The 243793-nt window shown below is 43.4% G+C and overlaps 3 protein-coding genes across 4 annotated transcripts; 1 reads left to right on the forward strand and 2 right to left on the reverse strand.

Moving 5' to 3' along the window:
• Positions 1-69038: 69038 nt before the first annotated feature.
• Positions 69039-71779, reverse strand: CEBPA (CCAAT enhancer binding protein alpha). Its single transcript, XM_066194880.1, has one exon. The coding sequence runs from the start codon at positions 71619-71621 to the stop codon at positions 70644-70646; it is 978 nt and encodes a 325-aa protein (XP_066050977.1). The 5' UTR covers positions 71622-71779; the 3' UTR covers positions 69039-70643.
• Positions 71780-90158: 18379 nt separating this feature from the next.
• On the forward strand, positions 90159-97030 carry CEBPG (CCAAT enhancer binding protein gamma). Of its 2 annotated transcripts, none has more exons than XM_066194881.1 (2): positions 90159-90241; positions 94971-97030. In XM_066194881.1, the coding sequence occupies exon 2, from the start codon at positions 95081-95083 to the stop codon at positions 95531-95533; it is 453 nt and encodes a 150-aa protein (XP_066050978.1). In that variant the 5' UTR covers positions 90159-90241; positions 94971-95080; the 3' UTR covers positions 95534-97030. The 2 variants fall into 2 exon arrangements, with proteins under 2 accessions (XP_066050978.1, XP_066050979.1); XM_066194882.1 differs by lacking the exon at positions 90159-90241 and adding an exon at positions 93924-94080.
• A 3839-nt stretch (positions 97031-100869) lies between these two features.
• On the reverse strand, positions 100870-241575 carry PEPD (peptidase D). Its single transcript, XM_066194888.1, has 15 exons — positions 241527-241575; positions 236332-236515; positions 234979-235106; positions 219737-219800; positions 217707-217754; positions 216005-216066; positions 205684-205728; positions 199314-199389; positions 197888-197934; positions 161704-161772; positions 154964-155041; positions 138148-138296; positions 120578-120762; positions 109550-109741; positions 100870-101537 (listed from the first exon to the last, which is right to left on the reverse strand). The coding sequence occupies exons 1-15, from the start codon at positions 241541-241543 to the stop codon at positions 101388-101390; spliced, it is 1494 nt and encodes a 497-aa protein (XP_066050985.1). The 5' UTR covers positions 241544-241575; the 3' UTR covers positions 100870-101387.
• Positions 241576-243793: the final 2218 nt, after the last annotated feature.

Consider the following 243793-nt stretch of genomic DNA (forward strand, 5'->3'; position numbering starts at 1 on the left):
TTACAATGGGCACTTTTGTGCTTAAGAAGCTTTTTATACCTTAATCCAACGTGATGCAAGCTATGGATGCAAATGCATTACAGGTACAATTTACTTCATGGCATTAACAAAATTTAAAAACTGATTGGGACTGCACTGTGAAGGGTTTAATGAGCTGTGTGTCAGTTCCTTGGAGCTGGCTGAACTCCTCTGGCTGCAAGTCAGTGTCTAATGCTTTCATTTCCCCGTCCTGTGCCTGGCACTAGCCTTAATGCTTTGCTCCTTCCAGGCATGAGGGCTTTACACTGGCCTTCAGGGATCATAAGGAATTGAAAAATATTGTAGACTCTTTGTGGATCCCCTTCCTCCACGTACCTGATGGTGTGGCATGCTGCTGGACAGCCACTGTGCCATGGTCCCGGTGCAAGGGAAGCCACAGCCAAAGCACACACATCTGCCACCCCAAGTGGATACAGCACACCAGCAAATGTGCTCCTGCCAGTCCTGAGCAGAGGCCTCACCTCCAGCTCTGCTGGAACTTCTGCTCTTGTGGTTCAGCACATGCCTGCCTTTCCAGGCCTGTGCCTTACCACATCTGGCTCTTTCATGTTTGGCCTGAAATGGCCTTTCCCCTAATGGCAACTTTTCCATTGCACACAGGCTCCTAAGTTGATGATAACATTATGTTTCCCTGTAAGCTGTGCATGTTAAGCTGTGTCCTGTTTCTTGTCTCATTTCATCTGCAATTAAACTGGTGATGAAACCATTCAGAAACCATCCTGAATACCCTTGCACTGTGGTCAATACAAAGTTCTAGCACTCATGAGAACGAAGTTTGATCCTCAAGTTCCCTTGCAGATAATTATTTTTTTATTCTGTGCTCTGCCTTGCTCCCCTTCTAAACCTGCTGAAAAAGCATTTATGCTGTAGGACAGACTGTCCCTCATCTGCACCATGAGAGAGCCCATGCTCTGAGTGCCTGCTCCTCATTCACAAATGACCAGCCTGAAGCAGTGACAATGCCCGTAGAGAAAGAACCTCTACCATTTCTACAGCCTTTAATTTTTGTTTGTCCTGCTGCCATAGAGGTTGTATATTATGAATGCCATCCTTGCTTGCTTCCTGTTCCTGGCCAGCTGTGGATTGATGATAGCATCTTCAAGTTGTTGGACTTCCTCTTCTTGTCTTTAATCTTTTGGTTTCAAAATGGCCCCCCACATTTACAGTTACCAACCACAGCAGGCAGATAGCAGCAGCTGGTAGTCAACCAGACAACACCGAGTACACTTTAAAAACAAAAAGAGATCTGTTCTTTAGGTTATGTAAGAGGATCTAGTGCTAAGATTTAGTGAAACAGGGTAATTTCTGAAATGTTTGGCAGTTAATATGTTAAATGTGCTAATTCTTGACATTTTCAAGTTCATGTTAGTCCAGTTTGACGCACCTGTACTTGTAGAAACAGTGACAGCCAGTAACACACTTATGCTATGTAGTATATAAATTCAAAATGTAGCAACCGAAAGAGAATTTTATACTCCATGAACTTAATTGACTTGCAAGAGACTCCTTCCTATCATGCTCTGCATTCCTCCTGCTATTACTAAAGACTGCTGTTCAGGAAAGCAACACATTTTCTGTAGTTAACACCTGTGCTCACAGCCAGGCTAAAGCAAACCTAATGTAACCATCCAGTTCTTTAGAAGCAAAGCCACAGGTTATTCTGCTTCCTCTTCCTTTCCTTCTTCATCAAAATCTAGTTTCACAGGGCACAGAGTCTGACTGAGCTGAAGAGCAGATGTTTTGAAAAAAGTCCTGGCTATATGCTGCTTTTTGTCTTTTTCTGGTTGGCTTTGTTTAAAGATAGAGAGGGAAATGTACCTTATAGTACATTATTCCAAGATGTATGAAAAGTAAGAACAAGTCAGGAAATGCAGATTTTCCTCAGTCAAATGCTATATTGGCATGCAGCCAATGTACAACTTGCACAACTGAAGCATCCACACGTGTCAGGATGAGGAAGATGAGACAAATTCATTAGTTTGCTGCTGGTATGGACTAGTAATTTCTAACTGCTTTTAAAACTTATTTTTATGCTATAATCATGCAATTCTGCTAATGAAGTTACAATTCTGTATTGTTAGCATCAGAGTCTAAACGTGGGCTGGCAGTAGCAAGTCCTGCTTCTGAGATTTCCTCAACCATGACCTGCTGGTGTACCTTCAAGACACTGCAAGTTCTTGTTTTCCTCATTCCAGTCACAATCCCAGATGTCCACATTTCAATATAAAACTGAAGTGGTTTACTGTAAAAGTTTTATCTATGGCTATTGTTATTTACTCAGGGTTTCATTGTGAGGGAAGTTGTAATTATCATTCAGGAATCATGGCCACAACCAAGAGGTCAATATTCAGTTCATGACGTTTTACCTTGGGCCTCAACACTGCAGTGTTTCAGGGCCTTGGGCTAAAGCCAGTTGGGCATGATCAGTATCATGGACTGGTAGAGGAAGGTAGAGGGGTTCATGTCCTCTAATCTGTTATCTGCCCTCATCTCTTGCTTCATTTATAAAATGGGGCTGTGTCATGGATGTTCCTTTATCAGCTTACTTTTAGGGTTCTTCGAGTAGCTTTGGTCCCAACCATCTTCTGTTGAAACCCACCTACGTTCTGGGCTTGACCCAAAATCAAGGACATCAGAACAAATCAGGCCTCTCTCAGGCTCTGGGAGAGGCTGGGAAAGGTTATGCTGTGCAAGTCTGAGGGGCCAAAATACCCTCAGATTGCTCCAGAACTAACTGGCTCTGTAGCTGTACCTCCTGCTCTAGTGTGTTTGCAGCACAGCCAGGTTCCCAGGCTGATATGAGATTGATCCTGTCCTCCTCTCATCTCTCTCCTCTTTTTTGACTCCAAGAGCCAGGATGTAGATCTTACATCCTACATCACATTATGTGTCAGTAGATGCCTCTTGTCTAATGCTGTCTTCTGACAAAATAGGTCCTGCACCCATTTCAGCTGTTTTTGTAGAGCAGCCCATGCAGCAGGGAAGACTCTCAGCAAGGCCAGTGTGTGTGGTGACTCCACACCACTCACCTGGAGTGAGGTTGGCCACTCCAGTGTGATGGCACCCATGTCCCCATCAGGCTGCTCAGTGGCCTTCGACACTGGGGCATCTAATGCTTAGGCCTCTCGTGGTGTCTGACGTGCAGAGCTGGAGAATTCTGTGCGTGAGGACTGTAACTCAGGAGGCAAGAGGGCAGTGCCTGAGCTGCTGGCCCTGCAGTGGCTGTGAGAAAATCAATGTGGTATTGTTAGCACAGGTATCACAGCCACTGTTTCATCTGTCTAGCCTTTAGTAGTAAACACCATGCATGTTACACAGTCATTTCATCCCCTGGCTTTACAGAATCCCCTGATTGTCCAGGAAGCATCTCAGCTGCCTGCCAGGGGTGGCCAGCAGCTGCCTTTGAGTACAGCTGGGTTATGTTTTTCGAAGGGTTACCTCCACCCCACACCCCTAGTCTCAGGACAGGGTGACGCCAACCACAGGACAAGGAGACAGTGGACAAAGAGCTCAGCCCTGTCTCATTGGGCTGATAAATGCACTCCCTCTGCCCCCACCTGATCTCTGTGACCTGCTGATGCAGAAATCAAATAGTCATTGGCAACAACCCATGTTGGCCTGAAAGCCACAGATTAGCTTCTGAGAAAACCTGATGCAACTTTTCATTCTCATTCCCAAGTCTAGAGGGAAGACACCCCCTCACACGCCTCCTCCCTCCCCTTGGTTAAAGGATTTCAATTTCCAGTTAGTAGGTGATGGTGGTGGTGGATGTGATGCACGTGCTTGAATGGATATGTTTAATGTGAGCCAGGGAAGAGCTGTTCTCCTCTCCAGGATGCTTCATCCTTATTTTCCCACTGAGACTGTGCATATGCACAGCACTGACTTTTCAGAGAAGCTGAACCAATGGGAGCTGTAAAATTTCAACTTGTGTTTCAGCCCATATGTACTTTGATTTCATGGTAGAGAAAGAAAGAATATCCCTTCTATGATGTAAGCAATATATTCTCAAGTGCTGGTTATGCTATGTTATGCTGTGTTATATGTTCTCAAAAGCTGAATACTGCTTTTTGCCAAACTGGTTTAAGTCCAGCATTTCTCTACTGGCTTTGGAGAAGGCAGTCTGGATTTGTCCCATTGATTTAGTTTCAAAGCAGTCATGTCTTCACACTTCCAAAGTAATTACATTTAATCTCATTAATATGAACAAAGTATGCAAGCAATGTAGGGACACTAAGAAATGGGGGAAGTCTACCTTGAAAGTGCAGCAAGACCTGCCCTTACCAGCCCAGGACATTTAAATGAGTTTCTTTTCCAACTCATTTAACCTTGGCCAGTGACTTTTTTTTGCCTCAGTTTGCCTCAGTTCCAAAAATGTATCTAGTTCCTCTCTTGATGCATGACTAAGGCTCTCTTCTATTGCTGACTCTGTCAACTGAGTAGTATCCCAGCCCCTTCTCATTGTGTAATCCTGCCTCAGTTTAAATATATTATTCCCCTTTTGCTTTCAAATGAGTTATCTCAGAAACAGCACTGGAACCATGATGTCCCTTTAGCTTTCTGCTTTCTGTGTGCCTTTCCTAGCCAAGCTCTCACTGCCAATTTAAATCTCCCTTACACTCCCCACCGTCCCATGCACAGCTGCTGCTGGAGGCCGTGAGACACACAGGCAAGAGGGGAGGAGGGACCCAGTTGCTCTCGCACATGAATTGTTCAGAGCTCAGTTTAGTGGTGCTAACACTGAGGGAAGCTGTGGAGATGCCTACAGCTCAGCCTCAGGGGAGATTCATGCAGGGGGCATGAGGCACCCATGAGCTCCTGCAGCTGATGCACCTGCTGTGCTTGACATTTGGAACCAAAATGTGCCGCTGCTGTTGTGTTTGTCCTTTGGTGGCAGCTGGAACTCAGGAGTGTCCAAAGTACATTTGATGGGACAGCAGGAGGATGAGCAAAAGTGTCCATGACCAAAGGGGCTTCTGAGACAGGCTGCTGGCATTGGCCCGGCAATGACAGCTAGTCTGGTCTAGGGGTGTCTATGTACAGTATAAAGCTCTTAAAAGGGCTAATTCCAATTAAACCAGACAGATTGCTGAAAATTAAACCCATGGGCTGTGTAGAGTGATGTTACCTCCATCAGGAGATTACCTATATCGTGCTGAGTCTCAGGTCTGCTGTGAGCAGGACACAATGAGCTGCATGTCCATGAGGGGCAGAGCAAGTCACTCCTTCAGCTGTTTATTCTTGCACAGGAAGTGTGAGAAGACACTGTGATTAGTGCTAATCTGTTTTAAATGGAGCCCAGTGGACCTTAGGGGCTCAGTGCACATATTCCAGCGCAGTGGGCTGTATGAATTAGACAGCATTATGTGGCGTGCAATTATGCAGATGTGTAGTGTTTCCATAATGTATTTCTGGTTTGGAGCAAATTGTATAAATCTCCGGGTTTCCTGCAAAAATGTCCATCTTTGTTATCACTGCCAGCTTGCCAGGCTGTTTTGTCATCTGCTCAAAGCTTGCTAGGGCTTTGGAGTGCTGTGCAGAAAAATCTCTTGGTGAGATGTGTGTTGTGAATTACAGTCCTGACAACTATCAGAGGGTGCATGCTGAGGTGTAGCATTAATATTTATTTGGGAACAGATGTCCTGGCTATTAGCCAGGGCATAACCTTGTTGTGTTAGACGTTGAGGAAAAAAGTCCTGCCCCTAAGAACTCAGTCCCTACACAGCAAGTATGAAAAATATTTAGTATTTGAAATACAGTTAAAAGAATAGGTAGAATAAAAGTGTGGGTGGAGGTAATGCTGTAGTAACTTCTTTTCCCTGAACTGAAGAAAACATTTCCAAACAAAGGCTAATTTATATATTTACTTTAAATGGGGTTTAAGTATCCTTTTCTATCCCAGCATTTTTACACTGAAAACCTTAGCTATAAAAGAGTCTGATTTTGCTTACACACTGATAAAGATGTTAAGTAAGAATTCTTAAACCATTTTCCTGCTCTGCAGAGTCATGGGAATGTAGCAGCACTATATTTAAAAATCTTCTTTCCTCTTCCTGGCAGGATTTTTAATTCCAGTGGAGAATGACAACATCATCTTCTGCTTTGTTAGTGTCATGCAGGCATGTGCCAGCTGTTAGTTACAGGACAACAACTTCACACCAGATCTAAATGGGCAACAAAAGGCAAGGCTAAAATTAGACTCTATTTATGTTGATAATAACTTTCCTCTGTGCTTTGTGTGCCCCTTCTAGAGCAGAAGCTAATTCCAGTTTTGGACCAGTTTTCAGCTGGTCATCTGCTTGGATGGCTTGAGATGTCTTGGTGTGCTGCAGGGTTAAAATATGTACAGATTCTCCCAATGCCATTTGCAGAGGTGAACAGCAGCTGACTTGGCAGAGGTTTGACACTCCTGCAGTGGCTCCTGTGCCACGTCTTGGCAATGAGCACCCAAGAGTTAAGCTACACATTTTTGTACATGCTCTCTGTTCTTTGTGTGTGCAGCAAGATGAAGCTTGCCCTGACTATTTGCTTTTCGAAATGAAGATATCTCCTGGCAGGGCACCACTTGGGAGCTCACAAGAACACTGCTTGGAATGATGAACACTTACTGGCTGGGAAAAGCCTGAGGCTGTTGGGCATTCAAACACACTCCCTGCAGATATGTACACATGGTCTCTGCACCTTGATGTCAGCACAGGGAAATGTGGAGAACTCTGCCCAGAGTGCACCATTTCTATAAGCAATGGAATTCAACCTTCAAAATTAGAGGCCAGACAAGAAATTAACTCTATATAATGAATATCTGTGAAGCATGTGGATGGGGAAAAAATTGCCCAGGGCCCATGAGCCTCAATCCTTCACTCTGGTTACTGGTGAGGAAAGAGTAAGAAAAACCATATGACCTACTTCCTTCCACAAGAAAGGAGTGGTGAGAGGGAAAAAAGCCTTTCTTTGATTCACCAGATTAGTTCAGAAAGAAAGAAAGAAAGAAAGAAAGAAAGAAAGAAAGAAAGAAAGAAAAAAAGAAAAAAAGAAAAAAAGAAAAAAAGAAAAAAAGAAAAAAAAAAGAAAAAGAATGCAAGCTTGTAGCCCTACTGAGGAAGCCCCTGGCATTTTTTACCCCACACAGAGGAACTGTGGGCTCTGCATGTCAACATTGATGACAATCTAACAGGAAGCCTAGAGAGCAGAGGCTTGACTCATCACCGTGGAAGCAAGAGCAGTTCTTTGGACAGCGGCACTCATGGGAGCATCTTTCTTGGAGAGGTGATTCATCACTGAAGAAGTCCAGGATGAAGTATGGACACCACCTTCCCAAAAGGGACAGCTGTGATCTCTTGCACAAACTCCTCCCCTGACTGTAGAAGCACTGAAAATGACTTGCTGCTTCTGGGAATGGCCCATGGTGCAGATCTCAGGGACTTGTCTCCTCACTGTCACTTCTGAATTACTAAAGCTGAGCCACTACGTGTAATGTCCCCCCATAATGGGGTCTTTGTCAAAAAGGGCTTGCAGACAGTTTTAGGGGTCTTTCTCAGGTGCCATAAAGATTGCGTGGGGATTTCTGGAAAGACCTAAGGCTTCTGTCTTTTTCACACTGCAGAAATCTGATGTATGTTTCATCCACCTAGTCCAGGAGTGTCACACACTCTGTGGCCCGGCCTTGACTACACATGGTGACAGCACCAAAAAATTTGTCCACTTCTAATCAACAGTTATGATACAAATAACCCCAATGTTTCAGGGAAGATTCTGATAATCCACTGAGATTTCGGGGGCACCGCAGGTAAACCTCAAAAAGGGGCACCAGCACTAGACAAAGAGCTGCAAAAGTGAAGGGTCAGAAAGAAACTCTGTGGGTGAGGAAATATGGGACAATGTGTGTTCCATGGAACCAAAAAGTTTTAGGGTTTGTAGCAACTTTCAAGTGATGGACAGTCCCAGTGGGTGACTTTGAGCTTTAGGCATCTTCTTCATGAGTTGTGGTGAAGTTTGAAGGATGGAGAAGAAAGGAGGAGCATGTATGACTAAAACTCTGTGAAAACACAGATGAATTATATAGAGAGGCATACATCCAGCATGAAGACAATGAAGAGCATCTGAAGGGCAGATAAATAAGAGACCAGAAAGAGTAAGTCTTGAGAAAGCAAAAGCGTTAGAGAAAGCACAAGGACTGTTGAAGGATGTGACCCAGGGCTCTTAGTACATCAAAACATCCTTGGCTCCAAAATTTTCTATTCTGGAGATGGTGGCTGGGAGAGCACTCAGGGGAAATATTGTATGTGCTTACCCTGGGTTCATACTTTTCCCCAGGCATTTTGCTTTTGCCCACTGTTGGAGACAGGAGCTAGATGGACCTTTGGCCTGGCCCAGTGTGGCTGCTCTTCTGTTCTTGTGTTCTGATATTGTGAAAGAGTTGGAGTCCTTGTGGTAAGGCCTTGCGTTCTTTAGCACAGGCTGCAGGACAAACCAGGCTTATCATGGTGCCGTTGCTGAGTCAGACACAAAGGGATCTTGCTGACATTCAGCATTGCTTTGCACACAACATGCTGAACAGATTGTGAAGGAAAGACTCTGTATTTCCCAAAAACAACCAGGCTCTTCACCAAGATGACTCTTACGTAGGTACAGCAAACTGCTGTCTGCTGCAGCCAGGCTGCTCCAGCTGCAGGCTATGGAAGGGTGGCAGCAGCAGCTTTCTGTCTAACAGAATGTGTTTTGGTTTAGCATCCAGGGTCGTGTACTGCTGGCTGTATCTGGAAAGCCACTCTGGGGCGTTCCCCTCACCTCTGTCCCACTGCAGCCCAGTAGCCTCTGTTCTTCGGGCTGTTGCCTACAACGTGCTTGTGGGGCTGTTTTTGTTCTCTGAGGGGATGAAGGTGTTGGCAGTTCTTCCCATTTCTCTCTTTGCCTGCATCTCAGCAGCTGGTGACAGGGGAACTTTCTGAGCCTCTCTACTGGATGTTTTGGCTGCCTTGCTCCTCCCTCACTTCTTTGGCTCAGGAGTCCCAACGCTCTTGTGGTAGTAATTATGTCCATGAGTAGTACTATCCTGTCTTCTCTATCAGGGCTGGCATTACCAGGAGGGGTCTCCATTTTTCCAAGAACACTGTGGCACTTCTAAAAAATAAGTATCTCCCAAGAACATGAATCTCCTGAGAGCTACACTCACCTTTTTCCTTTCTCATTTCTGCTTTTCCTCATCTATTCATTCCCATGGTGAGAATGGCAATATCGGGGGGTTTTTGCACAATTTTTTTTCCCCCCAATATTTTATCATTTATCATATTTATCAGGTAGGAAGAGGGGAGAAATTTGTAGGTAGCGAGAAGGGGAATTTACTTCCAGAGTGAATGAGAGGAGGATCAGAGTTCCAGAGCAATGTTTATTTACACACATACAGTAATTTCTTGCTCAGTGTATGCATATGTATGCACGTGAACTACATATGTTAATACATTTTTTCCAAGGTCAGTGTTGTTCTCTGCAAAGCCCAGACCCCACTTAGGGGAGAAACAAGCCTTGCCAATAAATGGATTCAATTTAAAAGAAACTAGGTGGAAATAATGATGAGGAAATGAGAAAAATAAGCTTTTGATGAAATAATTAATGACTAGTTGTGACACAATCTCACAGCAGTAATCCAAGACTCAGGGAGATCAGAGGAGACAATTTACTGCCAGACAATGCTTACTATGCAAAGCCAAGTAGCCTCCTGTTTGCAATTTAAAATCATACCCATATACATGAACTGCAGTTGGTGGTGGCTTGTTTGTTTTAAACTCTCTCCTAACAAAGCAACAGCAGTCACTTCACGATGCATCCGAAAGGGGAGCAGACCAGGGGGTTCTGAGCAGCAATGTTGCATTGAAGACAGGTCCTGCTCTAAGGCAGCTAAAGCCAGGAAATGAGTGTTTCAACATGTGCAAATTATTTTACTGCCATCAAACTGAACAGAGCTCTGCTGCTCACAGATCTGCTCCAAAAGACTGAACTAGTAATTCTCTTGCTGGGGGTGTCTGGGCTAGGAAGGTCTTCTGAAGAGTCTGCAAAAGGTGCAAGGAAAAGCAAGCCTTTTGTCAGCAGGCTCGCATTTGCTGTCACCAAGTCCTCACCCCCAACAGGGGGGTTGGCACCATTTTTATGAACCCACAAGTGGACAAAGAAGAAAAGCACTTGGCACAAACTATTCTTTGCAGAAGGCTCAATTCTGCCCTCGGAGATTATGTTCCTTATACCAGCCGTGCTGAGCTGCGGGTGGCAGCGGGTTGGTTCCGCAGGGAAGGAGCTTTTGAAGAAAATCTTGCTGTTGTCCCCACTCACTGAAATCTGCTTCCACGGCAGCATGGTCTTAGCAGTGTAAACTGGATTGCTCTGCCCAAAAGCACTCCAGGAGTGCACCAGATGGGCTGTGACTGCTGGTGGGGACGTTCAGTCCATATAGCCAAGCTGCAGATAGTCCGAAACCACCGAAATCACTGCAACAGAGACACAAGGATGGCCACACCATGTACTTCACAGCACAATCTGCTTCTTTGCAAGACATTACCTGTCATTCCAGAAGAGCCACTGCCACCATTCTTCACTCAGCTCCTGAGACAAAGGCTGAGGAGGTGCAGAGCTATCAATCTCCCTGCTCAGCCCAGGGGTTTGCTCCTGTCACCAGGCTGCTCTGTACATCTGCCACCCCGAGCAGATTAGTGGAGGAAGGCATGTTAGGAGACAGTCCACTCCTAATCACTTCCAGAGGTCCTGTTTCCAACTTGGTCAAGACACTGCTGAGTCATTTTCATGCAGAATGAGTTATGGCTGTGTTTAAAACCCCTTTATTACCCTTCAGTAATCCAGAGCTCAATCTTGCATTTTTAATGTTGCTCTTCTAAAGGGCAGATTTATATGTAAAACACTTTACACTTTGGTTTCCTCCTAAATAATAACTAACGTTGTTCTTATGAGTGCTTTATGACATTAGCTAACTAGTCCTGACAACACCCTGGTTTTACATATGCACAGCAGAAAGCTTGGATGACATTCTGAAGTCTGGTGTTTTCAATTCTCATGATTTTATTGTGAGTCTAGGGTGGGCTTTTTCTTCAAGTCTCAGCTTCTGGAAGCAGAAAAATCACATGACTTTCTGACTTTTCTTTTTTTTTAAACAATAAATTCTAATTCTTCCAGTTGCAGGGGAAAGCCTGACACTGTGATCCTAATGCATTACAAGGCTCAGAAACCAGATGCCAAATGAGAAGCCAAACCGTGTTGCCATTTTTCAATATCCAAAGCTTTAAGGTAGTCTAAGTATGCTCTGGGTCTTCACCCATGTTTTCTAAGTATGGAAGGGCTCAGCAGAAAGTAAAATTTCACATTTCATGGAAACAAAGGCAAATAAAGCCTTCAGGGGTGCTAATATTCTCCGTCTCCCCTCTCTTGCTTATTTGTTTCTGATTTTCATCCTGTATGTCCTTTGCTTTCCACTACTCTGTGAGTAGTCGCATTCCTCACAGTGGTAAAGAAAAACACACAAATAAATCTTTGCTGGAACAGAGTAGATTTTAAATCAAAATTTTGCATACAAGTGATGTCAAGGTTTTAAACTCTTCCATCTGTTATTATTTGCTTGTAGAGTGCACTTTGCAGCAGGCTGGGGGATGCAGTTCATGGCTCTCAAGGCTACTGTTACACAACCACCATTACTGCTACTGATGCTTCTACTACCAATAAAATAGAATTTTTAAGAAGACTGTGTGATCGTGTTTAACTGCTTAAAAAGTTGCAAGAAAGCCTGCAGTAAGCTTTTCTTGTGCCATGGCACTGCAAACCAGCTTTTACTATGTTGTAAAAGGAGCAGGACCACAAAAAATGAGTGACATACTGATTTTATGTCATAGATTTTGTGTTTCTTTTACTTCGTTATTGGTTTGATACTGAACCATTTGATTTTTCCCATTATTTCCTGCTGACACAGTTGCAGATTAGAGACTGTAGGTAGCTGAGTTGACCTCGGGGCAGCAATTTAGATTTCTCTCACTGGTTTTGTGTCCTGTGTAATGCTTGCTGCTCTGCATGGGAATCTAATGCTATTTTAAGTACTCCACACATGTATTTCTTCTTCAGCTATTAGAAAATCTCTGTTAGACTTGGAGGCCAGTCCCAAAGAAAATATTTCCTAGCCTAGTAATCTTAATGATACAAGATTGTCTTGATATTTATTATAAACCATCATTCCTTCATTTTCTCCCAGGGCTTCCACACAAATATTTCTGTGACTCCACAAACAAATCCCTTGTTTCTCCGAGTTGGACAGATGCCTCCCTCTCATCTTTGCTCAGCTGAACAATATTTTTTTCTCCTTTAAGCATTTTAATCATGCTTGCGGCTTTTTAAGCCATTGTCCCTGTTTGTCCACGTTTACACGCTGAGTAGCAAAAGCATTTTGCACGTAGAATCAAAAGAAGCACGAAGCAGCGGTTTCCATCCTGTGGTGCCCAGTGGATGTTAGCACACCTTCACACGTCAGACTGCCAGCAGAAGCCACAGAGGAGCTCCCCGTGCCAGCCACCATCACTCTGCTGAAAGAGCTGATGCGGGAGTCAAATGTCTGCTTCAAGTATTGACCACAAAATTAATTAGGCAGGTTTTGTTTAGGAATCTAAGAATTCCTGTGTTGCAATCTTCCTAGGACCAATTCTCTGCCCACTTCCCTTGCTTATCTGCATAAGTAAGGCTGCTTTAATTTTGCAAATGTCCTCTATTTTTGTTCCAGTTTGGAGTGTTCCAAGCCAGACAACCCTAGTTTATGTTTACTCTTGTTAAAGGCAGTCTATTCTACAGGCACAGCAGAACCAAACCAAGACAGAGTGCCATTCACTTGAGAGTTGGACTTGATGATTTTTGTGGGCCCCTTCCAACTCAGAATATTCTGTATATTGAAATGTTACACTGAGGAAAGTGCCCAAGACTCCAGTTGATGACTTTGCTAATATCAAACAAGTGAAATACTATCAAGCACAGGACAACCACAAACAGGTCCTTCCCAGCAAGGAGCCAAGTCCCTGCTAGACCCTTTCCTCTCACTCCCAGCTGTGACAGCTCCCCTTCCAAAGGGAAAGAGTTGCTGTTGAGCTGAGCTGCACATGGCGGTGGTGTGACAAGGTGCCTTGGCAATGCTTTTGCAAAATCAGCATCCAAGTAGGAAGCAGGCTAGCGTTTCTTGGACAATACAAGGCAAGGAGTGAGGGATTTAAATGGGGATTGTATAACTATGCTAAGGGGTATGAGATGGAAGGGCAGTCTAGCAAAGGAGATGGTTTATACATGCAAGGTCAGTAGCTATCTCAGTAGGATCATCGGAAATACCTTGCTGAACTGAGGAATGGAAAAGGGACACATACGGTTCTGATTCAGCTGGCAGTTCTCTCTGTCGTTCCTTGATAGATTTACCACGTAGTTTTGGTTTGGTTTCCCCTCTCCAGTCCTTCAGAGAGTGATTCCTTTCATGATGATTTAACACACACTTGACAATATAGCAGCTCAAGATAGTGGATTGAAAGATTTGTGCTGCTGATTCTGCAACAAACACATCAAGTGCCAAATGTGCTTTCAATAACTTCCTGCATCAAGCTGAGCTGGTTGGTCAAAGGCATCTTCAAAAAACCCCTCAGTCATACCTGATCTGATCTCCAGTCTTTCATTCCCTGCTATTTACTGCAGAGGCAGTTTCTTTCCACTTACAGCTTTGCTCCTCTACCAATTATTGAAGCTGCTTAAATAAGCTGCACTCCAGTATTTGAACATTGACCTGTGTTTTACTTGTTTGTTTAGTGAAACTGCCACATAACTGACCCAGCAGAGTCAGGAGTTATAAACAAACTTTGACTGCAGAGTGTGTGTTTGGTTCAGCTTTCACCTTGACACAAAGCCTCTGCTTTCTGGAGGAGCAGACACTCTCTGGAGTACCTCAGCACAGTGCACACCAACTTCTCTCCAGTAAAGCACAACCAGAAAAAGGCAGCAAAAAGTCCTGTAGCATGCAGGGGTGGTTTGTTGTTGTTTGGGTTTGGTTTGTTTTTATTTTAAAGCATGCATGATTAACTTAAAAGTTGTTTATGTTAATGTGCTTCAGTATTAGGCTGCTCCATACCTGTACAGTGTATAAAGCTGCTGTGAAGAGATTGGCCTGTGATCTCATTTATGTCACCATAAATCCAAAGTGACTCACTTGAAAACAAAACTTACAGTAAGTCTCCATTAATGTTCCTAATAATTAAGTTTTCCTATGGTAGGTTTCTGTTCCTTACACATGAAAATGTGAGTAGTTTGGGTTTTTTTGAGGCAAGACTATTTCCTAAGGATGTAAATATTTAAATTCTTCTAAACACTGTAGTATATAAATTCTGTTCTGTTGAGTATTTTGGTCTGAACAAACAAGACTTACATTGAAAATGCGATATAAAGCTCTTAATCTCTAGTTTAAACTATTAAAAGGAGTCCAACTGAAGTCGACTAAGAAAATAGTTATGGTATCAGTTCTGAGATTTGTTGCAAATCAGTGACAACTGTAACTGCCTGGTTAATATCCATGCCAGGAAATGACCACCATCAATTTTACAAAGTTAGCAATGCCTTTCAGAAATAAGTCTTTCAGGAACTCGTGGAGGCTTCCTATGACTTGGAAGAGCTTTCAGCAGGAACACATCGGCTTGGACAAATTGTCAAATCTTTAAAACTATATGTTTGCACCAATAAATTTATTCAGAGTCATTTTTCCTAAAGAGCTTCCCTGCAGGGGATCTATTATACATGCTGTAGCCTGAAACTTGAGCTGGACAGAGAGTGGAAATTGTGTTTCGCAGACAATTTTGAGATTTTGAAATTTGTTTTCATTCCAATTCAAAACAAAACCTCAAAATGTTGAAATTCTCCACAAAGGAAAATTCCGCAAAAATAAATAGTTTAGGCTTATTTAGATCATTATAACTTTTAAAAATGCATATATTATATAAAATAAAGAACTCTAAATGTTTTATTTTAAAAAATGTTGGCGCTTTTTTTCCCCCCAGAAAAATAGTTGGTAAAATGATAGTTTCACAAACATTTTGATTGTGACAGAGCGACATTTTTGGAGGAAAGCTGCTCCATTAAATAATTCTCCATCTGAAGTCCATTAGAGTTCCTATTGCCACATTGTCCAGACCTTTTATTGTAATACAAAAACTCTACAAACAGCCTAGTGCCAGAACCATGGTCTGTAGCGCTGCTGCTCGTGGGCTTCTTGTTGTGCTTTTGTGCTATGGCAAGACCTAGAAGATCCACATGGGTGTCTCCCTGTCCTTGGCAAGGTGTGAGCAGGAAGGAATGAGCACTGCTTCTGAAAGAGCTCTCAAGATGTGAGATATAGCTTGCAGCTGCTCTTGCTGTCAGGCCCCCAAACACAAGAAATCCTCTCCCTGGCAGGAAAGCCAGCAAACAAACCAGCGCTGGGCATTAGTTCTGGCTCCTTTCTGAAAGGAAAGGACCCAAACAAGGAAATGTGCCTCTTCTCTGTCAGTAACAGAGCAAAGTCCAAGTGAACAGACTCTGGGACACTTCAACATATACCAGTGCCAACAGCCTGTACCCCACAGGTGAGAAGAGACAGTGGTGACATGCTTTCAATGCCTCTGCTGAATTTTGGAAGACTTGAGCAGTCCCAGCGATATCCAAGCAGAAGAGAGTCTCAATTTTTTATCCAGATAAAACTGTGATTTATTTTACACTAGGACCAGATGAAGAACTCCTCACAAACTGAGCACTACCCAAAGAGGAGCTTTAGGTAACACCATGAGTGTTGGCCACACTGCACTGCATCAGTACGGCAGCACAGGAGAGAGAAGCAGGGAGGGTTGCACTGTACTCAGAGCAAAAGCAGTAAGAGCTAATGCTCCCCTGTGCCAGCTGCCCTTTCACCCCTCCTTAGGGACCTGGGCAAAATGGATGAAGCTAAAAGACTTCACACATGCTGCTGCCTCTTTGCTTCTGATAAGCAAAACATTTGGTGTGGGCTGCACACAGTAATGACAGTGGCAGGTGAAGAGGTTATTGGATGACAAACCTGTTCACACAGGTCTAGTGAGATTCTTGCCCTGTATGCTGTACCCAACAAGAAGGAGCAGTGTTTGAGTCCCTATTGTATGTACACAAAGCCAGCCTGCTGTCTGCAAGTGGGACATTCAGCCTTGGAGGGTAATTCTGGAATGTGTTTTCTTCCTTGGGATATTTCTGAACTGCAGTCACTAGAAAGTGCCATGTAGGAGTCACCCTTACTTGTTGAAACTTGGTAGAATGTCTGTACAATATTATGGCCATCGAACTATGTCTGAACCTAATTGGTTGCATGTGGAATTAATTGCTTTAATATAGAGAACTGAATGCACTGAAGACCTGCCAGAGGTTGTGGAGAAGATCAAAGAAGGTCAGATAAAAGGACATGTGTAGCTTTAGTATGAGCAATTGTAAATTGTTATTCCTTCAGTGGAAGGGCTCTTGCCAGCTCCAGGCTGGGGCTGTGATCCTTAGGATATAGGCTTTGACAGAGCCTGCCCTTGACAGCCACGTCCACCCTCTCATAGAAGCATTATGGTCCAGGCAGCTGCATGGTTTCATCTTCATCTGGGGCCAATAATTCAGTGTGATGAGCTCAAAATGCTTCAGTCCTCTGGGAAGTAAAAATCTCTCTTGAGAAATTTATAAATTAAGTGTCTTAAACTATTGTCAGAAACTCCATAAAAGCGTCAGGAAAGAGGCACCAACCTTCCTGGTAACACTGCCACCCTGCCATCTCCCAGAAGACCATAACCACTGCAAAGCTGTTACCATCACGTTGTGCCCACACACAACAGGCCCACTCAAAGGCCAGGAGTTCCCTGCATTGTAATGAGGAGCCACTGCAGTTCAATAGCAAGCACCCAGGGTGCAGAGCCCTCAGGGCCTTGCCCAGGACCTCACTTATCTTCAGAGCCCACTAGCAAGGAGCTGCAGAGCACAGCTCCACCCTGCTGTTCTGTCAGGTGCAGATCCATTTGGGGAACAGGCTCGCTAGAGAATTGACAGAATATTTGCATTAAGGCCAGATAGGTTTCTACATGAAAAAACACCATGAACTTCTTTTCCCAGCAGCTATTTGTATCAGCTGTTCTTTCTTGGTTTAATGCCATCTCAAAGCAGGTAAACAGCCCTGCTTTGTGTTCAGAAGCAGTGAGCATCACTGAGTCTGGGACAAGGACGATTTTGGCATTCTGGTGCAGAACTTCAGCCAACGTTCTGAAGCAGAGCAAAACCTCAGCCTCTGCTGGGGGCACAACCAGGAGAGGCTGCCCCTTCTGCAGGGCTGCACATTACCTGGCCAAGGGCTTTACAAGATCCAAAAAACTTCGTCAAGGCTTGGTCTGTGCGATGAGGGGTGCAAGAAAGAGTTTATTGAACAACACATGATGTTGCCATCAGGTGCACACAAGGAAAAGGATCAACTCCAACACCTGAGCTTCATTTAAACTTTTGCTGCCATAGCTACTGTGGTCAGGAAGAGAAAGGTAATGCACCTCTGAGCAACAGAGCTATGCTGGCAAGAAGCCTGGTGTGAACAGCCAGGTCTCCTTTGTGTTGTGCACCCCTCTAGCAGACTGGGGATGATCACACAGGAGCCCTCTCCAGCATGAATATTTCCTTTCCAGACTGGCATCTTCAGGCTTCCAGAGTGTCCCTAACCAAGACAAGGCAAGGAAGATGGCCCACACTGAATACTGGAGTGTGAGGGAATTTGCCTGCATCTCTGCTTCTTGACAGCAGTTCCCAGTGAGGCTGCAAAGGCACAGGGACAAGATGCTAAAGCAGAATCTTGCCAGACATCTGGTTTGATCTGCACCAGATTCCCCAAATATCTTTGAGGCTCTTCCCATCTTTACACAGGGCTCTGTGTCTGGCCCGGGACATTTTAGGACTGGTCTTCCCTGATGGGATCTGGATGAATTATCCTGTTCTGTTACATGTAGAAGGAGCTCTTGAGATATGCCTAAACACAAGCCCTGTAATTATGGTGTGTGTGCGTTAGCAAATTAGAACAAACTGAGTTAAGGTATTAAATGAGGCTGCAATTGCATGCTTGCTTTCTGCTGCTGCCTGGTTGGAGAGGGCACTGACACAAAGTGAAAAGCTTGGCAGCACGTGAGAAGGGCAGCTGGCTGGTACAGTCTATGTCCCTACCCAAAGCCCCCCAAGGTTCTGAGAGATAAAGGTTAGATGGACTAGAGTCATTTCAGCACAAGCACATCTGACTGAAATAATGAGCACATTTTAAAGCCTTTTATTTCCTTAAATAACAGTGTGTATTTAGGCATCTCTAAAAGGGCTAGGCCTGCTTGGCACTCACCAGCCTGCCATGGCTCATTAAGGGCCTGCCTGGACTCATGGCAGAAGCCAGGACTGGTGTTGAGCACTCCAGAAATTCCTCTCTAACTTCAGTTCTGTTTGCTTTATTATCTTTGCAGAGCAAGTCATCTAGAAGTCGCTTTCTGAAGGGCCCCATTCCGAAAACCACCAAACACTCCATGGTGCTAAGTGGTGACTCAAACTGGTGTTATTTTTCACCAGGATGTTTGGGGAAGCCAAGGCACTGTGACTGGAGTGTCCCTGTGACCTGTGCTTGTGACTTTGAATGGCTTCCAATGGCTTTGACTTTCTCAGCACAGGGCAGAGATGGCAGTGCCTCCAAAGTGCTGAGAGGGAAGTCCATTATGGGTTTGTCATTCCTTTTTCTTAATGAGCACTTCACTAATTCGTACTAATTTACCAAATGAATGTCATGGTTAACTTGATTGGGACTAGAATGAAGGGGAAGGTGTGGGATGCAGAGGAGCCTGCTCTGGTTTGGGTGAGGAGCTGCTGTCCTGCAGGGATGGAAGGTGCAGCTCAGGGCTGGCTGGGGCTGGCCAGGATGAGTGGGCAGGCTGCTGCTGTCTGTGCCGACACTGACCAGACCCCCAAGGGCAGTGTGCTTCAGGCTGCCGGCCCTTTGCTGCAATCATCATGGGTCTGTGTTCACGGAGAGCCTATTGAGGCTGGCAGAAATCTACTGGAGAGGAGGAGACTCTTGCTCTCTCTGGTGGGAATAGGGGAGCCTGAGCCATTTTCATGAGGCTTTTGACTGTGGTGTCCCCTTGCTAACGAGCAGCGTGCAAGACAGGCACCTTCAGAGACCGTCACAGCACCTGCAGTGTCCCAGTGACATTCACCCTTCCCAGCTTCTACCTGCTGCCATCAAATCCCTGCACCCAGCCTGTCTGTGTCCTTGACGCAGTCACTAGGGTCCTCCCCAACTCCCAGGGGAGAAATGTAAGTGCAATAAGCAATTTTGTAATGGCCTCCTCCCATTATCGTGCTGCCTGATTAGAAAAGAGGGCAAAATCTCTACACAGGATCTTGGACAAATGCTGTCCAGAACATGGCCATGGAAACCCCCCATGTACTGGGGTGCTGTGGGCACCAAGCTGGGGAGCTGAGCACTGCTGTGGCACCCTGGTACTGCTGCTTGGGGGGTGGCTCAGAGGTGCAGCTCCTCCAGCGCCGCTGAATCGACTCCAACGGAGCAAATTTTACTGCTCTCATCGCAAAATATTACTGCAGCTAAGAGCTGCTCAGTTGAGGCTGCACAAATCTCATGGACTCCTGCAAGGTCCATTTGAATTAAGAAATGGTGAGCTCAATAATGGTCTGGAGGAAGCTGCAATTACGTATCTATTGTCTGATTGCTGGGGTTTTTTTGCAGCAGGCATAGCTCCTTGACATTAGGCCTATGGAATCTGCCCATTAATAGTAGTTTTAAATGGTCAAGAGGTTACAGCAGTAAGGAATGTTAGCAAAAAATGTCTCTGTGGAGTTTAAACAACCAGTATTTTAGGCAGGGCTTGGTGGGTTACTGTCCCTGCACAAACAACTAGAATGTGAGAGTCTGGGCTGGGAAATACTTAAACTGTTTGGAAAAACTTGTTTTGTGCAGCTTGAGAGTGTCCCTGGAGGCTGTGGCCCGATGCCATGACTCCTGGTAAAGGCTGGGCTGCAGTAACAATGAAGCTTTTATGGGGAAGCTGGAGAACAATCAGAAACTTTTTGGTCCCAAGGGATTATGGGGAGGGGAGTTCCTGGGTTCATGATGTCTGGCACATTATGCACATTTCCACCAGGATTTGGGGGTGTTCTGTGGCATGCAAGGTATGCAAATTGCTAAATGTGTTTTCAATTTTGCTGTGTTGTGCTGTCTTTCTTGGGTGATCATTTTGTCTTCAGTGTAGCCAGAAGACAAGATGGGTTTGTGGCACAAGGGGAGAAGGGTATTTGTCTCACAAGCAGTATTGGCCTACGAAGAGCTCATCTCTGATTCTCCAGCATGCTCCTGTCTGGGTGGCTGCAGGATATTCACTAACTAAACTTTCTCTAGGACAAAGCGTCCTGAACAGAAAGGCATCTCTGATGGACCTCCTCACCAGAGTGATCAGAAGACTGTACACAGAAACTCACTCATTATTGCTATGGATTATCATTTGCATGCTACAGCAAGAGGTCTGCTAAGTGACTGAAGTATCCACTCCATAGGTGGTACAGCAGTAATTCAGATTTTCTTCAAACACATCACACTGCTGGTAATTAATCTGAGGGCTTTGTGACAGAAGAGAAGGCATTTCCTTTTAGACATAGACTTTCATTGCTAATGGTGTTAGGTGCTGGAAAAAACAGGGCAGGATGGACCCTAAAGCCAAAGGAGAAGTTCAGCCTGAGGGCTGAACTGCCACTCTATGTCCATTCCAACATCTGGCTGGAAAGATTGAACTGACCCACTGATTTGTATGCAATGGCTGCTGTAGGTTTCAGTGGCCGGGGCAGGGGCACACGGCGGCGAGGAGCAGCAGCCCAGCCGGCAGGGCAGTCACCTCGGGGAGCTGGCAGGGCGAGGCACGGCCGTGCCCTGTGCCCTGCACACACATGCCAGGACAGCAGAGGGCTGGGCAAACATTGCCCTTGTTTGCCTGGGCAGGGGAAATGGCCCGGGAGTGAGGAGCCTGCAAGTAAATCTCTTTTTTTAGATTACAGGAACGTGGGTACCGAGCTGAGACTGCCCAAAGATTGTAGGATTCAATGTGTTTTATTGCTGCTCCCTTTCCTTTCTCTGGACTCTCAAGGAAGTGAACCAGTGGCAAGTGGGCTGGCTTGCTGATTGGGTTCCCCTGCCAGAGTCCCCTTATCCCCATTTTGTGCATCTTCCCCCATCATTTGCTGAGGTTTAACCTCAGACCTGCTTCCAGTTTGGAAATACTGAATGACCCTTAATGACAGCAGCACAAACAAAACCCTATAAAGGCGAGATTTGCTATTTACATGGGGTTAATTACCACATCAAGCATGTTTATTCACTTCTTTAATAAATTCTTGAGACAGGAACATGTACTAGCTTGACCAGGTTCATCTGTGCATATATTTTCCTTGTAGCCATTTTTGCAAATCTCTAAGTGCAAGATAGAAAGAGGCAAGGGATGCCCATTATTTCGGCAATAACCTGTGAGCTGTGTGCTTTTCTGCCTGAAAAGGCATTTACCTCAGATCTGGCACAAAACTGACTTTATCAATACTTCTGTTGCCTTTTTTAAAAAAAGAAAATGAGTAGATCATAAATGAGTATTAACTACAGCAGTGTGATCTATTACTCTGACATCCCCGTGCCACAGGAGGAATGTGAGATCTATGTCTGTTTCTACTAAACTAATAAGACCTGATCATTATATTCATGAGATGAAAAATCTGCAGTGGCAGATGCTGGTGCAAGCCCAGGATCTGTGATGTGAAGCTGTGCTTCTGTGAGGGTCCTGCAAAGTTCATCATTTACTTACATATTACTGATGATGACAAGTTGAAGATTCACACCGTCAGTTTGGAGTAATAGCTTGGTTTCATCAGTCTGATTTTCTGATGTAGAGAGGTGACCACTGGCCTCTGGTTTTAGGTGATGAATCACTTGATTAACTCCATGGGGATCATTGTTATTAAACACTGCACCGGATTCAATTGCATTCTGATACACTCAGGTGGCAATTAGGTTTTCCTCAGCTGTTGATTCAAGTGTAGCTTTAGCCACCTTCTAGGTTTTCAGTGGTCACATACGTGAGGTTGACTGCAGTGTCCCTGATTTCCTAGGAAAGTACTTGCAATGGCTCAGCACCGTGCTGGATGGGAGCCCTCTGCCATTCCTTAGGAATTTGTTTCAGACAGAACATTTTGTACAACGCAGAAGATTTTGTCACCTTCAGTCAAAGGAAGCTGTTGGTGTTAATGCCTAAAGGTAATGTGAGACAAGGCAAGCTCTTTGCTTTAGAACACACATTGTGCCATTGATGTACACAGTACAGTAAATATAAAAAACAAAGAATCCGCTGTGGTATTTACCCTCACTGCAAATGCATTAGCAAAATAGGATTATTTGCAATCAAATAAAATAGTCGTGCTTTTAGACAGAAATCCTGGGTGTTCAGTGAAGTGTGCTCCTCAGGTTTTTTACCATTTATCAACCCCAACACATTCCTCCCCAATTTTTTTAATGCCTTCCATTAATAGTTAAGAAAAACCTAGGGAAAACAAACACTCTATTCCTGATTGTTTATTCACCAGTCTCTTAGGAACCATAATTACGTCTCCCAGGAATTGTGTTTTATCATACTGTATATCTTAAAGAGCCACTTTAGGTAAAATAACAAGGAGTGCCTTATGAAGGAAAATTGGATTAATTTTAAGACTTTTTTAACCCTCTGAAGAATGGCTCTTTGTTTACTTCTTTAGTGCATGTGGCAACTTGCCCAAATAAATACTATGCTGCATAAATACCAGAGATTGGTATTTATGATATTACATAAACACACTGTGAATAATGAGTCATTGTAACAGTGAAGAAGAACATGAGCAACATACATTGCAGTCAATGCACTATTCCTCCTCACAGTAGTAAGTGGCACTGGAGCTTTGTAGTACAGAATTGCACTGAGAGTAGAGAGGAAAAAAACCTACAGCACTGTTTATCACATCAGAGTTTACTAAATAAAACAGCCAAAACAGGAATTTGATGAGGGGGAGAAACACAGTGGGTAAGTCATCGATATGCAGGGGGGAGGAATCAGGGGTTAAGGATATTTTGGGGTTGATTGGCACAAGGCTCTGCTCTTTATGCTGAAGTACCCCATAGTGCTGTAAGAAGGAGCTGAGCCCTCAGGTTCATTCTCCAGACCCACAGTGACACAGGTCTGCCTGTGGCAACAGGACGTCAATACCAGCTCTTCACTCACAGAGACACCTTTCAAATATGTGGAGTATCTTTATTGAATATTTATCTGCACTTCAGCAAAATTCTGTGTGTGCAAGGATTTGTGTGAACAGAAGTGTCACCATGCCACACTTTGCATTACTGCCAAATGATCTGGCTCCTCTACTGCATGGGGTTCATACCTGAAAAATCAAAACCCTAAAAGGAAGATGTGTATGCCAGACCTTCTCTTTTAAAGCTAGCAGGGTATTAACTTTATTTTTCAAATCCATCTTGTAGTCTGTCTCATCCAAACAGAAAAAAAAAAAAGCCCAAAAAACAAAAATACAAACACTGAAATCCTCAAAGGTCCACTGAAGCCCCCCTTTCAAAAGGATTATAAAGACTGCCACCCATAATAAAGCACAAGCCTAAAATCATGTTCTTTAAAACAAATTTCCTCCTTCCCTGGAGCAGTCACAGCCCTTGAGGAACAGCAGTGAACCCCCAAAGGCGGAGCATATCCACAAAGAAGGTGGTTGATCCTCCGAAAATCCAGAAGTTTGGGGGTGCACTCTGCTGGGTACACCTCCCTCCCTGCCTGTGGGTTTGCACATTGTGGAAGAGGGGTGGCTCCTTGTGTTTGCTGTCAAAAATAGGCATTTCCTAGGTGTCACTAAAGGGATGAATTCAGGAAAAGCCCTGGTCCCCCAGCTCTCCCACGTGAGAAGACAGCAGTGGCCTGGCAAAGTTCATGGGTTTATGGAAACCTCTGGATTACTACATGGTTAGTACTTGTTTATTGTGGTTACTCAACAGAACCTTATTCCTCTATTTTCTCCCTGATTTTACTCCTTTAGTCAAACACACCAGGTTCAAACAGAGCTGTGTTCTGATGTTCTGGGTGCCACAGCTATTCCGTCTCACACACAAGGCCTTACCAGATGACTGGAGCAGTCATTGACTTTTTTTTTTTCCCTTGTGCTTTACAAATTTAGTGCAAAATAGGAAGTGGCACAGGTGATGGGAGAATAGAAGGCTGCTGGTCTGAAAGGAGTAATGTTTAGAGGATGTGTTCTGGGCCAGGACCCAAATGCATGGCAAGATTTGACAAGGCATTGCTAGCAAGTCTGGGAATGACTGGGATGCCCTCTGTGCCCTTCTGGATGACAGAGGATTTATGCCTGGGCCACTTGCAGACAGCTGCCTGAAGCAGTGCAGGTCCAGGCAGAAAGTTACACCTTCAAAGCTTCTATTTCCGATTTTCCTAGGAAAAAATGAAGCAGTAATGTATACTGGCGAAGTTGAGAGAACAAGAAATACAGTCAACTTTCAAATTCAATCACCGTTCCATTTTGTATTTTAGTATTATTAATAAATCAGCAGCACTGCCCAAAGCCTTCAGTTTCATGGTGTACGATGCCCTTCAAACACATACTGGGATATTGTGCCAAGACATCTCCCCTTTGTTAGGATTTTGAAGCCATGTCTTAACTAGCAGTTATCTCAAAACACATATTGAGACCTGTCCCAGGCAACTTTAATCTGAATTCTTCCCTCATGTTGCTTGGGGTCTTCTGTTCTCAGTTCCTGGGAGCCTGGGTGCTGAGATGGCAGACTGAGGTCAGCACCAAATCCTGATAACAAGCAAAGCCCATCCAAGCCCCAGAGGAATCAGCGGGAAGGTTTGGGTGGACAAAAGTCATTTTGACTCAGGTCCAGAGATACTAAAGAAAATAACAAAGGGGACAGAAAGAAATTGATTGGACAGCTCTGGGGGGTCATTCCTCCTGTCTTTTAAAAGGAATAAGCACATGACCTTTGTTACAGATTTATCTGGGAATTTGTGTTCCCAGTCAGCTGTGTCACAGCAATGTTCCTGTGTGATGAAGGCAGAGTTTGCAAGTTTAAAATTTCTTTTTCAGTGTAGTTCATTACAGGGAACTGTGAGTGACCAGTCTTCTCTCTGACGTGCTGGTCAGCTTGGCATAGAAGCATTCATACACTTGGCATAAGCATGAGGGTCACAGTAACAAAGAATGGTAGCACTGCTTGAGTTCAATTGGCTATTTATTCATTTAAATGTATGCAGATCTGAAGCAGCTTCCACACCTCTGATTAGTTTGTAACTTCTGTTCTGTTCTGTCTTGTTCTTTAATTTTGCACAAAAGGCTGCAGACACCATTTCATTGACAATTGCTTTGGAAACACAACCCTCTGTAGCACCTACTGAAGAAGAAAACAGGGAAGAGACTGCTTTTCATTATTTCTGCGTGAGTAAACTGCCCACTCAGCATGTCAGCACTCACTTTGCCTGTAGAAATGCACATGAAAAATACTGTTCCAGCCAAAATGTATCTACGTGGGCCTGGTCCACAGGCAGAACTTACAATTCATTTTAGATTTTAACCTTTTCAGAAGTTCAGCTGCCTAAACAAGGCCATTATGTTTTGGCTCCTGGCCCCAGCTCTTGCTGCACAAGCGAGTATCCATGTGATTGCAGAAGAGAGAGAAGAATGATGCAAACTCAGCATAGAGCATTTGCTGAAATGGCTTAGAAGAGGATCTCATAACTTGAAGATCCTATCATGGCTCCTCAGTGGTCCTGCTTCCTTCTGCCACTCCCCACACATGCAAACAGAAAATTCTGTCTCCCAGTTTCACCTGTTTTCGTTTGTACAAAAACTGGCATTTTTCAGACATCTTTTCTGTTATTTTTCAAAGATTTTCCTGATATTTTAGTTTCTTTTGAAAGCAAGAAGACAAATAAATCTGCAAACCAGACATGGTCAAGTGTTAATTGAAGTTGTCTGACAGGTGGGAAGTTGGCATCCAGTTACCAAAGCAAGAGACTTGTCTCTTTTCTTGGCCAGTTCAATATCAGAGTTTGGGGATCTTGAAAAATATAATTGCAGTGTAGAAGGGAATATGTCTCCCCTGTATCTCAGCTATGCTGAGGGGTAAGAACGGTTCATATTAAGGATTTTCTTCTCCCTAGATAATGTTTGTTTAAAAATATTTAAAGATTCTCACATCAAAATGATGCATGGACCCAATCCACAAATACATTAGATAAGACATATAGCTACGGATGTATTTAGACAGGGAACAATGCAAAATTATTTAAATGAATTCTGTACAGTTCTGCACAGAGTGAAACCTCATTAAAATGAAAAATTGCATTTTAATTCTACGGTTCAATAGATCACCAGCAAGGCAGCACCTGAGGAGCTGAGAACTCCCCCAGGCAGAAAGTGGTGGCTGCGGAGAAGGTGCTGGTAAGTCAGAGGGCTCTGAGGCTGGAGCACACTGTGCCTGGGTGTCCCTGGGCCCACATCAGGTCTTTACACGAGGTATGGAAACTCCATCCTTCCCTGCAGTCGGAGGGCAGGAGTGTCACCATTCCTGCCACCCACTGCCTGACAGCAAGGAGGGGCAGGGAGGGGCCAACATTCAGGTTTTGTAGTGGCATCATCCACTTGTCACCTGCCCTATTGCAGCTGGGACAGGAGCCACTGATCCACGAGCACCTCCCTGCTCTGCCTGCCCCTGCTCTCACTGCTCTGGGGCATCCAGCAGGCCAGGCACCTCATCCATTCTCATCCCCCACTGCTCACTGAGAACATTTGGCCTTGGCTTTGCCCCTCTGTGGGCTCCTGGCTCCTTTCCTTTCAGCCTGATATCTGCTTGGACATGGGGATCAAAGTGCCCCAGACTGACTGCGGGTGAAAGAAAAATGCGCGTGAGAAACTCACTGAGAATAGGCAGACTGATGATTGTGTTGCCTGTTATATGTTTCACTTTTCCTGGTATTCCTTCTACTTGCTGGGCTATGGGAGGATTGTGGTCTTGAATTTCTAAAAAGAAATATGCAGAAAAAATTACTATTTCGCCCAATGCTGTGTAGTCTATCCTTTCTTATGCAAGATGTCTGTGAAATTAAGTACATTTTAGCATAAGACCTTTAGACTAAGCTTATATGAATGTTTATTTTCCCACTGCACAGAAGCTACTGCTTCTCTGCACCATTAAGGATTTGCCCCACCTCTGTTATACAGCTCATCTGTCTAACTTGAATTCATGATAAAAAAATTTACTGCAGAGTATCTGAAGAAAAGCTTAGTACTAAATGGTTCTACATAAAAAGGGTTCTCAGCCAATTGGATATCTGTACAAGAGATGTGGTGTCAGAGATGCGTAAGAGCAGCCACAGACAATAAACTGCATCATAAGCTGGATAATAAACTACAGCAATGTCCTGGATGGTTGATGCAGTTGATATTGCTGAAAATACCAGAACCTCCAGCCTTTGGACAGCAGTTAGATGCTTCATCATGCAGTGCCACAAGTATCAGTGCATTTAAGGAAAACATTCTTAGTGTACTCAGGTGTATTATTCACAGAATATTTTCTCTAAAATCAGTAGTTTATTCTAGGAAAAAAGATCTCAGTGTTCTTGTCAGATACCTCCAAGTGAATCACTAGTCATTCTTGCTCACTGACAAAGTCAACTGATTTTTCCCATCACCATATGCTTTAAATTCAACCTGTGATCTGAAGAAAATAGGCAGTGTATGCTCTTTCATTTTCATCAGTGTGCTAATAGGGATTCTGCAATTGGACCTTATCTGACAAGTTGATTAATTGCATTGTTGCACGAGTGTAAATAGAATTCAGGTCCATCTTCCATCCCTGCATTTGGCTCTCCATGTAGGGAAGGTTTTTTGTTTGTTTGTAAAAACTGTGCATCCTGAAACTGGATCTGTTGATCAAATTCCATTTTCTACCACTTCTAGAACCTTAACTACCTTTTTTTAAGAAAACTGAGATCAGCCTCATTGATGATATTACATGAGTCAGAGACATGTCAGACTAGAAGGGTGATAGCTGTTCTCCTGCAGCCACAGGCACTCAGCTTAGGATTATTTATGTGCCATCATTAATGGAACATGCTCAGACTTGAAGGACTAGTGCTGACCTTCCCTTGCTAGCTAATCATTTATACACTCCTTGTTTTGAGTGCTCCACCTTAAGGTTTCTCATGACTCACTTTCTCTCTGCAGTGAACAAATAAACGCTGTACACTTCCAAGTGTGTAACCTGTCCCTTCACACTCGGCAGCAGAAGCTCTCCAGGCAGCAGTGCCATTTATTGTGGTGTGACCTCACAGAAACAGGACTTAGAGAGCTGAGAGGATGGTGGTGTTCTGGTTGTTTTAGGCTTCTCTTGATGAATGTCAACCCAATACTCTCACAGGTGTTGAGAGGACGGGATGAAGCTCCTCTGCCTTTTGGAGACAGGGAAGTTGCACATTTATAGTTCACTTTTCAAACAGGGAACCCCAAATATTCAGATAGATTACCTTGACCATAGCCCAAGGCTTATTGAAACAAAATGAAACGTGATTATATCTCATAGGGATGTGTATATATAATCTAAACCATACACAGCATATATAATATCTACAACATAATATACAATTTATTATGGTATATTTGCAGTTCTACCTTGGCTGTGCATGATACATTAGGTGGGTATATATGCATGTATACCCATCTATCCATACATACATGCACACATATGTGTATTAATAAACACACCTCTTTTAAACCATTTTTGTTCATTGTTTATGGCTGAGAGTCCTTAAGGTGGCCCACGGAATGGCCACTGGCAGTTTTGTGTCTACAGGGAACTGTAAATCGAGGAGAGATATTCCTGGGTTGTTCAGACCAAGAGACACTCAGCTGCCAAGGATGCTGCTGCTAACTCTTATCCTCTCTGCAGTGACTGGGGCATTTGCTGAGTGGGAGCTCTCATGCTGACTTCCCCACTTCCCTCACACTGCTTTTAGGACAAATAAGCACTAAGTAGTTGCAAATGCTTTGAACATACAAAGAGTGTACAGGGGTGAATATTATTAATATGTTATGGAATAGAGCAATAATGGAAAAGGATCAATATTGCCACTAATAAGACACAGAGCAGTTCACAAAGAAGTCAATGAGCTCGAGAGATCCAGTGGAAGCAGATATGGGAGGACATAGGTACAAGAGTGCGCAAGGAAACTCCATCTTGCCTTTGTCCTTCCCCTGGGGAGCTCTTCCCCAGGAAGCATTGCAGGGAAGCAATGGGTGGGAAGGCTTCCTCCAAAGAGAGCTTATCTGCCTGGAGCAGGGTTAGTTTGGCTGCCAGGTCAGGAGCAGAGGGAAGGGAGGAACATCTTTTGGCTTACATTCAGCAGAGGTTGTGGGGCTGGAGCTCAATTCTAAGGGTTTGTGGTGGGCCTAAATGGGTGGGGAACACATCAAAATGTCATTGCAAAGAAGGAGGGAGACGTGATCTGACATGCTGAGAGCACTGCTGCCCTCATGGTCCCTGGGTGAGACACATCTCATGGGATGGAGCTTCACCACAGCAGCCACGGGGGAGCAATGTGAGAAGCAGGGCACTAGGGGTTGGTCCAGTGCGAGGGAGAAACTTCAACTGCAGGGCTGGGATGCAGAGGAGGATGTGGTTCTTTTAATTCCTTCCCCGTGTCCCATTGTTTCCTTTCCAGGCACACAAAAAATCCTCCTCTGCCGCTCCCAGCTCAGCTTTTCTCCTCTCTTTGGCTTTTTGTCCTTTCTCTGTTGAGAGCCAAGCTCACCAGTACCCACACCCAGTGCAGTGGTGACTTGCCCAGATTGAGTTAAATTTGCCTCTTTTTTTTGCTGTTTCTCCCTATCTGGGACCCATATGTTGAGCAAAACAATTGTAAATGGGATTAGTTCATAACTTTGGCATGGGGCAGCAGGAGGCGGGGCCAGAAATGGGCTCCTCAGAAAAGGTTGTATTTCACAGCTGTGCCCATTACTTGTGCTGGGTGGACTCACTTTCATGAATTTACAGTGTGATCCCAGCACAAAGCTGCACCCTGGAGCCAGGGTATGAGTTTCCTCCCTATCAGACAAGAAGGTGTTGGAAAGACCTGGGAGTTGTGAGCACACAGTCAGATCTTGCCTGCCTGGGATATAAAGGACATGACCTGTCCTGCCATCAGCTTTTAGAGCCAAACTCTCCCTGGCTTCAGAGGACACTTTATGTGTGTGTAAGGAACCGTGGCAAGGTCAGGGCTAGATTGCTTCACATCACCAAAATATGAATTCATAGGTTCAACCTCGAGCAAGGCTTGTGCAACAGAACTAAATGGAATAAAATAAAAGCTGGGAACTGGAGCGGACTGCAACATTACTGGAGGAAGTGCACCAACAGCCTCACAGGAAAATGACACACAGATTAATGCAGTCAAATTAACCAGAGACTTTTCTTTTTTTAATCACAGACATGACCTTCCTTTGCATGCTAAAGATACCACCTTTGACACTGTGAGGTGCATTGCAGAACTACATCTTTTCATGGAAGTTCCCAGGCAACCTGCCAGTGCTCTGCAAACAGAGAAATTTACAGTCTTTCAGGTACAAACAGGCATGATTTGTGGTCTGGAGGAGGATGTGGTTCTTTCCATTCGTTCTCCCTGTCCCCTTCTAAGCCTTCCAAAGCACACATGAGCATGGCTCAGCAGTGTAATTGTCCCAGGCCTGGTAACCTGGGACACTCAAGGTTACTTACATACCTTCAGCAAAAATAAGTAAAACTTCCATAAGCACAATCTATTAATCCTTCTGCAAAATACTATGTTGGCCTCGCTGGTAGAACTCAAGATGTCCAGCAACTGTATGTTTTATTCTTATTTCTGCTACTGTGCCCTTTTGTTACTTACAATAATTTAAAACCCTGTAAACATGGAAAAGTTTGTAAACTGGGAAAATTCCTCTCGTGAAATTGGAAATGTATTTCTCCACACTGATCTTGCACCAAAATAAAGAGTGTTCACCCTGGAAATGGACCTGATTCTAAGTTCTTATGCTGAGTAAATACATCTCTCCAGATGGGTGAGGACAGCCCAGAACTTGCTTTGCTGGCACTCTGTGAGGTTTGGATGTGCTCCACAGCCGTGTTCACAGCACCGCGCCCCAGCTGGAGAGCACCAGGCTCACCGGGCAACTGGGGAACAACACTGATCACAAACCTCCCCGGGCCTGGCAGTGATGAGCAGAACTGCTCCGTGCTCTGGGGGCACATGTGGCCACGTGGCCGTGCTCAGGTGTGCAAAGTCAGCTGCCATCTGTGTTGGGATATTAGAAAAATTAAAAATGAAAGCCACATCAAATCCAAGGTGTGCTGGAATGGGTGTGACAAAGTGACAAATGCAGTGATTTATAATGAAGCAGTGATTTATATCCCTGCTCTTTTGACTGTTTTCTGTCAGCTCAGAGAGAAGAATTTGTGGTATCCATATTGAGCCCCTATCTCATGGCATTACTGCTCAGGGACTGTAAACAGGGTAAGTTTGGCTACTTTCTAGATTTTCTACCTGTAGTAATAATAAAAACCCTTTGTGTACCAGGGAGGGAGAGAGGAAGATGTGGAAACTGCTGCATGCACAATGATATTCATGAAATCTTGTGCTTGGTAATAAGACTTTGTCTTCTTCCTCCAGTCAAGGGTCTTAAAATGCCTCATACTAATTCGTTGAAGAGCAGTAATATTTTTATTAGTTCAACTGATAGACAAACAAACAGATATTTAAATAGACAAACACATATGGGGCCACAAAGATCTGTCTCCATTTTAAAATAACCTGCAACAGAAGCAGCAATTCTCAATGTTAAACATGGGCTAAGTGCTACTGTGAGTTCAGGTAACTGGTGCAAGGTCCTTTGCTTCTCCAAGCATACCAGGGAGACAAATAGTGCCCCATTACTGCTCCAGAAATGCAGACTGAAGCACTGAGAGATGGCTTGGCTCTCTTAAGGTTAGCTGCCAGTTTTGAGAACCTAAGGAAACCTTGATCCAAGGCTCCCAGTTTTTACTAAGGCCATAAAATCACGTTTTCCTTCTTGTGGACGGTATTGTCTCAGAAATAGTTTTGATTGCTCTCCTATAAAGCCTTTCTCTGCCTTTGGGATGCTAATGTTGGCATATAGGTGTTTTCAACCTTCTCCAGAAAATTTAAGTTGCTCTGAAAACGGAATTAAGTGGGGAAGATTTTCTACAGTTTTAAAAATCCAGCACTTCCAATACCCATCCTCTAAGAAATGCTTTGTGATCCAAAGTATTGTTGCCTGTCATTGCATTGGCAAGTGTTCCTTTGTCAAAGCCTTTCCATTTTTCTTCCTGGTATATTAACACAGACATAAGCATCAGTTAAAGCATCTAGCAAGATAAAACTTGCTTCTAAAACTGGGTTGGCTGGAAGGGACATCAATTTATTTATCTTGCATTTTTAGTGGTAGTTTTTTAAGCATTAATAATTATCCAGATTATTGGTTTTGCCTCCCTTCCAATAATAAGGACAAAATTTGGAACTCTTTCACAGAGATTGTGGAAGAACAATAATGGGATGTCTTGTTCTCTGTGTAGGATTCATTCTAAATGTATTGTTATTTCCAGACAATGTCTTCATCTGGCTGTTTGCCCTCCTGTTTCCCTGGCGGTATGTTGTTAACCTACAGATGATTTGAGATAATTACAAAGTGGCTCAAACTTTACCCTCCTCAAGCTGAGTTAGTGGAAGTAAAAATGACACTTTTTCCAGCTTTCTTGACAGAAGTGCTGCTTGCCATTACCACAGCTGGATGTGTCCTTAAACCAAAGCATTTCCAGAGTCTGATGTCCTCCAAGGTCTCCAGAGCCACAGCTGTAATGACTGAGGCTGTTCCTTGTTGGTACCAAGTTGATGAAAAGCTGCCAGTCAGAATTCCTCTGTACAGATTCACCAGAAGTCAGATGTGTCTCCACGGGCCCAACAAAAACCAAGACTTTTGTGCAGGTGCATGGCTTGGCAACACAGCAGAGATCTGGGGTCCCTTTCTAGCACGACATGGGGTGCCCTTTAAATCCATGGGACACTTGAAATCCCAGCCAAGATGAGGCTTTTGAGTGGTTAGATGCATTTTAGAAATATCGGTTTCAAGTTGTTAGTCTTACCAAACTTACTACGTGTCCTGGACAAGTCCTGAAGGACACATAGATCCCCCACTGTCACTGCCCTCTCCAAGTACACAGAACACCGACGTGGCAGGATCGAGCCTGGGTCACACACACGACACTGCCACTGTCACAGAGTCCAAAGCTCTCCCAAGTGGTGGAGCAGGGCTCCGTTGCCCAGTCTTGCACTGTGGAGCAGGGAGAGCCCACATACCATTTCAAAGGACATTTCTATTTTTCAGCAACCTTCTGTGGCAGCGGCTGTTACTTGCAAAACAAGGTTTTTCTGCTGTGGATTTTCTCCTTGGCAGGTGAGTCCAAGTAATTGTGGATGTAGGTGTACAGCTGACTTCTGCCTAAGAAAAGAACACCTTGGCTCTGCTGCAAGCAGGAGGCTGCTCTGTCAGTGCTGCCACCCCGGGCAGCCGGGGCTGGATCTCTTGCAGCCTGGCACACGCCCACCCTCAGCCTCACAGCAGAAGAGCTGTCTGGATGCTCTGTGCCAACCCCAGCTCCCTTCAGCCGCTGCCAAATCCCCTGCAGGGCCAGTGCTTTCCTGGTATCATAACAAAAACCCCTAGGGAGGTGGTCTTGCAGCTTCCAGCAAAGCATCTCTGCCAGGCCAGGCATCACCTGGGCACTGCCCTTGGCTGCTGGGCCGTTCCTGGCAGAGGTGACTCAGGCAGGGAACCCTGCAAGGGCCCTGGCACAAGCCTGTCCTGAACCACTGCCTACAGACTCCTGCCTCTGCCCAGCTCACCCTTCCTGCCGCCTTTCCCCCAGGGTCCTAACTCCCAACTTTGTTGCTCTATAAACATAATAACAATAATTATTCTCTCATTGGACACATAGCCATCTTCTTTGTTTGCAGGCTTAGATAAATATCATTCAAATCATGGAGTCTGATTTGTGAGTCAGGATGATGGCAGCCCTCCAAAACCTCCTGCCCATGGAGTGTGTTTGTGTGAGAGGGAGAAAGAGTTTCACTGTATGAAGAGTAAGAAACTGGAAGCCAAGTGAATTAAATACAAAGCAGATAATTATGTGTAATTCATTTACTGACTAATGATTGCATCTTGGTATGGAGGTTCATGAATTCATTTGACTCTGCAAGGTTCTCAAAAAAATCTTCCTGCTACAAGGTAAGAGCTGGCTGACTTGTTAACAGACCAGTGCTTACATTAATGTTATTGTAAGATTCTGCCTTCTTGGCTCATTTTGTATTTTATCTCATGGCCATTCACTTTTCCTGGGTTCATCTGATGTCTCTGACAGTTTCAATTGCTCAGTGCTGGTCAAGGCTGACTGTCACTGCAGACATCATCTGCTCCTGAAAGCAACTAGACATGGTTCATCTCTCCCATCTGCTGCAGCCAGACCTTGCCATGGAGACTGTGACTTTGGCAGGGAAGCAACAGACCACAGCCCCTTTTCCCCACTGCTGGGGTCCCCAGAAAATTGACACTCTTCACAGTGTCACCCGGTTGCCACCATAGCCTGATGCCATCAGCACCTTCCAGCTAAAGACCAGCAGGCAGTACCAACCTCCACCTATGAACACTGGGTGGATTTTGGGTTGAAGACACAAAGACAAAGCCTTTGATGGGGTGAAAAAGCTTGTGCTAACCCAGGGAAATGCAGAAACAGTGTCTCAGTGTTGATGTCATTCTCCAGACCACAGCCTGTGTGAGGCCATTCACGCCTGGCACTTCCAGACCCCAGTGCCTTGGGCAAGCAGGGCCTGGGCACTGCATCTGCGCTTCCAGGGTGGAGGTTGAACCAAGCCAGGCAAAGCCCCACGCCTGAGGGCTCACTCAGTGCTGCCAAGCAGCAGAGGTGCTACCCAGGGTGACATTTGTACCAAGAGCAGTAACAGAAGGGCTTTAGCAGTTGTGCTCCCCATGCAATCACTAGTCATAAGTGCAGCCCCTCTCCCACCCTTCCCCTCCAAGTAAAACTATACACTCAGTTAACTGCTCAGGACACCGGTGATGATGGTTTGTCAATCTACAGACATTTGACTGGGCCATCATGCAACTGGGAACCACTATTTTATCTGCCAGTTTAAGCACAGGGTACATGACAGGTAAATGCACAGCATTTGTGCACAAGGCAGAGGGCCACATCTGCAGGCACTGCAAGAATGTACTTCTCCATGAGATGCATTTAAAGACTAAACTTGGGAAGGGAACAAAACAAGAATGACATATTCTTAAGGGAATAATAAGGGGAAAGGGAAATTATTTGGTACTTTCGGTAGAGACTATTTAATAAATCATGACATGATAAGGAGGAAAACCCAATAAGGTGATTACACTTGCAGACACCTTCTATCATTACTTGCCATCCTGTGTGCTGAAGTGTCACACTGTGAAGCTCATGGCTGCCAGCAAAGCAGCAGCAGTGTCTCATGTCCCATCGCTGCAGGAACACACACTTGCAGGTGCTGGGCCTTGCAGGTGCTGGCCCTGGCCTTGCAGCCCTCCTGGGCAAGTGACACAGGTGCTGCTTTCTACATCCATGGCAGACAGATAATGAAAACAGCAGCAACAAAAAAAAAAAGTAACCCTCTGCTCTGCTATTTTTGATTTGAGCAATTTGTAATGAGAAAAGCCAAAACCAGCTCCTCTCGTTGACATGAGTATTCCCATTGACTAAAATGCAGTCACCATGCACCTTAATTTTGAGCCTGTGCAATCCTTTATCGATGAAGATCTGGCAAGCCAGGACAGATTTCAGTCCGTGAGATACTTGCAGTGTGATAGTATTTTACCTGTAGGTGGATCTTCATTTTAGATACTGAAATGCAGAGCCAACGAGCCTGATTCACTGCTGTGTTACTCCAGTTTTTCAGTGGAATAACACCACTGAATCATCAGCAAAGCTGAAATAACAAATGATAAAATGGGAGCATTGTGTCAAAGTTTGCAGTGAGTGCATGGAAATGACAAGCTCCCTCTTGCAGAACCATTAACTTATATAGACTTTTTTCAGTTTGAAATGTATCAAAAATATGACAATGTGCCTAGGCTAAAGTTTTAAATGTCAAAAAAAAATTTAAAATTTAATGTAACAGCTAGCATGGGAATCCCTCAGTATCTCTCTGTGGTAAGTAATATTTTATTTTCATTCAGAAAAAGAGGATTTTTGAGAAGAGTCCCTAAACAACTTCTGAGGAGATGCAAGTTTAGATGTGGTTAATTTCTATGCACCAGCTGGGCACCATGTAAAACTTAGAAATAGGATAAGTTAAAAAGACAGTCCTGGGTTTTTTGATTTATGAAAACACCCATTGAGCAGTTGAAAACAACTGAGTAATTGTGAGGTTTTTTGCAAGTAATGCTCTGGAAAAGCCAATTGAAGGTAGTAGGCAAGCTTGCAATTAGTATTTCTAATTATAAAGTGTATACATAAAACAGTGTAGCATCATAAATAAAGGCCAAATATAAATGATGCAATAGGAACAGTAGAACATCATATAAAGATGGACAAAAAAGCCAGTAAGAGAAATACTTATAAATTATCTATATTTTTCCAATAACAACAACAACAACAGATAAAAGAATAGTGGTGCTGTGTTTTATTTTATGCAACTTTTACAGCATCCCTGTCTTGGTGCCACCTGATGCTCCTGCTTGTGCTGTAGACCAGAGTCTGCTGTGGGTGAGCCCCACTCAGGGTGCCAGAGGCAGCCCTGACACAACATCAGACACACTGATGGTGTGGCTGGTGTGGGAGCCCATGGCCCACACAGCAGCTCAGAGTAGCTCTGTCCTTTGCCTTAGCAAGGGCTCAATGCCATCATGGAAAACAGCTTCCAAATGCCACAATGTCAGGGCTTGTTGAGCCTGACACTGCAGGGCTTGGGGAGGCAGATTTGTGTCAAATTCAGGCTGTGGGGCTTGAACAGGGACTACCTGAGGTGCCATAGAGGGGACTGTGTTCAGTAGTCTGTGGTAGGTTCAGATACACCCTTTGCCAGCCTACAAACTGCTTTATGAGATCGTGGGAAATGGGGAACTCCAGGAGCAGCCCCAGTGCAGCACTCCTCTGACTGGCACCTGTGCAAGGGCACAGCAGGATTACGTGCTGCACTCCTCACAGAACTGCTCTCCAAATAAAGCCCTGGATGCAACTAGAGAAGGTGAAGAGACATAATACCTTAGGGAAATGTTTTTATTTATTCTCCTTGGGTGCATATATGGCAATCACCCATGCAGCGTGATCCAGGATGTTGAAAACCATTTCATTATGTTCTATAAATAAAGGACTAATGTGGTTCAATTGTATCAATTATGCAATTCTTCTAAGTGGTGTAGTCAAGGGTAAATTCAGGCAAAGGGCACTCCCTTTGTAGCTACTTCTGCTCTGTGCACTTCTGGTATTTACCTGCTCCTCATGTACCACAGACAGATGAATCTGCCCACTTTTATTTACCACTATACCACTGACTCCTCTTTGGCCAGGAGCTTTTCCTATGCACAGATGACACAATGAAATAGAAAATGGAAGTCAAGACACTGCTGTGTGTTAGTCTGTTGTGCAAGATATGTGGCTATACAGTAATTTTGAGCAAAGAATCAGTTTTAAACGATGTTTAAACTGACACCATTATTATGCAATATTGTTAATTATGGCTAGGAGGGTATTTGAGGTTAGTTGGTGCTACCTATGTCCATTTTATAATTATACCAAGAAAAGAATGACTAAATGGTGCCCAAGCTAATTGTATCCATTTGATTTTATCCCTCCTCTTCACCACTGTAAGTCACTTGCATTCTGAGCTGTAAGTTTTTTGGAGGGGTTTGGGTGCATTTGAGCTAAATACAGTGGAGCTTGGCACTGACTGGGCAGCTGCAGGTAACGTTGCAATAGCTGCACTAACAACAGCAATAATAAACACAGCTAGTCCAAGTGATAAGTACATAATAAATGACACTTTTTTCCTGTCATTGTTACAGTTACCTGCAAGAAGTTTATCCTTATCTATTCCAGTGCTGTGTGTTCTAGAATGTGCTTGAGCAGGCCGATGATGAAGCTCTGTGGCTCTGTCCTCCTGGTGTGACACCTCCCAAGAGCAGCTGGGGACCAGCAGCAGCACACCAGTGCCAGCCCTCCTGCCAACCGTGCTGCAGGGTTTCAGTAATCAGGGGATGCACAGGACAGCTCAGCTGCTCCAGCTGATGGAGATGGGCATCCCAAAGTGCAGCCACCCTCCTGCTCTTCAGCTGCCCCAGCTCCCACAGAGCCAGCCCAGCCCATCCTGACTGCCACGGGCCCCAGGCCTGGGCCAGCAGCTGTGGCACAAACGTGACATTGTGCCATGTAAGCTGTCTCATTTGAATGTTACCTGTCAATGTCAGGAAAAAAAACAAAACTAACAAAGAAACAACCAAAAAATCCCCCAATCCTAACAAAAAGAAAACAAACCCAAAACACTCAAAAGACCCACAAACCCCCCCCAAAATCTAAACTGAAAGAAAACCCAAAAAATCCACCAAAACCAAACCAAATAAAAGAAAAAAAATCCCCCAGTGTCAATGGATTTACCCCAGAAAGTAATTTGGTAAGTTATGGTTTTGTTTGCCTACGACAAAAGGCTGTAGTCTGCCACTGATGGCACTTACGTAAAATAGAGCTGCCTGCAAGGCCTGAATGCTGTAATTAACAGGCAGTTATAGAAATTATTGGCTAATGCTATTTAATAGAAATATTGCCAACTATTGTTGTAAAAACTTGGTTTGTTCCTTTGGTATTAATATAAAATGACTCAACATGGCTTCATTGGGAAAACATACCTTTGCCTGCTACATATCATTACCTACATTTTTACACTGGCTAAACATCACAGTGCAAATTTTGGAGTTTAAAGGTTTAATTTCTCAAAACTAACTAGACGACCAACAGCCTACTGAACAACCACAGTGCTGGTGATACAACCTGGCCCTTCTCTTGTAACATGGCATGACTGCCTAGGCCTGCTCCCACGGCAGCCAGGGCAGCTTTTGCCACTGGTGGTGTCAAAGCAGTGGCAAGTTTAAAGGTTTTTGTATCAGGGAAGTACATTCCTGTAAGCCTGAGCAGCATTTCCCCTGGACTGTGTACAGTATCACTCCAAGAATTAATACACATTCTTGTTAATAAACTCTCTGGATCACACTGGAGAATATGGGTAACTCTGAAATAATGTGTTCTGCTCATGTGATGAAGCTGTTGTATCATCTAAGAACATTTTCACTTATTACACTTCAGTTGTAATAGTGACTAAAAGTTATTTCTCAAACCTTTTCACCCAGGAGGTACCAGCTGAAATGTTTCTGTTTGATTGCTAAAGAGTAGAAAGCAACAAATTAATATTGGCAAATTTTAGATGAGGCATGATGTGAATGTTGCACACCTCAGCCTAATGCCCGCCTTCATTTCAGGGAAAGGAGAAACCAGACTTGCAAACACATTAATTGCCTCCTGGTTTGAGAGTTTCCACTCACCTGTTTGGAAATGAACTCCAGAATCTCCCTGCTTTCTATTTACTGCACTGAGAGCCCGTAATCTCATAGTGCTTCTAAAGAGTTGTTAATTGCACCCCTAATAGAGCATTTTATGACACCTTTTAATGTATAGATTCAAAAGAAAAGGCAGTCCATACAGAGATTGACCTTCCTGATACGTGAAGGGGAGGCAAAGTTCTCTCTCTGTTCAGCTGGAAGTAGCACAAAGGTGACACTGCTGCAGTTTGGGACAGCTCACCAGCGTGGGCGTGGCTCCTCAAACCAGGGTCACCTCACCTCAGCTGCAGCACTCTCAAGGGCAAGGATCGGGCAGTGTCAAACAGATCCACAGCTCCCAAAGTCTCGCTGCTGGCTGCACCCACTGGGGGTTTGAACACACAGGCTGGGCATCCTTTCTAGGGCAAGAGCCAGTGTCCTGATATTTTTCCCAAGGGCAGGCACTTCACTGCACACAGGCATTGACCCTGGTGGTCAACACCTTCTGGACACGCCTGAAGTAAGCAAGACAGGGACACGGACAGCACCAAAGGCATTAGGGTACCCCATCCCACTGGCTTTCAGAAGCACGTACCACAGCAAGCTCCTGGAGAGCCCTGTGAAACCCAGACCATGATCTGATGCCAGTTACAGCCTGCCAAGCTGAAATGCCGGCTGACATTGTCTGCAACCTGCACTGCTCTTGGAGCAGCTGGTGTGCAGTGACCCTGCCCAGGAAGGCACAGTAACTCCCCAATTCCCTTTTGCAGACCCACATACTGCCCACACGTGGTCTCAGTGGGGAGCAGAGCCTCAGGACAGTGAGGCACCCCAAAACACTCACAGGTCTGGAGGCTGGGTAATCCCAGTCCTAGAAGCAAAACAGCTGCTGCAGCAAACAGCCCAGGGTATGGCATGGCTGTCACTGGCCTAATCCTTGCCTTGTTGCCATCCCTGTTAGGTGACATGTCACGTGTATCAGATGACACTGATACTACAGTGCTTATAGAGGTTGTGGAGCTTGTATATTAAAAGAGTGAATTGATTGCACCCTCCATTGCTGTCTCTTCTCTTTTTCCTTCATTGAACTGCACATTAAAAGACAATGTATTCTCTTGTCCAGGCCCCATGTATCCTTGTATCAAGAGAATCCTTGTCCACTGGCTAGGAACAGTGAAGATGTTAATGCATCTTCTTTTTTGAAGTGTTATTCCATCCTCCCACACATCTTTCTTCTTTGGTAACTACAGTCAGCCATCCCCTGGGACCTACACTCATTGATCCCAATTAACTGATGAACATACATAAAACCAGATCGTGCTGAAGAGATTGCTGCTCCTGTTTCACAGTGTGTTCATAAGTGTGTTTGGATACTATATCTGATCCCTAAATGTAAGCCCACTTCCTGGGTAAGAGCTCTGGGGTTTAGCATTCGCTCTGTGGAACAGGTCACTCAGCACAGCTCTCAGCACCAAAGCTCCGAACCTTAGAACCAGGGCAAGGGGAGGCCACCACTGCCCTGATGAAGTGTTTGGGAACATCCCCCCTGTGGAAAGGGGTTCCACAGAACCTGAGCCCCCCCAGAAGGGCTCCCATGAGCCGTGCTGCAGACTGCGTTTTGGTGGAGCACCCAGCTGAGTGTCTGAAGGTGCACCGTGGCCCCTTGCCTTGCTCCCCCTGCCCTCCCACCCCAGGCAGAGCCCTCCACTCTGGGGCTGGGGCCCTGCCTGCATGCTTGGCCTTGCTTCTGGTAAACATTTTCCACTTCATACTAACAACCCTCTGTGATGATGGAAGATGCTGAGCAACCACAGAGCTTGGTTGTGGGACACTGGTGCCAAAGAGGTTTCCAAAGGTGAAAGGAGGAAAAGTTGCCTACTGCTGGTACTGGAATGGCTCAGCACTGATGCCATACATAAAGGAAGTGTGTCGGATGTTTTGTTTTGCTGATGTGAAAACTGTACGATTAGAATCTCAATAAATGTATTTTGTCAATTTTTTTACCTTTTTTTACCTTTTTGATATAAAAATAAATAACGTTAAATAAAGAAGGAGTGAAGGCCTGCCAAGCTGGACTGGTTCAATAGGAACTGCATTGACAAGGGAATAGTTTTGTCCCAAAGTAAGAGGATGAAATTATAAGCTTTCAGGATGGCAAAGCCTCTATAGTAGGAACTGTGTTTTACACAGGAGGCTCTAGAATTTAAAAGGGGACTCTTCCTTTTTTAAAATGAAAGGAAAACCCAAAAATGCTGCAAAGTTTTTTTGCTACCAGAGCTGCTTTCTAGCTGAATGGGAAGGCTGCATGCAAACAGCTGCTGAGAAATAGGAGTATGATGGGGTAACAGCAATTAGGAACATTTTAATGATCATTGAAAAAAGCACAAGGAAATGATACCAAGTGTTAAGTAACTGACATCAACTGAAACAGACATCAAGAAATCATACTTTTACATTGCAATTAATCTTAGCAGTGAATTCTAGGCTTACCACTCTGATGCCAACATGGGAACTGCCAGTAGGCAGCAACACATAATTACTGCTGAGTGGGGGTGAATCAACCCCTTTCAGTCATGAAGAAAGGAGAGACCCTCAGACCATCTGCCAAAGGTGGGTGGGTGAATAAGAGTGTTACTTTCTTGCTAGACTCCAATCAGGGCACCACACCTTTTGATAGTATCTCTGTAATAAGCAAACAACTTTAAATGATGTTGTGTCACTCCAGGAGGGTGACCCAGCAAATCAGGTTTCCTTAATGCAGGACTGAAGTGTGCAGGTGCTCACACTTCCCTTGGGACCCTGGAATCCTCAGCCTGCCATGCAGAGGAATCTGTGTCTCCTTCATTATCAATGCACGTGGCTCCAGGCAGCACTGTCACGACACCAACATCCCTTTTGCTTTTCTGTGCATCACTCTTCAGAGCCTTCTAATGTGCTAGTAGGAGATTACTATAAGTAATATAGTATATTACTTACACTATGGTGTAAGTCCATCACAGAATCACCATCACATTAGCATGGATGTGACAAATGATGACAGAACTATGTATGTTTCTCCCAGTTAGCAAGACGTGCCCGACACTGCCTGCCTGAGTGTTCCCACAGAGTCACTACCAGCCACTGCTGTGCTGCCTCTTTCCTCAAGTGCAATTCCATGGGCCACTTTCAGTCACCAAGAATGTGTCTGCTCTGCTGAGACCTTCTGGTTTGAAGGCCCCAATGAATCTCACAGGACCACCTGTGAGGGCAGGCCATGGCTGTGCTGAGCAGTGTTTCCAGGAGTTTTGTTTTCCACAGCAAAGGGGCGATTCAGGGGATGTCACAGATGCTGCCCTGGCTGGGAGCAGGTGCTGTGGCTGCAGCTGGGCCCCTGTGGCAGGAATAAGTCTCAAGCCACCCAGATGCCAGCCAGCTTGCTACATTAGTATTTGTCCTGCTTGGGCTCCACAGTCAGACCCGGTGGCTTTTCAACCCTTCTCTTTCTTACCTTCTATAGCAGTGCCACTGACCCCAGTCCTGTGTTCAGATACCTGTGAACCAAAGTTATACCTAGTGAAACTCAGCTGTTGTCTCTGAACTCAAACCTCTATAGGCCATTGTGCAAATGTGGTTTTTGGCAAATGCCTGGCCCTTCCTGTTTGACTGAACTACTCATGCTGTCTAGAAAGGACCATGCCTATCCCTAACACTCCATGCAGCTGACCATACCCTTTCTTCCTGCTTATTTTTTCCTTTTACTCCAACTATTTGAACATTTGCCAGGGTCAGGACCTGGCACCACCATAACTGTACTGTCCAGTGGCCTGGTAGCCTCATTCCCCTGCTCTTCCCATTTGTTGTAGGGCTCCTGCTCTGAAGTCACACAAAGACCACGGCAACAATGACAGGAAGACTGTCCTTTGGTGGGGAGGCTGGGAAGAAAGAGAGTCTCAAAGGAGGAGAAATAGGAATGCCCTGGTTAGGTTACTTCTGGGTTTGGCCTGCTCAGCCACTCCCTGACAAACATTTCCTCAACCAACAGCACAGGCTCATGCTGAAGGTCTCACAAAAGCAACACATGTAATCAACCCACTTGTTCTGAAAGGGATTAGCCAAAGCCAGGATATCCATACATTTTTCCTGGGAATGTTATAGAGCAAATCCACAAAGGAGCCATGTCCAGATACAAGAAGGTAGCTTGTAACAGCCAGTATGTGTCTAATAGAGACAAACTGTACCTGACCAGTGTGGTTGTTCTCTGTACTGGAATGATGTGCTCAATGGACAAGGTGGGGGAAGCAGAGGATGTCTCTTATTTGGTTTTACCATGGTCTTTGGCATTGTCTCCCATAGGGGCCAATCCAGGATGGCATTGCCTGAATGGATGCACCACAACCTGGCTGAAAAAAGCACACAGCTGTCCTGTAAGGCTTGAAGGATAATAATGGTCGAGAATGAGACATTTAATTAGTATTAACAGATGGCATTCTTCAAATGACAACACCAGGGCCAGTCTTCACCAGCAATGTGGATGACGGAAAATAATGGTTCCTCAGCAAGTCTCTGCAGGACACTGAATTGAGGTTCTATGTCATTATGCTGGAGGACAAGGCAGGCGTTCAGGTGGTTTTCAGCAACCTGGAAGATGAGCCTGAAAGAAATCTGTTGAAATTCATCAAGGACAAATGTGAAGTCTGCACCTGACACAGAATAAAGCTGTGTGACAGTCAGCAGCATGCCTTTGCAGGGCTGATGGGCAATGTGTGAGACAGGCTTTGCAAAGGTAAACAGCACAAGAACAGAAGAAATCGCAATGAACATCATGGAAGAAATTTTTCAAAATAAGAGAAGTCAAACTCAAGCAGGTGCCCAGAGAGGTTTGTGAAATCCCCATTCTCAGAGTTTTCAAAAAAGTAATGGACAAAGCCCTGAGCAGCTTCAGCCAATGTTGAGGTTAGCCCTGCTTTGAGGGAGTTGGTGTACAACCTCCAGATGCCCCTTCCAACCAATATTACTTTGTGTCTGGTTTTGGTGGGCCTTTTTGTTTGTTTTTATAGCTGTTAACCAGGGAGATTCATCTGGAGTTAATGATTCCCTAGACAGAGTGGAAGCTGTTACCACTGTTGTGGTTACCTGCCAATTATTTATTTATAATATGAATGAATTCTGACTATGCATCACAAGTTCAAACAGTCAAGAGACTTCACTTCAGAGATTTTGTGTTTAAGGATCAAAGATACTAATTTTCTCTCTCAGATCTTAAAACTAAGCAGAAAAGAGGACCTGCTTCCACATAGGTTGCAAAAACCTTCTCAGTTGAGAGCTAGCAGAAGAAAGACTATTTCTCAGCTTTGCTTTGGATATTTGCAGCTCTCACACGTTCTTGTGGTGGCAACTCAACATGTTGAGAGGTGTTCTAATGAAAACATTGTTTTCCCCTGAAAGCAACACCTGAGATCCCACCTCCAAAGCAAATGTGTGCTTCAGGATTTCCTTGACACCATGATCTGCTTGCACAGACATCACAGCCCGTCCCTTCTGCCAGACTGTCCCTGGCAAAGGGGTGTGCAGCAGCCTGGGACCCCGGGTGGGAGGGAACAACCTTCCAGTGCTGACACACTGCACACAGCAGGACATACAGGGAGCACATGGCACTGAGCAACTCTGCACACACACACACACTCACACTCACACTCACGCTCACACAACCCCCGTTTGGTACCTGCATTCAGCTGCATCCCAGCCAACCCTCTGGGCTGTGTATTATTGGTCCAACAGCCCACGCTGCCAGAAGTTCAGGAAAATAGCTGCTGCCAAGACAAAACCACAACCAAAGTTGGGTACTGAGTCTGAACAGAACCATGCTGCAAACACTGAGGCATGGGAGACCATGCCTCCAAACAGCACTGCCTGCAATGCCAGGTGTGTCACCCAAAAGTGGGCCAGGATATTGAGATACAGGATATACAGATTGACCTGCTGGTCTCTGGAGAGACACAAGGTCACCCAAATTCCCTCCAGCCCCAAAAAGCCCAGCCCTCAGCCCTTCTGTAAGCTTATTGTTCTCAGAACAACAATGAATCTCAGAATAGGCACCAGATTTGTGCATTAAAAAGAATAAAGGCAGATCTCTACATTAGTTGTGTTTTGCGACACCAACACAAAACCTGGGCCAAAAAGAAAAAAATAAATAAATAGAAGTAGAACCTCAGACCTATTTGAAAGTCTGTTCAGAAACCAGCAGGCAAAACCTCTTTATCCAAACAAATCTTCGTTAGATCTTGGGTGACACCATGCTTATCAAAGTTTAGCCAAGGAGCTTGCTCAGAGGTACTTCTCCAGCCTTAACATAACACTACCAGCCTGGACAAGTGCTACTAGAAATCAGCTCATTAAAATGCTGTTGTGGTATTTATGTATCGATAGTAATTCATATCACATCCATCATCCCCACTGATCTTGCAACTATGATCAGCAAATTGGACTGCTTCTCCCATGGCACTTTTGGGTCAAATCCACTCCCCCACGTCCCTCACTCCCTTACCAACACAACTGCTTCCCACTGGGTATCTGCACGTGTTCAGCCTGGCAGAAGTGTCATTCTGGGTAAGCTTCTCTCTGTCCACATTGATCCAGCCCTGCAGCACTCCAAACATGCAGGTGGGATGTCAGAGATGCAACAGCCACATCAAGAGGCAGACACACATCTCTGGTGCTCTGCAGGTAAGCATGCTTGGGTGCAAGCATCAGGGGCACTACAGACCTTACCCCTGCAGTGGACAGGCAGCTGGAATCTGTATGTGCTAGAGGGCCCAGGTGGCTTTGGAATGCATGAAGGATAATACCAGAGAAGCACATCTGCAGGTCACAGACACTAGTGCAACAGCCAATATGATAAAACGCCCTTATAAGAAAACACAGGGTGTGTCTTCCATGGAAAAAAAAAAAAAAAAAAAAAAAAGAGAGAGAGAAAAAGACTGGCCAAAAACCAAGATGTTAGGTGAGGTAGCTGGGACTGCCAGGAGCAATGTGAAATCAGTTTACATTAGAGCAGGTTGCTCTTTATTTCACTACAGCAGCCGTCATGCTTGGTAAGAATAACAAGCTATTCACATGGCAGCCATCATTGTGCAGCTCAGCACATGCAGCCCAGTGTAAAAAAAATCTGAGTAAATGCAGTAGCTAGGATGGGCCTTTTTTTTTTTTTTAATAGCACATAAGATGGTTATGTAAATGAGTTTCTACTTCAGGAATCTGTGAGAACAATCGTTTCCCTGTAAGAGGAATTTGTTACTGGAGCACCTGATGTTTTACCTGAAATCTGCACTTTGGATTGAAACACTGTCATATACATCCCCCTGCAGCTCCTAGGTCCTTCTCGCTATCTGGCCCCTTCAGTCTCTAACTTACTTTAATACTTTTAAGCTCAGAAGATCTAGATTTGCACCTTCATGCATGCCCAGAACTGCCCTAGTCCTGACAAGGCCAAGCAGCTCAGCCCAATTCACACCTATGTCTGATCAGGATCAAGAAACTAGGCGTTGCTTTGCCTAAATCCCCTGAGGGCTCTGATCAGGGATTAAATGTTACCTGGTGACTGTTTCATGTAAAATGCATAAACAGCCCTGGGAGCAGAGTCCAGAATCTCAAACTCCCTCACAAGAGCTGGAAGCAGCAGGTAGGACAGCCGTGCTCACCTGAGCCCCTGTGCAATGAGCTGTCTGTGGAGCAGCAGCTCCTCAGCAGAGCCCTGGGCTGCAGTGTTCAGCTCCCAGCCTTGTGGCTTCAGTGCTCTGCCAGAGGTGGGAGCTGAGGACAAACAGCCCCCGGAGAACAGTGACCCTGTTTGTCACTTCTGGCTGCTGGGAATCCACATTTCAGATTAGATAGTTTTGCTGTGACAGAAGGCTGCTTCCAGAAGTCTGGAGTACTGCAGCAGTAGCATTTAAGCCTTAAAATTCCCCTATTAATCTCTCTGGTCACCACCCTGAATGCTTTGATCCATGTGTGGAAGTGCCAGGCTTGCCTCAGGCATGCTGCAGAGATTGCTGTCTCTAAAATCAGGAGCTGGCCACTAGAAATAAGAAACAGAGTTTAATACTGAGACATCAAAGTACTATATAGCTTAAAAAACCTGCAATTGCATCTGCAAACGGATATACCACATCCTCAGCCTAGGCACTCAGGTCTTGGTGTTTGACATGAATTAACACGTGCTAAGGGAGAAAGCCATTGGGAAAATCTGTACTGCTGCTATTGCTACAGGGAAACAAAGTCCTCCCCTACCCAAATAGTACATCAGCTTCCTTCCTGACAATGCTCTGTCCCTAGCAACTAGTGGTGCATTTGTCTCATTCAGGACCATTTTGGTGGGAGAGCAAACAGCTTTGTTTCTTCTAAAAATGGGGGAAATTGCATCTATATCTTTAAATAGCAAAATAATTTCTGTGTCTGCTTGCATTGCTCATAGAAGAATTATTTTACCATAAAAATGCACAAATTATTGCATTTCTCCGAGGAAACATCCAATTGAACATGCTTCCATCTGGACCAAATTCATGACAGTGTGCAGTTTGGTCTGCTTGGTTTCCATTCTAACTACAAAAATTATATTTGTGATGTTAGAAATTGATAATTCTACCCTGGACAAAATATGCAAAAATGCTTTGAAAAATGCTGTATCTTGCTTATAAATGCAAAGCAGAGGTTGTTTCTAAGTTTCACTTATTCAAAAACACTTCCAGAGTGAATTTCCCTATTTGCTGCAGTGCTGAGGATGTTCCTTTGGAAACCACTCAGCACACCCAGTACACACACCAAAAATATCAGGAGAGAGCCACAGGCCAAGTTGTTTCTCATAAATGCTCTCAGGCTTCCAGCTGAGATGACACGATAAAGAGAAAAATTATTCACATTGCTTTCATGCCATGATCTGGAGGCAAAACCTCTTTCTGGTACCTCAGAAGAATGAAAAAAGGAAAGAGAAAGCTGGGAATATGCTTCCGAACTGTGCACTTCAGCCAAAGCAAGCTCCACCATGACTCTATGACTCATAACTCATCTCTGGACTTCCACTGCCTCTGCCATCACAGGCAGTATTAGCAACTCCCCAGCTAAAAGCTGGAGCAGCTACTGACTGAGCTCTACATCACCAGCAGCAATAAGAGTTGCTGCTCTAAGAAATTTGGCTCCTCCAGCACAAGGCAGAAGCAGAACACAGTCACTGGTGGGTCCAACCTCAAGACCACCATTAGCTACAGAGGGCTGTGGATACTGCAGAGGTGGAAAAGGAAAAGAACTTTCTCTGAGGCTGATGAGTGCCGGGGTGCATGAAGCTCCAACACAACCACTCAGGAAGGAGGTCACCGTGCTGTTCCCCAGCAGGGCAGCTCACCTGGTCCAGCAATGGCAGTGCAGAGCTCTGATTCACAGCACTGTTTGCAGGGCCACCCTGTGCAAATCAGTAACGGCTTCAAGGGAAAACCAACAGATGGTCATGGGGAAAACTCCCAGGGTTTCTTCCTCCTCTCCTCTGTGATAATGGCCTACTTATGATTGTCAGAAACCACCTGCATTTTTTCCCAGGCATCCTGGCTACCAGTTAGAACAAAGTGTATGTCTCTACAGTGGTGTTGGCAGCACTGGGCTTGCTTTTCATTAAAAGCCTCACATTTGTGTGCAGGAGACTGTGCAGTCCAGAAGCTCACTGCCATGATGCCCCTGAGGGGGGACATGGTAGTGGTGACTAATACTCAGGCTGAGGTTCAGGGAATGCTTAACATTTTCTAGCTAATCCCACTGCTTCAGGTAGTACGTCCTGGTACCCCAGGTTTTCCACAGCTCCAAGGGGAAGAATTAAATCATCACCTGGTTTTTAGAGAAAGAGTGGAGTGAATCAGTGTTGTTAAAGACTCCTGCAACTTGCTAGGTGACGTAGAAACAACAGATGTTACCCAGAACAAAGAACAACATGAGGAAATAGCACACAATCCAGGGGAAGGAGCAGAAAACACTACCACCCTGGCTGTATACTGCTGCAGCAAATGTGTATCTCATGGGTAAGGTGAATTTTCATGTGCCATCCCAATTCTGCAGTCTGTCATCTAGTAACACTTACTGCTCTCCCTACCATGATGTACAGCATGGCCACATGCTCCTCCAGAGCAGCATGGAGACACAAAATCTGGACTTTTTGTTGCCATCCTTCTAGCCTTGCTTAAGCTACAAGATATTCACCAAAATCCCCAGCTCAGCCAGATTTCATAAAAGTGAGCATCAATTTCACTTAACCCCGTTTCTGACACCAGGTTTTCTGGGATGAGCACCCTGCTCAAGGATCTGCGAGCTGCACTGCCTGCCAGCCAGCCACCCACCTGAAACCCACCATGCAGCACAGACAGAAAGGGCAGCACTAACGATGCCTGCTTCACCAGGACACTGTGTGTCCTCCACTCCCCTCCTTCCCATCCCAGTGTCAAGAACACAGAACACAGTAAGGCAAATATGAGGGCTCTGGGGCACCCAAAATATCCCTTTCCCAGCAGCAAAGAACCAGTGGTGCTGCCTCCTGAGGTGTGTGAGCACTCAGTTGCATGAATCCTCTTTTCCTCATGATGCAAAGACCCTACAACACACCCCACAGATGTTCTTCCCAGTATACTCGACTGCTCCTTCACATCAGAATCTGCTGCTCAGCCTCACTGCCCTCTGCTTGGTGCAGAGGGGCAGCTTGGTACAAAGCCATTCTTTCCCTCTCCTGCTTGTGTGGCCAGGCCCTGGCTGGAGGCAGGCCCTGCTCCCTCTGTGACTACAGAGCTCAAGAAGATTCTGTTAAAGGTCTGGCTCTTGAAAGATGCTCTGACTTCACAGCTCTGCAGAGACAACCTTTCCTCATCAACCTCTCTCCCTCCCCCGGGGTTAACAGGCAGTTGGGACTGCTGGAGCAGGGGTTGTTGATTTGTTAAAGGATCATTACCTTTCCAAACTGCATTTCAGGAAGCTAGGAATTGTAACCTGCACTTTGCATGATTTCTGTTTCCAAAGGTGATCTTGTGTGTGTGTGTGCCTGTGTATGTGCCACCCTCCCTTGAGAAATCCCCATGCCTGGGGCAGCACACCCACAGACCCCCAGGCACTGCAGGGCCATGCCCTGCTGGCTGGGCTTTGGCTATGGCTGCTCCTGTCCTGTGCCCATCACATTCCCTATTTTGAGGATGAGCTATGTGCCTCAGGCCAGGCCAGCTGAAGGACAGGAGCACTAAGCATGACAGCTGAGAAGCTGCGGTTAGCTGGCAGGTGTCACGAGTGTTACTTTTATGATCAGTGGCTCTAATGGCAAAACCTTTTCTAGGGAATCCTGCCTGCAGCCAGTGGATGAACCACAAAGGACAGACTCCATCTCTTTTCCAGAATACTCTTTGGTATTTAAAGACAAGTATTTCTTAGAAAATGACTGTTTGGGGCTTTTTTTGCAAAAGACAATGACAGAACACAGGTCACAATGCATAAAGTGCACTTATGCTCAGTCACTTGGAAGGAAGGATGTGCTGTAGCACCCATGTTTGAATTTTAACTGTTGACTGTGAGCCAGCTACAGAGATGACGTAGGTGTTTTCTTAAATTACATTAGTAACTTAGTGTGGTGTCTGTAAGCAGGCCAGCTGCACCACAGCTCTTGACTGGAACAATTCCATTGCAAGATGCAGAGGTCTGAGCCTAAAGGAGAATTTCCAAGGAGATAAATAATGCCCTGTCTGATATTTCAGCCTTGATTGCCTACAGTGTCCTGAGACAAACACCAGAAGATAAATGGAAAAGATTTTGTTGTTGTTTCTGCTGTTGTCCCCAGTTCCAAACTCTCTCAATAGATTTGGAGATGTTGAAAATAATCTGTGTGAATGTGGATTATTTTTAACTGGTATTTTAGTCCAGAACTGGAAATAATGGTGATGGAAGAAAAGCTAAGCCAGGCTGATTTGTTACAGTAAAGCTGTGCTGTACTTTAGATTACTTATTAACAAACAGCAAATGGGCCTCTGCCTTGACCTTTTTCATTTGAGCAAATATACTCTTCCTGCCCCTTGTAAACAGAAGTTACTGGTAACTGAGTCACGTACCCCCTCACATCCCTGGAGTTAGTTTTTTTCATCTGTGGCAAGGATTTTAGTCAAATTGAATTTTGCCAGGCTCACCAAGGTTATTAACAGTATTATTAGGCCTAATAATACAACAGTAATAACACTTCTTGGGATCACCATAAACCTGAAAACATTTAAGTACCTCACAAATATTAATTAACTCCACAGGAGATCTGAAATTGTCGGCTTCGCTTCAGAGCTGAAGAGCTGAAAACAGCCACAGCAAGCAGAAGTGGCACTTTACTTGATGAATTTCAATTAATGGCTGTTCCCTTGGTGTCATGAAATGTCAGGTGCACAGTGCCTCTGGCAACACTGCCAGGTTAAAAGCAGCAGCCCACAGCACAAACCTGGAGCAGGAGAAGTCAATAGTAGGTTTGGGAACTGGAATCAAAAGGATAGGTACTTCCACTGAGACCACTGGGTTTTCAGTAGCTGCCGTGCTGTTAATGGGACTGTTGGATGTGCCCCAGGTATCTTGTGCCTTAGGATCCACGGTGAATGGCTCCTTTGGAATATCCCACTCCTGCAGATCTTCAGTGAAGCTGAGGATCAAGAACATACCTACAAATCTGCAAATGTCCCAACAAACTATGGCTACCCACTTTGTCAGTTTTTATGTTAAACCTTTTTGAATGAAGGAGGCAAACTCTGACAACCACAAGGAACTCCCCTGCAAAGCTGATGACTACTTTTCCTACCTAATTATTTCCCTGACTTGTCTCCACTGGTATGAAACCTCCAATAGTGACCAAATGTGACAATAGCACCAAGGAGTTTGTAGACTTCATCTTGATTTTAAGTTAATTTATCCTACAGGTATCACTCAAATCCATTTTGTAAAGGAAAACATCAGGTACATGGTAAACAAGATGAAAGTTTCATCTAGATTCTTAACCAGTGATGTCTCACAGTTTTTGCAGCATGGGGTAATTACTTGTACTAATTGCAGACTCCTCTAAGGTACATTATGCCACAGCATTTGGATGATTGGATGTACAATTTGGAGAAGTGACTTTTTTGTTTTGTTGATTTGTTCAAAAAATGTACCATTTGCAGGCACAGAAAGGACACAGACAAAGTCAATCTGGACACAGACAAGGTCAATCTTTGCTTGAAGTCAGAAGGACAAAGTCCCAAGAACAACAGCCTCACAAGTGAGAGATCCAGGTGCAGTTCCTCACTCTGACACAAACCGCTCATGTGATCTTGAGCATGTCACATAAGCTGTCAGTCCCCGGTCATAAAATCAGGATACCAGTAGTTCACATCAAAACAGTATGAAAACTCAGTGTCTACACTGAGTCTTCACTTATCACTGTCTTATAAAATAAAAAGCACTGTGACCAAACTGATTCAATTTCCTTCTCTGTGATACAATCACTTGTCTTTGACAGGTGGGCAATTTCTTACTCCATGACTGTGCTCACTCCCTGTGCTCCATGCCACGGGAAGACATTCTCTGAGAACCTCTTCTCATCTGTGGAAAGGTGATGCTCTGACTTCACCATCATATTCATCCAATTACTCCATTTAATTCCCCAAAGTTCTTTAGGAAGCTCTCCATCTTTGCAATGCATTTGAAGCATCTCATTTGTTGACAATAAATCCTTATGTTTCAAATTCTTCCTTTACATCTCCTGTGATACCTACTCCAATTGCTCCTTACAAAAAAGACACTGGTCCTCTGGCTGAAATTCTGTGAGGTCTTGCTTTGGCAGGCACGGCAGAGCTTATTTTCCTCCACTTCCCTGTGTCTCAGCTACCCCATCCCCAGCAATTCTTCTGCACAAACACAGTGGTGCCACAGTTGTTTTGCCATGTGATGCCTAGTAACTTTAATAAGAACTCCATAGCTGCCATCCCACACAGTGCTTTGAAGATCTGGGCTCTGTGTTTCATCCAGATACGCAGTCTATAAAACTGTCAAACAATTCAGGCACAGTCTCTGGCTTGGTCAGTTTTCTCCACTTACATGCTATTCTAGAGCAGAAGTGGCTTCTGGGCTTACATTCAGGCAGGAATGGAAGTGATGCTGCATCTCTCTGGGAGCCCTGCTAGCCAGCAGTTCCTAGAATACACAACCCAAGCAAAGGTGGGGGTCCTCTGCACACCCTGCTGGTCTTGTACTCTCCAGGCATAACATTTGGCAAACATCAGAGAGGGGCAGGAAGAATCCTGTGTATCAAAGAGCAGGATCATGTTGCCACAGCTTCCTGCATCATTCTTCCTCACTTCCATGCACACATCACCTGCCAAGAGCAGCTGCCTGGTGGTGCAGGCCTGCTCCACACCACCCAAATACCCAGGAGCTGTTCTCCACCTGCAGCAGGGAAATGGTGCAACAGATCATCCTTCCCCTTCCCCTTCCCCTTCCCTTTCCCTTTCCCTTTCCCTTTCCCTTTCCCTTTCCCTTTCCCTTTCCCTTTCCCTTTCCCTTTCCCTTTCCCTTTCCCTTTCCCTTTCCCTTTCCCTTCCCTTTCCCTTTCCCTTTCCCTTTCCCTTTCCCCAAACACTGGGTTTGTTGGTAGCTGTCTCCTTCACTAAAGAGCACACCTGGGTGTGATGTCAGGTGAACAGTGTCTCACCATCACCCTGTTCCTTGGCTCTCAGACAATTGCAGCAGTGTGGGATGACCATCCCTAGCCTAGCTCCGTGGCCAGAACCTTAGCCCTCTCCTTCTCTGTGGAGGTCCCCCTAAGCAGTAAAAAAAGAAACAGAAGGGATCTGGAAAGCTCTGTGACCCAATGCTGTTTTCATATCTCTTTACACACATTACTCTCTGAATGGGCAGAGATCTGTGAAATCACTGATTCATTAACATCTTTGCCATCTTGGCTGCTTCAAATGAGAGTTCACTCTGACCCAAGAATGATTTACTTCTCTTGGCTGTTCATCACAAACTGATACTGTCTCCAGCCCCTCAGATGGTGAGGGATTTGTATAAAAATAAATTTTATTGTGAAGTTGTTACTTTCGAGCAGTGAAACACTCAAGTCTCTGACAGAGAAAGGAATGACATCTAGAGTTAGTGTTGGGAGAAGACTACTCACCAACTTCACATCCAGCCAACTTCCCCAAACCTATCAGTATCAGCATATTTGCCAAGTCACAGCTTGGGGACCACGAAAGAATGGATGAGAACCTCTGACACTCAAGGGCCCCAGACTGGGTCTGTGTGTGGACTGGAAACAGGTTTCCAAGCTGCCAAGTACTGCACCCGTCCATCCCATACAGGCTACGGCCACCTTCTGCCACATCACCAGAAAAGCTTTGTTTCCTTCTTTCTCACCTCAGCTGTCATCAGCAGCTGTTTTGGCAGATGATTTCAGCTTTAGTCCTATTGCCTTTGCCTCCTTTCTTTTCTCACTGTGCTCTAAGAATCTGCTACTGCCGATGTACTTTCCCATGAATGATCACAGTCTCACTAAGCAGGGCAAAACTGTGGTCAGCAAGATATCCTGCCAGTGCATGTTATATGACACTACTGTGGCCAAGAAACTGCCCCCTTCCTCCCCCCCTAGCTACGTGTTCCTACTTATGAAACCATCCCCTCAGAACCAGAAGAACTCACTCCAGGGTAAGATGCCTGAATAGGGCTAGCAGGATTTGGCCCTGAAACTTTGTTATTAAAGCTGACACCAGAATCCAAAGAGGTGCTGCTCAGCTGCACCTCCCATGAAGATCGCCAGCATGGAAGGTGGTTTGCATGCCTCAGTATTAGCCCCAGCGTTATCACAGGACAAATCAAAACCACCATAATAAAATTTTGCAATAACCTCAGTTTAATTAATAGTAAAGAGAAAAAAAAGTCTTGCCAGGCCAGATGGCAAACTCTTGGTTTCTTCACATGATCACTGTCAAATTAGTATTTCCACAAAAGAATGTCACAGAATTTATTTAATAAACCTTGGAAATGTTTTATCAAAGCAGCAGTAAAGATCCTGACTGATCCACCTGGATCTGTCCACATGAAAGAGTCAAACGTAGACTAGGTTTAAGGAACTATCACCAGTAAAGAACTCAAGTGCATAAAGCTAGACTTTAACAGTACTCAGGCACTGAAGTCCCGAGTCATGGAGTCCTGCTCTCAATGTGCCTGTACTCTGTGGTCTCTCCTTGGCTCATATTCAAGTTTAATATTTCCACACCACATCTCCAAGGAGATGCACTTTACACTACCCTCCATGGGCACCCAGAGACGAGGTGCCTCTTCTCTCATTGCCCTAAGGGATGGCGTCTTGTAAACCAGCTCTGAGAACACCAAATGCAGCCTGAGGCTCCTCAAACCATGGAGCTCTAATCCCTTCACTCTCAAACAGAAGGTGCCCTCCAACTGTGGGACAGGGAGAGCAACCATCCCATTAGTGGAGGGCACAGTTTCACTCTGAAGACCTTCACCCAGAATAGCTGATCAGTTGGCAGTGAGACAGTCTCATGGGAAGTGAGAGACAAACACTGTTAGATTGAGGAAGACATTGAACTCAGGTCTCCCACTTCCTCAGTGAAAAGACAGTGACTTAGACATCAGCCAGAAGGAAGGAACACCACTCAAGATCTTATCTCCAAGAGCACTGTCCTTGTGGAGATGCAAACTATCAGAGTGTTTACAGGACTCAAGCACTAAGTCCTGAGTGAGGTTTCTGTGCTCTGATGGAATGGCATGGATGGGAGAGAAGATTTCAGAAACACCTGTATTTTCAGTCTGCTCTCAGACACCAAACATGATCTCTGTTTGGGAGTAAGGTGTATCGAATGTCTAGGTTAGGTCTGAAAGTAGCCCTTACTTCAACGGGAACAAGGAGAGGGAGGAGGCACTATGTCACTGTATAGCATTGCTGCTCCATTTCTGGGGAGCATACGCTCATCTGGACTATGATCCCTACAGCCCATCCCAGCAGCCTGGCCTGCTGTCCCCTCCCTGTCCATGGGCTAGGAAGCCTTGGCACAACAGTGCTGCTTTTGGCACCAGGGTCTGGCTCTTGAGACTAGAGACAGGGGCACCCCCTCTTTGGGCACCGATCCTTCCACACCCTGACTTGCAGTAAGTCAGCACCACTCTCACAACCCAGGGGACTGGGGTGCCCGGGTGGCACTATTACCACCAGGGGCTTGTCTTCCATCTGTGCTCTTTGAATGAAAGGATGTGGTTCACTGAAGCTTCATAGGTTTTTGGCTAGTGAATGGACATGTTCTATAGGGATTTGTTTTGGTTCTTCTATATTTTTTGTCTTTTGGTGGGACAGTGCACTTTGAAAATTTCTTTCCTTCCCCCTTACAGAAAATAGGAGAAAAATGACTTGACACTTTCATACTGCAGCAGAACAATCTTTACACTGCACTAAGTTCTGCCTCATCTGTGTGAAAGCACAGTGTACTTTCATGGCCTTATCTGTTGCGAGGTATTGCAATAAAAATAACAACAGTAAGAAAACAAATTTTCCATATAAAACAAAGCAAAAAAAGTGCATCAGCTGAAAGTGCTGGTTGGTAATCCCACGAAAAAAGGCAATATGACACAATTTTTGCAAGCTGTTTCTCTTGGCAGATGTTATTTCCATTTCCAGTGTAAGGGCTGAAGTGACGGACACCACTCTTAACTTTAGTTAAACCCTGCTGTAACTGCTGAAGCCGCTGCAGAGTTCTGCTTTCATGTTGCTGCTAGCACAGGGAGTTTCAGAATAATTTTGGATTGGCTTGGATACAAGTCTAGCAGGGTGCTACAAATAGAAATAGCAGAAGAAGGTAGTAGAGTAAAAATATGCAGTGTTAGATCACGGGTGGAGAAGTAGCACAGACAGGAAGTCAATGAAAGCAACAGGCATGCTGCTGCTCTCTGCCACTTACTAGATTTTAAATGCACTCTATTTCCAAATTTCTGAAAAAAACTACCACTTGCATTAACCTTGCCTCCTGCCTACATATCAGCATTGGTAGTCACTCCGGACAAAAACGCAGCCATGACAGGAAGGGGAACATCTGCTTTAAAAGCTGCCCTTTCAAAGCCACCCTGTGCATTGCATCACAGTTCACACAGTCACCGTGCTTTGAAGTTTCATCTCACAAACAGGTACACTGGGGCACAACCCTGCACTTGAACCACTCTGACCTCTGGGGATACCTGTCTGCAGTCTGGGCTCAATCCTTTCCTGTGATGGCCCACATCTGACAATCCGTGTGCCTGCAGCCAGACTTGGTTGATGCACCTAATGGCCTGGCTTGTTGTCCAAGACCAAGGCCAACTCCTACTGTCTCATGTGGGATTTGTCAGTCATATTAAGGAATCTAAATCTGGATTTAGGAACTGAACTTATGGCACTTGGAGTGGAAAACTTTAGCCAATAAGACTGCACAATCCTATTACCATGACAGCTCAGGAATGTCAGAACTCAGCAGTCTGCAATAGGGTGCCACTTTAAATGTAGATTAAACTGAAAACAGTCCTTATGGCCTAGAGCACCTGGGACAAGTGTCTGCCAGCTGAAATGCCTTGAAGGTAGCTATTGCTAGTGAATCAGGTGCTGGCTTAAAGTGCCTACAGTTGCCTCAAGACACAGACAGATTTTTTTTTCCAGAGACACTGGTTTTTTTGGTTTTCTATAGTACCATACGAAACTTGGCAGCTCCAACTCTACAGAGATCCATGCAAACCTCCTGCAAACCTCCTGCTTGCTTTGGTTCCCATGGCACATCCACCGAGTTTCACTTTGAATTTCAGCCTCACAAATCTCCAAACTCAGCCTGGAGAGATAAACTATGCCAAGCCCAGGCTCCAGTTATGGAGCAGGACCGTTCCCCTTCTTCTGACCACTATTGTATGAAACCAAGTTGCCCTACTGTGACACGGGAAAAATATGATCAGCATCCAGTGCAAGGCGTTGGGAGGATGTATTTTCTTGCCTGTTCGCAACCTGAGGGTGAAACAAAGGGTGAGTTTTTTTCCCTGGCTGGTGTTTTCCTGCCAGCCAGGGACAAAGTCACTTGTCCTTTTGGTTCTCTTAGATCACTCCAGCAATGATCTCAGAGATTTGTTGACATGCCAGTGGGCACTTCTGACAGTGGATGGGGTGCCAGTGGTTCTGCGTTTTCTTTTCCGACAACTCCCAGAGGACTGTGATGCTTTTATGCTTAATATATGCTGTCATTTTGTATTACAGCTTTTTTTGGAAGTAACTTCATAAAGGACCAAAAGAAAACACAATCCCAAACCCCAAAATCCAAACACCATAGAAAACTGAGGAGTTCTACAGACATGACACGTGAATTACTGCTCCTTCAACTGACACAGAGCCAAAAGAAGCCATAGCCCTGCCTGCTTTACAACATGATCTGCCACTGACTGGTGGTTACTGGTCACCAGCATGACTTCCCTGGATTTCTGATCCTTTTCTTCTCCAGTCCCATGATGTGGTGAGACCCTTGATAGAGGCTTTTGCTGCTGTATCAGCATTTCTGGCACGAAAAAAAATATATTGTTACAATAGAGCAAAACTTTGGATTCCACAGCTATGTTGCTTGAAGACCTAAATGACCAAGCACAACCCCAGTGACCAACTGTCCTCCCCCTCAGTCTGTCCTCCCATGCCTGATTCATGCAGCAGTCACAGAGTGACAGCAAGGGTTACAGTCTTGCATAAAGAACTGACAAATGACTTGCTCAAAGCAGACTGGATGGATTTGCATGTAAGGGTTCAATGTGCTGGAATAATATTACAAGCACACTCCATCCAATTTCATCTTCAGCTGAGTACAGTAATTCATTCAATATTGCAATACACTTGACAGATTAAGAAACCTTTTTTATTTTATTAGGCTTAATTCCCTTTGTATGCCTCTTATTTTCCCTGCAGGACTGTTTGGGAATGCCATACAGTTGCAGGACCAAAAATAGACTAGCATATACCACGTATGTGAATGACTATGCCTCATGATAAAAAAACAATGCCGTAAGTCTGGGGTGATTTTTCAGTAACTCTATTTCTGTTGATACAGGTTGTCTGGAATCCTAATTGACTAGGTTCTGGTGAATAAATAAAACCAGATAAATGACAGATGGGAATATACCTCCTGCACATCCTGGGTTTTTCAAAGGCATGCCTACTCCCTGCACTCCACATGCAATCTATACATTTTAAGATCCAGAAGGCACCCTTTTTTCACACCTACCTTGATAATTTTACACTAGGCTTCATGAGCCTAAAATACCTCTATGGCACAAAGCCACATATACAATACGTGGGTGGAAAAGCTGTTAGCATAGTGGGAAAATATTCTGCTGAAACTCAAAACTTTGAAGAAACAGCTGAGTCACTCTTTCACAGTTAAGGTAGTCTGGCCTGGTTACTCTCTCCTATGCCCCTGATGGTGTCTGGCACACTCCCCCTCTGACTCCCAGGGACTCCTGCACACTGCTAAGCAACAACTGCCTTGGAAATATTGGCCTTTCCTCATGAAGGTGAATATTTCCACGCAGGCACAGGGGCTGAGTGAACGCTGATTCTCCTGGGGACTCCTTGGGCACGTGCAGCAATGCAGGTACATCTGCACTGGCTGACTCATAGACATCAGCTCTACCTTGCTATGCAAGGTGACAGTCAGCAACACCACCAACTTACAATGTGATCAGTTCTCAAGGCAAAACATGTTTTCCAGGCCTGAGAAAAAAAAAATCCTTTTTTATTAAAAATCATGAGCATAGGCAAAATTTCAAAACTTAGCTCAAGTGCACTAAGTTAAAGGAATGAGACAAAAACTTTGAAAAAAAATCTCATTTATCATTCCCTCTCCTCTCCTCTCCTCTCCTCTCCTCTCCTCTCCTCTCCTCTCCTCTCCTCTCCTCTCCTCTCCTCTCCTCTCCTCTCCTCTCCTCTCCTCTCCTCTCCTCTCCTCTCCTCTCCTCTCCTCTCCTCTCCTCTCCTCTCCTCTCCTCTCCTCTCCTCTCCTCTCCTCTCCTCTCCTCTCCTCTCCTCTCCCCTCCCCTCCCCTCCCCTCCCCTCCCCTCCCCTCCCCTCCCCTCCCCTCCCCTCCTCTCCCCTCTTCTCTCCCCTCTTCTCTCCCCTCCCTTCCTGATTCTACAGTCAGCATTATTATTTTGGCAAAGAAGAGGGAGCTGCCTATGAGCCATTTATTACTACATAAAATTACTGAAATTACAAAGGTCTATAAGTAATAGCTGCCAACAGATTATAGGCTCTACTAATGCAGTCACCCATGAAATATATAAGGCTCATTTTAGAAAGAACTCTAGTACAGCCTATACATTTTGATCCCCAGAAAATAAAACTTGGCTTGAAAAGATTTTGATCTTTTGACCCACATTTTAATCATAACACAAGATTTTCTTGAAAACTTGTTTTTGTGTGTCCAAATCAGAAAAGCTTACACAGATGTAAACAACAGCTCAATTTGTATGTGTAACAATGTGCCAGGTTTTCAGCCTGTAAGAATAATTTTCATATGAACTGCAACAATATATACTAATTAGCTGCACCATAAACACACAGCCATGCAAATGCTATCACTGGGCTTCACAGTGGCTTGTGGGACAGGTTTGCCAAAATGGCAATATCACAGCTAAGCTCTGCATTTTAAGCCCTGTAACAACAAGCCCACTTTTACTGATAAATCTTCCATAAAAGCCTATTTCCCGGTTTTGAGTTTTGTGCTAATGTGATAGCTTCTAGCCAGTCTGAGGTGTTAAATGTGTGAAGGAAAAAACACCCATATGTTTCCTCCTCTACCGGGAGGATACAATCCATACTGCACATAATAAAGCAGTGCTCAGGATGTGAACACACTCCAAACTTGCACTACCTTACCCTGCTCTACCATCATATTGGAATTATGGGTGGGACTCTTGTTGATGAAAGAAATGGAGGGAAGGATTCCCATATGTTTTCAAAAATTTTCTGCAACTTTTCTTGTTGTTCTCACATTTCATAATACCCAGCAGCCCCCCAACAAGAGCACCTTGCTTTTCATGGGAAATGACTCTGTCTGGGGCAAAAATATGCTTTTCCAAATAAACAGATTATGTTATATAGCATGAAAACTTAAAAAATAAAGTAGGCTCAGCACGCCTACACCCTGCCTGCCATCACCACACATACAAACATGCCCAGGCTTTGGCTGGGTAACATTTCAAGTGCTGGGCCCTCCAAGAGTAGATGTCAGTTTTCTCTCTCTTGGGCCCTTTTTCTCTTCTTCCTGGATTTTTGCCCTTGAGCATTTGCTCCCAGTCCAGTTAAACTCAATGCTAATTTTGCCACTGGCAGAATTAAACTCTAAACAGCCTCACACCCTAACTGCAGCCTTTTTTCTCTCCTCTCTTCTCCAACCATCCCTCAGGATCACATTTTCTTCCAAATACACCCCTCCTTGTCTCCAATGGCATTTCTGCTTCTGCTGGCTGGTGGGTGCCCATGACTGACCTGTAGTGACCTGCGCTGCAGCACCACGCTGGTGAAGGGAAAGCTCCTCCCTCATTCACATCTGTTTTACATGTACAGCAGCACTGCAGACAGCATTGCCACACTCATGGGAAGGTCTGTCTGTGCTCGTTTGCTCAGCTCTGTTTCCTCAATCATTCCCTGCTGCAGTATGAACAAGCAGAGGCAGGGCAGCAGCAGAGCTTCTGTCATTGTCAGCTGCAGCATTTGCAAAGAACAACCACACCAATATGTAAACTTTCTCTCTATTATACCCCAAAAGAAAAAGCAGACAGAACTCCATGAGCTTCCAGGAAGCTCCTCCAAGCCAACCAGGAATGCCCAGCAAAATCAAAGATACCTGTATTTCATAATGGGCATCTTGCATATAAACATGTAAGCCTCAAAATCATTGCTCAGTTATGGGCACAAAATACAAATACTAAAATACATACTGTCCAGCTGAGCCCCAAAATGTTTTCATTACTTAAAATCTTCTTCTATTGGCTACTGAAAGGGAAAGAGCAAATTTCACTCTACTAAATGAATACATGAAAACTCTCTCAGCTGGCTGCTCATGAGCTCCTGCAGGGATAATTCAGGTCACAGATGTAACACTGAGGAATACATCCAGTTACTGAAAAAAAAGTCATGATGAACATCAGTCATGTCAAGAAGTATCTGCTGCTGTTTAAAATTCTAAGCAAATAATCCATTTACAAATTAGCTAATAAAAGTTAGTTATATTACTGATAGCTAAGAAATCAGATTTCCTAAAGCACTTGGTAATCCCATTACATAATATATTACATGAGTTAAAAACATGAATAACATTCTTCACATATTATATAATGACCTATATATTGCTGTGGGTCTCATGAAATATGCACTTGAGATTTGCCTTAGCAAATCCCAACTGTTTTCATCAACTCAGAATTCTTGATGTGATATCTGCAAATGTTATTACTCACAATGCAAACACAAAGCAGTATACTTAGAGCTTTATTTATTTACATTGCCTACATGTTCACTTAAAATCAGAACTTGATGCTGTCCTGTGGAAATCATAGACTGACATTTTCAAATAAATCTTGCCAATAGAGTTGTTATATACATTCCTCACTTAGAAAACCAAATAGAGAGTGTTACTCTTAAAACTGCACTCCAGGGAATTTGATCCCAGTTTTATTTCAGTCAACAGGAACTCCCCTCACCTCCAGATACAATTTGAATAAGCTGATTCTGTAACAAATAATAAGATAGGTCAAGAAATTTTTGGTATGAAAACTCTGGCAATCCCATTCTTTTGATATTTAACATGAGTTCCAGTAAACACAGGAGGGTTGCTGACTGGAATGAAGCAAACATCAGTGGCACATAGCCTTTCAAATTTTAAATTAGATTTTGAGAAGTCGAAATGCTAATTTGCACAATTATGAATCAACAACATTCATTTCAGCCTGACTCTGTCATCAGCATTTTAACTGAACTGACATACCAAGAAAAATGTGAATATAACTTCTAAAAAGTTAGGGAAGATACATCCCAGTCCACCAAACGGAACATGGTTCCACCACAGCAAATTAAACCCTAATGTATGAACAATTATACAAGAAAGGAAAATTTATGTGACAGAAATGATTACAAGCTTTGATACAAGAGCTAGAATATGTGACACTCAGTGACCACAGCAGATCTGGCATTCAGCCCTGATCTCAGAGTTGCTGGTTTGTGTGCACTTACTGTTATTCATAGTCTCCCCTCCCGGAGGGACCTGAATACAAATCATATGCTGGATCCAATACATAACAGCAGCTCAAGATTCATTTGGTTCTTGAGGCAAGTCTACAGCCAGATGCATTAGGGAGCTGCAGAGCAAACACCCAGAGCAAGAAAACCGTGACACAAAATTTCCAGTCTTCAAGAAAGTCTGAAACATTTTGAGGCATCTATTCAGCCAAGATTTTCCCTGACTTCAAAATGATTTTGCCAGAGAAAGTGGTTTGAATGTCTAAAGTGGGGTCAATTCCTAAACGTGGTTATTTTAAATGTAAGCAACTAAAAATCACAAAACCCCTCTCAGAGAGGGTTCTGTGCTAATTCCTCTCTACTTGTCAGTAAAGTTGCACTCAGACAAGAATTCATTGCTGCCTTCTACTGAGCATTCTCACATTTCGTAGAAGTCATCAAACTAATAAAGAGTCATGCCTAAAACTAGGGGAGGTCTTGAATCTCTCTGTTGACTAAGAACTGTTGTTAAAATCTAAGTTGCCCTGCCACACAGAAAATACAGTCAGTGCAGGTAACCAGAGCCAGCTTCTACCACATGGGCCCAATCCTGTTCCCACTGAAGTCAATGGCAGAACTCCAACCTGTCTAATGGGAACACCAACAAGCCTTCTATCTACTTAATACAAATGAAGATACTCATCTCCTCTTTGACATATTTTGGGCTCAAAGCCATTGGCTGACACTTGTTTGGTTCTCTGCATGTATGTGACTCATGGGATAATACAATGCCTAACTTCCATTCTGCCAGACCTGTCTTTCTCTGTGGTTGACTATTAATTTCAGAGGCAAGATGCAAGACTGCAGTAAAATAGGATAGTGTTAAACTAAGAAAATTGCACTTACTGAGTAAATGAATCAGATTCCCTTTATGAGGATTCCCTTCCAATTAAAGAGGTATACCCACATAGTCCTGGAGGCACCAGCCCAGTCCTCCTGCATAGGGAGGGAGTTTGTGGAAGTCTCCAGCAAAGTGCTTGGCAGTAAAGGTAAACATACTGCCTTTGCCCCACCAGAAGTAACCTGAGGAGCAACCTAGTAATAGAAAGCACATTAAAAAGATCTGTATTCCAAACAGCTGATTTTTATTTCAGGCTACATACACAGGCTTAATCTGGATATACAGGTATTCAATCAGCTAAGTATATGCTGATTTTCCACCAAAGGTGTAAACTCTTTGAGATATAGGCTGATTTTCTCTCTTTGGATTCATAGACTAAGTCTGATTAATAGTACCGTAAAATAATAATAATATAATACAATACAGACTGGAAGGAACATCTGAACAGGCTTTCTGGTTCTTCCAAAGTTTCTTGTGATATGCTTATTATTACTAAGTCTTGGCTTTAAAATGCAGTATGCACTTTATGTATGATACAGCAAACCACACCGTAACACTGGTATTTGTGTGGTGTTTGTATGCAATTTCATGTGTAAAAACATGGATTTCATTACAGGGGAAGAAAGACACACTCAAAAACCAGAGCTGTCAATGTATAAAACTTTTTTTTTTTTTTTACTTCATTTTACCAAGAGAGGGCAGTGGGCCTGTTTCTCCACCCTTTACTCAGATATGTGCCATTCTTTTCACCACTGAATTGGGTCAAACCCAATTCAACCAATAAATCCAAATCAGTAAGCACAAAACATCTGCTTTCACCTGCAAAGCATCTCTTACTGCCCCACTTCAGTGTAGAAATTTGTTCCTTTCCTCCAAACTCCTGAAGTGGGTAGATGAGGAAAGCTCCTCAGGGGCAATTCTCTTGTGACAGCAAGAAAAAAATAAAAGACTGAGAAATCATGACACCCCTCCACCACCCCCAACCTGCTGCAGGACTTTGCCATGGTCATGAGAAATCTCTCAACTCTGTACACAGTGCTAGCAGACATCTACTCCCTTCATCCTCAACATGTGATTACTTGCTCAGCGTCTCAGTCAGTGCTCAACCCCCTCCGTGTCCCCAGCCCCACGTCTGGGACTGCTGAGGGGCAGGGCTGGAGAAGGAAGGACTGCACAGCCCCACCAGTGTGGCAGGACGGGCAGAGAGGCTTGGCAGCATTGCAGCAGTGCTGCGTATAAAAGGAACAAGCTCAGTGGGAAAACCAAAGAACCACCCAGCAGTCATGAAGACAAATGTTGCTGAGCACATACACACACAGCACCCTGGCAGGGCTGGAGGCGATCGAGCCTTTGCCCACGGCGGGCTGATCCCGGGGCAGGGTGCCTGTGTGCGGGGGGATGAGTGCAAGTGCCACATGTGAGGACAGGCCCTCCCCACGGAGGTGTCACACTGACCCATGTGTGCCCACAGCACAGCAGAGCAGTGCAGCAGCTGCCTGCCATCCTCCTCCGCAGCACAGGCTGGCAGCTGTGCTCGCAGGAGTGTGCTGCTCCTGGCAAACCCCAGAGGTCCCCTCCAGCTTCAACTGTCCTGTGATATTCGGAGTGGACAGCATATGAAATCCTTTCCACCATCCAGCTTGTGCAGTACATGCCTAAATACTGCTGAAACAGGCAATGCATGGGGTCACGTGTGAGACCTGAGCCCTGCAGGACTGCAGGCTTTGACCCTGCTGCTAAGGCACATGTTTCTGGACATGTTGCTGTCAGGACTTTTTTCATCTGAGCAATGACTTAGGGACTTTCTGAAGGCTCAGCTGCGTGCCAGAGTAAGGGTTTGGTTTGAAAGGAAGAGAAAATGCAGATCTGCAGCTGGGAAGGCCTGGGACGGGGCTGCCAAAGCAAAAGGCAGTCCGCAAAGAGCATGCAGAGACTGCAAAAAGCTCCGTGCTGTGGGAACTGTTTTGTCTAAGCCATGGCTGAGGGCCTTGTCGAGGGCTCAGCCTACAGTTAGGGTTAGGATTAGAGAACGCTGCTCGCTTTGGCACTGTGTTTAAGGAAAGCGTCTCTAAACACTTTTCTCCTATCAATAATTTACTCTTCGTACTATTCCAGGGCATTCTGTGTTTATATAACTATTGAAACACCTTTGTGGTAGACAGGTGATCTTACTTTTGAATCACAGAATGGCTGATTCTTCTGCCACTGAAGACTAGTTTATTCTACAGTTCATTTAAATTAATGGAAAAATCTGCTTTGTGAGGCCAGAAATGATTTGCTGAAACCACACACACACACACAAGACACGGTGAGTCACAGTTCAGTACATAACTCAAACAACCAGGACTGTATTCCCATGCTCTAACCACTAGATTACAGTCCCTCCCACATATACCCTGCAATAATCTTTGCTCAAATGATAACAGCATTTCCCCACTTTACACATTGGACAGCATTACTCAGTAAGGCACATCCTACCCGACGGCTGTATAGCTCTGCAGGGCTGGAGAAGGAAGGAAGCACAAGTAAAAGTCATTATTTTTGCCCAACACCACTAGAACTTAACTCTCTCCTTGGAAAATTACTAGCTCTGGACCCCACAACTTACATTTAACTGAAAAGTGAAATCCTCGATCCCGATTTGCACTCATCTTTCACCACCCCAAGCGGCGAGTGCTTGCAGACTCACCATCACAGTGGGTTTCTGAAGAGCAGCCTCACCTTCCCTGCCCTCACGGCCCAGCCTGAACCCCGCTGGGAGGAGGCAAAGCCCCTCGGAGCGACCCCGTCCAGCCCGGGCCCAGCACCATCCACGCCAGGGCTCGGGGGCTGCACCCGCACCCGCCTGAGGCGCTTCGGGAGCCCAGCCTCACCCCACGGCCCCTGCATCGCCGGGCCACACGCGTGCGGATCCAGTTCTCTCTCTCTGGGGTGTTTAATTTCTGCTATGATGTGCCGCGCTGGACATACACAACGTGAGGGCAACGGGCACACCGCGGAGCAGTGAGCTGCGGGGAGCGCGGCTCTGCCGGGTGCATCGCCCTCCATGAAAGGCGGACACAGGCGCTGCTGAAGGGCCAGGGCCTGGGGCAGCTTTCCCTCACACGCCTGAGGCGCAGTCCCAGCAAAGTCCCACCAAGTCCCGCCGGAGAGAAGGGCGGGCGGCGCCCCGAGACCCCGCAGACCCCTCACAGGGCGCCCGGGCACTGCGCCACAGGCCGGGGGCCGTTTCGCCTCAGGGCCCGCCGCCCCCACGGGGCAGCTCCGGGCCGGGCCGGGCCGGGCCGGGCGGAGCCGCCTCCCCCTCACGGCCGCCCCTTCCCGCCCCCATCGCCGCCGCTCTCTCGCCGCCGCCCCGCCGTGGCCCGCGGCCGGACCCCGCCTGCCCCGGGGCCTGCCCCGCGTCCCGCCGGCACCGAGGGCCCCGCGGCGGCGCCTCTGGGCCCGACCCCGCGGGAGCGAAACTCCCCGGGGCCGCGGAGGGCTGTGTCTGGCCGGGGAGGGCCGGGCAGCGGCGGTGCTGCCGGGCGAGCGGGGCCCGGCCCTGCCCTGCCCTGCCCTGCCCGCCGCCTCTTTCCGCCAGGCCCCGCCGTGCCCCCGGCTTGCCCCCCGCGCCCCGCTCAGCCCCGCCGTGTCCCGGGCCAGCGGGCGGGCTGCGTGCCCTCGGCACCCGGCGTCTCCCTCGTCGCTCCCGGCCGCCCGTCCCCGCAGCCCGCCCGCAGGCCCCCGGCCCGGCCGGGTGAAGGGTGAAGCGAGCCGTGACTCACGGGCACACATCTGCCACCGCAAGCGTTTAGGAAATTGCCGTTCTCTTAAAGAAAACCGTGTATTTATTTCTCTGGGGCGAAAACCGGGGAGTTGCACTCCATTAACGCGTTTCAGTCACCAGCCCTGGAAGGGGATGCAGAAGTCGGTGGAGAGCTGGACGCTGGTCTGGAGGAAAAGGGGAGCTTTTGCACTCCTGCAAGGAGAAGAACTGGAAACAAGCAGAGAGGCGGATGGTTATGGTAGAATATATGCTGTTTATTTATGAAGGTAACCAGGACTTCTGACAAATTTTATATGCAGTTCCCCCCCAAATTAAAAAAACAGACAAACAAACAATGTGTGTGCATATACATACACGTATACATCCAATACACACACACTGCACACACAGACACACGCAGCCAGCATTGTGCTCCCACTGTCACGCTTTCAAACAGCTCCGTCCGCCTTGTTCTGCTCTCTTGTCAAGACGTACTTCAGTTGGACAAATTGTTATGCAGCTACGACACAAGGAAGAAATGTTCTGCATGGCTACCAGAATGCCCAGGGGGCCTGTTTGTTTATTTATTTTTCTCTCACTCTGGGAGAAGCTCCAGAGTCCAAAGGTGCAGCAGCACCAGGGGCAAGCCTCCTTGCCCCACCACAGGCATCCTGCAGCCCCACAACCCATGCCCCGTTCCAGGTACTCCTGCCTTGGGGTCGGGAGGCAGCAGCCAGTACAGGACAGTGAGAAGAAGGCAACACACACTCATACTCACCCACCCATACAAATAATAAAATAACGTTGCAGCACAAGGGCATAGTCTCTGTCACCAGATAAGAAACTCCTGTGATGGCAAAGATCTAAGTAAGGCAATAAAGTACAGCTAGTGTACACGGAACGGCTTTCACATTACATGAGGCACATTTTGGTCGGACAGAGACTTGGAGAAGAGCTAAATGTCCTGGAATAAAGCAAAATACACTGAAAGTTCATAGTAAATACCCGCATCAATAGGTATTTATTCATTTGTGCTTCGCCACATCGTGACATACAGTACAAGACACTGCTGCTCTTTCTTTCGATGGAGAGAGCTCACCATACTCTTGCAAGCTGCTGCTCCATCAGTCCCAGGCTGTCCATCAGTCCTGCAGCGGTTCCGGCCCCTTGCCCCCTCCCAGCCAAGGCAGGGGACAGGGCTCGGCAGGGGCAGCCCAGCCAGGCTGCGACAGTCCTGGCAGCAGTCTGGTGGCTGCCCCACACCTCAGTGCTAACGGCGTCCAGTGCTGCACATCTCTCAGCCTCAAGTCCTCTTCTCATCGCTGACTTCCCCAAAGCTGCTCCTGCCTGCTGCACTGCAGGCCAGCTTGAAGGGGTCTAGCAGGACACCCCAGACACCCCAGCCCTCAAGCCTGCACGTCCCTCATTCCTTCTCCTCGCACCCTGCAAGGCTGGAGGGCATAGTAAGCCCCAGAGCTTACAGCCAGCTTTTAAGGCACATCTGGGTTGCTATATGTGCTTTATTACTGTTGTTGTTGTTATTATTATTATTATTATTATTATTATTATTACTGTTATTTACCCTGTGTAGACACGTGGTCTTTTAATTCTTTCTTCCCCTTGCCTTTCTCCTTAGAAAACCCACCATGTTTTCAGCTTACTCGTGTGTCATCTCTAAGGCACAAACCTTTTAATACTAGAGCTGCCTGGCTTCTTGTATAGGTCGTGAACTGATAAAAAACATACGAAACAAAACAAAACCAAAACAACCCCCCACTCCCCTCCCCGCGGCGCTGGCCGCGCCGGTACATAGAGTATCTGTGCGCGGGCAGGGCAGCCCGGCCGGCCCCGGCGCGGCGCTAGGCGCAGCTGCCCATGGCCTTCACCAGCGAGCTCTCGGGCAGCTGCCTGAAGATGCCCCGCAGAGTCTCCAGCTCCCGGGTGAGCTGCTCCACCCGCTTGCGCAGCCGCTCGTTGTCGGTGGTGAGCTCCAGCACCTTCTGCTGCGTCTCCACGTTGCGCTGCTTGGCCTTGTCCCGGCTCTTGCGCACCGCGATGTTGTTGCGCTCCCGGCGCACCCGGTACTCGTTGCTGTTCTTGTCCACTGTCTTTTTCGATTTGCTCCGGTGGTCCGAGGGCATCATCTTGAGGGTGCCCGCGGCGGGCAGGCCGCCGGGAGGGTGCGGGTGGTGCGGATGGTGCGGGCTGGGCACGGGCGTGGGGGGCGGCGTGGGCTGCCCGGGTTGGAGGTGCATGGTGGTCTGGGCGCAGTGGGCGATCTGGTACTGGAGGTGGGACGGGTGCTGCTGCGGGGCGTGATGGGGATAGAGGGCCGACAGGGCCGCCGACTTCACCTCCTCCTCCTCGCGGGGCTCCTGCTTGATCACCAGCGGCCGCAAGCCCGGCGCGGCGATGCGCTCGTAGAGGGGGTCGAGCTTGCCGTCCATGTAGCCGGCCACGCAGCCGAAGAGCGGCTGCTGGTGGTGCTGCGGCTGGTGCCCCGGCGCCGAGGCGGCAGCGCCGGCCCCGTGCATGGTGTGGAAGTCGAAATCCCCGGCCAGGATGGCCTTGGCTTTCTCCTGCTGCTTGTTGTGCTGGAAGAGGTCGGCCAGGAACTCGTCGTTGAAGGCGGCGGGGTCGATGTAGGCGCTGATGTCGATGGAGTTCTCGTTCTCGCAGATGTCGCCGAGCTCCGCGCCGCCCGCAGCAGGTGCCGCCGCCGAGGAAGCCTCTCTGTAGCTGTAGGTGCTGCCGGGCAGGGGAGTCTGGAGCTGGTGGTGCTGGCCGCTGCTCATCGGGGGCCGGGAATCGACCTCGTAGAAATTGGCTTGCTCCATGAAGCAACTACAGTCTGCCGGGCATGGTGAAGGGCTCCTGCAATCCAGGTTTCGAACGGGACGGCGGCGGCAGCAGCAGCAATGTCGCGGCGCGGTGCTGCACGGCGCGGTTCGGTGCGCCCGGAGCCCGTCCCCCGGCCCAGCCCCGCTCCGCTCGCTGCCTGCCCTGTTGCTAGTGGGCTGCCGCGGTCCTGCGTGCCGTATATATACAGCCGGCAGCAGGGCCGGGGATCGCCCTCTAGTGTCCAGCCTCCTGCTGGGAACCTTTGACCGCCGCGCAGCCGGCTCCCAGCGCCCCGGCCGGGCACGGCCACCTCCCGCCCGCCCCCGGGAGCCGCCGCACCGCACCGCACCGCACCGCGGGCAGAGCGCCCCGCGCTCCTCGGCCCCCCCTTCCCCTCCTCCCGCCGCCGCCCCCAGCTCGGCGGGCGCTGAGCGCTGGGCGACTCCCGCCAAGGAAAGTCCGCGCTGAACAGAGGCCCGGGGGAACGGCGCGGGGACTTTGCGCTCGGCGGGGCAGGGCGGCCAAAGGCGCCCCGAACGTTTCCAGCGCCCGCTCTGCGCCGAGAGCTTCGGCCCAGCGCTCCCCGGCCGCGCTTCGCAGACAGTCTCAAAGTTCACCGTCCGCGCGTACTTGCACATATTTGCCCAGTCGGAAATATTCGCCCCGTCGGGCTTGGGACCCGAGGCGCTGCCTCACCGGCGGGGGTTGCCTGCCGGCAGAGCCCTGTAGCCGGCGGGCTCGGAGCAGCGGCGTTCCAGCGCGGCCCGGCTCCGCCGGCGGGACCCGCGGGGCTCGCCCGCTCACAGGGGGACCCGCGGAGCCCGGCCCCGAGCGCCGCCGGAGCCTGTCCGGGATGGCGCCCGGCGGACAGGGGCGGGCGGCGGAGGGTGCCCGGCTCCGCTGCTCGGCGGCGATCGGCTGCCATCTCCGGCGCTTACCGCCGGTGCCAAGCGCGGAGGAGCTGCCCCGCCTGCACGGAGCAGCCCGCGTCGGGTCACCTGCGGGCCGCTTCACTCCCCGCACGAATCGAGCAGGTAGATTTAACGACGGATTTCCCTCCAAGCACACTAAGCAATCTCGATCAGAGCCGGGCACGGGCCGCCTCCCGGCCTTGACCCGGGATAACCGCGGGCGCAGCCGGGCCCGGTATCCCCGTGTACCGCGGTGTGTGCCCGGCCCCGCCGCAGCAGCCTTCCCAGCCTCCGTTTTCTGCGGGTTTTGAAGGTCATCAATATTCCCGCAAGTGCGGGACTGGAGAGGACCCTGCGTGTCCCAGCCACCGCTCCCCGCCGCCGGGGTGTGCACCTCCATGTGGCTCCTGGGTACGGGCCACTGGCTCCCTAGGAGCCTCCGTCTCAAACTTCAGTTCGGGAGGGCTGAGGGTGCACAGAATTCCATCACTCGCAGTACGCAGAATAGACGTGTCTATCCCTACCTGCACAGTACCCGGGTGCAGTCCCACGGGCATTTAGCTCTCCTGGTCCTGAAGGTCCCTTTGAAAGGACGAGCCAAGCTCACTGGAGTAGATGCGGGCTTAAAATTGCTACAGAAAGATCTGCAGGGGAAATTAATCAAACATAGTGATGGCCGGAGGGGAAAAAAATGCAATTCTTAGTTCTGAGTGTTTTAGTAAAACAGGAAATTGTGACAGTAAATTCCTCAGAAAGGGTTTGACAGATTTCTTGCAATTAAAAATAATTGACAAAGGATCCAACAGGAAACAAAAATGACAATGTACCAACCCCCTTGTTTTTGTTTCACACAATGCAGGTGTGAACTGTTTCAGGAGCAAATGCAAGCCCATCAGAGCCAGTGTCCTCTCAGGAGAATGGATTCTGTAATTACAGCAGGGAAACATTAATTTACAGATTGCAGAATATGCTTTTCACTATCAATTGAAAAAAATTAATCCTACATTGTTTTTATATGCAGTCAGTATTTTCTGAAATGATATACCTTGGTTTCAATGCAGTAGCAGTGCCCCACAGGGCTGCTTCCACAGGGAGCTGCAGCACAGTCTGAGCAATGAAAACACTCACAAGAACTCTGAACAAAGCCCTGCTACAGAGGAAAAGCCTCAGGTCTGTGACAGGAGTCAGTTTTAGGTGTTTCAGAGTGGAGAGTAAAATATCCCTGACTGCACCCAACTGTCCAAATTCTTCTTGTTCTACTCAGGTGAACCAATTTCCATAAATGGGACAAACACAGAATTGGACTTTTTCCCTGCTGAGAGAAATATCATCTGGAATAAAAGCTGGTAAGCAGTTTATGCTCAGAGTTTTCAAGAGGCCTTGTCTGCCTCTGAAGTCAACAGAAACAGGAATAGGCCATGAGCATATAAAATAAAAAGTCAATGCTGCACGAAACAGCAGAAGGATAACTAAGAAAGCGTAAGCAGAAGTATATCACAAAGTTTGTGATTTAATACTACCTACGCCTCTCTAGTCTTTAAAACACTCTCATATTTTATAATCATTCTGAAATTAAGGCCTAACTACATATTAAAAAAATAAAGTAAATCAGAACATTTAGGATCAGATTCCATTCCTAATTACTGTAATTAACGAACAAGTCCCCACAATTTAAGGACTGGTTTGCTCAGTTTTTTTTTTTTTGTTTGTTTTTTTTGTTTTTTTTTTTTTTTTTTTTTTTTTTACATAGACCCCTTTTATCTAAGTTAAGAACTTTTAAGTCTTCTATTTTTACGCAGAAACCTAAATTCCTGTTCAAATTATTTTAATATGGTATAAAATGAAGTTCCCAGCCTAATCAAAAAGACCTTTGTCTTTTTCTCTTCCCTCCCTGTTTGAAGACAAATAAAATGTTTAGAACCAGATCATCCCTAAACAAGCACAAATGCTTATATCTACATTCATTTCAACAGTGATTGATACAAAATATTTCAAATATTAAAGAGAAAACTTGTTGCTTAAGTTACATGAACCAGGGAGCTGATTTAACTAAGAGAGGAAGGATGCGTGTTGCACTCTGGCTCCCTAAAGCAGCACTGTCAACTCTTGAGGGTGCTATTCTTCCATCCCAAAGCAGATCTTGCTGTCCAGAAGCTCAGGGAGGGTGAGTAAAGTGCTCCACAATTCAAAACAGCAGCAAAGGGTCATCTATTCTGAGTCAGCTGCACTCCCTTCTCCTTAGGGAAGGAAACTGAACAGAAAAACATAACTGTGAAGAATGTGACTAAGTGCATTTGATATTATTAAGAGTTTTTAATTGCACTGGATCACTGAAATCTCTTTATTTCACCTGAGCTCTGCTCCTGTGTTGTTCTCAGGCTCCAGAATGGGTTCCTGGCTGCAGGATGTTGGCTGGCTCTGCAGGCTGTGGGCAGGATGGTGCTCTGCTTGCTGATCCAACAGCCTGGCAGTTTGTGCACAACACAGCATGTGGCAGCCCTGTTAGGAACCAGAGCGCAACTGCACATTTATTTTACTACCTTGTTAAACCAGAATATTTCGTTGCTACTGACAAAGCTCCAGGCAGGAGTCTGCACGCAAAACTTAACTTCTTGGGGTGAGTGGCAGCAACAGCCCAGCCTCTCCTCTCTCCCACCTGCAGAACTGGTGGGGGCAAAGAAGACGGGGGTGGGCACTGTGGGACAGCTGCCCTGGGAGTGACAAGAGGATATTTTCCTCGGCTGTGTCCTGAGTGCACCTGGGGAGGCAGGCATGGAGCAGCCGTGGTTTCCTATGCAAATAGAGAGCTGGCAATCTACCATCTTACTTGTTGTGGTACACTGAAACACAAACTTCTCCCCTCCCCTGTAGTGTTTTCTGCCCCAGGGAGGAGACACATGATACTGCACATAAAAGCTGCCACACATGACAATTTTCAAAGGAAGAGACTTTATATGCCAAAGCCTTGGAGGCCTGTAGATCAGTATGCAGCAGTGTGTGACAGCCCAACCAGAACCTTCCCTTCAGCTGGGAAAGGCAGCTGGGGACTGCTTATCATTTTTCAATGTGCATTTTGGTCCAACAATAGATGATTTAATGACTTATCATTAAAGCTTTTCTCCTTTGGAGAAACACATCTCCAAGGTGAACCAACTCAAATCCACGCGGTCTTCCTCTTCTTTTTTTTTGTACCATTCCCTTGTTTTCAGAGTGTCTATGACCATGTCCTCAATTCTTGCTATCCTTGTGCTCTACTGACTTCCGGATCTTCTACTGAGACCTCAGTCCTTTGCAATTTCGAAGCCAGGTGACCCAGGGCATCTTTTCACTTCCATTTACTTGATAACAGCTCACTTCCACTCAAATGACCCTCACAGCCCAATCTGTTTCTAGTTTGTCACCTGTAATCTTGCACCAATCAGTCTGTGTTGTTTCTTATCCATTGACAATCTTTGGATGCTTAATGAGCCATTGCATACACAGTTCCTGTCTTATAATTAGGACCATATTTCACTGACCACATCCATGGTGCTCAAAACACTGCAGATGTTTTTCAGATACAGGATTAAGTCCTGTTCCAAAGAACACACACTTGAAATACCACCAAAAAAACCCCAAACAAGTGACACTGTTGCTCCTAACCTCTCAGTGTACTGTTTCTTCTGCAGTACTAGGCCATCACCTTTCCTTCAAGACTTCCACAAATGATGTTATGATGTTCAATAGTAGTTTTCCTAATGGTAGGCATCAGTTATCCCTTTGTTCAGTATTTCGCCTATCCACAATCATCCATTCTCTCTCTCTTTAGTCTTTCACCTCTGATTAAATGATAACCTCCTTTCATTCACACCTGAATTTCCAATCTTTTGTCTTTACCTTACAAACTTCAGTGGTTTCTCTCATCATGAATGGCTCATCATCTTTAATTTGCTCATGCTACATCTCCCTGGATGATGAAGTAGTTTATTACCTCTATTTCATAGCTAGAGAGCTGTGAGATGGAATGACTTGTCAAGGCCATCCAAGAAATACATAAAAAGCTGAGCATTTAATGTCTCCTGTGCCCTAATATTAGCCTGCTAATATCACCACCAATGAGCATGCAAAAGTTTGACTGCTGCATTCCTACAAAGGAAATCCTTTCATACAATGCCTTCTTGTTTGTTGGTTTTTTAAATTGAAATAGTTAGATCATTTTTTTTTATCTGAAATAAATTTATCCCTGAGGTGAACTGCCAAGGAAATGTAATTATTTTTGATTTTTGCCATTGTATGCCTAAAGAAACATATAAAAAATACAGCTTGTTTTCTTCTAGACCCTAGCCCTAGTCTACTGATTGAAGATTCTCATTGATCTCAGCAGGAACCTGTGCAGACTCTTACCTGGCATACAAATTATGCAGCAGAACAGTAAAAGGGCATCCTACCCCAAACTCATCTCCCAAGTGTATTTTTAGGGAGGTGTTCTTGAAATACTCTCTGAACATTATGGCTCTCAGACTTTGGCTAGCTACTTTTCATGGCATTATAAAAGAGGTAGTCCAAATCCAGAGATTTAAAATCCTTGTAAATCCAGAAAAACTATACTTCCCCCCCCCCCCCCCTCAGGTGACACCAACTTCTGGCATTTAATTAAGATGCTCTCAAAGTGCCTACACAAGCTGTGCAGGGAATTTAGATTTACAAATCTCAGTGTCCTGAACTGCACCTAAAACTAGATGCTGAAATAACAGCAACTTAATAGTCTTGTCAGCAGGACTGCACACCTGGGTTAGCATCAGTATTTACCAAAATCCTGCTAGTTAGAGCAGTAGCATCTCCTCACTTGTATGAGTAATTCACTCTGATACCCAAAGTACATTGTGATTATAAGCTTCTCCTTAAAACAGCAATTTGCAATACAACCTAAAGTGCCATCTAAGGCCAAACAGCTACACTGGTTTCAAAGCACACACTGGGAGGTAGCACTGAATCACAAAGAAGGAAATACCCTTGTTTGTCTCTTATACGTGTGCCTCTTGTATATGACTGTGCATTAAACCTTTGAAAATATTCATGTAGTCATCCTGCAACATTATTCATACCTCTCCTTCTAATGTAAAAGGTCATTTTTAAGCATAACTTTTTGGCAGTCCATAGTCAATCTAAAATCATCTGGTTTCAGAAAGGTGAGCTAGTACTTGAGAAGACTGCTTAAGTAATGAGGAAGCTTGCCACTGACATAGATGTTACATTTTGCTTTCAAAATGCAAATCTAAGTCAGTTCAAAAGACTTTCAAAAAGATGAGAGCATGTCTCAGGCTTCATCACTCTTTATTAACAGGTTTGCAATGTAGATGTCATTTTTTGAGGTTAAAAGAAAAAAAAAAAAAAAGACAAAAGTACCAAAAAATGTTCCAGAAGCATTTAGCAGAAATACCGAAAAGCATTTTCCAGAAGTATGGGAAGAGATGCTTTGCTACACAAAGAATGTACAATTAGAAGAAGACATGAAAAGTGAGAGCTATGGGACTAGAAATGATGAGGAAGATCAACTTATAAAAATAGTCATGGCATTTTTTAAATTACATATTTTGGTACATGACACATCCTGTCATACAACTTAGTCCTTGACATGGACTAAATTCTATGTTCTCATCCTACTTACTCCCCTTTAGGAGAGGTCATCACAAGGATCAAGATTAGGCTAAAGAGTGAAAATGTGGTAAAAGTTTACATTCCTTAGTACAAAATGGATCTGAAAGCCTCATGCTGTTGTCTCACAGATGAAGACATTGCTAAATCCATGTCAGACTTCAGCCCTCAGAGACCTCAAGGATCTGGTGGACTTTTCCCACTACTCTTACAGTGAAGCTATTGTGTGATTCACTGGTCAGACACTGGCATAACCCATGACCTCACAGTTTTTCATTTCCAGCCTGCAAATATTTGATGTTGAAAATACCTATGGAATTAAGATTTTAAAATATGAAGATAATATGGTTTTGGTGCAAAGCTTCTTTTATTAATGTCATAGAGCATTCAACTTCAGTGGCAGAAAGTTTTGGGAACACTCTAAACTCATATTTTAGAATGTCAGGTTCTGTAAGTATTGACTCTAAAGTAAGGAAGCAATTTTACTGCTCAGAGCACATGCCATCTTGTATCTTAAAATCTGACCCCCCTGTTGAGATAAATTCAGTTTTCTTTAATTATCCCACTATTAGCCCAGGGATTATTGGCATGAGTAATCCAAGCAAGAGCTTGCCTACTAAATAAAAAATGTCAATGGCAGCAAGAGGAAAGGGAGCTCAGCAAAGTTCTTAGAGTCATTCAGTGACATCACCAGTGAATCCAAGCCGTGATCAAACCAACCACCAGCATGGGGGAACAACAGGTGCACAGAGGAAGGAATCAAGTCAGAGGCAATCTCACCTTGAAAAGGATCACAGTTTTGTTATCAGTTTCAAGTTAATCATAGTGGCACTTCTGGCACCAGAACTTCCTTGACTCTCCTAGGGGTAACCAGTGCACGGAGATGAGGCCAAGGAGGCAGCTCATCCTCTGGGGCTGGCACGCAGTGCTGATGTTCCATCTGTGCCACACTGACCCTGCAGCAGGCTCAGGGCAGCACCAGCTCTCCTGTAGCAACTGGCAGGTGGTGGCATGAGATGTGGTCCTTCCTTTCTGCAGGGATTTCCAAGGTCACTTGAACAAAAGCAGAGAGAGAACCTGGCACTCCTGCCTGCTGGGATAACACCTATTCTGACCTATTCTCAGCCTTCACAGGAAGAGAAGTTGCTCACAGTAACATTCAGCATGACACTCCTGTTAGTAGAAAGAAGGAGTCTTTACTCACCACTGCACAAGTTCCTCAAGACCTTCATATTTACATTTTTTTGTTTAAACTGGAATCTTATGCTTTAGGTAAAACAAGTCTTAAACTTTATTGAAATAAGAGTTAATCATAAAGCAAGAAAGTCTAATGATCAGTAGGGATTTCCTGAAAGGATCAAAGACAGATAAAAATCTAGAATGCAAAGTTTCAAAATTTTGGAGGAAAACAGGGCTGGCTACTTCAAATGATGATGGAATAAACCATTCCTTCTGCTTAGTGTTTAAAGGCAGCTGACATCTGAGCTACAGAATACTTGAAATAAATATTAACAGAATTCATATTAATACAATCAGAAGATTTCTTTTGATGGAAGCCATTATATTTTTTACTCATGTTATGGAATCATAAAAGTATTTAGTTTGCAAAAATATTTCAGAAAGTAAAAAGCCAGTGACAGTGCTAGGTTTTTTGTAAGGTTTGGGTATCTAAATGCTCATAAACAATGCTGAAAAGACACTGCCCTTCAGATAGGAGGGAGCAACAATGTCATGTGACTTACCTGGCCATAATTAATAGTGGAGCTAAGTATAATCAAGGCAAATCATTCAGCAAGAGCCCAGGGCCAAGAGATTTCTAATTCCAAACAAAAAATCCTTGCAAAGTACTTGTGTTTCCAAGTAAAAAAAATAACGAACTATGGAATGGACTCCCATATAGCAAAAATGTCTATTTTTTTTTCTTCTGCTGTAATTAAAGATAGGAAATGGGAATAAGGTTTTGGACTCTAAATTATTCACTTTGAATAATTCTTTCAAGCCTAAACAATTATGCTAGATGCTAATTTTAATCAAATTACATGTAATATGTTAATGTGAGTATAAATCCTACATTCCTTGACAAACACCAAGATTATATTAATGTTACATAATTATATTAATGGGGAATATGAGCAGTACAAGCTGCTCACATCTATGACGTGAATGTGGTAAATATAAAGTGAAATTCAACTTGGCAAAGTAAAATTTAATTTCGGAAAAATAACTCCTGTCCTCTTTAAAGCAGGCAAAAATTCCAGATTTTTAATTACGGGAGTTGCATGATTCTAAAAAGAATTCGTGCAACATGCTTTAGTGTTGGGTGCTACAGTTCTTGCTTTTGTTTTACTAAAATACGTGACTTTAAAAGGCATATGATGATTTAAAGACCTGTGTGGCACAGAAGCCATAGCATTCACGGCTGAATCCATGCTGCTTGTCTGCAATCTGACACTCAGCTGCAAAAGACAAGGACAGGAAAGTGTAACTTGGCACAGAACCCCGTTGCTCCCTGTCAGAGAAACAGCTGCTGACAGTTACCACAGCCAACACAGCTGGCATTTATGTTGGGCGAGACAGTACAGCTGATAGTGGGTCAGGATTTTCGGTTTAAAAAGGGGCTATTCCCCATCAGCATGAATGTTCTGGGACCTTTAGAAAGGCTTACTAGCTGGAAGTATTTATGTGACTAAGGGCAGGGCTTATGGACTATTTACATGTAATTGAAGTCCTCAAGAGATCATTTGCATCTACGGTAGGGTCTAGACCACATGGGAGTTACTTTTCTCCTTTATTAAGAAACTGAAATAAACACCACTCACCCATCTCAGGATGTCTCTGATAAAGTCTGAGGCTCCCATTTCCTTCTCTTTTATGGAAGTCGAAGACTGTGGGACTCCTGACTACAGCTGTCCCTTGTACATAGCTGTGCAAGTTCAGATGCTGTTTCCAAGGGATATGCAAAAAGTGGTGCCAGTGTTTAATAGAAGACAATCAATGTATGTGTCTCTATTAAGAGGAAACGCTGTATGTTCAAAGTGCGGGAAACGCTGCAGGAAGAGTTCAGATCTTGTGATGTATCAACTGCAAACTCAGTCCTAAGGAAGGTGCTTTGCCCCAGTGCCCCTTGCCTCTTTGTTTCACTGGCCTCAGAGCTACACGGTCAAATCTCCCTTGCAGCACTAAAATGCCTCTAAGTCCTTGGATCTACATATTCTGATCATATCCATTTGGTGGGGGAGTATCCGAATGTGTGACTTACCAAATTTTAAGTGGACTGAAAACCTTTCCAGAAATCTCTTAAAAAGCACTCAGAAAGAAAGTCAAAGAATGCAGCTCTTCAGTTTCCATAGCTCAGCTACTGGTGCTGCTATAGCATCAGGTGTCTGAGAGCTGACTGTGAACTGCACAAGAACTACAGCCTTCATGTGAGGGACGCCAAAGATACATGGGCTGTTTCAGACTGCTGCAGTACTCTCCAATGGTGCCATACACTGGTGTTGAAAAAATGCCTCTACATTAAATCAGTGTTCACACAAATGAAATATTTTATTATGAACTTTTTGTGTTTAAGGCATTGGAATTCGTTTTGAAAAACTGAGTTTTTTCGGTTGTCTATGGCACCACTAAAGCACAACATCCCATGTTATCTTGCTAGCAGTGCAGAAAAGTTTGCAGTGCAGAAAGTTTTGGGAACACACTCGACTCATATTTTAAAATGTCTCAAAGCTGGTGTTCTCTGGAAGTGGCTGCCTGTGTGTAAATTCCTGCTAGGAGTACACATACACCTACATGCAGCCATTCTGTCTTCATTTTGTTCACAGGAAAGAAAAAGGCCACCATGTGCATTAGACCCTTTGTCCCACTTGCTGAGCCCCTTAATGTCAAAGGACTTTACACAAGAAGAAAAAGAGAACATGATATGAAAGCACACATAAACAAACATACCTTGAAGAATCTCTCTTCCTGGTAAGCAAAGTCTCTTTCTCCGACTGCCAAGTCACATTTACAATAGGACTACAGGTGACTTGAAAGCAAAGCCTGTACTCCTTGGAGGAGAGCCTCAAGAACCTGCACAAATGATTGTGACTTTTAACATATTCATTATGCACTTTCCACAATTCTGTGCACCTTGGTGAAATCCTCTTTAGAATGTGTATGCTCAGCAAATATTGAGTCTGCAGCAAAAGACTTCAGGGACAGCAGTGCTTTTGTAGAGTAAATCTCAGCGTCTGCCAGCTGGCTGCAGGTGGTTGATTGCCAGTGCACATGCAGCACTGGGAGTCCATGAGAGCAGGTTCAGTGTTTTGTAGTGTTCTGTGCTGTCATCAGCTTTTCCTTTGCATGTTACTCTCTTTTGCCCCTTATTTTTGCGAACAGGTTGTTCCACTGTAAGTCAGTGACATCAACTCTGTTGTAATATCGCTGAACCTGATTTTTCTTCTTGGGAAGGGTTCCTGGTAACTTCAGCTGGTGTCTTAATTGTGGGAGAACTTCTGATCACATAAATCATGCCTGATGCATGAAACCCCCACATGATGGCTAAACAACTCAGAACGAGGAGACTCCTCTTGTATGGAGATTTGCCAAGTTGAATTTCACAGTCATTGAGGTGCACAAACATGAATGCAAAGGACATGCAGTGATGGAGGGAGCACAAAGTTTCTCCTATCAGAGGGAAGTCTGATCTGGTTACAGCTGAGAGGAGAGAAAACCAGATATTGTTGTTCCTGGAACATGCTACAAAGTGTTTTCTTCTACAAATTTGTCTGCAATGTTTATATTCAATACAAACCCAGATTGTGTCTTGTAAATTCACAATGACAGAGATAATCAGAACTCTGTAAGTGGAAGTGCAATTGCTTTGTTCTCCTGGGAGCCTGTATTACGTTTGAAGGTTGGCAGAGCCAAAGCAGAAAGCTGTGCCCCACTGTTTCTTTGAAAACTACTTCTGTTTCAGGAGGCAAGAGAACTGATGCCTTGGAGTGGCTACCTAAAACAGAGGCTAGACAAAATTCAGAGAATAAAAGTATTTCTTGAAGGCCTTCAAGAGGTGCACCTCGGGCAGTCAAAAGCCTCCGAGAGGGGCTACACCCAAGACGGACAATGATCACGAGTTTTTCAGACAGTTTTAAGTTTGGTCTGTTTACATATCAGGGGTTAATCCTCCAATTACATTTTCAGGTAATGAAGTAATTTACTCCAAGTTTGTCCCCCCCAGTTCACTGTTGTTTACATCTCTTGGGGCCTGAGACAATAAGGCGTCCTTGAGTTTCAGGCCTAGAGAGGAATTGTTTTGTCTGAATAAAATGAGAGAACAGTGGCTGACAGGCTATGAATTTTAGAGTTATACACTAAAGCAGTGCAGGATCCGAAAAATATAAAAGCTAAATCCTAAGGCATCAGAACCAGAAACAGTTAACTCACCAAATGCAAAGAATTGACATTCTGGAAGGAAGATGGCCCTGCTGAGGTAAGTACTTACCTTCTTTCCTGTTGGGGACAAAACGTAAGAGTCTGCTTGCCTGACCAAAGTATCAGTCACTGATTATCTCATCCAAAATTCTCCTCAATGTTAGCAGCAGGAGGTCAATGACAGACATGTTGCAATTGCCAATACATTTTCGAAAACTGTCCTCCCACATATTTTGTACAATGATAAATAATTTATTTTCTATTCATGTTCATGAACAGAACAGAGGTGGAGCTAACAGTCAGGTGGACTGTCCTCTGCCAAGTGCCAGACTCTCAGTTTTGTGTTTCAAATGGCTGTTCCTTGAGCTTTTCATGGTATTTTGAAGGTCTTATTGGTTGCAGGGAACAATAAAGCCATTGCTAAGAATGCAGTTTGTGTCCTCATCTTTCCAAAACCATGAGACCATCAACAAAGCTATGCCTCTCAAATTTCATTGCTTTTCTGGAAGGGTATTTATTTTAGGCTTCTGTTCCAAACCATTTTGAAGTCTGTATAAAAATTAATGACTAAAACTATTCACTCTTCTTGATATCATAAGAGTAAGGTAAAGTTCTTCAGTAGAGTATGCCCTGTGATAAATAATGCCCTGGTAATTATGGGTGGGGATTTTCACGCGGTGACTGATGATGCCTTGGAAAAGAGCCATGGCACTGTGCATTCAGAAGCTAAGCTATCTAAATCCTTGCAGGCCTCATTTATGCTTTTGGGAATATAGGACAGGTGTGGCAATTACTAAATCTGGATACTTGAGAATTCACCTCTTATTCCCAGGTGTGGGCCATTAATTCCCGCTCAGACTTGTTCAGTTCTAACAAGTCTCTTTTGAACCGGATTTTATATATGCACATATACTCACACAATAAATAGCATTTTCCTTTCAATCCATTTATCTATTTTGTTTTTGCTTATCTTTAGCCATGCTGCCCCCAACTCACCTAACATTTTACATTCACAGGGCAGCAAACCCCCAAAATGATCAGTGGCAGTCTACAGATCCCTGTCATATTCTGTTGATACCAGAAGACTTGCAGTTTGCATTGTTTAGTACAATTACTAAAGAAGCTCGGCTAAAAACCCAAGCCAAGCCCCAGTGAAATTCACAACAAAGGCTATGCTAGTTTTTATGGGATCACTAGACATCAGAGCAAAGCCAGAGAACACTCAAACACAAACACATGTTTGTAAAATCCTTTAAAAAAACTATTTAGGAGTATAGTGTTCATTCTTTTTGTTAGATTATCTTCCAGAAATCTGAATACTTTGGGTTGACACACCTAGAAGCCTCCTCACAGACCAGGCGTTCTTCAGGGGTATATTTGATATTTTTAAACTCAAATACCTACAAGAAAGCTTCTAATTCCATACTCTGATACTTCCATAGAAGGTCACAGATAGTAATCTCAGCAGCTTCATTCACTTCAAAGGGACATGTGGCTTCTGAACACTAATGTATATCTGGTCATCTTTATATACCTAAAATATGTTGGTCATCTCCTAAGCAGTCCTCTGGAATACAGTCAAGAGATGGGATGATACATGCTACATTTTGAAATAGCGCACATTTTTGTCACAGTATTTTTATGTGCAAAGAATTGTCACAAAGGTAACAAGACGTCCCTCCACCTTCAAATCCCTCAAGAAGCCATGGCTGTAATGGCACACTTCCCAGGTCAAAGTACCATCTGGTGAAATGGAACACTGATATTGGAGAACCCGAGCTGGCTTGGCTTGAAGAGCAAATTCATGACAGCAGGGCAACACAGACTGAGTAAGGGTTCCATTAAAATATAAATTTACCATCAACAGTATTTTGTAGCTATGAAAGAGAAGACTCTCATATGTGACTGCTGAAGAATCCAGCCTACTAACCAGAATACCACACAAAAAAGTGAAACTTGCAAAAATGGGCACACACCTTTATCTGCGCAGTTGGCTGATTCTGAAGGTGCTTGCTGATTTAAAAAAAATTACCTTCCTGATAACAGCATGAAACAAAAGTATGGCAGTTGGGAAATCAAATCTCAGGGCACCACTGTTGCAGACTCTACCAAGATTAAACCAGTTCATCAAGCTTGAAGAAGCAAACCTCTCATTCCCCTCAGAGCTGTAGAGGGAAACGTGAACTGCAGTAGCTGGAGGAGGACAGCATATAACACCAACAGAAGTGACAGCTTTGGTTTGTTGTAAAAGCATAAATACCATCACTGCATTACTTTTCTGCTATATCATGTATACATCTTATTGATCTCTTAGTTTTTTCAGACACTGTAAGACTTCTGTGTTAGCCTGATTCTTTTTGCTATCACCCACTAGCCTGCTGAAGTTGTTGGGAACGGCTGTCTATTACAAAAAAAAGCCTTTTTGTCCTCCATTTGAGAACCATTGCATTTAGTTTGCACATGTAATTGAGTTAATTGATTTTCAGAAACCAGTATAAGTAACTCTAGATAGCTAGACAACCTGGATATTTTGGTAAATGCAAATGAAGGGGAGTAGTTCTGGAAGATGCAGAACTAGAAACTAGTTACAAGACTTATTAGCTGCATAGAGAAAAAGAACAAAGGCACTCGATTTTTCCTGCAAATGAACTCCAGGCAATGTGACAATAAAATGGATGTTTGCTATTAGAACAGATTGGTTCCTTTCTTTACTTAGTATTTGCTAGAGCAAAAGTGCTGTAATTTTCCGAGGTTCAGTGAGTCAGTGCTAGAATTAGCAGGATGATACTGAAACAGCAATCACCACTACGCAGTCTTCCTAGCCAAAAAGGCTACCTCTGACAAATCAGCTATTAACAGATAAGTTTCTGTCATTTAAATTATTAAATCACAGTGAAAAACCAAACTCTGTGCTTAGGAAGTATAAGCCTTTCCAAACAAATAGGCAGAGCCACTCATATTGCTTTTTCTCTCTGTGTTTCATTTTTTTTAATATAGCCAGAGTCCTGAGAAAAGAAACTCAGTGATCCTTCTTCTTTCTGAAGCTTTAATAGCCTCAGCTCTGCAAAATTCAGATTTCTAACAACAGGATTTCGGTCTTGGTGCAGGTCAGTCCTGAACACGAAAAGTAATTATTGTAATAACAAAATGCAGGGGTGTTAAGAGAAGGGAGATTTGCAATAATAAGATTATGGAAAACCTCTATTACATACTTTGTATTTCTGGGATATTCCTGAATGAATGCCATCTGCTTGGTGATCATAAGGAATGTAATCATATTGAGAGAATCTTTCCAGTTTTGAGTAAATCTAGGCTGAGATTACCAAGAAAAGGGGTAGCAGTTACCAAGAAAAGGTTATATTTTGATATAATTTAGTCTATTTGCCCTTAAATACATCTGACTATTCCTCACAGCCTGAAATTATGTGTTTTTTCCTAAGGGGCCTATTTATTTCCACCTGTAAACTGCATATACAAATATACTTATTCTTCTCTCTTCTTTCACTGGAGAGAAGTTAGGGATTTCTTCTCAAGAATTCAAAGGCATGGCTGTTAGACTAGAATGAAAAAGTACACAGCAGCATCATGCGTGAAAAGTAAACTTTTAATTGAAATGTGCAAGTCTGAAGTAAAAATAAAAAAAATATCTGGTGAAGGCTTACCCATGAGGGAAACAGAGGCAAATACTCACAGAAAGAAGCATTTTTTGAATGTGTAGGTTGTAGTCCAGGAGTTTGTAGGGTTTGTACTTTAAGACAAAGAAATAATCGCCCGTGAAGACAGAGGAAATGCGTGAACAATGGAGTCAGACCAACAGAAACTATTCCAAGGGCAACAAAGTAGTTTTTGCTCTAAGTGAAAGGCACCAGGGAACTTCTTAATGTTTTTGTGTTAAGGGAACATACTGCGTGGGCAGTAAACAGGGACATTTGTCCCAACAGGCTCCTCTCCCCTTTATACCTTCTGACTCCAGTTCCCCCAGTTTCTATTTCCTCAATGGCCTTCCTGCCTCTAAATGTGAATTGCTGTAGATTACTTGAAGACACTGAATATCACTGTAATTTTTTTCCAGGACTAAAGTCTTCAAACAATCATGAGACTGGATAATGCATGTTAAAATAAGCTACAGAAACACACCCAGACTGGGAGTGAGAAGGGCTCTGTCCCAGCAGGGATCAGGCTGCTTGTGACACCCAACTCCAGAGCCACTGCTCACTGGGCACAACTTGTACACAAGCAGGCAAAATGTGCATTTCAAGACCACATCCCAGTTGTCCATGTATTTCCGTGCTTATTTCTTAGATTCCTTCCATGATATTCTATTTTTACTGTAACATTGCAGGGGGAAAAAAAAAACCCTGCAAAAACTGAAGTACACTGTGTGATGGTTTCCTTTAAAAGGATATAATGCTAACCCAGCACTGGAGTGTCTTAAATGCAGGGAATTATGTGTGAGCTTTAACTTTGAAAATAGTCACACTCTGTGAGAATAAGTTCGTCTAGATTTTATTTTCTTCAGCTATCTTTGATGAGGATTAATGAATGAATGGTCATAAAGTGCTCTAAAATCCTACAAAAGCATACTAAGAGCACACATTTACTTAACTATTGTGAGCAAAGGATAATGTTTAAAGCTTACCTGGATTTTCACTTTAGCTATAGATGGATGAGTCATTGTCACAGAAAATGTAACAGTTTTAATTAAGAATCAGAAAAACATCAGAGAAGTTAAGGCAAACACTTGATGACTGACAAGGAAAAGTATCTTTGTGGTAAATGAGCTGAGTAAAACTGCCCAGACTAACCCTCCAAATTTTTCTGTAAATATGGTTTATTTTCCACAGGGCTTTACAAAAACAAAGCCCCTCCACAACATCAGACAGCCGTAAAAATGGTAAATATAAATAATTGTATCTAAATCACTGAGCTTCGCAACTGTATTTACAAATCTAATCCTTCGCAGGTCTTTTGCAGACATAAAACATTCTCAAGCAGGTCTATGTGCTAAACCAGAATAGCATAGATCCTTAACTTTTTTTTTTTTCTCTGCATTAAAAAAAATCCCACTTTTCTAACAGTATTGTTTTCACTGCCTGCACACTTGAACTTGTTCCAAACTTGCCTGCCTTGTAAACAGAGGATTTTCAGACCTGCCCACTGCAAACACACGCACACCTGTGTATTGAAGTGTGCATTTCCCACTCAGGGAGCTGCAAACACACTTTGCTCACGCACAGCTCAAGACGTGAGCATATGTGTGTATATATATAGTAAGTATATGCTTGTTTGGGCAGAACTAAAGTGATATAAACCAAAGTGTCTGGAAACCATTGAGGGCAAAAAGAACTTTTCTCCGCAAAAAGTGGTGTATTTTGTAACAACAAACATACCAGTGAAATGGTGCATAATCTTCCCGTGACATTTAACTCTATGATCCAGATGCTTCCTGCTCTGCCAGCATTTAGGATTTCTTTTCTAATAGTGAGTTAGAAAAGAAAAATTAATGAGAAACTATGAAATTTAGAAATTTGATGTAATTTCTGTTGTCAAGAGAACCGTTGATGCTTTTTTGGGATGTCTTTGGCATTCCTTCCCCTCGACCTCTCAACATTGTACGGAGGCAAACCACACCGCAGCTAGGATCGAGATGGGAACACGCCGCTCGGTGTTAATTAGCAGCCTGGGAACAATTAGGAGATGCCAATCAGTACAGAAACACACCGCCATCAACTCCGATGCCCGTGGGGCACCGGCCAACTTCACCAGGCCCGCAGAACATTCCGAGCTGGAAGAGCCCCGCGGGGCTCATGGAGTCCAGCCCTTTACGGGACTCGAACCCACGACCCGTGCCCAGGAAGCCGCCCGCCCGGGCGCACCGAACCGCGCCGTCCCTCCCGCCGGGCCCGTGCGGGGACTCGGCCGGGAAACGCGGTGCCGGCTTCTCCCCCTGGGGCTGTGCGAGGCGCCGGACCCTCCTGGAACTGAGGGCCGGCTCCCGGTTCCACCGGCGCGGGGCAGCGCCCGCCTCGCTCCCCGCCAGCCCCCGGGCCGGGCACGGCGGCCTCTGGACCCGGGCCCCCGTCGGAGGGGAAGGCGGCTCCGGGAGCCCGGGCACGGCCGCGACAGCGATTTCCTTCAGCGCGGCTGCAGCAGCGCAGGGACACAAACCCTGCCAGCGGCCGCGACAAGGCCCCGGCGGTGGCCAGACTCCGGCCGTGGCCGCTCTCCCGCCGTGCCCGCACTCCTGACCGCCCGCACTCCTGCCGTGCCGTGCCCTCACTCCTGCCCTGCCCGCACTCCTGACCGCCCGCACTCCTGCCCGCCCTGCCGTGCCCTCACTCCGGCCGTGCCGTGCCCGCACTCCTCCTGCCCTGCCCGCACTCCTCCTGCCCTGCCGTGCCCGCTCTCTTGCCGTGCCCGCCCTCCGGCCGTGGCGGGCCCGGAGCCGATCCCGCGGGCGCTCGCGGCCCCGCGGCGCAGACACGCCAGGCCCCGCCCCGCCGCCCCGCGCGGGCGCCGATTGGCCGCGCGCGCTGCCAATCCCGGGGCGGTTGCATCACCCGGGGGCGGGGCGGGCGCGCGGTGTCGCAATCGGCGCCGGCCGCACGCGCACGGTACCGAGCGCGGCCCCGGCCCCTCCCGCCGCTCGCGCCGCTCAGGTAAGCGCGGGGGGCGCGCGCCGGGGCCGGGGGCCGTGTCCGCCCCCGCCCGCCGGGGCCCGCACCGCGGCCGTGATGCAATCGGCGGGCGGCCCCGGCTCCCTCCCCTCCCCTCCCCCGGTGAAGTCACGGCTTGGCAGCGCCGGGCACCCCCGCGCCCCGCTCGGACGGGGGAGGAGCGGCGCGGCCTCGGCGGGCGGGCGGCCCGGGGAGGGCGGCGGCGGCGGCGGCGCCGCGGGCCCGCCGGGGAGGGCCGGGCCGGGGCCGGGGCCGGTCCCCGCGGTCGGTCCCGGCCCGGGGTGAGGGCAGCGAGGCCGCGCCGGGGCGGCGCCGGGGGCGTTCGGCGGCGGGGCCGGGCCCGAGGGGCAGCCGGGGAGCGCCCGCGGTGCCGTCCGGTGCGGCCGCCCCGGAGGCCGCTCGGCAGATGGGTCAGGTCCCTCACCGATTTCCGTGGCTCCGGTGGCAAGTTTCAAAGCAGAGCTCTGGCGGGCAGGGAGCTCCGCGTTGGCCTGAGCGCTGACATCCGGCCGGAAGAGCAGGCGCAGCCCCGTAACGGCGCCGCGCAGAGCCTCTTCGGAAAGTATAAGCGTTTGTATTCTGCAAAACTTTCGGGTTTAAGGAACGGGTTTGTCGTTAGGAATCACAGGTGTCGTTTTAGTTGGAAAGGCAGAATCTTTTGACTCCTCCTTGCCTCCCGGTGTTTGGGGTTCTGTCATGTTAAAATATATGCTTTATGTGCTCTGATGCCGTCTGCTAAGGTTGCCAGAGTGCACTTTTCTGCAAGACGCGTATTAAAAATGGAGATGCTGAAATAAATGTGTGCAAGTGATGTTGTCAGCTGTGGCAAGAAACGATGGGATCGAGGTACTCAGTCTCCGAAGTGTTGTTGCCCAGCCCTCGGTAGGTGAGAGTTGGCTTCAGCTCCTGCAGACCTGTGAGTGTGAGCCGTGCAGGAGTCAGCCCTCCCACTGCGCAGCCGACGTGTGCCTGCCGCTCTGTGCCACAGTCCTTAGCACAGCCTCATTGCACTCTGGAATCGGATCCTAGCCGGGTGTTCCTAGGGAGGTCTAAGACAAGAGAGGCCACCTATTGCTGTTCAGATTGGGACCGATTTTGCATTTGACAAGACAGCTTTGTGAATTTGTGCAATAAAGTCATTCCGACTAATGATCAGAATCAGCACACTCACAGGAAAGGAGCAGAGAAGCACTTCGTGTTTTTTGCTACCAAGTTAAAAAAATTGCTGATTTAATTGACAAAACACTTTTTTCTTTCTTTTTTTTTTTTTTCCCAAAGCAAACATTTGGAAGTTTAATGTCTTTATTTTTATTTTTTGTATGTGTGAAAGCAAATGAAGGCCTTCATTGCTTCATTGGCCCCTGAGGAGTACTGTGAGACAGTAAGAAACATCTTTCTGCCTGAGAAGACACCTCTTGAGTTACCAGCTATTATGCTGTAGTGGGTGGCCAGTTGGTTTCCTGGGTGGGCAGTTGGTGGCCCAAGGAGAGAAGCAGGCAGTTCTAACTGGCCACTGGAAACAGTACCATGTGTTGGGTGGAACCGGCCTAGGGCTGTTGCTGAGCTGAAGCTCATGAGCAGCTTTATGGGAACAAGATGCTGGGAAACGGGGCTGGCTCTCCGAGGAGCTGTCTCCTGCTGTGCTGGGGCTGTCACCCAGTCACAGGGAAACAACCTGTGCGGAGCAGCTTTGTGTTGCTCTGAGAAACTTGAGCCTCATCTGCCTCCCCACCTTCACGGCTCTCCCAGTTACCATGTCCTGTACCTCACCCTTCTTGAGAGTCCCCTCTGTATTTCTCATCCTGCTGCCTTTAAATCCCCCTGCAGTAGCTGCTGAAGGATGCCCCGTGGCACCTGTTGCTGTCTGGGATAGCCTTCTGACAACTGGTAACAGGCATCCAGCTCCAAATCACCAGGTGGAAAAATGAGTTTCAAGCCTCAGCTGTTGGCACTGGTGTAACTCTGATGCAGTACAGTCAGTGCTGCTTGCTCTGCTTATTCTTTGGAGCAGGACAGGGATCCAAGTGTCCCCTGTCCCAGTTAAGGGTTCTGATCACCAGGCCAGATAAGAGCACGTCTCACTTAAGAAATAGTTATCTATTAAAAAACAAATCAGTTCCAGTGGGAAGGAACTGAGGGAGGTCTGTCCTAGCAGGCAGGGCTAGAATTCTTGCTTTGAGAGGTGTGACACTGGTTATCTTCTCTGCTTATAACCGTGTACTCCCCAGCTAAAGTACTCCATTAATATTAGGTTTAATGGAACAGATAAAGTTTTTTGTTGAATCATGGGGAAATCTTATAGAGATAGGAAAGAAGTGTGAAAGCAGTATTAAATAGTTCTGATAGCATAGAGAGAAGTAGCACATGGAACCTGGTGGTGTGAAGAAACCTGTCACGTGTGGGGTGGGGTTCCCTTGGGGGCAGGAGCCACCCCTTCCTCTGTAGGAGCTCATGGAGCACGAAAATCGGATGGTGGAAATGGTGTGGGTTACAGAACCAGCCTGTCCAGGTGAACCTTGCAAGCACTGAAATGTGCTGAAGCAGAAGGGACAGCAGATTTGGAAAAGGTGTCAACAATTTACTTGAGAATTGTATATGCCTTGAGGGCTGAAGAAATCCCGTATTTTAAAATAAAGGGCAGACCAGGCCAGTGTCTGAGAGGAGCATACACTTACACCTTGAGTAAAAATGTCTGTGCAATTACACATGCACAGCTACTACAACTGGCCCTGCCAGTCTGGTGTCGGTGCACAGGAACACCTTGTTAGCTGGGTGTTCAGTTCAACTGCCCAACCAAACTGCATATTAGGTCAGAGTGAGACTGAAACATCGTTTGCAAAAGTTGCTTTAGGAGTTGAAATTGGGAAAATACTAACACAAAGGTGTTAGACACTGTATCTACATCCAGCTCCACCGATGTCAAAAAGTGTTGATGGTCTCATTCTGCCCTGAAACAGGAAAATGAAAAGATTCTTGATAGGAAGGGTGTGTGTATACCCATACCTCTTCACAGGTGGGAAGACCTCTTGGTGACAGACTGTTAATTTTGAGTAACATTCAAGCCAAATTTAGTGGGCTTTTCCATGAATGCTATTGAACCACACTGCAGCTGCATCTCATTCCGGCTCCTTCCACATGGGAGAAAATATGCAGTTGATCTACACAGTTGAATTTCAACATTTTAACCATAGCCCATCCAAAAGCAGAACAGCAGCTCAGACTGCTGAGAAAAACAAACAGGAACAGTGCACAGCTGCTGAACCTGAGAGTTTAGAACGATCAGTGACACACAGGAGCTGCCTTACAAACCTCTCACACATCCCTCCATTCGTCAGCCAGACAGTGGAGCCATCCACGTGCTGTGATGTTCCTGGGCTGGACGCTGCCCACCCTGGGCAGTCAGTGCTGCTGCAGTGCTTGCTTTTCCCCAGTCCTCTGCAGGATGGCAGGGAGGAAACTGCATGTCTGCGTGTGACAGTGGCTGCACTGCTGCCACACAGGCTGACCTTGGAGTAGGATTGTTTAGTGCCAGTTAAATGCTTTTCTTCAACATGACAAATCCACGCTGATTTGGCTGACCACTGAGTATTTTTCACTGGAGCCATAGGTAGGTGTTTCAGGAGCTTAGGACCATCCTGTTGCCCTTCCCCTCTTCTCTCCCAGCCATTTAGGAAGTCATCCTGTGAGATGAGATGAGAAGAGAAGGGGACCAGCTGTTAGCCTTGCCAGGGCCATGGCCCTGCAGCTGTGGTGAAATCCTCCTTGTGCCACCAGTAGGGCCAGGAGCAGGCTGACCCCAGCAGCGGGAGGACGTGAGTCAGGTGAGAGGATGTCTTGCTCATCAGGATGGTTTGTCTGCTGCAGAGTGGACAGTGACCAGTGCACCAACTATGGCAGGCGACCTTATTTGTTGATGAGTCAGCTGTGGTTGCTGTCTTTTGATGGGTGACAGTCTTTGTGTAGTGATCTACACTGCCTTCACCCCGTGCTGCCCTCCCACCTGCTCGAATCATACTGGTACAGGCTCAGCACGCTGCTTGTGGTAGAATGTCGGCCAGACACAGCCTTTGCAATGCACGACCTTGCTCCATAGGCTTATTTTTCAGTGCTAGTAGACCTTATGGCAGCCATCAATTTGAACATCATCTTTAAAACAAGTGCTGTAAGATGGCTGAGAAAAGGTGGACACGCTGAGCACCCTTGCTCCAGAGAAAAGAGATCAGGGAGGAATTTGTCTGCGGATACACCCAGAGATGTGGTCCGAAGAGGACAAGGATCAAATACCCCTGGTTGGTCAAGAGTCAGGCTGTTAATAGGTTTAAGCCACAGAAGGAAAACTCCAGTCTGAAAACTAAGAAAATTGTATAACTGGAGGAAAAGTTAGACAGTGGAACATGTTGCCAAGACAGAGGTTGTGAAACTGGAGATATTTGAGGCTAGGCTAGACACCCATCCATCAGGGATGGCTTTGGAATAACTGAGCGATGCCAGTGAACAATTCAAACAGCTTGACTAGATGACCCAGTAATAGTCCCATCCAATCCAAATATGTTTGAGGCTTCAGAAATGTAGTTGGCAGTTTGTCCACTTCCAGCACAGTTACAATGTGTCCCTGCCACATGTACCATCGGTACTTTATGCTAAAGCCAGTGATGTATAAGATTGTAGCTGAAGCCAGCATTTTTAATAGCTTTTTTTTTTTCCCTCCTAGGTTCACCTTGCTCTTAATCCATGTGAAGATCTGTTGGAAACACCTTCTAGAAGCCCAAGAGTTTCCAGTCTCCTAATAAATTCTGTTGTGTCCAAGAACAGCCTGTCCAAATGAGCAAGACATCCCAACAGAACACCACCACAGACGCGAGCGGGGCAAGTGTGATTCACACCCAAGCACACTCCAGTGGTTTGCAGCAGGTTCCCCAGCTGGTGCCAGTTAGTCCTGGTGGTGGAGGCAAAGCTGTGCCTCCGAGCAAACAGGGCAAGAAAAATTCCTTTGTGGATAGGAACAGTGATGAGTATCGTCAGCGCAGAGAGCGGAACAACATGGCAGTGAAAAAGAGCCGGTTAAAAAGCAAGCAGAAAGCACAAGACACACTGCAGAGGGTCAACCAGCTCAAAGAAGAAAACGAACGTTTAGAGGCAAAAATTAAACTCCTGACCAAGGAGCTGAGCGTACTGAAAGACTTGTTCCTTGAGCATGCCCACAATTTTGCAGATAATGTGCAGCCTGTTGGCACTGAGACCACCACCACAAATCCAGAGAACAGTGGACAGTAGACACCTGCGACCTTATCATGAAACAAACTCTTGAGGTGCAGCCTGTCTGCAGTGCCCATGCAGTAATCAAGCAAAAACTGTACCTTTAGTCATTGTTTTGTGGAGGTTTTCTTCTTTTAGATTTAACACTGAAGATTTCTAACAATTAAACCAGAAACTGCTTAGGGTATTTGTTTTAAATATTTTTTTTTTTCTCAAAGATTTATGCAGATCTGAACTCCTAGCCAACAAGGAATGTAATATTTAGGATAACATTTTCACAGGAATATTCAGTTACCATTTTGGACTTCACAGAATGGGAGGAATCCAGCAGGATGGCTCAGAAACTTTTAATTGGATAGAACATCCTTTAAATACCCGTTAACGTATTTTAGCCCTTTGTTTTCTTCATTACATTTTACAAACTGCAAAGGCCGTGGAGAATTTTTGCTTTTTACTTTATATCTGTAGAACAAGTCCTATGAAGCACCACGTGGGTTCCTCCTGCCCAGCTGTAGTTAATGGGGAGGTCGTAGTAATAGCTGGGATGCCTATCAGTGCTCACCAGAAAAATAACAATATGCTCTGATGATATATACAGGCAGTTGGCCTCCAAAAGGCACATGAAGCTTCATGTGCAAGAGGCAAAGCTCCACACTGACAAAGCCTTTCATTTAAACTTGCATTCATATTGCTCACCTAGTGACTGGGGCCTTATGAGAACAAGAGTTTGTTTTCAGAAAGTTTCAAAATGCTACCAAAACAACTGTGCCCTGCAAAACTGCATTCTTGCTAGGAGACACTGAGGAGAACAAAGAGTGCAGCTTGGCTTAACAGTGAAGGGGGCAGGACAGCAGGTGTTCAGCCGGGGTGTGTGGATCACTGCTGGTTGACATTCATCTTCCAGAAATTTACGGTGATTTTAAAAAGAAATGGCCCTAGTATCAATAACTGATTTGGTGGAATTTCTACAGCCATCATACAGCTGTGTGAAGGAGTATCTCTACTCTATTTCCATAGAAGTTTTTCTGTAGCAACTTTTTTATTGCTACTGCTTAGTCTTTGCCATGATCCATAATGCAGTGCTGTGTGCTATATTGAGGATTTAAACAAAGTAAAGCAAGAACTTTGATGTAACTTTAATTTATTTTCATTTTTAAATATTTCATTGATGGTATGGTTATTTTACATTTAACCTGTGTGTCTGTCTTGTAGATTACTACACTGTCTTAATTTCCCTCTTACACTACCTTTGTCCATAGATTATTTTGGAGGACGCTTGTTTGCTTTGTATCTGTATTTAGGAAAAAACTTGGATGTTATCTCTATGAAGATACTGTTAGAGAATGAAACCTTGAGAAGTTCTTTATTGAATTTAAACTTTTAATACATGTGGAAAACTTTAATGGATTGTTTTGGATTATGGTAGATTTTTACAGGTATGTTTTTTTCATTCTAACTGCATCTTAAGTTGGTAGGGTTGAAATACCAGAAGCTAATAAAAATGTTTTGCTTGTAGTGGCCTCGTTTCTCCCGTCCCTTTTCTATTTCCCTCAAGTGCAGTTTCCCAACTCACACAGTTATCTTGGAGAAATCTCTGCAATAGTCTCTGTCCCCCTCTTTCACTCAGGTTTCTGCTCCATGACAGCAATCAGAAACTCATTAAATTCTTGTTTAAATGTCTGATTTAACAAAGAAGGAAAAAAAAATTAAGACTGAAAATCTACTGCACTTAGAGGGGAGGGGAGAGAACACCAAGAATGACAAGGAAAAAGATGACCTGAAGGCATCTCCAGTTAACTGCACCTCCTCTGGTGAGAGGCCAGCGCACACCTGTGGGCTGCGACTCTGGCCCTGGTGTCCTGACCTTGGTTTGCCAGGCGCGTGTGTGGCCCGGCCCTCCTCTACCAGACTGAACTGACTGCAAATCTAGGCTTGCTTCGTGATTTTGGTGAAAAATGATGTCTCAGATCTCTTGTGAGTGCGGGTGATCCTCTTTCTGAAGCTCTCAAGGGTGACTTTTCCACCTGTTGCTCCTGACAGCTCTGATCCTATTTCTTTCATGTTTAAAACCACTGAGCTATGAAAAGTCATTTGGAAAAGGGAATTTCTGGTTTATCAGAAACATCTGCACTGGTTTTTCTTTACTGATGTGGTGGTTTAAGCCCAGCTGGAAAACAAGCCCCACGCAGCCACTCCCGTCCCCAACCCCCTCAGGTGAGAGAGACAAAATGCAGATTAGGGCTGAGATAACAATTTACTGTTACTGTAACAATTTACAGTTTAACAACAACCAGATAAGAAAAGGAGCAGTGACAGCAACACCAACGCCAGCAGCGTGCACCGGGGCGATGGGAGCGCTCCGAGCCCAACACGGCCCCGCTCCGATAGCTGCTCCTGTCCCCGGACAGGTGACAAGTGACAGAAACGGCACCTGGGGCTTGTCCCCGCTGCTGCCAACACACGGGCACGGGGACAGCGAGCCCCGGCCTTGGGGACAGCGGGACAGCGAGCCCCGGCCTTGGGGACAGCGGGACAGCGAGCCCTGGCCTTGGGGACAGCGAGCCCCGACCTTGGGGACAGCAGAACAGTGATCCCTGGCCTTGGCTGGCACTGGGACAGCGATCCCTGGCCTTGGAGACACCGGGACAAGGATCCCTGTCCTCGGCTGGCAGCAGGACAAGGCCCGAGGAGCACGGGGCTCTGCAGCCCCTCACTGCCATGGCTGTCGCCCATCCGTGTTCCAAACGCATCCCCAGTGCTGGGTGCGAGAACGGGCTCAGGAATATCCTCAGCCCGCGCCGCCAAAGCGGCCCCAAGGAGCAAAGGCCCTCTCGCCCGGGGGGAAGCAGCCCGGGCTGTGACTGCACGGAACCTCCAGCTCAGCCCTCTGCTGCAGGGCACAGAAAATTTCAGCGTCGACCGATCGAAGTGACCATTTTCCTTTCGAGGCGTTGTTCTTAACCCCAGCGTGTGACAAGCTGTCAGCGCACACGGAGTTCCAGCACCGCACCTTCCAGCAGGACGCCTGACTCCCGTTTCCTCAGGGAGCCGCTAAGGGAAGGGGTCTGCTCCACCCCACGGCAGCGGGACCCTGCACCCTGCGACTGCTCCTGCAGGTAAATTCCGAGTGCACCCGACCCCGGGGAGCTGAAACAATTTGCTGAGCAATTTACATGTCTCATTGCAGAAGGGCTCAGACGTTTCTAAAGACACAATTTTGCTCCGCATAAGACACATTCTGTTACTTCGGTGCCAACTCTATTCAAGTCTGTTTGTGCCAAGGGGAAGAAGCGTTTGGGAAAATATGACAGAGTATAAAATGTCTTAATGCAGTAAAAAAAGAAAATTTGCCACAAGCTGTACTTTCACCCCATTAATACACTTTAAATTATTAAACACCACGTTTTAAAGTATTAAATATCACTTTGCCTTTTAAAAAAATGTTTATTCCCCCTCCCCTCCCCAAATTAGGAGAAAAAGGTCTTCTTCATTTTTTGCTCAAGTGGATAAAAACGATCATAATTACAGGACAAACTTCTGGAATGAAGGATGAACTTTCTATTCACCAAGTCGGTGGGCCTGATGATGAAGGAAAATGGGAGAGGGTGCCCCATCCCATCCCAGAATGCATCCCCGGGCTGGGCAGGCGGAGCCGGGGATGAGCGGCGCTCCCGGGCCCGCGGCGCGGCCGCACCCGGAGCAGAACCGGTTCTGCCTCCTGCACCGCCCGACCTGTTCTGCCGCCGAGCCCGGCTCCTGCCAGCCCCATCGCCGCAACTACACCGGGGTGACGGCTTGCTTGACACAGTTCCAAAGCTCTCCTTTCCAAATCTGTGCAGTGTTACTATAAAATAGTAACGGCTGCCGAAGCCAAGCAGCAGCAGGTTTCGGAGTGCCCAAAGCACTGAGCCATCCCCTGGGTGTGTTCAGAGCCTGCCACAGGAAAACACTTGGCTGGGGAGGGAACGGGGCCGAGGCCACCAGCACTGTTGTGCACTGAAAAAACCCGAGCTTTGGAGGCAGATGAGTTCAGAGCAATGCCAGTGTAGTGTCTGTGCTCTCATATCTGCAAGGCTATCAAAGCAAAGCCTGATGTCCTTGGGCAGGTGCTACGTTTCAGAAGTGGAAGACTCCAGTCGCCACAGCAGGAACTTCAATGCAGCAGCACATACAAGCTGATCTCACAGCTCTCTTCCTGAAAAAATCTGCTTCCCTTCAAGGTCAAGAATTTCGGCACTTGCCTCTTACAAACCAATGTCAAGAAACCGCTAAAAAATGTAAACAGACTTATTTATAATTGAGTGAAATGAATGAAGTCCTCTGGATTGTTTCACAATGTTTCTTTGGTGTCCCACATGAAGTTTCTTACACAGCAATGGATCACCAAGCCGTTGGGAATAAAGAGCAGGTTCTTGTCACACAGACCAACAGCTCTCCTAGAGCAACGTATCTGATGATTTTAGGGAAATTATTTCAGGCCTAAACCCAGTCCGAGGGGGGCACAAAGGCAGCAGCAGTGGTTTCTGACACCATCCAAGCCCACCTGAGACAGGGCACTTGCAGGAGCTCACGGCTGATCCCACGTGTCAGTGGCCTGGCAGCAGAACTGAGCTGCCCACACCAAGGTGCTGAGATATCAACTCAGCGGATCCCTTCAGCGGGAGAACCCTCACCTGGCAGGCAGGGGGACCCAGGAAGGTCCTGATGCTCTGCTGTGGCTTCAGCTGCCCCCAGCACAGCACAGGGATGTTCTGAACTGGCTTTGCAGTCAAACTGCAACAGAATCTGAAGATGGAACAGGAGTTTTGATGTGTGTGTAGAGTGAGAAAGATTATTTTCATGTAGTTACCAGCACCTAGAAGAAATGTATTTATTATCCTGCAAGCTGATGAATACCTACAGTAAAAAAAAAAAAGTTTCTCTCAGTAATTTAAATCTTCCATGAGTGGAAAGAATGGTCATTTTGTGATCAATATTAATATGTTTGTAAGGTATCCAAGTAAAATTTACATTATTACATTCTGAACTAACACTGAACAGTTAAAAATAACTCTGTCATCCTGCACAGCACATGCTGTTGAATGGCCACAAGCCCTGCAGCAAAGATATTCCCTTCTTTCAACTTCTAAGGATCATGAACACCATAGCAATTTATGTTTTTAAGGAACAAATAGATGAACAAATCTAATGAGCATGGGGCTGTGTGTGAAGGATCAGTACAGCCACTATCCAGAGCAGAAAACTCTGGCTAGCAAAGGGTCAACATTTACAGAGCACCTATTGGTAGCAGGGTCAGATAAAGAAGCAGGAACTGGAGCAGAAAAGCATAATGACCACGAAGTTGTGCACACAAATGATGCCAAGGTGAATTTTAATAAAAATTTGATTCTGCTTACTGCATGGATACAGATCCATAAGAAAAATATGTGTCAGTATGTCCACTGAGAACAACTGATTTTTATTTCTGTTTTTCACAGCACTTGTGATAAAGTTTAAAAAAAGACTTAAGAGTGTTACAATTGCTCATAGCTTTCAGATAATCCATTTGGTATTTTAGAGTATTTCAGAGTTAAATCATCAAACTTCAGATTTAATTGCAAGATACATCTGAGCTGAGATCTGACAGAAGTATAAGCCCCACTGATAAGGCAGCAGGGCAATTTGCTGTCACTTGGTCACATAAACTGCTGATTGCAAGCAGCAGTTGAGTTAACTGGGCCTTCTACCTCTGTTTTTAACACAGGAATTTTTCCAGCTAATAGCCTGCCTGCCTCTCTTGCTATTAAGAATTGGATGCATTTTATTTTGTATGCCGCAGCATTAAATCAGCATGCTGACTGATTAGTTGAGGCCATAGGTATCATCCTGAAGTTTACTGCTTTTGGCTGGAGAGGCTGTCAAATGATTTGGCACTGCTCTGGCCTTCTGCCATGAAAGCCTCTATTTCTTCCACAGTCCGTGGGACACAGGTGAGCAGCTCCATCCCGGTGGCTGTCACCACGATGTCGTCCTCGATCCGCACCTGCACAGGGAGCACACGGTTACCAGGGCATTCCAGGTGGGCATGAGAAGCAGAAGCTTCCTGAGAAGCACCTCAGGCAGCAACAGCAGCCAGGGCACAAGGTGCTGGTGCAGCCCGGGCGGAGATCACACCGCGAGCACGGAGTTGCTGTCAGCACCTTGGCACGGGGCTCTGTAGGCTCCAGTTCCCCTTGGGCCGCTGGCCCTGCCACCCTCCTGGGCTCACACAAGCTTTGTGGTGACCCCTGGTGTGTGGTGGCCCCTCAGGTGCCCCTGCTGCAGCCTGAGCAGGGTGCTGCAACAGTGAGCTGATGCTACGTCATTCTGTGGGGCCCGTGAATCCCACCCCCCCGAGAGCAGGAGCAGTACAAAGAACGTTCTTCCCTGGATTTGCCTCCAGCCTTCTCAGCACATGGCTTGCCAGGGACATTGCCTCTTGATGCCCACAGTGTCTGCTCTCAAAGCTGTCCTGCTGCTGAGCTGCAACTCAGGTAGCTTCTCTTCACACCTAAAACTTCTCTCTAAACACAATAAACTTTCAAAGTGAAACTTGGAACATGAAATAGCTTGTAGCTGATATGCCAAACATCGAATTTTCAGCCGATGAGAAAGTCCTAAGCAGGTCAGACATTTAAAATACAACCACTAAATTTCAAATCACGGAAGGAAAAAGCAGATCCTCTCAGTTTTTCAACTCTTGCTGTTAAAATGAAAAGTGTGCTCCATTTCTGTTTGTCTCTAATCTCTTCTTACCAGTTAATGTGCCTACACAGTCATTCCCGTTATCTTATCAGAAAAATGTTGCTAAATTGCTAAGCTGCAATAAAAGCAATTTTAGTAAGGTGCAAATCCAAAAGAACACAAACCCTGGGTACTCCCACCTTACAATTGCTTTAATTGTTTCTGACCTCTTGACATTTTCAACTAAAAATAAAGCTGGTTAACATTTGTACTTCTGATTGCAAAATAATCCATTTGTTCAAACAAAATGAGTCATCCAGTCCTTATTAAACTGTTTAATGATGTCTTTGCCAGATTATTTCTTTTACTTGGTACCAAGTTAAGTGTATTATAAAGCAGAATTAAATAAACAAACTCCATTGAGTTTACACATGTGTTTTGGACAGCTGTAAATTTGAAAGCTGCGAGGTTCTGTATGCTCAGTGTGCCTGAAAGGCTGGTGCCTTGCTGCAGAAGAGATCAGCCACACATGCAATGACTCTGCACTTGAACACATCTCACCAGGATGAGCTTTTTGATTCCCTGCTTCAAATTTGACTGCTGAGCAAAACATAACCCAAGGATTCAGCAGAAGGGTCCCACTGCATCCAAAGGCAAATCCTGCTATGTGCCTGTCCTGCTGGGTCCTGGGCCTGGGCACAGCCTGCCTGGGTGGACCAGTCCTTGCCAAAACCCTGATGGTACCAGGCCAACCCTGCAGGAGTGCCAGAACCCAGGGACAGACCTGGTAAGATGGTAAAAGCCAAAGCATCGCATTGGCAAAGCCCAGCCAGTGTAAATGGAGCTGGACACAGCGATGATGTGGAAAGTAAAAAGGTCACTGCAAAAGTAAGTCTGAGAGCAGAGGAAAGGCCAGCCAAGGCTAGAACTGACTCTGCCTACAGAGAGACTTCTCCCAAGCACTGTCAGCTTCACAAACCTCCCCCTGCTTGAGCTGAAATTCCCCAGCTACAGAGACGTATCAGCCACAATTCATCCTCTTAACCAGTAACATTAGCAAAAAAAGCAAGAAAAATGGTTTGTGTTTTCTAGTTCAGTGTTTCATGCCTTCACCAATACCTCTGCACTCTTTGGGAGGATGGACTGACTTTAAAAGCAGAGCAGATGAAAGCTAGACTATAGTGGGGAAGAACAAGTGGGGCAACGTGTCTGTCCATGCTGTTCTCTGCCTAGGCCATAAGAGAAAATCAGGGTGGGGAAGGAGCTGGGAAATAATTAAGAGTGATGAAAGGACCAGGGAAAGGAAGGTGTGGTGAGGTGAGACAGGATTGACAAAAAAATGGACAAAGAAAGCTGGGACTGGCTAAGGAGTCCGGGTAGGGAGATCCTGGTGGAGGTGAGAAGTGAAACATCCTGAATGAGGAGAGCACACGGGCCGGAGCTGCCAAAGGCAGGGAACTGAGAGTGACCGAGTGGGGGAGGATGAGTGCCATGCTCAGAGGCTCCTTCTACAGGAGGAGCATTGTTAGGAGATCACACAGCTGTGATCTGCTGTGAAAAGTGGGAGAGCCAGTGCTGTCACATCAGCCTGCTCAGCACCAGCACCTCCAAATGGTCTTTGGGATGTGGATGGATGTGGGTGGGGGCACACAGAACCACTGGTTCCGTGAGACCATCCACCACTCCCTAGGAACATGCCACTTCTTTCCACAGAACCCAACCCTTCCTCTGCTGGATGAATCTCACTTGAAATGGATGCTTGCCACAAGAGAGAATTTCCCATTTTCAGTGCCTAGTTTTTCCTTTGCCTAAAAGCAACATGAGTGCAGAGGAACAGGCTCTCAAGGGGAAGGAAATGGTTTCATTTGCTCTTTTCCTTCACACCCTCCACGCTTCACCCTGAGTCAGCAGCAGCAAGAAGCAGCTTCAGAAGACCTGCAAAACCTTCCCCACAGGAGATCCTGTCATTTGGTCTTGTCTTCTGTCCAAATGGACAAAAGATGCTGGATCTGCCTGGCAAGGCTCACTGGCTTGGGACTGCCTTTCCCAGAGGGGGACAGTGGTTATGAAACTCCTCTCAGAGCTGTCCCTGTTTGCAGGCTTTTTGTTCATTAGTACTGCTTGTTTCAGGGCCACAGAGTGGTTGGGAGTTGAGCACTGAAGTGTGAGGCTCACTGCACCCCCAGCTTTCAGGGTGCTCTGCAAAAACCTAGGGGCGGCTTTACTTTTTGGGTGTGAAATGGCAGACTTCAAAAACCAATTCCTGTCAAGATGCAGTGGCCAGGAATGCCAGGGCTGCTCCAAAAATGCCTTTTCCTTATCAAGGGCAGTGGCATGATCTGCCCAGATAGACCTGATTGCACAAGTGCCTGACACCAGCACCAGGCCACCATGTGGCTCCACTCAACGGTCCCAAGCCTGGCCCAAAGCAGGGCTGTGGGGGCACAGCCAAGGACAGCACAGGAGTTAAACACCAGGGCTGCTGTCAGCTCTGTGCAGCCTCGCACTTTGTCCTCACTTACTAATTCAGTCATGCTCCCCAGAGCCTCCTGTGCTACCTTCCAAGGGAAACGGGGTTGAAGCACTTACTAATTTCTTTTGGATGATAATATATATACAAGGCTTTTGACAATCCACAAACTGTTTTGGCCAATTCAATAATCCAGATTTGCATGACAGATCCCAGATGTCAAAAAAGGCAACTGGTGAAATGTCCTCTTTTTTTAAAAAAAAAAATCTATTGATCATTTATTTAATTATGGCTGCGGAAAGCAGCCACACTACCTCTGCAAGACCTCAGAGAGGGACACTTGCCTGGCAATGGTGACAGGACGTGGCCACACATGGGACCATCCAAGGCAGAGGAGCACACGTGGGGCTGGAGGACCCTGGGTCCGTTCCTACAGCTGGTGTCCTACAGAGGCAGCTGTGTGTAGCCAAGGGAACTAATTTCAACTCAGCCATCGACTCACCAGGAATCTTTAACAGGACAAACTTACCACGAGCAGAGTTTGACTTCTGTATCTCAGAGGGACTGGATAGGAAGCAGAGCTGCTCCATCAAACCCGGGGTGCAGGGCTGGGGAAGGCACTTCCCTGTTGTTACACACAGTGCCTATGCCAAGGTGTTTTCTGCAGAGGCCTGCAGGCTCTGTGCTCAGTAAATCTCATCCCAGGCTGTAGCCTTCCTGGCACAAGCAGGTTTCATTCACAACCGAGTCCTCATGTCAAGAGAATCTTTATTTTAAATGTCCACATTTAAATGTTCACATTTTTATAGAGGAGGATCAATATTAGTAGGGTGAGGCCATGTACTTTATTACATTAACTGACACAGATGGAAAAAAAAGCCTCAGCTGCCCAGTCCCCGCATCCAGGCTCAAAAAGAAGCATTAAACTACAAGCTAAATACAGGTTAGAAACAGCTGGTCTTACTTTAACCTAATTATGTTAATTAGACATGGGTTAAAGAAGGTTTATAAGCAACTAGCAGTAAGTTTTTGGGTTGCCTTCACCTATCACTTCCCTTAGAAGAGCTTTCAAAGGAAGTTAACTATGTACATTGTGACAACTGCTTTCCTATGAAAACTTTCGAAGGAATGCTGTGTAGCAGTATTACTGTGATACAATAAGCAATGCTAAAAAGTAGATGAGCATAATGTTTACTGCCTGGTAAACAATTTCATTTCACAATACAAATTCACCATAAACTCAGAAACACAGCCTAATCTTCTGAAAAATAAAAATCAAGACAGAGACAACTATATGGCTCTCTAAACCAAAGGCAGAAGCAGTTAAATATCTTGCTCTTATTTGGTTTAGCATTTATTCTGAGTAAGGGAAGTACTATTGTTTTGAAAAAATTATAACACTAGCGGATCTTCAAGTTCCTGAGCTTTGTAAATCTGTTGAATTTTTAAATGAGAAAAATCTGTAAACAAAAGAAAGTAATGCATTTAACACCCATCTGTCTTTCAGCATTTTCTCTAAGTTGCATAGTTTTCAGATATTAAGTCTAGTGCTAGTTCTACAAATCCTAGGGAAAAATAAAGCCTGAACAGAAACTGAATGTTTAAGGCCAAAGAAAAAAACCCCAAATCTGAATGGCTTTACTGTGTCTTTGAGAAAACATCATATGAACTGCATGAATCAGTAATCAGCTTATGAAGAATGGAAATGTCAAACCCTGAAGGGCAGCATTTGGAGTCAGCCTTTCCCCTTCCCCGAGGATTCAGCTGCTTTTCCTGAGCAATACACACAACTGTATGCACATCCCTCTATTTGCACATCTGTGTTTATTCAGGAGCCTGTGGGGCAGAGTCCAGGCAGAGCAAAGGTGCCCCGGGCCAGGCACGGTGCCAGCGTCCAGCAGCAGCAGCAGCAGCCCTTGTCCCACAGGATTTATGACCTCGGCAAACTGGACCTTGCTTTTGCAGATGGAGAACTGCAGTACATGTGACTGAAATGTCCCAAAACTGGCCCAGGAAGTTTGTGAAGGACTGAACTCAACCAGCTGACAAGTAAAGAGTGTAGGGCTTCAGATAGGGCAACATCCCCTGAGCACTGCTTGCTTCCCTCCACAGGGAGCTGCACTTGACCCAGTAGGGGTAAAAAGCCCTGGTGAGGAGTCCCTGAGCAGCAGAGACAGCCACAAAGGCTGTGCCTGTGCCTGAGGTGTGCAGGGCTGCCCATGGACCTGCCCCAGCAGTGCAGCCACAGAAACCTCACACCAACTCTTCCTCTCTGCTCCTGCAGCTCCTGCAGCCTCTCCACGGCTACTCCAGGCAGCACAAACTACAAAAAATGCCTACGGTCTTGTCCTTTCTGGCACACTACAAGAGCTTTGCTTCTCAATGCAGAGACTTGTCATAGTCAAGAAGATTATCCAAAGCCCAAAAAAGACATGAATTCAAGGTGAATTTATTGAAAATCCACAAATTCCCTGTGTGGACTGAGTTAGAATTACAGTGCTGTTACTTCAGTGGATGTTCATTTTGAAGTGAATTACACTAAACCAAATTAAGAATATTTTAATTAGTGCTGAGCTCTGCAGAGAGAAATGGACAAATTATTTCCTTTTGCAGAATGTGTTTTACTTTTACACTTAAAGGAAGACTGGACTGGCTGTAGTGAATTCTTCAGCTAGAACTGACACCAATACTAGCCCCTGTATTATTAGTATTTGTCAGTAAAAACACTGGGCTTTACAAGACCTTTTTAAATCCCATACTAGCCCCTGTACTATCAGTATTTGTCAGTGAAAACACTGGGCTTTATAAGACCTTTTTTAATCCCATAGAAAGGAAGTTCTCTGGCATGCTTTTGTGAGAAATGCTCAGTCATTCTGGATAAACTAGAATGAAACATCTTGTTCATAACTAAGCACTCAGCACAAATTGCCTCTTCTATTTATGCAAAATCAATTCAGAATGGTAAAGATGGAAAAACTTATTTTGATTGCACTATAATTCAGCTTTTGAGAAGAATTCAGAAATATTCAGATGTATTCCAGTCTCAGATTTTATTTTCATTCTTCTCCTGGACAAAATCAAGTGACAACATCTGGCTCAGGGTATGTGTGTATTATTATTTTTTCTCTCTGAGTAAAATGTATTGTTCACAGGGGGATCAGAGATTAGATTTTTGCTCAATCCCTTTTGGGCTGCCCCTTCTTTTAGCAAAGTTTGTTGGCTAGCTCTCCTGACAAGTCATCATTACAGGAAGCTAAGCAAAAATGAGGGAACAAAGTTTGCTTGAAATCTCTGGAACAAAAGTGCCTGATCCAGTAACTTACTACCAGGCTGGAGATGCCATGCTGTCACTCCTGTTCTGTGCACCCACAGGCAGCAGGTGAGCCACAGGCACACCTCAGGCTGCAGAAATGGAGTGGGCATTCGCAGCCATTTGGGAAAAACGTGGGCTTTGCTGAGCAAGTTCAGGGAAAGCTCACCAGGAATCAATTCAATTGCCGAAAAATTCCCATGAAGGGTTTACATGGAAAACTAAGACAGTTAAACCTCTTTCCATTGCAGTGTCAAGCTGCATAAGCACAGCGCAGTGTTCTTCTAAAATACAGAATGTGCTCACAGTTAGGAAATGCAGAATTAGCTGCCTTTTGTTCACCAGTACCTCAGTTTGTCTGGCGGGCAAATCTTGATAAGGAAACGACACAGAGACAGATAATGTCCCAGACCTCAGCACTGAATTAAATACCAGCTAGGGTAAAGTCCTGTGTCTCTTAATAAGGCTGCACCCACATCATGGGTGGCTGCCCTTGAGCCTGGTTGGCTCACATGACTGGGGATAACACACACAACTTTTCTGTCAGGGCTGGTGGTTCCAAGGCAGCTCAGACCAAAGTGCTACAGTAATCACCCTCTCAAGGCTGGGGTACAGTGATAAATCAGTCAATGGCAGCAGCAAACAATTCCTAATGAGTGACTTTTCATACCAGAAAATCACCGCCCCTGCCAGCGATTGCGACTCAGCAGCAGAGCCAGGGGAGGATGGGGCATGGTAGCTGCCTGCTCTATCTCCTCTGTGCAGGAATACAGAAACTTGCAGAACAATGAGGCGCCCTTCAAATGCTTGCCCTGCTGAAATAAAAACCCACTGGAAGCACTGCAACTGCTGAATGCTCTGTGAGGGAGGTGGCTTTGGATGGGAAACGTGCCCTGGACTGTGTGTACAAACGAGGCCCCTCTACTTGCCCAGAGGCTGCTGCAGGGCGAAGATTGCCCAGATCACCTCTGCCTCCCCTGGCCAGTCCTCCTGTGCACACTGCTGCCTGAGCCTGTCACACTGAGCATCAGCTGTTCTGGGAAGCAGGGAAGGCTCCCCCAAGGCACAGGTTTCATGCCATTCTGTCAATAATCCTGTAAGAAGCAAGTACTGCTGTTTTCATCTACTGCCTCCCCAGCTTAAACAGCATCAGGCTCTTCTGCCCTGGCAGGAAGCACTGGACTGTGCTGCTGTCAAGGAAGCCAACTCTGGACTACAGAACTCAGTCTCATATTTCATAACATACATGTTTCACACATTAGACAAAACACCTACCTGGCAACTACTGTATGGTGCTGGCAGAAGATATTTCAGTCAATGGGAAAATACGGGTCTATCATTAATCACTAGTACAAAACCACATTAAAAAAATTAGAATAAACCCCCCCAGTTTGTCTGCAGAGTCAAACAGTCCAAGTGACTCAAGGTGCTGCTGCAGGAACAGCCCCGTGTGGAACACGTTACGACTCCCGAAAGACTTCTCCTCAGATACACAGCCAGGGCAAAGGAAGAGAAAAGCGATCAATAACAACATCAGTGAGGAAGGACTCACCCCGCCGAATCCTCTGAAGCGCTGCAGGACGCTGGTGTTGATGAAGCAGGCCTGAGCAGGGTCCTGCAGGGCCTGCTGCAGCAGGGGCTCGATGAAGTAGATGCCCGGCTCGACGGTGAGCACCATGCCCGGCTGCAGGCGGCGCGCCGTGCGCAGGCTGCGCAGCCCCGGCTCCTCCACGCGCTCCACGCCCTGCACGACACACAGCCTGCTCACACAGCAGCACGTGCGGCACCTCGCAGCAAGCCCTCCCATGCTGACTGCTCCATTAGACACACAAAACATACAAAATTATCATAAAGGACTGAAACTTAGCTATGCAATTACCTCCCTCCCATCAGTCTTCACTTAGTTTTCATGCAAGGTGATGACCAGTTTTCAACTCAACGCCCCAACTGGTTTTAGCACCACAGAAGTCATGGCTTTGGATATGCTTGGTACTGGTACACTCTGCCTTGGGAGAAATACTGCGCTACAAGCAAAAATAATTACTTGCCCTATTCCTCACTCAAGCCTCCCTTGCAAAGTATGGTATTGTAAGTGACATGCAAATCTTGAAATGCCCCTGCCACGTCATGGCTGAAACAGCTGAACTATGCAGCAGAGGACAATTTCTCTAAGGATATGCAAATACTTATTCTCACCAAATGTTATTAAAATTACACATTTATGATCTTGATTCAGGAGCAATGAGTCTACACATGACCTCATAAAAGCAGCCCATTTAAACTGAACTTTTGTCAGATTCAGACTTTCAGGCAACATGGTGCTGATGGGTATTATTAAAAGTTAAGTCAAAACAAGTCCGAACTAGCAAAACATTCTCTTCTTCCCAAAAGCTGGTAAAATAAAATGATATATGAGGACGTGCTTAGCCAAGGAATTAGAAACACTGCAAAGACTAGTTTCAGATATTAACTTGTTTTCCCCCAAATGTGCCAGGTCTTGCAATATCAGAATAAATATATCTCGGTCCCATTAGCTTTTTGAAAATTCTTTGTAACTGTAGCAAAATTTCCCCAACAAATTATCATAATGACCCATGAAGAGCTCACAGGTCCACCAGCTTGCAGTCATGCACACACACTCTGCTCATGAAACCTCTTCCGCTTCAGCCAGCGAGTCTGAGGTTAACACATCTGCAAGACCACGGCATCATTTATCTGGTGTCCACTTGGCTTTCCTGAATCTCGCTTCTGGCCAAAGCCACGGTACTTTCCCTTGCCAGCACAAGGGGAAACTGGTGTCAGCATCGCTATCAGCATGACTGGCATCACAAGGATGAAAGTTCCCCTTTCTCCCAGACAAACCCTGCCCAGCACCACCCTCGGTGCTGGGGCACCATGTCCAGGCGCAGCCGAGCCCCCGTGTTCCTGCCAGGCCAGGGCAGGGGGATGGAGGGAGGCTGGAGCACACCCTGCACATTTCCCATGTTTTCATCTTACTGAATCATTCCCTCTTCAGAGTGGACACAGCCCTGCAGTATTGTTTGCTCTTGAGCTCCACTTTCAGTTCAGGGAAAGCCCATTTTACAGAAATACTGCTTTGCAGCAGCCCCTCCGCAGTGTTTGCTTTATTCTCACTGGTCACCCAAGCAATGCTGGGGCTGCCCTTGTTCCCTTTGCAGAGCTTATTCTCTTCCAAGGTACAGCATCTTACAGTAGCCAGGATTTCTAGAGCTAAGCCTGGACATTTGGACGTAGCTTTGCCCATTTTGACTGTGTATCCAGTATGTTTCATGTTGTATGTTTGATTTGGACTTTGCAGAGCACTATATATTACACCAAAATAAGAAAACATGGTTTTGTTTTACTGAGCCTAGGAAACAAGAATACCGTGATATTAAGCAAGGCATTTCGAATTTGTATTCTTATCAAAACTCAAAGAAAATCAATATATTTCTAAACTTGAAACAATAACTGCACTGAAATGGAGCCATTTTTTCTCTGATACTGCCCCTTGGGGTTTGGCATTTCACACATTCATTGTAATGTGTAAAGGAAATGAGGGCATCCAATCTTGTGGATTAATCTCTCCATGAGCTGTAAACAATTAGATTAGTGTCTGGACCTTTTGGTGCCTCGCCAAGTATCTATCGGCTACTTCACAACAAACAACCCATATTTGGCTTTTAACTACACTTCTCAATTCTACTTGTAAATGCCTTTTCCAAGGCAGTCAATCCAAGACAGATGCTAGAAAGACAAATGCAGAGCGAGGAAAACAATCGCAAACATCCTCTGAAGGCAGCGCTGGCACAGCATGCATATTTTTTTGCCTTTACTTAAAATAAATGGTGTTTAACATCTAGGTGTGACAATAAAGCCTCAGCAGCCCCCTTTATTTACCTCTGTACAGCTGCTAAAGCAATGGTAGGCATTTTGTCTAGACTGCTTGCAGTCTGATCTTGCTTTTGGTTCTTCCTTCAAGAAGCTAACTGCAACTCAGGAACAAGACCCAAGATACACATTTGGATACGTCTCTCAGCAATGCAGGGAGACTCCCCGAGGCACCTGAATATTGCTGCTCACCCAAAAGTAAAATTTTAACTTCTCTGGAAGGAATTTGCAAAGTCTTTTTGCTGTTCTCCCCATCCCATTTGTCCTGGGTTGTGCTGGCTCTAGGTTTCATCTCCAGGTCTTTGGATTGTGCAGGCAGCGATGCAGTTATATCCCTGCCACGAAGGCACCTCCAGTGGGTTTCAAAGAAAGGGTAACACTGCTCAGCTTTTCAAAGCTGGACAGCACTGGGTGGGCTTGTCCCTTTTAACAGAGACTAGCAGGCTGTTCACCAGGAGACAGATGTGTGAAATGGCTGAAGAGAGACAGGTTCTGGCTATGGCTTGTATGCGGCCACTCACACTCTGAGCAGATGACAGCCCAAATCCAATTTGCTGCGAGGCTGAAGGACAAAATGAGCTGGCACAGGAAATAAGCAGAGAGGGGCCAGTGACCAAGCTGGGTAGATGACAAAATGCCTTCTTTTGAGAACAGTGCTGGATTAAAACACACATCAGACCATGGCTTCAGCATCCCAAGTGACATCTGATCTCTGGGCACCCGTGACCACCTTGGTAGCCACCACACCCACCAGGTCCAGGGTGGCAGCTCTCAGTCTGCTGTGGTTGTTTATGAAAAGTAGGACAAACTGAGGACTATTTTTAATGACTGAAACAGCACAATCCCCAAACAGAAGATGACGGGTCTGAAACAAGACTTGCCATTTTTCATCAAGTCAAACTCTCTTGGGAGCAAAGCCCGACAGGGCAACCTTGCACTGTCATCCATCAGTAGGAATCTTCGGCCATTAATGGATTTCCTTCTTTGTGAGGAGGAATCTTCCCTGCATCTTGCAGCTAAACAACTCAAGCTTTGTTTTCGGCAATGACCATGATGTTGTTTTGCAAACAGATGAAATGAAGAGAGAAAAGGTGAGTGCAGGTACAGCAGCTGCGTGGGTACCTGTTTCTATCACCATTACATCCTGGAGGCCTGGCCACTGAGCAGTACCCTTCTCACAGTGCTCTACAGAGAGGAAGTATAAGCTGAAAATTTGCCCCCGGAAAGTACACAGAATAGTCTAGAAAACATGAATGCCTAGGCATCTAAAAAGAGACTTGAACTTATATTCTGTTAAAACTAAAATTTGAATAACTGTTTATTCTCCAGTATATTGCAACAACAGACAGTATCTGAAATTGTTTTCTAAGATTGACTTTATTTGGAGGTTCTGCTCATATTTTAAGATTGAGACACTCCTCCTCCAGTAAGCACAGATGTATGACACTGTCATTTGTGACTGTACTCCTGCCAAGAACATTGGATTCCAATTAATGGTTCATCTAAGGTAACCAAAACCAGCATGGCTAGGCAATAAGGACTGTCAAGGGAACAAGCGAATTATTTTGTAAACTGATTTTATTACTATGTAAGCAAAATAAAAGTTCAAATTAAGTGTACAATAATACAAAATATTACTATTTTTGGAATAAGCAGGGAATTAGGAAGTATGTGAATCTGCCTATTTCCCAGAAAAAGGGCTGTGGAAGACTAGAATTTGCAATACCCCCAGAATATCTCAGTATAAATACGAACCACTGCTTGCTCCTAAGCAACTCAGTGGTTAATAAGTTGCTTTTTTCAGGGAAGAACTCCATTGTGAATCATGCTGGATCTTGTTCCACAGGCACTGTCTACCAGGCAAAGCCATCAGAAGCAGAGACACCTCCAGGCGCACTCGGGCCTGACCCTGGGTTTGGTTTTGGATCAGAACAGAAGAAAACCACAGGTGATGTCCCTGTGCTGGCTGGGGCTCACCCACAGGGCCCTGGCAACAGCTAGAGATGCACAAGTTCAGGGGGAAGCAAGGGCACCCTCCCTGCCAAAACCAGGGCATCACCCCAAAGCTTCCTCAAGCCAACAAACCCCAGCCAGGGCAGAGAACACCTGAGGTGCCCATAACTGCAAACACCGAACCACAGCAAAAGACTCATTAGTGACACAATCTAGTTTCAGGTTCTCTTTTCCAGCTAAATCCTCACAGAACTTTTTGGAGCCTGCCAGACTGTCCCAGTTGGAACACATCCAGTGCAGTGAAGTCCAAACCACTTTACCAAGCTAAGTGCAATCAAGTATTTAAATTAATCAGAAACTAACATTACATTCAGATAATATGAAATGAGCACCAAAGTGAAATCTCAGCTCTTTCACTCTTCCCTATTCTCCCACTGCATATACCTAACTTCTAATTAGCTCATTTAATATAAAAAGAACAGAGCTCTGTGCAGCTAGGAAAATAAAAGTCTCAAATTCCATTTCACATGTCTCCTGGTCCCTTCTCTCTAAGCCCTTGTTTCACTTGCTGAGTGCTACTAATGAAGATGAGTTTATTCAATCTATCCTGCTTTTCCCCAGCAGCCTGAGCTGCCTATAGTCACCTGAAGGAACTGCTGTCAGTCCTGCCTTTGAAATCAGCAGCAGGTTACAGGAGAATACGCTCCAAGCACCACATATCACTCGTGGCATTTGCAAATCAAAGCTTCCACTTCTGCAGGAGAATCTAATTACTAGCTGGAGCTTTTGGGACACAGCTCAAAGTTAATATTGGGGGAATAGAGGACACATGATGTTTAACTAGCTATTTCACTTGAAGTGTTTTCTTCTTTTTCCAAGGACTAACTGTGGCATCAGGTTTAAGTTACCTAATAACTTTCCTGTTATTGCAGGGAATGAGGAAAAATCATCTGCCACTTATTTGAGGCACTGCTGCCCCACGATTCAGCTGGAGCTGAATTTCAATCCATCATTACAGCATGGTTCTGAGCAGAACTCCCCATATAATTTTTGCTTTCTGATCCTCTGATGTTACCAAGCTCCAGTGCTATCACAATGGAAATAACAAAACATATGGACTGTATTTTTTCGCTTTTCTTCGAAGCTAAGTTTGAGAAAGAAAGAGATGGCAACTAGTAAAAATCACCAAGCTGAAAACTACAGCATTAACCTGGAAGATGACGAGAATATTTAGAAGAAATTTATAAGAATTTCATGAGAAATGAGAGAAAGAATTGCAAAAGCTACCAACATCACTGTTCTAAAATGAAACAAATGACAACCACCATTTAAAATCTAATGAACAAGTTTCTTGTGACACACAGAAAGCAGACTTTAAAGTCTTCATTTAAAGTTTTAAATGAAAGGGCTTTTTCTTTTGTGATCTTTAGATACCATTAGTGAAAATTGTTTAGAAAAAACCCTAAAGTGTATCAATGATATCAATGATTTACTTTTTTTCATGGAATTGAAAGCAGAATTCTACTGTTTTGTTTTTTCTCTCCTATTGCACCTAGAATGAATTGTTCAAAAACACAAGCTCCAGTAGTTGCTGCTAAAATTTCAGAAATATTTGGACAATAAATATTCAGATTAAAAACTCTGTTAGCACATGAAGTCTTTTGCAACAAACTTCACTAAGTCAAAGAAACATAAGCATGCATCTCCATAAAAAAAATAAAACAGAACTAATGAAACTCAAATCAAGCAACTAAAAACCTCAAGTCCTTAACATCTTCTTTCTCAGCAGAGGGGAACTGTCTCCATCATGGCACTGCACTGACCCACACCTGAGCCTTCCCTGCTCTTCTGCCTCTGCTCAAGCCCTAAGTTCCATAAACACCCAGACTCCAGCATCCATCCTCACAGGGAAACGTGCTGGGAACTGATCACAGCTCTTCTGAACACAAGATGACAGCAGGGTGAGATTTATTAGCCTAACTCTGGGAGGGGGTTTAAACCCCTAAGCTGACTCTGGGAGGGGTTTAAACCCCACTGAAGAATCCTAGGCTGACTCTGGGAGGGGTTTAAACCCCACTGAAGAATCCTAGGCTGACTCAGGGAGAGGTTTAAACCCCACTGAAGAATCCTAGGCTGCAGGAAACTCTCCAGGTTGGTTTTCAACCCAGCAGGTACAATAAGCACTGTGGATTTCAGCGCTGCTCTGCAAGGAAAGGCAGTTTTCACTTGTCTGTTTCCTTCCTGCACGCTGCCAGCTCCGTGGCTGTATGTATGTTTTTCCTATGCAGGAATTAAAAACAAAACAAACAAAACCAAACAAAAACAAACAAACAAAAACCAAACAAACAAAAAACCACAAAAACCAAAACCAACCAACAAAAACCCCGAAACAAAACCAGAAAACCTCCCAGACTCAAGGGGGTCCCAAGAGGCAGAAGCAGCAAGTCTTTTCTCCTAATCTTTTCTCAAGGTGTACAATCACTTGCAAGAACAAAACCAAAAGTTAAAACTAATGAAAAGCCCTTTTAGTTTTTGTGAAGTAAAGGCACTCTAAGTGCCTTCCACACAGGTTGTTTCATGTTTGCAGGGCCTGGGTAACCAAAGCTGGGGCAAGGCTTTGCAAGGTTATGGCAAGCGAAGCAATTTGCACCACCAGGGCCCTACGTAACAGCTTTAGGCTTCTTGGTAAATTCACTTCGTCCTCTAATTCTTAAAGGAAAAAACATTAATGCATCATTTGCAATGCTAACCACACAAAAAACGAAATCTTCTGCTTCAGCATAAAGCCGGATACATAAGGAAAACAGTTTTTGCCAGAACAAGATTATTCCTGTATTCTCCAGTGCATTTGGTGGCTTAAATTCCCAGGCAGTTCCCAGTCAGTCATCTGGGGTCTGGGAGCAAGCGTTCTGTTAAAGCCAGACACAGCCTGTGCACAGCAGAGATGTTCCCCAAGCACGCACAGTGATGGAAGGATCTGGGCAACTCCAAAACAGACCTCCAAACTTAATTTGTGATGCAGAATAGCAACAAAAGGATCAGCTTTTCATGAGAATGGAATTAAAAATTTAAACTAAGGTAAATCTTATAATTTTAACAAACGAAATGAAATTAAACCCTTAATTCATAAGATGCGAGAATCACAGTAGTTATTAACCTAACTTAAATTAACTGGCTTATTATTATAGAAAGTCATCAAATGTACTTAGCATTCTTTAGAGCCTTATAGTCAATTAATACAGCATGAAATTGAATCAACTCAGGCATCTAGAGACACGGAACCTAGATTTAAATGAAAACTTCAGCCTCATCTACCTCAGGGTCTGAAAATTTGGGGCCACCTACCACATTTTCTTCACTGCAACAGGCACAAGCCCTCATTTATATCCCATATCGAATTTACCCAGAAACAACTGAAGGAATGCGAGAAAACCATCTCCATGATTAAATTTTCCAGCAGAAGCTGAGCCCAGTGGGGTTTTCACCCTTTGAAGCAAGCTCTGTGTGACTGAGGGCCAGATTTTCTGAAGTGATTAGTACCACTGGGGCTGAATTTTCAGAAGAGCTCGAGCTGCAGTCAGACCCTCAGAAGAGGCAGGCGGGTTTTCAAAGCTGTGGTCCCCAGGGAGCTCCTGGCTGCTCAGCACTCCTGGAAACCAGCACCTCTACTTGTGCGCTTCACTGGGAAACACTGCTGCTTACACCACTGTCAACATGTTTGTCCTGAAATAAGGTTGCCAAGGCACATTCGTTACTGGCCAAAACCGATTATTCTCTATCGCGGCAAAAAATAGGAAGGGAAATGTTATATTTTCTAATATCCCAGAGTATACTTTGCAGAAAATCTGCAAGCATTTACAGCATTTGTCAAAGAAGAAGAAAGTGCTTGTTCAATGCTGCATGTGAAAGCAGCTTACTGGAAAAGACGAAAACTTATTATTGCCAATTTTGAAAAAAGAAATCTTTGGCTACCAATGAATAACTAATCTAAGCTAACAATGTCTGGAAATAGTTTTTTTGGAACACACAAAACTTTCTGACGGATAAAAATTAGGAAATTAACGTTTATTGTATTATTTCAAATGTAACTGTTTACACTTGAGGAAAATAATGGAATAATATCCACTTGGAAAGTTTTTATTTTTAAAAAATCGTTTGTAATACTCCCAGAAATTCCCTCGGCCAAAAGCAAAGAAGTTGCTTTTAAACCAGCTAGAAAAAAGAACATGATACTATGGGCATGGGCTCGGCGTACAATAAACACCAAAATGGCTTTATAAAAATCTTTGTGAAGATCTTGCTAGCTGGTAAGCATTTAAAACGCACCACAAATCACTTCAGAGTGTACTAGATGTCTTCAAAATGTGTTTTTTCATGAAACAATGAGGCTTGGATAATAAGCCTTCTCCCATTTAACACAGACACGTCCCACACTTGCAGGAAAGGTGCTGGTGTTCAGATTTCCTTGGGCAGCACCACATCCCCTGTGTCCTCCCAGGAGGGCTCCAGCTCCCTGACAGGCTCCTGCTGTGTCCTCCCCACACCCAGGGACCTCATCCTGCTCTGGTCAGAGGGAAGGGAAGGGTCTACCAGAGCTGAAATTAATGCTGCACAGAGTTTATAGGGGTTGCTCTTCTGCAGAATTCATGATTTTTCAAACTAAGGTGTTGCCATACACCCATCTCGTGCACTTTCATATGCAAATACAGAACATTAGCCCTTTGTTCGTGAGCTTTCATACACGCTTCATATGCAAGGAATTTGCTACTTAGGATGAGATTTTGAAAGTAAATTAGCCATGCAAACATTCTTCATGTAAGAATGCAGTTGCATGCCAACACAAACAAATGATTTTAGTATTTGCAGGTATAAAATTCTGCATAGAGCTCTGGCATTTTTACACATAGTGGGTACAAAACTTATGAGCCTAACTCATTTGACAACACAGTCCCTATGTCCCTTTTTTTTGTCTGTAACAGGCTGCTCTTTCAAAATTGTGGATAGATCAGTTTGCTTTCACAAAATGACCCTTGTCAAAAAAATTATTCCGTAGCTTGTATGCCACACTACTGAAGTCTGAGAGATGGAAGGTGCACAGGGTCCATTGCTTCAGACTCAAATAAAATCAGTTCTAGAATTCTTCCTTGACAGTAAGGTATTTGCTCTAACCTCAAAGAATACAGTTTTTAGGCAAAACAAAAAAGGGTACTTGGCACTCAGAATTCTTCTCACTTGTTCCTAAAATTTAATTATCTCTTTACCCTACCAGGTCTTGAACACATGCTCCTGTGCTTTAAGTCCATTGAATTCAGAGAGGTTATTCACAACACAAGTGAAAACAATCTAAGCAAAGGCATGCAGCAGCAGCAGGGTCCTGGATTTTAAAGTTTACAAACTCCCCAAGTAACCCCAGTCCTTGTGCTTTGCTGAATGTCTCTATTTGGACACAGAGAGAATGCACTTCAGAGGAACAAAGGGACAAGCATCCATCCTTTATCTATCAGCTAGCGCAGAAACCTTAAAATCAGAATAGGACTGCTTTTGATTTTTGTTTCATTTTTATTGCATGTAAATTTATTAGCTGATGCTAAAACATCATTATCACAGCATTGCACCTCAACTGTAACTATATTGTAGATGTAATAAGTATCCTCCAATACTACACTGTAGTGTACTGATTCTCTCCTGCCTGCAAAACTGTACCAGCCATAGCAGCTGTTTTGTAGCCTGGTCACCCCACACAAACAAGCATCAAAATATGCTTAAACCTTACCTTATAAAGTTCCTAGTTTCTTTTGCAGATTCTTGCAGAAGAACAGCTTACATATGAGAGGAGACAAATGATCCGTTTTTGTACAGTATTACTGAAAATCCTTAAACGGTTAGCCTCAAATAACCACAGCCTAACACAAACACAATCCTTCTGAAAGCTTTCTGAAGCTGCTGTAAACTTTCTTTATTCAAACCTTAAGCACAACTGGCCATAGAGATTTTATTCTTTTAGTTATCATGGCAGATAATGCAATTATTTGGTTAATTAATTGCAGTTAATTGGTAACAGAATTTTACCTATTCTGCTTTCAGATCATAGTCATGAATCACCAAATTAATTCAAGGAAAAAGACAATCATTCTGTGTTTTCTGCAGAAACTCAGAATACAAGAGGTTATGCTTTCACATTTGCAAAGACTGGAAGACTTGGTGGACTTTTTCTTTCTGCTCTCACTCCAGGACAGCACATCTACACCAGTGCCCATGCTGACACTGGACATCAAAGCTCAAGACAGGGCTCTGAGCCTTTGTTTCCACAGGACACTGGGATTCACTGCCCAGGTACAGCAGGGGGCTCCTGCAGCTGCCTCACAGCTGGAACGGAGCAGGTGAATCTGGCCAATACAGGACTCAGGTAGACTGGGATGCTCTGGCACAGCACAGGGTGTTGGGTGGTACCTGTCAGAGCAGTGACAGTGTGTGCAGAAATTGAACAGATAAAGAATGCCCAAAGAGCACCTTCGGTTGACTTCTTCCCATAAACAATTTATGTTTCAATGAACTACTGGATTTCCTTAGAGTAAGCTGCATAAGATACCACATCTAAAAAGAAGGAGACATTTAAATGCCCATCTGCTCTACTTCTGGGAAGATGCAACTGGGTAACCACACATAAAGCAAGAGCAATGCTGATTGAAGCGAGGGGGTTAATCTGCAGGGGAGTTGAGAATGGACAAACACTAACCTCTGGGTAGCCTCCAACATCATGCACATCGATTCCAAGTAGATGTCCAAGTCCGTGTGGCATAAATATTGCACCCAGATGAACCTTCACCATGTCATCTACGTTGCCTTTCAGAATGCCAATTCTGGTCAGCTCCTCCAGATGGACTCTGTCAGCCAGACGGTGCATATCAGGCCAGGCCACCCCTTGGAGAGCAGGAACAGGCAGCTGAGTTAACTATTGCTACAAGATTTTAACAACAACTTCCAAAAAACAGACATAAGACATGTGCCCTCTGTTTATACAAAAAAAAAAAAAAAAAAAAGTGGAAAGAGCAACTACATTTTCACAAAAACACTTTAAACTAGACGAAACTATTTTAACGTGTCTGTGAAGTGCAGAAAACTACAAACCAGAGAAACTGCAGCACCCTTAATCCAGATCCATAGGAAAAGTTGTTAATACAATGAATCTAAATATGTCCACACAGATGTGAATGCTTAGGTGAGTCTCCTATAAGAATGTCAGCTAAAGATTGCATTACTTAAAATGCAGAGCATAGAACATTGTTATCCTTTATAATTATTTTCAAGAATAATCATACCCATTTAGAACATCTGACACGGACACTACTTTTCTACGTACATTGAAGATTCAAAGCCCACATCTTTCTGGCAAAGACACTCTCCAGAAATTAATGATTCCCTTGTGTTAATGGGCTGTGTAAAACACAACTCCTCTAATACATGTACTGAAACAACATTACAAAATACTGTTGTTTGACTAGAGACAGAGTGCCAGGATACATTAGGTTGCTATTATTTTGGTATAGGATACAATTTTGTTTGACAAACTGCTGGGGAGAGGAGGGAGGAAGAAAGCAGCTCTTTTGTTAGTAACAAAGTACTGTCCTAATTAGTTCACCATGGCATTGAGTCATCATCAACAGAGCAGCAGTTGCAGAGTCAAGACAACTAGGGCTAAGGTACAGTTGAAGAATATTTTCCTTGTTCAATTTTGGCATGATTAAACAAATAAGAAATGAGCAATTTTTAAGGCCGAACTCCCACCAAGTTCCATTTGCTTTAATCCAGTTAAACATGCAGCTCTAGGGTCCTGTGAACATAAATGTCATATCTTAATTATATTATCACTTGTTGCTGAAGAGTACTGAGGCTTCAAAGACCAAAATAAAATCATCCTATGGGAGTGCTTGGGTGCAGCACTCAGCTGTTATGGCTCTGATATAAAGATCAGAATCAAACCCAGCAGCAAGTGGCTGCTCTGGTCTGTGCATCCTCTCACAAAGTGATGCACCTTTACACTGCCACGAGCACTGGCTGGGAAGCAGCTCAGTGTGTAATCAGAGAGCAGGCAGCCCCCTCCCCATCACACCACTCAGGATCCAACCTGCAGCTGCTGCACGCAGCCTTGGCCTGCCAAGCAAGGCCACAAGGTAGAGGACAAACCCTTGGTTGCGACTCCCTCACAAAAGCCAACAGTGCCCAGGTGAGTGATGCTCACCCACAAAATGGGTGCAGTCCTCCTGCTCAAAAAGCGCTATTTTTAATGGTTTCCCTGCTTTAAAAAGGAATTTCGATTTTTCATTCAATACGAACCAATACACCTATAACCAGTTGTTCTGTGACAACTGTTCCACATATTCTATAATTATTTATCTTTCTGAATATTGATTGTATTGCAATTTTCACTTCTCTAGATTCACCTGTGTTTCACAGGTCTCTCACGTCAGGCTCCACTCTGTTGAATGACAAATTGAAACCAATCTATCTGCAATCCATCACACCAATATTAGAGATACCACACTAAAAGGATTACTGAATCACAACTGCTTTCCTGTTTATTTTATAGTTGTGGGAATACAGAATTTCTATGTCTAAGTGGAGGTTCAGCTTTTGCAGTTTGCAGCTAACTCCAACTGCTCTAAAAGTCTTCAATCTTCTTTCTGAGCACGCTAGGTGTTCTTTCAAGATCTCTCCCATGATTTCTTAGCTGAGTATTACTCCACGTCACCTATTTTCACTGCCACAACTGCAAAGCCACACGTAACAACAGCTGACCCATGTCAGCTGTTTGAAGCCTCACCCTCTCTTTTTAAAAATGAAGATGAGAACTCCATGGCTGGAAGACAAAACACAGCCATATCCTGGATGCCCTGGGTCAAGCTGAGCTGTCTGAGAGAAGTGGAGCTGAGGTGTCTGTTGTTGGCAGCTCAGCTTCCCTCTGCAGCTCTGCTGGTACTGTTGGTCTCAATCCAAACCCACAGACTCCACTTAAAGAGACACAGTCACCTTTATCAAACTGAGGAAGAGATCCAAAAGGAGATACAAATGTCAAACTGATCAGAAATAAAACCACCAAAACTATGCATCCATTTGTCTGCAGAAGTTTAACAGAGCAAATTAATGACACTATTGCCTTAACTGCCATGGTTGTAAACCCTGAGTATTTCTAGGCACTGAGGAAATCCATTAGAACTCCTTCTTCTCTCATCCCAACCTTTTCCTTTTTCTCTCATTGGCCTAAAGCGCAACTACTTCTCTTCTCCCTCTGCCCAGTACTCCTAATTCCCCATCTGTTTTGGGTTTTATTCATCTTATCTGTTTCATTAGAAACTGAGGACAACAAAAAGCTCTACTGTGAAATAAAAAATGAGGCTGAATGGAAAATCGGCAGCTTTGGGCTCTCTCTTGGAGCTAGGGTGGTGCTTCAGACAGAGCCCAGCAAAATGACCCTGGACCACTCCTTTATCCAGCCAGTGCCACAAGCTTTGCTCGAGATATGAAATCTGTCAGCTCCAGTCCTCTCCCACAAGCTGCTAGAGCTGCAGACTGCACTGGGCACAGGGAAATTAAGCTTCTGCTGGAGGCACCCTGCTAAATAATACGAATCTTGGTTTACAAATAAATAGGTATTCAAATAGTCTTAATTAAAAAGCAAAGGGTTTATAGATAGATTGCACTTTCTATTCTATTGTCTGGCTTCCTGCTTTATTCTATTATGACTATGGGGTGGTGGCCACCCCCCTTCCAAGACCTACAAGCCCTGGACAAAACACTCATATACAGACTATTACTTGAGCCCTAGGACAAAAGAGGAAGATATTTTGAGCTGACTAGAGACACTGAATTAAGTGGAGTGATTTTTCTGGTTTTCACCTTAAAAATGGTGATATCCTTGTCTTGTTTGATATGAGAGGATTCCCATCATGCCAGGAATAAACTTTAATAGTAAGGTTCAAACAGATTTCTACCCATTTCTTAAACAGGTAATTTGACACAGAAAGAGGATCTAAATGCAAATCTTCAGACATTTCCTACTACCCTATAATATTAAAAACATTAATTTTGTGAAGAGAAAAAACTATTTTACAGTACTAAGGCAGCTACTTAAAAGTACAGAAAAGATCCACTGAAAAAAGGAACAACCATAATTCAAGGAAGATATCTTTGTCCATTTTATACAAAAGTATATTCATATGTTGTATACATTTATTATAGAGTAAGCAGAAATATACGACGCTTTAAAGTTATTTTAAAACTAAAATTGTATTAGCTTTATCTGGCAATTGAAATCTTTAAAATACAATGGCCTGTGCAAGCCCAGCTGTCTCTGAGACTGACTGGCATGCCTGCACTCAAGTGTCATTTAGATAACTAGGAAGTACACCTAAAGAGTAGAAGTCCTTAAATTCTGCTAATCTCATTTTCCTTTGTAGATACTGAACTTCCAATAACTGCGGAAAGCAGAGAAAGGAGGAAAAATTAAATATCAGAGCTGATAGCTTCATCAAGCTGACAACTGGATAAGAAGCCACGAACAGAATTTTTGGTATTCTCACACGATGTGCAACTCAACAACGTGGAAATGCCACAAGTGAGAATATGTGAGTCCCTCTGTTAAAGCCCAGAGGTGTCTGTGTCCTGCTCAGATGTCTGTGCACACATCTGTGTGTGGATAGCTTTAGCATGTTAAAGGAAACAATAACAAAGAGTCTGCGGGCAGCCAGGGAACAATCTGCCCACATTGCAGACTTGCAGATGTGAAGAAAAAGAACACTGGCTAAACAGTGCTGAATAAACAACATTTTGTACAAAGAACCCCTAATTCATGGAGGCTCCTTGATGTTTAGGCACTTCAGGTTTTGGATTACTGGGGATCCAGCAGAGACCTCTGTGCCCTGCAAGCTGGCAGGAGAACTCAAACACCATATCAGCATTCTTGTAGGGAAAAAATGCAGTTAAAAACCCACCAAACCCCACAAGAACAACTTCCACAGGTGCCTCTAACCGTGGGTTGTGTCAGTTACTTCAGTGGCTGCTTGTCCTGCAACATGGGCCAGCACCGACCTCCCACCACCAGTCACTCACTGGGATGTTTTACTCATGTATTATTCAGGACTGTGATTTTTAAGCTTTGGTGAAGTTTATCATAGTTGCAGACGTGCTTTTTGTGTAAGAACTTTTACGATAGTTGCAGTTGTGCTTTTTGTGCAGAAAGGTTAGTTCTGTTATTATCTTTAAGCCAATTTATAAACCAATTATAGTCCACTGACAGATGAGGTTTAAAAAGTCAGATTGGAGGGTCCTTGGACTTTGACAGCTTGTACCAAAATGAGTCTGTACTCAGAAAAATCTGCTGATGAGGTGTCTGCTCCCTTCTTAATTCTCTGCCAAATGAGATACTGGGTAATACAGGTCACTGAACCAGTGCCTGGCTCCCCAGGAAAGCTCAGCTCCCAGGGCTCATTAGGCTGGGATTTGTTACCTGCCATGCAGCACGTGCTCAGGTCAGGTCAAAACCCACCTTTTACAGCAACCAAAGCACTTGAGATTCCTCGAGATACAGAGTGAATGAGCTGCACAGCAGCAACCAGAAAGTGGAGAAGTCCAACAGTGAAATAAAACAGACCATGGATTAATTAAACAATTAAAAACTAAGGAGATTATTAGTTTTCAGACACCAAGCAAACAGTAGAGTGGAGGTTTGCAGATGTGTGAGGTACCAACTAAAAATGGCAAACTAAGTGCATTAAGTTTGCCAGAAGTTTGGGGTTTTTTTTAGGGTATCCCCATAAAGCTAAATGTAATCTGATACTCTTAGATATTACTGTGAAAGAAAGGAAAAAGATAAAATTAATATTATTCTGCTTCCTTGAAAATATTTCCCCTCTGATATCTGTTTGCCAAACCCCCACAAAATTTCAGATAAAACACCAGGTTCAAGGACTCAGGAACATCAAATAAAGATCTCTGCAATAATGTGTGACCTCTTTGATCACACCAATGGGGGAGATTTCTGTGCCCTCTTTGCCCCCCCCAAAAAGAAAGAAATGCTTCTAGTGAAACCAGAAATCAAAAGCATTCCTGCCTTTTGATGAATATACCATAAATTTTTAAACAGTAGAATTAAAAAGATGAGTTGCTATAACACATCACACCATAAACTGTTCCTCAGTTGCTGTTAACTCACTGGTATTTTCATCCCAGTGATTATTATCTGAAGTTTTATTAGAAGCCATTTGAGAACATAAAGTAGAAACAGCACACAAAAATAATTTAGAATTACTGCGTGGTATTTAGCCACTTTGGTCAGAAAGCACTCTGAAAAGGCCTGACAGGATTTTTTTGGCCACTACTTAGGGTACTTTGTGGTTGTAATGTGACAATGATTAAACCACAAATGATTTAACAGGATTCTTTTTGTTGTTGTTGTTACTGGGTGGGGGTTTTTTTGCCAACACAGATGTCACAATCTTACTAAAAAAAACGAGTATGGCAAGGTTGTAGTAACTTCTCCCCAAATTGTGCTAAGGTTAAGTTACATTTAATTTCCAAGTGTCCACAGACAAGGGCAAAAGGCCCAATGTCCCCTGGCAGTGCCACTGAAATGCAGACAGAACACACAATCCCAGCCCAGCCAGCAACCCATTGGAACAGATTAAAATCTGCCAACTGGCAGAGACCATATCAGACATAAAACAATAGGTCTTTGGAAATTCCAATCAGACCCAGTTTAAAAGACAAACCAAAACATAATTAAAATACTAAAATCAATTATCTGTTCCCTCTTCACTCGGGTGCTAGAGAAACAGTTGTCGTGTCTGTGACTTTTATGCTTTCTTTTCGGCCCGCTACATGAAATATTCAGCAGCAGGTAAGGCCATGGGGCAAACCCCCCAAATGCTGTACTCTAACAGTGCCAGTGTTTGGGCAGCAGTGAAGCTGTTCAAAGCCTCACACACTGTGCAATGACCACATGGCTGCTGGGGTGAGCCTAATGCAGGGATCCAACTTTTTACTGTACTTTACAGCTGTGGCATGGCTGCAACTGGCTGCCACATGATGAGAAGAGCCTGTTTAACTTTCCCAGCCCAAAAGGGAACCAGACAGAATTTGCTGCTGTGTCACGCCTGCAAAACGCCACAGTTCTGACTGCAGGGATTACTAGACCTGTGCCTGGAGCCTCGGTGCCAAAGCTCCAAACCAGGATGGACTCCTTCAACAGACATCCCTTTATTCCCCAGAAAGATGCACCTCCCTTACAGGGATGGGAGTTACTGGAAGGAGATTGAGATTGATCCTCATCATCTCTGAAATTTGGGCTTCTTCAAAAGGCTGAACAGGCTCTTCTTCAAAAGGCTGTGCGATGACATTCCTTTTGCATGGGTATGATGGAGGTTTTCAGCAGTAAGTCCATCCTCCCAGTCACAAACCCTGCACAAGATGAGCTGTCAGTCATCAGAAGCAACATGAGGATAACATTCTGCCATGCAGAAACATTAAGAAAAGCATTAGATGCAGATGTGAAGCAAGAGGAAGGATTATTTCCATGTCTGGATGCAGCACTGGGATTGAGCAGTGCTGGCAGACACTATGGATTTTACAGCATGCTCCTTCCAAAACAGGTGTATGCTGAAGAGGAAAAAAGGAAAAAGATTGACAGAATGAAGGAAGTGTTGGAGGGAGTGATTGCGGTGTGGAAACTTATCAATCTTTGAAGCTCAGAAAAGACTGTTTAGATAAGACTCAGGGCAAACAGCACAATTTATGTCTAGCAGGTTTGCACTCTGACAGCTACAGCTGATGCAGTGTCAAGATTGTAGGACTCGTGAACTTTGCCCTTCAACTGAAATTACAACATCTAACAAGCACAATTCCTGAACATTGAGCTGCAAGAAAATCAGTGCAGGTACTAAAAACCAGACAAGGTACAGGCAGCTTATTCCCCAAAAGCCACTATTAAAACTAGAACTGTACAATGCTACAATATACAGTGTGTTACAATAAGAAAAGTTTTTTAAAAAGCCTTAAACAAAAACCCATTCAGTATAGAAAGGCCAAAAAACCTGCAGTCAATTTAGGCTGACTCTGTAAAGATATCGAAATATATTTGCTTGTGCAAGCCGTATCTTCAAAGGATCCCTGAAAGTAGTGAAAAAATCCACATGTTAAGGCCAGCTGGAAAGCTGCAGGTTTGCCCCTGAACCATGGCAGCTCCTGCAGATGCTGCTCAGGTATCTTGAGACGACAGGGACTTCAGGGCAGAAAGGCCCAACAGTTGATAGTGCCTGTTTTTACACCCTTGGGAGGATCTCAGCATTATTTTAGGCCTTGAATGCTGCAGTGGTCACTGTCTGTGGAGCAGCTCCTGTCCATCATAGCAGGAAGAGCAGGTCTGCTCATCCTGCAAATCCCAGGTCTGCAGTCTGAGACCTCTCACTTCAACAGATTGCTGCTTTCACAGAGGCTCTGCAGCATCTACTGAAGCTGGCAGAAAATACTCCCTTTACTCCCCTTTCTTTCACCTCTTGCCTTAGGCTGCTGCTGTGCTGAACAAGGTTCAGTTATGTGACCAACAATGAGAGCTCCAGTAATCAATCATACCATTTTTATTTAATATCTTGAAAGAATAAAGAATTTTAATTTGATTAGTAGGCAGTAGTGTCTATGCATCCTTTAGCGCCTTCTGCTTTCATTTCCCAAGTAATAGCAATGCATTAACCATTTATACTGACAAAACCAGAGTTAATGCACCACAGAAAGCTGTACTGCCCTTGCTGGGTCCATCTCACAGAGTCAGGATTCAACTTCTGTTGAATTTTCTGTTTGCTCATTAACTGATGAACATGAATGCCAGCAAAGAAGTACAGCCAACTCCATTCAATAGAGAGAGATTACAAATAGCTTTTAAAAACACACATTGACAAGACTTACTTCCTAATCTGACTTTCAACACAGTAACACATTCTGAACTGCAAGGAGGGAAAAATAATTCTGCAGTCCCACTCAGCAAGATTTGTGAATATCCAATATTGGTTACAACATGCCCTAAAAGTTCTTCAGGGGAACTGGAATAAAATCTTCAACTTCTGTCATTAATATTTTATTCCTAAGCTGACTTGTTTTGCTGCAGATATTACAGTAGATTAATAATGATCAGCAGTGCTTTGACTAAAATATGACAATCTGAATGGGAATAACTCATATGGGCATCTGAAATGATACAAACTGTAAAACAGATTGTGCTCTCATACCCTTCCCTGTTGTGCTACTGTCAAAAAATCCAATTTACAGTCTGGTTTCTTTTTAAAAATTCACCAAAAATCAGCTATTTTTTTATACAGCACCATGACCACATGGTGTTCCACTAAGCACAACTCTGGACTACACAAAATAAAACTCAAAATTAATTCCATGCAAAAAACCACCAACTGCATGTGAATAAGAACCCTCTACCTGAGAGGATAAATATTAGTAACAGTTACAGTTATTTTTTTTTTTAGGTTTAATAGATTTCAATCCTAGTTGGATACAGTGACAATTACTCTAAAGCAGTATTAGAAACCAAAAAAAAAAAAATCTGAATTGTAAAGAAGTTATAGAACTGTTGTGGACAAAAAGAAGCAGTAATCTGTGAAGCTGCAAATTTTGAATTTGCATATGTTGCCAAGTACAACTCTGCTCAACTTAATAACAGAAACACCTGCTGGTATAGTATGATCTGCTATGCCAAATATATACCCTAGCTATTAGTTTTTATTAAACTGTTTTTATTACACAGTTCTTTAATTGAGTTATTTTAATCTCTGGTCTTAGTACTATTCTACCTGAGCTGGATTCACCACTGTTCTTTCTTTGTTACAGGCGTTTTACTAGAAAACAGAACAGGGAATCATACTGCAGCTTTGAATTCAAATCACAGCATTTTTTGTTGTCTAAATAGGTTATTTATGAAACTGGTAGTGGTTCGCTAAACTTACTTCCTCTTGACAGTCTCACAGAAAGGACTGTGCCTCAGTATTTAGGTACCAAAGGAGGACACACCATCCAAAATCTACATCCCGCTGCGCTAAAACACAGATCATTCACCCTGTAAAGTCCCTGGCTTGCCCCTCTGCCCCCATCAGTTTTACTACCTCAATCCTTTAGCATCAGGCAAACAGGGAGGAGGCAAAACACTAGAAAATAAAGTGGCTTCTTTGTTCTGTCCTTCTAATTCACAACATTCCTTGGAAGGCTGCATATGGGAAAACTAGCTAAGACAACCCCTCCATTGCAAAGCAGTTAGGAAGTTACCCCAAAAGAGAAAACCTGAAGAAATCAGGAGAAATGCACAAGAAGTGGCCAGAGTTTCACAGAACAGCTCAATTCTTGTGCAGTTACAGCTGCCCACACGACAAAGACCGCATGGGATTAACTTTGTTCTGCATCCTACACCTACAAAACCCTTGTAGCAGGGGGAAACCAAGAGCGGGTGACACAAACTCCAGGCAGGATGCAGCAGTCACCCAGAGGAACACACTGGGGCTGCTCTCTAGGCTGCCTGTGGCACGTGGCTCATGGTAGATCTGTGATGTTCCATCCTTGAGAACTCCCAAGGACTGTTTCTCCTGGTCTTCAAAGAAGTCCTCAGAGTCAGACCTACAGAAGGGGTCCCCTCTGAATCATTCTGTACCTCAAACTGCTCATTTAAAAATTGCCTGAGCATGACAAAGAAATGTCAGAGTGGAAGGATTGCTCCTAACATTAGAGAAATACCTTCAGACACCTATTCTCAACTGCAGAATGCAAGACTTGACCCTGTGAGGCACCTGGAGCAAAGACAGAGGAGGGACCACCAGCTGCAGAGAACTTTGTGAACTCCAAGCCAGACACTGCTGGCCTGTGCTCACTGGTTGTTCCAGCCTGCTCCCCTTGGCCTCTCAATCTCAAAACACCTGAATCTTTTGGGAACTGCTTACTTCTTTGTGCTTATTTAGCATCTACAGCAAATACCCATTTCTTGTAGGCACTGAGGATCAGCTGGCATGATTAACAAAAGGATCTTTTGTTTGCTTGGCATGTAGGTCTACTTCTTGGCCTGAAATGTTTTTGACTGTACTTGAAATGTACTTCGTTGCACTTTGTTGGCCAAAGATTATATAGCAATCCTGGCATCAATGAAATCTGAAAAGTCTGATCTTTGCTCCTGAAAGACAGGATTTAAGAGCTTAAAGAACCCACGTCTTCAAGTGAAACTGGATTTCTGGGTAAACCATACACAAGGAACCTTCCAGCCCTAACATGGAGAAACCTCCATCTTGTGTTATCAGAGATGTTAGCCCTGGGACGGAGATTCTCTTCAAGACCTTCCTCAAAAGCATTTATTGGAAAAGCAAAGCCTGAAAGGCAGAGACAAGGCAATACTCACTGTCTTGGACAGTAAAATGCAGAACTTGGGGAGATGCATACAAGATGAGCTCCAACTTGAAAAATGCAGAGATACAAATTCTATAGGGAAACCCTGCGGTAATGTCAGTATCCCAAGGAGGAATTCACACTGCACATAAACTGATGTGATGAACAACAACTTCTGTGCATATTTGGAACTAGTTTTTATTTTTCATTTTATTGAAACAAACATCAATCAGCAAATATTCCCAGCTGCATAGCTAATGTCTGAATGCAATTTTGATTCAATGGGGACTCTGTATACACAAGCTTTTCAAATCATAAAAATGTAGAGATAGGGACTTGAGTGGCTGCCAACCTAGCCTTACTCAACTGTTCCTTGGGAGCAGTTTGCTAGACAAGGAGATCTTTTTTGAAACTGGAATTTAGGACAATAGACCTTACAGAGTGAGGTGTTTTAATTCCTCCTTCCTTGCACCCCAAATATTAATGTACATAACTTAAAAGATTGAAAAAAAGATTTTTTAAACATAGATTTTGCAGTAGTCCCAGGCATGCTAAGCACAGCCAGCTCTCTTCCTTCCCCTTCTCCTGTGATTTTCCATTAGTCTACAGAGAAGACAGAGAGTAGTGCTTGGAGGTCCCAGGATGCAATTGCAAAAGGATGAAGATGGAAAGTATGTGATTGCTCCAATATTTAGCTCATTAATCTTAAAGACTCTGTTTATGCTCTAGTGCATTAATGCAAAATAGCTCTAATTGCAAAGCTGAGAGATAGGCATACTTCCTTTTTAGCTCTTCTCAACAGTAGCAACTAAACACATTTCAGAAACTTCAGTGCTTCTATAGACAGAAACTGTACATAGAAACTTCCTATATAGCAAACATACTGTCTTCATCAACTAGGAATCAAATTTATAGAACTGAAATTATTAATATTTTCTAAACGCTGAAGATAAAAACCCAACCAATAAATAGCAGAAACAACTTGAGGGGCTGCACATGGTATAAACACACAGTCATTTGCTGAAGAACAGAAGAGAAGCCACTCCACAGACACTTCCCCAACACTACTGGACTCGCAGGTACCACTGACAGTAACACACTGGGCAGTGCCCAGGGCTGGCACCACCACCTGCCCTGGGCACAGCCAAGCTCAGCACATGGGCCCTGACCCTCAGCAGTATCTCCTTGCCCTCTGCCACTGGCACTTCCATGTGCATGTTTCACAACATAGCATGGAGTGGTTCAGGTTAGGAGGGATACCAGGAGGGTACCAAGTCCTGGCTCAGAGTAGGGTTAACTTGAAAGTAAGATCATGTTTCTCCAACAAATTGTTTTCTTGAGCTTTGAGAGAGGAACTTAGAGCAAAGCAAATTATTTCACACTTTTTTCAAATAGATTGATATAAATTCCAAAGAGCAAACAATAGTGGTCTCCCAGGTGTAACCAGTGACAAATGATGGATAACAAAGCTAACACATTGACATTGGATCTAACTTATGCAACTAAGATAAAGAATGGAGTGAGACAGATTTGGGAGCCATGCACATGTGCCCTTTCTAACCCCTCAGATCTCTCCACTATCAACAGACTTGCCCAACTTGCTCACGAAAGAATCCAGTGTGCTCCTGCAGTTCAGGCTTTCAACTGCTACCACGAGAGGTGTCCACTGGAGGTGCTACAGACATCAGAGCTGAGACCTGCACCCTGCCCCTCACCACTGCACTCTGCAGCCTCATGCCTACTGAGGGTGTGCTACACAGGGCTTTTTTTCCACCACAGTTTGCTTTTTTAAGCCTGGGCAATTATGGGGGTGGGGGAGAGCTCCACTAAAAGCAGTAATTTTATGGTTATAGCATCAAGGACTCCAGAGTTGAGCAATATCAACTGACACTGTCTGGGTGAGCTTTGCTTGGACCCTCGGTGCTGACGTGTTACGGTTCAGTCCTTTAGTTCCATGAACATCTACCCCTTTACACAGGGTTTCAGTAGTACCTAGGCCTTTTTGATGATGCTGCCTATTCCAGTCCTGCAGTAAAATCTTCAAAAATGTAAAAAAAATTCAATGGCACTTGCCAGAAGAGCAGACCCAGGGCTGTGTTTTGCAATATAGGCAGCTGGCTCAAGGACAGAAGACCTCATGCAAGCAAAACTGCAACATCCATTCATGTGTTACTACAGACACGGAGGAGAGCCTCAGAACTACCAGTGGAAAAGCTTCCACCAGACCTAGCAAAGCTTCCCATCAACCACAAGATGCAAATCCACAGGAAGCTCCAAGCTCATTTCCCTCTAGGGCTACCCAGTTTCCAGAAGACTCCAACCTCCAAGGCAAGCACAGCTCCTGATAAACCACTGAAGATTTCTGTTCATTATATAACTCCTCTTCCATCTGTTACAAAAGCTGAAAACAAGCATGAAAAAAACCCAAGAGACTTCAGAAACAGGCAAGCATGGCAAATGCACCTAAAAGTTGCCTCTGGTAATCAGCAACCTTTCTTGCACCAGCCTCAGGTTCCCAGCAGGATGCAAAGCAACTTGTTTCAGACACAGGGTTTTTTAAAAATTTATTTTACATTTTTTCGTTAATCATTTTCTTTCATTTTGCCAGAGTTGGCTTGACAATCAGGAGTGTAATTTGCAGAAAGGTTGGGCACTCAACAGCTGTAACAGAGGTCAAACCAGCCGGGGTTTGAGCAAGAGCAATGTTCAGCTCCCCTAAAAAAAGTCTGATGAATTTCTCTCTTGGAATCCCAAATAAGTCAATAGCTTTTACATTTATTTCTCTAGCCTGTTGGCTCCTGCCTGCAGAAGGGGGACTGCTGCACACTTAAACATCATTAAGATGCAGTGCAAGCAAACTTACTTGCCTGCCCAGCACCTGTGTACTGTTATGATGAGCACTCTGAGAAAAACTGGTGAGGACGTTGATAATTTGGGATTCAGAGCAGGTTTTGAACAGTAGGCAATAAACAGCTCCAGGCCATGCAGAGAACAAAAGGTTAAACCAAATTACTGAATGGTTGCTCATTAGTTCAGCTCTTACTGTTGTATGCATTGTGTGAAGACAGCAAAGTGAGAGACAATGAATGTATCTACAGGAATATTGAATTCCAGTCATCCTGGGAGGTGAAATCTCTTAGTTGTCCCCACTTCCTGTGTTTTTGTTTACACAGTGGAATTTTGAAGTGCATGAATTGAATTCATTTCAGATGACAGTAAACTGGGAGATGTGCTCCAGGACTGCATTTAATGTTCCTCAACCTTTGGCAAATCCAATGAGATTAAAAAAGAATGCAGAAGTGAGACAAATTAGGACACCAACTTCTGGAATACTCTGAGATATGTGGCTTTACAATTTCTCTTTTTAAACTATTCTTTCTATGCAGCATATCTCTGTAAAGCAAACTGTGTCTCAAATCACTGTCCTGAGGAAGAAACAGACGACGCCTCAGCACTGAAGGAAATCAAAGTGTCAATATTCTGCACATCTGCCCCTCTATTTCAGTTCTGTGGAAGAGGAAATTTAATGCAGATGGACTTGACACAATTAAGAATATCCCCTAAGCAGAAATGCAACATTCCTCTGTGACATCTTGGATCCTAGGCCTGACTTTGTAGAAAAGACAATTAGCCCACTGCCACACAAGTGCACTTCTTTGACTTTCCCTTCAGTGACAAGCATCACTGTCTTCATCAGTGCTCCATGTGCAGTGGTTTCAAAACTGCTGCTTATGCAAGACTGACGAAGTCTTCCTCCCCATTTATTTTAAACAGATTTTGTTTGTGGCAGAAGTTGTGACAACTACACTGAACCTGGGCTGTAATCCCATAGAGAGTGTTTAACTTTCAGAGTATATTATTTGCCTTGCAGAAGGAATTCTGTTCTTGGAATTGTAAGGTAAGAAGACCCATCTATATGATTAGAGCTATTTGCACATTCAGAGCACGCACAGAGTGTACTCAGATGAATGCTTCTCTATAACGAAATACAATGTTTTGGAGTATTTTTTAAATTATAACAACTGTTTGTATATAGAAATATAAACAGAATGTATTAGCAGGTCTATTATCTCTGCACTCAAAAGTTAATGAGGTTCATACGAGATCCAAACTGGAAAAAAAAAAAAAAAAAGCAAATCTCTGCATTAAACACACCTATACAGAATGTTTAAGGTCGCTAGCAAGCTGTGTCCTCCCATGAACACAGTTATGTAAGCCAGTATTTGGTCAGTGACTCCCCCTGAAGTGCTCACTCCCCATGTTGCAGTCAGAAAGACCCCAGGAACCACTAACACCCCGATGTGCCCTGTGACCCTCTGCCACAAGGCGCAAGGAAGGCCCCAATTGTGCAGCTGCAGATAAACACCATTTCCTACAGCTGCTGACTGTGCTGTGCCACACTCCCTCGGCCTGCTCCAGGAACAGCTCCTGCCCCCTGACCAGTCACTTGGCTGCCTTTGATCTTAGGCACTCTGGGAAATGAAGACTAGCAAAAATAACAGCAAAATTAACAAAGGCTCCATAATCCAGAAAATCTCACTAAAACATGATGGCTCTGGATTTTAAATTTAGTGCCATTAATCCTTCAAGCTCCTCTGCCTCTTCTCTTGGAGGCCCGAAGTATTCCAGGGAGAAGCGACACTTGTGAATTCACATCATCATTTCCTGGCTCCCCCAGGAGCAGTTCCCAGTGCTTTAGTCAAGGAGCTCACAAATTGGGTGTGTTTAGGGAGGCTGCAGCCCCTCTCCCACTGGACAGCAGTGACAATGCATCAGTTGGCATCAGCCCCCTGAGGGGCTCTGGGGTTTCTCAGCAGCCTGACAAGCAGGGGACACTAACCATGCTATAAAGGTCAGTGTTCCCATTTCTTCTTATTCAGAATGCTGGTCTTCCAGGAGATCTTAAAAAGGACCTAAAAAGCAGACTTTCAGATGGTGAAAAATTTTGCCTGTTACCAGACTCTTAACTGGATCTGTAATCCAAGAGCGCAGGTTGCATTTCATTGCACTCTGAAGTACAAGAGGAATGAAACCAATGAAGCACTCCACAGACCATTTTCTGTAGATACAGAATTCATGATTGCTAGTCTCATGAAGAGTGCAAATGCATTTGCATCGTTCTTCCAAACAGGCGAGACAACAGTAAGAACAGAAAGTTCAGTCCCTTTTTCTGCCAGAGATTAAAAATGATTTGTCTGTGGATCTCAAGCTCCCAAAGCTAGCAAAAGACCCTTGCAACTACTTCTCAAAAATACTCAATTCAGTATGTCCTTATTTTCTGACACTGTAAATAAAGTGTTCAGCAAACTGAAAAATTCTCTACACCATCCTGAGCACAACATCATATCAGCTCTCAAATCTGAAGACAGTCTGCAACTTATTAGCATAAAACACTGTTAAAAATGTTACATGAAATTAAAGGTGACACTGAAATGCAACACAAACTGTGAAAAGGAATAGGGATGAGTCTTCAGGGGAAGAACAGCAGATGATGAAGAATGTATATTGTTATTAAAATAGCAAAATATCCAGTCTCATTTTGCAGATAAGGGTAAAGTGTTATTTCTCCTGATGCCTTGAGAGGCTGCCTAGAACAGAGGCTGGACAGTGTTAAAGGAATAAAGTAGGGATTTATTAAAAGGCCTCCAAAGGACACACCTTGGGCAGTACAAGAGCCTGGCCATGGCTCCACCCAAGATGGACACCCGATCACGAGTTTTCACACTTTTATAAGTTTTGGTTCATTTCCATATTGGGGTTAATTGTCCAATTACAGCTTCAGGTTATGAAGTCCCATCCTCCCAGTTTGCTCTCCTCAACTTGCTGTCGTTTGCACTTTTTGGGCCCGAAGTTGCAATGGTGTCCTTGGTTCTGGGGCTGGAAAAGGATTGTTTTGTCTGACTGAGCTGTGAAGAGAACTTGCTAACACTATATGAAGTTCAGAGTTATACACTAATGCAGTACAGAATCTGGAAAATATGAAAGCTGAAACTTAAGGCATCACTCCCTTCCAAGCTGCTCAAATAAACATTGCTGCTGCCAGCCTGTATACCAGGAAAATTGCTTCTGTTCTGACTGGCAATCCAGTAAGCACATGCACTCAGGGCCTGATGACTGAAGACTAATATGGCACATTTAGAGGATAAGTGTGCTTTGTGCATCGAGTACATTCCTCTCAAAGATGTTCCATTAGTAATACTGAGAAATGCTCAAGTACCTTCACCAGTGACAAAATCACAGAAGCAGCTAGCTCTAAAACATTTATTTGCTGGCCTGAAAGCAGAATGGGAGAAAAACAAAGCTTTCATTAAGCCAGACAGTTGTTTCAAATGAAAATGTGTATTTTTTGAATCAGTTTGCCTGCAATTTAAGGGCATTTAAATTGGTACAGTGGAGTACCCAATAGCCAGTGCTTTTGAAAGCTATTTGAGGCTAATTATCCTTCTCAAAGATGCACACTCCATCCCCTTTTTCAACAGAAGATTTCCATTGTGCCTACACACAAAATACAGAAAATGTTTAAAACAAACTGAAGCACAACATGTGCTCACATGAACTCTGACTTCAGCATTTGGCATAAGCATCCTGAGAAGATGGCTGTCTGTGTAAAGACAAATCTGAGTAACAACTGTCACTCTCAGATGAAGGGAATTAAAAAATTAAAGGATCTTATTAATTGTGTTAGTAATTGTTTCTATGTTATGTCTTTTAAAGTGTATGGAAAATTTTGCGCATCCTACCTCTATATATTAGGAGCTGCTTAACCATGGAAATTAATTTTATCATCCTATTCCCTTCCAACACTTTCTAAAATGCAAACATAATTGATGTGGCAGCCTGAGTGCTGCTAGCAAAGCTCTCAATTCCTGCTGACAGGCTCTGATCTTTTACCTGGCTTGACTGCCTTCATCACAGCCCGTGACGCCTTCAGCACAGCCTCATAGACAGCCCTCTGGTCAGCAGTGAACTTGCCATTGGCAGGGAAGGTGCAGGTGATGTCAGAGCCATAGCAGTAATATTCTCCTCCCATATCAAACAGGCTGAAAAGGAAACACAGGGGAAAGAAAGAGAAACTTAGTTCCAAAGAAGCAGTAGAACATGGTGGACCTTTCTCTTGCTCTGCATTTAGAATCAGCTGCGTTTCGGTAGATGGCCAATGTAATCACTACTTGACCACTGTTCTAAGTAAAACAGGATGACAGCCCCTTGGAATCTCCTGGCAGAAGGGTGTCTGCACTCCATATGGCTTAAATGGACACTCTTATGGGCTGTGCTGGTCCAGAAGGGGAATGCTCAGAGAACACAGAAAGGACAAAAAGTACATGAAGAGTCCACTTTAGGCTCCTCAGTTCCAGTTTCTAGCAATTCTTCTCAGAAGAAAAACCATGTCCTTTTTTTTCTTTCCTTAAAAATGTCAGCACCACATACAGCACCCAGCACCCAAAACTGAATCCCACTTAACAAAGAAATGTTGGTGGAATAAGGATTATGGAAAAATCCAACCATAGAAGTACACACAGTACAGCTTTCTGCATCAGAGGCAGAAGAAAGAAATTATGAAGTGCTTTCTTTTCTGGGGAGAAAAAAACTGGCTTACTCCTTGAGAAATATATTTATTCTACACATGAATAAATGACTCACCACTGATTGCTCAGCTGCCAGAAATCAATCTACAGGAATAGCAAGTGGGACTCTACACCCTTGTGAGGACCATGTCAGACATTTGCAGTACTATGCTTCTCAAGCCTGCTTGATAAGGCATTGCATTGCCTTCAGCAGGCTCAGAAATCAATAAATAACCAAATAATCATTTGGACAAGACAACATTTGAGCCAGTAACCCCCTTGGTTCATCATACATTGATTACAGGAAGGCACATTTTACATACAAGACTTTGATCTTGATGCAGTATTTGTGTCACCTCCTGATTTCTATGGTAATGAATCAGAGTTTAAATCTGTGGATGTAAGTCTTTTTCCAACCACCCCAAACAACTATGAGAGGCTAATCATCACAAGAAATAAGATTTTCCTTCACTGTGTTTGAAAACCTTGGGAGTTTTCCTCCCCTGGCTGCTTTTTCACAGCAGGGTCAGTCAGACAGCACAAGCAGAAGGCAGGGCACTCCACTGGGGCACCCTCTCTGCCACTGAGTCCTAATTGCAGCAGTAATCAGGAAAACTGTGCAGTGTAGCTCTGTCCCCAAGCACCAAATGTGACTAGGTAAGGATGAATACAAGCTACCACAAAAAGTGCTATCACACTCTGCTGTAGCTGATCACCACTTCCAACACAACTGCTACTGAGAGCAATGGACAGTGAGTAAACAAAGGCAATCACGATAAAACTAAACAATATTTCACCTGGGCTAGGACTCTTCTCGCTACATTGCACACACAGACATAAACTCATGAAGATTTACTCCGAGAACTTTTAAAACCCACTCTCCAGCTTCCTCCATGAACAAATCTGTGCACTGAGTGAATCTGTGCCCTGCCTGAAGTCTTTGCCAGCCTCTCCAGACTGGGCAAGGCTTAGCTGCAGACTTGCAGGACTGGAACATCAGGAACTGCCCCGGTGGCTGCAGCTGCAGAACTGCACCAGGCTTAAAGCTACAGCAGCAAACTCCTTGGGGGAGTGCTACAGAGAGAACTGCAGAGCTCCCTGTGTGCACAGTACAACTAATACAAACACTACAATCGTTCACTTAATACGGAATACGGAACGGTAATCGACAAAGCTGCTAGCTGAAAAAAGACACAAAACAGGCAGCAAATGTCAGATCCACAGGGTGAAAAAAACACGACTGGACACCAACAAAGAAACTGCAAACCAGCCTGGCCAAACCTCAAAATCAGAAACCCCATCCACACTTACTAAGTTTGGATTTTATGGTTAGACTTGCTTCTAAAAATAGCTAAAGATACACATAAAAAATCTACAGATACAGAAAAGTAGCTGCAGCAACTGAGAATCATGGAAGAAGCTGCTAACATGCTGTAATAACAGATCAGTTCTAGATCTTTGGACACACCCCAGACTGACCCTTCCAGAGTCACAAATCAAGTTTCAAGATGCTTTGTGGGTTCTGCAGCAGTTCTGTGGCCTAACTCTGTTGCATTTACAAGTGTAAATGCCCATTCAGCATGGTGGCAGTAAAGCTGTGACTAACAACTCGAGAACTCCCTGTACGTGTCTACTGGAAGTTGCTATGTTTTGTATATTTTATTGTACATTTTACCTGCAAAGTGGTTATTCTGAACTTACCAGAGGTAGAATCTTCCTATGTCTTTAACCTTACAATTATCAGCATTTTCTCAAACCCATTCATCACTCAGTGGCTGTTAAATAGTTTTTGAATTACTAGAGAACTGAGCAATGGAAAAAAAACTATCACAAAGCTGATGGTACACCAAAACAAGGCTCACAAGCTAGGAAGCACCATTTGTTCAGGTCTCCTGGCTTCCAGACAAGAGGAGACATGAGGGAAGATGATCTTTCAAATTCCACCACAGATCACAGCACACCATCCAGCCTGTATGCTTCAGTGAGAAAGCATCCAAACCAAACGGGACATCTGGGAGATATTTTGGCTTTTATCGGGAATTCTCTTCCATTTAACTTCAGTTGGGAACATATCCATCAGCTAAAATGTTGCCCAAGACATGGAAGTAGCCCAAATATTGTAGTTATTCTGAGAAAATAATGGGAGCCTAAGAAGATCCCAGTTTCGTGTATTTGCTTGCCAGGCAAAATAAATGGTGAAGCACATTTATATCAAATAAAATGTATGACAGCTACTATCTTTTCCTGTTGACTAACCAGAAAAAAAAAATCTAAAAGAAGGTTCCTTAGAAAAAATACATTTATTTTACCCTGAAATTAGATGGCAAATCTAGTGAAAAAGATACTATTAGTGCATTTGAGTTTGTTCTCAGCTGCATGTACAAAATCACCTGTCTGAAAGTGTAGTCTTAAAAGGGTCACATACAGAAACAACTACTTAATGTTATTTGGACTGCTATCAAATGTAGCAGCAATATCAACAAATCAAATGCAGAAATGAAAATAGGCCTTGTAGGCATCTTGATCTACAGCTTATCTCTTAAGAGCTGTTTAAAACAGATCGACACAGGCAATAATATCATAAACATTCACCAAACCCCATCATATTTCCCTTTTAGATAGTGCTACACGTCTAGTAGACTGTGTATGTCATCATTACATACACATTACATTTTGTATAACAGAACTTAACTGTGAATTCAGTTTTCTGCTGAATGACGAAAAACTTCACTTTAAAAATACCGGTTCAGCACTGCTTTTTCAGCAAGAACACAGTTGTGAATTGCTGATCTCAGTGAGATGGTATGTCTGAGGCTGTCAGGTTTCTGAGGCATTTGAAAGGGACGGTGAATAGAGGAGGGCTGCTGACCGAAGAGAGACATTAGATTTTATGTCAAACTGTTCACTGATTTAGCTTGAAGCTGAGGAGGTCAGCTCTATCTCTTTCAAAACCTTCTGAGAGAGAAGCTGATCTTGCTTTGCGTCATTTTTTTTTTTTTGGTGAGCAAAAGCAACAAACACCTTCATTTCAGGGTGAAAAGTGCACGATGTATAAAGCAGATTTAACAGTGAGAATACCCGAGCACCCCATGAAAATTGCATGCTACTGTTTCAATTTATTTTCTAGAATGACTAGGAAGCTATACCAGAAGTAAAAGATGCAGAGCAAACACAGTCCAAACTTCTTGGAAGTATGGGCATAGCTCTCCCAATGGAGGCTTCAGTTCTGTGTGTATGCATAATCTTTCCTACAAAACACACTACAAAATACTGTGAGCATTACTAACTGAAACTGAACAACGCCAAGTATAAGAAGAGCCAGATGATAACTTGCCATTGCTCTACTGACAGAATGCCTTGTTTAAGTACCAGTAACCCAACATTAGCCAACAGCGTGGGAATACAAGGTGCCTTCTGCCTGCTTTACAAGCCACCTACAAAAATAACCAAGAGCATTTAATTCCTTTCACAGGGAAAAATATAAACCCACAAGTTTCCATCATTTTGCACATAAACCAGTATCACAGTCAAAAAGAAGGAGAAACGTGTGTGACACGCCACAGCCTTGCAGAAGAGCTTGGCTGGACATGCTCCTCCTCACAGCAGCTCCCAGCCCTTCCCAGCAAGTCCCTGCAGCAGCTCCTCCGTCTACAACCCAACTGGGCTCTGCTCCCCCTGCAGGAACCCAGGAGGGAAGTCTGGAGGAAATATTTCAAGTCCTGTCAATTCTAAAGTGAATACAGGTTTGTAAGTCAATGCTGGAACTGAAACACAACGTGATGCACAAAACTCCTTTCCCCTCCTGTCCCTCTGAAACAAAACGGATGAGTAAGACATGGCTGTGTTACTTTCACAGAATATTGGCACCACAAAATGCAGATTTATAGTTACTTTTTTGCTTTCAAGCCAAGAAAAATAATATGCATTTTGATATTGATTTTAGCTTTCTTAACCTTTGACTGTGAAACACCATGAAACGCTTTGCGTAACACTTTAAATTTGAACACTGTGGACTATAAAGAGTCATAGCTCTTCATAAAGTCACTGTGTGCCATTTTTTAAAAATAAAGTATCATCTTCCTTTAAGCATGTGTTTTACTTTTATAGGCTTGCTGACACTTTTATTGTCAAATAATTTGAAACTGCCAGGCAATGAAGCAAATTATGGCCAATATCACAATGGGAAGCAATACTTTATTTGGGATATCTGAGCCATGTGTATGAATTGTTATGATCCAACCACCAACCCAACCCAAAGACAAGCTCTCGCAGGCATTTTTTGGGAAGCCCACATCTACTCCCACGAGCTAACACATAAAGCTGTCACCTTCCTGCTCTACAGACCTGCTTGATCTGTACACTCAGAACTGGCTCTCCTCACGATAGTTATAAAATAATCACTCTTGTGCAGTTGTTAATGTGGCAGAGCGATGATGACTGGGGTGAAAGGCAGGTGGATGTCCTTGTGCAACACATCCTGACACGGTGTCGTACTGAGCATCACCCACCTGCAACCCATGTCCTCCCCAGAGCCTATTCTCAGGACAAAATCTTCCCTTTCCCTGCTAGTCTTGCAAAATAGCAAATAGAAAACTGATATCGCCCTATCTTAGTGTGCCCTCCTCACACCTCAGGTTAAGCAGGTGTGAATACTGAAGCACTTTACTCAGCAACATTTCCTGAGGTTTCAGGGGTGTGAGGCATTATTAACCAACACGGCTATGAGCAGCCACACAGATGAACTGGTGCCAGCCAGTCTTAGGACAGCAGGAGTGAAGGTACATACAGTCTTGTCCTTCTCTTACTGCCATAAAAGCAAGTTATTCCCAGCTGGAGATTTATGCTCTGTGATCTCAGCATACCCTGCTCCGAGTTCAGAGAGTGCACTCTGTGCTTTACACTTCATGCAGCAATTAAACCCTTAAGAATTCACACACTAACAAAATCCAACCATTTGTTTGGTTAAACACTTCTAAGGCAATTTCGAGCTTAAGGGAGCTAGGTATCAGCATTTCTATGAGATACGCTTTGGAAACGGGCCAAGCGGTTTGGAAACAGGGTGGTTTAATGGGAGACCACAAGAATGAATTATTGTAAATGATATCACAAGGAAGAAAACAGAGAGATAAGTGACACATACTTTTTCATGCACTTGCATCTTGACTAGCCAAGAGTTATCAATTAAAAAAGCAACACTGGGTAAGGTAACATCACAAACCCCAAGAAAGGATTGGGACAGTATGGTGTATAGCCCTACTATGCTCAGGAAGAGGTTTTTTAAGAGAAGCCTTGCTGTTACCAGCTTCCATCTGACATGGCAGACAAGGAACTTGTACTGGCTCTGTCTTGAAGCCAGGCTTGGCTCACTGGTTTAAAGCCAGCTTTTTGTGATCAGCACACGGGGAGTCAAGAATACCCTTAGAGAAGTGTTGGAGAATACTTTTTCTGTAGGAAATTTGATTCTGTGTATTCACAAAAAGTCAAATTCCTGTTTAAGCCTCCTGTTCCAAAGAAGAGGCTGTAGCCACACAGGTAAATGCAGTTACAGCTGCATGGCCACTCTCTATTCTCCACCCAGCTGCAAGTTAGGTAACCATGTGGTCCCACACCTGCTGTGTCTCCTCAGCTGTGTCTTTTCATCTTGTCTACCTTCTCCACAATTTTTTCATCATCATTCATCCTGTACCACTGTCTCACTTCACAGGCTTTCCCAAAATATCTCACAGATAATGGGAGGCTTGTCTCAAACTTTTCTCACAGAAGATGACAAGATCTGCCACTAACTAAGCTTTGCTCAGAGAGAAAGAGTGTGATAAAAATAAATATCTCTGTCTACACTGGATTTTGAAGGAGAGAGGATTGCGTGCCTGTATGTCTACAATTCCAACTACACAGACTTCAGTGGCTGTAGCAAGAACATACAAAAATTGAGCTGGCTGGATTAAAACAGAAAAAATAAAATAAAGCAACCAAACACAAAAGCTTCACCAGGTGTTGGGTGCCTGCACTGCTCAGGATTTCCCCTCACTGTCACAGACACAGGACACTGGCTCACACAGTCAGAGCAGCAGTGTGGAGCTGGGTGCTGTACCCCTGGCAGAGAGCTGTGCCCCTGCTCTGCAGCTTCAGCCCTGATGCTGAAAGAAAACCAGCAACAGTGAGTGGGACAACGACTCTCTTACAATGATTTGTGCCAAGCAGACCTTCAGATCCATTCCTCCCATAGGATATGAAATCTAAACCTCACTGAATCTACCAAATGAGCTGCACATAAGAGCTGGCTCAGCAAACATCCACGTCTACCAGTAAGATTGCTATTTTCATGCACAGGCTAAGAAGGAGTCCCTTGCTTACAGCATTTATCTCTTGAAGAAATCTATGACAAGATCCATAAGCTTCTGTGCTAAAACAATCCATTTCCATGACCAAATACAAGGCCTCTTCTACCCCCACGCCGTTTGCATTCATACCTTCTTAAAAATGTTAAGTTTGCCCAGAGCAAGGAGTCAAAAATCTTCTGATAGGCTTGTTCACAGATAAATTTGCCCCCAAGTGCCATTCTCAGTGTTTCAGCTAAAGCAGAGGGATGTTTCTGATACAGAGGTGCTGCACACAAGTAACAAGTACAGGGAACACAGTGCTGGGCTGGGGAAGGAGGTGGCAGCATGAGGGCTCCACAAGAAGCAGAAGGCAGTTGAAAACCTCAGCCAGATCCATGCTGACCGTGTGCCAGAGACCAGGAGCAGGCTCAGGGGAAGTTCTGACCAAAGGGTTACCTACCTGACTTGTCTTTTTGCTGATTGGATGATTTCTTTTTTCTGTCTTTACTACCCTAATTATTATCCATTTTTAGCAGACATATTTAGTAAGTCTCTCAACTTACTCTCTTCAGCCGAGTATTCTCTTCAGCAGAGACAGTTTGCTGAGAAGTCAGCAGAGATGGCAGCAAACCCCAAGTTCTGGCTGGTTTCCATCCATGAGAAGCCTCCCCATTGGAAAGGCAGTATCTGGGGCACTCATGGCTGCAGATGACTTGCTCAAACAAGGAGCTGCAGGGAAGAGAGGGGTGCATTCAGGGAGAAACCTGTACTGGCAGCTGAGTACTTCCCAATCAACACCACAACAGCAAACCTCACTGGCTCCTCACCAGAATGTGTCTCGCCCACGCAGGGTAAGAACAATACAGCCACCTTTGCAAGTGACTAAACTTCTGCAGTTGACTAAATCAGTCCATTTCTAGACATCTACTGAGAAGTGGAAGGCATTGAAAGTGAGTTGTGAAAGTTTCATATTTCCAGTACAGGCCACGACTCTTGGGTGCTGATATTCAGAATTACAAGCCTCCTTGGCCTTCCAGCAGCTGTTTCTGGACACTCTGACCTGTGTTGCCCAGCCTTGACAAACAACCACTGGACATCAACTGAAGAAAGGTCAGACCTTACTTTATGATTTTACTGTAAATATTGTCAAGTTTTCTTATGTGTGTATGTGCACGCTTACACACATGCCCATGAAAGTAAAAAGCTAACACTTCCAATGTCCTTCCATGATGAAAACTGGGCCAGTGTCCAATGGCACAGGTTCACTTAGGTTTTTTGACAGCCTATGGTTTTTTTGTTGATTGCTCAAGCAACTTCCAAATTATCAGTTCTCAAATGGAACACAACAGACAGGAGTTTTAGAATACTCCACAGAAGCTGACAACTGAATGAAAACCTCCAGAGAAGACAGCTGTTAGCCTTTCCATGGACAAATTTCAAGCCAAGTGCCCAGTAGTGAAGGTAGCAACTAGTATTTCCAAAAAGGAGGCTGCCTATTCCCCAGCCAAGCATGTTATTTCACCTGTAAGAACATTTCTCTGCTATTTGAAAGAAACACCCACTCTCCACGGCAGCACCTGTAGTGGAAGTACAGCACTGCACTGTGCAAGTGCAATCAGAAATACTCCTGCCCTGAGCACCTCAGTGGGCTCAGCAGCACCTCAGCAGCAGGGCTCCTCCTGAGCCTCTGCCAGGGGGGAACAGAGATCCTCTGGACAGACACAAGACCTCACACTGACCTGAACACAAGAATGGGAATTGCATCTGGTTCAGGGGGAGCACACAGAAGTTGTGTTGGGCACTAACTGTACCTTCCCTCTGAGCCATGTAGTGGATTAAAAGCCAGGCAGACTCCCACTAAAATTGTATTTTGACTTACGCAATTGAGCTCCCCACACCAATGAGAAAGGTTTTGCTACTGAATTCTATCCAACACAAGCAACATCCATCAAGGGTACTTCTATCATACTTCACGTGTATTTGTGTTAAAGACCACCACAAAGAGTAGACTACAAGTCCAACAGCAGCCATTTTTTTTTTTTCAGACGATGCTGGGAATGCTAAAACTGTGACAGATAAAAACTCACATTTGACAATTAAAAGGACATTTCACACACATTATAGACAGCAAAAATTACAAGGCAGACCATAATACAGCACTTTAAGGAAAGCTAAAATTTGTTACAGCAAACACACTACTAATACTTAGTGATCAGGGCTTTGGTGAAAAGGCTTAAACATTTCTGACAGCAAGCAACCTCACAGCCTGAATTAACCAGTACTAACAGAACACATTCAATTACAGCAAAATTATTGTTAATTCTAGCAAATACATTTCTCTATTTTTAATCAAATTCAATTTTTCTGAATTAGCATAAAATTAATATAGTCCATAGGTACAACAAAATGAAAAATACCTACACTTGATGAAAACAGTAAATATTAATCCAACAAGAGGAATCAAGCCAAAGGAATTATTTCAGAAATGGATAGCCAGTTAATTTTGCCATCAACCAGTAAGTAGTAGCAATGTACTTTGTATTATTATTAGAAACAAAGCCATTACTACCAACAAGCTGTTTCAAAATTGCAGACTGAAAAGTTAAAGCTAACCATTATTTTTGCATACTATTACAGCATGAACTTCAAATGCATAAAAGTGCACGAGGCCAAATGAAAATACTAGTCTCACCCACATAAAATAGTTGAGCATTTACATCTGACACATTAACATCCTGAGATCTTACAAGCAGTGCTTTCAAGAAGTAATAAATACAATATTTTGTACTGTAGGATAGATGGTTTTAATAGCAGACACTGAAGGATTTGGGTTGGAAAAGGAAAGACTTCTATTATCTGATGGAAAAAGAGGGTCAGCTCCTGCTTTTTAAAGGCAACATTGCCCCCACCTGGACAAATGAGTTTTGGTTCTAGGTTGATATCAGCATCGTAAAACTCGATAAAATACTGAGAATTCCAAAAAACATTTTGGAAAACAGATACAGCAAACTTTGATCATTTTTTCTGGTATAGCTTTTTCAAGCTTACCGAAATCTTTTCTTGATTTACTGAAATGTTTCCAATACTTTCCTGAAATAAACGACAGCCTCTCAGTACTCACAGAAAGTCTTCCACTTACTCATTCCTCCAAAGAAGAGACTAGTGCATTTCCTACAAATAAAACTGTATAATATTACAATAAATATGCGGATATCGTTTCAATGCAATATGTATGCAGCAGAAGCAGAGTGTCTGCATATATAAAAGATAAATACACATGGATTATACATGAATTGACGAATTTTTGATTATAGAAAACTGTATATTATGCTTTGAGGTCAAAGAATTAAAATCAGCAAAGTAACTTTTATTTTAGTTAATAGAAGGCTTAGCCATGAACAACTAAATCTGGCTAGCTCTTGCAAGAGGCAACTTTCTTTTGTGATACTCTACACAGAATCACAGAATAGGCTGAGTTGGAAGGGACCCAAAAGGATCACCCAGTTCAGCCCCTGTGCCTGTCCAGACCCCCCAACAACCCCCCTGGGCATCCCTGGTGTCCAAACCCTACTGGAGCTCTGGCAGCCTCGGGGCCGGGACCATTCCCTGGGGAGCCTGGGCAGTGCCAGCACCCTCTGGGGGAAAAACCTCTCCCTGATTTCCAGCCCGACCCTTCCCTTCACACACCTTGGAGTGACCAGCCACTCCAGGGAGCTGAAAACTGTCCTTTGTCCCTATTCAGACATTAAAAATAAAAAGCCCCAAACATTCAACATCTTCCCTCTGCATCATCCAGAACAACCTTTTACGACTACCTGTACTTGCAGCCAGGAAAAACTCCCTGTGATGAACAAAGCTTCCGAAACGACAGTAGGAGAGGTGCTAGAAGGATCTTATGAGAGCACCACAAATAATAATAAAAAGAAAACACCAAAAGCTACATACAAGTGCCAAAGGGAAGGAAGGAAACGCAAGTTTGACAGCTTTAGCAGAGCACACACATGTAAAGGCAGTGCTCCCAGGAGGTTGCTGAGTGTTTGCTCTGGCAAGTACAGGATGTTACCAATATGAAAACTTGGGCAAAGCTCACTTCTTTCCACAGCTCTTATTTTAGTGCCCCCTGCTGTCAGCATTATTCTGATGATTTAAATTTGCACTGGGATATTAAGGAAAGAAGTAGAAACAAAAATATGCCTCAGATAAATTCAGATTTTGCAATACTGGACAGTTTTCCATATCCCCAGCTCTATGATTTGACTCAGCAATAACTGAGCTTGTTGATATAGCCAAGACACATTTAAATCATTTAACATTATGCTAAGATTGTACTTTTATGACAGATGTGTTAGGCTTTGTGACACTAACAAAGCTTTCTGGTACCTGAATGCAATAAAACTATTTCCAAGTAAAACTTCTATTACTGTCACCCACAGCAGTGATGGCACATCATAGGAACAGCAGAGACATTCTGTTTCACCAAGGATACTGTACACTGCCCAACGTTGTCATTGAAATCAATAAATTATTTCAAAGACATAAGTAATCAATAATCAATTATATGAGTGTTAAAAGGAACAGTCAAATAAAGTGAAAGACATCATCCGATGATCCCACTTGCTTCTATTTAAACTTCTAAAAGCTAGATTTATTTGATAAATAATAGGTAGTACCACTGTGAATACAAGGTTAATGGATTCTCTCTTAGGTTTGCTGCACTTCCCAAGCAGTTGATGCTGGTTGTACTCCCCTTATTTATGCTTTCACCCAAGCCCTCTCAATAAATTCCAGGGAGGAGCAGTGTCCCCTCCCAGCTGCCAGTCCTGCAGCAGGCCCTGGCCCAGGTGAGTGCCTGCGCTCCTTGGGTGTGGAGCAGACCCTCTGCAGCCTCAGGGGCTGCTGTTCATTAACGTTGTAACTTGGGGGGACATTTCAAAACATTAAAAATGCTTTCTTTTTGCAGCAGAATAGACAAATATTTTCATTATTCTGCAAAGCCAAAATGGACCTGCTAACCCCCCGAAATGCCATTAAGTGCTTGAAGGTCAGTGAAGCTGCCAATGAGAGTCGTTTACAAAGTGCTGAATTTTCACTGAGGTACATTTGTCAGATGCCATCAAAAACCTAGACCTGCAGCTCACGGCACCTGCAGAAAAGCACCTCAGGTAATAGCTGTATCCATCCCAGTTACATCTGGGCTCAGGCTGATTTTCTTACATTTCTATTATTTAAGTGTAAGCCTCATCATGAAGAATCAACCTTTATTTTAAGATCACAGGAGCATTTTCTATTTACCAAACATTGCAGGAGCCCTGCTGATCAACTGCAACAGAGCAATCAACTCCTGCCATGCTTCTGGCATGCGGCAATGCCAGGAGCTCACAAAGTCAGGCTGCAGGAGTCACCAGGCTGCAAATCAAATGCAATAAACTACAATTGTACTCAAAACCTTCTCAAATCAAAACATAAAATGTACACTTCAGGTTCACATCTCTGATGGTTTCTAGAATAAACCAGCAGATCACAAAGGTGAGCAGAGACATTTGTCTTGCCCCAGGCTTCCTCTGCTGCACGTGGCTTTGATGCTCAGTGTTCTCCCTTCCCTCTCTCCCCAGCCACGGTGTGACTCCACACTGCAGCACTGGCAGGGCAAGGGCAGCAGGCAGAAAGAAAGACCCAAGGCAATTTGCTTCCACTATTTTTAAGGAAACTTTCATTTCCCAGACGGCAGATGCTGATTTGTTGAGACAACACTTTCCATAGAAGCACACTGGCTCTTACTGAACTTGTTCTAGTTGCCCAGGATCAAGCCGTAACTTCCAGCCAAAGTCAGAGAACAGTTTAGAAGAGTTGTAACCCGAGTTTCCACCCCCCACAAGCCCTCCAACAGTTGAACCAGTATTTTCTGCAGTGTGAACAAAAGCAAAACTGCTCATGAGACATGAGCCCAGAAGAATGAACCACGCGGGGGCCGCCATTTGATAAGCAGGAGTTCCAGGTGCACATTTGCTCTTGATTTGTGCCTAAAGGACTCAGATCTCTACTCCTTCAATTTATTTGGGCTATTGTCTTCTTGAGTAGCAGCTTTTAATTCCATTCTACTCCTCATCAAACTTTGAAAGACCTTTGGTTTTCCAAAATACCGGAAGCCTCTTGTGTGCAAGGCAGGAGATTGCAAACTACAACAACTACTTTAGTTCATGACTCCACTTTCCCTACTCCCAAACGCAGTTACAGCCTCAGCACAGAAACAGAAGGGGTCCTGGCATCCAATTCGTAATGTGATACCTGGAGAGGATGCATTGAGTGTCAGTGCAGGGCTCAGTTCCAATCCAGGCTGTCAGAGCATTAAGATAACAGAAGAAAATCAGTATTTGTGAACAGCCTGGCCATACATCACCACTGCAAGCTGTGATTTGCCACATTCCAAGTAGAAGATTTTATTTGAAGTTAATAGTGAGTAAAAGGGCCAAGTGCCAACAATGGCGACTGAGCCTTTATCTGGATGACCTTTCTGACCACAGAGACAACAGACACCTGCTTAGGGAAAGTGTTTGGTTTACAGCAAATTGATAATTTCAATGTCCACCACAGAATGCTATAGCACATGCATCATTTACACAAAACACTGAATTGCTGCTATTGTAATATTTGCTTTTTATATCCATGCCAGTTAAATACCTGTATCCTGAACACCTCAACTTCCCTAAAAATACTGATTTCTTTCTCGGTCAATCACAGTGCTTTGTGTTAGATAGCTACTTCAATATTTAACAGATTGAAAAGGATAGCCCTGCTTAGCAAGACAGTGTGTATTAACAAGAAGTGTCAGAAATTCCCCTGATAGTCCTTTGTTTTACACTGGGATCTTTTAGTGCAGAAGCTGTACCTATAAAAAGCGTGGATTATGATGCAGTAGCAGAGATGCAATTCCATACCAGTTTCTTACAGAAGCAATAAACCCACTTGATATGGGCTAATTAAAAAAAAAAAAAAAAAGAACAGCATAAAGCCAGGCTTTTCTAAACCTGCCACAGCTTTTGACAAAGAAGTCAGAATAACAGCCTTAAAAAAAGATATAAAAATGAAATAGCACAAACATTTTGGCCTATGATCTTCTTTTGATTCAACTAAATCCTTGTTACTCATACTTTTAAAAGAGCAAACAATGCATGAACTCAAGCATTTCACAGAAGCAAAGCCACAGTCTTCCAGATGTATTTTTTCTAATATTCAGGTGCTTAGTTGCCTTATTTATGATACTTACTGCACTGCACTGCTTTGTACATAAAAAAACTGGACAGCACATTTCTGCAAAACCCATGAATGTTGTTCATATCCACTAAGTAATGCTGAGAAAAAGACATGAAGTTCGACTGAATAATTTATTAAAAAACACACCAAACACCCAATCTTCCAATTCTATTACATACAACTCTATGAATAGTTAAATTAATGTTATGCCAAAACGCTGGCAGAAACAGAAATAACCCTGAAAACTACTCTTACCTCTTTTTCACCAAAAATAAAGTCTATTTTTTCCCCATGCTCAGGGCTTCCTAAGACTATCCAACAGAGGGCTCCCCACAGCCATTAAAAACCTTAATTGAAAGCCAATATACAGATGCTAATATACACAGACAAATCAGCACACTGTCATTTTAATGCCTCCTCTGTATGCACACACACACACTTCCACACCCAAATCAGACATTTGTAAAGTCACACAGTGAAACCACTCAGGTAGTGCCTTGGCAGAATTTGTATGCTGCTCATGTATGCTACACCTCAGGACTTTTTCTGAAACACTATTTTTAACTGTGGAAAACGAGCGTGCTTCTAAATTGTCTTTACAGAAATTAAATCACTTTTTCTTATTATTTTTTTTATTCTCCCTTGAGAATAAAACAAAAACAAAGCAGCCAGTGTGGAGCAGAGTCTGCTCTGTGAGTACCAGAGTCTGCTCTGTGAATACCAGGCAGTGGGAAAGGCAGGGCAGTGGCTGGAGCCTGGCAGGTGTTTGTGCATCTGGGGCACCCTTTGCTGACACCCCCTGCACCTGAAAACATCTCCTCAGCTGGTGCAAGGTGCCACCACACCATTTCAGCAGGAGGTCACTGCAGGCTCTGTTAAACCTCTGGTGAGGCAGGGGTGCTGCTCAGCAGTTTAGAAATGCTGAAGTGATCCATGTGTTTGGTGGGTTATGGTTTCCTGACACTGAGACACCTGAGGCTGATAAAACCCAAATGTATTTTAAAGACTTTTCCAGTGCTGCAGAAAATAAGGGTTTGCAAAGTGTCTTGTATGAGCTCTTGTGGTTTAAGAAGGACTACAGCCATCCACTAAACTGTCTTTGGAGACTGTAAGTGAAAGATTCCTACACATACCCTTCACCCTGAGGTCTCCCTCACTGTTTAATGCCCTTCATTTTAAATATGGGATATCATCATGCACTGCGGCATATCTTCTCTCAGTTACATATGCTGAGATTTCCTGTATGCTACACACCTTCTTTTCTAAATTTAATTGAATGACACAGCTGATACACTCTTATATTGGTATGTCCTTCCTGATCAAAAAATGCTCAAAGCATATCATCTACTCAAACACAACATAATCATAAATCAAAACTACTGCCTTGCAATACATTAACTTTGGTATTTGATGGGTTTAGTAAGCTATTAACCACAGATGAAGATAATACATAAACTATTGTACAAGAAGCTTTTAAAAAAAGTTTTTACAGTGTTATAAAGAAATTACCTATCTGTAATTCTGTAAGTTCACTGTGCAGCACCTGAAGATGTGCCTGGAACTTCAGCCACCAAGGCATATTTTTTAACTTCGAGATTCAATTTGTTTTCCATAATAGGTTTTGAGCTTATCGATGATAATACTAATGTGTTTTTCTTCATACATTTACATTCCACTGTGAAAATACACACCTACACTCTTCCTGCACAGGCTCCAAAGGTAATCCAGTACAATTCCTCCACTGAATGTCAGTGATTAACTTCTCCAAAACTAGTTTTGCATTTTTATAAACAGAGGCTTTTTGACCCATGTCTTCGGAGGTGAAGTATGAAAGTTATGATCTGATACATTAAACATCAGACAAATAGATTGATCTTTCAAATTATGAGAATGTATTTGGTGCTTCCATTCACTCTGCTTTTACCTGCAGTGGTACTGCAAAGCATGTGGACATGTAGTACACATAGAGAAAACTTTTTAGTATTTGCAGCTGTATTACACATCACTAAACTCTAAGTAAATCTTCATAGGAAGTTTTTGGCACAGCACAGAACTAGAAACATCCTTTCCTTACCTGAACTGAGTTTGATCTCTCCACATATTCTAATCTCTACTTTCTTGTAAGGGTGTCTGTGTGCACACAGGCATTTGTAAGATCTAATCCATTCTGCAATGTGATGCAATTCTCTACAAGTAGCCAACAATCTCGTGATCCTCCACCCCACCACCAGAGCTGAGGTTTGGATCTGAGGCCCCAGAGCAAACTCAAATGACAAATTTTGCAATGCCCTTGTACTTAGAATACAGCCATATCTTAAACTAAATTCTAAGTGCCCCTGGTCCAGAAGTGTTTGAAAAAATATCTCCTTCTCCCTTTCAACTGGAGATGCAGGGGTACAGGACCTTTGGAAGAAACCAGAATAATTTGGCATGCAAAGGTACATTCTATTTTAAAGATTTAGACTTTTTATCAGTATGCAGTCATCCTTTTTCTAAGAGTACATACAGTTCCTGTATGGAAACAATGGTAGCAAAACAAAAACATCAAACAAACTCTAACCCTTTACTTACCATAAGTCTCCATCTTCAATAGTCCTGTCATTCGGGGCTCCAGCATGGCCATAGTGCAAAACAGAGGAGTTCTCCCCACTGATGGGCAAAAAAGAAAATCAGCACAATTAGTGGAAGAAGAAACATTACCACACACATTCACACAGCAAGAAGGAACACTGTAAGCATCAGTGTATTCACATAAAAAGCAGCCTGGGAGAGCTGTCAATCCCTGCCCTGGCTGCAACAGCTACCCCACCAGCTGGGCAGCAGAGATGGGCACGGCACAGGAATTCTGTCCTCTGGCTGTAAGACAGGACCATGCTGCAGGAGGAACATGGCACAGTTCATATGAATATTTCCTGTGTCCGTGACAGTGCAAAGGAAAGAACTATGCCCAAGTAATTTTTCAATTTACACCCATTTTTATTTTCTGGTGGATTTTTGTTTATATTTTGTTTAATTTTAATTACTTAGTGCTATTTTTCCCTATTCGAGGTTAAGTAGTCGAAGGCATGAAACAAACTAACTTCCACTGGAGTAAAATGTGGCATTTGAAACACTCTAGGAATCACTGGTGCTGAGAGCTGTCTGAGGGAACAGCTCCAGTTCCCCTCTGGCACAGCTACAGGTGGTCTCTGCTGGAGGGGATGCACTGCTTGGGGAATATTCACAGCTTGCAATGCCAGCAGCAGGAGCAGGTATGAAAACTGACACTCTCTTCTTACCTGCTGTTGAAAAATCACATTGCAAAGAAAAGATTTTTATTCCTGGAAACCTTTCAGAGTAAACTGCTGATTCACATGAATAAAACAGCACCAGAGAAGGATGGACACTTGTTCTGTGGTTCTAAAGTTCCATGATCCACTAAGTGACCTACATTTGACCTTGGCATCCTTTCTTGCCTACTGATATTCCTCTGGGTCTATAAAATGTCAGTTAAAAGGCTGATAAAGATCTCAAGCCCTACCTATTTTTACTGTTCTCTTCAGATGGATGCTCTCACTTTTTTCTCTTCAAAAAGCTGGAAGAATTATATCACATCCAAAAATACACATGTTGGGACAGGGTTACTGCAGCTTCTCTCCAACCCCTCCAGCTCACTTGCCAGCCTGTACCTCAGCTTTCATCAAAACCTTTCATTGGTCACCCTGCTAAAATTTAGTTCTTTCCAGCTGTGATGCTGGAACAGCTTTGTATCTTGGATGACAGGAATCTGAGGCTCAATTTCAATCAATCTTTTGTTGTATCTGGAGTAAATGTGACATCTGACATACTTCTCATATTAGACTTCTGATGTGTGCAATTACAAAAACAGTGAGCATGCACTGTTTCCAAAGGGAGATTACCTTCAAGATACATGAAGTTGTGATATTAGATATTTAACAGATCATCAGTCATTTAGATAATTTCATAAACAATGATTATGGAGCAGAAAGCAGTAAGTTTCTGCAGGCTTTCAATCTAAACGGCTGGACTGTGTCCCTGGAAGAATTTAAAAATGTAGCTAAAACATGTAGCTGTGGCACTTGGGGACACAGCTGAGCAGTGAACCTGGCAGTGCTGGGGTCATGGATGGACTGAATGATCTCAGAGGGCTTTTACAACCTGAGTAATTCTACACTGATATTTTGAAAACAGTAAGTAATCATTGTTAACTATTATTTAGCATATAAGAATCACAATGTAATAAGACAGTGAAAGGTGATATTTCAGAATCTCGGGGATGATTTTCTGATACAAGTGTACTTCATAAAATTATATACACTCCAAACAGAAAAAAAATAGAGAAGTCAGAAGTTGTTAAATCAAGAGTTAAAAAGCCCCACAGAACTGAGGCTGCAACACATTCATTTTGTGATGCCGGTCCAATGGCTTAAGCAGTTTCACAACTGGCTGGATGGTTTTTCCATGCTGGATGGTGGACTTGAAAACCTCTACTGCTGTGCTAAAAACGGATCTGTATACAAGATGAAGACAGACATCAGCTTCTTTCTGAGATGTTCTGTCTCCTGGGCACTGCTGGAATATTTTCTACACCAGGACACTTTCAAAATTAGTTTGCTCTATCTGAAGAAAAAGTCTGTAATAGGGCAATGGAGTGCGAGCAAAAGAAAAGGTCTTCTGTGGCAGGCTCTGTGTCCAGTGGGAGCTGAGCTCCCAGCCTGAGCTCTCCCACCAGGTGACAGAGGTGCAGACTGCTCCCACCCCTGCACTGCAGCATCACTTCCTGCCTCCAGAACTGCTTCCCAGGTGGAGAGCTAAAATTTTGGGAGGATGCCATGCGGAAGCAACTGGAATGACCTTGCATGGCATTGTTTGGTGTTTAAGGAAAAACACAAGAAATAATATAAACCCACCAACAGCTGGCACGCACATACATACTCCACAGCAGTTTGTCAGGATTTTAGCTGCAGATACTATTCCTTATCTCCCTCCAAAACTGGGGACAAAACAGGAGAAGCAAACAGCACATGCACATATTTATGATCAACTTTTGAAAAATCATCATGAACCTTAAGGGCATGACTCCATGCTTATGTATTTGCAGACAGCTCGTTTACTTATCAAGATATGCTGGCACCCTCAGTGACATACACCACACCAGTGCATAAATAAGTCATATACTCAAATTTGACAACTGCACAAACACTTCCAACAAAACTCATTGCAAATAAAAAGATGAGGGGTTTCTTTTGCACGTTTGAATGTAAAGGGTTGGGTTTACAAAATATTTCTGTTAGGCTCAGCGGCAGCTGTGCAGGGAGCTGAATGAAGGCTCTGTTTCCCAGCACCGTTGGCATTGCAGGCTCCTGCTCAGTCAGGCACAGCTTGGCTCTGTCACACACACATGGGATCACAGCACACACAGCACGCTTGGTGCTGAAGACCAGATCTGCACACCATATGCACTTCAGGGCTCTGGCTGCTGGGATTTATTGGCATGAGAGGGTCTGCTCCCCTGGGAGTGGCTCTGGGCAGGTACCCTGGGCTCAACACCCATCAGCAACGACCTGCTCCTGAAAGCTCTCCCAACTGCTTTTCACCCAAAACAAATCCAGCATGTGCACTGCAGGACTGAACCCTGGCTCTGCTCTGAGCAGGCTCTGCAGCTGAGGATGAGTGGGAGTGCTTGACTCAGAAATGCGCTACTGACCCAAATGAAGACAGCAGTATGGAAACCTCCAGCGGGTTCCTGCTAAGAGGAGCATCTCCAATCTCCCCTGCAGGGTGCATTGCTACCACTGCCCTGAGATGAAGGCAGGAAGATGCTTCTGGAGCAACGCTACAGAAATGATGTGTACCCACAAAGAAAATGCTACAGTTAGCCAGAAATCGTTCACAATGATTCAGTAAGCCTTTCAAGGTGGCTTTAAAACAATAGAAACAAAACCCCCAGCCACTGGCAAAGCAAATGAGCCTTCATGTAGAAGCTACTTCTTCCTATTCCAAGAGGCAGCAGTTGCAAGGCCTAGCATTAGGGCCCCAAACTGCAGTTGAAGATGAAGTGCTGTGGGGAGGGGAGGATCACTGGCTTTGCTGCTCTTTTCCATCAGCACCTCTGAAAACCACCACACGTGAGGATGCCAATGCTCACCTTCAGGCAGCCAACCTGAGAAACCCTCCAAGAACTTTCTGTGTATCCATTCTTATTCCTTTAATAACTTGCTTCTAACTGGTGTGGAAGACACGTTTGTTACAGAAAGAATTGAATAAAGCAGCGGAAGAGCTGCAAATTAACACCACTGAGAATGCAAACTGCGGTAAGAGATTCTGATTACTAGCAAAGGAAAACAATCCCCCAAGGTGCATTTCAGACCAGAAAGCACCCTGAAAACAAATTATTAGAAGAAAGGGAGAAATGTCAGCAATATTTTAAGAACAGGACTATGCTGAGCATCAAGCACTACAGAAAGTGTAGCTAGTAGCTCTGTACTAAGACCATCTGAAGAAAAAAAGAAAGACCATTGACTAAAACTGGAACCTATTTCCATCATGACTTAAATCATCACAGAATCAACACAGAAGAAAGCATTAACCCTTCTTGCCACTTTTTTGTCTAATGCATGAAATCTTAAAAAGTTGTACTGAAGTGAAAGGAAGAAAAGTAGATTCAATAACTATCCCAATCTGGTCCAAAAAGCTTCACTTAAGGCGACCCTCAGATAGAAGAAGACGTTTCACTGCACAGTGTTATTCTTAATGACTGATAGCACCTGATGAGAGCTGTCATCTGCCCAGAGACATCAGTCAGGAAGATCTGAACCTAAGACCAGAGAGAAACAAGCAGCAGCTGTGGTTTCTGTGGTGGTTCCAGAGACACCAATGCCTCCACCATGACCTAACACCAGCTGGAACCTCTGCACCTGCTTCCCAGTGGATGCCATCCACCCCAGCACCACCAGGACACTGGGAATGGATTAACTTTGTTTTCCCATTTGTAGAAATGATTCCTTGGTACCCTAAGGCACTGCAGTGAATAACTCATTAGCATTTGGACACTACTTGGAAGCAGCACTTTGTAGATGAGTGCTAAATATATCCAAGTATGCTTAACAAACGCTCCCATCCTCCTTTCATGACACTTAGTGACGTCTGCACTTCAAACCACTCCCCGGTGACAACATTTGAAAGTGTCACTGACTACAGGACTAATCTTGAAAGGTAACACCCTGTCACACTCATCAATGTGTGTTATTATTCTCATAATAACAGTGAACACATTAAGCATTTTTGGTCACACCAAATATTCATTTAGCATCTCCTCAAGAATGTAACACTGCACAGGGACAGCAATAAACAAATGTACCCATCACATGACAAGTGATTTATTTCTGTACTGAAATATCACATTGATTAGTCCTGATTTCCAGTTTAATCAGCATATTTTTGAAAAAATGTAAATAACAAACTTGTTTTTTATTTAAAAGGATTATTCTTTTCTATGGAAACTACTATCAGGCCTGTAATCTAAAAAGGCAAGATCCTGTCGAAATATGCCCATTTTAAGTGTTCAGGAAAATACAGAATTCAGCATGAATAGAACAAAACATTCAAAAATCCTAATTGCAAAAGCTATTTTTGGCTGTAAATGTAGTTAAGTGAAATATTTACAATGCATGACATTTTCACAGTATTAAAAAAATTTGCCATTATTATGTTAATTGAATTCATTCACTTATTAGGAGCTGGCTTAAAACTGTTAATATTATTCATTCTCACTTCATCAATCATAGTCAGAACATAGAATACAAAGAGCTTTATCTGTAAATTGCTCTCGTGTAATATTTTTTTTTTAAATCAAGAATGTCTGCACTTTTAATTCCAGTGGTAGGATACAATGCCAGCTCCTAACGACAACAGTGAGTCACAATGTTGTTTGGATCTTGCATTCCAAAGACAGCCCCTCTCTATGTTTTAAATGCTCCAATAGCTTAGAGGCAGCTCTAACACCACCCCCATGCCCTGCAGAGCAGGACAGGATGCCCAGGGAGCTCCTGACAGCACCCAATTCTGAGCTACTGTTGGACCTTTCCTCCTCCAGGGTTCCCCAAGATGTGCAATGCAGGTCCTGGGTTCTTCAGGCTTGTTCCCACAGGTCACAAGGACCCACTACACAAACACTGACTGGGCATTTCTAGAGGTTTACCAAAGTGATCTGACCAGCAGCACCCAAACCAGATCCTGCAGCACAGCTTCTGATCCACTGTAAGTGAATGTGAAGTCTGTAAGGCTGTGAAGAAGCATACCATCACTGTCTGTGACAAAAGCTTAGAGATGGAGTCTCATTTCACTGGGATGTTAATTCTCAAGTTATACAACGGTACTTAAACCAGGAAACTTTTCAGACAATTCAGATACACAATTTGCCATAAAACTGCTCATGCTCCTGCTGCAATTTTGCATATAAATTGGAAAACTGCATTTACAAATAAGCAATTGAGTAAAGTGCAGAAAGAAGTGGTGCTAATTGTTCTTATTACCTTCAAAGCAATATAGCATTATTGTCATTAACATAAAAATCATCTTTTGTGAGTGGATGTGACCTCAGTGTAGGGCAAATGTTTCTAAGCAGCAGCAGAACAAGTGGAACATATATACCAACATATATGGCTCATCTAACTGTCATACATCTCTGATTAGATTAATTCCACTAAGTAAGATTAATCTCTGCATGAAGCACACAGCTGTTCTTCAGCATGTATCCCACACTGTTCTCTTGTGCATTTCTACAACCGCAGGGAGAACTTTTATACTACTTTCCCAAATTCAGTGACCTTCAACACTAGCTGTTCAGCAAGAAGCAGAGAGAGTAAAAAATTCCAAATTCCAATGATATTAGTTTAATTGCATCCTGATCTTTGAGACAAAGAAATTTGAGGATGATAAGAAATACCTGAAGTGTATTTCAAAAAAGTATTTTTGAGCAACACAGAATAGCTTAAATCCCTTCTCCATGATGCTATGTAATAAAAAAAGCCAAGTGCAGCACAGGGGTGAGCATAAACACAGTCTTGGCAGCAGCAGCAGCAGCAGCAGCCATTGGGGAACCTCTGGAGTGCAGCAGAATCTATTACCAAGTTATGTCTTCAGGAGATGGTAGCCACCTACCTGTCTTGGTCTTTTCCAGTGAAAACAGGCCAAAACTCATTCTGGGGGAATTTGCAAACCCATGACATGCCTAAAAGGATCAATTTTACAAATATCCAGGGGGAACTGATTATAAAGATCACACAGTTGAGTGTAAATCATCCTCTTACCTGCCACAGATGCAAGTGTAGGAGGTGTGGCGCATGCCACCTCGAGTGTAGCAGTAGTGCTGGAACAGGCTGCAAAGAAACAAAGGGGGTAATTAATGATTTATGCAAAATCACTCCAAGACAGGGAGAAAAACAAGTTCTGCTTGAGTACAGCTGTGTTGGTGTAAATCCCCAGCTGCCCAACAAGGCTCTCTGCCCATTTCTGCTCAGCTGAGCACTCCAATTGCCCCCCATGCAGAGCTCAGCAGCCCTGCAGAGCTGCACGCCATCAACACACACAGAGCCATTAGGCAACTCTGCAGCAAAGTGCTCGAGTGCAGCTCAGTGACGTCAGATGGCAATTGCTTTCCTTACAGCTCAACACCAAGAGGGAAAGTACTGTTGGCAAAAGAGAGTTCATCTGACCACAGAAGAAACAGGATGGTAACAGTGAAAAGCTGGCCAAACTCTCCGAAGTGGAACTGAGAAAAGCACAGCATTGCTGCATTTCAGGCAGGTACACAATGTCATCCATGATCCCTCTTTTCAACCCTACTGCCCTCAATCTATATCATGTAGATTCAGGAAAAGTGAAGTCCAACCAGCCCTTCACGGAGGAATGAGCTTGCCAGACTGGTCAAAGCTCTTCAAAATAATTTCAGCAGAAGCCCTCTCATTTTTACCACCTCACAGACACCTTCTGCTGGAAGCTGAACTAAATATCCCCTAAGCCTGATTTGCATCTGACTGTGCTGTTCACCCTCCTCTCCAGACAAGCCAGCAGAGCTCTCCCTTCACATAAAACCAGGCACTTTCTGCATCACAGTCTGGGCAGGAATGGACAGCCTCAGGTTTCCTTGTCTGTAGTACAACAGACACAGAGAAAACATAAGACTCCATTTCAGACTGTGGAACCTAAATACCTCTATGATCTCTTCCTGTCCAAACATGGGGAAAAAAATTAACACAAACTCAATCCTACGAGCAAAAAGATCATGTGGTACCATGAGGCCAAGTCTCCTGCAGCCTCTAAAGGACAGTACAACGCAGCATTGTTTGCTCTGGTGTGTGCTTGGGACAGGAAGGGAGAACAGCCCCTGGAGCTCCTCCTTCACTGCCTTCCTGCTGGAGGAGCTGTTTGGCCTTAAAAAGCATTACAGTATTTTCATCTTCACTGTCAAAGTCCCCTTCACATGAGGGCAGATGTGCCCAAAGCACAATTAATATAGGATTAGGTGCTTTACGAGCTAAGCACATATCATGGATCCTTTTATTCTTTTTGAAATATGCTCTAGTTACAATCCAATTCCCTGTAATACTGAATGAATTCCAAAACTTCATTTCTTGTAATACTGAAATCATTTCATTAACACAGAGTGATAATGGTGCTATTCAAAGAACAGAGATGTTGTGATTTTGTCCTTCTTCAGCAGCAAGCCACAGAACACAATGCAAATTCAAAAGATATTAAAGACATTACATGCTTGTAAATCTAAACTGGATTTTAAAATTACACAAAATGACAGTGTTTGAAGAGAAACAAAAGAAAGCATACAAATTAATCACATCTGAAAAAAGAAAAGCTTCCATTTACAGACGCAGTAGAAGGACACCCTGTTTATAAGATCTCTTTTCTGTTCAAAATACTGTGGTGGTTTACAAGGCAGAAAACACTAAGTTTGTTTTGGGCCATAAATGAATAACAGCAATGAGTAGGTCAAACGCCAGAAAAGGTAAGGAGAAACTCTGACATGGTGAGAACCCAGCAGAGATATCACTAAATTGAGCTAATAAAATTTATCACCCACACTGTAATTTTTTCTGACAAAGACATTCTTTCAGGGAAATGGACATTTCATATGGAAACATTTGCTTGCAGGCAAGGTTTACTCTGTAAGACATGACACTATTCACAAACATTTTGCACAATAATTATCCTGTTTTATGTGTATAATTACATTTTAGGAAGCAACTTTTAGTGTTTTACAGACCCTTCACCTTAAATGATTGAATAAACTATGTCCTCTAGACAGCAACTTTCAGTAATCTTATAAAGAGCTTAAAAATGAAATGTAAAAATGAAATAATGAAGGCTCTAAACATCTTTCCATCATCAGTGATGCAGGATAGCAAGGTTTATTTTTCCACATGACAAATGATTACATATTCATAGTTGCAATTAATATGAAACTATGCAGCCAGTAACAGCAGTCACCTCTTGCAGTACTCCCCGACTAGCAGTAAAAATCAATCAATAAATCAAGACAGCCTTTGTGTAATCCAGCTGTTGACTGAACTTTGTTTCTGTTTTCATCAAACATCGTGGACTTCCTTTTAAGACTAAGAAAGACTATCTATGTGATTGAGCTGGTGACGGGACAACTTTGCCAGGTGATGAGTTTCCTGCTAGTAAAACTACTCACATCACTTCTCTGAATTTACTTTTTCAGAGTATGACTTCATGCAATTGGAAAAAAATTCAAAATTTCCATCAGAGACAGCCAACACCCTTGTATAATATGGGAGAGATAAATGAAGGACTGGATATCCCTCTGATGACAAAGGCTGGCCTTTCAAACCTACAAAGTGTGTATGTAGAATTGGTGAAGGTGCCAAGACTTTGTAGGTAAAGTCCCAATTCCACTGAAGTTAATGCAAACTCTGCCAACTAGACTTCACCATATCAAGACTTCACTGTGTACACTCTGTAAGAATCTTTAGCTATAAGAGGAACACAAAAGTATAAAGTCTGAAATAGTTGGATGGAATATAATTTAATCTGGCACTCTGCGTGCATTGCAAATCTTGCATCCTGAACTTCTCCTGGTCTTTTGGATAATTGAGGAGGATAAATGTGTTCAGCCAGTTTAATGTTGGTGCTGGATGCTCTGCCCTGCGCTTCTAATGCAACCAACACAGGTGCACAAATGAAGCAGCTCCTTCTCATCTCCTTGCAGGGGTTTCAAAGCTTCCTGCCATGTTTTGGGCAGGATTTCTTCAGAGGCCAAGTGCATCACCATGTAAGTATGGCCTCAGTGGTGTACTTGGCTTGTCACATGTCACCTGCCAAATGCAGACAGCTTTGCTAGAGCTAGCATGGGCTGTGCATTGCTTTGGACACAATTGGTTTGTTGCTCTTGCTGTGTAGAGGAACATCCTGGGTTTGGTGCTCTTTTTTTTTTTCCCCCCAAAACCATCACTTCTTTTGACTGACAATATGCAAAGAGTTAAGGCTGTTTTAAAAAACTCAATGTTTTTTCCATCAGTTTAAAAAAACCCCAGGTGTTAGTCACCATCAACTCAAGTAAATCGACATAAGTGCACCTCCCCTACTTGCAAATTTTCTGAGGCACAAGATGATGTTAACCCCACTGCTCTGCTGAGTCTCAACTGCCTCACTGACTGCTTTAGAGAGGAGAATTCCCCTTTCAGAAATAATGGGTTATTCACCGGTAGAAATAACAGAACAAGTATTTACTTGCAATGTTTCAGATCCTATGGAGTACTGCACATATCCAAACAAACCTCCAGAATGCTTGAAGACTTCAAAAGAGCCTAAAAAGCATTAAAGTAAAATCTTCTACCAACAGTCTTTCTGACAAATTATCAGAATCATTCTGACAATGATGTTTGTGTTTCATGGCCACCTTTGGTCCAGTTTCTACTGTTATCTAATGCACATTGACAACTACAATCATACGAGTGCTATGAATGGAAACTGCATTAAATAAGGTAGTTTAATGTCAAGAGTTTTCCTAATTTTAAGTGAATTTACAGAATACAGACATATAAAGCAGGAGGAATAGAATTATCTGCATTGATTGCTCTCACATTTTGCTTATTTTCAGGTATTCCTCATCCCTAGAATACAACATATCCAAACACACTCAGCAGCGTAATTTTTATTTCCCAAAATAAGTACATAAATAATCTCTAATTTTAATTCTTATCATCAGCCCTTCTTGAGTTGTAAGAAATATTATAAGAAAGCAAAATTTGCATTTCTCAGCTATTCACTCCTGAAACCAAGACACTTCTCCATCAAAAAGGTTCAAATTTTAAATAAAAATCCAGTTGAGCATTTTCACCTGTATCTTACAAATCCAGAAAGAAATGCAATTACAGAAAGCATAATAAACATGGAGAAAAGAGAGATACAGAAGGAACTAAAAGCAGTAAGCATATCTGAGCAATGTCTGACAAAAAAAAGATTTAAAACCTGGCGAAGTTTCTGTAACACTGCCCAAGTCATTCCTCAGTGACATCTTCTGAAGGTCCCACACCCTCAGTCACTGCAGCAAAGTGCTGCAGAATGAGACATGCACATCACCTTAGGCTGCAGGGACAATTACTCATCCCAAGGTTTCTGATGAGAAAGAGAGAACCACTAAATAATGCTGTTCATTATTCCCAGACACTGCTGTGGGTACTGGTAGCTCAAGAACCTGATTTTTAGGTTGTGTATCAGAGAGCTCTGCTGTCAACTTGCCCTGTGAAGCAAACAAGAACAGAAGAGACAAGGACACTTGTAGGTCATTATCTCAGGATGGTGTTTATACTCAAAACATGTATTTGAGAAAGTTGCCTCCTAATAAAAAGAAACCTTTGTATACTTCAAAAATAGTATTCTTTGACCATAGCCCCTGAGAGTTGCCTTGAAATGCAAGCAGGTGGGTTTGAACTACAAATTGGAAACCACAGTAACTTAAGAGAGCTCTGGACAGAAATTGTAGGATTTTCCGTAGTTCCTTCTTTTATTTTTTTGACTACAATTGGAAGATGTAGGTGAATGTCTATCAGTTATCTGTGCACTGAATTGCTTTGGAATTACAACTAGAATGTGCCCTTACGCTTTTGCATGGTGTAAATATGAAGCATAGCCATGATTCAGGTTAAAATCCAAAGCCTTTCTACGGCGTTCACAGAAGGCCGAATATTCCAAAGCTGATCTCCCTAGTAATACCAGGACTGAAAGCCATTGTTTTGATCATTTAGACACATGAAATTCCCCACATAAGAAAGCTGTAAAGCCCATACCCCACAAAACTGTTGAGCCACAGTAAATATAATTTGCCCACGATTACTAAAGCATTTATACTTAACATCAAACCAGGCTGAAAGAAACATGCTCAGAGGTTAGAAGACAAGGTGTCAGTAACAGCCCATCAGTGAATACAGGAGCAAGGTGAGCAGTGCTTCCTTTAATCCCACACTAGACATAGTGACGTTCTTAAAAACAGAGCATTTCTCTGTGTTAACCTACTTACTCTGCTAATGTAATTTATTTTCCATGGGCAACTAGATGCTTAAAGGCTTAGCCTATCTAATCCCATTTTCATTTCATTCACAACAGCACACTGCAGTACTGCAAAACATCTCTGAGGTTGTTTTGTTTTGTTAAACAGAAACAAGAAAACAGTCAGTCCTTCATTGCAAAAGGGTAAAAGAGAGTGGAGAAGTGTAGGAGGAAAAATCCAACTTACTATTAATGAACAAACAGTGGATTACTAACTCACAGTCAACAAGAAAAATAGCAATAAGCAGATGAGCAAAGTTATTCAACACCTTGGAGATAATATACTTCATGATTTAGGTCTGGAAATTGTTTAGAACAGAACTTGGACACCCATGAACAATACGAAACAAAACCACTTCTGTGCATCAACTTCTTAAACTAACTGGTTACACTACTCCTAATGAAAATTTTAGATTAAAATCCCTGGCTGGGTTATTTTGCATGCTCACACAGGAGAGCTGCTGAAGCTTACTATCAACCAGAGACAGTGAAAGAAGCTACACTTTGAAGCATCTCTTTCTACAATTGTCCCAATTTGTATCATGCACAAGCAGAAATAATGTGTGATTTTTTTAAAAAAAATGTTGATCCTTCTGAATTCTAACATCTAGATTCTGTTCTCATTTTTGCTGTGTTTTCTTTTAAAAAAGTTATTTTTCATTATGTGCAGCAAATACTACATAAAAATAGCACCCTAAAATGGTATTTGAGTTGAGCAGGGACAGAAGAAGTGTAACTTTGGCAAGCAGGTATGACACAGGAAACTGGCAGTACATTAAAGTAAATACAGTAGAACATTTCTGAAGAAAGAGCTGTGTAGAAGCAACACAGAAGTAAGCAGGCTCATCTCTGGAATAACTAACTCATATTGGGATTTCTAAGTGTGTTACTTCTCTGTACTGAAATGGATCACAAGCCAGAGCTCAGAGCAGGAACAGAGTAAGATGACCCCAAAATCCAGATATATTTTAAGATACGAAACAACCCAGAGCAGAAGGAATACCATTCCTTCAGGAGGCAAAGCCCATCAAGGTAAAGCCATTAATACAGCCTGGAAACCAGAGACACACAAACCAGAAAGTCCATAAATAATACAAAACTTGGCACTGACACATATGTCATATATGATTTGCAATGATAGAAGGTAATTGATAATATCAGTTCAAGAACAGAGCGTTTAGGTGAGGAGTAATTAGCATTTTAATTGCATAATTGGGAATTATAAATTACCTGTCTTATGTAAAGAATAACGGAAGAGCTTATATGACATGAGCTGATAATTCATCTTTTTCCCTAAGCTACACAGGTTGGTGAATTTAGAGAATCAGGAATTGCATTTTCCTCACACTCAGAGACATTCCCTTTTTAGTTTTTAATTTCATAGCTCTTCCTTTTATCTATTCCACATGAAGAAAATTTTTCACCATCACTTAGCAAATCTAGAATTTTTGAATGACTTTTGAGTCAGAGAACATGACTCTGGTACTGCAGTAGTTTAAGATTTCCTGTGGAATGATCTCTCCTTCTCTCTTCTGGACTGATCTCAATTTTTTCTAACAGGACTGTTGGAGTTTAATCAAATTTTTTTTCTTTTTCCAGTCTGAGGAAAGGGCAAGAGCTTTCAAAGATGTGATTTTAAAGAAGTGCATATGGACACTCTCACTTGATTTTTCTTTCATCTGATCCTACACTGGTGCCACTTCTCTTTGACTGAGAATTCATCAAGTTATGCTTTTTCTCAGAAGTTCAGCTAAGCCGTTTCATTACCAATATTCAAATGCAAGCAATGATTATGTAAGCCTATAACCTCCTACTCAGCTGCTGCTTTTCCACAAGATTGGCAAGACAACGGAATGGGTACCCTAGAGATAGGACAGTTACCAAGAATGCTCTGTAAATACCACTTTTCAATAAGTCAATCTTTAAATTAACACTTAAGAAGCCTTTAAAATGTATTCAAGTATGGTTGTCAAATTACTATTCTCCTGAAACTCTTTTAACTCTACTCAGAAAATTCACCTGTCATCATTTGTCAGAAGTGATTCATCTGCATAAAACCCACTTGATTGTGGATAAAAATATTATGACTATTACACTACTGAAATCTTTAACTATCAATCCTGTTGAAATACAGTTAGCATCTCACAGTAATTGAGCTGATTAAGATATTCATAATAAAAAAGTTTAATGTCAACTGTGACAGACTTGCAAGTCCAGGTCTACCTCACCTTCTGGTTTTTGGTGGGCAGCAGCTCAGAGGCAGGAGGTGTGTGCTGGGCTGGCAGAGAACACAAACCAGGATTACCCACAGCAGGGCAGCAAGGCTCCAGCCTGGCCAAGAACCCCAGGAGGTGATGGACAGACAAAGCCTGCCTGCTACCAGAGATGGCCACGGCTGGAATTGCAGCTGTGATTAGAGCAGCGCAGGTAATGAAACCCAGCTGATGGAATGACCATGCTGCACCCCACAGAGCCACAGCCCCCGTGTGCCCACAGCAGGGAAAAGGGGAAAACCTCACTGCACTCCAGCTGGGAGGGTCAGCACTGGCCCCAGGAGCACAGGGTTGGAAGGTGGGAACTTGTCCTGTGCTGTGCTAAGCCCACATTCCATGTGCTCCTTGCTGCTCCTGCCTCCGCCAGGCTGCCTGCACCAACACAGGGCTCCTCCTGCTCTGCTCCTCTACCCTTGAACAGGAGTTGTTTTCATCCATTTCCCAGAGAGGAAGGATTTTCCAATAGTTTTCAATCTTTACTAAATACATAAATGGAAAATGGATCCCACTGGCGCACTACAACACAATGATCATTCAAGAGTCTCTGTTTTCATTCTTCCCCAAATCCAAAGACCACTTGGAATCACATCCCTTACTAACAAGGCAGAACAAAATTCTGCACTGGCCTACATTACATATTTAATTTAATATTATGGAAAGAGATGGCACAGATTTTTCTGAGACTCATTGCTCCATTTCCAGCTCTAATAACTCTAGATCACAACTGGCATATTTTAAATTAAATTTTTTGTAGTTTAAACCTATTTATCAACAGCTAATTAACGAGGTCTAAATCCTTTGATGACAGAATGATTAAACTGCATTTTAGCTAATCCATCTTTAATTAAAATGCTGCCAGCAAACCATTTCTGGATGTGTAAAAAAAGACACATTTATAGATGCTCACTCTTTAACTATGCATTATGTAAAGCCAATAATTAGAAGAACTCATAATTTCAATTATATTTTAATTACTGTTACATATAAAACATGCTTTAATAGATGTAATGCAATACATTTTCTTTCTTTACAACCCACTAATCATTCCTATTGGGGTGACAACCAAATAAAAGGAAGTTTAATACATGCGATAGTACAGGAATCTTTTTCTAGCTTTGAACCAATTCTCTCTCCATTCCTTCTTTGCAGCAGAAAGGTACTTAATTATCTCCAAATCTAAGCCACAAATGAATCCCTATAAATCCCTGTTTAAACTCTAAAAGGAGATTAGCAGTAACTGACCATAATAAAGAGAAATGCTTTATCCTTAGTATTGCACCAGCATGTCTTCAAGTTTCTTCAACTCGAAGCACAAGGCTACTAAAAGCCTGCTCATTAGGAAAAAATAGGAGGTGACAATTAACCAATTTTCCTATTTAATTCCTTTCTAATTTTCGGAAACAACAAGAGCCAAGAGAGGCTTTAGTTAATGGAGGAGCCATCAATCTTCATTTCTTTAGGGTATCCCCATGCCTCCATCTGGGAGGGGAGGGTGGTAGGTGAACATAATGTCAGGCTGCAGCCAGCTCCCCATCACCTGCATTAATGGGAGGCTGAGACTTAGAAATGTGACAGTGATAAAAGTTTAACTGTTCTTTACTATGGCTAAGTCAGTGTTCAGTGTAAATCTCTTTCCAAAGCTGGTCAGGAACACTCAATACCCCATAGCAATTCAACCTTTAAAATTGCATATTATTTCAATAGATTTTGTTTAGCTAAGATGAACTAAAACGTGATAAATTACAGTTTTTAAACATGTTTCTAAACTCTCCATGTTCCAAGCAGTTGTACATCACTGTAAACTGTTTTACAGCTTCACTGCTTGCAGTGATCTGACTGTGACATGAGGAAACCAGTAACTCTGGAGGAGAATCCTGTTTATCCACTATATTGTACTTTACAAATATTTAAAAGGGTATATTATATTATTTCTTCTGACTCGGACACGTTAAAATTGAATTTTCATGTTGATTTCTACTGTTTGGATATGTTAATGAAATTTCCGGTATTTCAGTTTATTTCAGGTTTTCTCTAAAAATATTTAACATTTAAAACACTGTGATAGTTAAGATGTTTTCACCACAGGCACATATCATGAAGTGACTGAACATACAAGTACTGAAATAACCACAAAACAAGACCTCAGCTGCTGCCTAGTTTGATTTACATAAATCCTATCCTTTCATTTCAATTTCTGACTATTTCTGCTTATAAGCAATCTCTTGGGGGCAGAGAATATATTTTACTACCTTACAAAGTGCATTGTCCATTTATATTCTGATTAAATAAGGAGAACAACAGCTTATTATGAAGAGGATATGAGCTGTATCTCCTTGAAAGAACATGTCTGGAAAGGTCATTTGGAATATCTAACAAGAACAAATGCTGATGTAGCGACGAGCTTTATCAAGGTTTATCGGGAACACCCATTACTTTTTAAAAGATTGCAGTAAATCTACTTGGAGGAGAAAACACATCTCCAAACTTAGGAATGGTACCTGACTGCTGCTCCCCCAGGACCCTTGTAGTGCCAACAGAAGTGACAAACAGACCACCAAGACTGCATCACCTCACACCCCCTGTTCTCCCAACCACATCACTGGTTTTGCTGTCTCTCATGATGCCTTGCCAGTATGAGACCAAGGACAAATAAGTTTAAGGACTGCACACACAGTAATATTAAACAAGATGATATATTCAAGAAGAAATACTTTAGCTGTTGGAAGCACTGGGAAAGGACAGTAACAGGGCCAATAGCAGAAACAGCATTATGACAGAAGCTAATCAGATATATATTGACAGCTTGTCTTACTTCCAATTTAATGCACTGCTTCATTCCAGTGCTGACTGTAGTAACTGCTTTTGTCTGAAGACACTGGCACTTTGGCCACTAAATGTTCTGATTTCCTTCTCAGTCTACAGAGACTGCCAGAGCAAGGACACAGCATGTAAACGCCAGCTGTCACCGGAGAGGTGACTAACAACTTCTTGGGAAGATACTTTCTTGGAGGAGGTTCATGCCAGGCAATTTTACTTGCCAGAATTCAGAAGCCTACAACCCTGCCTGGATCTCCCACAGGCTTTCTGGAGTAACACAGTGCATTGCTGCTTCCCCAGCAGAGAATGTGCAACTAAATATAGAAAAGCTGGTTAAGTATTTCAGAATCTTCTAGCAAACTCCACAACACTATGCAAACTTTTCTTAAAATTGCTTTTACCCTGGTCCCAGAAGCCTTGAGTAAGATGGCGTGTTTGGCTGGGTCTGCTTCCAGATGCTGTATCGTCAAAAAGAAAGTTTTCTTGGCTTGATAAATAACAGATCAGAGATGTCCTTCTCTAATCTTTCTGACCATGTTTCAAGGGTCCCAGTCACATAAAATGAGTGAATGGCTGTCCAGAGGACTACACCATTTACCACAAATTACTTCTTTATGGAAGAATCAATTTTATAGTCTCCTGAATTTCAAACACTTGCCTCTTCAATCCAGTGGAATTACTCTTTTGAGAGCCAAGCCTGAGATAGATGACTCCAAGGATCTACTCTTGGGGCTATGAAATATCTGTTGTAAAAATCTAGAGAGGACTTGTAAGTCTTTGCAAAAGACTCTGAGTAAAGAAAACATGCATCAACACTTTAACATTATATGGTGAAAAGTGTCCAGACTAATCTGTGGAGTCTCCAACAATCTTCTGTCCTGACACACCAGGAAGCTAAATTCAAGTCAATCCAATACAACCGAACCAGAAAGTGTTATCAAGAGACACCCCCTCCACGCTGTCCTGGAAACTCCCACGTGCATGCTTTTCTGCTCATGCAGGGAGAGTTTTGCAAAGCTGAACTCAAGAGAATAAAGCTTTAAATACACATTAACTGATTTCAACTCCTAAGGAGACAATATGTAACTTGGAAAACAAATACCACTGCAAGACCTGGGGAACAAAATGAAACGCATTCAGGAGAGATGATTCCAACAGCTCTTTAAGCTCTTGCAGTCTCAAGAAGAAATCCATAATACTGATCGTGATTCCCTTAATCCATGTTGCAGAGCACAAATCACCATCTGGGTGAAAGTGAAGGGAAAGTACACCCTCAACAGAATTTTCAACAATTCAAGCTGTCATGCAAGGCTTGACAAATCCATTTGCCTGCTTTTAAGTGGCACACAGAAAATTGGCAGACTCGGTGTTCATCAGTTTCTGCAGATCTACTGATCTTATTAGAAAGAATTAAAGCTGTAAAGATTGGAAAGATAGTATTGACCAACTATATATGAGCCTAACATTTCAGTGCATGCCTAAAACTCTGAGGGTGTTTCAGTTACTCCATTCATGGCAGAGCCTTCACTAGCAGCAAATTAAACAAGAATTCCAGTCCTTAGCTAACAGCATAATGTCTAGAACTGTTAAAAGAATGAAAGAGGTTTTGTCCTGATGCTTCATGTCTACTTAAAGATTGAAACTGTTTATGCCAGGATGTGAAACTGCATAGAAGAGCCCTGTCTGTGGCGAGGCACAGTCCACCTCTTGCACCAAAATGACCTAATCTATTCTCTCTACACAGAAGATTTGTCACCCACCGACCCCAGTTCCTTCTCCCTACAGGAACATGAAGGCACAAAGAAAACAGGACAACATGCAGAGGCAGCATTCACAGGACTACATCTCCCAGACTTAACCCCACAAACTTCTCTGTGCTTCCTGCTGACGTTGCTGGAGAGGAAATCACATCCCCAAAGATACAGTCACACTGCCTTAAAGCATGTCCCAGAGTCTAATGCCACATCCAGGCAGCAGTGGATTGATCTACAGAAATTCTCAACTCTCATTTCTTGCCATGTAAATCTCTGCAACAAGAATGTGAGGGGCTCCAACAGGTCACACAGGATGCCTACAAGCCACTAATTCTGCCAGGAATATAAAGTCGAAAAGACCTCTTGATTCAGCTGGCAATTACCTTTTCACTATATGCACAAGAAGAAAACATCTTTCACTGTATTCAGTAAACTAAACAGATATAAACAGAAATATGGGCTTTATTTGCCATTCCTCTCCAAGTGAGAACAGATGAAATCAGTGCTGAAACCCCACTAACAGGCCATGGACACAGTCACTCTTACCATTGGATCGGATAGGTCTCCACAAACACAAGGCAAAAAGATCTGGCTCATGCCCTGAGCACCAGGCAGAGCACCAAGAGCAGGAGGGAAGGCTAAAAGACCAGGATTCTTGAAGGCCATAGAAGGTCATCATGGAAGGTCTTCATGGAAAGTCAGGAAGCAGTGACGGCTGCTGAATTCTCTGAATTCAGGGTGGTCAGGAACTGCCCATTGGTTTGCTCAGACACGTGCATTTTCACACCTACCTTCTAAGTCCTTCCTTTAAAAAGTCTCTGCCAAAACAAGCTGGTTCTCCATATAAGAAGTGCTGATTCTGTGAACAGGCAGAATTCACCATTTCCTTTGTTTATAGTGTATATCTTATCTGTGCCCTTCAGTTTCTATTCAGTGTCATCTGGCTTCACCATACAGCTACTAAACATGTGGGACCTTTTGTTTAAGCACCCAAGTAGCCCCCAACAGAACCTGAATGTTCCTTAAAGAATTGTCTGTATTTACCAAAATGGCCACTCTTGGATAATGCTGTGTCGGCCCTCAAACTTCTCAAGAAAGAAGTGTTCCTTCCCATCACTTCCAAAATGGAGATGACATTAGAAGACATTGGCTGTGACTTTCCACACAGACATCAGGCACAGAAGTAATCCAGTGAGACATCTAAAAAACATTACCTTGGACTAGAGCCATTCCCCCTGAGGTAATTAAGCCTTTGCTCTGATGTATATACAAATGTCTCATTAGCTCTTTCTGAGAGCTTACTACACAGAGGACATGTTCAGTTGTTTGCAAACTCTCACATCTAAATTATTTCCAGATCAGAAGTGCAGTATTCTCTAGCTTTCATTTAAATTCTTCCTGCTTAAACTTACGACCTCTTTCTTGTTTATATTTAAAAAATGTTGTATTGATAGGCTCAACTGATCAAATGATCCAGATCTTACTGCTCAATTCCCATCACTTTGATAATCTACTGACTTTCAAAGGTCTACACCTACATGATTTATTGAGATCTAGAAATTTCTTCTGAGATGTCACTGCTGCCAGATTTAACATCATCTCCTTTGCAACTCCACTTGTGAAAAAAGAACAAGTGTTAGAAGATGACTCGTTCCTGACAACCACTTCTGTCAGTGAGCCAGGCTTAAATCCACTGAATGTGTACCTTATTAATATGGTTATACAGCTAATCCTCATGTTGTGTGATAATAAGTCAAATGCATTGCTGAAGGCTAAATATATTAAACATAAGCCATGGAATTAACTTTATCAACCAAATGTAAACTAAATAAAAAATTAAATACTGGCTTCTTTAATAAGATGTCCTTCATAACACCACATTAATTCAAATTAATTAAATACTTGTTCCCCACTACTGGAACTTCATATCAGCACTGTTGTAGTTGCCAAATAAGCTTTTCATCATGAATTCAGCCTGAAATCAACCATAAGCCCAGTCTGCACCTACTGGTTGCTCCCTCTCCTCCTGCCTCACTGTAAATCAGAACCAGATGATCTGTTAAAATTTAAACCATGTTTTAGAATTCCTATATTGAATACACATATGGATAGTAAAATATTTAGGACACAGTAACAGCCAACAATATTCATTCATTTCCTCATGGAACAAATGTGCAGTTTTTCACTTTTAACATTCACTGAAGAAGAAATGGAACTGCTAAAAGAGTTCTGTCTGCATCATGGCTTCATTTAATAAAGTTATTAATAAAGTCATGTTTATACATATACACATGTATACGTACATGCATATTATATATATATATGTATTGTATGTATGTATGTATGTATAAAATCTGCATTTTTAGAAGGACTACTTATTTAACTACAGATGTCAGTTGACTTTGGTAATTCTACCAAACAAACTGCATTTTCCCTTCATTTTTGAGTTCGGTTACTTTTATTTCTCCTCAACTATTCAGCAGAAACCAGTAACATCAATAAAAAAATGTCAATTTTGATCTACCTCATAAGACGCAAGAGCTCTAGATGGATTTTCAGTCAGCAGACAGGGTGAGTAGAACAGCTATTATTAACAGCCGTTAGACAGAGTGGCAGCACCAGAAGACAGCTCCCTAGATTTAGGCTGGATTAAGTGGATAGTGTACTCAGACAGACCTTCAAGCACTGTAAATAACTTTAAAACTCTACATTGTGGCTGTACTCTCTCTGCTGTCAGAATTGGTTAGGTCACATCATGAGATGGTTTACAGCAAAGTGACAAGGACTTTGCTGAATTGCAAACTGTATATGGCTTATCATAATAAATTAAAATTACTTAATACAGGTATTGGAGCAAAGGTCTACAAGAACAAGTGAGGCAAAGAAGATTGGCACAGAACTAATCAGAAAATCACTACAGAACAGGAGAAAACACAGCAGCTTTGCTAGAAAACTCACTAGCTTTAAAACAACATTTTCTGCTTCTCCACATGCTATCAAATCATTCTTTGGTGTCTCAGGTTACAGTGTAAGATGTAACCAAAAGTATGTATTCTATCACCATCTTCATAAGCTGTTAAAAGCAGGTGGGGCAGTGTTCTTTATCTCTTCCATGACCCATCCCTGATAACTCCAGGAGCTCTCTCTGCTAATGGGCCATCAAGTCTCACTGCACGAGTCATAAATTCCATCATCCCACCGTGAGATGCTCTGCCCAGAGGGAGGAACCGAGCGTTCCTATCTGGATATAATCTGAGGTTTGGAACACCACAAGCAGCCTTAAGTGGTGGATTCCCAAAGGACAAGAGCTACATAACCACCACTGGACCTTCAGAGGAACAGCAAACCCTTCTACAGGATCACCACTTCAACAGGACTGCAGCCACCATTTAATCACACTGCTACCACCATCCTGACCAACAGGGTGTCAGGTTCTATCCTGACTCTGTCAGTTTAGGCCAGTGTTTTCTGCCTTTCTTTTAATTTTCCTATTAAATTTCAGTTCTGACTCGAATCTCCCACTGGTTTGTTTTCAAACTAGTACAATTGGGTTTATGCCACCTGTATTTAAAATAGACTAGTCAAAGGGAAATAACTTTTAACTGGGCAGATACCCAAGTTCCATGATTGCTGGGGATAAATACCCAGTTTTCATGAGTCAAAGACAGGATGTCAGTATTATTCATATTAAGAAAGGAATCAAAGCAACCTGCTTCACAGCAGCGCCTGATCCTGTTCAGCAAAAGCACAGAGATCACGCTAGCATTTAACTTTCTATTTCCTTTCATTTCTACCGTGTTTGCCAATATCCATCTCAAAAATTAAACCAAAACCCCATAAAATATAGACTAGAAATAAACCAAAACAGCTACTGGCAAAGAGCTCAAATGATCACAGAAATATTGTCATTTCTTCTTTACCAATAATATTTTCAGGTCTCCCTTACAGCTCTCTGAAGTTCCAGGTTTGTATTCCGTAGCACTGCATCTTTGGAATAGATCAAACAATGAAAAAATTACTTTTATTGAAATATTTTGTATTCTTACGCTGATAACCTCCATGAACTTCAAGAGTGACAATTTGATGCAGAATTCTCCTCGTCCCACAGCCCTGACCAGGAGCAGAAGCAGGACCAGTCCTTTTGGAGGTTCCTCCTGCCCTTGCCTCTGAGCCACCCCACACTCACTGCACCAACCTGGTGCCCTGTGTGCCAAACCAACAGTGCTGCTCACCAGTTTCTTTACTGGGTTTCTAGGGAGGAAGATGGCACACAGACTGCACAGACTTCTGCTGCTCCTTTTCAACTGGAGCATCTCTTCACGCCCATCTTGCATTATTAATAAGGCTTTTAAATCAAGAATAGCCAAGAAGGTAAGAGGATCTTTTCAGAAAGCACTCAAGTATCTTGGAAATTTAGGCCCATATCCCCACAATATTATAGACTGATTCCTACTCTATCCAAAAAGATCCAGCTGGCCTTAAAAATCTAGCCTTTAAAACTTTAAATTCTACTGAATACGTGATATGGAAGAGGAACAAGAGCTCTTTTCAAAATTGAAACCAAAATCTTTCCTTACATTAACAGCAGCTCCTTTGATAATCTAAACTGAAAGGAATCCAATATATTTTTCTCTCTCTAGTCTTACTTTTAATACCCTGTTAGCTTGGATAACGAAAATAGATGAATCCATTTCACTTGCAGGTTCCCATGCAGCAGGTGAGCTCACCAGCCCCCAGCACAGCCTGAGCCTGCCTTGGGGAAACACGGCTGCTCCAGGCTTTCCCAGGTCAGTGAATGGAATTACTTCTGCTCTTCATTAGGAAAAATGGGAGAGGAGTGGCTCAGGCATAACATTTAACAATTGTGGTTACTCTCAGGGAAGAACGCAGATTTTTAATTTCTCTTTTTGAATGTTTATTAATTGCAAGTGCAAAGGGATGCCATTATTATAATGTACACAATAAGGAAACAAACTGAAGTTCCCCAAGCTATTTTGTTTATTTTCCCACTAAAAAAATCAATCCAACAAAAACTCTTCAAACTGCTACAAGTCATCTTTACCAAGTTCAGATAAGCACCTTTTTGATCACAGCTAGCCAAAACAAGACCCTGATGTACAAAGCTCACACACAGGAAAAAAAAAAACAACATTTCTTTGTGCTACTAATTTTATAATACATTTTATCATGTTCTTCTTGAGTGAGTTTTCTACAGAATCTTGCCAAACTCATTTACAAATACTCTCAGCTTTTGGGAGATAATAAAAAAGTTTCACCTACTTACTCCAGCTGCTTCCAGTACCCGCTGCAATCACCACACTGGGGTGGAACTGCAGTTTAGAGACTACCCAGACTCACGTTCCTATTCCCATCATTTACCAGCTGAATTTTGTTCTTCTTATATTCACTAATCCGTGTTGAGAATCCTTAAAAGCAAGCGTACCACTTCTGTAATTAGTAATTTCCTGAATTGTATTCTGCTTTTATTTCACCTTCTAATGACTAACAATAACTAAACCTTACCTCATAACAGAAGGCATCTGAATAGTTCAACAGAAAACTGGGATTTGACTCTCACACTCCAAAGGAGCACAGCTGTGGAAGCACCAGAGCAGGAAGGAGGCCTTGGGTGGTTTTGGGGGCACACTTGAGTGTTACACAGAGGAACAAGAGATCAGCTCAGGATGGTCATTTGCTGTTACGGGTACAGTAGGGAGAATTGGAGTTTCTCTGTCTCCACAGAGACAAGAAATAATTAAAGGAAAAACATAAGGTGGCCAACCAGACTTGTTTGGCATCTCCCAGCAGAGCTCAGCATGGAAACACATTTTTAAGTTCTGGTCCAAGCCTTAGCCCCTGGATACGCTGATCCTTGTCCCAGCTGGCTGACTTGGCAGTGTCTCAGCTGGCAGCTTTCTTGACTTCAGCTATTAGATGAGCATTTATTATAGTTCTAGTTTTCTGTTCTGTTCTCAGATGAGAACTTCAGTGCAAGGCAAGTTCATCTAGCCCTATTAATGAATTACGTGTATTGACAGGATTAAAAACCCAAGTATTTTTCATACCTCAGGATGTACAGGCAATGCATTGACCTGCGGGCACTCAGGGATATTTTTTTACAAATCATAGCATCACTAAGGTTGGAAAAGCCCTCCAAGACCACCAAGGCCAACCTGTAATTAATCCCCACCCTGTCCCAAGCCCAGAGCACTGAGTACCACATCCAGGCATTCCCTGTACAGCTCCAGGGATGGGGACTCCGAACAATGTTTAATCTCTCCCCGCCAATGTTTAATCACCCTTTCCAAGAAGAAATTCCTCCTGATGTCCAACATGTACCTCCCCGTGTGCAGCTTGAGGCCATTTCCTCTTGTTCTGTCTACCCGGTGCTTTACTGCCCCCACACCTACACAACAGGATTCTTTAGCCTTGGACAAAATTGTACATTCAGGCCAATTCATAATTAATTGTCTAAGGACACTCAGTAAACACATATGCAAGAAATGTGTTCCTTGAATAGGGAATATCACTGGACTTCACAGAAAATTAATCTGATACAGCCTCCTAGCTGAAAAAAGATAAAGTATACAATAGTCTAAGAACTATCTGTTTTTATTCAGAATATAGATAATTGTATAAACCATTTTACGGCTTCTGAGTTTGTGATCTACAGCTGTCAAACTACTACCTCACTGGGAATCTTCTTTCAATAAAAAGGAGGGATAAACCAACAAGAAACACAACAAAAAACAAATTACCCCCCTGGTGAAATCCTAGTGGCTTCTCAAGCTCTCACAACTAAAATGCTATCCATTTGCTTCCTATTTCCTAAAAACCCTGATAACATGAGGAATCTGTTCACATTTTTACAACTTTTTGATCTACTCCATATTGGATTTTTGCAGTACCGGCAAGGTTATGTAAAATATTTTGTAAATTTTTTGTTGCATAAAGACTGTATCTATATTTACTTCTACTTGCCTTTATGTTTAGTAGCCTTTTAAGCATCCATCCTCCCTAATCCCCCTGGACTTCTGCACCTTTCAACCAAGTCTCCTCACAATACTGCACCCCGACTCAGCTTTCTCTAATCACTCTGAAAACCAAAACCTTTGAATGGGGTAATAAATACTGATTTTGATATTGCCTAGACTCCTGTGACAAGAGATGTGTGCTGCTGAGGCAAACAAACACCCTGCAAGATGCAATGCCCACCTCTATTTACTGATCCTGAACTCTAGGATGTGCTGCTTGGTACTTCTCATTTCTGTGGCCCTCAGCACCGTGCTGAGGGAACCACCCAGTGTTCCCAGGCTGTCCATGGCACACAGACATCTTCTGCTGTGGACTGTGAGACAAACCCTGGGGTGGGAGGGAAGCACTGAGGAATGGCCACAGTCACGGGTGTTCTCCTCCTCACCTCTGCAGCTGCAGATGCTCCAGAGTCTCACAGTCAGCTTTGCATGTAGATCAGGGGGGATAAAAAAACAGGGAAATAATGGGTCTTACCAGGAAAAATTTGGACGAGTTCATGTATCTTCTCTTTCCAAAACTGTGACTGTAGGATGAGGAATGCAAGAATCTTCAGAAGCTGCTAATAACCCCACAGGGCACTGCTACTCAAACAGTCTTTTGAGAGAGATGTGTTTCAAAGCTGCAACAACTGAAGCTGCTAAAGCATATAGGATGCTGTGTTTCATCAGGGCCTATTTAAAGCAATTTTAAATATTGTAGGGAGAGAAATGCATGTGTGTGTGCACACTTACATCCTCTAAAATCTGAAATACATACAAATAATATTTAAACATAGACAGTATCTAACTAGAGTACTGAGTTTCATTCTTTCACCCATGCAGCTGGTTTCATGATATCTCACCTTTCAGACATTCCATAATCTAATAACTTTGCCAACTAAGAAAATGCATTTTGGAGGCTAACTAGTGCTTTTTTAAAAGTAACAGTATTCCTTTTGGTGTCCTTCCACCTAACTAGTATAAATCCTCATTAACAAAGCTCCTGTATCTGCAGAAAGCCCTCCTGAATCTCTCAGCACATTGCAATATTGAACCGAGCTCCATGCCAAGTACAGATCTTGAAAACACTTTTGACAACCTCATTTCTTTCAGAATTTAACCATTTAAAGCCCACAGGTTTGCAGCTCTTACGAGGCTTTAAGTTCCCCTGTGATAAGATATTGTCATTCCTTGACAGTTTTAGAAAGATAAAATATAATAAGGAAAAGATCAGGCTGATAACAAGCAAAATTCTGATCCCTGCTATTTCTAATTCCTACTCCAATCTCATTTTTTTTAAGTTTGTCTACTCCACAAATTTTATTTTTAACACAATCCTTTCATCATTATTTTCTAAACTATCTTCTCCCAGGTTCATTACTGCCTGTTGTAATCTGTCCACAACATTTTTACAAAACATATATCCCATATATCTCAAGTAGTGGGATAGATACTGTAAGACCCTTTTCCTTGGTTTATTGTACTGAATGTGGCTGAAGAGAGACTGAAAACAATTTAAAAGGTACAAGTGAAGAGGAAAGGCAGGGAGGCAGGAAGGAGCTTGCTGACTTGCTCTCTGGCATAACTTAAACAGCAAAAATGCCATTTAACAGCATTTTAAATGCGTTTTAAACAGCAAAAATTGCTTTGAGATTTCAAGCAATTTCAAAAAAACAAGATGTGAAAACAGATATGCTAAAAATGGAGTTGGAAGTTTAAATTGATGTCTAACCCCACCCGAAGTCTGGAAAGTAGAGAAGCTGTGTTTTCAGCCATGATTCTTCAGTGCTACATGTGTATGGAAGCCTCATCAGAGCTCTGCTCTCTGCCTCACAGTCCCTGTCAGCTGTTGGAAACACAATCACAGCTGGCACAGAATTCCCATGTCACCTTTTCTATACACCCCATTCAGAAAAAAACAGCATGCAGCATGCATGTAGAAAAAGCCATACTTGGAATTTTGAGCAATGTACATTCAGTTTAGTGCACAGTATGATTTCACACACATTTATAGAAGAATATCTTGCAAGACAACAGTTTGAAGCATTTGTTCAATGAAATGTCAATCCTGTCAACTGCACCATTCTCCAAACAGCCACATCAGACCATTTTCTCACAGCAAGGGGTAGCATGAAAGTCTCAAGGCCAATGTGGTTTTTTGGGTCTTTTGTGTAAGATCAAGCCTGTGTCAAAAAAAAAGTAATACAGCTTCCCTGAATTCTTAACAGGTTTCTCCTTTTCTATTATTCCTTAAAGATGTTCCTCAGCACAGACTGAAAGCTTATTCAGTTGTTCACACTCACAGCAGTATTACCACGCAGCGTTTGTAAGTATATCTCAGACATGCACACTTTCAGGGAGTTTAACAGATACTTCGCTTGTACAATACAAATCAGCAAGACTAGTGGCTTTAAAAATGTATTCTTGTTAGCAAAATGCTCTGTGAACATTACTTTTATCAAAACCATGTGCCAACTCACTGCACAAATAAATTTCAACCTCATAAAATTGTCAAAATTGTATCCCTTAGGAGCAACAAAGCACTTTCTGCATTGTAAAGTATTTCATATTTTGTTTCTACTATGTAAAGTGTAATAAGCTACATGATTTGATTTATATTTTGGGGATCCAATACATCTATTAGCTATGTAAAAGACAGCACACCAAATATTTCACAGTTTATGCTCTGAGTTTCAATTACTCCTGACACTGAAAAAATGAACTGGTGCAGGCAAGGAAGTACTGGGGGGCAGGGGGAAACAAAACCCAAAACCCAACCAAGAAACCCAACCAAGAACACTACCCAGAGCATGGTGGGGCACTGCCCAGGCTCCCCAGGGAATGGGCACAGCCCTGAGGCTGCCAGAGCTCCAGGAGCCTTTGGACAGCGCTGCCAGGGGGGCACAGGGAGATTGTTGGGGGGTCTGGGCAGGGGCAGGAGCTGGACTGGATGGTCCTTGTGTGTCCCTTCCAACTCAGCCTGTTCTGCGAATAAAAAAGAATTGTCTGCTGATTAAACCATTCCAGAGCAAGGCAGGAGCCAGACTGGGATACATAAAGAAATAGTAGCTTTCTAATACTGGGGTGGAGAAACATTTTAATTCATGTCTATAACATCATTAACACTGAAATTAGTATTCCTATGTGAAATAAGAAAGACTACTTTATTATGAATAAAAACGAATCAATTAATTTGATAGATTTTTACTATGAGTGAAAACCGTACCTCAGTTCAGAAGTCACCCATTTTGGAAATGAAGATCATGTCTGCAAGTTAGTAGCCTTTTTTTAAAAATAGTCTTACAGGAATCCTTGTTTAAAGTCCCTCTAGAAGTCTGTCACATGCATTAAACCCCTGATAGTATCTGCATGTCAACACAGGAACACTGACAGCAATCTGCACACAACAAGAGTCACACCTGTACATATGAACAACCTTTCAACTTTTCAGATGATGAAAACACGAGTTTTCTTGTGTTGCTTTTTTAATCCTAGATAAATTGTTCTGAGTAGTGAAAACAACTGCTCCAATACACATATTAATACTTTAAGCTCAGCTTTGTTATATATGTTAAAGTTTAACTACTGTACCACAAAACCCCTCCTGTGCATGCAAACAGCAAACCCCCAGGTCCCCAAACAATAGCTCTGCCCCCACCATTAAAATGACAAACTACATCCCCAGCTGCAGTACACCCAAACTCCCTAACAGATTACATTTAAAATTGAGCAATGCACCAAGGCAGCTATTAGTCTTTCAACTCAAGTGTCAACTTCAAACAAATTAATGGCTGAGCAATCTCAGCCAAATGGCGTCTTGACAATTACAAACTGCAATTCTAAATCCAAATTCCAGTGCAAGATTACTCAGTAAGTTTTCTGAACTGTAGTAATTTGCTTGAGTAAAAAAAAAAAAAAAAAAAATACTGCTGAATGTGGTTCTGCAAGTTATCACATCCACTTCACCATCCAGTTCTGTAAAGAAAGACACACTGGAGATGAAAGAAGAAGAGATCAGAGCAGGAATTTGATATACAAGAACTGGAAGTTACAACACACATGCAACCCTTGTCAAATTCCTCCAACTACACCCATCGACACACAATCTACAGCTAAGATGAAACTGAATATTCTCCAAGAACCAGCATGATGTGAACTGTATCTCAGCTTGAAACTACAAAGGAATTGGCCAGTAGTTGAGGTTTTTGCACACTATCATCCATTTTCATCACACATTCTTGGAATTAGAGAAGACAAGTAAGCAGACAGTAGCAACTAATTGTATGGCCCTTTCCTTTTCCTTTAAGATTTATTTTTTCTCTTCAAAGCTTTACAGATTGATTGCAAAGCTATGCTGTAAATCAAAAGGAAGTCACTACTCATTACCTAGTTAGAATTTTCTGAGCTCTTTACTGTGAAGCTGCTTCTCTGCTGTTTGATCCAAAGGCCACTGGCAATGCCTACAAGTGCACTACCTGCCATGGCAGCTGAGACTTATTTTTTCCCAGATCCATTTTCAACAGCTTGATGAATTTCCACTTGCTTCCAGTTCTAAAGAGAACCACCAAGGCATATGCTTCATGGATTCAAAAATACTTGTTCAGACTGAACAAAAAAAGAAAAAAAAAAAGTAATCTAAGAGTGAGCCAGAGTAAAATAAGGTGCATGGTCTACCAGTGTAGATCAACATGCCCAGCTGTGATTACCTACATTCCACCTGAAAAATAAAGGAAGCAATGCCTTCTTCTTCTTCTTCAAGAAAAAGAAGATGTACAAGTACAGTTACCAGTGTAAAAGTTATCTCTCAGCAAGAAAAAATACATTGAAGGACACAAGCATCCTGCTCTACCCCTATCAGCTTCTAACTTTCTTCCTGATATATGAAGGAATGCAGAGAAAGCTTTATTTTCTAGGGGTTTTTTTTCTGACCTTTGAAATAGACCAAGTCTCTTCTTTCTACTACTGCTGGAGGACACTACTCAAACAAAGCACTTTCATTTTGCAGTCCTTCAGCACACACGAGTGCATTCAGTCCTTCACCCATTTCTTTCTAGAAAAAAAGGGAGTACTTTAAGCCATGTTTTCATCACTGCCAGCTTTGAGAAGCCCTGTGCCTCTTGTTTTAGTACAGTGAACACAGCTCCAAAGGGCAGGTCTCCGGCAGCAACCCAGCCTTGACTGCCCAAGCCCTACCAACTACAGGAGGCACCTGAGGGGATATGGGTGAATCCTGGGATCTGGGGACCCGTGCTGAGAGCAAGGCTGGATGCCAGCAGAGGGCCAGTGAGCTGGGTGGAAGCAGTGCAGGCACCTGGTAATGATCTGGCATTTATCTGGAGTGACAATGGTGACATCTGTGATTTGCCATGATTTGTGGCTGGAAGCCAGGAGCCCTACACCCCATTCAGGTGTTGAGGATTAAGGCAAAGCCTTAAGATTAGAGGATTATGCCAAAGATGAACGTGGTGCAAGGTGCTTGGCTGGCAGGGGGAGCCCCATGCTGGAGCTGCTCCCACTGACTGGCCCCCCACAGTCCCCACTCAGCCCCCCTGACCACAGCCAGCTGACCTGGCCCTGCACAAAGCTGTAACACAGCTTTTGTCTCGTGCAGTCTCCAGTGAAATCCTTGAGCAGTCTCTTCCTACACATGCTTGGTTTTTCCAAGCTGCCTCCAGAGCATCAAAGCACTGGCAAAGGGCATAACCCTGCCTCTCCTCTGTCACCAAGCAGGAGGGAAAGCGGAGCGAGGTTAAACGTATGGACTGAACCCTGAAGGAGTGAATACACCTGGCAAACAACAAAGCAATTTAGCTAAAAATAACCCACAGGGATCATGCCCACAGATGCAGGTACAGCCTGCAGAGCAGCAGTACATTCTGTGTAGATCAAGTGGGGGAACATGCAGGAGGTCACAGAGCTCCACCTGAGACCTGGCAATGTCACCTGGGCTACAGAATAGGATTCATAAAAGGAGAGCAGCGCATTTCCCCACATTTTGGAAGAAATTTTTCCATGCTTGTCACAATAATCTGAAATAACATTCCAAACTGCTGAAAGGCCTCACAAAAACTTTTAAAATTACTTATGCATGCTAAGCAAAACTGAACCAAAACCTAATGTAACTTCTAGGAAAAAAAAACTCGTTAAATTTCACTGAAAGTTCTACATAATAACTAAAAGATACCACTTATGTCTACCCACACAAATGGGATCTGCAGCCTTTAGAAAGCAAAAGACTTTTGGATTTTTATTTGCAAGGTCCTCTCTTCATGTCTCAAAACCAGAAGTTCTTCAGGAAATGTTGCCTGAGACAACATATTTTGAATATCATCAATATTTTATATTTGGAAAAGCACCAAACAACGTGATAAATACAAATCACTAACTGAGAAAAAAAAAAAAAGTACAAGTAAAGGTGACTCATCCTGTCCCAGGTTGGTATATTTGGGACCCCTTTGTCTTCATGTCTCACTGCAGTATTAGAGTGAGTGAATGCTGCTCCTGACTAAAACTTCAGCCACAAGGCTGCACAGCATTCCTCTTAGCATCTCACAACTAGCGTCACTTTGCAGAAGTCTTTGAACACATGATGCAAGTTCAATCCACTTTATCAAACTTTTGTCACAGTTAATGACCAGACTGTATCCAGCACCAAAGAACAGACATGAGAAAATAGGGAAGGGGCAGGAAATCTGCTGAGTTTGGATCTGTTACTTAGCAAATAGAAAATTATTATTTTAATTTCTGCTAGGAACAATGGACAGGCTTTGATTTGGTAAGTCTTAAACAACCAGCAGGATTAAGGGAGCAGAAATGCACACGCACGTTGGCCCTCCTAAAAGGCAGTGGCTTTGCCGAGGGCAGGATCGGCTCCTCCGCGGCTGAGGATGAACACGCCGCTCCTGGGCACCCAAACGTGTCCCTGGGCTGCGGCTGACAATCACATCCAGCCCTGTTCCTAAGCAACCCCACACTCCCTCCACGCTCTTCCCCTTCTGCCACCGCCAGACAAGAGGTTTTAATCATCAATTCACTCAGCATCCAACGTGCAGGAGCCCCATGAGGAGAGGCTTGGGCTCGGCACTCGCATTAAGCAGCATCAGGCAGCTCCAGCCCCGATTTTGTCTTCACCAAGACACGCAGACTGCAACTTAAAAGACAGCACTTTTACCTTTCAGTTGTTTAGAAAGAAAAGCTTTTAAAAAAAATCCTGGCTCAAACATAAAATAATGCAAATACAAGCTATTTTTTTAATTATTATTATTCTTGCCAGCAGGAATGAGAACATTCTGTTAGAGGTACTGAGGGTTAAACTTTTTTTTTTTTTAACATTTATAATATTCAGTCCTAGAAAAAAAATCTCAGCAAAGAGTAATTGCTCCCACAGGGACCAATCCATGGGTCACAGTTTTTTGCACTTGATGGCAACAGAGCCTTGACTGAGATTTTCTGTAAGACCCAGATTTAAGCTTGCAGCATAATCACAATGTTTGCCCTAGCTCCAAAAGCTGAGCTAAAGCACCACTTCTACAGTGTAATTATTCTACATATGTTCCAAAAACCCACGGGGAAATTTTATTATTCAGAAGAATAAATAGGGTAAAAATAAATGGTTTTTAATTTTAGCCAATTTTTAAACTCCTTATGAATTTTCATTTTTCTTATGCAAGTTTAAGTCCATGGGAGAAAGGATTTGCCTTGAAGAAATAATTAAACTTTCATCTTCAGTTACGCTTCTTAGCAAATACACAGCCACCCACACAGCACACAACGCATAAGTGCTGCTCAGTGACAGAGTGCCAACATAATCACTAATGCCTCATAATCTTCCTTTCAGTTTCAAATTGAATATTTGAAGTTTGAACTTGTGTTCAACAACCCAGTGCAAGCAGAAATGCAGTAAGGGCTTAGGTTAAAAGGGCGTTGGTGTCCCAGCATAGAGTTTAATTTGCCTTCAATGGATTTTTGAATACTTGAACTATTCTGAGAGGAAAAGGCAGTAATTTGTCATTTGGGATAGGCAAACCTACTACCTTAAGGATAATAAAAGATTACGGCACTCAATTTATGATGACAATGTCTGGACCAAATTTAGTCAGGTGCAGAAGTCAGAATTTTTAAGGGAAGGGAAGCTGACGAAGCAGGTTCAGGAAGACCCAGACACACTTTGCAGCTACATCTACCATGACACCTTTTCCAAATCCTGGGAACATTTCAACATTCCTTTCTTTGTGCAGGGACCAAACAAACGACCACACAGGTGCTCTGTAGGCAGGTCAAAAAAATCTGCACACCCCCTCACTGGTCAACACCTTGCACCCTGTTCACAGGGTCTCTCTGATCCATTCACTGGCATCAAGCATCACCCCTCTGAACCAACGCTGATCCTTTTGCCTGGAGCTCAGGCTGCTTTCCAGCACCTGAGCTGGCTGAAGGATAGGGCAGAAAGATCAACCACCAACAGCAGAAATGAGAGGTTAATGCAGATTGAAGGACCAAAATAGGATTAATTTTCAGTTGTTATTCTAAACTGCACAAGGGACCCAAATCAAGCTCCAAGGGCCTATCACAGGTGATAAAATCACATCATTGATCCTAAGTATTAGAGCAAAGATGAAAATGAAGCACAAAGTAAAAAAGCAAACTGCCAAAAAGAAGTTATATCATCTACCCAAGAACTCCTTTATGTAACAGAGGCCTCCTTGCCCCACCAGCCCCAAAAAACCAACAAGTTCACCCGATCCAAACAAATTCTAGACCCCCTAAGAGGTCTTATGGACACAAGCCTCTGAACTGCGCAGCAACAGAAACATCACTGGCCAGGACCTTCCTCAGCTTAACAGGTTCTTGTCATACAATACCCAATTCCTTCTCACAAAGACAGAATTACTGATGAAAAGCAAATGATTCCTCCCTCAACATAAACATCTCAGGAATCTCCCCAAATCTTGCAGGATTGGGAAACTAATTCCTGAATGCCATTGCAATTTCCAACCCAAACAACATATTAGTAATAGACATGTTCTTCTCTTTCTTCAAACACACAATAAAGAAAAAACACCCCAAAAACTGGAGAGTTGACCCAATGTAATGTATTACATCCCGCATCAAACCTCCCATTACAGAGCAAATCTAGTGGTTACACAGGCAAAAGTCTATTAACAAATCACGTGTAACATCCTAAACTTCACACAGTCCTAATGCTTAAACCTACAGTTAACACAGTTTTTGCAAATTATCTGCTAACCAGAGACAGAAGAATGCTTGCCCACCTCTGCCACTCCGTACTGACCAAGAACACATTGCAGATTCATTCTGAAATAAGAAAAAGCAGAAATCCAGTCCAATACTCCTGAAGGATATGGCCCTTTATGAGAGGTTTGTACCAACTGAGAAGTGACAGCAACTGTACCTTACACTAACAGATTAATTTGTAGACCCTTCACATATCTCATTAGTTCTTTTAAACATACAGGTATCAATAGATGAATTGGGAGACCCAGAGTCAGTTGTCAGCAAAGCTCTTTGCAGCTCTCACTTGCCAAGACTGCCTGAAAGTCCAATTTGATTTTAGCAGAAACATCACCTCTCCTGCCTAATGTCATTCAGACTCCTCTCCAGTCCTAGCATTTTCCATCCCTTATGCCTGCCTACCAGAAGAGGTGTCCTGCCAGAGCTGTTTGTGAACAAAGCACGAGTGGTGGATGAGTGGTGGCCAGTGACCATCTTGGGCACAGTGATCATGAAATGTTAGCACTTTCTATACTGGGAAGGACAACAGCAGAATTTCCACCTTGGACTTACAGCAGGCAGAGTGTTTATGACATTGATTGACAGAGTCTCTTGGGAGTCAGTCCTGAAGGACAAAGAAATCCAGAAAGCTGGCCATTCTTTAAAAAGGAACTGTTAAGTATTCAGGAGCAGGCTGTCTCCATGTGTAGGAACACAAGTTGCTGGGGTGACCAGTCTAGTTAAACAGAGAACTTAGGCTGGAGATTAGGCAAAAAAAGAGAATCTATCATCTCTGGAAGAGGTGTCAGGTAGCTTGGGAGGACCACAAGGATGACACGAGGTCATGCAGAGGAAGATCAGAAGAGCAAAAGCCCAACTAGAACTAGATTTCACCGCTACAGTTAAAGACAACAAAAAAGTTTCAATAAAAACCTTGGCAGCAAAAGGAGAGCCAAGAGAGTCTCCATCATTGCTTCAGTGCAAGAGGGTAGTGCAGAGACAGGGGATGAGGAAATGGCAGAGATACTGAGTGCCTCCTTTGCCTCAGTCTTCAATATCAGGACAAGTTGTCGTCAGGATACTCAGCTCCTGGAGCTGGAAGTCGGTGATGGGGAGAAGAATGAAGCCCCCATAACTCAGAATGAGACGGTTAGTGACCTGACCTGCCAGTTAGACACTCACAAGTCTATGGGCCCAATCCACCCCAGAGTGGCAAAAGAACTTGCCAAACCACTCTTCATCCTCTACCAGCAGTCCTGGTTAACTGGAGAAGTTCCAGACTAGAATTTAGCAAGTATAACACCCATCTAGAAGGGTTGGAAGGCTGGTCTGGGGAACTCCAGGCCTGTCAGCCTGACCTCAGTTCTGGGCAAAGTCACAGAGTATATCATCCTGAGTGCCATCACACGGCATGTGCAGGACAACCAGGGGATCAAGCCCAGCCAACACACATTTATAAATATTTATATTTCACTGTTTGGGTGGTGGAATAGTTTGCTCAGGAAGAAGGTGGAGTCACCACCCCTGGAGATGATTAAGAGCAATCTGGATTTGGCACTGGGAAATGGCTTAGTGGCGTAAGGTTTGTGGTGGTGGTGCTGGGCTGATGGCTGGGCTTGATCTTTAAGGCCTCTTCCAACCTTGATTCTGTGATTATATATCACCCTGTAACAACAACCCTGATCTTGCATTTTTCAATACTGCTGATAATGCACACACTCAAAAAACTATCACCTGCCAAAAAAGTACACAATTCTGCACAGTTCATCCCCTAGACAGATGATGCAACAACAGAAAACCAAACAAAAATCAAACAAAAGAGCCATCACAACAGACATTAGAAATGCTGCTTAATAAACTGTAAGGCGTCATTTGCACACTATGATGATAAGGATGCTCTAAAAACAAACTTGGAAAAGAATTCATGCAGTGAGCATGCCAGCAGCAAGGAACAAAATCTGCTCTTTCCATGTGTGTGAAATAGGTTTAATTTTCAGATCAGAGTGTGGTATCATGACATTAATGGACAGCCTTGGTATTCTGTCCATTTCCTTCAAGTTGAGCTTCTAGTCTCTGATCATGAGCAATTCTGTTTGGCCATTAAAAGATGGCCAACAAATACAAAGTTCTCATCTCTCTGCTTCATCAGTAATTAGCAAAAATTATTGAGGCAAAGCTTACAATGCAGATAAAGCCTCATATACGGTACAATCTTTACTTTTGACTTGTCTGAACAAGCATGAACAAAATCCACATCAAATAATAATTTCAGCCTGCTGTCTTTTACAATGAGTTTCATTTCACATATCTCCAATCTTAGCTTGTCATTAGCAATGTTAATTAGTTCACTATCTCAATACCACACTAGATTCAGTAAAAACTGAGATCATTGCTAATTTGAGAAGAAAGCTTGTTCTTCCTTTAATATAATAATAGTCACTGCAGTGACTAATAGTAAGTCACTATAGAAAACATTCATAGGAATTAATAATGGTTGCAGTTTTCAATCAGTTACCAAATTAAAAAAAAATGCCACTACTTTTTAATTTCCAAAAAGATAATCAAAGGATACTTATGAATGACCACATTTACTACATTACTAACCCTGTGAGGACATACAGTGACACAGCATTCAAAGTTGGGTTATCTCTTGCCATGCCACAAGCAAGTTCTGTATGCACACACATAGTGCACATCCTGCCACAGCTCTTTCTGAAGGCAACCGTTTTCCAATATGAGCATGGTAATTGTTCTTTGTTATCTCTGTGATAATAGAGGGGCTTATTTTAAATCTCTCACGTGGTCAAAGTTCACAGATTTTTTGTAGAAGGTAAAACCCAATTACGTGAATTTCAATCACAAGTCACAAGAGTGGTCTGTGCAATTAAACAGTACTCTTGCACCAGGAGGTGACTGAAAGAGAGAACATCTGAGCTTCCCCCAGGCCCTCCTGCAAAGGGAAATGCTGAGAGGTTACTGGGAATATACTGATACTGCTCTGCTCCCTCCCAGCAGCTAATGGAGTCCATCACCAACCACCACGGACATACTGACCAGCAGTTCAGGTAAAATGGGTCTCTGAGGTTGCAGTGCCCCAAGAGCTGTCTAACTCCCACACTTCTCAGCTGGGCAGAAGGGGAAGAGCAGGGAAACTGGAAGTGGGCATATGTTTGCCAGGGCTGGGGCAGCTGGACTTTCTGCAGCGGATTTACATCTCCTAAAGCAGATGAGGTGCTGAGACAGGAGGTCTCCATGCTCACAGGTAATCCTCTCCCCCATTTCTGCTGAGTCGAGTGCGCACGTATTTGCAATTGTGCCCCTGTATGTCACAGAACAGAAACAATGCTCAGGGGTTTTCGAAAGCAATTTTTAAATTTAGATTCATTTAAAGACTATTTACAACCTTACTTCAGCTGGATTAGGAAATGAGTGGTGACAGCCTAATTTAAAACATCAAAGGACCAGCTGTATGTAGGGAAAGTGGGCAGGAGGGGAAGGCTGCAGGAAGTGTCTCTGAATCCAGTCGCTCTTGCAGGCAAACACATTATATCTGACTTCCCTCTGGCCACTGAACACGTGGGATTCAGCAGCTCGCTCAAACGAAGCAATTAGCAGGAGCCCAGCGCTTGCTGTCAGAGCTGTCAGCACTAAGCTGCCTGCCTGGCCCTGGACACTGAAGGTCATTTCATATCACCATTTTTAGGAAGTCCTCGATGACCCCTGCTGCCCCTAACACGGGCACAGGCACAAAACCACTGGCCCAGCAACTCCTTCCCCGCCAGCCCCACTGCATCCAAGTTGAACAGAAGCTCTTGGGCTGCTGTGCAGTGAGAATTTCTTGCTAAAAACAGAGATTGTGGCTGATCCACGTCTTCCCTCAACCCTTTTGCTAGAACTAGATACACAGACAAATAAATAATATCAGGGACATGATCATCTTACACCAAACCACCATCTGTCTAGCAGGCAGACTCCCATCCTACCACACAGGCCTGCAGAAAAAAAGGAAAAATTAGTGGATCGCATTGGGGCTTTTAAAATGCAGGGAAAAGTCACCTTCTGCCTCTCTCTCCATTTCTCATGTATTTTAGAGTTTTAAAACTAACCTTTCGATAGCAACACCCTACATTTAAAAACACATCACCTCTAATTGCAGGGCAGTTTGGGAAGCAAGGCAGTTAAGCCATTCCCAGACTACACAACACTAACTTAAAAAAAAAAAAAAAGGAGGGGAAAAAAAAAGATATAAAAGACCTACCAGTAACTGAGCAGACTGACATGCTGCTTGAGAATAACAGAGTGCTGGTCTCTTGTTTAATAAAAATACACAAATACCAGTGAGGGATATGACACAATTCAACACCATTCCCATGCCAAAAAGCAACACTGAAAGACTCACCTGCGTATTTTTGTCAGCTGCAGTGGGCATTCTTATTTACTATCTATGCACGCTTACGTGAATGACTTATGAAGGTTATAATTGAGCTGAAATTATATCTGGCCTCATGAAAAAACCCAAGTATTTTTGAAGCTCATTTGCTGGAGAAGTCAGTGATTTTTTCGAAAACATTCAAAGAGCAAAATCACCAGGAAATGGTAAGTGGCCAATACTGGTTAGCTAAAATCATCAGCATTTCACTAAAAAGAAATACCCAAAGGAAAATAAAATTATTCTGGCTATTTTCTCTTTTTTAGTGAAATAGCATGTGTGTTTCATTTTCAGTTTGTTCCACTGGAGCAAAGGATAGAGAGAAAAATGAAAGATGAGAGCCATAATCTGTGAGAGTGCTCTCAGACTTCCCCAGATAGTGAAATTTAACACTGACAGATACAACAGCAACTCATCTCAGAGCCCAGGCTCTGCTCTGGAATCAGGAACAGCACTGAAAAGAAGAGGGATAAAGGACTTTTATCAGCATCAGCTGGTAAGAGAGGCAAGGTGTAAAAATAGTCTGTAAGCATTGTAAACTAACAAGAAAAAACTCTGTCGGTGCTTTCTTGCCATTTTATTCTTCAAATTATTGCTGTTATAGCAGAGTGGAGTTTAAGCTTTGTATTAATCTGAATCTCTGGGAATATGGGGTGGGATTTATGGTAATGGCAAAATTTTAATATGCATGTAGCAACTGTACATAAGTAACACTCTTACAGAACGACGTGTCCACATTAGGTTAGGATCTCCAGCATGAACCTCAGGCCTCAATAAGTGATGCCCTCTTCAACACAACTTTAGTGCTGGAGATCTTATTCTCATATTTCGGACATTTGGTAACAACAGCACCTTCAGTGCTATTAAGAAGAGGATAAACCCCCACAAAAATGGGCAGTGCATACAAACAGCTGTGTGTCCAGACAGAACTCGTGATGCAGGAAGACACTCACCTCTTGCTATAACATACACTTTCACATCATTCCCCAATCAAACTGATCTTAAAAATGTTCTTTTCAATAAAAAGAGAACACATGAGGAAATGCATAGAAGATTCTACACTTCATCTGGTAAACGGTACACAGATGAAATCTAGAAACTGATAAACACTGATCTAGAGAAGTTATCTCCAGGCCTTCAGAGCACTCTGAAACAGGTAACCACAGGTCCTAATTCGTACTTTCAGTGTGTTTATATATATATATATATATATATATATATAAAACATCTTTGTCTATATATGTACACTCAAACAACTTTGCTGAAACCACAGAATTTATTCAAACACTTCTCAAGCTGAAGAGTTTTTACCATTTTGCTGTATTTTAACAATATATTCACTACAGAGCAGTTTCATAATTAAAAGCCTTTAATTAAAGATTAATTAAACATGAGATAAGCACAAATACTAAGCAAATTGCTTCAGAGAAAACCCAGAATCTGACCTACCAAAATGACTTCATATGCAACTGCACATGCTGTGAATTACTGTTTGTAGATAATTGCCTTGGCTGCCTCCTTAAAGTCAACCAACCACACATTAAAGTAAAATAATATCAAACCAGAAAAGAAGTCAGGGCTGATTGGAGTTGCAGTTAAATGCATTTATTTTTTATATATATCTCAGCACTAACACATTACTGTTCAAAATCACTTACCAGCATTTAACCAAATGGACAAAGAAAAGGCAACACTTAGGTCCTACATCCAGTAAGAGAAAATTTTAATTGCTTTTGCCATTATTTAATTGCTCTGCCATTATTCTTCCCAGCAGACAGAAGAACAGCAGACAGCATTTAAATTTTTAGGGCCTTTTTTTCCCTAAAGGAACGGGCGCAGGGCTGAATTCCACCAGTAAAAGAAACTGAAATCCTAATTATAGTCTCCAAGGCAGACACAGTAGAGCAGCCTGCCAAGACCTCTTTTATTAGCTAAATAATTTCAAACTCTTTCAAGAAGCGTAATCCATCAAGATGTAAGGAAGAATAGAAGGCAATTTTAAATAGGTGTAGTACCCATTTAATTAATTTATCTTTTTCAATTGAAAGACACAAATAATCTTTTCGAAAGGTTGATGTGTATGGAAGGAGCTAGCCAGGGAGGAACAAAAGTTCTGGAGAAAAAATATACCTTGTAGGCTTACAGAAGAGTGTTTATATACCTGGTTGTTGTATGACATTTAAATCAAACTGCCAGGATCATGACATTTAAAAGCACCTGAGAACAAATTCTGCTCTAGGGAAATTTTTGATTGCTAATGACTTCCAGAGCCAAAATTTCACTGTCAGCATGTATGGCATGGCCAGTGAGCAAAATGAACACAAATTTCATAAGAAAAAGTTAAAGACAGAATGGAAACATTTTTTTCCCCTGTTACCTGGTGGTATATATAAATGCAATTTGAGGCACTGACAAATTACAGACATGAGCCTACAGTATTTGGAGAAATTTAAACTTAAATGCAACATTAGTTTCTCCATATTGCATTTATTCTAAAGGCTTTGTCTTTTGAGCTACTTTGAAATCCTGATGACAAATATTGTGGTCTCTTTGTATTCCCTTCCCTGGGTGCTGCTCTAGCCTGCTTACAAGCCTTTGAAAAATTACTGCCAAGAACCAACAGTAACTGACATATGACTGCTATTCTCCATTTCTTCATTATGCAAATACTTTAAAAATCGAAAATACCATGTACGAGCTAAAAATAAATGGACTTGATGATCAAAACCATGCTTCATATGATAAATGCTGATGATCTAATGTAAATATTGATTCAAGAGAGGAGGCAATGTTTTCCTTAGATCTAGACACATCATTAGTGTATCAGCTAGGACCAGCCAAACCCCTCATGGATGCCTGTACAGCACATCCTTTTCAACATAAGAGATATCCGCTGCTTTCTTATTGATTTCTCAGCTGCAGAACACCCAGCACACGTGTGAGCTGAGCTCCTTGTGCAGGCTAAGGACAGTTACTGCTGCCTTGTCATTGCAGACAAAGTGTAATTGAACACAGCCTTTCATTAGACTCCTAAACACCCACTCATGTAGTCCTCCAAGCACAACCAGACTAAAGCAATGTTTAACCATAAACACCATTTTATTGGATGGCTTCGAGCAGCTATTTCACCAAGCTTCTGTAAATTTCTGTAACTCCAGCAAGAGAGATACGCTACACTTAATCAAAAAATAATGACCCCTCATCAAATGCATGTTTGAAGCAGATGAAGTACCACCTCAAAATAATGAAATAATGCTTACAATGGCTTTCAAACACCAATGAACTCTCAGGCTCAACTGAATCCATGCTACTGCGTTGTCTCAGCTATTGCTTTTCCCCCCTACTACAAAGATATTGTCTTTTTTTATTATAATTAGTGTAAGAACTCTTACCTCTCCAGCTCGTATTCTTTCATTCCTATTTTTACGGCCTTCATTACCTGTAAGATACATATTAGCATGGGACCATCAGAGTGGGAGGGAATCTCATATTTATGAATTTATGACTTATGACTATCTCCAGAGAAACCTGTATTACAAAAATATCATCTGTACTTCATTTAAATTTACATCAGTAGATGCATTTTATAACTACACTAGTTTCAAACACTTGAATCTTTAAAAATGCCTTCAGTCTCCAGCGATCAAGCAAGTTTAACTGCCAAACTACTATATCTTAATGAAGTGCCACTCATCAAAATATCCATGTTCAATTGTGAAAGCTGTGGCTAACATGGCAGCAAGTCCTTTTGTTCTACTTAGGCAAAACAAAGCTATGAACTGGATTATTCTACAATGGGAGAGTCTCTTTAATATTTTGAAATCTGAATCAACAGAAAATTACTAGGTTTCACCTAGCAGTGAAACACTGGTTTACAAGTCATAAATACGATCCTTGTTCTCAGATTTGCTTAGAAAGTTTTATTCCTTTGTCTGTTTCTGTGCAGCCCCTCTACAGAAAAAAATACTCTCAGATGTGATAGGATTATTCAAGGATGATGAAAAACCACGGAGTATGAATGTAAAATGACTATCCTTTGAGTTTTCAATTTTACAATATTCATTTTAAAACATTCTTACCCTTCACAGTTTGGACGTTTGAGGAACTGGAGCCAAGACAACAGGTGAGTCAGTCACCTCATCAGCTACTTTCACCTAAGCTGCCTCTGCTCATCACCACTCAGAACTCACGGGCAGATCTGCATCACTAAATGGAGCACAGGACTGACACCCAAGTGGATTTTGTCATCAGCACCAGGAGAGGAGTGCAGCTCCCCTGGTGTAGTGCCTTGCTGAGAGCCTACACTTGTCACTGCCACACTGGAATGGCAATAGAACAGCAGGGTCAGCACTGCCCCAGGCACATACCCCGCTCTGAGGACCACCCTGAGGAATCCTTTCCCTGTCCTACGCTGTGCATGGAGAGACTTCCCAGTCCATCAGGATCTGGGGACAGTTACCTGCTAGTTAAACTTTTCAGAGCTGCACATGGGCCTGAATAATTTTGATCTTTTCCTTCTCCTTCATTATACAGGTATTTGTGCACACAGAACAGATAGATTGCAAGCAGGTCACCTTCTGCTGAGGTGAGCTCTCAGCCAAACCCACACTTCATTTCTCACACATCACAAACGCACCAGTGAGTTCAAGGACAATGCAAGGTATATTACTGGGCTGTAATAGGAGGGATATTATCCTCTTATTTCTATCCAGCCTTTCCATTATTTTATTACTAAGCAATTCTGGGTTGCTGGGGACATTTTCTGAGTACCACTGCTACACTAAGAGCAAAAATTATTAACAGTAAAGGATCCATTACCTCTTTATGAGCTTCACTGGAGATTTTATTGGTGTAGCGCAGAACTTCCAACTCCATGTCTGTCTTAATGACACGACTTCAAGAGAAGAAGAACAGATAGCATGTTAGACTGCAACTTCACAGCTTAAGAATGTACAATGAAAAAACCCTGAAAATAATATGCATCACCTATAATAAGATTAGATCAAGTACACCTCAAGAGCAAACAGCTATTATAGTATTCATGACAGCAAAGTATTGTTGGCATTGATTCAGCGTTAACAGAACAATCTTACAAAGGGAAGTCACAAGAATTCCAAACATCAGCCTGCCCTGTTTAATACTTATAAACAAGTGGTTCGATCAACATTTTTTCAACTCATTCTACAATACATTAGGAACAAAATCAATGCAATTCTGCATCTGTCATAACTTTAGCACTACTTCAAATGGAACGTTTCTACAAGCATGCTTGATTTCCTTTTAAACACAATTTCAAACTATTTTACATACTTAAATTCCCAGAGCTCCAGAATTTCTGTTCAGCACAATCCCAACTCCCACCTATTTGCAATACCTCAAAAGGCGGGCAGGGGGTGGTGTGAAAAAATGCTATTTTTGTTTGGTATTAAAAAATCCAAACCATGAAATTCAGAAACCACAGCAGCAGTAATCACAGTCATGATGTCCATTCTTTCACATGCTTCTGAAGGAAGATAAAAACCATAAAACCCCAAACAAACGACTGCCCTAAAAACCCCGTCCTACTCTTTGTGCCTTACAAGATACTGAATTCATGTATGTTTATGAGCCTTCGTACTCTCTTCTGACCTCATGTCAAAAATGCACCATTTAACTCTTCCCTACATGTATTTCTATCATGTATTTCAAATAAAAGCAGCTATTGAGTGTGACATGCACAGTAAAGCAGACACAGTTCCATAACCTCTGTTAAACACCACATACTCCTTCCACTATTACACAAACTGAATTCCTGGTATTCTTCATGCCCATCTCAAAGGCAGCTGTGAAGTACATACTTACTGGTTACAAAGTACAGAACTACATCTATTGAATCGCATGAAAATATTTCAATCATATTTTCAAGCTGCACTCCAGGGTTTGCAGCAGCTACAAAGAACCTTAACTGTTATTACACTTAGAAACTGCCACCAAGACCCCTCTTTTTATCATAAAATGCTCTTCCTCACACTGCTGAAGAAAACTGTTTAGTGTATTTCTGCTCTGTAGTTTGTTTTAATGAGTCCAGAAACAGGTTTCTCAGCCATCAGTGCCCCTGATGTGAGATTACAGCATTTCCCATACACAGTGATTACTACAGCCACTCCCCTTCAAACACAACTCTTCTGGCAAGAGTAAAGGTACCTTTGTAAAATCCTGATTATTGATCAAAATGCTTTTACAAACAGAAACACTGAAGAGAGGAGTGGATTGACTTTCCTAGTCAAATGGAATATGACACAAAATAATCACTATGCAATTGAGAATGAGAAGTGCAACATTTTAAAATGCACACCCAGCTGAAAAAATTACACTGGGATGGTAAAATCCACTGATCATGAGTGAGGAAACAAACTTCTACTCCCATCTTTCAGCCAAGACATAAAAAAGAGTGGTTCAAATATATTCCACTTAGAATGAGGTAGCAAAGGCTTATAGATTTTTAATTATTTTTTTTTAAATCCTGTTCCTTGGAAGACTGCATGTGCTAGTAGGGTAATTTAATACTTGTTTGATGTGCCTTTATATTACTTTCAGTATACAGTACATATCCATGATCCGCAATTGCCCGAAAAATAGGTTGTTTCATAATTCAGTTGTCTAATCTTTTTGTTGCAATCTGCTGGTAATAATGTTAGTAACTGCTCCACAGCAAGTGCAAACAGTGTTAGAAACCATTTCCCTTGACTAGGGCATAAGGATCAAGGTATTTGTATTAGATCACAACTTCTCAGCTATCTGAATATAGAAATTCATGCTCAGCCTCACACTGACTATTTATGCAATGCAACCCCTTCATTTACACAAGGTCAGGCACTGAAATACTTTCCAGAAAACATTTAGTCCTTCCGAGACCAACAAAAACCACCATCCAACCACCAGAAGGAAGGAGAGGGAGTGAATGTAGAGTTGTGCAGGGAACAGGATCAACTTCACCCTACACCAGACACTGGGCTCCTGTGTTCCAGGGTGCTGCTGATGGAGGTCCCACATCATGTCTGAGTAGTAGAAAAGCCTGTATTTCACCACCTTCTCACTGTTTTGATGGTGAAAAAAGCAGCACCCTGCCAAGCCAGGCTTACAGCAGAGGTTGGCACTTCAGGGCAATCTTGCACACGATGTGTGTCAGTTCTCATGATGTTTTCTTCCACTCCCAAAATAAGGATAGGAAGAAAATCCCACCTTTTCTTATGAACGTGAAAAAATTCAGCACTCTATTAAAAACAGCTCTTGGACCAGTTACGGCCTCTGCATAAAGGCATTAATATTTTAACGGGAACAAATAATTTCCAGGCTCTGGCTAATGCAATTGCCTCAATGTACAAATTCCACATGTAAGGCACTCCTCAGATTAGCGGAGGGGCGCTCAGTGCAATCTAGTTGAAATAGAAGCACAAGTCTCTGACTGTCAGAACTGACCTAAAACTTTCACCTTCCCTCCTCCCCCCCCTCCATTATACCAGTGTAAAAACATTTCTTCTTCCTCATTCTCCTTTTACACATATCCTGCTTTTATTTTCACTTAGCCAGATGAGCAGCTGGTCTTTTCACACATGTCAGTCATTCAACAGGACAGAGCAACTTTAATATGAACAAGTATCATTTCAATCCTGAAAGTGCATTTGGGCATTTTAAATGTCTGGATGCCAAATTACACGCATGACCTAATCAAGTGGTCAAGAGCATATAGAATTTGAGGCAATCATGAGGCTGAAACTCACATAACTCAACTGTATTTTCCTAAACCAGTGCTCTCCTCAAAGATACATAAATTGGTTCTCTGTGTGCATTCTGCAGCTCTGATAATGCTGCCAGAAGTATTTGTTTCCAGTTATCAGATCAGAGTTTTATCAGCTGGCTTGTTTTGCTGCTTTTCAGTACATGTGTGCAACCTGAACATCTCCTTTCTGTGGCATACATGGAAAACACCTGGGAATGTCTTCTCCTCCTTTCCCTCTGGGAATATTAGATTTACAGACCACCTAATACGTAAGGATGATGCCCATGTGGGCAGACTTCACAGCCCTGCCTTATTTTTACCCTTTCTCACCTCTGCTGTTACCTTTCCACATTTTATTTATAGAAATTTCTCTACCACCGTTTATACATTTATGCTCTTCTGCAATGCATAAAAAATGGCTAACTGAATTAGCATCAAAGCCAGCAAACTCAGCAAGGCACATATGCAAAGGAGAGGCATCACAGTGCAGTTCTGAAAGACAGGTGCATGAACACCAAAGACAGGAGTCCAAAAAAAGGCTAAGAGGTTTACAGCACAAATAGAAAAACCTCTGAAAACACAAAAAGCAAATGCCCAGTTTTAAGACATTAATATACAGATCAGTTCTCACAAAGAAACAATTATAGCTTTCCATCAAAATAACGCAAAATACAGAACACATGAAATCTTCCACATCAAACTATCAAACCCCATTTTCACTGAGATTACAGGAAAATACAGTATATACAGGCACAAAGAGAGCTGCACATTACTAAATGTTTACTTCTAGCAACAACACAATTATGACATACACAGGCAAATTACAGGAACAAAAGGCCATTTGGCTAAGTGCTGGTGTCAAAAAAACTCCTTCTAATTACTAAGGAGATAATTTGGACAAGTTTGAATTCTTTCTTCTGTTAGACAACATTTTCTTTTCAAAACACTGGAATCAATACTTAGCATATCCATTCACTACAAAATTTGAAGTTGAAGCCTTTAAATTTAAAATGAAAGTTTTAAAATTTGTTTGGAGATACACTCACTCAATAAAATGAAAAAAAAAAAAAGCTAAAACACCATCTGCAAACTGCTGAAATCCAGTGCAAGGCTGAATTCCTCAGTTTTAAGTTCCATACCAAGTCAGAAAATGATGAGATCTTGAAAAAATAAGCAAGAGAGGCAACAGATCCTTAACCACAAACACTTTGCCTCTTGTCAGTATTGAACCATTTTTTCTGCATTTTATTGTAAGACTGTATAATATTAGAGCTGCCTTTTGTAGCTCCCAGTTCTCCCTGGCTGGTTCAGAAAGCTCAGCCATTTCATCTCTAGCTGGCAGTTTGACAGCATAGCATAGAGCAAAGTTTTTCTGACAAGTACCATGTAAAACACAGTAGTTCAGAGCTTGCCAAATCTGAAATGAAATGCATCCCTGCAAGGAGATGATTCAAAGGATGCAATGTCCTACCCCAGAATATAACCCAAAAGAATTCATCTTCCTAAAAGAAAAAAATTCCTTAATTCTAAAAATATTGCTTTCCAAACAAAATTTCTTGGCTGGTACTTGACATTCCAAGGAGATTTCTAGTTTAGTAAGCTTTAATATATGCGACCAGTCATTCACATGTTAATTTCACCAGACACTTAAATCCCAACAACCATCTTTAACATAGTTCTGACTTAACATGAAAAGCCACCAAACTCAGTACAACCTTTTAAGACACTTCTGAAAACAAATCTGAACTTTTTCTTTACTTAGAATTCCCTTTCCTTGAAAACCAGGTGTGGGGAAGGTGCACACCACCAAGTATCCCTCTTCCATGAGGCTGCAGGAAGAATTAAATCAGAATTCAGGCTGCCACTCACAATTCACTGAAGGGATGATTCTTTCCACCCCAGCTCCAAGTGCCGCCTTTCTACTGCCTCAATGCTCCACCTCTCTCAGTACAACCTTCAGGACCTTATGTTTGTCCATCCCTGAGCTCCCTAAAGAAGATTTAATCACCCTTTAATTGAAACCATGGAGGAGAAAAGCTTATGACACCTTGGTAAGGTGGATGGAGACAACCTGAAAGTTCCCTTGGGAAAAAGCCTGCAGCCCTGCTGCAAAGCTTTCTGCAGCTAATTTTGCCATCTCTGTCCCTGTTGTCCTGCTGTGTCTTCAGAGCAAGGATTGGAAGTCAGACAGGGCCCTCTCCAGGTCCTCCTCCTCACCCCCCTTAAATTCAGAAATCCAGCCTATAATGTGACTTCTCTGTTTAGGAAAAGGAACGGCACAAATTCTAGGACAGAATAGGCAAGGTGTAAAAATCAGTCCCCCTCACACCCATCAGCAGGAGCAAGGAGCCCACCACCGCAGCTCCAGCCCTGCCCACGACTCAGGGACGGAACAATGTCTACACAAAACCTCCCCACTTCCCTTTTGCAGCTTTATGTCCTGCCAAGCAATGAAAAACATCTGCCACAACAGATACGTGACCTTTCAATAATTCTAAATGTTCTGAAGTCACTGATGTTCAAAAAACATCTCCACAGTTTTCAAGTTGGCAATTAGCTGTAGATGGAGACAGCAGAACATGGTTCTCAGCTTATGTGCTGAAAATAAATACTAAAAAGCATAATATGTAGTAGCATGCAATACAATACCCTACAGTAGTGGTAGTCAGAGGGTGCACCTGTGGTTTGTATTTTCAGCTTATCTGTCTAAACTAAGGATTTGCTTCCTCATTTCTAGATTAATACACAAAAGAAAGCTTAGATAAAAACCTAATTCATGAACAAAAATCCACTATGTATTTTCTTCAGTAATTTCCTAAATGGAAAACTAGAGAGCATTAGTTATGGAGCAATCCTGTGGACTAAGTCAGCAATGTTGATCAAAAGAGGAAATCCAGTAAAATGGAGCAACTTTGCACTTAGTCACACATCTAGTTTTTTTGTTTCAGATAGGCTACAGCAGAATTCCCCAAGAATTACAAAGTACAATTATTACATGAATAATAATTCAACAAAATTAAGGCTGTTAAAATAAATCCTGGCGAAGAAATAATACCTAAACTCTGTTTAGACAGAGTTTTGATCTGTGTTTGATTTCTGTTGCTAGAACATAAATTATCCTCAGTCCTTTTCCCACTTGCATGAATTCATATTTACACGAATGTGACTTAAACCCTAACGCATCCTAAAGAAATGTGTATCCAGATACAGGGCTTTAGAAATGTTACATAAATTCTTTGGTTTTCAATGCTGTTACCTAACCCTATTACTATGTATGTACATTATTTCCAGTCCATAACATGAAATCAACTTAAAATTAAAACTCCTGTGGTAAAGTTGGAGGCTTCTGCTGAGGGAATCTCTGTGAAGCAATGGAACAGTATTAGCATCTTCAACACTATTCAAAGAGAAAGATTTTATGTTACTCACCATTCTGCAATTTCAGGATGAAGAATTTTGTTGTTCACATTAAATCTAAAAAAACCCAAAGACACTAATATTAAAAAGCAGCCAGACACAACAGCAGAGACTATATGCTCTTTCTTTTTTAACCGTGCCTTCTCTGAGGAAGTAAAGTGAAAACAAGTATTGTATGAGAATTCAATAGAGAACCCAGTGAGAAGAATGCATTTGATTTTAAAATACATGGGTCTAAACCAGATACATCATTTCCAGATTGTGCAGAAGCCAGTGTAACAGGATGTTTGAGACACAGGTATCACAATTCTTTTGACAAAGATAAAATGTCAGGTTATCAGTTCACTGCTGTGAATGTGGCGTGGACCAGACTGACCTCCAGACATTCCTTCCAAATTATTCTGTGATTTTTACTTTGTTCCTCAAACGCTCTTCAATGAAATGAAACCCCGTGAATTGCAGATTTCATCCTTTGTTTCATGCCTTCCCACGTTTGTGCGCACAGAGGGTGGCTGTGCGATAAACAAGCTTGCTTAGAGGAGAGTGAAAAGGAAAATGACCTCTCCATGCCTTTTCCAATCTACAGAGGCAAAGCAGAAGCTTCCAGCTCGCCTTGGCCTCTGACACTTCACTATTTTTCTGTTTATTTTCTACATGAGCAATTCATGTATTCTTGGAATGATTTTGAGGCTCTCTAAACAATAACACTACAGTGGCCAATAGAGTAATTAGGTGGAACACAAATGGATTTCCAAGCATTGTTAAAGGTTTGGGGTTTTTTTCTTACAATTTGAATGCCTAAGGAGTGTTCTGCACCAAAGATATTTTTGTCTGCTCAGGACTGTTTGCTCTCCAGTTAGGGTATTTAAGAGAATTAAAATGCTACAAGCTCCCAACAGTTCTTCAAAAGAATGTTATGAGGCAACAGTTCATTTTCCCACATTTTTGAAGGAAAAAATTAAATCTATTCCAGCTTATTAACCATTCTTTATTCCTCAGAAGGGACCAATGGAAGCACAAATCTAATTTAAAAAAAATTACTTAGAAGTCACTTTTAATTGTGTAAGGGTCTTCCTGCATCCTGAGAAAGCGGAAAAAAACCCCAATGTTTCTATTTATCAGAAACAGATACTTATAAACTTACAAAACCCTAATAAGGAGAAGGCTAGTAGCTCTGTATTCCTACACCAAGACACAAACCAAAAACTTACTACAACACTCAACAGGGACAAGCTGTATGGTATACAGTGTTATGGGTATTAATGAGAAATCACGGTAAAAACAACTCAAGACAAAAAGCCACCCACCAGTCACAGAACCATGCACCATCATATAATAAAATCAGTCACTTGGAAACAAGAAAGTATCAAAAGGGCATATTTTCAATTTAACCATCACCATCTCAAAAATGATCACTTATGTACAGCAATGCAGAAAGAAATCTACAATGGAAGAGACAGCAAAATACAAATTTATATTGAAGGAAAATATATGAATGACATAGTAAAATCAATCCTTGAATATTCTAAGAACCCAAAAGCCTGAGCTCTTTGTGTGGCTGGAGAACACACCAACTGACACCACCACAGAAAACCTAGACAGAATTACGCTGCAGCTGTAACAACAGAGACAAAACCTTTAAATGTCATCAGTATGTCAGACAGAAAACTGATCAATGAAGGGAAATGTAAGGAGACAGTGCAGCACTGGAGTGTCCAACACCAGCTCTATGCAAATAGGAGTAAACTATGGTTATTGTGAAGTAACAAAAGAAAATAAAGCACGGGAAAGGCAGTTACAGAAGGCAGCTGACTTTGACTCTGAAAATCCACATCTCAAAAAACTGAATTGATCACTTTTACCACAAGCACAAATGGATGAAATCAAAAGCAAATCAAATGAGCAAAACATGAATCTCATAAAAGAAGACTGTCCCACCCAAGCATTCAAAAAAGGGAGAAAATTGTACAGTGGTGTAGACTTACAGCAGCTCACTCTTCTGGAAAAGCCATTTCAGCTACAAACCCTGGATTTTATCTTTCCTGACCCTAAAGGCTCTTCCTGAACTGTCTTTGTGCTGTCAGAAATCCAAGTCTTACTGGCTGGGACCACCTACGATGTGGCAGTTTCTTGAAATTCTGATTTGCTGTCAATTGGGGAAGCTCATTAAACACCCAGAGATGCAGCAGGACTGAATCAGGAGGGTGCTGGTGGGTGGAGAAGAGCCACAGAAATTCTGTTCTGAGAGAACAGTTCTCTCTCTCACCTGAAAGACAGCTTTCTGATGTAATGCCAACTAGAAAATAAGATGTCAGACCTCTGAGACACGGCATCAATCCATGTGTGTGAGAGAATATATCATAGGTCACTTTCTCAAGGAGGACAAAGACTGAGGACAGAACTGTCTCAGCTACACTCATCTCATGGAAGCTGTGGGTCCTGTGTGAGCAGCACAAGGCCACCTGTTCATAACTGTGAGACTTCTAAGGCTGATGACTCAAATTATGCTTCACTTTGGTAACTGTTGTGGTTTAGGGATAGCATTCTCCAATTTAGTGCTCTCGCTAAAACTACAGCATCACTGCCACTCACTTGCCCCCTTCCCCTCCAACTGGAAGCACAAAATGCAAAGATCATGGGTTGAAGAAAGACAAATTTACTGGAAACAGCAATGAGATAAGAAAACATCCAGTAACAGCAACAATATTAATGACAAAAGGTGTAAGAAAAAGAAACAACTTACATGGGAAAAAACCCCAACAATAAACAAAACACCAGACTGTTCTGCCCAAAATACTTCTAGCCAGGAAGGAACACTCTTTTCTTCCCAAGGTCCCTTCCTCCCAGCCCCAGCAATGACATGAAGGGGTGTAAACTACATCTGGGTCCATGGCTGTGTGTTCTGTCCATCCTGGATGTCACCCAGGTCAGGAGAGCTGGTGTGCTGTCTGCTGGTGGCTGCACCAGGAGCTCACAACTGGTATCTGAGCAATCCATACTCATTGTCCATGGCAGTAATGGCACAGAGTGACAGTGTCATTCAGCAACAAGTACTGTACCATTCAACGTTACAAACTGTTCTCACCCAAAAATGAAATCCCCTCAAGGTGAATATCATGTTTCCCATCCCTCTGCATCACCCACCAAGTGCACCCAGGTCCTTGAGCAAAGGCAATCCCACACAGGGGTTTGCCTTTGCCTGAGGCAGGATGAATCCACACTGCCTTCCCTAACACATTTCTCATATGCATCACAGGGACTTTATCCCCAGCTATGGCACGTGGAGCTTTTGACTGACCAGGGCCAGCTCCATTGGCAGAGCCTCTAGTGAAAACTAACCAGCTGGCCTTTGCTAAATGTAGATCCCAATGTCCAAAGGTCCCACCACCCATGGCTTTCCCTGTGGTTTGAACAGTCCATTGCAGCATTTGACTTTCCCAGAGGCCGGTCTGTCACAGGGAATGTGAAACACCCACTCAGTCCTGTGCTCTCTGGCCAAGGCGTCCATGAGTCTGTTTCAGAAATGAGTCTTACTGTCTGACTCAACTCTTTCTGGGGTGCCATGTCACTACAGGACTTGTTTGTCAAGGCTGTGCCTCAGGCAGTAGTGTGAGGCCAAGGATTAATCTCCAGCCATCCTCTTGGCAGGTCTAGCAGAAGCATGATGTCATCAATTTGCCAGGCCTCCCCTTATTTATGTTTCCACCACCGTCCCTCACACCAGAGAGGCTTTCCCCGTTTTGCCCAGCTTGAGAGCAGTGCATGTTCCAGCCATGGATAACCTGAGAGATGGTGTCTGTGGTTAAAGCCACCCCTTGATCACAAACCCAGCTGGATGTTGCATCTTCTCCCCAATCATCCGAGGTGTCCTGGGTCCATCAAGCCAGAAATAACTCAGCCTTGTGTTGCCAGTCCAGATCCACCGGAGACACTGCAATCTGGCAGCCCAACCCACCTGTCTGTTGCGATGTCCTTCGGCAGCCCCACGTGAAGGACTTTGAGAGCCGTGTTCTCTACCCAGGCAGTGATGTTCTGCCACAGCTCAGCAGCCCTGAGGGGTTCCCCTCTGTGCTGCCAACTGCTCTTGTCCCACCAGTCCAGCCACCCCCACAGGGCATTTGCCCCCATCCACAGGTCAGTGCACAGGTAGTGTTGGCCATTTCTCTCTTTCAGCCATGGCCAAGGCCATCGGGAGGCTTTCAGCTCTGCAACCTGACTTGATGCTCCTTGTCCCTCAAGAGCTTTTGTGACTCATCATGCCGGACTCCGTGCAGCAGCTTTCCCTTTTCAGTGTCTCTATGATACAGCAGTGAAGAGAGCATTGCTTTTCCTTTTGTGGTAGCTGATTATATGGTGGGGCTCCTCAGCACGTCACCTTCTCCTTCTCTTATGATGGTAATCTGAAATCTTCACCTTCAGGCCAGTTCATGGTAACTTTCAAGATCCCTGGGCAATCGGGGTTTCCTGTTCAAGGCTGCTGTGTGATCAGTGATCCACTTATTCCATATGGCATCAGGGCCAGGATGTGTGGAAGGGATTTCTCCTCTGAACATCCAGCCCAGCACTGGCAGTCAGGGCGCCAGGAGGAGCTGTGTTTCAGTGTCAATTGATCAAAAGTAACATCAGCCCTTCTGTCTGAGGAGTTGCACATTGGAAACCGGAGCTGCTTCTAACCTTGAAGAATTTCCTGTGGCGGTTGCTCCTCTTCTCAACTCACATTCCCGTGCTCCCAGGGCAGAGGTGGGGTTTCCATCCCACTTCCTCATGTCCTCCCTGTGATAATGCAGGTAAAACCAGAGAATACCTCATGTTGTGCCCCCTCTCTCTCGAGCAGGGGAGCACTTGCTCCCAACACCAGGGACTGCTCTGTACTGGCAGGGCATGGGTCACTTCTATAAACTGTTGGTGGTTCTCTTTAAACTGTTGGACATCCTTGGACAGTCTTTCCATGGACGTGACGCAGAACTGTGGTGAGTAAGAACTACTATCTTCATATAGCTTGCATTTGATAACCAAATTATCCACTGATTGTTCTTATTTCATGACCTCACTGCCAGTGAGTTGGCACACAGCCATGGGATGCTCCACAGGGACTTCTGCCACATGGCTGTGTACACTGGATGTCATCTGGATTTATAGGGGGACTTGTTATTTGAATACTTATAGAGTACCTCCAGCACAGCTATCTCTGTCGAGTTCTGGATACCTTGCTCCATGGTGTTCCACTTGTCTCTCTGCACTATTAGACCATCCTTGAGAGAATACCTTACCCTCATGCTTGACAGGAGTTGACTCCAGAGGCTGAGTTCATTTTCTAATCCCCTGGCCAATTCCACATCCTGGGACAGGAATCCCAGCTGCTTGGCCTCAGTCCTTGATTTCATATCCTGGGCCATTATATTCCAGCACTGGACCAGCTGGGTCACCAGGAGGGGGCTCTCCTGACTGGCAGCTGAAATCTTTCTGCACATCTTCCAGCTCACCTGTGGATAGGGATCAGGTGATTATCTCTGGCTCTGCCTCTTCCTCCTGTTGTGAGGGCCCTGCTTCCTCTTCATCCCTCACTAAGCAAATGGATTATCTTGGATTTCTTTCTCTGTAAAGATGCAACCACTCCCGGCACAGGTTGTTCCTCTGGCTCAGCTGCAGTTGGGAGTGTCCTCAGTGCCTGTTGCTCTGCCTTCCACCTCCTCCTCCTCCCTCTGAGGGTGCTGTCTAGTGATGAGCAGTGTCTGATAAATCACAGCCAGAGCCCAGCAGGTTGCATAACTTTGTGCCTCTCTGGAACTGCCACAGATTTTTTTGCTGACACATATTTTTTCCCTTTAACAGGGTCCTGTAGCTGTTCAGGGGTGAACTTTCGAACCTTTGGAGCAGAATAGTCCTTCAAAAGTTGTCCCATTTTCTTCCTTTAGTGCTCCCACTAGAACCACAGTCCCACTTGCTTCCCCAAGTGGATGTAAAAAAAGGCAAAGATCATGAGTTGAGACAAGAATAATTTTCGGGAAACAGCAATGAGAGAAGAAAATGAACAGTAACAGCAACTAAATTAAGAACAAAAGGTATAAGCCAAAGAAAAGATTTACATGGAAAACCCCTTGACAATGAACAAAACACCAAATGGGACCATTCCACCCACCACATTCCAATGCAGGAAGGAACACCCTTCTCCAAAGCAAGAGTCCCAACCCCAGCCCTGACAGGAGCTGTACAGAACAACACCTGGGTCCTGGCCATGCCCCCTCCCCAACACCGCAGAGAACTGACCCTGTGCTGGCCAGAACCAGGACATCTACCAACAGCACAGCCAAACAAACCAACTACATCCTGAAAGTTACTGCTTAAACTCAACAGGAAGAGCTCTTCACCACCAGCAGGATGAGTATAGAAATAGTGTTTAATTCACATAATTAGTGCACAAACCCCTACATAAAATCCCCTGACCATGGTCTCCCAGCAAAGTTTTGATCTCACTAGACAGCAAACAACTTACCCGCAACAAAACATGTACTACCCTAACGTTAGAAGGATTAGGCAGTGCAATCTAATTCTACATTTTTCTGCAACTTGCAAATTGACAATACTTAGATGATGAGATATGTGGTCTTGAGGAAGAAAACAAATTGGCATTTGCTACAGTTGCAATCTGTAACATATTACTGCACCCATTTAATCAATGCAGAATTAAGAAATACTACACTTTAAGGCACGTCCAAATTGATTTCATACTCAGTTGTCCTTTTACATGCAAGACAAATTCATTAGTTAAAATAACTCTAGAAATCTACACCTCCCATATAAAAGCACTGTATAATGAGACCTCTCTTTGTTAGTTTAATGAATACACTGTGTGTGTCTGCAGTGATAAAAATCTAAAACATATTCATACACAACATTAGAATTTTCTCCTTCAACACGGAGAGTCTTTGTCCTAATAAATTGATTTGGCTATGCAATATGAAAAGAGGATTTCACTGCAAAACTTTAAACATCAGGTACATTGCCTAAACTGCCCGTCATTTACTTCAATGGACTCTGAGGATAAAAAAATCCTGCCAACACAGTGAGCAAAGATTTATTCAACAATGTTTTAAAGTATGTGGCACATTACTGTTCAACCCTACAGGTTCAAAATCCATTTGTCTGTATGGTGAATCACATCCTCTCAAAGCATTTTTACAAGGGCTACATAACTGACATGATTAAAGAAAATCCTGCACATTTTCCAGTCTGAAGAATGGATCCATGACTCAGGAAAAAAACCACAGAACTGCAAACACAGAATAGGCCTCTATTAGCAAAATGAATTTCTAGAAAAGAAAGCACTAGAACTACTTTAGAAATCTGTCTTCTGTGCTTAAGCCTTCTGGGGCAAGTGAGCAATCCACTTCTGCAGGATTCTGAAGAGCTGCAAGCAGAGCTGACCTGAGGGGAGTTACCAGGAGCAGCACCAGGAAATGGTCCAGGTCTCCTGTCCCAGGCTGGTCCCTCACTGACCCTCAGTGCCACCCTCTGCTGAGCAGGGAACTTTCCATGTACCACTGGCCTCTGTTCCCACAGCCTGCAGCAACAGACCAGCTTTTCTGCAGGACAACATCCCTTGCTATATGAGAGAGCTACACATAAACTAATGGAAACCATGAAAAAATGCACCACTACAAACTCCATAATCAGGATAGATTCAAGCTTGTGTGTGACCGTGTGACAGTGGAATAACTATTTATGGCAGTAGAAAAATTAACCAAAAAAATCAACCAAATAGCTGAGGTAATAATGTTCCAGAAGAAGTTCAAAAGGTTCAAAAAGTAAGGCAGGGAAGCAACACCACTAGGGCAAGGAAAAGACAGTTTCTGACTGAAGCAGATGAACAGCCTGCAAAGAGAGCAAGATCCACCTTTTCCAGGAAACTAGACATTATTTTCATTTTTACCCATCATTAAACACCCCCCATGCCACCCACCCCCACTGGGCCAGGTCGACCTAGGAGAAAAAAAAAAATAGAGAAACACAAAACGGTCCTAGCAGGAAAACAGATCTTGGCCAGGAAGCCAGAAAACAAAACAAACAGGAGATCAGGCATAAAATAGAGCATCATGGCCAGGGCAGAGCCTGGCTGAGCTGAAGACTGAGAGAGCCAGCAAGGCACAGGCAGGAGGGAGCACAGTTTGAAAAGAACACATTGCTGTGGGTGTAATCCTTTTGGAAACAATCAATACATCTGAAATAAATCTTTCTCTAAAGGAAACATTTGCTACAGGAGCAGTGGAAAAGCAGGAATGTTGAAATCGGTTTGGGTCTGTATTAAAAAAAAAGTATCAAATGGACTGGTTCATATAGACAGTTGCAAAATTCTGAGGCCAGCAGAGTTTAAAAGGAAGCTCACGCCCTCCTCCAGACCACCAGTCACCCCCTGCACATGGACCGAGCACCAGAGCCACCACATGGAGCTCACCAGAGCCACCACAGCTGGGAGAAGACACAAACAGAATCAGGGAGATCAAAGAAAGGCTGGAGGGACAAGTGGTTTGAAGGGATGGTCTCTGTCAGAAGAGAGGAGTGGATCCAACAACAAAATCAGTGCATGCTCCTCCATACTGCTTGGGAGGGCAAGGCACCAACCAGACCTGTCAAAGGCAGCAAAATCAACGTCCTAGTGCCTAGGGGTGGAGAGGGATGAACATGTGCCAAGTCTCAAATGAGAAATATCTGCTAACAGCTGCAAAACCCTGCTAGGAATGGAGAAGTACTTCTGGAGCACATGGACAGCATGTTTAGCACTAACTGAGAAGCCAACGCTTAACTATCATTAGGTGTTGTAGGAGATGCTCTGCTAAAACCTCACATAAAGTGCTAAATGGAGTGGCTTCCTAGCTTAATGTTGACTAGTGAATGGGCTACTAATGAAACTCTTTAAATGGAGGTCAGGGAGATTCAGGGTAAAAAAAAGGGGGATTGGTAGTTCAAACATCATTCCAATGAAGAAAACGTCCATCATTCCAGTAAAGAATTGCCGGTGAAGTTAATAACTGTTTACATTTCATGTGGAGGTGTATCAGATAAAACTGGAGGTTTTGCTCCACACAGATTTTGCAGTCCACCTGTATGTGGAGAGTGTAAAATGACCATCTACTTGGACAAAGCAACAGAACTCACACAGGCTGTAACAGCAGAAAGGACAACAAACGCTCATTAGAAGCGACCTGCATGTATTGTGGAATACTTCATATTTAACTCAGTGGGCAGCAAAAGATGCCTAAACGCCTGGCACCTTGTTCCCAATATCCCTGACAGAACCATTCAATTCCCATTTAGGATGCAGAGGAGACACTAAGTCATCATGAAATCAGATTCCAGATTTCAGATCCCTTGACACAAAGAAAGGATCCCAGCAGAAAGCATGCTCAGACTATACAAATGAGTGCCCAGACTTGCAGCAAATTCTGTGCCTTACCATCTTCACTGTAGAATTAAAACGCTGTTGACAGAGGAGGATGGAAAAAACATACAGTGGAGTGACTGGGAGTCAGCCATCATAAAAAAAGGGCTCAACATCTCAGCACAGCTGGTTATTTTAACAGGCTTTTTAATGAGGGGGGTCTGTTTCTTCTTTGCCATACACTTGAGCTAAAACCAAAAAAATTATCTCCTTTAAAAGATATCGTAACTGGACAGTTGTATTTCATTAAAAATTGAAGCCATCATCCTCACATCCCAGAGCAAGCCGTGATGTATTTCTATTGCCCTTTCAAGATACTGCATGCAGGAAGACATTTTCACCTCACTAGTAGCCAAACTCCATAAAAAGACAGCAGAAAGGGACACTAAAAGTTCACATCTAGACAGAGAAATGATTACTCCTTTTCTTTTGTGATTTGTGATTTTATTTTACACCTGTAATGTAACATTTTTTCACAAGGCTATGCATTACCAGAATCCCTAATATCTAGATTAATAATGTACAAGGAACTGAGTAAGAGAAAGAGGCTGCTCTTAAAGAATAACTTTTCTTCAATCTGAAAATCAAATATTACAGTCCCAAAAGTGGAGATGGATGTATGGGATGGGTTTATTTGGTTTTAAATGGCTATAGTATAAACAGAGAGAAAATTTGGATTAACTTAGATGCAAGAGAGATTTCAGAAGAAAAAAAAACCCGACTGTATTTCAAGTCATTAGAAACATGTATCAAAATTTCTCTGGAAATAAAATGTTTGGCATCTGATCTGCCATTCAACATCCTTTCATCAAGAAAAAACATAATTTAATTTGAAATACAAAATGAATTCAACATAGCCATGTAACAGTTAATGTACAAAAAAGCTGTGTCACTCACTGGCTGATCCCCTCAAAGGAAGCTTCTTTGGAGACATTTCCACTGTCAGTATTAACACCACGCTGGGAGGAAAAAGATTAAAAGGACTATGATTCTGAGCCAAACACATGTATTTAAAATTTAAATCATGGGGAGAACTTGATTGCAGTAAGTATTTGGGAAAACTTACACATAAGTTTACCTGAATCACTATAAATAAAACCCCCCCAACTGTTTGTTCAAACACAATCCAATATAAGAAATAATCAGTTCCACAGGAGAGCAGCACAGAACTCAGGTCAGGATGTGCTGCTTAGGAAAAAGATAAGCCTTGATTTCTTATGTCGTGATAGGGAGGTGTGAGACCTGTAATATAATTATACAGGGCAAGAGAATGAAAAAGAGCCAAAGTTTCTTCTAAAGTAATTTAGTATTAAAATAAATTCTTATGCCCTGCCTTGGCAATGTTACTATTTAAATTTGCTTGCTGCTCCCCTACAGCTTTCCATTCAAGCAAGCAGGATAAGCAGGAGCATTTTGGCTGCTGCACAGCAGATGAACACTTGTGACATGTGCCCAGGGAACCCAGCAGAGCAGCAGCTCTGAAACGAGACCACAGGAGGAGAGGGCCAGGTTTCCATTCAGCAGCAGACACAGAAGTGCTCTTGTCTTCTCTGAACACTTCTTCACAGCAGTGGGAGGAATGTGAAAGCACCACAGCACCCTCCTCTCAGCCAAAAATTATGTGAAAATTCCTGATTACAACAGGATGCTCCCAGAGTGATAACTACTCAACAACTCCATGTAAAAAATGCACGGGAAGAAGCACAAGACAGTCAAACATTCCATTTCTCTCATTTCTCATAAAGAACATCAAGTTAAGCCATAGGGGCATCTCTTAAGTGTATATGTGTGTGTACAAATATAAATGAAGGAAAGACTGAAAACTAGGGCTCTGTTCTTAATGGATAAAGAATTCAGATCTGAGGCCATGTAACTTCCCAAGGAGGGATTTTTTTTGTTAAGATTTCTGTCTGGCCTCTATCATGGAAAAACAAGAAATCCAGGAGCTACCACTGCATTTGCTGTAAGGGAAAGCTCAGAGTCAGCAAACAATTTTTATAAAGACTGGAGATAATAAAAGAGATAGTAAGAGTTTACAAAACACCTGTAAAGCAGGGAGCAGCTGGGAGAGAGGTGATGAGGAAGGACAAACTTGCAGTCTTCGCCTTCACTCATTCATGCTTCTTCCCAAGAAATAAAGCAAGCACCATTCAAAATACTTAGCAAGCATTTGATATTGCCTCACTCCTCTCAGAAGCTGCTCTTACTAAACCACTCCATGCAGAAAAAGTATTCCCTGAATCCTTGTGGGATTCCCACAGAAAGGCCCAAATATGCTCACGGCATGACCAAAACAGCAGAAAAGGAAAAAGGAGTTTGGAGTCAGTGTAGGTAGCTTGGAGGCCTTCATGGTTGATAGGCTAGTCATGTTTTACCAGAAAACCAACACAGCTTCTGGCAGACAGAATGCAGACCAGATGAGGCCAGAGGCTACAAATCTTGAAATCATGGAGGGCCAGAAGACTAGATTGTTATACATAGGTGACCTTAAATTTGGTGTAAGATGGGGAGGAAAAAATAGGGAATGACAGTGCAAAGAAAAGCTGCATGAACTGGTATCCTTATTGAAGAAATTTAATACTTCCAGAATATGACTTACCAGAGTGAGAAGTACAGCAGGTTTCTTCAAAGCCAATACTCTGGATATCTAAAAAGAGGTTTTAGATCACTGTTATTTGTCTTTTTTCTTCCATATAACCACATTGATACCAATTTAATCAATATTCACAGTATATAAAGTAAATGAGCCGCAAAGGCAAAAATGTTCCTCTGATACCTTTCAGATATTGTAGTATTAGCTGAGACATGCCACAAGAGACAGCAGAATACAAAATATCGACGGAAAACCAGAGATCAAGTTCATTGTGTCCTTTAAATACCAATTACAACTCATGTCTACTGTCATCATTAGGAAGACACAACACAGGAACCAAAAAGTTGTAATGTCACACAGACATTAAGAACACCAGGATGCTCTATCCTGCACATATAACATTTGCATTAATATTATCACATTACAATGTGCTACATGCTTAGCAAAGAATATTTACTGTTATTCTCACTGGGTCACTTCTACTGACTGATCCTTTTATAGGCTCCTCCAGTCTCCTTCAAACATTCACAAACTGAGAACAAAATCCCACAGGTTCTGCCTACACTGGGCTTGTAGAGTGCTGGGCTTTCAGAGCAGCTGCAGAAGGGTGGGTGCTGAATTACACATATCTTGAGGCAATGAACACATGACAGCTTCATGGAGCAATATTCTATCCACTTTAAACCACCTTAATAGCACCCTATTAATATTAACAAAAGAAAGTATATGGCAGTGAAGTTCAAAAATATCAATTCCACTCCTTATTTTTATCGTTTCCTTATCTCATGAAATATCAGGATAACACATTTACACATGTTGGCTATTCATTGACATAAAGCTATTCCTTAAAAAAAAGCCTCCGGTGTCCTGATGGTGGAAAACCAATTCCTTGGCAAACATGGCAAAAGTTACAGAAGGAACCATTGAGAGCTGAACAGTTATGCTGCAAGCTTCCCACTTCAATACATGCAGTCATTTTTAATTTATTTACCGGTCCACATAAAGAGCTCTTTTTCACATCAATGAAGTTTTTAAGCAGTAAAAAAGCAGAGAACAGAACTGCAATAAGGACATTTGTTGACAGGAAGTGACCCAAAATGACTAAGGTGAATGTGATTTTTAAAAATAAAACATGTATTTTCCACTTGCTATTTTCACCATCCGACAGATGAGCACTGGAGCACCAGAACACTACAGGACTCCAACTCACATATGGCAAAAATCAGCCTCTCCACAGCTCCCTCCACTTGCAGCTTCTGACATACAGATCAAATTTTAATTTGTTGCTGGACTCATTATGAAAATTAAATGAAACCTCCTCACAGCTGATGAGAGCAAAACTTTTGGTTGAGAGAGCCAGAGTTAGTGTTCTATGGGAACAGAAGAATCAGAGGAGTCTTCTTCAAGCTGCTCTCCTTGAAAGTCACACACAGAGCTTGGCAGGAATGCTGTCCTCACCTGCTGAGCCTTCCTACCAAAACCATCCCTGGCCAGGTGCACAAGTGTACAAACATCTGCTCAGAAATTAAATCAGAAACCTAACTAAGCAAGGCACACTTGCACTGGGAAATGTGAATGCATTTGCTTATTCAAGTAATAGGATGATTCTATAGAAAATAAGAGTGAGGCAGGCAGCCTTTCCCAACAGCTTTTTGGAGGCATAAAATGAATGTAGGCTCCCAAGCCCAAGCTAGGACATGCAACCTCCTTGACAGCAATCTCCAAGGCATTCCAAAAAATTTATTTAGTGACATATTTATCAGTTGGATAAAGCTACACACTGACAGGTCTCATCAGGCACAGAACATGAGACTGCCTTTGGATTAAGAACTGTGTTCAGATCAAAAGCGTAGCCTTAAAAAAAATTACATGTGCTTTGTAAGATAAAAGGATATTTTCCAGTAACAGGGAAGGGAGAGAAGATCCCACCAAGCCAGGGAACATCCAGTAAAAAAGAGACTAAAATTAAGCAAAATCAATGCCACTCATTGATTCTGTATTCACAGAAAAAATATTCAGAGACAAAGACAACTCACCTCAGTCACATAGTGGGCTTCATCCACAGCATATTTTTTCCTGAAGAATTCAGGGGGATGAATCCTTTGGAAAACAACAAAAATAAATACTTGGGTTTAGCTTTGCTCTTACGTTTAATAAGGCCACAGACAAAGAAATAATATTCTCTACTATCACAACAGTAGAATCAGATATGAGGAATGTTTTAGTAATCTTATCTTTAACTCTACTTCTCAAAATAGGACATTACACAGGAAGTTGCCACGGCTGCAACACTCAGCGTGCTTTAATCCAGTCCATGTTTAGATAGCACAATCTCCTCAGAACAAAAGTGGTTTCTTCCCATCCTATGCAAGACAGTTTTGTTAGGGACATTTGCCATGCCATTTATACACAACTTTCCAACTCACCAAACTTTGGAAGGATATGGAAATAACAAAAGATCAGCCTGCCCAGTGTAACATTCAAAAAATGAAAAAAACGTTCATCATTTACCCTGGTAACCACCCTAGCAGACTGAGGGCTATTTAGATGTGGGCTCTGCTGCCTCTGTTCCTCAGGACACCAGAGATCCACTCCTCTAACCCAACAGAGTGGGCAACTTTACAGGTCTGTGTCCAAAACTCAATCTCTTCTCCTCTTTTCTCCTGATGTCCAGCCACAGACATTTCTCTAAAGGCAAGAAGAACACGAAGGATCTGCTTGCAGTCAGTCCCTCCAGGGCTCTCCTGCTGTTTTCTGTACCAGTGGCTGCACTGTTGCTCATTCCTTCACTGTATGGCAGCAGCCATTCAGGAGACTTCAGTCCCTGATTACAACCTGCATGTCTCCAACACTGAAATATATACAACCTCTGTAATCCTGAAAATGCGATCTCAAAATAATAAAACCACCCAGATTTTATCCTTCCACCAAAAAACCATTTCTTTACTTCCAGAGTAAAGAAAACAGGAGGAAAACCCCATGACTGGAAGTGCTGGAGCTTGGACCATCCCGTGCAGAACCAAAGCTCCAGCAATGTAAACATTACACAACAAGCGCACAAACTCATCTGGGAAAGAATGAAGGAGGCTGGAGGGCAAAGAGCATTTCTAACCCTTGCAGGGAGGACCATCAGAAGTGGTGGGGCACACAGCTCAGCACCTTGAGGAGCTGCTCTACACCACAGGCCCGTGCCAGAGCTGCCTTATGTCCATTTTTTTAATCTTGTGTGCTCCTTTATCATTTACAGTTCTTCATGCTCCAAACAGTACTGGGCTGTGGCATGAACAACATGAAAACCACTTATGCTGTTCTCAAGAAAAAATCACAGACTTTAAAAAATTTATTATCTGTGAAAGTACTACTCAAAAGTAACACAAAACTATCTCATAGGTTCCCTTTTGCAATACTCCTTGTGTAGACTCTTTTTATCAGTGACAGAGATTTCAAAGCAATTATCATTTATCTTTTCTCCCTGGCTTATTTCACACATAAAAAAACCCCACTGTATCCTCTTTATATACCCTCTACATTATAGTTCCCTTACCTCCAACTTTTGCATTCTCTGCTTCTCCTACAGGCATCTCCTTATTTTTCCTTCATTCCCCACACACTGAAGAATTTTAATAATCCAGAAACATGACGAACAGATTTAGCACCTTCTGGTTTTGTTCTCTTTTACAGTTTTAACCAATTCATCAGGTATCAGAAGAATCCCAACTGTAAAACCAGCTAATGTATGGCCAGTGGTAATTTATGGTAACGTATGCTCTTCAGAGCAATACCTCCAAAGCAGCTTTTTATAATCAGCTGCATTGTTTAAATCAAAGAACTGTTTAATGTAAAGTAAATATTTCATAAAAGTATACCCACAAGTCTGCTGGATTTTATTGACTTCATTTAATGCAGTTAAAGTAAGAATAGGTCTCATTTTCCATCACTCCAATAGGAAAATTTCTTTTCACAAGATCTTCCTCAACTTCTTTTTCATTCTTTTTTGTAGCTAGTTGCTCCTATAATTGTGTAGCCTACAGCACACAGCTACTAATTTAATTCTTTGGTTATGGTTAATATTAATCCGTTCCCGCTTTAATGCCTCCAACATTCTTTTTATGTACACTATGACTCTTTTGAGGAACAAAAGTGGCACATCATTCTTTCAAGGCTGAGGAATTTTTCTCTGCTCTAAGAGAAAGAGAACAGCAGCTTCCCACAGTCCTCCATCCTCTCCCTCAGCTGTTAAACGAGGTCATCTTTGAGATCCTTTTGACTTCAACACACCTAATGACAAGCTGCCATGATTCCCAGATGTCTACCTCCCTGCTCATCTCCTTGCTACCTCACTCAAAAGTCAGCAAGACTTTTACCACAAAGTTGAGAGCCAGACTTCTCAGCTCCTCTCTGAAGCCCTCACAGCTCTGCCTCACTTTTTTTATGCAGTCATTTAGCACCTCCAACAAGATGGAAAAATAAATTCATATACACTTCCCACAAAGTACCATCCCATGGGATCCATGATGCTCCAGTGATGAAGCTGCCTCTCCCACAGGGAAGATTTCGACGTCCAACGCTATTGCAGAACCATAGAGGTGCCAGGAAAAAGTGTACATGAGTCTATATTAGAGCCAAAAAATCCTATGCTGTCACACGGAAATGTAGTATAGAGAGCAACCAAAGGTAAGGGAGAAGGAAAAGCAGGAGAAGAAAAACTGGCCAAGGGAGGCAATTCTGCCCCTCTGCCCTCAGGTGAGACCCCACCCTGGGCCAGCACAGCAAGGAGCTGGAGCTGCTGGAGAGAGCCCAGAGGAGGCTCCAGCATGAGCACAGGGATGGAGCAGCTCTGCTGGGAGGAAAGGCTGGCACAGCTGGGATTGTTCACCTGGACAGGAGAAGATCCAGGGTGACCGAATTGTCATCTTCCAGTCCCTGAAGGGGCTGACAGGAAAGGTGGAAAGACACTATTTATGAGGGTCTGGATTGACAGGACAAGGGGGAATGGCTTCAAACTGACAGACGGCACGGTTGAATGGGATACTGGGAAGAAATTCCTCCCTGTGAGGGTGGCGAGGCCCTGGCACAGGTTTCCCAGAGAAGCTGTGGCTGCCCCATGCCTGGATGGGGCTCTGGGCAACCTGGGGCAGTGGAAGATGTCCCTGCCCATGGTGGGAGGCTGGAACTCGATGATCTTTAAGGTCTTTTCCAACCCAGGCCATTCTATCATTCTGTGATCCTCAGTCGAACCTTCCCATATTCTCTCTACTCTCTTCCATTTTTTCCCCAGTTCAGTGGGGCTCAATCAAAGATAATTAAGCACAACACGGTAGTTACTATAAAAAGTACCAGTGCAGAGTTCTGAGCAGATACAGGCCTCAGGACCCATTTCTATCCAATTTGGATGCAGAACAGGCTAAAGCTAGCACTGATCACCACTGTCACAGGGTATCTCCCATGAAATGCTCACTGGCATAATGAAAATCAGAAGTTACATTCAGTTATCATAATTTCAAGTACATCTGATACTTCCCAAGGATGAGGAGTACTTCTCTTTACAAACGACTCTCAAGGAGCTAGAGTAAGTTAACTGGTTACAACTTTTAGGTTTGGCTTTGTCATTTGTAACGCTGCTATGGGCTGCCAGTTTTAGAATTCTGATTAATCACTGCAGAGACTATGTGCAAAAAAACCCCACAGCAAGCCATAAATTAATCAGAAGGATTACCCGAGTGGAAGATGTGATCCCAGATATTATTGAATCATGCCTATTTACCTATAAAAATATAAACCCCAACCCTTTTGTAAAGAGATGCGAACAGAAGCAATGACCTAATTTTTTACAGGGTGTGCAAAATTGTTTAGATTCTCTGACAACACAACTTGGCAAAAACCCACGGAGAATAATGCATATCAGCCCTAAAAAGGCTCAATATTCTTTCCCTATAGTTTTATAACTCCAGCCAAGCAAATACCAGCGTTAATTAGAATTGTCAATAGTTAACTTCCAGAATAACAGGAGTCATCATTTTCTCTGATAGAGGAAACAAGCAACTCCAAACTCCTGGAACACGCCCAGGTACGCATGGCCAAGCATCCAGGCAAAAATTTGGCATCTCAGAGCTCATGGCCATTAGAAAGAAAACCTGAGTCCTGCACTGATATTAATTTACATGAATATGGACCTCATTTTTCTCATTTTCAGCCACAAAACCTCTTAAACAAGAGACTGTCTCTAGTTCATCATTTAGAATTCATCCCAACTTCTGAGGGAAAAGCTGAAATTATTTTGAATTAAACATTAAGCTGTTTACTTTCTGCTGATGCTTCCCATGAAACTCCTCTCTCTTCCATGTTTTTCTGCCCTATCTAGATCACCGACTTGGCTTCTTACTCTCGAGATTTTCACAGTGATTGGGAAATGCTGAAGAGGGCCTAAAATACAGCTGTAGCTACGCTTTAAGAAGATTTGTGTTGTACACTGCCTTATTTAGCAGCTACGATTTTATTTAAGCACCAAATATTGAAGATTCATCCTTCAATGACAACAAGTGACAACTTTATTTTAAACAAAATTCTACTCAGGTAGCAATGGGAAAAAAGAGGTGGGAGAGCTGCAGCAAAATTTTCACTGTAAAAATACAGTGTGAAACATTAAGTCAGAGAGTAAATTAATACCTTACAATAATAACTGTACTTCATTGCTCTTACACACATTTATCAAACACAAAAACCTGCAGCAGAAGTGTAAGGGAGCATAGTATTAAAAACTAGTAATCACAGACCCCAGTCAGTTATTCATCTTAGTGAAAAAATCCAAGTTTAGAATAAACTTTTCCATTTGGTTTAACTAAATTCACATAGTACATGATGGCATGTTTAAAAACCAAGATGCTTCATCAAATCACAACAAAATTAGACCAGTTCAGATTTTACCAGACCACATTATTAGGACTGGCTCCACTTTGATGTGATCCTCAAATTGGAATATAACACTGACTCCTCTGTTTATCTATCAGTAAGATGAACAGCTATGACAGTCCTGGATACCTATAAATACACAAAAAACTTACTTTAAAGCTTTTACATATTTGGACAAAATTCAAATCACAATTTCTTTGCAGGAGTTTATCAACCATGCTGTGTTTCCACTTTAAACTAAACAAAACTTGGTCTCATTGTCTAAAAACATTTTAAACCCGCTGTTCATTACATTGCACAAAATTTCATAACACAAATCTTAAGAGATCTGTACAAATTTGACATCACTGTAAGAATTCCATTAAGCAACATTTCTTTGTATGCTAAAGGACTCTGGAGCAATAGCCTTGTAATACCAACATGATAAAAAGTGTTCTAGTTTTCATAACAGTATTCAGAAGAGAGGTAAAATGAGATGGATCTAAATCAAAAATGCCAAAGAAAAACTGTGAACAGAATTTATAACAGCTGATAGCTATTCCTGAAAGAAACACATCTAAGCCACCTGCTAATATATTTGAAGCCTAATTGCTGATACACATTTTTTATGTCTATGCTTTCATTTGCACCTAAACATTTGTCCAAACTTCAATATATTTAACACTTATTCCCTTGGTACTTCCATGTTCCAATGCTTCTAGGACAGATTTTCAGGTTTGAGTTCTTACAGGGGATCAGCTCTAAAATGAAATTCAGCTTTTCCTGAAGCAGCCTGATTTAGCTTTTCTTCAGCATTTCAGTTGGGGCTCCTAGTTCAAGATGATTTATCTTACTGCATAGCCTAGAATGTGGAATATTTATGTAGGAAAAAAATGTTCCAAATGGTATGTTCACTATGAATATTAAACAAATTATACACCTTTAATGTTAAGATTTGAATGGTTTCAGAGAATTCCTTAAGTCCTCACATCTGGCCTTGCTTGTGTTTTGCAGCTCTTCTGGAAGAAGGGTGTCTTACTCCACTGTTACATATGAAAGAAAGGAATAGATGTAGCCTACCATAAGCACCAATGTGATGTAACTGCACTTCTGCAAAATGAAATATTCATTTAATATCAAATGGCACAGACAACAAAGAAGTATTCTGGATGGCTAACCACACATGATATCACTGAATGTACATTAGGGCAAATAATGGGAATTACCTACAATTTCTAATCACTGTATCTGGCTTTAGCAAGAAAAAACAAAACAAAAACCAAAACCAAACAAACAAAACCCCAAACCAACCAACCAGCAAACCCCAAAAGCACTAATTTAATGTGTTGGGTTTTTTTAAAGGAGCTGTAGGAATCTCAAAACAACCAGTCAACAACCATTTGGAGGAACTCCTACTATGTCAGAGAAGAAGACAGCAAGTACTGACTGAAAGCAACATGCCATGCTAAAGACTCTCTCCTACAATTAAAATACAGACCCACAAGTCTAATTCTCTTTAGGATCCACAGCTCCTGGTAGATACCATAAAGTGATGTTTACATTAGCAGTAATTTGATGTAAGGATTAACACTGTTGGAACAGTAACAGAACAGAGCAATAACAAAGACTTCTACACAATAATGTTCAGGGTACAGTACTCTCCTAATAGGTTCTAACAAGTTTTATTGCCTAAAATACACAAAAAATTGTCCAAGCTTGTATCACAAAATCAGGAGAGGATGACTCCTGATGCAGTGAGACAGAAAGGCTAAAACTAAAGAACTTCACACTAAAGCTTTCTGCTTCTTCCATTCAACCCTGACTTTCATATTCAGAGTAACAGATCCAAAACACCACTTTATGGCAATATCATTTTGTCTTGAGCAAATTAAATGCCTACATTATCCTGCAGGTAGCACCTGTACCTGGCACTGCAGCACACACAGAGCATGAATTACATTTTTCCTCACAGAAATGAGGGAAAGCACATGCACAAGGAGAAAACTGGACAAGCATACTCTTCAGTACTTAAGTTCTACACAGTCAACAACTCATTTCTCAGCCATTGCTAGAATGAGCTTAAAGCAGAGTATAAATTTCAGAGAGACTGCAAACACAGAGTAACAACCTTGGCAAAATTTAAAGCAGAAGAACAGAAATACATTAGCATATGTAGAGCGGAAAGAGGAAAATGGATGCAAAAGCCATGTTTTAATGTTGTCAGAGATACACCAATAAACTCCCTTCTCATTACAATATCATCAAGTTAACAGATGGTAAAGCATTAACCAAACAAGAGGGTGTCAAGAACTGCTAGGAAGAACCACACAGCACACTTTAAAAGACACCAGCAGATGTTCCTGATTTTGTCCAAAAAAGTGCCATCACCTTTATATTCCAAAAGGAATTGCACTATCTCAAACAAGAAGATTAAAAGGCATCAAGCTAGATTTAAAACAAAACAGCACTAATGGGCTTGCTGGTATCACAGACAGCCTCCAGCAATGTTTTGACTACCTTAATGGTACTCCCTTTCCACATTTCTCTAGATTACTGCTACACTCTGAAAACTACCTGTGCACTCGTAAACTCAGACTCCATGCCTGCTCCTTTTGATACAGTCTTCAGTAAGATGGATTCCACAAAAATGTGGATTTCCAAGATGGATTCTGAGAAAATAATGGGCTTGAAAAGGAACCAGGATGAAGATGAAAACCCAAGCTGATCTGACTGGAAAACAAGCAGGACTGTTAGTGAAGCCCCATCGGTGTGAGGGGCAGAACAGCAGAGCGCACAAGTGTGAAGCTGCACACAGGTGCTGGGTGTGTGACACTGCACTTCCCAGGGCTACACAGACCATGTAGAGTCAGAACAACCAGAAGCAGCAATACAGCCCATTGGACTTGGGAAATCAGAAATAAAGTATTGAGGAGAATCTCACAGCAAGTCCTAGTAAAAGCCAAACACTGACCTCCCTATTTCATCTATTTCAAGTATACAGTCTCACTGCTCTCACTGCTCCAGCTTAGCTATTCCCACTGCAGACCCTTCCAAAAGATGAACAGTTCTTTAGACTTTCTATAAATTCTACCTCAAGCAGCAGTGTCTCAATTAGACTTTTAAGAGATACTATCAAGAGCTACCCAACAAAAAACACAGAAAGCTTGCAATTGATAACCTTTGCTGTATTCCTCTCTGCAAATAAAATTCTTCCTTGGAGTCAAGGGCTCTATACTGTGAGTAAAGGAACGTTTACACACTGAAATCCCCAGAAGATTTCTTGTAGCATTAAACTGATGACATACACTCGTTAGAAAGGTCTCTTCTTAAAAAAAAAAAATAAAAAAAATAAAAAAAAAGAGCATAAGAATTATAGTGATTAAGGTATGAAGTGTAATTTCTAGGTCAGTATATACAGTATGTGTTTCACTCAAACACTGGTCTCAATTCATGCTTCTTAACAAAGGAAATTACATACCAAACCTGTCAATAGCAGATGTTCTGCTTTCTGGAGAAACACCACTTTTGGGGGGAGAGGTGAGGGTTAGGCCATCTGCTCCCACTGCCAGGGCTCCAGCAAGGGGTGCACAGCAGTAAAACACAATCTGCCTGCTTTACACTCACATTTAACTTTTAAGAAGCATTAATATTAATGATATTATTTCCCTAACATATTTTAACAGAGCAGTTGGCTTTGTTTTTTCTTTTTGTTTCTCAACAGAGACTACTCTCTTTCATAGAGTCCTTCCTGAGCATACAGACTGGTCACAAGAAATAAAAAAAACCTAAGGAAAATGGTTAACATCAAGAGCTAAGAATGTGGAATTTCAGAAGTGCAAGAATACAGGAACCACTGTAGGTATTTCACTCGAGGTTCTTTTCACTGAAGCACCTTGGCAACAAGAAGCAAAGCTCTGCTCTCAGGCTGGGCAGTGGCACAGCAGAAGGCAGTGTGGAGATGTGGAGGTGCAGAGCCTTGCTGAGGCACTGCTGGCAAACCCACCCCAGACATTTCTTTTGCTGCAGCTCACGTTCCTACCAGCAGCAGCCAAGTCCTTGTGAAAAAACACATGGCACACCTGATTAAAAGAAACCAACTTGGATTCTCGGATATTTCAAAATGTTATCGGGGGTTTCTATCACTGAACTCAGCACTCCTGGTAGCACGTTACACAGAGTATGAAATCAGAAATGCCTGGTGGGGGTTATCAACATTCCCTGCCACACCACCAAAATGAGATGTGCTATCTCAATCTGGGGTTTGAAGCCACATCCGGATATTAAAAAACCCTGGTGCAGCATCATCAAACAGATTTGCTTAGTGCCGATTCTTTTCTCAATACACCTGAATCAAAATGGGGAGAGGAAAAAGAAGCACTTTAACACTTAGAAAACCACCAACTGGAGCATTCACTTAAAGGTGTATGCTGCTAGAGATGGCCAATCAATGGACTGATACAAATTGCTATTATGGTTTCAAGCCTTCTCAACAAGAAACTTGACTTGTTTAAGAAAGCTGTAAGAAAGCAAAGATTTATACGAATAATTACAGAAGTAAAAGTCATGAAAACAATACACATTCATCCCAGACCAAGCCTTGTGGACAATGAGAATACTGGGACAATGACTAAACTGAACATTTGAGAAGTCTGAGCACTTGAGCAGTGCTTTTAGAGAAAACAATTGTCAGTAAAGTGGCAAGACAAATCCAGATATTTATTATTTTGAAAAAGTAATTTTTATCCACAGAGAAATCAGGCAGCCAGCCCATGGGAATCTCATGAGGTTTAACAAGACCACGTGCTAGAGCTGTAACTGTGTTGGGGCAACCCTCAGGATCAATCCAGGCTGGGAATGAACAGGTCAAGAGCAGCCCTGGGAGAAGGACTTGAGGGTGCTGGTGGGTGAGGGCTGGCCCTGCCCTGACCACGTGTGCTGGGACCCAGAAACCCCCTGCCCTGGGCTGAGCCCAGCGAGGGCAGCAGGGGAGGGGGATTCTGCCCCTCAGGTGAGAGCCCACCTGCAGAGCTGCCCCAGCCCTGGCCAGCACAGCAAGGAGCTGGAGCTCCTGGAGAGAGCCCAGAGGAGGAACCAGGATGAGCAGAAGGATGGGAGAACTGGGATTGTTCAGCCTGGAAAAGAGAAGTTTCAGGATGACCTAACTGCAGCCTTCCAGTGCCTGAAGGAGACAAAAAGAAAGATGGAGAAAGTCAATTTTCAAGAGCCTGAAGAGACAAGACAAGGGGGAATACCTCCAAACTAAAAGAGAGTAGGTTTAGATTATATATTAGAAAGAAATTTTTCCCTGTGAGGGTGCTGAGTTCTTGGCACAGGTTGCCCAGAGAACCTGTGGCTGCCCCACCCCTGGATGTGCCCAAGGCCAGGTTGGACAGGGCTTGGAGCAGCCTGGGACAGTGGAAGTGTCCCTGCCCATGGTGGGAGGTTGGAACTTGACGATCTTTAAAGTCCCTTCCAACTCAGGCCATTCTATGATTCTATGAAATACAGCAATAAACGAATGGAGGACAAGAAATGGAAATCACTGTACCAGGGAGAGAACTGGAATCCTGGAAAATAAGCACCCCTGCACAAGTAAGTCTTGTCAATCAAAAGCAACCAGCTTTATTGTGCAGTTTTGAAAGGATCAGATGAAGGGGAAAGCAACAGATATACTACCTGAATAATAGTAAAATATTTGACAAAATCTTTCTCAAGACTGCTACTCTCCAAAATGGACCCAAATCGGCTTAGACAGAAACACTACAGTGTAACCTGAAACCCAGTGAGTAGTCATAATACGAAATCAGAAAAGACTAAAGCAGAAAATAAAATAAATAAATAGATAAAAAGATGAGCATTCCCTGGGCTGGGAAACCCTCCAACTGCCAACCTGAAAAGTGCTGTGTCAATTTAGACTGATGTTCCCAGAAGTTAAAGCAATAAACAGAAATGGACTGCAAGTCTTGATTAGTGGGATACTGCAAAGATTGAAATCAGGTCTGACACTTCTCAGAAACAGAAGCATAACTGAGTATGAGATCCACAGAGAATATTTCCAGGTGGTAACAAACTTTGCAGATAAATTGCAACGCCAACTGGTACAAAACAGTAATAAGATGACCTAAAGTGATTAAAATGTGGGGCTTTTTTAAACAGCAAAATAAAGATCCAGTGGGTACTGGGAAGTGACAAACAGCAGTAAAAGAACAAACTGAGAGACACGGGAAAAGAAAAGCATATTTCATTTTAGAGAAAAAATTACAATAAAAAGCATCAGGAGATGGCAGATCAGTTCTGAAGGTAAAACCATAAAACACACAGCTCTGGAGCAGGCCATGGAGAAGAGGACCTCTACGCTCCACATTAATAAAACTCCTGTAGAAAATGTCCTTCATTCCTGCAAAATATACATTGAGAAGAGCAATTAAGGAGCAATTAATCTGGAGTTTGTTCCCTATAACCCCCCCCCACACTCCACTCCCTTTCCAAAGAGCTGTCTCTACTGTCCTCTTCCTTTCTACAGGCTTGTCCTCTTGTTCCCAGAACATGGGTAATCAATGCACCAGCCTCCATCACCATGATATAGTCAGATAAACATACCATGCTGTGCACAATTTAATACTCACAATTATTCAAAATACAAATGCCACAAAATCTCACCAATCTCCATTAAGAAGAAGAGATCAAGAAATCAATTTCTTAGCTTCTAATTTGCATGGTCACAAAAAGTCTGTAAGAAAAAAAAGGTAAAAGTCCACACAGACTGGGAGGCTACCTTCCTTTACAAAAGTGTTAAGAGGAAAAAAGCAAACAAACAAAAAACTCCCAACCATGTACTTCTGCAGTTTTTCCAAAAGGCAGTAAAACTACTCAGTTTTGCTGATGTCAGTCAAGTGTAATCACCAAAACCAAAGGTTGATTTTGGTCGTAACCCACCTGAAATTTATGACAATGTTTTAAAGAGCTTCCTCATCAGGTCACTGAGAAACAGCTAACATTTGCAAAGCATTTCACTCTGTTTTATTACAGCTCCAAGCACTAATCCAAGGTTCAACTTGGAACACATAGTCAGTTTTCAATCAAATCCATGGAAAAACATTACTTATAGTGGGTGCAATGTCAGATTAAAGCTGCTATATTTACCAGTCATCCAGCAGAGCTTCAGGGAAAACACAGGAAATTGCACCATTAATGGGGCACCACAGCACCATTTTATTTTTCTGAACCATTAATAAATTTAATATGTGTTTGTGAAGTTAGAGCATGAAAGGGTTAAATACTCTTTGTCTTCCATTAAAAACACTCTATGTGGCAAGGCTATTAAGTTATTCTGGCATGCTCTCCACATAAAGCAGCTGCTGTACAGTATGTTTTACTTTATAAAATATCTTTAATCAGCACACTGACTAGTTCTGTCATTTATAATTAAGGAGGTAAATGGCAGGTGCAGCATTAATTAGCAAACCTGAAGTCTTTGTGAAGACATGCAGTCATACCAACTCAGTGCTTTCTAGGAACAGAAATGATGGCTAACAGCTTTGTTGCACCAAAAGCTTGACCAGGTAAGACTGTGCTAAGAAAGAGGGACATTTACAAAACATTTACATTTCTGAAGCCTTTACCGTCCTATACTATCAGATTCATTTCTTAAACTCTTCCTTCTAAAGTTAAAAACAGAAAAATATTCAGGAGCAGAAAAGCCACCCACTAAGTTCAGAGTCATTCTCAGAGTGTGTTTCCGCCTCACAAATGTCGGAGGGACAGGGGCAGAGGCGCAAGCCAAGAGACAGGCAAAGTGGTTCTCTTACTTGAAAAGGTTTTTCCAGCCAACAGCTAAGAAACTGGCTGGCCCAACATCAGGAGAAACGCCCACAGCCATAATTTAAAAACAGAGCAATGTTGTTGCGATCCCTCTCATGAACACAGGACCACCAGTCCCACAATTACCCTCAGAACAATTCTGCAACTGCCACCTTAAGAGGCTTTGGGGGTTTTCTGGAGAAGGTCCATAGCCTGTGAGTCAAACTAAATCTCTCCTTGCTTTTAAAACTTCAGAGGTCATTTTGGCTTGAAGGACTTCCGAAAGGTAGCCTTACAACTATTTTTACACATCTTCGGAGCACACACATTCAGCATGACGTCCTACTAGAGCTTTAACACTTCCAAAGTGGCAGTCACCCTCAGCACCAGCACTGCCGACCCCAGCCCAGAGCGGGGCATTCCCCACCGCCACGGGACCCGTCCTGCACAGCCCCCAGGCACCACCTCAGCATGCAGCACCACTCAGAGAAACAAGCGCAGTGGTGGGGCTGGAAAAAAATAGTGCTCATGGTCTTGTTTGCAGACTCATGGTCTGCCAATCTCCGAGCAAACACCCTCAGACCCTGCAATGGCTTTGGCCAAACTAAGACTGCAATTTGAATGGAGTCAAGGAGCCCCATTTTCATACTCAAGGCAAAAAGATTAACCCTTCTGAACGACCCATTATCCACTCTATGCTTCAAAAGCAACTCAAATACGTGTTCTTCAGAAGCGAAGGCACAATGCTACATCAAATGATACATTTAGTAATGCAGCAGTGCTAAAACTGTAGTAAAGAGCATTTTGTATTAATTTTAAGAGAATCTATGTGTTTCTCCCCAAATTCACAGATTCCCACACCTGCCTTAAATGTAAAACAGAATAAACACCAGGCAAAGCACCTCCACCCTATGCTATGAACTAGCAGAGCAGCTACAGACCTCTGTAAGATACCAACCTCCCAAACACCACACAAAGCATTACACTGATGTTAAATGACTGTTTCTCCAGTGGGTAGACAGTGCCTTCCACGGGCTCAGAAGGAAGCATTTCCAAGGAAAACTATAGTAACCAACTGTAGTGGATGGAAGGCATACTGATTTGTGGCTTTCTTTCAGTGCTAATTTTGAGTTAAAATTGAATCTTCTGGGAAGGAACACAACCCCTAGCAGTGTGCAGTACCCACTGTCATACAACTTATGAGGCAGAACTGCTCCTGACTCACAAATGAGTTATTCACCCATCCTCCTTCTGACAAGCAGAAAAAGTACATGACCACAGCTGACAGAAGAGAAAGCACAATTCAAACAGAGGGATTCGGGCAGGGTAAGGAGAAGAACTTAGAAAACAACAAGGATCATTTGTTAAACTCTGCAAGAAGACACAGTGACAATAAACCACTTTTAACTAGACTTAATTAATTCTGTAAATTGACAGATAAGTGCTGCACAAACAAATCAAAAAGGTCACTAGTTACAAGCACCAAAATATTTTGTTTGAGAATGCAAAATGAGATGCTGGAATTTCAATAATATTTTTAAGCTTTTTTAGATTAGGCACAATCAGTGTGGGTATGAAACAGCTGTTTTGAACTAGCAGAAGAGAACTTAAGAACTTAAAATTGTCTATAAGTGGGAACAGATTTCAGAGAGTACACGTGGGGGGCTTACAGAACCTGCCCTCCCAGACAGGTGTGGCTCGCAGCTAAAGTATTTCAGACAGCAGTATGCAGAGTTTTATGCCATCACAATTTCAGTCCCCAGACAGGTCTAAGACAGTGAAATTCATATAAACTCTATGAGAAGACAGCAGCCATGCCCTGCCATATGGTCTGGCACAGCTCAGCACCTGGGATCAGTTACAACTGTTTTTTCCTTTTCCCAAAATTAGCATTAAAGGTGATAGCTTCAATTAGAAGTGAAACAGCTTGACAGAAGACTAAACTAGAAGCAATCCAATGTTTGAGACAATGTAGATGATACAGAAATTTACAGTTTGGTAGAGGGTATAAATACAATTAAGACTGAGAAAATAAACGAATACATAAATCAATCCCTCCACTACTGTAGCACTGTGCAGTATTTACTACAAAGGTGGGTGGAGAGATGTTCATGGCATACTCATAGAATAGCATTTAAATCACATTTTCCTGTCCATGAGCTCATTTTAAAAAAGCCTGTCAGAGGCTAAACTACCTTATGCCACTCAGAAAGCTTCATTAGCTCAGGCTGCTGCAAACTGGCAAAGCAGCTTGAAAAACCTGCTTTATATTATTTACCTTGCTTGGGCTTAACACAAGATACTGACTTTTCTTTATGGTTCACCTTCCTCTCAGAGCTACCATGAGATTTGTGGGTTCCAATTCTAAGGGCATTGTGCTCCAAATGATGGTGGATCATTTCATATCACATGATCAATATCAACTGATTATGTTTTGTATCTTTGTTTGTATATATCACTCTTTATTTATCATTCCCATGGCATGGTTTGGTGGAATCTGATTAAATGACACAACACTGGAGCTCTACAGGCAGTTATGTTATATAAAGTACTTGGATACACCAGAATGCAGTTAAAAGATAGGTCTTACTTTCCCATCCAAACAGCATAGCTTTCAGGGAGTTGTGGAACAAAAAGCATAGATCTTCCAGTATCAACATCTACTGCTCCAAAGCAGCCTGCTTCAGTTACTCCAAAAGTCCAGTGAAAGTAAGATTCCTAGGTTAAAACAAAATATATTCTTAGACCTCACTTCTACCAGCTCTAAAAACACACTACAGTACATGTTAATTCCTATTTCCACATATCTGGAAGAAGTCTCTTGCTTTTGGAGGGGGAAGAGTGGTTTAGGTCTAAACCTTTTCAGACTGGTTAGTTTTAGGTTAGAATAATACAAATCCCTCTGCTGCTAAGTGGAAAGGATCAGAGATTAATACACTACCATAAAGAGGTTAACTCAGCACAATAAGCATACACCAAACATTAAAATACATTCCGCCAATCAAGAATTAGAGAATGCATTATCAGGGAGAAACAATCATGTCACAAGAGACAAGGCAAAAGCAGAGTGCAGCTTTGTTGGGTTCTGAAGGCAGAGTGCTGAAGTGAAAGCCCAACCTTCCCCAGAGAAGAGGAAGCTGCACTAGGAACAGCCCTTAGCCAAGAGTTATTTTAAGAATAAGCAAGCAAACAAGAAAACACCCAACAATACAGGATTTAATTTTGGTAAGAACAGGCATATGCTCTAATACCCTGAAAGGTGCATCTCTTCTAAAACCAGACTAGTAACTTCAATAAGATATGTGCCATCTAAATTGGAATTTACTGGGTTTGTTTCTTCATAACATACAATAGCTCAGTTAAATTCACAAAACAAAGTGCTGCAGAAACCACGCAGGGTATGGAATATGGATAATTTGAGTTCTTTTAAACCAACATCCCCAGAATGTGTTAAGTCCTACTTGTGACAGAAGAACACATGGGTGTTTAAGGAAGACTGTAATTTACAAAGACACGTTGTAAATTCCAAGACATAGGCTGCTGTTTTATAAAACCATGAAATACACTTTTCTATTAATTAATTCAGCTTAGGTCTACTGTAACATGTTTTATTACACAAAGAAGCTTGTTTTTTGGGTCACAGACAAGACTGAAAAAATGGAGAAATATTCCACTGCTGTCTTCAAGATTAGATTCAAACACTGATGAGCAGTAAGGCCTTGAAGAGGTTTAAGCCCTTTAAACCAGATAATGAGCCTGCACGAAAGCACTGAAAATGAGAGCAACTCAAAGCAGAAGAAGCAACGTTATAAAGAAGCCAATTTATTTAAGTGAAGCAAGACAACGCACATCTGAGAGATAAAGAGAAAACAATTTAAAATCATTTAAAAATTCATGCAGTCAAAGTTAGTTTCTTAATTTGAAGTTCTGGTTCAGGTCTTACCTGGCGAAACACAATGCCAGTATCAGTACAGTATCTCTGGGTTTCCTCTCCACCCTGCAGCAGGACAATTGAATTCTTCTGCACATCCTTATTCTGTCTCAGGCGCTCGCACAGTCGTCTTCTGTTCAAGGCAAAGAGTGCTACAGGCACTTTCAAAGTCTCATTCCCAAGCCAAAAGGAGGGTCTAGAAGAGATGTTTTCAATTGACAGTTAATGGCAAAGACAGTGGTTAGCACAATTCAGATGCACAGCGTTCATTAGTTTAGTTCAACTCCACTAAGAGGAGGCTCATCACTCACGGGGCAGGGATGCTGTCCACACACATCGCTCTCAGGCACCACCGAGCACTGCTCACACGAGTCCCAAAGGAAAAAGGGGAAACAGACAAGGCTGGCTGCGGCTACAGCCCACAGCACGGCCCTCACTGCACCCCTTTGGGTAACACAGCACAAAGCGACTACAGCCCGTGGCAGCTGAGGACAGGCAAAGCAGGAGGGAAGAACTTAGTTCTGAGTTGCTGAAAACAAAAGTGGAAGTTTACCTTAAGTCTAGCAAACTTCAGCAAGTCCTTCTGGGAAACAGGGAGTGGAGAGAAAAGATGATGGATAGCAGACACAGGACAACTGCATTTCCCATAGACAGGATCTGCCAATCTCTTTTCTATGTATGTATGTTTACTCTTGCACGCACACAAGCAGCTTCAGACAGTGACTGAACTCAAAGATCTGGGCTCAGGAGCATGGACTGGGTACCCCTGCTGGTCCCTAGGGCAACACAAATGCGCTGGGACAGCCCAGAAAGACTCTGAAAGGCTGTACTCAACACAGCTGCAACTGCAAGGATACAGTTTAAAAGCAGAGAGCTCGCTGTTACTAAGTAATTTTATATGTTGAATGCAAAAGCCAAATTTAAGTCTTCTTCACTTGAAGCCATTTTATGTTCCATTCCAATTTTGTTAACATCTATATTGCCTCACCCTTCACATAAGACTAAAAATAAAAAGTTTTTTTTTAAAACACCTCTCAGTTGCCCCATCTCTGAGTCACAAAAAGAGTATAATCCAACAGTTGAAAGTACCTCAAGAATATGTGGCTGATTCATTCACCTTTCAGGTCCATAACTTTTTGGAGCTTTACCAGTAGAAACACTATAGCTTTTCTAGGATATAGAGCAGAGGGAGGAGTTTAACCTGATGATATGAGAAGAATCTAAAAGCAGTTTGTTTTGGGGGTGTTTTTTAATGCTTAATACAGCAAAGCTGTGCTTTGGAGCTTCAGTGTTAGAGGTGACCAGTAAAATTTACCCATAAAATCCTATTATTTAAGTCCAATTTGTCCCTCCATGTCAGCTTCTCCAAGACTGACTGGATGGTCACTTTCTATCAGCTCTGCTTTACAGGAGATGCCAGAAAGGTGCAGTTAACTTGTAACTATGTTAAGATGACAAGAAATTAACCAGAGGACTTAACCTCCGAGGAGCAAAGCTCCACATCTTAATTATTATATAGCTTTCATAGGCAATCTGAAAGGTAACCTTTGATTTATAGCTGCATAACCTCCTAAAAGACTTTATCAACCTCAGAAATGTAAACCCTGTAATTTCCTACTGCAGCCACAGCATAAAAGATCTAATAAAATACTTTATTTTACTTGCTTATAACCACTTCATGTAACAGCGTAAGTAATTTTAGAAGGCAAAAGACTGTTCTTGCTAATCCAATTTTCAAAGTATCTGCTTACAAGTTCAGCTGATTGATGGTGCACAAACCCCAAATGTGTTTATTTTTACTCCTTCCAACACACACCTGACAGCCCAGCACCAAGGCAGGTAATGAACACAAGGGCTGCAGACTACCTACTGCAGCACATCAGCACAGCATGTTTTGGGTACCTATGCCTGAAGGAAAAAGGAAACAGGTTCATACAATCCTAGCAAAAGCTACTGGAAGTTTTAAGTCAGACAGTGAACCTTAAACTAAAACTAGGCAAGGCTTTCCAGGTGCAAAGCTGTGGCTCAGTAATTCAGCAAGGCACAAGAGGCTGAAAACACTGTTCTTCAACATGTTTATCCCTTATCCAAATGAGACTCAAGGAGAAATAATTACAGCAGGCAGCAATTCATACCACTAGTTTTACAAACTACCTAAGTGTGCCTTTTACGGGGATCTTAATGCTAAAGCTAAAATGCATTCTAGTGCAAAATGATAGTTCTTGTGCACATTTTCTCTAAGTGAAAGTGTGTTCTTCCTTGGACATAACAGATCCCACCTTCCCTGTCTGAATATGATGCCACAACATTAATCCACAGCAGAGCACGGCCTCTGCAGCTGTTCTAGAGTGGGACAGTTTCTTTAGGGGCATGGCCTTGGTCTCTGTGCTCAGGCTGCTGTAGAAACCACAACAGCTGAGCATGCTGGACCCTGCAGCAAGGGCTGAGTGCTGCTGCAAATCCTGCTCTGTTCTCAGGCTCTCTGCTGAGCACTCATGTTACTTCATACCTCAGACAGAGTGAGCTTGCCAGGAGATACACCTACTTTCACAACTGGAATCCTGCACAGAAAACCAGCTGGGTTTTAGAGAGAATATTCAACTTAGAGGAGTTTGCTTCTTCCACAGCCCTTGGTCTCTTTCTCCTCCTGCAAGCACCCAGACACCAAACTGATGGCACCCCCATGGATGGACTGACAACACGGCACAACACCCACAGGCGCTGCTTTGCCTGCAGAGATCTCAGCACACCAGAGCCGTGCACAAGCTTTCCACAGCTAACACAGAGTTTTCTTCAGAGACAACACTGACAGGGGCATTTAAGTCTTACAAAAAGGTGCATGGCTGTACACCCAGCTTTCCAATGCAAACAAAAACTGGGAAATAGAACTCTCATATTATGCAAGACCACAAGAAAAAAATGTCACACATAGGACTGGCTGTTCAACGACTTGTAGCAAATTGAGCGGATATGTAACTGCCTCATGTGTATCAACCCTACAAATACACATGTAATTACAGTGTAAGCAGTGTAAACTATGGTATCTGCCTTGGAACAAAACTGCCACAAAATTCTCTCTAGGGAAGAAACTACAAGCTTTTCATTTTGGTCCATGATCTCTAATCACTCAGTTATATCCCACAAGACACACAAATCACAGAATCATAGAATGGGTTGGAACAGACCTTAAAGATCATCTTGCCCCACGTCCCTGTCATGGGCAAGGGCACCTCGCACTAGAGCAGGCTGCTCAAGGCTTTGCACAGCCTGGCTTTGAACACTGCCAATGCTGGAGCATCCACAACCTCCCTGGGCAACCTGTTCCAGCAGCTTACCACTCTTACAGTTAAGAATTTCTTTCTCATATCCAGCCTAAATTTCCACTCTTTCAGTTTCTACCCATTACTCCTTGCCCTATCCCTACAGCTCCTGACAAACAGTCCCCCCCCAGGTTCCCTGTCGCCCCTTCAGATATTGGAAGGTGCTCCGAGCCTCCACACAGCCTTCACCTTTCCGGGCTGAACAGCCCCAGTTTTCTCAACTTGTCTTCTTACAAGAGGCACTTCAGCCCTCTGATCAACTTCGTGCCCTCCTCTGGACTTGTTGCAGCAGAGTTACCAGAACTGAATTAATACAACACACCAGCTGGTCCTTCAAGGTCAGTTTCTTCTGTCAGCACAAGGACTCCGGCACCTCCAGCCACAAACTCAACCCAAAACTCTGATGTGAAGTTACACATTTGATAAAGAAGTGTATGTGATACAAGCACTGCTTTGTGCTGCACGCCTCTTTGAAACTACGCTAGCTTCTGCAAATAAACCTTAGCCCGTGCCAAAAGTGGATACTTGCAGGAACAAAGCAGGGCAAAAGAAGCTCAGCTCCCTTGTTGTCTCCAGTCTGGTAGCAGCATTCAACCACTGCTCAGTCTGGTAAAGGCCTCCCACAGCAGCTGGCAGTTTCCTGCTGGCTGTCACATACAATTTTTATGATCACTTAGGCCCAAGCTCACAGACAAGCTCTTTTATTTTATTGTACTGCAAGTGAGATATAGCTAGGAACATTAAACTACATCTGTTTCTTTAAAGGATATTTTTCTTTCGCCTGGAGCTCCTGATTTTCAATGCTTATTTCAGGAGTTTTATATTTTAGAGAGTGTACATTCTGGCACTATATGATTCATCTAATGTTTTGGATTTGTTGTAAAGCAACCACCAAAACACACCAGTAACCAAAATTCCTATTTTATTTCTGGTTTTCCTACCATTTTTCAGTTAACCTCTTGTACTTTTGGGTTTTTTTGAGCAGGAAATTCATGGACTGCCATTTCTGTTCTACTGAGATCCCACAGAGAGGATCCAGATTTCAATGAAGATGAGAAACCACTGAAACTACTTTTCAGTAAATTATCACTTGTTTGTTGACTGGGCCTTTTTTATTTGTTTGTTTTGAGCAACAGATGCAACAACGTCAGCCTGAAGCCTAAACAACTTTCAGTGCTGTTTCCACATCCCACGTGTGAAAGCGCAAGAGGCCCATGCTAACAGCAGCACAAGGAAACAGGCGACAGAACCAAACAGTAAAAGCAACTACGGCTGTTCAAGGTATAAAATGGGTATTTTCTTCACGGCCAACTCGGTGCTCCCTGTCAAGCAGAGGCTGGAAGTCCCGGCGCCGCTCCGTGTCCCGGCTCCCGGCGCAGCGCGGGGCAGGAGCTCCCGGGGCGGGACCGGGCCAGCGCCGGGGACCCCGAGCCGGCCCGACCCGCCCAGGGCAACTTTGGAAACTTCCCCCTTCGTTTTGATACGCTACGGCACCTTCCTACAGCGCGAGAAGAAATGGCTGAATTTTGCTTTAAAATGTGCGAAAACCCTTGTGCTGTGTAATCCAAGCCGCCTTTAAGCACCCCTTCCAAACCTGAGACAACTTAAAGGATAACGCAGGCTGGGGACGAGGCACTGCGAGCCAACCCGCCCGTGGGACCCTTCACAGCTCTCTCACCGCCCCGCGCAAACCCGAAACGCTCCGGGGAACCGCGGGTCCAGCGCACGCAGCCCGGTCACATCCCATGCCCTGCCTGCCCGGCCCCGGACACCGGCCGCCCACCGGAACCCGCGAGCCTCCACCGGCCGCGGGGCGCCCCTCGCAGGGAGCGGGGTGCCGGCGGTCCCGGAGCCGGGGGTCCCGGTGCCGGTCCGGCGCGCACTCACCCCGCCGCCGCAGCCATGTTCGCTCGCCGGCCCTGCGCGGTCACGTGGCGGCGGCGCCTCAGCGCGGAGCGGGCGGAGCGGCCCCGCCCCCTCTTATCACGGCCCCGCCCCGCTCCCCTCACGGTCTCGTCCCGCTCCCCTCACGGCCCCGCCCCGCTCCCCTCACGGCCCCGCCCCGCTCCCCTCACTGTCTTGTTTCTCTCCCCTCACGGCCTCCCCTCGCTCCCCTCACGGCCTCCCCTCGCTCCCCTCACGGTCTCGTCCCGCTCCCCTCACGGCCTCTCCTCGCTCCCCTCACGGTCTCGTCCCGCTCCCCTCACGGCCTCGTCCCGCTCCCCTCACTGTCTTGTCTCTCTCCCCTCACGGCCTCCCCTCGCTCCCCTCACGGCCTCTCCTCGCTCCCCTCACGGTCTGGTCCCGCTCCCCTCACGGCCTCCCCTCGCTCCGCTCACGGTCTGGTCCCGCTCCCCTCACGGCCTCCCCTCGCTCCCCTCACGGTCTGGTCCCGCTCCCCTCACGGCCTCCCCTCGCTCCGCTCACGGTCTGGTCCCGCTCCCCTCACGGCCGGGCCGCCCCGCCGCAGGGCAGGCTGGCAGCGCACCGGGATCCCCCGACCCCGCGGTATCGTCCTGAGGGACCATGTGCGGCTGCTCCGGCCCTCCGCGCGTGCTGGCTTCTAAGGAACAATTCCAGGCCTCGAAGCCAATATAACATAATGTAAATACAACCTTTGACAGGGATTGCTGCTCTACGGCTGACCTCTCCTCAATTAATGGATGCTCAAAAGTGCACTTTATGTGCAGTTGTACTGTATTCCCTGCAAGAGATGTTTTCCGCCTGCATTTTGAAGTGGTGAGGGTGTTTAACAGCAGTCTTGGGCATGGTGTGCTGGAGCTGTCATCAGCCCTTGGGCTCGCCCCACTCTGCTGGGTTTTTTTCTATTCACACAGATTTTGTCAGAACCCGAAACTACTCGTTCTTGCCTCAAAATTACAAGATACCTGAAGAAATTATCATGGTCCAGGGTTCACATGTCAAGTAACTCAATGCAGTTGCAAAAGCAAGGACCGAGGAACACAAAACACTGGGTAGGAATGAGAGATCGGAGCTCTGCTCGGTGACCTGAATGCAGTATCTGCTGCTGTGTGCAGCAATTATAAACTGAATTTATTATTTACCCAGTGATAAATCCAGCTCTGGGTGGGCAGGTAACCCTCCCTCCCTGGAATGGAAGCGTGAGTCCTTGCTCTTGGGCTGCTCAGGAATGCCACTGCTCTGTTGGTCTGGCACTGATCTCAAAAGAAAATACTGTGATACCTGAAATATTTGGCTGCTGCACAGGAAGGGTCTGCTTCCACAACAAATGCTCAGGAAAGAGAGGAATGCAGGGCAGTGCAAAGGCAGAGTATGATCATAAAATACATGGAGCTTAAAGTTCGTGTGTGTTATGAAAAATCAGTGCACTGTTACCAAGACACATGCACAATTAAGCCCCTTTTTCTCGTTTGGTCATCTTGTCCTCTAGAAGTTGTGAGAAAAGTGCAGCTACTCATGCACCGCTGGCTCTGGAGTGGTGTGTGAGAGCTGCAGGGCAGTCACAGGCAAAGATTGACTTCAGTAAGTCTAGATAGGCACATGTAAATTGATAAAACTAGAAAAGTCAAGCAGTCATTCTCTAGCTCTTTATGTTTTTACATCCAAGAATCAGAGACCTTGAAAGCTTTCTTTCATGAACTGCACATTTGACAAGTAACGATACTTATTTTGGGGTCCAGATTCATGGATAAAGCCTCATTTTAGAAAAGATTGATAAACTGGTGAATTTCAAGAAACTTCCCTCAGTTTTTGCAGATTGGGAAAAGAAAAAAAGTGATCTGTAGTGAAATATTTTACTGCTTTCAGTCCTACAGAGGGGCTTCCTTCTGCTTAGGTTCCAACAGAAGCACTGGGAGGGGGCTGGGAAGCTCACTTCCCTTTTCTTTCTTCTCTCAGGACTAGAAAGAAAAGACTAAAGCCTTCAAGGTACTTTTCCAAGTTAGTGGCTTTGGGCATTCATCCTTCCCTGTTCCCTTTTGCCTACCCCTACACTTGCCCTCTGTAAAGGTCTCCTGCATTGCAGTACCTGCTCTCTAAAATGGGTTTTCTGGGTCTCTGTCCTGTTTATTTTAGTTTCCTTCTTGGTAATTTTACCTACCTTCCAAAGACAATCACCACATTTAGAAGTTACCTGCAGTGTATTAAATCTCAACAGGAAATAAGACTACATT

Source organism: Chamaea fasciata, unplaced genomic scaffold (assembly GCF_029207755.1).
Source record: "Chamaea fasciata isolate MVZ Bird 193981 ecotype frontalis unplaced genomic scaffold, bChaFas1.0.hap1 SCAF_12, whole genome shotgun sequence".
Lineage (NCBI taxonomy): Eukaryota > Metazoa > Chordata > Aves > Passeriformes > Sylviidae > Chamaea > Chamaea fasciata.

Coding starts and splice junctions, on each gene's coding strand:
- CEBPA (XM_066194880.1), bottom strand. CDS start 71,621: ATGGAGCAAGCCAATTTCTACGAGGTCGATTCCCGGCCCCCGATGAGC.
- PEPD (XM_066194888.1), bottom strand. Junction 197,935..199,313: donor CCAGTGAAGCTCATAAAGAG/GTAATGGATCCT, acceptor TGTATCTTACAG/GTAATGAAGGCCGTAAAAAT. Junction 109,742..120,577: donor ATGTTGGAGGCTACCCAGAG/GTTAGTGTTTGT, acceptor TGTGTCGTGCAG/GGCGTGGAGCGCGTGGAGGA.
- CEBPG (XM_066194881.1), top strand. CDS start 95,081: ATGAGCAAGACATCCCAACAGAACACCACCACAGACGCGAGCGGGGCA.